The 263,759-nt window shown below is 42.0% G+C and overlaps 6 protein-coding genes across 15 annotated transcripts; 2 read left to right on the forward strand and 4 right to left on the reverse strand.

Annotated features, from left to right (window-relative positions):
• Positions 1–330: 330 nt before the first annotated feature.
• Positions 331–26,900, reverse strand: SOAT1 (sterol O-acyltransferase 1). Its single transcript, XM_021545870.3, has 16 exons — positions 26,792–26,900; positions 24,257–24,390; positions 16,905–16,963; positions 13,019–13,167; positions 12,863–12,922; positions 12,454–12,561; positions 10,535–10,817; positions 9,366–9,444; positions 8,658–8,739; positions 7,957–8,002; positions 6,747–6,876; positions 6,248–6,345; positions 5,681–5,779; positions 5,045–5,180; positions 4,013–4,158; positions 331–3,221 (listed from the first exon to the last, which is right to left on the reverse strand). The coding sequence occupies exons 2-16, from the start codon at positions 24,378–24,380 to the stop codon at positions 3,165–3,167; spliced, it is 1,656 nt and encodes a 551-aa protein (XP_021401545.1). The 5' UTR covers positions 24,381–24,390; positions 26,792–26,900; the 3' UTR covers positions 331–3,164.
• A 15,987-nt stretch (positions 26,901–42,887) lies between these two features.
• Positions 42,888–87,325, forward strand: ABL2 (ABL proto-oncogene 2, non-receptor tyrosine kinase). 4 transcript variants are annotated; one of them, XM_021546008.3, is made up of 11 exons: positions 42,888–43,077; positions 72,274–72,444; positions 73,125–73,420; positions 73,966–74,238; positions 74,971–75,055; positions 76,673–76,850; positions 77,410–77,594; positions 77,876–78,028; positions 78,847–78,936; positions 80,145–80,318; positions 80,837–87,325. In XM_021546008.3, exons 1-11 carry the CDS (start codon positions 42,903–42,905, stop codon positions 82,531–82,533), a joined length of 3,477 nt encoding a protein of 1,158 aa, XP_021401683.1. In that variant the 5' UTR covers positions 42,888–42,902; the 3' UTR covers positions 82,534–87,325. The 4 variants fall into 4 exon arrangements, with proteins under 4 accessions (XP_021401683.1, XP_021401684.1, XP_021401686.1 ...); XM_021546009.3 differs by lacking the exon at positions 42,888–43,077 and adding an exon at positions 61,698–63,007; XM_021546011.3 differs by lacking the exon at positions 42,888–43,077 and adding an exon at positions 68,889–68,994.
• Positions 87,326–87,452: 127 nt separating this feature from the next.
• TOR3A (torsin family 3 member A) lies at positions 87,453–94,439 on the reverse strand. The gene is made up of 6 exons (XM_021545999.3): positions 94,136–94,439; positions 93,744–93,857; positions 92,837–93,102; positions 92,102–92,277; positions 89,866–89,990; positions 87,453–89,432 (listed from the first exon to the last, which is right to left on the reverse strand). The coding sequence occupies exons 1-6, from the start codon at positions 94,437–94,439 to the stop codon at positions 89,182–89,184; spliced, it is 1,236 nt and encodes a 411-aa protein (XP_021401674.2). The 3' UTR covers positions 87,453–89,181.
• Positions 94,440–97,593: 3,154 nt separating this feature from the next.
• On the reverse strand, positions 97,594–124,012 carry FAM20B (FAM20B glycosaminoglycan xylosylkinase). 3 transcript variants are annotated; one of them, XM_021545836.2, is made up of 8 exons: positions 123,950–124,012; positions 117,053–117,482; positions 113,919–114,005; positions 111,511–111,620; positions 109,201–109,372; positions 105,324–105,515; positions 102,916–102,975; positions 97,594–100,850 (listed from the first exon to the last, which is right to left on the reverse strand). In XM_021545836.2, exons 2-8 carry the CDS (start codon positions 117,427–117,429, stop codon positions 100,619–100,621), a joined length of 1,230 nt encoding a protein of 409 aa, XP_021401511.1. In that variant the 5' UTR covers positions 117,430–117,482; positions 123,950–124,012; the 3' UTR covers positions 97,594–100,618. The 3 variants fall into 3 exon arrangements, with proteins under 3 accessions (XP_021401511.1, XP_021401510.1, XP_021401512.2); XM_021545835.2 differs by having other exon boundaries at positions 117,053–117,583; positions 123,950–123,996; XM_021545837.2 differs by having other exon boundaries at positions 100,749–100,810; positions 117,053–117,583; positions 123,950–123,996.
• Positions 124,013–149,552: 25,540 nt separating this feature from the next.
• On the reverse strand, positions 149,553–263,404 carry RALGPS2 (Ral GEF with PH domain and SH3 binding motif 2). Of its 5 annotated transcripts, none has more exons than XM_021545911.2 (20): positions 263,188–263,404; positions 240,343–240,474; positions 237,589–237,696; positions 229,126–229,176; positions 223,063–223,146; positions 217,189–217,278; positions 214,555–214,647; positions 210,266–210,392; positions 185,986–186,123; positions 185,010–185,100; positions 182,586–182,653; positions 181,796–181,931; positions 180,793–180,944; positions 171,687–171,741; positions 168,367–168,444; positions 166,721–166,826; positions 165,880–165,972; positions 158,650–158,755; positions 157,364–157,455; positions 149,553–155,558 (listed from the first exon to the last, which is right to left on the reverse strand). In XM_021545911.2, exons 2-20 carry the CDS (start codon positions 240,397–240,399, stop codon positions 155,529–155,531), a joined length of 1,755 nt encoding a protein of 584 aa, XP_021401586.1. In that variant the 5' UTR covers positions 240,400–240,474; positions 263,188–263,404; the 3' UTR covers positions 149,553–155,528. The 5 variants fall into 5 exon arrangements, with proteins under 5 accessions (XP_021401586.1, XP_021401587.1, XP_021401588.1 ...); XM_021545912.2 differs by lacking the exon at positions 263,188–263,404 and adding an exon at positions 262,884–262,973; XM_021545913.3 differs by lacking the exon at positions 263,188–263,404 and adding an exon at positions 246,227–246,308.
• On the forward strand, positions 188,320–207,617 carry ANGPTL1 (angiopoietin like 1). The gene is made up of 5 exons (XM_021545914.3): positions 188,320–188,780; positions 195,214–196,069; positions 201,702–201,895; positions 203,332–203,602; positions 204,578–207,617. Exons 2-5 carry the CDS (start codon positions 195,244–195,246, stop codon positions 204,763–204,765), a joined length of 1,479 nt encoding a protein of 492 aa, XP_021401589.1. The 5' UTR covers positions 188,320–188,780; positions 195,214–195,243; the 3' UTR covers positions 204,766–207,617.
• Positions 263,405–263,759: the final 355 nt, after the last annotated feature.

Here is a 263,759-nt window from a genome sequence, read left to right on the forward strand (position 1 = left end):
CTGGGGTCTGTGGCAAGCTGGTTCCGATGCTGCAGAGCACACGAACTCCTGGAATCTGCTGTCCCTCTGGCACATCTGCATTCAGAAACAGGAGCTCAACCAATTCAGCCTGCCTTCAGCAGGTAGGCCAGGTGCAATCCATGCAATATCATACTGAACAAATCCAGCAGGAATTCCCCCAGCTTCCCCCCACAGCACATACTGTGCTCAGACAGCTGTCACAGGAGAGCACAGAGCTTACAGCTCAGACCCAGGACCGCTTCACTCCCAACAGCTGGCAGCCACACACCCCAGCAGAAAGGACAGATGAGGCATGAGACTCCACGGAGCTTTGGTCTTCCCAGGAACAAACAGTTTTCTGCATGAAAACCCCAGGATACATTTTGATGGAGTAACACTGATTTTTGTGAGGTTATTGAGCAAGAAGCTGCAGCTGTACTGGCTGCCATTCCAAAGCTGAAGGCTTCCCACCTCACAACTGAGGGAGTTACCATGGAAGCAAGCTGCACAGTTCTTATGTTGGAAAGAACAACAGAAAACAGTATATGTTATATTACATTATAATAAGAACTCATAATGGGCAGGTTGGGAACCTTCACATCCTCACCACTGACCAGAACATTGCACTGCTCTGGTCAAGTACTCTGGCACTTGCAGTCTAAGAAACTCAAACATGGTATAATTGAATTTAATTAAATAAGCAACGTGCAAAAGACTTAGTATTTCCCCTCCAGCACTCTTGAGAAAAATGAAAATAAGCCCAAATTCAAAAGCAATTTAAAAAACCCACAAAACTGAAAGTAATTCAAATTGTTAATGCCCTAACAGCACAGTTACGAGATGCCTTGATCTACAAGGCTGAAAACCTCAGCTTGTCAAAAACTAAGACTAGTTCCAACAGCTGAGCATCCCTTTCTGGTTGCCTTTTGCTTGCCAGATGCTCAAGCCCTCAGGCTTCAAACAGTGATGATGCTGACACAGTAAATGCTGATATTCCTTCTGGGCACATAACAGTGCCAGGTGTGAGGGAAACACCAAAACAGGAAACAAAGTGCCATCCTTTGGTCTCTTTTTGACCTGCCACGGGTATCAAGATGGCAAACCAAGTCCCTAATCCATCCCACCCTCTTTGAGTGCAGTTCCCTAAGTGTTTTGAGCACCAAACAAAAAAGTATTGGACTGAATCTCATCCTATACTAAGGAGGTGACAAAGCAGTTTGGCCAAAGGGCGTTTTTTGTATTTTTGACTGTTTGTTCACTAAGGAAGCTCAGTTGTTCCAGAACTTCTGATCTCTCCTCCCACAAAAGGTATGGTGAAAGATTTCAGATTACTTAATCTGAATGATGATTAAGTAATCTATTTAATTCTCAGGATTTTACATACAAATACTGCCAAATTTGAGCATATAGTTCCTCTGAAATTACTTCAACAATTTCATCAATTTTTAGCAGGAGGTGTTTTCAGGAGAACCTCACACAGAAACACTATTTGGCAAATATGACGTGGTACAATATCCTTTCTCAAGAGCATGATTCCTACTTACTCAAGACTTGGGAGAAGTTGAAGTATTCCCCATCTTTCATGAAATTACTTCTGACTGAGGTTAGTGAAAGTAGAAAGCCCAAAGGAGAGTCTGAAGTGGCTTGCAAGACAAGTCCACCAATGGTCCCAATGCTGCTGGTATGAATTACACAGGGCTGTAGGTAGTAAGGAAATGCTGTTTCCCATTGGCAGTTTCTGACAACATTTGAGTAATTGTAAAGTATTTGTCACCAAAGTTCTGGTATCTCTATCAGGTGGCCCTTTTCACCACAGTTAAGGTATGTCCATCAGGTCACCCTGTCTGTAATAATGGGAGTTACAGTTCCAGTAGAACTGGAGTGGTCTGTACCCAGACACTCTGCAAGTTCCCTGTTCTGTTTAGCACCTGACAGAACAAGGGAGCTGAAGGAACTCTGACTGATTCATTGCTATGGAAACACCAAACTCACACAGGGCCCCTGCCTTTATTGGTGTGTGTGGGAGGATGTCCTACCTCTTCACCAAGAGGGCAGTACCCAGGAGACTGATCTCCACCTGAAGCCCCCTCTGATGTCAGGGCAGACACAGGCAGGTGACAAAGCAGCTCTTGGGCAACCCTCATTCCCAGCAGCATTAGAAACTTCTCCAATGCACATGGGCAAGGTGTGCTGGCACACTGAACTGCATGTGGCCACTTGAAAGATCATGCTCTGTACCTCTAAAGTTGATCCCATTTTCTTAGAGATTGGTCATATTACTTCAAGATTTTCTTAGTGAAGAAACCCTTATGAACCTGTGTACCTTAAAGCACCTGTCAACTTAAAGCAAAAGCTCTTTTACAAGTTAATCATGTTAACTGATTACCTAGAACAGCAGAAAGGAAGAGCAAGAAGAAAAAGTACTCCTCAAGTCACAAGGGCCTTCAGAGAACAAAAATGCTGTAAGGCAGCTGGGAACTAAATGAATACAGAGAAACAAATTTTTGGTGTAAAAAGTCATATAAAGACTGTACACACCATGCCCTGCTTCTGAACCTGACTCAGCATGGTGACAATCCCTCTTCCTCTGCCCATTTTATATCTGTTGGCATACACAGGATGCAGTTTGAAGCCAGCCAAGAAAACTTTGGCCATCTTCAGAGCAAGGAGGCAAATACCCTGTTGCTCTGCCACTTGTCCGTGTCACAGTGGCAGGCAGGATCATGAAGAATGGAAGTTTTGTAGACATCCCATTACCAAAAAGGACAAAAAAAATTTGCAAATGATGGCTAAGAAAGACGGATGGATACCAACAATGAGCTACCAGCAAATCTGACTAGCTTGCCTCTTGTCCAGAAAAGCAGCAACTTGGGGGGACCCCTGGATGAGTAGGATTCCAGTAGACTCCACCTTCAGCTCAGTGTTTTACTGGCATGGAAATGGCTCAAAGTGGGACAGCATATTATAGATGCTGCCTTTGAAGTCTGTTGCAATCCAGGTCAACTGGTTTGCTCCAGCAATGTTTAAAAAAATTACAGTTTCTCCCCAGTAATGAGGAGGCCCAACTTCCCTTAGAAAAAGTCTGTAGTAAGTCAGATCATTGGTCCAAATACTTGGAGGACACTTCTGTTTTTCTGTGATGACATGGCCAGAGCACCCCATTTTCACATCTTCACATGACACGCCCACGATCGTGGCTTTAAATAGTCCAGGAATGTGGGCTGCAAAACATGGAGAGGCAGTAAATTAGTCACAAGCCAACAGCACCAGCTGTGGTACGAGCTGCTGAAATCAAACTTCACTAACAGGAAAGATAAAAACACATTTCTGCACCCTACAACCCTGTTCACCACCCCCTTCACTAAGCAGTGTCTGGAAGTGTAAGTACAGCCACAAATTCTGTTACATCAGATAAACACTGGGCCTAGTAGCCTGTTGTATCAAGAAGCCAAGTAATTTATGATGGCAAACTCTCAATTGAGGAGAATCAAACCTAAAATAGAAGCTGCCAAGGATACCTTTGGTTAAAACTGAAATCAGCTGGGACAGCAGGAAGTTTTATCTCTAACAGAATCTGGTACCAAGAAAATGAGTTAAGAGAAACCACCACCAAACCCCCAAACTATCTACAGGTAACCACTTTTCACCACCGCTCACTCTAGCCTGGGAGAGGCACAAGAGGTACAGTTTTTGTGGGCCTCCTCCAAAAGTTTCTCCTGACATCACTGGCCAAGTGCTGAAGTTCCATTGCCACACCCTAAATGAGGTCTAGTATATCCTCAGAAATGGGGTAACACCACCCTCAGTTTCAAGTAGTAAAATTCTACTAGCACAGAAGGAGCATTACTGAACACACTTCTGCTAGGCAGCCTCTAGGCCAATCTATCCTAAGGAATGGATGCAGCACACTGCCAGAAAGGTTGGTGCCATTTAACTTCCACTCTTCCTGCACAGCAAGACAGGCCAGCCACTCCCACAGCTGGTTATCCCAGGGGAATAAGCAGGCACTCACATTTTCCGTGGGGCAGTACTGGCGGGCGTACCACTCCTGGCTGTAGAGGCAGATGATGACACCTTGGCCCAGGAAGAGGGAAGTCCACATGATCACATTCCAGAAGGGCCCTTTCCGACGGTCATTCAGGGTGAAGTTGAAGACCACTGAAAAGGGGAAAAATGAGAAGCATTATTCAGGAACAAACTTAAGATTCAAGTATCAAAGATGAACTGATTTTACTGGATCATCTCCTCCTTTCACTTAATCTCTGGAGCAACATGGCTACTGCATGAAAATCTGATTATGCTTGGCAATAGAGCAAAAACTCTGAGCTGATTCTTACATTTACCTCCAACAAGCTGTGTGCCTCTAGGGATCATTATTATTGGTGTTACACTGGTCACCAAGGCATAGCAGGGGTGGCCTAGAGTTTATTAGAACCCTCTAACTCAAAACACAAAAAGAAATGCAAGAGCTCTAACTTCTAAATGGACTCTTCTCTTGGATTATATTCTTTTCTGACCCAGAGATGGGGTAACTGAGAGGTGTTTTAAAAACTTTTATTCTATTTTCAGTCTCATGAGAAAGGTGAAACAATACAGATGTTATAATTCATGCCATCATAAATCCATTTCCCACACACTTCCTCACTGCAGTAGAAAACTAATAGTTTCATTATACTATATAAGAATAGGGGAAGACTGATAAGCTGCTGACACACAGCAATTCAACAACAGCTTGGCAAAGAGGAAGCAGTGCTGTTAAACTGTGCAGTGCCACAGAACAGCAGTGTACATATAAATCTTTCTTCCTTGCCACCAAGACCTTTGGAAGCCCCAAGCTTTGAATCCTCAGTGTATATATAGGTGTGTATCTCCTGAGCTGCAAAAATCCATTCACAAAGCTTGGACTCACAATTGCAACCCTTGGGCAACAATACTGTTAGTGCTGAGGGAACTGCTGGCATCATTATCAAAAACACAAAGCATGCTTCTCTAAAAAAGCCACAAACCCCACAGCCACTCCCACACTCTCTTCCTTGGAGCCTACCTCCAAAACATGTAAACAGGCAGAAGAGAACTGGATAGAAGAAGCCAAAGCAGATGCTGAGGACATACTCGTGCACAGCAGCTGACACGGTGAAGACAGACAGCATGGCTGCTGCTCTGAACTTTTTCCCAAAAAACTGCAAGAGGGAAGAACACCAAGTATTAGGAGCTATTCTGCTGTGGTTTTAGCTTGGTTGTTGCAACACACTGAATTTTCTTCCCTGAGCTAAGAAGGTTCTCCTCCAGCCAAGAGGCACATGTGAAATGCTATGTGCCTTACAGAACTCCTTAGGGTTTAGGTGTTTCTCTTCAGGTATATTTTAGGTTCTCTGCATTAGAACTTGTGCTGAGCCCACTCATTAAATACCTACCACAGCTTATGGAAACAGTACAACATGAGTTCTAACTGCTGAGGCAGTCTCTGCATTCCTGCATCCTGGCCCCACATTTTGCACACACTAAGGACTTGGAAATGAGCAATGGATCTCTCTAAAAGCACAGTGGCTCCCCACAACAGCTGACATGAAACATTTTTATGCTTCTAAACAGACAGGGATGCTGCATCTTGACAAATGTACTGTTTTTCCCAGTATTTGATTGTTTAATTAACAAAAGAATACATCTGCTTGTTACTCACCCAAAGGAAATCCCTGTAGGCATAATAATAGAGCCAGTCATGTACCACCACATTCCAGGTTCTGTAGTAGTTTGCATAGGATGTGGAATTCCACCAGTCCTGAAAGCACAATTGAAAGACTATAAATCTAATTAACTATAAAAACATTCTAGAGGACTTTCCTAGCATATCAAATTGAAAAATATTAAACAAAATAATACCAAGCTAACATAATTTGACCAAGCTTTCCATCACACTTCCAACATTCTACTTGGAGTATTAAGGTCTGGTTTTATCCCAAACTGCAGTGGCTGATGTGATAAAAGAACAAAAACGATAATGGAGCTATTGGGTAGATCTGGTGGCTGCTTTTGTTTGTGCACAGGGTGTTTCACCTTAAAGCAACTCAGATTGCCAAGCAGCAATCAAATCTGTTCTACAGCAGAGCAACAAATTTAAGCCTTAACAGCATAAACCAAGCAAATTCCCATGACTGCTTTGGTAGAACAATCTTCAGTTTCCTCCTCTTTTTTTTTCTTATGACAATGACTTTCAGAAGCTTTATAAACTACAGCTCCTGCTTCTCACCTTGTAGAACATCCTGTCTGCAAAGCGTAGCATCTCGGCAAACGCATTGAGCCAACAGTGAAGGAATGCAAAGAACACCAGGAAGAGAATCAGTACACCTGGAAACAAGGGACAGCCACATCAGTTTTGTAGTGTTTTCTCTCAGCTACAAGCAAGAGGACCCAACACAGTCAAAAACTGTTCTTACAGGCACTGACACAGATGAACTCTACTCTTTTGTACAGGTAGCACAAAAGAATTTCAGTTTCTCACCACACCAGGCCCTGCTCACCCCAGAGGGCAACAGCAAGGCTGCCCCAGAGCCTGAAGCTTAATTTGAAGACAGTTAAAGTCAAACCCAGCTTTTATTTTGTATTGCTGATTTTGAAGCTTCACCCCTTAATGCTGCAGTCTGCCCACAAGATTTCCTTTGTTGATCTCTGCCTGTCATAAATGCATCTCAAATGAAGCACTTCTCCCTTCCACAGAGATGAAAGACACTCATGGATCTGGGCCTTACCTGGCAGGATGGAGTTGAAGATACAGAGGACCAGCCCTCGAAGGTTGAAGGTTTCCTGACTACTGTTGCGAAACTGAGGAATGCAGAGTCTCACAAAGATGTAGTAGGCATAGAAAAGTGAGCCAAGCACCTGGAACAAAAATACCCCAAAACATGACTTTGTAACAGGAACGCACAATTAACACATCACCACTTGCCAGCTCTAGGAGAAAGCAGCAGCTGCCAACACAAGCCAAAATGATTTATTTTACATTGCTGCCAATAAACTTCCCCAAGGACCCAGGCAGAAAGAAAGCCACAGCAATCCCTGGAGCATGCTGACAGCCAGCAGCAAAATCAACTTCTCCTTTCTACTATAGCAGCTGTCAGATTTTCCCAGTCCTAGCAACTCACACGTTTTGACACAAAAAATCCATGTCACTGCCAAAGTGCAGAAAATACCCTTGATCTACATCCAAGATAAGGGCAGAAATAATTAAAAATACTTACTGTAGTTAAATCTAATATTAAAGCTTATTTTTATCTTATTCCAAAGGAGACATTTATAGGCCAAAGCACCTCAGGCTTTCTCTGGCTCAAGAACTGATACTGTGGATGTTGAGGTCAAAATGCCAGTCATTGTTGAAAATACCCTGATGCAAGGCAGGTGTGCCCTGTCATCCTCTTTGTCTAACAGCAAGTAGCCAAAGGCCTGTTCATGCTGCCCTTTTTAATTGTTTTGCTCTTTAAACCAAAAATGCATCGTGTGACAGCAAAGGTTTCAGTCACACAAATCCATTACTTGCAAACACAGCCACAAGAAGCTACTGAAGCTCATGGCCACAAATGTGAAAAACCAATGTGAACTCAAATAAGCACTGAGGATTTGGACTCCAGGCCTCATTATTTCAAAATTGCTCTGAATATCTGCAGAGAAGAAGCTGTGTCCGTGCATTACAATCAGGGTGAAGAAAGAGGGCATGGGTGTTGCTCTACACACACAGACAGGTTTTTTATCTGGAAGGTTGTTTAAGCAAAATTTTTTTTTTTTTTCTTTCTTTGGCACAATCATTAGTGCAGCAAGATCACAGTTTATTTGTTAGCTGCTGGAAAGTATTCTTTATTGGTAAGGCCATGCCATGTAGAGTGATTTAATGCCAAAGAGAGCTGTTGAGCAACACATCTTAGATGGTCTCCAGGAGTGTATTCTGCAGAAAAGTACATCACTCACCTGTGCAAACTTGGTAGCTACATATCCCCATCTTATTGTGGGATTCCTAGGAAAAAGAATAGGATATCATAGCTAAGTAGGACCTCAAAACAGCAAATCCCTCCCTTCAATTACCTGAAGGATTTTACAATTTTACCAATGTATCCACTGTTAAAAAAAGGCTTCTGAATTCCAGAATTCTTAATCTCCTGACGTTCAAGGGATGTCTGCCCAAATTGCTGGTTCCTCACTTTCAACTACAGCAGAACTCCAGTAATTCCAAAAACAGGAAGGTATCTGGAGGGCAGCACTGTACAGCTCTGTAGAGATGGGGATCTGCAGACAGCTGTGTGAAGGACTGCTGACTTCACACAGCCAAAGTGCAACCCAGCAATGTGCAGAAGAGTTTGGGAGTTCCCACTTAAAAAGGCTTCAGCCGCAAACTCAGTGACAGGGCTGCTTATTAGCACCACATAAAACACACAGGTTCCTATTGAAGAAACTGTCTTTCACTACATAATCTGTAGCAAGTTGTTAATTAGTTTAACTTCACGTGAGTTTCCCAAAGAAATAAAAGCAGAACTCCATGAGCAAGTCCTGCCCTTGCCAGCTTAACCACATCTTTATGAAAGGTCTAACTCATAAATTGATCACACCCAGGGGTGCTTAATGATGGCTTCAGTTTTCAGCCTGCTTTAGTGTTCTATTGTTGCCCACATTACCTGGGATAGTTGTCTCTGTAGATGAGGGTGGGAGCAAACAGGAAGTACAGGTACTGAGAAATTCTGGGAATATGTACCGTGCCTGGGAAGAGGGGGAAATAAAAACCAAAAGCAATCTTTTTACTGACAGCTCAGTTTCCCCCAGTACCCTTTCAAAAAACAGAACCCTTCTCACCTCAGAAACCTCAGTGTGGTAAAGGTATGGGATTTGCAGAGAATAAAACAAACTTGACCTTTCAGATGGTGTGCATGAAGGACAGTTAGCAAGTGAGGGTAACCATCTATGTGCTAACACCTTGGTATCACATTTTCTTTCCTATCAACACATGGGTTCAGGCCAGTCAGCTCTAGCATGCCTTGCTTAAAAGACCTTTTGTTTTATGACTGCTGTCACTTCAACTAGAGCATTGAGCTGAAGGTCTGCAGGCAACATCTAGACCTTTTACTCCTAAAAGAAATAGGGAATCCTGGAGAACAAAGACTGAGGATCCAGAGAGGACTTAAACCTGAACAACAGTCTAGCCTGTTGTCTAATACAACTGAATACAAATGAAGAGGTTCAGGCTGAAATGATGATGCAAAACCTTTGACCTCCCCATCCAAAGTCACCAATTCAAATCCCACCTCTCCAGCTCATGAGGGTAGCTCAAAGCAATGGAAGGAAAGCTGTAGCTGGCTATGTAAAATGAAGCAGGGCAAGTTACTCACCAGACTTGTCCTTCACTGAGGACAGGACTCTGGGGACGTTCTCCCGGATGAAGGAATGAGCCTTCATAACCAGACGAACCTGTAAGGCCAAGAGAAGAGCAGCTTAGTGCTCTCATTTTCACAACCTTCCAGTGACAACTGTGTCAAGCATTTTACAGCAACACCTTCAGCATCTTGGTTTCTTTCCCATTTAACCCTTTTACAAGGAAAGGGCTACTTCCTCTGCCCACACATCTGTTTAACTGACATGAATTCCAAGCTCTGCAAGGGGAAACATGCAGCAGCAACTATGGCTCAGGAGTCAAATCACATCTACACCTGCAGGACTACCACATACACAAGGACTCTGAATAACACCAGCAAGTCACTAATCAGCTAACACTAACTTAAAATTGAAGGGAAACCCCTCTCCATTTCAGCAGGCCATGATGTTTCCAAGTCTAGGTGTCTCCGTGAAGTTACGCATGTTGTACAGCAATTATCACTACTTGGGTGTAAGGTGGTGCCCCACATGAACAGTCCACAGCTGTCAAGCAGGTTTTTCTTTTAATTTTGTTTTAATACCAAAGAAGAACCAAAAGTTGAGCCAGTCAAAAGTTAGTTCTTAAAACTCATCCTTGTTTTAATCTGATGGACTGACCAGACCTCCACTCTTGCACTCTTCTCCTGCTCCCTGCCACAAAAATAATTCCACTTCCAAACAAGTCCTGATGACAGAGCCAAGACACTTGCTTCTTGAGAACAGAAATGCCAACAGGAACCACTTCTTGACCATGTACTTGCTTTTTTTGGGTTTTGTTTTTTTAAAAAGGAACTTTACAGCTTCCTTGTGGACTATGGCACAATATGTTCTTAAAACTGGTTTTAAGCACTTAGTATCCATAAGAAAACCAAAAACAAATGGGTAAAATCCAAAGTAAAATCTTAAATACTAGGTAAAAACCCACAAGTGGTTTCCAGGTCAAAATGAAGTTTATTCTCTACTCTTTCTTACTAGATTTGCTGCATGTAACTGTCATCAAGTCTCAGATGCAGCATCCACAGCCTTGGCTTATTTAATGAATAAAAATAACATTTGACTTCTTTAGGAAGAAAGACCCTTTCCACTTGGAAATCAAAATTCAATTCAATGTATCCTAGGATACAGAGGATGCAGGGTAGGGACTTACCTGTTCCAGTATTACAATGAAGCGGGAAGCTGGAGGCAGGGCATAGGCTACAGCAACATAGGTTGGTCCAAACCCAAGCCCAGCTATTTGGAAGAGTGTGAACAGCATCCCATAGAAGAAAGAGTGGATTGCACGATGGGAGGAACTGGAATAGCCTTGGGCCCACCGGACAAAAAGGTTGTATGGAATAAATACTGTAGCACTGAACATGCACAGCCAAGCACAGAAGACAACTGGGAACTTTCCAAAAACAAAGACCAGAAGATCAAATCCAAGGACCAGCCTAGAAGGAACAAGGAAAGAGAATTTTTGAGCATCCTTTCTTTGATTAGAAATACTTCAACTCCACTAAGTGGCTACAAAACACAAAGGTTCCAGATCATAATTGTTTGACAGTCGGGATAGAAGTGACCGTGGCAATTTCAGCTCAGGGCTGTCTGTGGCAGTTTCAAGAGGCCACCCTCAAGTATCACAGAAACTAAGAGGAGGACTCATGCCATCAGTGCTGTCAGGCACAGCTTACCTTCAAATCCCACAGGGCTTAAGCACATCTCCAAGATCAGCATGTGCTTTAAGAGTAGGCTCAAGCTCATCCCTCCTAAGAACAAGCATGTGACTGAACAATCCACTGCTGGACCAGGGTCCATGAGATCTTTTGAGAAGCACTCCCAGGACATCATCACTACTGCACTGAAACTCAGGTCTTCCCAGGAGTTTAAGCCGAAAGAGGCTTCTTCCCTGCCTCTACAGGTATGGGGTATTTTAACACCCAACACTCAGACCTAGTTTAATCCTTTTCTGTGGGCATTCCACATGGATTCAGTTTAGAAGTTACCCAAAAGGCTCAGGGTCTTTAGAAGGTCAGTCCAAAGAAGAGCAACTGGTGTGCACTGGGTGCTTTAGTCCATTAATCAAGCTTAAGACATAGGGACATAAACAAAAGGCTGATCAACTTCACTGCCTCTCACTTGGAGCTTACTCCTACAATAAGCAGCTCTTCTAAACTAAGACCAAAGAAGATAACAGTACAAAATACACCAACTAAAGTTATTCCTTCTCAGGAAGGAATGAGGTGGAGGCTCAATTGCAAACTGGATCCAATTATCTAGCTAAGACCAAAGATTATTTTTAAAGTAGTAAGGGTATCTAGCCCTAGTTGATTTTAAGGTAAATACCCATTGTCCCCCAATGTCCACACACTGGTAAGTTAGGATCAGCTAAACAATACTCAATAGCACACAAGCCTGTTCTCAGACTAAAGGGACAATGATTATAATCAAGATACAGCTCTGGTTTTGTACACTGAAGAGCAGATAATCAGCAAGATAAACACGTAATCCTACTTGTGTACATGAGATACAGCTTGCCAAAATACTATTTAAGCAACAAGTGAGGAAAGCAGTCTTTCACAATCTTATTCACAACTGGCTACCTGCTAAGCACTATCTTAACAGAGGCTCTGCCAACATCCTTGAGATTTTTCCCCAGGAAAAACAAAGTTCTATTTTTATTTAAGTACAAGTACAGTGTTCCAGAACTGTCATTTTTAAACAGAGGAAGGACTGCTGAAGTATTTAAAGTTTTTCTAAGCAGAGTCCTTCAAGCAACACAAGCAGCTGAAAGCTGCTGTCTCATTAAAGATACTCAACCAAAGTATTCCACATTCCCTTTTGCCAGCCTCATGATGAGCTAAGCATGTTAGGGTGAACTGTGTGGCTACAATTCTCACGTAAACACATCAGTTAGCAGTGTTTTCCTAATATCCAGCTTTCCAATTTGAAATGGTCACACCCTTTCAACACTTCCAACAACACCCCAAGAAGGATTCCCCCTTCTTTCTCCACCATTCTGCAGTTTCACATGCATCTCTGGAAGAGCTATTCCCAGCTCTTATCCCTGTCTTTCCAAGGCATTCTTACCTTCCTTCATCAATGAAGTCTACTAGAAGTGTACTGAGGATGAAGACGATGAGAAGAGCGATGAACATGTGGTAGATTGTCCTGATGTGACTCACTTCAAACAGCTCACTAAGGGAGAAGCCAGAGTTAAGGAACAACTGGGGTGTCAGACACAGACACTTCATCAGCTTATCCCCAGACAAAGGATAATTAGCCATGATCCCAGTGGTACTGAGAGGGCTGTAATTAAGGTTTATATTTGCAAGATGTAGTACAGATATTTTAGAAAGAGAGAAGCTTGAACAGATTAACCCCCATGGATTTGAACATAAGACTGTGGATGGTGGCAGTGAAAGTACATCAAAGCAAAGGCTCATTAGTTTGCTATCAAGGGTATTTTCAGTGAATTTGATGAAGTTAAGTTACTCACTCCAAAAGGGACCTCCTAGCAGTAAAGATTTTCCCATGTTCTGGAGGAGCCCTTGAAGTCCTGCAAACAAAAAAGATTTGACATTTGAGACAAAAAAGGAAATAAAGCTTCCAGGAAACATAACCTTGTTATGGCAACAGCTTAAAAGGAACTTACTTGGCTTTGTGCAGTTCCTTCTCTGCACAGGAAGCTGGGAAAAGGGAGGCTGGAGATGAAGAATCCAGGAGTGCTGATTTTGCCACCAAACTGTTCACAAACTCTGTGAAGTGACTGTCCACCTCTTTCATGAAAGCTGGCTTCAGTTGCTGACAGAGTAAAAACACAGCAGTAAACTGTTTAACTTGCTGGATACATTTTCCTAAAATATTTATATTTTATCCTGGAGCAGGACAGAGCAAGGCATCAAGGAAACATTTCTGTACAATGCACCAACAGCTGGAGCCTACTTAGATAAGACTGGGCCTTATCCTGACCTGTTCACACACCTTTGAATAGCATTTATCTTCTCCATCAGATTCAACACAGAATTGCTCTAGCCTTTTAAAAGACTGTCAGAGCTCTGAGAATTTAGTTCTTTAATGTTTAGTCCTCAAACACTAAACGTGATGGAGCACAGCTGAGAGCCAACCCCTGAGCTCCTGAACACTCTGCCAGACAGCCATCACCTTCAGCACAGGCAAAAGGCAAGTTTCAAGAAATTATTTAAAATCTAACTGCATCTTATGTTTTGTTTTCTTAATGCAGTGTTTACAAGCCATCTTTGTCAGACCATCCTTTGCCTGGGATTTTTCCAGTTTGCCTCCAGATTCAAGGTGCAAATCTTCCTACATAATAATTACATATCATCATTTCATCTGCTTTTCCTACTGATCAGCTGCTCAAGAAACAGATGTTTCCCAGATCAGAATTCCCAACTTCTATCTTATCTACTTTCTCATCTTGAAGGTTGAAAAGAAAAAAAAAATAAAAAACACCAGTTTTCAAGGAGGTTTCTGGGGAAGAGAGGGTTGTGTGGAGATCTCACAGCACCTGCCAGGTGCAAAGTGGATCTACAAGGAAGTCAGAGAGGGACTCTTCATGAGGAACTGGAGTGACAGGACAAGGAGCAATGACTTCAAACTGGCAGAGGGTAAGTTTAAATCAAATCTTAGAAAAAAATCTTCCCTGTGAGGGTGGGGAGGCCCCGGCACAGGGTGCCCAGAGAAGCTGTGACTGCCCCTGGATCCCTGGAAGTGTCCAAGGCCAGGCTGGATGGGACTTGGAGCAATCTGGGATAGTGGAAGGTGGCCCTGCCATGGCAGGGGGTGGAGCAGGATGATCTTTAAGGTCCTTTCCAACCCAAGTTATTCCACAATCCTATAAAATGCATTAACAGATGAGGTATTCTTACACAATGCTCCTATTTAATGTGACAACAGCCAAGTTAGTTTAACTCTCTGGCAGAAAATACAAGACAATCTGAAGTGAGACCACATAGAAGCAGAAGACCCTGAAGTCACAGTGGATCAGAAATCTATATTCCTTCTATTTTATAGTGGTCATATACAGAGAGATCTCTTGAAACAAAAGCTGCAGATGGAGAAGGAGCAGATTAATATTTAACTTTAAAAAACATTTTTTCTCCTATTTGGCAGCTTCCAGAATAGACTAAATAAGCTTTCCCAGTGCTTAACAAAATTCTTAGGATCTGGCTACTTTTAGATATTGCTTTCCTGGGAGGCAAAGGACTGGCTCTGCAAGAGACATGAACTTGTCCCTTTAAAAACAAGAGAAAAAATATAAACAACAAATATTGAGTACTTGTGAATATAACCTGTAACAGAAGACACTGGTGCTCTCTGGTACAGCCTAATTTTACAGCATACATGCATATATCCCTACAAAAAAAAATCAAATAGAAATTCCTACTTCTGTTGGAGTGCTCAAATTTCCATGCTAAACAAAGCACTATTCATTTCCATCAAAATACATATCTATTTTTTAATAGTGTCTCCCCATTTTTAGCCTAATCTCTCCTCAAGTGAGGCTTTAGCAGATGGTATTTCCTTAAAGTACCTCTTCCCTTTGGCTGGCACTCTGCTGAGATTGGCTCCTCCTAACACAGCCCTCCAGGGCTGATACCAACACGAGCATGTTTGGATTGGGAGAGGAGGGCATGAGTTCTTAATTGATAATCAAATATAAACCAGAGTACAGACCCTGCAGTAATTGTGACTAACTGTAATTACAAACCAAAAACCTTTGAAAGAATGCTATGCCAGCAGAAGCTGGCCAATAATAAAAAAATGATAGCAAGTCAGAGAAAGTCAGGAAAGTAAGCCTTACTTGTAAAGTTGCAACAGTTCCCCAGAACTTTACTCATTCTAACAAATTGAGTAATTTTTGTCACTGACACCTGATAACACTCAGCCCTGACCTAGTGACAGAACACACCCTTCTCAACTCCCTTTAGAATTAATAAAGGACTGGACTTTTAGACTGCAGATGCTTGAAGACCTCCTATGCATAGCACCCAGCTCCTACAAATCCCATTTACACCTTGACCAGGCTTTCCACTAGTCAAACATCTTCCTTAGAATTTAGATACCTATCACAGTAAAGGTAAACTGCAATCCAAGCCTCTGTTCACTGGTTCCCACAAAAAAATGGTCCAGCACTCTAGGAATTCTCAGGTATTTTGCAGTAGGGTGTATTGTATTTTTTCCCCTCAGCATTGAGGCATCCGAGAGCTGCATAATTCAAAGCTTAAAATCTGATCTCCCTGTGTTTTGGGAGAAACTTCAACAATTAAAATACTACTGGTTTTCTATGATTTTCTTTGTGGGTAAGAAACTTTTTCTATGAATTGTGTCTCAAAGTTGGTGACCAGGAAAAAAAAAAGGAACAAGAGACACTCCTGAAGAAAGAAATCCAAGGTCAAGTTGTCCTCTTGCAACCATCTAGTGCTCCCTGGAACTTCGAAAGCTACTTGTGCTTTACAGTGAAAGCTTTCTCCTGCAAACACCCACTGCCAACACAATGATTAATGACTGTTCTGTCTGCAGAGAAGTTACCAAGCTTGATCTCCTGTTCTCAGTAAGGATAAACAGGATAAGACAACAGCCAAAATAAAAATCTGAGCTGACTACCCTTCTAAAGGGCTGAATTTAAGGAGTTCAGCAGAAAACACAGCAGCACCTTTTGCAGAAGACAATTTAACGACACCTTAGTTATACCTGTTATAAATGACATACCACCTATAGAGGTAGGGAGAAAAAGGAAAAAAAAGTGAAACAGGAAAATATCTCAATGGTGCAAGGTATTTTTCTCTGTCTTCTAAGTATCCACTCCCTATTATTCATGTCAAGCTGGCAATTAGATTACTTCAAATTTTCCAGGGAATTTTCTGCAATAAAATTATGCAAGAGTGCGGGGCAATTTGCCCTGAAGAACACAGGTGCCACAAAACAATGGTTAACAAGGAGGGTGCAGTTCATTGTTAGCCAATTTCATTTAATTTGGACATAAATCACCTTAATATAATCTAAGACAAAGGCAGCCCACACAGATGCAGATGGTGCCAGAAACACCCAGTGCTATTTTCTATGAGGATATTGTTCACTGACAAAAAGAATGAGACTAAAGCTCAGGAAAGTCATCTCCACAGCCAGGGCAGCAAAAGCTGTGAGGTGCAAGCTCCATGCTGCCCTTTATTCAATGGATAGCAGGACACAGAGTATTTTAAAGGCTCAATATGCAAGCAGACTGGCTAATCATCACACTGCCAAAAGTTAGTGGTAAGGCAATTTCCATTTTATTTACAGGTTGCAAAGTTCATTCTTATCTTTGGACTTCAATCTATTGGGGTCATGTAAGACAGATCCTCATTATGTTAGACTACCCCTCTTTTGCTAAGTGGGAGAGAGAAAGAAGGCTGTGGAAAAGTCACTGCACTCAATCTAGGACTGAATAAGGCTATTTGTGTTCCAGGGCTAGTGACTCTCCAAAAGACTTCCAAGGTCAATTGTCCTGCTCCCCACCACAAGCAACTATTATGGTTTACCTCAGCTTCTGCTATGAGCTGCATTTTCCTCGTTATCACGTGGTCCACATCAACCCAGCCTAAGGAAGGAAAGCAAATATTGAATATTTTTTGTTGCATGTCTGAAAACAGAAACAGCACAGCATACAGTAGTTCAGACACCAATTTTTCAATAGCATTTCTGACTTCTAATAGGGTCCCACTAAATTCAAATCAAAGCTGCAGGAAGTGCATAAACTATGACCTAATATTTTAGGATCACAGCACTGTAAGATGGCCAACAGCTGAGAACATGCTAGATTTTATTTTTCATCAGCAACTCTGCAAATTTATCCAAGGTCCCTAAACATATTCAGCCTTGAAGCAGCAATCAGAATGACCCTTAGAAGGTCATTTCCAAGTGTGCTGATTTTTTATCAGGGTTTTATCTAAATCAGACATAAACTTAGTTTGTCTGGAGGCCTCTACATTGCTAACAAACAAGGCAGTCAGCCACAGGTATTAGCAAAATACCACTGTAAGCTCTAAGGCTGAATGGCAAGTTGGACAGTTATCCTGTGCTCAAACCTGGCTATTTCCACTCCTTTTATCCCCCAGGATAAGTGCTAGATATCAGTGTGACTGTATCCCTTAATATGTTTGACTGTTTAAATAAACAGTCAGGTTTAACATGCCATCAATATAATAATATAATCTGACTTCTGTAATTACTAACACCATTGGCCAATAGGTAAAGCCTCAAATGCCACCTTTCTTTCACATTCAAAACTACACATGTGAGATGCCTCTGTGACATCAAGAGGAACAACAGCCACAGGTCAGACATTTCAGACTAGCTGTGTTTTAGGACATGCACCAGCTGGTGTTTCACTTCTCCAATAACTACAACATAGAAGATAAAGTTACTTAAAACAGAGAGTCTTGCACATGAAGGAAAATCAAGATTGAAGCAGCATCCATCCCCCTAAAATACCAGTCAGAGTGAAAAGACAGCAGCAACTTTGCCTTGTTCATATCCTTTGGCATTTATAGCTACAGCACCACCTTACACACCGACACACAGCCAGCATTACAACTTGCATATTTGGTTTCTAAGACAAGATTGCCAATTTTAGAAAAAGAAGGTACTAAAGTGATTCCCTAATAAGATTCCAGAGAAGCATGAGATAACAGATTTGCTGTAGAGGTGCCAAAGTTGTGCTGCTGTGACACAAGAAAACAGATTGAGAGCACTATCACAGTGCATAACATGGCCTGCTGTATGTGCACAGCCTCCACACACAAAGCAGTTTCATTTTCAGAGCAGGAAGTGCTTCAGTGCTGCTCAGGAGCCTCAGTCAGCCTGTTTGAACAACTGGTTTTAAGTAGTTTTGGTAGGCCCGCTTCAGAGGTGACTCCAATTCAGTACTGGAAAAGAGTACAACAAGTAAAACAAGAAACTATCTTCAGTGAAGCTATGATCAGTTGTTACTATTAATTCCCCTTCCCACTGACCAACCAGCAATTTTTATTCTTGTCAGTGTGCAAGAATTTTGGTTTTTTCCTATCTGCTACACAAGCTATAGATTTAAGGACAGACCAGCAACAACTGCCTATAACTTAGCAGACTTCTGATGTAACAACAAACAAGGCAACCGCTTAACAGCATTTATTTTATCTTCATTCAAGATCTGTTTTTACAAAAATAGAACTCCTGGTTGCTAAGCATCTCACCTCCAAGACAAAAAAAACCCAACCAAACACCTCAGCATTTAAGCTCATTGTGCCGTTACATTTGCAGAACAGCAACAGTTTGGAAAACAATTTAAGAACATAAAACACCCTTGACCCACTCAGCTTATGCACTTTGCTGGTCTCAAATAGGTTCTCCCCCAACATATTAAAAAAAAATAAATTGTTTCACAAGCAGCAGAACTGTATCCCCTTCAGATGTTCTCAGGACCTCTACTTCCTCATTGTGCCACTCCAAATTGTATCCCTGGCCCACTCCTTCTGTTACTACTATGGGAAGAACTACCTGCAGCTGACTTGATGGAAAGCAGAACAGAGCTGCTGAGCTCAAAGAACAACTAACCTTACCCTTAAAAAAAAATCTAGGAATTTGTGTGCCTTACCCAGCTGCCAATCTTCAAGATGATATCAAGTTTGCTTGAAGCCACCCAACAACAGCCAAAGAGAACAGGACACATGGAACTTAAGGAATTGCATTATCTCCTTTTACAGATAAGCTAAAAATAAAATAGCCAGTTCTTTGACCATATATTTCCTGTCAGATCTTGCCTTCAAACCCTCAGTCATTAAAAACTCACAGTAAAAACTACCCAGGCATGGCTCACTTTGGAAATAAAACACCCTCTTAGATACAAGGACTTAAAACTGGGTATAGCTTTACATATACCAAATGTTCAGCTTTAATGTTTGTACAAGAAACGAGGACAGTCTCCAACCTGCTGATGCTGTAATTGCTAAATTGGAATTTAAAGTGTCCTCCTGTCACTTTAGTTGCCCTCATACTAGTGTGCATACACAGAAAATATTAGAAACACAGCACCTTTTAATATGTTTTAAAACCAAGATCTCCATGTCTTCAGTCTAAGCAACTCATGACAAAGTAAACTCACCTGTGAGCTTGTCTTTCTCAGCACAAAATCTTCTGTAGAAGAAAACTCACCCCAAACCCAACCCATTCTGCTGTATTGCATCACCCCATAAACCCAGCTGTGTCACAAGACAGATACCAGAGAAAAAGCACATAATCTTTAATCACTCAACTTCCCTTGCACAAGACACCACTTATGTTCTGTCAGGTCACTGGAGAAGAGATTCATCACACGATTTTGTGTCTAAAAGGAAATGTGCACTGGTGAGTTGTTCAAATCTTCACTTTCCTTTGACCCTGCAAATGAAGCCTGGATCCCTCTGTATCACTTTGGGATTGCAACAGCATTATAGAAAAATGGACTCAAGGCTGCACTATACAAGGAGGCACACCTTTGCCTTTAAAAGAAGTTGAGGTATGCCTTAAGAAGACAGAAAATATATTTAAAGTCATGAGAAAGTTGTCTTGAAGACTAGTATGAAATAGTGCCATATTTCAGAGGAGGCTTAAGCATAGCTTCATTTGGAAGAGCTTTGTTCACAGGAAGAAACTCTTTATTTAATGGCCTTGGGGTTCACTTCCCATCAGCAAGGACATTAACAAGATCTTTAGAGGCCCACTGGTCTTGAGCTTGATCCTTCTAGAAAGTGACTCCTCTGTACAGACCAAATTCCAAGCAGGTTCAAAAGCCAAGAAGAAAAAAATACTGAACAATTGTAAGCTTTGTTTCTCTTTGAAAACCAAGCCAATAAAAAAAATCACCTGAAGATTGAGAAAGCTTCTTAATTGTTGAGCAGTTGAGCAACTAAAATGTCACAAGATTGACAAAGTATGTCTTCTACAGGATCTTGTTGTCCCTTTTTCAACCCACTCTTGTACATTTTACAGATAAGTGACATTTGAAATGGGTAGAGCAGAGAATCACTCGCATGATGTTGGGGCTGCAGCTTGGGATCCAAAAAAAACCAGCTTTGTCATTTCTTGATAAGACAACTTCCCATTCAAGAGGTTAAAGCAACACAGGCAGAGGAATTTCATTACTGTCAGTCACCTGGATTTAAAGGCCCCCTCTCCAAAAACACTAAAGATGTTATCAGAAGCAAAGCAATATTAAAGCCAATCTAGTGCAGGGCTACTGTAAAGAGGGGAGGAGTTCCATATTGCTACAATACAATACACATTAATAATTTGATACTAATGAGCCCTTATTCTTACTTATGGTAATTTATTTGGTCACTCAGCAATTAGAGGCAAGTTATGACTAGACTCAGATGATCTGTCTAAAGAATTCACAGGCCATAGGTCACTGCACTGCTGGGCAAGCATTTAGCTTAAAAAGTCAGTTCTGCAGTGACATGGAACCCAAACAACCTCTTCACTAGCTGGAAGGAACACCAGTATTCTCTACATTATGCTACTACATCCACAGGCTCTTCAAAAGAAACTGCTGAGCCTTCACCCAAACCACAGGTTCCAAAACATGAAAGCCCCTAGAGTTACCAGAATCCACTTAGACAAAACAGCTTTTTATCTGTCTCTCAGAAACACATCCCAGATACTCAGTTCAAGCAGCTTAATCCACAAGAAGAAGCCTGTTGAAACACTGAACACTCATTACTGTGAGTCATACAGCAAAGGCTAAATCTTTCCAAATCGCTCCCCCTTGGAGAGCTCTCTCCTCCTCCATCCCCCTGTAGGCACACAGTTTGTGTATCACCATGAACTTCTGCACCAAGGATGATCGATAGTAACCTCTCACTGGAAGATAATATCCCTTTCTAAGATCAGCATTACCAGTCAGGCTTACTCACACCAAACAGATATGCTACATAGCTTGTTTGCAGATCAGCCTCCAGAGACACTTCCAGTCCTTGCGTGATAGCTGGGCAAACAAGAACAGACCCCAAACCCACCTTTTTACTGCTCTGAACACACTGTCTGTGCATTTTAGAGGCATTCACGTGCACACTTATGATCCATGTCCTCTCTAGCCTTTTAAGATCTGTCCATGCAGTTTCTGTTAAGCTCATTCCAGGTGACTGGTACAGTCTGATACCAATATCCCATTAGGCAGAGCAGTTTTATATTTCTCTATGTTATCTCCTGCTGAAAACATATAAAACTAATCTTATTAAGGAAGCCTGGCTTTGACAGGGGATTATTGCCACCTAGATCATCTACTGACTCTGAGCCATGACCAAATTAGTTGTTTAATTACAACTCTGGAGCTAATTCAAGGAAGAGAAATTATGTATAACACTGAAGTCCAGCTAATCTGTCAAAGTGAAATTGCAGGCTGAATAATTACAAGATAGAAACAAATCAAGGCACAGAAGTTGGCCATCTCCAAGTTATGAGTATTTCCACACTTCTATAAAATTGGGTGTACCTGAGTAAAAACTATTTGAATCTTAGAACCCAAGCAATGAAACAATCTTCAGAAGCACTGCAGAACCCAGAAAAAAAATAACTGTACAAAAGGATGAATCAGACCTACTGCAGCTTTAAAGCCAATACATGTATTAAAATTATTCCTCTAAGCAATTTCAGACAAGCCAATGGATTTCAGTTTTAATCAAGAAAGGATCAAGGGCCCAAAAACTTCTGGAAACAAGTCAGCTGGCCCTCAACACCTCAACTCTTTCTGTAGAAAGCAGATTGTGTTTTCTATAATCGGAGAGGATTAAGGGTGGATAACCACATTAAAGGTTTGGTTTTTCTATGGCAATAACTGCCACAAACATGCTACAATACCTACTTCTTGGCCTGGCTAGAATCTCTTGACTGCAATAAACATGCATTTTGTCTAAAATTCTTCACAACACCCAGCATTAAGTTGTTACAATACAAAAAAGCTGTTGCCAGACAGCAGATCATTAGCCTCACACTGCCATTGTGCACATCAGCACTAATGCCTTAGAAACAGCTATTCAGGAGAGAATGGCCAGGATAAAAGAAAGAGAAAAAACATCTATGCCTACTCCTAAGAAATTCTCCCACCTCAGTTATTAAAGTCCTACCTAGTTACACAGGCAGCTTGGACTACAAGAAGAGGCCACTGTCTGCAGCTCAGGAACACTTCAGCTTCATAAACCTTCAACCTTTGGGTCACAGAGCTGCTGATTTTACTCCCTTGTACAGAGGAATTCCTGACCAGAGGGATGCATCTTTCTCCCATGCCTCAAGGCATCAGATTCAAGCCTCCTACCTCCCCGTGTTATTCCTGTTGTCACCAACACTGAGCCAAGAAACACCTCTGCTCAACTGGCAGCAACCTTGGCAGGTAAGATGCACTCAAGTCTTGACTAACCAGGATTTCTCCCTTCTGTCTTTCACTGCAGTTTGTGTGGGATTTAAACCACACTGCACTGTCCCAAGCCAACCCACCAGGCACATGGACACTTTCAAGAGATCCACCCCAAGACATTTGTTTGCTACACACAGCATCTCACCTACAATGAGGTTTTGCCACATCTCAGAGGTGTTAAAATGAATGGCCTGTAAAGACAGACACACCCACCCATCAAGTCCTAATTATCACTGCTCTATTTATTACTTACCCTTCATTCATTACAATTAAGGAGTTTCCACACATGAAAAGGTTAAAGTGGTAGAACTCTACTCCCAAGCCCAGCATCACTGGATTCCAGTAGACACCAACTCCCTGCAATTTTCTAATACAGTCCCATTTGAACCAATTAAAATTATGTGCCATCAAAATCTTAAAATCCCACTTCTCCAAGCAGTTCGTGCAATGGTTTTCTCTCCAATGCATTTTATTTTCAATAAGAAATCTGACTTGTCCTAAACTTAAACATGCTCCAACTTCCATTTCAGTTGAAGTACTACTGAAATAGTGATGATATCCAGGAGTATATCAGTGAGAATTATCTCCTCGAGTCACTGGCACCAGGATTTTGGCTCTTGTACTCACACGGCATATTTTGATAACCTACTTCAGCTTTTTGCTTAATCTCACAAAGAGAAAGGAAACAAGCTGCAGTTTCATCTCTAACCTCATCACGGGCTGGAATGTGGTACAGCATAAGCCAGGAATTAGAGGGTCACAGAGTCCACAGGCAAAACCACTCATAGTGCCACACAACTGTCCCTGCAACCTAAGGGACAGCATGGCAGCATTGATCCTTCCACAAAGCCAACTTTAAGCCACATAACATCTAAGGTGACCACAAAACAAATGAGCAGACACAACTGTTTATTTTTCAGTTTTCTGGTAGCCAAGATTTAGTCTGAATAAAAGGGAGCTGTCCTAACATGAACAGAATCCCAGAGCATCATTCTCTGTGCATCCTACATCCACCTGTATGTCAGGTGGACACAAACCCTTCGCCTGCTGTGTTAAAGATTATTTTCTTTCTTCTTGAGAAGTCACATACTTAAAGGTTGTAAAGGAAGTAAGATGAAGTCCCAGAAAAAGCATTTACCAGGATTACTCCAAAGTGTTGCCAAAAGGCATTTGCACCATTTACAGCACTAATGAACCTCTTCCTCCTGTGACAGTTAAACACAGTTTTAGATCCCTGCAAGCACTGCAGTGCACAGCTGTTGAGGGAAAGCTCTGCAGGACAGCACTCCAAACAGCCCACACCTGCTGAAGGGGTGCAGCTGGGACACAGGGAGCTCCACCTTCAGCCCTCCCAGAGACAGAAAAACAGAACTGAAGGAGAAAAGAGGCACATCCATGAGTAGAAAGAGCACCTTAAAGGAAATCACATGCCAGAGATGCAACCAGTGCTGAGCCACTGAGCCTCACCATTGCTTGAGTTTTGAAAGGACCTCTCGGCCTCAGGTCTCCTCTGTGTTTCTTCATTCTCAGGGGTCTTGGAGGTTGCAGTGGAGCCAGACTGGCGTTTCCTTACACAGTCATCACCTGCCATGGTTACTTAGCTAGATAAGAAAAGGAGAGAAATAATTAGTAGCAAAAATCTCATTTATTGTTCAATAATATATTTACATAAAGTTAGACTTTCTTCCCTTCATTATGAATTCAGAGCCAGGATAGAGGAAATTCAGCACACACTTGAATTAGTCATTTACTGTTGATCACACTTCCTTTCCCTTACTACAAGCCGTACAGGAACAACGTAACCAAATATGTTCCCCTACCAGAGTTCTTCCTACAACCAAAACATCTCCCCACGACATGCTCTTTTCCCTATGAACTTTATAACTACTTAAAATTACTTAAGCTTTTGCAAAATCTTTAAAATAACAAACAGCCCTTGCAATTTTTTCTGACAGCCAGGTGGACATCAAGACTTGTCATCTGTGAGCTGTGGCAGGTTTACTTTGTGGAGTCTCCAGCAATATTTGATCTGAGCCAAGCCCTTTCCTTGTCAAGTTCTCAGCTGCTGCTGCAGGAGCAGCTTCCTCAATGGATCCTTGCATTCTGCTTGGCCAGACAGTGATTGCATTGCAAACCAAGGAAAAACAGGAAGAAAATCAGCTTTGAGCTACACCAGTTCCAGAGACAAAGGTCACTGCTGGGGACAGAGCTGCCAGCAGGGAACACCTGAAGCTCCACATGCAGGATGAAAACAAAATTCTCAGCTAATGAGAAGTGGACAAGGAGACTAATTTGGTCACAAAGTGCTATCCCAGAACACTCCATAAAATTCATCTCAAGAATCTCTTGGCCATGTAGCTAACAACTAGGGACAATTTGCAGATTTTTTCCAGAAAACCTCACAGGCATGTATGTAACCACATTTTCAAGCTTGATATATTTTTCATCTTGGCACAAACTCTGCAGCAGATGTGTTTAGCTGCTAGTGAACAGCATACGTGCACCAGCACAGATGAGCTGTTACAGAGAGGCCAGGAAAACCCAGGAACTGGTGAAAAAACAAATTAAGGATAGATTACCTCAGACTAAGGAGGCTGGCACATCTGCAGAAGGGTAATAAAACTATGACCAGAGCTTTTCAGAACTCAGCTTCCTGTGTTTGTCCCTCTAGTACGGGAGTCTCATATTCTCCTTTCAGGCTACACAGCATACAGGGGAGAAACACCAGCCACCATCAAAAAAACAAATCAATAATTGGGCGAGTTTTCCAGTTCAAACAGAAGACCAAAAGTTTAATTCTTGTCTCGGGATACTTTTCACCTTCTTCAAGAGTTAGGAAGGCATTCCTTCCTTACTGCTGCAGTATCTAACTGAAAACTTAACAGGAGTTAAAAATAACCAATCTTGGGATGGGGGGAGGGAAGAAAAGTAATGTGTGGCATGAAATAAAATTTAAAGCAATCAACTTAAAGCGTTAACAATTCAGATAGGCTAATTTATCTCAGCACAGCTTTTTCCACACCGAAATACAGTCTGCTAGGGGGAATCTATGAAAACAAACATTTTCCTAATCTAGCTCCCATATGAACAGAGGTACACCTAAACAATTATCAGCACATCAGAGTCTAAAGAGGGCATCAGCCCTTCCCTCCCATCTCTACTAGAGCCAAAACATTCAGGACACAATGCCAGGATAACTCCAAAATGTTCTCTAGCCCCCTCACAAGAGGAAATCGCTCCTCACAATTAGTAAACAATCACTCCTTTCACCCCCCTCTGAGGACATCCACAACTGTAGATTAGTTTCTAGAGCTACAAACCCATTAACATATTTCCTAGCAGAAACTCCCTGATTTCACTGGTATCTGATTTACGGTACTCGCAAAGGGCTCAGAGCCCTTGAGCTTCTCCCTCTTCCCTTTCGACAAAGTGGCAATTAATCAGAAGATGCCTTGGGAGGAAAGCAACACTTTACAGAAGTCCATCTTTGCATTTCAAAAGGCTCGGTGAGGAACAGCTAAGAATCACGGAATGGTTTAGGCTGGAACGGACCTTAAAGATCACCTAACTCCAAACCTCTGCCTCCAATACTAATCACACTAAATAACAACCTCATTAAGACTTTCAGCCCTCAAAAGTTTTCCTTCGAAGACTGCTGTCCCTCGGACATAGCCCCAAGTCACAGACCCGGACCCTCGGTACCTGCAGGGCGAACCAGACAGGGACCAAAACAAAGTTAAGGTCATTCCACAGCTCATCCGCAACGCGCACAACACCCGGCAGGAAAAGGTTTTTTTTTTTTTATCCGAAGCCTGAGGACATCGCTGGGAGCTGCCCAAAGCGCTGCCGAGGCTCCGAGCCAGCCCCTGCCCCGCTACCTCCGCGCACACCCCCGCGCCTCCGCCGAGCCCCAGCCCCGAGCGGCTGCGGGAGCGGGGCGGGACGGCGCGGACACGTTCCCGCGGCCGGTGCCGGGGCGGCCGCCAGCCCGCGGAGCGTCACCTCAGGGCGGCCGAGCCTTCCTCTTCTTCCTCCTCCTCCTCCTCCTCCGCGCGCCGCCGCTGCGCTCTGCCGGCTCCCGCCCGCTCCTCCCAACGCGCGCGCCGCCGCCTCTTCCCGCGGCTCGCGCACGTCACGGCGCAGCGGGCGGGGCGAGCGGCGGCTCCGCCCCTTGGCCGCGGAGGCGGCTCCGCCCCTTGGCCGCGGAGGCGGCACCGCGCCGCGGGGACTGGGGGGACTGGGGGGAATGGGGGACTGGGGGCGGCCCGTGAGGCGCACGAGGGGCGCCCCCTTCCCCTCAGTGTCCCGCCTCCCCCCACACCCCCTCAGGCATCGCCGCCTGCTCCCGGCGCTCCTGAGGAGGGGAGTCCGGGGAGGGAAGGGAGCCGCCAAAAACGTGACCCTGCGTTAAGGGTGGGGAACACCCCAGGCTGGTAAAAGCTCGGAAGTCAGAAGGGCCGCCAGCAATCAAAGTTTTATCAGTAAGCTACACACTTGGTATGCTGTTACCGGACCTACTGTAGGAACAGTGGGTTCTGGACAAAGCAGTAGGCAGTGGGTTTTGGATAAAGGAGTAGGGGAAAAGAGAAGAGAGAGAGAAAGATATTAGTTACAGAGGAAAAGAGAAGGAAGGGAGGGAAAAAATAAAGAAAAAGAGATCTCTGTTTCTGGCCTCAATCCAGCTGATTCTGGTTCCAGGGTGTCGATCCCACCCGGTCCAAGGTCCAGGTGGGCTCAGGCCCCCACGGGCAAGGCCTGTCCTCGCCCTGAGGGCCCCCTCCACTCCCCACACCCCCGGCGCAAGGAAATAATATTTAAAGGAGCCAGGAGGACACCGAAGTCAGGGCTGGGAGGGCCCTGTGATGTTATCTGTCCTCGTCCTTCAGTGGGAACACAGGGTTTGCTCAACGAGTGCTTTCCCCAGCACCCAGGCTCAGCTCAAATGTGTGTCCTACCCCCTGAGGTTCTTCCCAATGGTAGCCAGGGTAGGTATTTTTACAGGGAAGTAAAAATGGAGCGCCCCCTATTTGAGTCATCTCCCAAGAAGTGGTGTTTTGTGTTAGGGGGGTGTTCTCCCTCACAAATGTTGCCCTGGGCAGTGGGAGCTCAGCTCTCCTGTTTGGGGGAGCTGAGAACGGGCTTGGGTGAAGACCTCCCCTTTTAGTCCCAGCTGTGCTCCACAGGGACAAAAACTGGGACAAAGGCTGCTCCAGAGGGCTGAAAATGGGACAAAGGCTGGGGTTTGTACCTTGCTTTCTCTCTTTCCCCAGACAGACACAGGCTCGTGATGGAGGGTGAGTCACAGAGCACGTCACCAGCAAACAAACTCTAGTAACCTCCTGTGTGCTGCTTCACACTGCAAGTGGGAACATTTTCCCAAAGCCAGGAGAATTTATCCACTAATCTCTTACTGGCAAGTACAGGTCTCTCCTCCTCCTCACCGACATCAGGGTTGTGCTATGCACAATATGGCCCCAGGTGCACCTTGAAAGGTCACCCCAAAACAAGGTACAAAGTTACAATGGGGTAATAAAACATTTCTGTCACTTTTGACAAATGTGTCCGACCTGCTACTAGAACTTATTTTGACTAACACACACCTCAGACACACATTTAAATTGTAGCTGCTGAAACTTTCAGAAGTTGTTTTAAATATCTGTGGGGACTCTTGAGCAGACCCACTGGGTGAAAAAGTCCTAAACTGATTTATTTTGCAATATGTGTTCACACTATTACACCATCACTCATCTTTCATGCTGCTTAATAAGAAAACTTGTAAAAATGAAAAGAAAAAACGAAAAGCCTTATCATTGCTGAAATGCAATGGGTGAGAGCAGAAGGAATTTTCACATAAACTCATCCCTGTTCTTAGGTTGACTTCAACACAGTGCTGCTTAGAGATATTTTCAGGTCAGGCTGTATGTGATCTGTGCTGCCCTCATGCCAAAAATGCTGTGCCAGCTATTTACAGTGAAGTTGTGGGACCAGCATTGGCTGGGCAAGCAAGTGTAAACAAAATAAAAATCAAAACCCAACAAAATACTCAATGCACAATGTACAAAAATATCCTAAAGTTCAACAACTTCTTGTTGAAACTCTTTCATCCAATTAGTAAAAGCCTGACTCTGGGTGGTAGAAAAATGAGATTTCTTTAATAGAAAGAAAAGTGCAGCTAATCTTCAGAACAAATTTGCTTTGCTTATTTTGCCCTAAAGAGGCTGTACAGAGGTGTCACCAGATTTTATTGGCAGCTCTCAGCAAACCTCCCAAGCCAGAGCAGCACAGTGTGACAGGCACTGATCTCCCTCCCTGGTCTCTGGGTTTTTCCATGGCAGAGCTTTTTCACAGCCCTTCCTGCCTTTCTCTTTAGAGGCTGTTTACCTGCAGCTCACAGAAAAATAAAGTGGCTGCTCTCCTTACCTTCCTTCCCACTATTTACAAGCAACTGGGAGAAGGCACTGCCTCCTCTGCTTCCTGTCACTCACGCCCATCATCTGCTATTGTCTTTCCCACTCTAAATTGCTGCACTGTTTCATCAGCAGCATCATTTACCTCCGCTTGTCACCACAGTGCTTGTAATCCTGATTTTCTGGAGTGTTGTACGTTAACCCTCGGGTCTCATTGCTCAATGATTGCCCAACCACAGCTGTTCCTGAGCACTCCTGCCTGAATCACCGCATGGTCGTTCCCACTGTTGACGGGAACCTTGGTTCAGATACCCCAATTTCTTGCCTCAGCTCCACTGGCTTTCACCTTCCTAGGCCCAGGCAGCAACTTGACTTTAGCAGCACTGCTTGTTTCCCTTCTTTTTCTTTCATTCTTTCTTTCTTTCTTTGGACAACGCTCTCAGACACAAGGTGTGATTTTTGGGATCTCCTGTGCAGGGCCAGGAGTTTGACTTGATGTTTGAGGGTCTCTTGTAACTCAGGACATTCTCTTTCCTTCTCTTTTTTCTGTCCTGGGTCCTCCTGTCATTTTTGGCACTACTGTAAAATAGATGTGATTAATACTGCCTACTTTTAATTCTGAGTCACTCTGTTTTCTATTTTAAGAATTTTGCTATCAGTCAGCCTAGGGAGTGAGCAGCTGTGGCTCTTTCTGATGCTCACATTTATTGACCAGGATGATTAATTCCTTTAAAACTCCTATCTTAGCTTTAAAGTCAGTCACTTGAGATCCTCAATGGCTTTTACATATCTCAGCAGATCCTACAATTGACTGTTTAAAAGTGTGGTTTAGAATTTCCCAGTGTGCAGAGGCAATGAGAACATCCTGATAGATAAATGAAGGAGCTCCCTCAAGTGGTGAAAAACATTGTTACCTGTTCCACTTAAATGTTTTCCTTTTAAAAACTTTAAGGGAAGGACAGCAATGTCAGATTTAGAATGCAAAGCCAGTTATAAATGTACCATTGAATGAGCTTCCATTTTTACATAACCAGAAATAATGGTGTGCATGTAAGACTGAAGCCAGATCTCAGGCAAGTGCTACAGTTAAAAAGGAAATAGTTTAACAACCTGTGGAGGACTTCAGCCTGATCTGATAATGCATGACTGAATTTTGGCAGGAAAGCCAAAAACTAGCTCCAGCAGATATCACATTTTTGAGGATGCCTGAAGTGTTTATAAATCATAAAGTTTGTTTTTTAAAAACTCCAGCTCAAGCTTTCACAGTTTCTGCTATCATCATGTCAAGATTTTGTGCATAAATACCCTTGCTCCTTTTTACTCTGTGTGAGGCATAGAGTTTTCAAAATATTTGGTGCGAGGGATTCAGATCAGCAAACTTTGGAGAAAAGGCAGAAGCAGCAGCAGTTTCCACTCACTTTGCAAGCCACAAAGCCGCTGGTTTTGCTGGCAGATGAGTTAGAAAGAAATGCCCTCATCCCTCTCGGCAGAGGGCAGTGGTAACCTTACTCAGAATCACATTGCTTTTTGCTACTGAACTGAAATCATCCTTGGGAAAAAAAAAAAAAAAAAAAATCCTACTGCAAACCAGCGAGGTCCTGGCTTAATCTCCCAGCTCAAAATTCAAGTGATGAACTTAACATGCCATGACCAAGCAGGAAGAGGTGCAACAGCCAATTTAATTGCTGTGATTCCATTGCTGAAAGGGAATCCTGCATTTGTTTTTTTTTTTTTACAAGTAATTAATTTTGCCTTTCCTTACCATTTTAGGTAATAGAATGAATCTTGCCAGCTGGGATGGTGTAATAGCTGAGGTTATATTTGTTTAAGTTGAGGAGGTTATTTCTTCAGTATGTTTAAAAAGGAGGTGATCCTTCTAGTCTGGCTAAACGTCAAACTATGAGAGGTATTGAACCTGTATAAATACTGTCTCACCCCACTAAGCTGAACTGTGTTCTCTGAAACTGTTCTTTACCCTCTCTGACACACCAGCTTTCTTTCTCTTTCTCTTGGGCTCCGAAACAACTTCACCTGGGTCCCAACCACATTATATAATATCATTTTTCTCCTTGTGACACCAGCTCAAATGAACCTCAGATTTATTCTGCAGCATACTCTGCTGCTTATTAAAAATGCATGAAAATATTGAACAGCCTCAATGAGATGGTCTCTGAAGTTCTTTCAGCAGGAATACATGGACTTTAATGTCCAGTCAACCCTGGAAGGGTGACTTCAGAGAGATGCATTCCAGAGCAAACAGATCAAGTTACCAGTATTGACTCTCCTGCATATAATGACTTTCTAAATATTTTTGTGGAAACAGAGCACTGAACTTGGCCAGCATCTTCTTCCCACTCCTACAGCAGCAACTGTATGTGTTCCTTGTGGCTCCACAGATTGCCAGCTGTGTTACACAGTTGGGACCCTTCCTTCTGAAGGTCAGACATTTTATACCTAATTTAATGATGGCTTACTACTCTTGTGGTAATCTCTGCCTCTCAGTTTTTCATAAGCATGTGCATCCTTTCTCTTTTTCGTAAATAAATACAAACCAGTTTGCTGTTGTTCTCCCCACAGCTGCTGAGGTGGAGAAAACAGTGTATGCCAATATTTTGTATCAATTCCTTGTCACCCGTTTACTTGCTACAGTACAAATGTGCTGACTGCTGATGGACATAGAAGAGAATCAGTGCTTATGGAATGACAGATCCAGGATGATTCCCAAGACAGCTGTTTGCAAGTAATCATGCAGTTCTACCTGTTCTGTACTTTGCAAAGTGCAGGTTCTGGGGACAAATAACTTGTTGTTTGCAGTAATCAAGTGGGAAAGATGTGAGACAAAAACCACTGAGGTGCTATAGTGAGACTGGATCAGCCTTTTTGGGTATGAGATCCTTGGGGTCATCAAGGAGGGACCTTGCAGAGAAATGTCAAGTAGGGAATGTCACATGGGGAACACCATGGAGAAGTCCGAGAGCATTGAAATGGCACCTAGAATCATAATGCCAAAAGTGATTGATGAAAAAAGTATAAGGACAGGGGGAAAAATAATCCCCATCAACACCTGGATATGTTTCTTAGCAGAGAACAATTATCTCCATTAAGCCACAAAATATTGACTTTGCTGTAAACTAGGAAAGAGGTTTTTTACTCTCAGTGTCAGACATTTCCTCTTTTCCACCTTGTTTTGATATCTGCAAAAATAGATGACATGTACCAAAAGTTGTCCCAAGCAGGACACATTTCTAAATCTGCCCAGCCAGCTCTTTGGCTGTCTCCATGGCAATGAGGCAGCACATCCTGCTGCTCTCCCTTCTGTGAGTGCCTTTCCCAAGTTTGACACGGACTGACAACACTGTGCCTTTGTAGCTCCCCTGCCAAAAAGCTCCCTTTTCTCTGCTCAAGGCCAGTCCAATCTGTTCCTTCCTGCTTCTCCCTGATTTTAGAAACACCTGGCTAGATGGGGAGTCCATACATTGCTTTTCTGCTGCAATGATTCAAGCCAAGGAGGGACTGCTGCTGGGTGTACAAGTGGAGGGACTGAAAAGGGCAGTGCTTTCCTGCTTAGGAAGAAGTGTTGGGTGATGGTAAGGGAGAACACTGCAGGGGCCAGGAGCATAAACAAAGCAGAAGGAAGGAAAATCCAGAATAGTCTCCCAAAAGAATCTCACTGAAACTTGGCACCACAGGCCATAGCAACAAATAGAGCAGTAAAGAATGTACAGACTTGGTACAAGGCAGTGCTTATTGAAGGAGATGACAAGCATGAAGGAACATTTCCAAACCTCTGATTTCAGATAGATCTGTGTCACAGCTGAGTCTCTGGCAACTCTCAACAGTATTTCACTGAAAATGGATAAAATAAGAGTTACAAAGCTGAAAGAGGCATTTTTGCTATCAGCTGAGGACTGGCAGAAATGGGAGGTTCTAACGGAACTACACCAGGAGGTGAAGCAATCTGCAGGGTTTGCTGCAGTTGATCTGCCTTGGGCTGAGTTGATGTGGTTACAAAAACATCTTTGTGCTCAGCACTATTCCGTTGTTGGCCTAGTGCCTTGAGGCTTACAAGCTTTGGAAATATGGATGAGGAGATGAAAACTTGAGCTTGTTTAAAGGATTTAAATCTGAAGATGGCAGGCCCAGGAGAGGGATTCTGAGTTCAGGCATGTAGGTCATGCAAGAGAGGTCTTGTCTTCATCAGCAAGTTAATGTGAAATATAGTAAAAGTGTTCCTGTTAGTTCAACCCTTGCCCACACAAAAAAAAGTCCCTCATTGCAAAAAGTGGCTGGAGAAACATAAATTGACAAAGCAACCAGAGAACAAGGTAAACCTTGAGTGAATTCACTTCATCCTTTACCACTGCTGTTTCTCTGCAGTAGGGACCCACACTAAGGACCACCATCAAAACATCCAGCAGTACTCACTCCCCATGGTTTTTCCACTTGTGCTTTCCTTAGTGGCTGCTGACTCTGCTTTCTATTTGTGAGCTTATTCCCTCAGGTCCAAAAGGCTTCCAGTGTCCCCAGTACAAATCTCCCATCTTCAGCACAGGAATCTTGGGTTTATTATTCTGCAACTGTGTCTAGTAAGACCTCAGTTTCTTGTTGCCTGCTGATCAGACACCAAGTTATGGAAGAATCTCTGGCATGATGCTACTGTAGTCTATGATTTTCAGAGCAAGGATCCAGGCTGAAAGCTTTCTGGTGACATTCCAAGTAAGCTGTCATAAGACGAGAATCCAACACCCAAGACCTCAGTGCTTAGGGAAAATCAGAGGGTTTCATCTACTCAGAAGAAAAGATTAGAACTATAAATGCTAACTCAGTAACTCCCCAGGAATGAGCATGTGCCATGCTGAGACTGAATGCACCATTAGCAATTCCCTGGGGCCGGATGTCTATTTCAGACTGCACAGTATAACAGCTCCAGGGAACATACAACCAGAGGATGCTGATAGTTTCACAGTTTCTGCTTCCCTGTGAGGCAGAAAATAGAAGTGCTCTGAAGCTCTTTCCCAGGAACACAGAAGTAACATTTTCCAAAGCCATCGAAAGCAGAGGGAGATAGGTGTGTTCTCTGCAATCTGGGAGAAAAGGAAATAGAATAATCTACTGCTATGGCTGCTGAATGAGGCTCTTGGCTGCTTAGTAAGCTGTGTGGACTGATGCTATGGAACCTGTCCCTTGCAGAAAAGATTTTGGGGAGGTGTGTAATGTTGGCTCAGGTAGATGGACATCTCAGAAGCACATAGGGTCCACAGTGGATTCACACCACACCAGTACCTCCCCTCACAGCACAGACTAAAATGCTTCTAGTATATTCATGTCAGGACAACAATGGAGGCACAACCAACACCAAAGAAGGCTTCAAGCATCTGCAGCTCTTTATTGTTCTACAGTACAACCTTTTATACTCTTCATCTTACATGCATTACACCTGGGTGCCCTCTGTACCCTTTGGTGACTGGTCAGTACACCTGGGCACTCCAAGTCTCATTACTTTCAATGTTGGTCACCTGTCCAGCACAGCTGTAGCCCATTAGGGATGAGGCTCAGCCACAGCCCCACAAACTGTGTACCTACAACACATTCACACTTTATCACAAGTAACCCATGGGAAAAACTTCCAGGACAGATGACTCAAGGTAATTTGGTAATGTGACTGCATCCTCAGAAAGAGCAGACAAAAAGGGAAAGGCAGACAGCCAGGCGGTCTCTAGCACGCTGAGGTCAAATTCCCCTTTCTGTCACTCTCGGCTATGGGAAAGTTGAGGATCACAGAGAAGTACCAGCCTCTCTGGTTGTCTGCTGGCAGAGATGGGTGAGGCCCCAGGCAGACTGAAACACACTCCTGTGAGCACAGCCATGCAATCTCTGCCATCAGAAAGATGATGCCTGGGTTTTAGGGATGCTCCTAAATGTCTCAACTTCTCTGCATAGTTTGGATTGCACAGTAAATGCCTCGGCTTCATGAGATGTGCTGTTGGCTCTGGGGAGGCATTATTTCAGGTTGGCTGCTGCTGGGAGTATGCAGCATGACTTCAGGCCTCATTAGATGCACACTTGACAAGTTTTCTGCATTAACATAAAGGGACGAAAGGTTTTCTTAACAAAACAAGCCTTGTACAGTTGTCCTGTGTGTATGAGGAAGGGTGTGTCTGTCTCTCTGCCCCAGCTTTTTTCTCCCAGTAACTTTTGAACTTCTTGGCCAATTTTATGCAAATTGGATGGAGAAACGAATGTTCAAGAAATATTCCGTTCCAATGGCTTTTGTGAAAAATTCAGCCTAGGTAGAGGACAGAGTTTTAATTAATGACCCGAGTGGAGGAAATTTGGAATAAGAATTTAAGTTGGCAGCAATCACTAGTCCAGTCTCTTGCTGAAATCACAGCCAGCTTCAAAGTCAGATGAGGCTGCTGAAGACCTCATTTTGTAAACCTCCAAGGTGTCAGGAATCTACTCTGGACCTCAGCTTCACAAAACAAATATACTGAGAGCAACACCTTTGGCTCTGCCAGTCAGAGAACTCATTTCCCCCTCTTTTAAAGGAGGTATAGAAGTGGCAGCCCATGGTAAAGCCTGTGACAATCCCCACACTAGGCAGTCCATAAGGCTCTGCTTATGTTAAATATATTTAACCAGCAGCTACTTACTTTATTTTGGCATTCTCTGGTAGTTAATGATTTCAAGTACAAAGGTCAGACTCAGAGACACAAGGCTTTGTGTATCCCATTGTTTGATTTACCAGAAGCTACAAGGGAAGGAGTGCTGCTCTGTATGAGTGGGAACTACAAGCTACACATCCAGCCTGACAAGCTAATGAGAACAAGTCATTCATTAACAGGAGACTTGCTGCTAGGCAAACACACACAGCTGGTATGGGAGAAGAATTTGGATGTGAAATGAGACAGTGTAGTTGGTTTTTCTATAAGACATTTCCTATTTCAGCAAGTTTACAGTCTAAATAAAGACCACACAGAACACATTAAGAGCCTGATCAGAGGAAAATTTGGGCTTATGTCTTTTCTGAAAGGTTTGGTAATGAGCAGAGAGGCAGAATTTACCAGGAGAATGGAAATATTTGCATGTTTAAAAGAAGGAACAAGTTTTAGATTTAAGTGAGATTTGATTATAAACATAAATCCTGCTCTCTTGAGTACCAGTCTATTCTGTACACACACACACACACACACACATAAATGCATTCACAGAAACATCTTACAAAACTCTGGTGCTTTCTCCTGCTTCAGTGACTACTATTATGCTTTTTGGTTTTTTTTTGAGAGTTTCACACTAGTAAGCATTTTTTACAGGATTAACATTAAAGTTGGAAGCTGCAAAGTATAGCTATTTAATAACCGAGGAAGGAACACAGTGTCATTTGAAAGATAAAGTAAGCACTTACAATTCTTGCATAATCAAATAAAAAAGCCTGTCAAGGAAGAATCTTTCCAGACTTTGTGGAATGAAACAATAACAACATTTTAGATCAAACTCTGACTTTCAAAGTGATTTAACTGTTTAGGAGCATTGCATAGAGCATGACACCATCCATGGCCAGGGCACAAGTGGTCCAGAGCAAGGCTGGACCCTAGCATCCTAAACATGTAATACAGAGCAGCAATCCTGCAAGAAGCTGTATCCTCAGGCTTCTTTATGAGATCAAAGGTTATATTCAGAAGTGTGTACATCTGAAAACAATACTAGGAGTGCAGTCATTATTGGAATTCATTGTAACAAAGGCATCTTCTGAAGATGTGGTTTTCAGCATAACTTAGGAAAGGGAAGTGAAGGTGCTGTGGAAGATGGAGGGGAAGGAGATATTAGGGGAGAAAAAAGAAGCAAAGAACATGGAGAGGAAGCACTGCTGACTCCAGAGTCTAATGATCTTTTCCAGCCTAAATGCCTCTATGATTCTAATTCCATCTTATTTTAGCTTCACATCTTGTTTTTAATGTATCTTTATTTTGTTTTGGACTGTCACAGAGGTTATGCTAATCCAAACCCAGCACAGCAGTCATCAGAGGAATCTATGCTGGGACAAGGCTGCTCTCCAAGTCACTGCTGGAGGAACTGCAGTACAGCACTGTGCTCTGAAGCATTTGCTATCACTTAACGAAATGTCAGTTCTCTGGATACAAACCTCTCAGCAGAGGAAACAGAAAACACAGGAAGAAAAGCTTCCATCTGCAAATCGAGACAACACCCTCACCGTCCAATGAGCTACTAAGATTTTAAATTAGGAATCATAAAAATTAGGCTCCTAAACATAAATTAAGGCAACACTAGAACTCTGGTGGCAAAACATTCCTATTAACCCACCTGCAGCTGGATGCCTAAAAGCCTGAATCATCACCAACACAGTCGAGGGACCTCATATTCCCTCAGCAAATGTACTTTATCAGTGATCATTGTGCAAGCTTAGTACTAATTTGCAATTCCCAGCAGATGCAGAGACTTGTCATCATTTTTGTTTGGTAGAGGCAACATGTTCCACAGAAAAAGGCAAACAAACAACATTCTTAATGTTCTTATTAGCATACTCTTCTACAGCATTTGGTGCCTGGAACAGATGCTTGGGAAGGGTGGTGCAGCTGTAGTACTAAGAAAAATATATTGGACAGGAAAGAAATTCTTGAAGAAGTCCTACAATCTCCTTAATTCCATCTCTCCCCACCTCTAGCTCCACCCTGCTGGAGGCTGTGTGAGGTTATGTGTTATACCCTGATAGGTACAGCTCCTGCAAAACCTCAGCACGGGTAATGTGCTGCTGTTGACAGTTGACAGACACATGCACAAGCTACACAGTTCTGATCTGTGAGGGTGCTTAGTTACCCAGCATACCTAACCACAAAACACAGGGCCAAATAAAAGAAGAATGGGGATGCCTGAGATGCTGTAGTGAGCTGGCTGTCTGTACAGACTCATCTTTTCCACTACAACACCATGTGTGCAGTCCCTTTTCCCCCTATGCATGGAGCTCTTCCTTTTCTGGCTCTCCTGGCTGGTAGCAATGTTTAGACTTGTGGCAGTATCAGAAGAGTGGTTTGAATGAAAACAATGCTGAAGCAGCAGAAAAAACAGAACAATAGGCTCCTTCCACAGAGGAGGAGGATGATTTGGGTGATGGGATACACATTTGTGGGAGTGTGTATGTGTAGGTTTTTTTATCTAGGGTGGAAGAGAGTTATTGACAGAAGAAATTTCATCTGCCAAGGGCTGCATGTGAATGCTTCTGTACTGTTGGGCAAAATCTGTTACTTCCCCAGAAAGCTTCTATCTTCACAGACTCTCACTGAACAGGCATGAGAGTACCCCAAGCTATCCTGCATGCACTGTACATAAATGCTAGTTTAAATCATAGTAGTGATTCAAAATAACTTTTAAGACAACAGTGAAACTATTTTGCCAGGACAGATCTGGGCAGACATTTTAAGAGCTGTCAGTCAGAGATGAAAGGGTGAGTGTTTGAACAGGTTACACCAAGAAACAACATCCTCCTTCGATACGGTTCAGCACTTACAAGCTTTCAACATTTACGGCAGAGTAACTAACCTTGTGTCACAGAGCTTTTATCATATTCTTAATTCTTTCTTATTTGTTTTGAAGCGTTTCTCCAGAACCCCATGGTGGCTGAACCCCAGAAACCAGGTGGCTGCAGCTTGGAGTGGCAGATGGACACAGAGCAGCACTGCCCTGGGCCATGTGGTGGGCAGTACCCATGTGGTGCCTTGCAGACACCCAAGGGAAGCTGCAGCTGTCCTGAGCTCCACAACTTGTTCTGGAACTGAATGAAGGTACAAAAATTTGACATACTGTACACATGTATCCCTCAATCAGGCCTCTGCTCTTCTACACAGTTACCAAATACCTTAACTAATACATCTGCATCCTAAATACCAGTCAAATATTTCACACACATCTGTTTCTCTTTGGTGTACAGAGGGTTTATGATCTGGAAGAGCAAAGATTACTGCTAGAATTAATTTTTAAGCTATCACCAGCATCCTTCTAGCTAATTTTTTCCTAAATTACAAATAGAAACTGCCCAGTTAATTCAACAGTCAGGCTCAGGAGTCTCCAATTTGTCCACAGGCTCCTTCTGGCACAGAACTGATACTTCAGGCAGATGACAGTTAGGCTGTCATGCCCAGTATGACGTAAGACTGCTCAGCCAGCAATTTTTAGAGTATGATTTTTGTAGCATGCTGTGGATGAGGAGCAAATGCATTGTCAGTGCTTATAAGAAGCTTCAAGAAATGGATATACCATTAATATTTAAAGTCAGAAGTGTTTCCAGAAATACCACATTTCTTCTCAGCCACATGACTGTAACTTCAGTGCTGCCTTGGTCTTTTTTACCCCTTACTTGAACAGCTCATGAATGGCAGATTGACTGGAAACCCAAAATCGCCAGGACAGTAACTGATACCTCATTAATGCATGGTGCCAGACCTCTTCACAAGAAATTACCCTTGAAAAACAACCTGTTATTGATGCTTCATGAGGCTGATAATATCATAGCTAATACAAATAGATAGCATTGGTGCAGATTTTACCTCTTGGCTTTGCATGGTTAATAACCATGACACTCTGAGAAGTAAATACATATTAGCCTCCATTTTAACAACATGGAACGGTGTGGCTCAGTGTCATCAGTAACTCAGCAGCACAGAGTTGCTTTCAGTTTGGGGAGTTTCTTGCTTATATCCCCATTGCTCTTTAGCAGTGACCAGAAGAGCTGTTAGCAGCCAAGGCATCCCCTGTTTGTATGACACCATAAAAATGATGTTGCTGAGGGGATCAAGTGGGGCACAGTGTGATGATCTGGCTTGTTTAGCACACATCAAGCAATGGTTAGAGTTTGCTTTTTTTACAGGGTACAGCTTGCTCTTTAAAACCTATTATACAACAGCAAAAATCCCATGCTGCTGCCCTTTTCCACATGCAACAGGCCTTAGAAAGCCCCTGCCTAACCCCATCCACAGGAAAGATGGGTTTGTGTGTCAGACAAGTTTCCTGCAGCTAGAAATTAATGTAACCCATAGCAAGCTGTTCTATGTGCAGAAGGTGCTGGAAGAGAAAATGAGGGATATCATGAGATCTGAGGAATAAGAACAGTGCTTAAATTCAATTCTCCTTGGTGCACTTGCATATAACAGTCTCTTGACACTTGTGTCTTCTTTTAAAATACTAATAGCCTTCCTCTAGATAGTTCTTCATGATCAGCAAGTAAAAAGCATTAGGAAAGAAAAACAGTATTTCTGTTGATTTTTAAAGAGTGGCTCTATGCTACGTGGCAACTGCAAATGGCACGAGGGAGTTCTGTGTTTGTTGTCTCTACAGTCTCCAGAGAACATATATTTTGTTTACAAGGCAAACCATTTATAAATGCCAAATCCTGCAAATTCTAGCTGGAATGAGACCAGGAAATAGCTCTACTGAAGAGTTTACCACGGGCTGGTTCTGCCCGAGACTGCCCATTCTGCAGGAATACCCTTTGCTCATATGCACATAACAATGTCCGTACAAGGTCTGGGACTTGGCACCATGTACCCCATGCTGCACCCTGGATGTTCCCAGCACTATTTTAAGAACTGTTTTGTTATGTGTTATTAGGAGGTCTATTTGTAATTCCCCATCTCCCAAATGTTCTTAGTGCATTAATTTAGCGAGTTAAGGCATTTCTGGCTCCATGTGCTCTTCATTCCCATTTACTCCATCCATCCTGTGACAGAGTACACATCAGTCCAGTGGGATGAGCCACCCCTATTTTAGGCAGAATTATTATTGCAGCAGGGCTCAGTTTGAGTACATGCACCAGTATGAACTCCCTGGGAAGGTAGAACATGAGCTTAGAATTCCTGTCACTGAAAGCTGGCTTTCACAAAGCTCTGAGAGGAATGTCTCCTCACCTTCCCACCACAGGACAGAGGTTGGAAGCTGGTTGGCTCTGAGTGTTACCAAGCCAATTTGTCATTGTCACATCAGTTCTCAGTGGTAAAGGCATCTGAGGGGAGCAGCACTGTGGCTCATCCAGGATGAAGCAACATTATTAAGACATTGCTGAAATAGTTGCTAGCATGGAGAGAGAAATACTTCCAACTGCTCAGGTCCTCTAAACTGTGATGAGCACCATTATCTTTCAGGACAAAACCTCCTGCCTTCTGCTTTGATTGGAGTGCTTTATACTAGTATTACAGAAGGTGAAAGATGTTGGTTTACTAATTAGTTACAGAATTGAGTGTATGTTCAGCCACCCAGCAAGATGCTGCTGCCAACCACTCCTGGTGTTATTCACACAGCAGTGATTTCCTCCTCCTCTATGCACTTGGCCAGTACAACAGGTCCTGGCAGGAGCCCAAGGAATCAACCTGAAGCCTGGTAACCCACAGAGATCACAGAATCAATTAGGTGGGAAAAGAACCCTGAGCTCATCGAGTTCAACCTGTGACTTGACAGCACCATGTCAACCAGTGAGTGGTGAGTACCACATCCAGTCTTTCCATGAACACCTCCAGACAGTGACTCCACCACCTCCCTGAGCAGTCCATTCCAATGTCTAATCATCCTTTCTGTGAAGAAATTAATCCTAAAGTCCAACCTGAACTTCCTCTGGCACAGCTTTAAGACTGTGTCTTCTTGCCTTCTCCCTGGTTGCTGGGGAGAAGAGGCTGACCCTCACTAGGCTACAACAACCCCCTTGTGCACAGCTTAGGACAAGCCCAGCTCCCTTCTGCAGCTGGGCACACGGCCCTGGCTTTATCCTCATGCCTGCTCAGCTTTGTAGGCAAACCAGCCTGGCTGTAGCCTACAGGGTCAGCGTTGCTCAGGCCAGCCTTGAGGCCACAGCCATCGCTTGACAAAGCTCAAGTATTTGGACGACAGTCTCGGGTTTGGCTCTTGAGGCTGTCCTGTGCAGGGTGGAGAGATAGATTTGATGCGTCCCTTCCAGCTCAGGAGATTCTGTGATTCTCCTGGGCTGCTGCTCATGGTCAAGATGGGAGGCCTCTCCTGGGGTGCGATCTGGCAAGTCACCCACGTGGGCTCTTGTCCCTCAGCCCATGTCCATGTGCATTCCCTCGTGTGCCCGTCCCCACTGATTGCCTTGCCTGTGGCAGTGCCAAGAGGATGGTGCCAGGCTCTTCAGTGGTGCCCAGAGACAGAAGAAGAAGCAATGGCCATAAACGAAAGCACAAGAAATTCCACCTCAGCATGAGTAAGAACTCCTTTATGCTGAGGGTGGCAGAGCACTGGAACAGGCTGCCCAGGGAGGGCGTGGAGTCTCCCTCTCTGGAGATATTCAAAACCCGCGTTCCTGTCACCTGCTCCAGCTGACCCTGCCTTGGGCGGGAGATCCACAGAGGTCCCTTCCAACCCAAACAATCCTGGGATTCTGCGTGCTGCGGCAGGGCGGTCTAGGCTGGGGGGACAGCCCTCCCTCTATCCCAGCTTCCCTTCCTGCGTCCCTCCTTTCCTCCCTCGCTCCCTCCCCTCCCTGGGCGGACCGGAGGCGGCTGCGGGAGCCGCTCCGTCCCGCTCCGCCGGCGCTCTGTGGTTTAAGATGGCGGCGGGGGCTGCGGGGGCGAGCCCGTGAGCCGCAGCCCGGAGCTCCGCGGGAGCCGCCGGGACCGGCCGCGGGAGCAGCGGGACTCGCCTGCCGGGCCGGCAGCGGCGGCAGCGGCGGGATGTGAGCGCGGCCCGCCATGGGGCAGCAGGTGGGCCGCGTCGGGGAGCCGGGCGCGGGGCTCCAGCACCAGCCGCCGCCGCCGCAGCAGCCGCGGGGTCTGCGGGGGAGCAGCGCGGCCAGGCCGGCGGGCCGCCGGCGAGAGGCGGCCGGGCGCTCCGCAGAGGGAGGATTCAATGTCTTCACCCAGCACGGTGAGCGGCCGGGGCGAGGGGGAAAGGGACGCGATCGGCCTTCCTCCCCTCCCTCTTTTGTTGTGGTGGGTTTATTGGGGGAGGGGAGAGGCAGGCGGGGGGAGCGGGGCAGCCACGTCCCGGGGGATGCTTGCCCCGGCCGCCACGTCCCGGGGGATGCTCGCCTTCGGAGGAGCTTCTCGCCCCCGACCCGGAGTTACGGGGATCCGGACTGCCCGCCAGCCACAGCGGGAGCGAGGTGGCACCGCTGGGGAGCGGGACCCGCGGGGCTCGGTCGCTGTCACCGCGGCGATTCCGAGCTCTGGTTTTGTTTACAAAGGTAAAGGTAACATGTGCCTTGTCCGACTGTTTGCCGAGGCGTTTGTGACTTGCCGGTGTAGATCTGTGAGACTGTGTCGGTCCTGACATAGTAAACAATTTCGTTTTGACTGGGGTATTATAGCTGCCATCTGATTCTCAGTTGAAGTTTTTGCCTGTCCACTTCTGTTCTTATTGCTGTAAACTGAGACCGGAAATGTTTCATGTACACGTCTCTGTAACCTCTCTTAGAAGGACCCACACACCTTCAAATCTCCTTTGTAATCATGTTTTATATATATATATATACACACACACACACACACACACTTATTTGTGCATTATATTAAGATGCTGCCAAGTTTTGGGACGTAAGATCAACTGAAACCTGTCTGCCTTAACAGGCATGTTGAGAGTAGATGAGCGGATGCATCTCAAATCCTAAAGACCTGAATCAGCTCTGGAGAGCTTGGCTTTAAGTGGAGAAAGAGTTGTCATTGTTTATAAAGCAAGGCTGCCTCTGACAATACACGTTTTCTTTTGCTCAATAGAATGAGCTCAGGCAAAAAGAGTAAGGAAGTGCAACCAGCAGTCTAAAAGTAAATATCTTCTGTGACTGCTGACATATAAGTATCTATCAAAACAAGAGCACAGCATTAATCTGTTCTTAAAAATCTCAGTGTTATCACAGCTTTTGAGTTCAGGGAGCAGTATCAGCTTTAAAACCAAAACAGAACATGCTTGCTGAGCACCTGACCCACTGTTAAACTAAGAGTTGTTATTTTATTGCAACTTCATGTTTTTCTCTTTGTATTTTTTTATGTTAAAAGGCACTTTGGCTAAAGCATTCCTATCACAGACTGCACACTTGCAGTGTTGAGGACATCTCAGAAATTAGACACACTTCTTTTAGTGGGGTGTGTCTAAGTCTTTAGTAGCAGAGCAAGAATGCTGTAGAGACTGCTGTGTACATGCCTGCTAATGTCAAACTGTCTTCTCATGCTTTGGTACCAAGATGACTCTTTGGTTCCTGCTGTTACAAGGCAAGGACAGAAAGGATGTTTGTGAGAAGTGCATTACAGCATGTGGGGATGTGTAGTGACTTCCCAATAACACAGTTGACACTGACTCAAGCACTTGTTTTCGTTTTTGCTGCATGTTTTGGTAGTAATTTAGTTCAGCATTCTGAACAATTTCTTCTAGCGCCTCCTCGCACCCTACTAAATTTCAAAGATAGACAGTAGGGAGAATTATTTACATGTAGTAGGAGGGAAATGGAGAGGAAAAGCTTTCTGAAGCATGCATGCGCACCAAGAAGACAAATTATGTGCCCTGCCAGCTCTTCTGCTCTGTCTTCCAGAGATGAGAAACAAGAATGAGCCTGGAAGGCCAACACACTGAATAAAATGGTTCAGTGCCATGTAAAAAGAACATTGCTCTGGGATAAGAGCGATGGTATCTTTCAAAATAATTTCTTTACTATTTATATTGCTTAGGTTATCTGCTTCAGTGGTAAGGTAATGGATTTAGCTCTACTTAGGGTCTTTACTTAGGATTGTTTCTGTTATTTTCCTTGCAGACTGTAAAGGAAGGTGTGTTTTAAAAACAAGATACAGCTTTTTATTCTGTTAGATTATGTGGAAGGGGTGGGACTTCTTGGCAACCCACGTTTTGAGAGTTTCAGAGCAGGCTTCAAACTCCTCTTCCATCTTGGTGAGTGCCTCAGGTGTATGAAATTGTTCTCTGATTCCATTCACATTTTACTAGGAATGAGTTAACAAGTCAGTATTAATAATCTGTAGCAAATGCTAGTAAAGTTGGATACCTTTTTAAACACTTGTCTTGTGCAAAAACTAATATGCATATAGTATTCCTGAGTCTGGAGTTCACTTCCTTTGCCAGAGAAACTGTTTTCTGTGATCCTGACTCTCCTTGTCCAAGGGGATTTTTTATCATCAACTTGTATTCCTATTTTTCATTTAATGACCTTGCTCTCCTGTTTTACTTAGCCAGCAGCAAGCCAGGTTTTCTTTAAGTGAGTCATATGCTTCTGCTGCTGAGATGCTCTGGTTGCTTATGGTATTACTTGATCCAGGTGCCTCTTTTCTAGTAATTTCTTCCTGAACTCCACCTTCCATCCTGTTTCTGGGACATGTATTTCCACAGTGTATAGAAAGTGATGGCAAAAGCACAGGATTGTGGGTTAGCTCTCTTGGACCAGTGGCTAAACCAGCCAGTCACAGGATGGGGCTGGATTATCTCCCTTCCTTGGCTTTCCTTGATGCAGTCATGGATGTGAAGAAGACAACCTGTTTATAAATCCCTACCTCGTGTTGGCAGCTTTCCTACCACGTTGTGCCAGCAGCAAACCTTGCTGAGTACTCCTGCCAAAGTTCATTTTGAGGCGCTGCTTCTTCTGGATTGTTTATGAAAAGGGTGGAAATAAACAATGTTTTCAGTCTCAGACCCGTTTTGCTACAGGATTTTGAAGAGCAGTTTGAGTCAAATGGATGAAGTGTAAAACACTTTTTGCTAAGCTACCAGAAATCTGAGACATTTCACCCAGCTAACTTGAACTGTAGATGTCCTTGAAAAGCAAGAGATTGAGCAGAGCCAGTTTGTCCCATGATTATTTGCTGAGTTACAGCTTGTGTGGCAGAAAGCTCTACAGGAGAGGCACTACAGGCACTACCTACTTCAGGATGTACTTTTGGTACAAAGAATTTGAAGGTGTTTTCTGTTTTATGGAAAGAGCAAGGGATCTGTATTGTGGCACCCCACTATTCCATCATGAGAGCAGACACCTAGACTGCTGGGGCTTTCAGCTCACTGTAGTATTGAGTTCTGTGTGTGACATTGAGCAGAGAAGTCCTAAGCAAGCTGACACACTTGTGTGATTCCTTTTGTTACGGAGCAGAGATCTCCAGGATGCAAGAAGATAATAATGGAATTTGTGGTCTTCCGCAATTAGCCCTTCAAAACATCCCTTTGTGAGCATTCCTGGCATGTTATCAGTGGCTTCTAAAAGCAGGCTATGGATTGTAAGCATGTTGGTTGCTGTTGGTGTAGTAGAAAGGACAAGTGTGAAGACAAGGATTGTTCCCACGTGTGCTCCACTGGAATTCATGAGTACCACAGGGACAACTCGGGAGGGAAGAGCTGCAGTGAGCAGTAGGTACAACCAAATTCTTACAGATCAGTGTATCCAGAAAAGACAAGAAGCCCTTGGTGCCACTACAAGGTGAGCTTTCCCTTCCGGAGAAGGAACAGGAGGGAGAAGAGGGAAGTCAGTTATCTCCTTATCCTTTCAGAAGTTTGAGGAAAGAAGCACAAGCAACAACAAGCAAAAACTTCCAAGCTGCACAGACTCTACTCAGCTCGTTTGACCTCTGAACAGTGACACTTGTAATTTTCTTTCAGAAGAGCACTGATTACAGCCTACTGTACCAAGATACTCTTTGGAATGGTGTTAGCATGCTTTTCATCTCCAAAAAGACTTGCTGAGTGTTGTAGAGCACATACTGCAGGAAAATCAGATTATTTAAATCCTGGCTGGGAAGCCTTTGCAATACCTGTTTGCAATACTGCTACAGTTGCCTTGGTGATATATTTTGGGGTAGTGGAAGGCTCTGCCACACTTGAGCTTTTGATCCAGCAGGCGCAGGACATTTATTCCCTGTTTTGTTTTCTAGAGGAGGAGTTTAGCAACCTTTTATTATGTGCATCAAGGTCAGGCTAGATAAGCCTATACTTTTAAAAATAAAATTATCATTAAAGCTCCCCTAAGGCAGTCAGAGTGCTATGACACATGATAAAAACTTTCTAAAATAGGAAGAAGCATAAATAACACTGTCCCTTTGAAATTCTGAAACTGAAGGGCTGGATGCAGGAAAATGGAAAGAAGGAGAGAAAATAGGGTCAGTTTAACAACTGCACTTTGTGGGCTGCCTAAAATGTTCTTTATTTTTCATCCCAATGAAATGCAGCAAGCTCAGGCCAGAGCTACTTGCCCACAGACTTTCCTGTCAGTAAATGCCCTGTGCAGATGGAATATAATCACTGTATTCAGTGCCTGGCTTTTTGTACTGTAAATCAGAAATCTTGTGGGACCATAATATATAAATAACTCTTAACTAATTATTTGGGGCATAAAGGACAGTTCAGCTGAGTGTCTAGAGGAACATCCCTTGTAGAGCATGAATCTGTAGGCTTGTTCTCTATTGCGCCCTTCTCCATGATATCTAAATTATTCCTGCAGATCCATTGCATTAAATATTGATTTTTGTACCTTGTGTTAAGCTGTGGTTTTTGCATAGTGAGTTTTGCAAAAGAGAGGAGACTACTGACTCGATGGAAGGGACAGTATAATACTGACTACCGATCTAATTCTTTTTGCGTAGACAGGGAACACAGTCTGAAATGAAGTTACTTCAAAAGGTTTTACTCAGAGCCAACTTACAAATCAAATTTCAAAGCCCAGACATATCTCCAACTTCTCAGTTCTCTCCATGTAGCAGATGGTGTGGTACAAGTTGTTCTAGCAATATTTCACAAACTTGCTATTGCTTGCAAGTGCAATGTTTTGCAAAAGAAAATTTGTGGGATTTTTTTTTGGAATTAAGGACATGGCCAAGTGAACAAATTGGTGGGAAATGAACAGGGACACACAAGCAAATTGTAATAAGTGTCTTAAACCATCCTTATTTTATCTAGTGGGATCACCAGCTCACATAATTAGACTGAGGAGAGTTGGACTATCTCCTGGAGATGCTCTAGCAGGGTTGGCTTCAGGAATATTTTATGGCTGGTAGTTGTTACAGATTCTGGGACAGTAAGCCTGAAACCATGTTTTCTCTGGTGCTCAGGAGGAGTGACCTGCTCTGTGACCTGCTTCAGCATATATCATGTTTGTTTGTTCCTAAAGCAGGCCAGTCCTTGCTGAAGTTAAACTGTACTTTGTAGATCTTTGCTTTATAGCTAAAGCCAGACAATCGTTAGCATGATTTATTCTAGCTCATTTCTCTTAGTTGTCACAACTTAATGTTTCCAGGATACTTACTATCCATAAACTGCCTTCTAAGTACTGCTGACAGCTGACTAATTTACAGTCATAAGAAACTATCAAAATCCAACTAATACAAACCAAGAATCAGCACTTTGTACTTACTCCAGTAGGGATGCCTGGGGAAGTTGTTAAAAGTAATACAGCTGGGTTTTGTGTGGTGACTTGCAGAGCTTATTTTCACCTGGTTGTATTTCAGAAAGCCTGGGGTGGATGGATGATCACAGACCAAAGCCTCACGTGCATCCTGTTTCCAAGCTGATCTCCCAAATCCCCAAACCGTTAGCAGTGCTTCCAGCAGCCTGTAATTACAGGTGACACAAGGCTTGCAGTGTAAATGGCCCCAGGACTGGCTTTGCAGGTGAACATATGTAGAGTTTCCTTTTTAACAGCCTTCAGCACAGTATTTACTGGTAAAGAAATACTTCTCACAGTTGTTTGGGTCACTAGCAGCCTCTTTCCCTCCACAGCAGGAGAGAAAAGCTCGTGCTGAGGTGCAGCAGCATTGACTTGCTGGATCTGAGGTCACAGTTTTCTCACCATTACTGCCTCATCCTTCACATTTCTCTGGCTTTGTGGTTATGAAATACTTTATTTTAAAGGCTGATCTTGGCATTACCCATGGAGATTATTCTCTCTGGAATAAGTGACACTTACAAAACCATTGAGGCTTCCTGTTGGTAAGGCTGCAAACCACAACAACAAAGCTTAGTTATATTACCCATATCTGCTTAGGAAGTTGCCTGTGCTTTGTGGGCCCTGTATAGAGACATGTGCATCTCCTGCTATGATTGCTTGTCTGCAGCTGGGTGTAAATTAACTTTCTAATAGGTGGCTTTCAGTACCAGCTAATTCAGCAGAGGAATTAAAAAAAAAAAAAACCAGCCCTAAAATAACTTTGTTTTTTTTGAGGGGGAGGCAAAGACGTACAGAAATACTTCACTAAAAATTAAATTAGTTTTATTTCAATCTTCTGGTACTCTTTAGAGGTCTGTTAAAAATACTTCTTAAGTTCTTTTTCAAGAAATTCTTCTCCTCTTCTTCTATAGCCAAACATTAACCTTAGAATCTTAATCTTACTAAGGTACTTCAATTAAAAAGAACTACGTGTATTAATAAACATTGAGCTTCACTTACATTAATTTGAAAGTTTTCTGTGACAATAGTGATGCAAGAATTGGGACTACAATTATGTAAGAAAAGTAACTCTTGAATGAAGGAACACTCATTTTTGTATAGGACAGCATGCCTCTTCCTTTAATTTATAATGCTGCTAGGTTGGATCATAGTCTCTTTCCTGGTTTGTTTGGTGTTTTCTTAGTTTTATTATTTACTATTGAGGTGAAATGGAAGTAGCTTCTTCTTGTTATAACTGATATATGGCAAAGGCATAGGAACCATCTCCTGCTGCTTTTGGGCCAAATTAGGATTTGAATTATAGGACAAGAGGATGAGAACATTCTGAATTTCTGACCCTCCATGTCCATTTTTCCTTTGTTTCTCTAGTGATAATCCCAACAACAAAGCATCAAGTATGTCTTGGCTATTCCTATTTGTTGTCATCTAAGCTAAGATCAGCACCGTGGCTAATTTTGAAACAGGTTGCAGGCTTGCTTCTGGTTGAAAGGAATGGTGTGAATATTGGCTAAATTATATGAATATTAAACATTTTGGAGTGTGTAGCTTAGATCATGAAGTGCTCCTGTTTTTCAGATTGTGTTTTCAGATAGACTCTTTTTTTAAATTTTTTTTTTCAAAAAGTTAGCTGCAGAGATTGGTGTTCCTCAGTAAACACACCAAAACCTACAGGAATTGCAAAGTGAAGAGACTTTTCCCCATCACAAATGTTTGTACACTCCAACATGGCCTGGGGCAGGAGCTTGTTTAAATATTGTCATATCCAAGTAGATTGGTACTGCCTCCTATATTAACCCTAAATATCAGAGATCTAAAAGGTGTTTACACAGATCTGTTTTCTAGACAAAACCCGAAAATATTTGTACATTCTAATTTCATAGCCCCTGGATTGTGAAGATAACCCTTCAAACCCAATCTGGAGTGTAAATTAATATAATGAGGCCTTCCTTAGCCTGCCAGGTCAGCTCAGTTTCTCAAGATTATTTCCAAGCTTTTGCTGCTCAGGGTTGGTTTTGCTAACCAGCAGTGTCACAGAGTTAACAAGACTGTTCAGTTTTACTGCTGCTATTCAAAAACCCGTGGGAGGCTGCACGACTGATGAGAATATCAATTTTGGGTTGCTGCTTAGGAAAGCCAAGAGCAGAAGTAGAGCAAAGGTGCAGCTGTAATGTTGTTTCTGAAAATTGTTTAATAATAGAAGGAAACTGGAAAGATTGTTTAGATTAATCTTGAAGGGTTTTTCAAAAAAGAAATTTTAAAATGTTATTTCCCACCCAGCAATCTGTCAAAACTGGCCAATTAATGAAAGTGTAGTGGCTGTTTAGCAGTAAAAAAGGCTTTTTATGCCAGTATTTTAAAAATTGGTACAAATTGGGTCATCTAGGAAGAAGGAAATGCGCTCTAAGAAATGTGAATAACCTTGAAGATGTTTTGAATAGTGACCTAGCTTCTTCCTTCCATTAGGTCACTGGGTGCAGCAGAACTCAAGGTTATACAGACCTGAGCTGGTTTGCATAAACATGGACTTACTGCTAGTGTTTAATGCCATTTTTTCTTAAAAGACAAGTTTGAATTATAAGATTTTTTTTTTCTATGTTCACCATTCCCTTCAGTACAAGTGAAAAAGAAACAGCATCCATTGTCTAATAGCTGATTTGAGGTTCATTTTCTCTTGTAAATTTTTTTCATCTATAAACTGACAAAATTTTCAGTCTAATTAGTGGCATCTCTCAGGCTCAGTTCCTAGATACTCAAGTTAAAATAGCAAGTTTTAACAATTGAACTGTAAACTGCTGAGTGTCCTTTGTGTGCTCTTTGGAATATTGTTGTTTTTAATAAGCAGAGTGTTGGTAAAGTTGCTCTTACAGTGGCACCTTTATCAAGGCATAAAGGCTGGGGTGCAGGTGGGACCTTGAATAGGCATTCTGAAAGAGGTTTCTTTGATAATTTTGTGATGATATAATTCAGTTCTGGTTTGTTTTCAAACCTGCTTTTCACTGACTTGGATGGAATCGAGTGAGCCTGATGAGCTTTATCATTTATGGCAGTAAAATATAAATAAAAAAATAAAATAGTGAGAGCCAGCTCTCTGCAGGATCTCCTCTCCTGCCTCAGAAGATGAGTAGGGTTTGGGGAGGTTTTGGCATCTCTTTCTGAGTCAGGGAGATGTCTGAGCTTGGGGAGGGATGGGCAGAGCTTGTGTGATCAATACCACTGTGAAACCTGTGCTCTGGCCTAAATACTCACTGAAGCACAGCAAAATACTTTTTCACTAGTCATCAATTGTATGCTCATTGTTGGGGGTTATGTTTGTTGAGTTTACATAATTTTGATTTATGTTGGAATAAATGGAAAAAGCAGAGGTACTTTATGAGATTAGAAAGGCTTTATCAATAGAAGATCCTTAGAATAAATAGGAAAATGGTAGGGTTTTGCAGTGGTAGTGTTTCAAGTTATATTTAGTATTTTTTTTTAAATTCAGGATCTTTACCCTGTGGATATAAGACTTGCAACATAGAAGTGGGGAAGGATTTTTCATGTTGGAAGAAACTAGAATTTTATTTTTTTTTACTAATCTAATAAATTTAGTTCATTGATATAAACTACAGAAGAACAACAAGCCCATTTTTCTTATTTTTTTTCTTCCAGAGGTGCATTAGGTGCCTTGGGATTGATTTGCAAACTCAGTAGATGCTCAAATGCTGATTGGAGTGGCTTGGCCTGCCATAGCTATCCTAAGAGACAAGTCCAGCAGGTTGAACTTTTGTTATATCTGCTTTGTTAGAAAATGTTTTCACTTTTAGGTCATCATAAATAAATATTTGAGTTCTTTAGGGGTAAAATGTACATGAAGAAGACACTGTCTTCTAAATCACTCATTGTTTATGTGGTAATTCTTGCACTTAGTTAGAAATACAGACGTGCTTTAAAAAGTTGAAATAGACCACAGGGCTTATGTCTGTCAAAGCTGAAGCTGGCTGTAGTGTTGTGCAGAAATTAAAATTCTTATTTTGAATATGCCTGTGTAGCTTCTATCTGCTTTGTTGTCAAAGGGTTGAGCTAAATTTGGACGAGACACTTGGCACGTGTCTTTCTTTCCATCCACACACAGAAGCTTGCAGAAGCACAGGGACTTGTTCTGTGTGCCATGGCAGCATTTCTGCTAAATAAAACACCTTCTTTCTCATTTCCTGCTCGGTGGCAAAGCCTGGAACTGCTCCTGGGTGCAGCCTGACTCTGGAGTAATGCTCAGTGCCTGCTGTGCCCCAGGTGGGGGCACAGTGTAAACTTTTGAATTCTCAGCTAACAAGGTAAAAGGATTGATTGCAGCTGCTCTTGCCGAACGCTGTTTCCAGCCTGCCACGAGAGGGTGCTCCAATGCCTTCAGTTATCCATTGCTAAAAGGTTTTTTCCACTAAGAAAAGTGGGATGTGTTATTTAACGTTACTGTGTTAAATAATGTGCAGTGTTTTAAGTAAGTGTTGGGTTATGAAAGCAGGCAGGATCCACACAGCAAAAGGCAGATGTGGCTGTACTGAGATGTAACAATACATGTTTATTTTGCTTTTGCCATTAGGAGCTGGGCTGCTTCCCTTTTAGTTTTTTGTTTCTGTTGGGCTTTATCCTAAGTTGACTTCATCTGCCAGCAAGGGAAGTTTCCCAACTTGTTTATGTGCGAGTATGCAGACAGCTTTCGTGCATGGAAGGACATTAAATCTGATACTTTTGCTAGGTAATCTGAGCACTCAAATTAAGAATCACTTCTCATTGCTTCTGTGCACTTCTCATCTGTAAAATTACAATTACGCTTGGTTTATGGAGCTATTTAGACTTGATTTTGGCACAAACAAACCCAGGAAAGCTGTCTGCAGGCTAAATTAAATGTTCAGTCATACACTCTTGTCTCATCCTGTAGGCTTTGGAGAATTGTGTTTGTTGTGGCTCTAGCCTGTATTTCAAAACATTTGTGGCGTGGTAATAGGTCCAAGGGAAGGGTAATGTTTGTGTTAATTGTTGGACTTGAAAAGGAATCTCAAAGCACTGCACTTGGCTCAGTGTTATCTCTCAAACATCCATAAAGAGATTGGAGCTACAGAAATTAAAAGAGAGAGAGAACTGTAGAGTAATGTGTTTGCCTGCCTAGCAGGAGAGCAATGAAAAGGGAATTGCAGCAAGCATTTGTGCACTTGGGCTGGTGGCTGGGAAACAGGATCTCTGCAAGGAGATCCCAAACCTGATGTTAAGGGTGTGTAATTACCAAAAAATAAGATCACCTGACACCACAGTGGTGTTAGCCAATGACTGCTGAGTTATTACACTAAATTGGCATGCATTTGTGTTTTTCTAAAAGTCACTTATCATTCCCTGTAATACAAGCCAGTGAAAGGCCATGTTGAAAGAAACACATTAATCAGTCCTAAACCAGACTCCTACAAAGGAGATATGAAAACCTCTTTAAAATGCAACCAAGGCAGACTTCCTGTCTTGCATACTGTCATGCAAAGGCATGACTTCTGGTATGCTGTAGATGCCCTTTTATTCTCCCACAAACTCTCTAACTTGTTACAAAGTTGAGATCTTGGGTGCATTTCAGGTCTTGGCATCTGGTTTGTTGCTTCCTCCCATCTCTTCTTCCTCTCACAGAAAAATACTCTTCATCACTTGGTTACCCCCTGAACTGCAGGGAGGTGGGCTTGTAATTTTTGAAACCTAATGAAAGCTATTAGGCAAACAACATCTGTTTACAGTTAGTAGAGAAGTAGGCTTTAGTACATAGAATTAACTGTTCTTATACACCAGAGTGAAGGCTGCAACTCCAAGGATTGCTTTTGTGCTTTTAGAAATTAGATAGTGGCGCTGTGTTGGGAACAAGTGTCATTCCATGGACAATACTGTGTGAAATGGGGGTGTTTGAGGTTTTAGGGCAAACAGAATTGAATGTCCAGGAGTTGATGCTGGTTACTAAGTAGAAAGAACAATTCCCTTTCCTCAGAACATTTAGCATTCTTACTCAGCTGGTGTCTTACTTGGAGCCATATCTATTCTGAAAATGAGACAGGTGATGCACAGTGTCTTTGTCTGTTCTCCTAGTTTGTTCCCAAATTCTTTACCTTTGCTGACAAAGGATGTCAGCTCTAGAACCTGGAATACAGACATGCAGGAGCTGAAGAAAATAGTTTCTCCCATCTCTCTCTCCCCCTCTCTCTATATATAAAGATACTAGCATAAGTAAAAATCCCTGCAGTTAGGAAAACTATTTTCCATAGTATTTAGCTATTTTAATTATTTTTTCTGCGCTGCCAGAGTAGTTAGTTTATAAAAGGAAGATTGTTTTGTCACACAGATGAGTGAGGCTTGAGCACACAAAATGGTTTATGCAGCACATCTCTAGCAGGACTGTGGATGCAATACCCTTTCCACAGGCCCATGCTCTTTTTTCCAAGTTTGATTGTAGAGTCTTTCTATTATGCTTTGCCCTATGGCAGGTTATTTTTTACCTTTTTTGATACTTGAACTCAAAGCTATTTATTTTAATCCTACTTCATTAGTGTGAGTAAGAGTAGGTGTTTTTGTTTAGACAACATCAGTAGTTGGGACAGTAGCTGTTTTCAGAGTATTTTAGGACTTTGAAAATGTTACTTATTAAGTTAGTGTGAAGGTTTTGCAATGAAAGCTCTGGGTATTGCACTTTAGGAAGGATCACTGATCAACACCAACTTTAGTCCTGCTCTGCCATAGCTTCCAGATATTTAGGAAATTACTTTTGCTTTGCTGTAGACCTTCTTCATAGCACAAATTTATCCTACTACTCTCTAGGGCTGTCAAAAGAATAAAATACCAAAACTGCAAGACACTTGATATATCAAGTGCTACAAAAATATCCTGTGTAGTATCAAGCCATAATATTAGCATGCCCTGACTGAGAATGTTGTGTAGGCTGTGAATTTAATGTGTCTGAGAATAGGCATTTACTGCTGGGTAGAGTATGGTTAGCAGCAGTGAAATGAGTCACCAACAAAGCAGGTACAGCCCCAGCAGAAGTCTGGGATTGAATACATCCTCTTGCTCTTCCATCCTTTAATGGCTAATAAAGCATTTCAGCATAAAATGTGGATCTTACTGTTTAGTTACCTGAGCGGGGGAGATGGTTTACCTACTAGAGGGTTTAGAAATAAATCCTACTGGAATTCATATCCTCAGTGGAAAAACATCATTGCCTCTTGTATCTAGAAAACAGTGGTCCAGATTTAGAGAAACGTCAGAGTTTGGGATGAAATACTCATGCTGCTGTTTCCTGACTGCCTCTTGACTAGAAGAAAAGCAGTGGGTGGCAGGTGAGCCCTCTCAGCTTTGTATGGTAGCCCTCATGCAACTTTAAATCTGAAATAAAATGTGCCTGCACACCTCATTCCGAGGAGGAATGCCTGGCCCTTGGAGCGTGCTTCCAGAGACAGCTGCACAGTTAGCACATGTGTCTGCACAATGATCCCCACCCCAAAGCTCCAGACAAAACCAGGAGATGAATCTCAACAGCTGCAGAAGGTTCAGTTTATGAATCTTAATTAGGGCTAGGAGTTGGTGGAGGTGTTTCTTTTCATAATTGTCTAGTGGTGGTTGTAAGGGCTACATATCCCAGTTCTGGTTGTTGGGGTAGTGCTTTATAGGGCAGGAGTTCTGAGCCTGTGTGAGTGCCACATCCCTCTAAAAATAAATAATTCTTATAAGGACCATAGTGTTTTCCTGTGCCCTACCAGAATACTCTTAGTTCTCCCTCTTTTCCCCTGCCCAAGTTACACATGTTTTTGCACAGGTTGATTTTCCCAGTTGTGTTTTTTCTTTGAGAGGAGGGTACCACCCTTGCAGCTCTTATGACATTGGCAAAGCTCCCACAAAAACTGGTTTGAGTCCTCCACACCCAGACCTGGTTATTTTTCCTCACCAGTTTAAAGGAAAAACCTGTATTTTATGTATTTGTCTTAGATTACAGGAGCCACCCTCATGCACTAAAGCCAAGACTGTCAGTTTCCCTGTTATTCTATTTTACCTGTCATTATGTAGGATGCCCTACCCTTGCTTTAGAAACAGAATCATTAGACTCCATATATTTTGAGTAACTTAGTTTCAGTCCTGCTTCTGCAGCACCTATCTCTTGAATATGAAATCTGTTATAAATAATCTGCCTGCAATATTCACAATACATAATTTCTAAAAGGTTGACCAGGAATTTTTAAAATAAGAGGAGTAGTTTTGGGGTTTATTTTGTTGTTTTGGTTTTTGTTTGGTTTTTGTTTGCTTTTTGTTTATTTGTTTTCATTTTTTTCCCAGTCATAGGGAGGAGTTACAAGTTGATCTAGGAAATACCTGATCTTGAAGTAGAGTTTTACAGAATATAGCCTACTTGTATCCTGGTCATCTGAATGGCAATGTGATAAGGCTGAATGGATGGAAACTTGTCAAAAGACACCAATATTTGTGCCTAAAGAGTCTAATTCTGCCAATGAATCTGTTAGTATAGTTTTGTAGTAATTAGGAATGAAATTCTTACACTGGTCGTCTTTCACTGCATTTTATTAGACCCAGTTCAGATGTGGAAGTTTTCCTGAGCAGCCCCATTTGACGTTGCTGGGAAGATGACACAACATCCCAGATTAGTCAGTCCTTCTGAAGGCTGATTCCACTTGCTGTATTTGCTCACAACTATTTGATGTTTGCCATTACTCAGTCTCTGGCGTCAGAACACAAGGTGTGACCCTGTATGTTTAAGTCACTGGTCTTTTTAGAGGAGAAAAAAAATTCAAAATCTTGCTCTATGCAGGTCCCTGCTGGATGTTCTCCAGGCTCTCATTTTTTGTATATCAGTCATTGATTTGGGTGCTGTTCAGAGGCTTTCCCTTTTTGGGGCACTATTCATGATGAAAGCATGACCTTAAGGGGTGTTGGTCCCACAGCCTCTGCTGATGCATTGTGCTGGAACTTCAGCATCCTTGCTGGAGGAACTTAGTGTGCTGGGTGCTTCCAGTTTTCAGCTCTTGGGTCAATTTTTCAGGGACTGATACAGGCTTTTAAAAAATTTAACATGGTTACGCATATGTGGTTTATTTTAGACTTAGAGACTTAGCTCTCAAAGCAATAACAAGTCCATATTTCTTTGCGTAACTGTTTTTTGACAATTTTGGCACTTGCTCAGCTCTATAACCTGTCCAGGTTACTTCTAAGCAGCAGCAGCTCTGTTATATTGACTTTTAAATGCTTAAAGTAGCTTGAAAATAATGAGAAGACAGTTTCTGGCAGTGATGTAGATTAACAGGAAACATGTCATTAATTCTAAAGACCCTTCAAATAACTTTGAAATATTAATTAGCTTCTGATTCTGTGAAGTCCTTGTAAGCTGAAAACCCATTTTAAACCTGAAGCACAGCAGAGCTCAGTCAGGAGTTAACAGGATCTGCCTCTGGATGCTTCATGGCTTGCCAAGGAGCAGCTCCTGGGCTGAGGCATGTCTTGAAGTTTGCCTCAAGGGTACCTTTTCCTAAGAAATTTGCAAGTTAAGTAACGAATCACAGCAGGTTGGCATTCCAAAAGAGAAATTCCCTGAAAGGCAGGTTTAGTGGCACCTCCAGAAGCTGGCAGTGACTGACTGTGCTGTAGTAAATAAGGGGTGTTCATAAGGTTGGGATAGAGAAGCCCTTGGCAGGAAACAGGATCTGCATGGGATGGTAAATATTCTGCTTTCTAACTACTGTACTGAGGAGAGCTATGATCATTTAAATATCTTCAAAATTCAGGATTGCCACAGGTAACTGCTGTTAATAGTAGAAATTAAACTGAAAGATCTCCCAAGCTGCCAAAAGCTTTGGAGTGGCTTTAATTTCCAGTACCTGGACAAAAGACAGGATCCCGTTGCTGTAAAAGGCTGAGTCAGAGTGAGTAAAAGTTCACCATGAGTTTTGGTTGCTTGAGTAGCTGGTTTGGAGTAGGTTTGTACTTTGAGAGGCTCAAGAGAGAATGTTTTGAGAGGAGCATATGGAGGACTGCCTGTTGTCTTGGGATTTCCAACTTCAAGACAGCACCTGGTGTACTGGTAGAGCCCAGTAGAGAGCCCTGATCCCAAAGGAAGCACTTTGTGTGGCTGGTTCCTGCAGGGATACAATACAGCCCTGTGTAATCCAAGCAGTCAGCTGTCTGACAGCCAATACAGGCCAGCAACAACTGGGAATGTTTTTCTGTGGAGTGGGAGGAAGAAGGAATGAGGTGGAACTTTGTCGAATTAGAAAAAAGAAAATATCTTAATTGAACAAGAGAAAGGGACCTTTCTTGGCCTTTCAAACCAGAAGATGTGAGGATGCTGCAAGTTGGCACAGCCACACTTTGGTCTCAATTTCAGTTCAAAACGGACATTTTATAAAACAACACTCCCAAATGAAGCAGTCTTAGGTAGTTCTCTGGAGCCAGCTGTATGGCACAAATAGCAAAAGTCTTGCCATGAAACCAAATGTAGCAGTGTCCTTTTGTCAGAGCCTTTTATTGGCTCTGTGGAAAAGCATCTTACTTACTCTGGCCAGTAAAATCCACCCAAAATGATGATGTGGATGGATGCAGTTTAGGAACTAACCAGTGCTTTCCAGAGCAAGAGGAAATGAACTGCTGAGTGAACCACAAAGTTACACCTCCCACTGGGAATTTCCAGCCCTTTCCCTCTTCCTTCCTCCCTCTGAATATACATAGTAAATACACTAAATTAAGCACTGGGGGAGGTGGCACCCAAAGGCAGGAGCTGTAGCAGAGGCTGAGTGGCCCCAGTTAAAAGTAGCTGACAATACCATGACCAATGCTGGGTGCATCCCAGTCATACCACCAGTCCTGGCAGCAGGGGAGATGTCTCAGACAGCTATGCTGGTATTGAGTGGGAGGAAAGCTCCTTAAATAACCATCAGTGGCTCCTATTCCCTCGTGTGTCAACACAAAATTGTTGTTTTATTCTCTGAACAGGAAAAATTAGTCAAGTAACTGTGTGGCAAGCAAGTGACAGAAATGAAATAATGTTTTTTGCTTTTTCTAGTTGTTGGATCTGTTCTAGCACACAGCAGATACTTTCCTTGTCATTTTGCATTTCTATTCAAAAATCTCCAAACAGTGGTTGAAAAACCAGAGCAGAAGATGAATAGATTTGGCTAAAATCAGGGGAGTAGGTTCTCTGGAACCTCATCACTGATTGCTTTATCTAGGTTTTGAGTTTGGAGTATCTGAATTTTGAAGGGGTAAGGCAGCATTGGTCCCTTTCACATCATTGTTAATCTTTGCATGTGGTTAAATTACAGTTCATAATCCATTTGTGAAAAGCCTTACTCTTAATATACCTTACACTGTCTGCCTCTTCTTATTCCAGGTGAATAGCAAATGTTGTTGTGGTGCCAAATCAATAAAATATTATTTCATTTAATTAGTATTGTTGCACAGCCCATTACAATCCTAGATAATTCCAAACAACTGTTTTCGTCTTCCATATTTCCCCAGCATGTTGGCAGTGGTACAGAAAAACAAACCATTAGTGTTCAGGTTAGCATTGTAAATTGGCAACAGATTCTCAGCTCTTTTGGGGATTTGTCTTTTGACAAATTGTTAGATAAATCTGAAATTGTAGCTACCTCCCTTAGGATGTTTGTTTGTCTGTAGACCAAATTCTGTCCTTGCTAGTCTGATCTTGCTAGCCATATTGAAGGTTAATCTAAGTATTTTCCATGCAATTTCAGCTTTTTGAAATGGCAATCATGAACCTAGGCAAAAGATGTGGCATAATGTGTCTGGGGAATTAAGTCACTCATTTCCACACTGTTGTAATTTGTTTGCTTTTCTTTACTGCTCTGAAAACAAATTAGTAGAAAAAACATAACCTGCAGGATGGTTTTCCTGTGTTAGCATCCAGGGACAGTCAAGTTTTCCTCCTCCTGGATTATTTCTCCCTAGAGCAAATGATGCTTTCTTTAACCAGTCTTCTAGTTTAGCAGTCTTCTCGTTTCCTTTGCAAGGAAATTTTTATATTTTTTTAAGTGCTCCTCGTGTTAGGATAGCAATATCTGCTGACTTAACCAGACCAAACACTACTAACCACTGCTTGTAGTATATTACTTGTCAGAAGACCTTATTATTTTAGTGAATGAAATGAAGAAATGCTCAAACAGGAATAAAGTCTTTTACTCAGCTTTCTAACTTTCCTTAAATTCAATGTTTGTTGTTTATTTTTTAATTTAAAGCAGCTAAGATACATGATGTGAGGAAGAAAGCAAATGGCAAGTGCTAAACTTGCTTGCAGGAGGTTGAAGAAGCAGAACAGGATTCGGTGTGATCATGTAGACGGTGGGACACAGAGGAAAAGGGTTCTGCCTTTGCATGAGGTATTAAGTTCTGAGCTTCCCCTATAACAACAAAAATCAATTTCTGAGCTGTAATAATGACAAACATTTAGAATCATAGTCTCTCTGTAGCCTGGAGGAGAGGTGGCTGAGGTAGAATGAGATAAAGGCTTATAAAAATCACAAGTAGCAGAGAAAGGACTGGTACAAGTACTCATCATTTGGGATTTACCTTGTAGAGACTGAGAATCATCAAATGAAATTAGGAGATGTCCTGAGCAGTCGGAGCCTGTTCTTTGTTCTACAAGGTGCTGTGAGCTCTTGGTACTGTGGCAGCAAGATTTTGTTTATGTGTGAGGTTAGTTTGAAATACTTCACACAGCAACTGGACAAAATAAAGCCTGTCAGGAAGTTTGACTGCAACAACAAAAGCTCTGGCTCAGAAACACCTCAAGTACAACATGTTGGAGGCTTAGAAAGTATTCTGGAATAATATGATTGCCCTTTTGCCAGGCAGGATGCTGGGCTGTAAGTGACCCTGGAGAATGGTTGTTGTGTGCCTGAAGAATCCCAGTTGTCAGCTGGCTGACTTGCTTTTGACATTTTTAAGTGTTCTGCTAAAAATGAGGAACAGGACTTGTTTTCCTATCATGCTTCCTTTAAACATTCTATAGTTTTGATGTTAACAGTACAGTGCTGTACTCCCTAAAAGATAATCCACAACTTTGCTGTAGATGTAAAGCATCTTTAGTAGCAGACAGATAGAATGTATCTCAACTGCATGAAATTCCATCAAGTTTAATATATTGGCTAGTCTTACCTCTCTTGAAGTAATTAAAAAAATTGTTTCCTCTTTTATTTGGTCTTAAACTACCTGACCCACTGAATAATATCCATTACAAACAAATTATATAAACATTTTTAAACCAGCTCCACTTAACTTATGCACAATTTTGTCTATTCACTTGCTGTTATCTTTCTTTGTAATAAAAATTATTTCATTCTACATCAGCAAGTCAAACCTTTTGTAGTTTTAAGTACTTTCAGGAGTACTGAACCTGCTTGGTCTTACAGTGGCTTCTTTTCCTTCAAAGCTGTATTAATTCTGCCATAACCCAGGAAGGATTTTCCAAAGACATGATTTCAGTGAGTATATTCTTGACTTACTACTGAATTCTGATGTATGAAGCTGAAACACTGCAGTTAGATTTGGAAAAGCAAACGTGGTGACACAGCCTGAAACTACAAAGCTGTGGCAGCGCTGGGCTTGGAATTCTCCCTCTGGAGAGGCTGGGCTTGGAATTCTCCCTCTGGAGAGGCTGGGGCTCGTGTTACCCTGGTCCCTGAGCAGCTGCTGGGCTGGTGCTGGTGAATGGAGCCCCTTGTCTGCTCGGTGGAGCCAATGACAAGTGTCTGGCTTTCACCAACGGGAAGCGGTTCCGCAGCCGGAGCTAAGTTTAGTGCCATGGATTTGTTCCTCTGACTCGACATCCCCGCTGCCCCCCCAGAGGAAATTGGCCCAGAGGGCTGAGAAGGAGCAGGACAACTCAACCTCCCTCAGCCAGGGCTCAGCTGGATGTCAGGGGCTTTCCACCGTAGGAGTTTTCCCTGGTTCTGAAGTTCACAACACGGCATGCAATTTTTTGGCAAGTATTCACGCTAAAGCTCGGCTTTTCTTGGAGGAAAGGAAGCGCTTGTTTGTTTTCTAAGACAAATATATTTCAAAGAAGGCAAGATCACAAGGGTATTTTAGTCAAATGAAGTAAATATTCTAAAAAGGAACCCCCTTCTTTGTTCAAGAGAAGAAAATGGCTGTGGACGATGATTTGAAAGCATATTGGTTGCTGACAAATGAGGTTGAGAGTTTTGTGATTTATTTTTAGCTGGAGAATTTTTTTTAAAACAGAAGTACTGTGTAGCCTTGGCAGTTGCTGCATATTCGGTGTGGGTGGATGGAACTGAGAAATTGCATCTGTGCTAACAAGCATTTTGGGATTCCATTAAAAAGTTAAACTCATGTACTGGAAACTGAAGCTGTACCAGCTCACCTGGGGAGCTCTGCCCTCTGAATATCCTCCACAAGGTAAGCAGTGCTGCCTGTCCAAGGCACTTGCAAAAATACTTGGGCCTCAAGATGTGACATCAACTCAAATTTCAGCTTTTAGACTGACATTTTCTTTTTCTCCTGAGATTACAAGTCAGTGAGTTCATCTCTACCCTCTCCTTCCAAGTTTTCCCTCTAACTAAAAAGGCTAAAAATAAATTTCAAAAAGGCAGTTGAGAAACAGTTTAATGTGGTCATTGAGCCAAATGCTGAGTCTAAGGAGAGTACCTAATACTGTAAGGTTTCTAATAAGATGTAATTATGTCACTGGGAAAGCAGCTTGGACATTTATATCATGTTAGCTCAAAGGTCTGATCAGTTAGTGCTCTAGAGCTGCAAAATAAACCTCTCTGCAGCTAGACTTTGTGAGTGTGGGTATTTCTGGTTTCTTCAGAGATCGGCTGAGCCTTTTCTGAAGGCTCAGAAAGCCTTTTTGCAGAAGAGCTTTCACTTCAAGTGTTTGTGTTACACTGTGAGTAAATAAGTACCCATTTGATTTGCTTAGAAGTAGATAATATCTGGCTTTGATGTGGCCAGTACTAGCAACTCCCCAGGAATTCTGTTGCAATGAAGTGTAATTCCCATTAAGCAACTTCTTTCCCAAGGTACTGATTTTAATAAGTGCAAAATGACTTGCTGTAAGCTGTCGTGTATTTGGCCATCCCACCTTTCCTGGAGCAGGACTGGGTGACCTAATCCTCCTCACCCTTCACACTGGAGAGGTTTACTGGAACTTGCCAGGACAGAGGAAGAATGTCAAACACACTTTTGATCTACAGTTTCCCAGTTACCTTAGAAATCTGTGTCCCTTCATAGCACTCCTTCCCCTAAAGCTGACACTGTGGGAGTAATTGCTGTCTGCTGTGGGCAGCATTCAGAGGAAGAGAGACTGGAGCTTCAGTACTCAATGGAAGGAGGTATGTGATACAGAGCATTTACACTTGCTGGTCTCTGCTTGTTTCTAAACTCTTGCCGTTGCAAAGCTGACTGGCTCTATAGGAGCTGAGCAAATCCTTGGGAATTAAGGGAACAAACACTTGGATACAGTAGTCAGGATTTTGCAACAGTGTTACATTTGTAGATTTTTGTTCTAAGAACCTCTTTGTATTTCATTTTAATGACATTAAAATCTCTCTTCAGAAAAAGAAAAGGTTTTTTCCTTATCTGCTGTGCTGTTGGGTTTTGGTTCCTCACCCAGAGGCCCATTTAAAGAAGTCAGGTTTGAACTGTGTCTGGTCTGGTGCTTCTGACCATTCCCAGTACCTGTGCCAAGATACATCTGTTGTACCTTCTAACAGCTGTTAGGCCCAACTCTCTTGTGCTCACATGGGTACCTCACCCTGAAGGGCTTTTTGAATGCTTCTAAACTCCTGCATCATTTTGGTGGGTGCACTTACAAGAATTGCTTTCCTGACAGAATTCTGTGAAAATCTTAGAGGTGATGAGAGCCAGACTATTTGGTTAATAGTATTGGTACTGAACATGATCAATACTTTATCTGCTTCAAAATTCTCTCTTAAAACAGCAGAGCTACCAAATGCTTCTGTAGCTGGTTCAGTTACAGCCTATACTTTGATCTATGAAGAAATTTATGCGTCTTGGTTTCAAGGAATGAAGACTTTCAAATAAAGGCTTGGGAGTTTAAGCTTGATTTATTTCATACTGGATTCCGCAACAAAAAGCTACTTCACCAGAAATTAGTTGAGGAAGAAATAGGAAAGCACTGCATTATGTTGATAATGGGAGAAATGTGTCAGTGGCATCTAAGCAAAGAAATGGGCTGAGGGACACCTTTGACTGCATTAATAACAAAGGGAGGGGATAACTGGTACCAGGGAAACAGAAGACAGGCAGTTTGTCTAAAGTCTTAACGCAGCTAACCCCTTGTAATGTTCAGGTACACAGACAATGTCTTGAATTCTTTATACATTGGTGGAGCTAAATCAATTGAGATTGATATTTCTCCCTCCTTTTACCAATTAGATTCAGTAACACCAATTCCCAAAACCTTGTTTTCCCTTGGATTTTTGTATTAAGCTAGCCAGGAAGCCCCTCTTCTAGGCAAAGACCCACCACTTAACCCCTGTTTCATATCAGCACTTCATTATGTTGCAAAATTAATCTGTTTGCAAGAGATGAAGCATATAGAGACCTCTTTCTCCATGTATTTCTCACCTGAAACCAAAGATCACTTTTATCTATGTCAGATATATTTTGATAATTGAGGTATGACAGTGCTGCCAACTTGAAATGTTTCCTTTTATATGATGTGAGCTGTTCATGATGCAATTTTGTCACTGACTCTGAAATCTCCTCCCTTTCTGTCTCTCCCAGCCTGGTACCATAAATAGAAACCTACTCCTTGCCCATCCCAAGTTCTTGGCTTGGAGCTGTATTTCTTGGCTTTCCTCAGTGAGTTGTTTACAATACTTAAACCTTGCCCCACTCTGTGGGAGGCCCAAGGACTAACTATGGGTCTGTGCTTGGCTCTAGCAAACCACATTATTAAGAGTCTGGTTGCTTGCAGGAGAGGAACACCTAGGAATGGCATTTAGTTAGTGCCTACATTTTACCAAGGCCATATGTGAGCTGTCTGACCCCTTCAAACTGGTGTTTTGCAGAGCCACAAAGATGTCTGCAGAAAGACTAGGTGGTCCATTTAGGTAAAGGCTGCAGTCTGTTACAGGGTAAAGGAAGTTCATAGGTCTGCTTCAATACTACCACATTATTAGACAGCAGAAACTTGGCCTGTGCAGCACTGGTTGCTTTTCAGTATGTAAGCTTGTCTTCAGTATTTTTGGTTAGCAGGAAGCACAGAGACTTGGCTTCAGAAACAAAGCTGCTGTAGAACTTGATACTGTTCCAATCATGTCAGCAAAATAGGAAACCCACTTGCTGCTGTGTTATCTGTTTTGTTTCCTTGTATTCATTAAGGCAGAAATCCTCCCACTAAGCAGCCAGTTAAAGATCTGAAGGTCCAGTGGTGTAATGTGATGTATGTTTTGAAGGTGCAGTGAAAAATAGCAATTATACTAGCACTCATTAGATATCTGATGGTCTGCTTTTCGTGAGTTGATGGCCAGTGCCTGTTCTTTGATAGTCTTGAAAGCAAGCAAATAAAATGAGTCTATCTGTAAAACAGCATCATAGGTAATTTATTGGTGTTTAGTTCAAGGACTCAAGAGTGAAAATAAAATGAGATATGTGGCATATGCAGGGGTCTTGGTGGCTTTGTGTTTGAGTTGTCCCTACGTGAAAAAATACACACAAGTCTACACCCTGTGGGTTTTGTTGTATAATATATCAGATTAAGACTGTATGCAATAACCAGTATTTACCTTATAAAACTCCTTGTCTCTCTCCTTCCATTGACAAACCAGTCACTTTGGCCTATGGCAAACAACACCAAATCAATTTCAGGGCTGTATTTTCGTTAACACATTCTTTTCTTTGATTAAGAGACATTGCAATTCAGTGTATAGCAAGTTTTTTAGAAGCTCCCTGAACTATGCATTACAAAGTAGCATAGTCAGCAAGATTTCCTTTAATTCAACTTTTCCCTACTGCTGGAAGAACTAGGAAAATGCTTCTAAATGGATGACTTAAGTTGTACAGGAAGGGTAGCTACTCTCAGGAAACAGCTTTGAAGGGCACCACAGGGAATAGGGTAAAGAGCTGGGAAGAACTGCTGTGCCTGAAAGGTGGATTCTTCCACTGAGGAAGTTGAATATACCAGAATTAAGATTTTATGTCATGCACTTACTGTGAAGAGCACAGGAACAGGATGCAGATGTGGTGGATGCAGGTGTCAAAGTGATGGCCTGTTGTGTAAAATGTCTATCTAGGAAAATCAGTTTTAAGAGAGAGAATGCCCATCTAGAAGGCAGAAGAATGCTTGATTTTATTCTGGCTGGGTGCATTTGACAGGATCTTATGAACTGCTGTGTACTCTGTGTCCTTTCTACTGGAGAGCACCTTCAGGAGGGTGCCTGGAAAGAGTGTGGGCACAAAATTACTCTGCTGCAGGAGACTTAGAGCCAAAATGTTTCTCACCAATAATGTCAGTGCAATGATTCCCATTGGGAGCTCTTAACACACCAGCCAGCCATTAGGCTTTGGCTACAGACTTCTGACAGAAGCTAAAATTGATGGGGTAAGTAGGGATATGTGCAAAATACATTATTAATCCAACTTAACTTCCTGCTAATCCTTCTTTGTTCAAAATATCAATTACTCATCCCTTGTACTTTAACTAAGAAGTAAATGTGTTATTTTAGCTAAGGTTAGTAACTGTCACAGCAGAGACTAATCTAGCCACAAATCCATACATAGCTTACCCTTTCCTGGTCTCATTTTAGGTAAGGGTGGTCGTCACAAAGCTCATCCATGTTTTTCTGAAGCTGTGCTGGCTTTCTCCACAAATTCTGATTATTCTTTGTGTATTAACAGACATGCTAAGCTTAGTACAAATGCCAGTGTAATTCAGAGTACTTGGAGCAAATGCAAGCTGAGAGAACAGTAAACTGCAAGAAGCAAAACAAAGAGGAACATAGAGAAAGCCTAGGAGCTCTAAGTAAAGGTGTCTCCACCTCTGACCCCTGGGTAGCATGCTGCAGGATTCACTGAGCTTGGTTTTGGAAGAGGAAGAAAAGAGGTCACCCCCTTGTCAGAACTTTAGGAACAACAGTATTCAGGTGTCCTAAGTTAATTCTTTGCCTAGTGAGTTTTCCACAAATAATCAGGTGTTGGTTGCAGGGGAGATGACTCTTGTCAGAAGCAATGTGAGAAAGGCAACTCCTCATCATCACAGTGTCTCCACAGTTCTATATACTCTTTCTACATTCACAGCCTTACAAAACACAGACATTTAGAATAAGCCTGCTTGCTTACCTTTAGTCTGGTTTGAATAATCATCACACGGTGCAGCTGCCCCTCTCACAGAATGGTGAAGGTCACAGATGATGGAAGTGCTGTTTTCTTGCCTCACTGGACTGCAGCAAGTCCTCTTCCCCTACAAAAGCCTGAACCACAGACTTCCCTTTCCCTGCTCCCTCTTATACCCCTCTGCAGGCCCACTACCCTCTGGTGTGAGACTGCCATGGGAGTGCTGGTTTGTTAACCCTTCCATGGCCATCTGGCAGGAGGAACCTGTCCTGCCACAAGGCATCTCTACTAGAAAACCAGGGCTTTTAAAGAATTCATCAACAAATCTGGGGGTTTCGAGAAGTAAATTTGTTGGGGCCCTTGTGGAAACTGTCCCAAGTGTTATTAAGTCAGCAAATGTACAGCTCGGACTGGCTGCACTGTCCTGGCCTTGCTTTCTGTGTCCGAGTTCCTGACACATCCAAGAGCATTCATGTACTCAGTGTTTTTACCTCTCCAAGATGTGGATTTTCACCAATATCCTTTCCTGTTGATTCCCATAAGTAGTGCTCCAGCAGTGGTATGTGGAGTGGAAAAGTGAATCAATCTGGGCGGTCCCCTTAATGGGTGATCTGTTTTGTAATTTGTGCAAAGGAATTTCTCCAAGGAAACTGTTTGCTTTCTTCCCAAACACTTTGTTACCTAACTCATAGTGGAACAAAACTCTTGTCTCTCCAGCTCATCTCAAAGTTGTTTCAACTTGCAGTGCAGTCCCCACATCCTCTGTGTGTTCAGCAGTCCCTGGAAAGCTCCACCCTCCCATCCAGTTAATAACCAGTTAGCCCAGGGCCTGATTTTCCCAGTCTCTGCTCTGCCAGCCCGGCAGCGCTTCCTTTCCCCTTGGCCCCAGCCTTGTGAGCAGCGACTGCTGTGTGTGCAGCCCCTGTGCTCAGCCCAGGACTGCCAAGCTGCCTCTTTGCTCTCTGGGAAGCACAGCATGAGTGTGGGGACAGTCCTCTTCCAGTCCAGCAGCTATGGCAAGGAGGGCACACTGCTCTGCTGCCTCGGCGAGGGTGGCTCTGAGCCCAGCATGAGCTTCACAGGTAGGATGCTTGGGGGTGTAATCCTGTCCTGTCCCTTTCCTGTGTTTTTCCAAGTGCTTCAAGGAGGATGAGCTCCTTTCAAGTCTGTCTTTGTCTTGTAGTACAAGGCCAGCCACAGGCAGGTGTAAGACTGCTAGCTTTTATTGGGATTTTAGGATTGGTGAAATGCTTATTTTCTACGAGGAGTTACACAGTATTTCAGAAATAGAGACCACTTCAGTACTTAATGTAACTCTGAAATTTAAAATCTAGCATGTTCTACCTCCTTCTCTGAGACCAAATTAATTGGTAATTGGAGTGTTTGCAGCAAGGATGGGGGACAAAACACCCCTTACATGGTGGGTGGATAGGAAAGCTTTCATATCCGGAGAGAAGCAAAATTGTATTGTGGGAATAAAGAAAAGGAAGGAGATGGATGAAGCATAACCTTGTTGTGTGACTGTGTATTACTTGTTCTCTAAGTGATGATGTAAGTTTTCCATTGCATAGGAAATTAAAGTGATAATATAAGATTTATGGTTAGCCTTGAAAAGGAGCTGATATAAAATGGAATTTCCCAGCTCATTTCCTGACTTTTGGTGTGGACTGAGCTCACAAATTGTTCAGCTGGAGGGGCACCATTGGTGACATGCTTTGATTACCTCTGTGATGATCCTATTTCACTTCTGTGATGGGTGGTGTAGGTCCCACACCATATGGAATAGCGTGGGCTGTCATGGAACCTGCAAGAAATACTTCTGTATCCTGGTAAAATCCCCTTTAGATGTTGGGTAACCTTTACAGTTATTTAAGCATTCAAGTCACTTCAACATGAAAGTAAAGGAAGTTAGTGAGACGTGAACTCTTAAAAGCATTTGATTTTTAGGTAAGCACTGTAACTAAGTGATTGAAGCTTCTCATCAAACATTAACTTCTGCTGGCTTTTTTGTACATCAAGTGGGTGATGAGAACCTGTGCCAGCCTCCCAGGCATTCCCAAGAAAGTGGTAGGAGTCCCACATCTGCTTTGATTCCCCAGTGCCAGTCCAGCACAGCCCCACACATTTCCATGTGGGCAGAACTGTTGGTGCTGAACAGAACTCGGCATTTCTGCTGACTTCACCTTGCCTGCAGCAGCTCTGGAGCTGGGCTGGCCCTGGGCTGCTTCAGGCTATCCATGGCTGCATGGAGAAATACTCAGCTTTGTGCTGTCTGTGGAGCAGAGCGTGGCTGCTCAGTGTGTGAGCTTTTCTGGCTGGAGAAAGAAACTTAAAGGATGCTTTGACTTAGAGTAAATGTTACCTGTTTGTTTAAAGCCTTTCACTGGTTGACAGATACACAATTGAAAGTAAGAAGGTAATTAATTTTGGAGCTGAAAAGTTAGGTACTTTTTGGAAACTGCCTACTTTTGTGTTTGCTCTCTAGCAGAGATGTGTTAGGGTTCTCATACAGCACATTTGACTTTGTTTAAAGCATTGAAACACTCATAACACAAATCACTGTAGGAGCATAAAGAATGTATTATGTAATTAAATATATTTTTTTACTCCATAAAGAGAGCTGGATTTAGGAACTGTTGTTCTTTCATGGATCTTAGTATGAACACATCCAGCCCCAAGAAAATACAGTAGGATGTTGGTAGCTATTCTGTAATGTAGGTGGCTGAGCATTGGGATTTCTTATTTTCCGTGATAGCTTCCAGTCTGATATCTTGTAAAACTAATTGCAGTTGAGAGTTAGGAATAAGAAATATATGTAAATATTGCATCTGCAGGCAGTGCAATCAAGGAACTGACATTTTAGTGCCTTAGTCTATAGTCTCTTCTTTTTTATGCTAGGAGAACCTTGACATAAGGCTACTTTTAGGTTATTAAGTAATTGCAAGATGAACAGGTTATGCAAGCATTAGAATTCTGAATAATTACCAGAAATGCAGTCAAAAGCCACTTAGCTACGTTTAAAATGGAAACAGAACAAACCTCAACCACTTACTTTCTCATATACCTAGAATACAGTTTAAAAATTACATTATGGGCTGGAAACCTCCCTTGGTCCTCATTTTCCAGGCTTGAGCTCTGTCCTGTGACACAGATTTGGCATATTACTGTGCCTGTTACATGGCACAGGCTTTGTGTATTGTATCTCACTGGATTCCCAGTTTTCCTGTCCTGTGCTGCATTTGAGCTCTTTTTTCCTTTTTTAAGTGCCTTATAGACTAGCTCTTGCTCATGAGTGTAAATCTCAGGGGCTTGTGGAGAAGGGGGTGGGTGTAGCCACACACAAGTTCTTTGGCAGTGTCTGCTTAAAAACATCCCGAGCCTGACTTCTCAGCCCATCAGAAATGGGCCAAACCAATGACTAAAGCAAAGAAAGTCTCAGATTTTTTTAGAAGGAACTGTTTATGTTTAGTACATTTAATGAAATCTCTTTGCAGTATATATTTCTCTAAGTTCAACTAGAGAATTCAGAAATAGATATTGGGACAGGGGCTTAGATCTGTGCTGACAGAGAAAAAGTATATAACTTTAATAAGTATATAACCTTACACCTCTATGTATTTTTGTTCCCTTGAGCAGCCCCCATGTATGCAACCACACTGCCACTCTTTTTCTTGTCTTAATATTGAAATTTACTCTACTACATGTTCCTGGAAAACCTCTCCATGAGTTAGAAAGCCAGTGATGGTCTTGACATAGCACTAGCATGAAGTGTTCAGAGTTTTGTTGTCCATTGAAACAGCAAAACAGAAGTGCTGCTGCTAAATACCCAGCATCACCTGTACTGCCTTCTGTCCCTGCTCCTGTCAGTCTTCCACCTTTCCAGAGTCTTGAAATGTATTACAGACCTCTGCCATTCGTGTTAATACTGAACCTGTTACTATCCCAACTTATACATGTCATTTGTGTCATAATTCAGTCTTTATTTGTCATGTTGGTTTCAGGTCCAGGCTGTGTCCACCACGGAAACAATAAGGACAAAACATAACATTTTGTGATTGAAAGATTTCCTCCACTACTTAGTGTAATTTTAAAAAGTGCTTTTAATTGTGCACCTATTTTTAATCCATGAAGGCTTCAATAGTTTTGAATAGAGATGCAGATAAATAAAAGTATATATAATATAACAAATATTAAATATAAATTTAATATACATAGCTTGCTACTTGGCTTATAGCAGCTAAATCATCTTCTCCAGAAGTTGGACTCGATGATCCTTGTGGGTCCCTTCCACCTCAGGACATTCCCTGCTTTCATGATTAGAGGTGTACACAAAGTGATTGCCTGTCCTGTCCTTTCCTCAGAGGCCCTGCACCGCCCCTACGGCTGCGACGTCGAGCCCCAGGCACTGAACGAAGCCATCAGATGGAGCTCCAAGGAGAACCTGCTTGGAGCCACTGAGAGCGATCCCAATCTCTTTGTTGCACTTTACGATTTTGTAGCGAGTGGTGACAACACACTCAGCATCACCAAAGGTAAGACTGGGAGTGCAGAGCAGCTGTGGGCTTGAAACTTAGCAACAGGAATCAGGAAATGGAATCCCTGCCTGGATAGGAATGGGAATCGTGCACTTAGAGAAGGTGATTCCCTACAGCAATGGTGGGAAGCAGACAGCCTGTCCCTCGTGGTGCTGGAGGGACACCTGCTGGGCAGTTCTGCTGGGACAGGCACAGTCCAGCCCACTCCTGTGCCAGGCTCCCCACGTCACTGGCCCTACAGTGGGATACCTGCTGTGGGAAGGGCAGAGGGAAATGGGTACATCACAGATGATAACAGAACTCTGCAATTTCAACTGGGGCAGAATCAAGACTCAAGCTTGCACAGACACTTTTTGATTCTGGTCAGTACATGGTCAGTTAAATCATATGTCATTTAAAGCTTCAAGAAAAAATACCTCATTCCTCCAAGAAAATAAAGTCTTACTAGTCTAAGAAGCTGGAGTACAAGAAGCTTTTTGAGTTCATCTCAGTGAACAGTATCTCAGGTATTCTATCTGAGCCTTTGCTTCATGAATACTTTATATGTAGCAGTTAAATTATAAGATGATTTCTTGTGTTAAACTACAAACCCAGGCTCAACCGATGCCGAGTTTCTCCCTCAGGAAGACACAACAGCTTGCACTGTGCTTATTTTGTGTTTTTCATTCTGATCACAGGTGAGAAGTTGCGAGTCCTGGGTTACAACCAGAATGGTGAATGGAGTGAGGTACGTTCGAAGAATGGGCAGGGCTGGGTACCAAGCAACTACATCACTCCAGTGAACAGCCTGGAGAAGCACTCGTGGTACCACGGGCCGGTGTCCCGCAGTGCAGCAGAGTATCTGCTCAGCAGCCTCATCAATGGCAGCTTCCTGGTGCGGGAGAGCGAGAGCAGCCCAGGGCAGCTGTCCATCTCGCTCAGGTACGAAGGACGTGTTTACCACTACAGGATCAACACCACCTCGGATGGCAAGGTATGCACCTCTGGACAATGCTGTGGGGAGAGGAGGTGAAGATATCACCTTGCAGAATCCCAAGTTGCAGATCCAGTATTAATATATAAGAACAAGTGTGCCAAGGGTTTGATGGTGACTCTGCAAACAGCACTTTGGAAGAAGTGCAGACAATTCTTGTCTGAGCTGAAAGTAGCTGGGTAGCAAGGCAGCTGTGGCTGGAGGTGGGGGTAGCCTTCCACTGATCCCCTTAGAAGCAGCAGAGCTTTGGTAAGTCAGCATTTTTAACCAAGATTAAGTAGTGGCATGTTGTGTTGAGAGACCTAAGAATTCCAGTTTCTAGTCCTGTAAAGCATGAGGTAGGAGACAGCATAGTTCTTAAGTGATGGCTTATATGTTGTTGCCTTCTGCAGGTAAAATTCCCACAGACTAATAGTTATTTGCCCAACAGGCAAATATTTTAAAGTCCCGGTTTTCAGGTTTTTAAAAAATTAGAATGCTTTCCAACGTTACTGAAAACTTCCAGCTGCCTTCATTTAAGCAGATTGCTGTTTCTTGCTTAACAGGTCTATGTGACAGCAGAAAGCCGTTTCAGCACCCTGGCAGAGCTGGTGCACCATCACTCGACGGTGGCAGATGGCCTGGTGACAACTCTGCATTACCCAGCACCCAAGTGCAATAAGCCCACCGTGTATGGAGTGTCCCCCATCCATGACAAGTGGGAGATGGAGCGCACCGACATCACCATGAAGCACAAGCTCGGGGGAGGGCAGTACGGAGAGGTCTACGTGGGGGTCTGGAAGAAATACAATCTCACAGTGGCTGTGAAAACGTTAAAGGTGAGTTTTCAGATTCCAGGCACTGTTCATTTAGTCACTGTTTATGACATGAGTAAGGAGGTGTAATGTTCTCAACTGCACCTTGTCATACAAACATCAGAAAATGGAGTGTGCTGATCTGCATAAAATCCATTCTTGGGAGTAGCTTTGCAGATCAAATGCACCCTATCAAACTTACACCAGTGCATGTGGCTTAGAAACAAATAGGAATTTTGGCCCAGCAGGAGCTGTGTGTCCAGGTCAGACCAATAGAAATGGTTACAAACCCAACTTCCATTCCTCCAGAGGAGCTGTGGAGGCTTAAGGAATTAGAGATGTAGAAAATACCTTCTATAAGCTGTCCTCCACTCCTGAAAAAATTCAGCTTCTCCTTTTCTCTTCCTTTTCAAAACCTTGTTTGTTTCAACATTAACAACTGAAATTCTAAGTGGCCCCTGAATAAGTTGTTTTACAGTTATACAGTGGAGATAAGTCAGTGATCCTGAGAGTCTTCCTCTCACCAGCCACAACAGCTACCAAATGAGCAAGCCTGGCCCTGCCAGGGTACTGCAGATGGGTCTGCAGGACAGCCAGGCAGCTGTTCAGGGCTGTTACAGTTTGCTTTGGTAAAATCCAAAATGGCAGAATGGAGACAAAGATGCCATCATTTATATTCAACCAGGATGTGTGGCGTTACGCAGGCCTTGCTCATGAAGATAAATGTTCCCTTCTTTGGCCTCTCTGTCTATCTAGGAAGATACCATGGAGGTGGAAGAGTTCTTGAAAGAAGCTGCTGTGATGAAGGAGATCAAGCATCCAAATCTAGTGCAGTTGTTAGGTGAGTGAAATGCTTTGCTCTTTGTGTTTTTAGTCTTCATTTTGGCAAAAACTTGCCTGGTTTAAATGCAGTGGCAGCTTTTCTGTATTTATATAACTTTATGAATCAGGTCAGGTTATGGGGAGGTATTTTTGACAGCTTTATGTAATACTGGAGCTAAGAGACGCTAATTTTAAATAAAACATCAAATACAGTCACTTACATTAGTAGACAACTTTGCTGTTGAGGCATGACTATTACATAAAAGTTTTTAATATCATCCTCCTGCTGGTTTGTGTCCTTGGCCTTAAACATGCTCCAGGGTTCAGTGATCAGATTCAGATTCCTTCTCTGCTCTGTTAAATCAGATTTACAAAATCATTTTCTGTGGCTTATTTTTCTGAGAGAACAGGAAAAAATTGTAAGAAAATTCAAAGTGAAATGAAAAATTCTGTTGGAAGCACAACAAATACCATTCTCCATACTTCTCAAATCAGAGACATTTACAGAAAAGGCTGCGTTGAAAAGAACAAATTAGTCCATAATTAGGCAGAAGACACCAGATTGCTGCTGCTGTGAGGAACTCTGTGTATCACCAAATAAGTGCATGAGATCAAACAACTCAGGACTGGAAAAAACCCACAGGCTTTACATCGTGACTCTGCCCTGTTGTCTCACTGGCAGATGCATGATATGATGATCATTATTAAATAGTTTGCATAGCTGTTAAATCTACATGCACAAAGATTCTTAAGGAGACACCCTAAACCTTTACTAGTGTTTAATTGCCTCTGGATTTCTGGCACTTTCAGAAGCAGAGCTGTCAAGCCAAGCCTAGGATGAAAGGAGAAATGTGAAGAATGTGAAGGCTTTTACTAACAGCAACTGTTCTGTACCCATTTTTTAAAAAGGGCACAGATGAAGTGTGTGCCAGCCCTGTCTGGTTCCAGGAGCAGCCACTCAGAGTTTTGTCATCGGAGAGCTGCATTTTTGCTCTTTCTGATGCACAGTGCTTCACTCCTGAACGTGTAAAGAGCTGCAGGGGGGATCCCAGAGCTGTGACAAGAGTATCCTGTTGCCCTCCTCCTCCGCCTTGACATGCTTTGTACAGTGACTGTAGCAAGGAGTCATCCCAGGAATGTGTGGGAATGCTGCTCTAGGAGCAGGTCCCACCGTGCTGATTCCTTACCCAGCACATGGGAGTGCTTCACATTACTCTGTGGTGACATTTCAGTCTGGAAATCTTGCCAGCTGACAGGTACCTACTTCCAGTTGGCCACTCTTCAGCTTTATGAAGGCAGAGGGGGGAAGAAAAGCAAACTGTGTGTTCATAATTCTCCTTTTTCGTTCTGTAACCTTTCAAAGAACAGAACTACTGCTTCATGAATATTAGATAGGAATAGTAGTGCTTTTATAGACTTATTTTTCTCGATCCATAAAGTGCATGGAGAGAAAAACAGACAGAAGCCCCGAGTTTGGGCTGCACTGACCTGGGTCTTGTACATGGAAGTCTTCACTTTCCCAGAAGAACACTCAGTGGTGCAAAATGCAATGGTACGAAAATCAGTGGCTGTTAAATCAGGAACAGTGGTGAGAAAGGGAAGCTTTATTCACATGCTGCCTGCTCCTCCCTGGCAGGTGTGTGCACCCTGGAGCCCCCGTTTTACATTGTGACAGAGTACATGCCCTACGGGAACCTGCTGGACTACCTGCGCGAGTGCAACCGCGAGGAGGTCAGCGCTGTCGTGCTGCTCTACATGGCCACCCAGATCTCCTCTGCCATGGAGTACCTGGAGAAGAAGAACTTCATCCACAGGTGGGGGAAGTCATGTTGAGCTGGTACAGTTTCAGATTGCAGTGATAAACAGGCCACCAGAATGATGGGCTGGGAATTCCAGCTTCTGGGGAGGTTTCTTTCATGGTTGGAATTCACACTGGCTTTATCCATTGGCTGTCTTGCAATAGCTTCTCCCCAGGACATTGATAGCAATCGTGCCCAACTGCCTGGAAACACCTGTGTGCAGACAGTGCCCATCCAAAGTCCTGTTTAAATGCAGAAAAAGCCATGCAGTAAGTCTGTTATCAGTGTGTGATGAGCTGCTGATCCCATCCTATCCTCAGGAAACATAAACTTGGCACTGTAACAGCCACCATTACTGAAAACTTAATAGAATTTAAAAAGTTAATCCTAGTCCAGATTTACCTCATTGCTCCTAAGAATAAGTCAACTCGGTGTCTGACACTGTTCAGGGCAAAGCTCACCTTGCTACCTGCTGTATACAGAGAGCATTTCCTGATCCAGGGAAGCAGGGCCCTAAAACTGCATTCAAAAGCCCTGCTGCTGCTGCAGTGGTGTCCTTTGTTCCTTTGTGCAGGGACCTGGCAGCACGGAACTGCTTAGTTGGGGAAAACCACGTGGTGAAGGTGGCTGACTTCGGCTTAAGTCGACTCATGACTGGTGATACCTACACAGCCCATGCTGGGGCCAAGTTCCCAATCAAATGGACAGCTCCTGAGAGCCTGGCCTACAACACCTTTTCAATCAAATCAGATGTGTGGGGTAAGAAAACTCACCTTCAGTGTCCTTTTTTTGTTCATTTTGTTTTTTTCTGCCAGCCCAGACAACTTGCTTTCTGGCCTGAGCAGAAACCCTTGTGAAGATGGTCACATGCCAGGCCAGAACTTCATGAATCAATAACATTTTTAGCATGTGATGTCTCCACGTAGACTGGCCTGAAATACCTGCAAGGAAACAATGCTGCTTCAAGGCAAAGGCCACAGAGTAATGAACAACAAAGGGGCAGACTTATGACCAGGAATTTTGTTTCCTTCCTTTTGCAGCCTTTGGGGTGCTGTTATGGGAAATTGCTACCTATGGGATGTCACCATACCCAGGCATTGACCTCTCTCAGGTGTATGATCTGCTGGAAAAGGGCTATCGGATGGAGCAACCAGAGGGGTGCCCTCCCAAGGTGTATGAACTCATGAGGGCATGTGAGTATCTTCTTCCACTTTTGGGGACAAAGCGTGGGAAGGTGGGAGGAATCTGTAATTAACAGCAACACCTGATCCTCAGCATGCCAAAGTTCGGGTGGGCTTCAGTTATGAAACAAAGAAGGTAGGGAATGATGAAGGATATTACTGCTTAAAAAACCTTAAGGAAGCTGAGAAAAGCCCAAAAGCTGGGAATTCATATAATCACAGTGCAAAACAAGCAGAATGCCAGTCGCTTTCCAGACCCTGTGGTGATACCAGCAGACAGTGCTTCCAAATACATTCTTCTAGTGCAGATTTCTATCTACAGAAATTACACTTTTCATTATGATGCTCTTCTGTAACTACCCAAGCTCCATCTAGGATCAAGGCACTCCCCTCCTCTTTCCCTCAGAGAGTCCACACATCCTTCTTTTGGAAGGGTCTGCCTGAAATTCAGTACTAAGAGAATGGGAGCAGGATGGTACTTGAAGCTTTACACACTCAGTTATCTGTGACCGGATAGATGAGTTCAGTCCAAGCTGCCAGGGTAGCAAATACAGAATTGTCCTTTGCCCAAACAATTCAGAAAGGGGGATGAGAATAACTTGTAGAGTTGGCAGAGAGCTGGGATTTCTAGAATTGGTTCCTCCTTCTCATGATTTTTTTGTGAGGATACAGTAGGGTACTAACTGCTGCCATGAGTCAGTACCTGTGAATGACTCTAAAGCCTGTTTAACAGTAGGTCAGGGTCTGATCCTTTCTGTCCACTTGGACAGAAGAAAAATTCATCTCCCTGTTTTAGGCACTGAGTCTTACTCTGCTTTCTGACATTGCAGGCTGGAAGTGGAACCCACCAGACCGACCTTCCTTTGCTGAGACCCACCAGGCTTTTGAAACCATGTTCCACGACTCGAGCATCTCAGAGGGTGAGAGCTGCTGTTGTTTTTATTCCTGAAACAGCACTGGAGGTTATCCCTAGAGTGCTGTGTCTCATGGATGGGCCCTTAAGGCTCATCTGCTGGCAGTGGGATTGAAGTGGGAGCTTCATCTTTTATTCTTTTACCAATAATTGGCATAAATGCATTTTCTTACTTGTTTCACAAATAGTGATTAAATTTCAGACATGTTCCAGTGCAAGGAACAGTGTCATTTCATTTGAGCAATAAATGCCAAAGAGCTGATTTAAAGAATATTGTCTCCTCTATCAGAGGAAATCTCTTGTTTTCCAGGCTGAAGAGTGAGGAATAGTAAGCAATGGACAGAGAGAAAGATGCATGCCTATCACAGTCCCTTGCTGACTGCAGTAATTAGGTTATGAAATATTATTCTACCAGCCTCCACTTTTAACAAAGTGTGCTTTAATCTCTGGATTTTCTGCTTAGCTACTTCTAGGAGCAAATCTGTGCAGCTCAAGTCCGAAATATAATCTACCAGGAGGTAAATAGTGGTGAGGAATGTGATACTATTCAGCAGACAAGCAGAAATGTCAGAGCATTCCACTCAATTTTTAAATTAAATATGCAACTGATCCATCAACTTCTCTTCTTCAGAGAAAACACACCAGATGGAATTTTACCAATGAGGATCTATAACAGACACATCCAGTGCCACACAAATGCCAAGCTGGGTGTGGCCAGAAGGTTGTGGGGCTTTTTCTGTTGTTTTTTTTTTTTTCTTTTTGTTGACCTATTGTTGACATGTAATCTTCATTTCTTCATCTAGGGGGATGCAGTGCTTTGCCTCAAGCAAAGCAAACATAGACCCAGATTCCAGGGAGGACACAACTTTGGGGTGCATCAGTAGGAGGCACCTTGATTGAAAACAGGCAAATGCATCCAGTGCTGCCTTTAGCTTTTGAGCAGCCTTTAATAGACCCTTTGTACAGATCCTACCACTACTTTTTTTCCTTTTGGCTGAATTTATAAAGATGTAAATGAGTTTGAAATGGTTAGGAAAAACATCTGACCCTGAATACCTCTAGACTTGAACAAAGATTAAATCCATAAATTATGTATTTCTCAGTCATGGATCTCTTCCTGCCAGTCTGTGGTTGCAGGAAAGACTCAGTTTTGGCTTTTTTTTTCCTCTTCCTTTGCTAGTCTCTGTTTTGATTATTCCCTATTTTTCCTTGCAGAGGTAGCAGAGGAGCTTGGAAGAACAGCCTCGTCCTCATCCATTGTTCCTTACCTGCCCCGCTTACCCATGCTTCCCTCCAAAACAAGAACATTGAAGAAACAGGCAGAGAACAAGGAGAACATTGAGGGAACACAGGACACTGTGGAGCACTCAGCATCCAGCTCAGCACCAGGTGTGGGCACAGGGTGTGAATTCTCAGAGAAACAAAGAGCAATGTGACATGGGCATGCTTTGTGCTGCTGTGACAACTATTTACCGGCAAATATAAAGTACTGTAGCTTTTTCAATGTTCTTTTAGTAAATCTCATTGTAGTTTTTCTTTCAAATTCAGTTTTTTAAGTGACAGCTTCAAAACTAAAGTTAACAATGTAGCAAGAGATTTCCTACTATACTTAGGGTATTTGGAAAGGAGCAGAAACTTACAGGAAAAGAGCTATAAACTGAAAGAAAAGAGCAGCTCTTTTCTGATCTCTCTCCAAAGTGGCCTTCTCAGTATAGACAACAGACAAGTCATATACAGAAATGGAAAAAAGTAAAGAAAAAATAAAATACAAGTGCTTACTTCCTCCCTCACTATAACTCTGCAGCACCTGGGCAGGTTAATACACCAGGCCTGTAAAACCCAGTGCAGGACAGGGAGGTGAAAATGGAGTTAGATTGTCCAGACTGAGACCTGTTTCTCCTGCCCAGGTTTCATCAGAAGCACCCAGCCAACAGGCGGGTCCCCCGCGCTGCCCCGCAAGCAGAGGGACAAGTCCCCCAGCAGCCTCCTGGAGGATGCCAAAGAGACCACGTTCACCAGGGACAGGAAAGGGGGCTTCTTCAGCTCCTTCATGAAGAAGAGGAACGCTCCCACGCCTCCCAAGCGCAGCAGCTCCTTCCGGGAGATGGAGAACCAGCCCCATAAGAAATACGAGCTGACGGGTAACTTTTCCTCTGTTGCTTCCTTGCAGCACGTGGACGGGTTCTCCTTTGCTCCCGCGCAGCAGGACACGAGCCTGGCTCCCCCCAAGTGCTACGGAGGGGGCTTTGTGCAGAGGACCTTCTACAGCGAGGAGGGCACTGGGCCCAGCAGTGCTGGGGCTGTGAGCACTGGTGGAGGGTGGTCGGGCATCACTGGCTTCTTCACGCCACGCTTGATTAAAAAGACGCTGGGTTTACGAGCAGGAAAACCCACTGGCAATGAAGAAGCTTCAAAGCCTTTTCCAAGGTCAAACTCTACATCTTCCATGTCCTCAGGGCTTCCAGAGCAGGATAGGATGTCAATGACCCTTCCCAGAAATTCCCAGAGGTCAAAAATTCAGCTGGAACGGACTGTGTCCACCTCCTCCCAGCCCGATGAGAGCACAGAGAGGGCCAGTGACCTGATTCCCAAAAGGTTTGAAGAGGGCCCTGCTTTGACCAGAGAGAGACCAAAAGCGAAACTCTTGCCAAGAGGTGCCACAGCACTCCCTTTTCGAACTCCCTCCACGTCAGAAGAAAAGGAGGGTCCAGGGCTAGTGGCAGCTCCTAAGGGCAAGGAAAAAAACAGTGGCCCACGACAAGGGGCCCTGGAGGATGGCGAGAGGCCGGGGTGGTCATCTCCGGTAAAGGCTGCAGCAATACTTCCAACCACTCATAACCACAAAGTGCCAGTCCTAATCTCACCCACTCTAAAACACACTCCAGCAGACGTGCAGCTCATTGGCACAGACTCTCAGGGTAATAAATTTAAGCTCTTATCTGAGCATCAGGTCACTTCTTCCGGCGACAGGGACCGGCCCAGACGGGTAAAACCAAAGTGTGCTCCACCTCCACCGCCGGTGATGCGGCTCCTCCAGCAGCCCGCTGCCTGCTCGGATGCGGCGGAAGAGCTGAGCGGCGTGGCGGGAGCGCAGCACGGACTGGAATCCAACGAAGGGAGTAAGAAGGCGGCAGCAGCAGCAGCACCTGTCGGTGGAAAATCTGGGAGGCCTGCGATGCCTCCGCCCCAAGTGCCTCTGTCATCGTCTTCCACCTCCCCAGTGAAAATGGCCAACGGCACGGCCGGCGCCAAGGTAGCGCTGAGAAAGACCAAACAGGCGGCTGAGAAAATCCCCGCAGACAAGATCAGCAAGGAGGCGCTGCTGGAGTGCGCGGGTCTCCTCTCGAGCGCCATCGCCGAGCCCACGCCCAACAGCCAGCTGGTGGACACGGGGCACCAGCTGCTGGATTACTGCTCAGGCTACGTGGACTGCATCCCGCACACGCGCAACAAATTTGCCTTCCGGGAAGCCGTGAGCAAACTGGAACTCAGCCTGCAGGAGCTGCAGGTGTCCTCGACAGCTGCTGGCGTCCATGGGGCGAACCCCGTCCTTAATAACTTATTGTCATGTGTCCAAGAAATCAGTGATGTGGTGCAAAGGTAGCTACTGTCAATCTGGGTAAGAGAAACACACGCGGGGAGGGCGGGACTTTTTCTGTACTGATGCTTTCAAAAGGAAAGACTGATACTTGAGTATGTGAAGTACCTCAGATCACTGAGTTCTCCTCACGTTTACAGGTTCATCTCAAAAAATTGGGGATGGAGAGGGTAGATTAAAGCTGTAAGGGGCAGAACATCAAAGATCTGTCCCTACCTAGTCAGGCTGATCTGCTTGGTATGGCAAGGGAAAGAAAGTTCATTCTCCTCCCCTACAGAGGCAGGAGAACCAATGGCAGGTTCTCCCTCTGGGCAGGATGGTGGTGTCAGCCCGAGTTCTGGGGTGGCTGCAGCTGCCTGGCTGCACAGATCCCACCCTGGCTGAACTCACCTGTGCTTTGCTGTCCTGACAAGGTCAAGGAAAGGCACTGGGGCTCTGCTGGTACCAAGGGCAGAGCAGCCAGAGCAGGCCGGGAGGGGGGTCATGTACAGCTGGGGGAAAGGTCTAATGCACTGACAGTATTCAGAGCTGCTGGAGGTGGATGCACTGGTCTGGATGGCTTAACTTCCACAGCGCTGTTGCTGCTGTAATGAGAACTGCAAGATTAGTTAATATATGAAATTGTCCCTTTTCCCTCCTGTCCACCTCATCCACCACATTCTCATTGTCATTGTATTGGAAGTGTCAGGGATGCTGGGCAGACTTACCACTGGAATTCCCCCTTCCCACCACACAGCCTTCACTCAGCTGATACCTATTTCTAGTGGTCTAGCACAGGTGCTGCTTGATGGTCATTATTGAGTAGTTTGGGGCTCTTGCACAACTTGCCAGTTTTGTTGGTGGGGTGGGTGGGTTCTTCCTTTTTTTTTTAAGTTCTAGATGGTTTTTCACTTGTTACCAGGTTGACTCCCCAGTTCAGTTTGATCACCATGAGGACCCATGGTAGGTAAGGCAGAGCCTCTGCCCTCCTGACTGTTCTCCACATTCCTTTAGCAGTCACAGCACAGCAGGGCCAGCTGGAGAACCAAAAAGTACAGTAGCCCAGCCTGCTCACCACACGTCCTTACTGCTGCAGGATTCCTTGCACCTGTCCCTAACCCTTCACACTGCCAGATTCCTGGGATTTGTTCTGGTGTTTACCTGTCTCATAGGCTTCCAGCTTCTCTGCAGCCCAAGGTAATAAAGTATGGCAGCACACAGGAAACACCACAGGTATCTCCATGTATTTATTCCTGTATTTTAAAGGCTAGACCAGAATCCTGTGCTGTGGTGTAGGGAATGTGCCCATAACCTGGGCACTTCTGTGCCTGAGGTGTGGCAACAACAGCTGTGGCTCTGCCTTGAAGGGTTCCCACTGGATCTCTAATACCTTCTAAAAATCCCAGAATGAGATCAGCTGAGTGGTTGATGTTGTCATCCTTGGTTCTGCTGTTTGCAGACTGTTGTGGCCTCAAAAAGCTGGTCTGTGTCTATGCACAACTCCCCAAGGTGTAAACGTACTGGCAAGTAGGAAGAGCTCAGTTGCTGGTTTGTGAGAGGAAGGGAAACAGGCCTGAAACCTGGCTCCAAATACACCTTACCTGCATGCTGCTGCTCACTTCACACTGCTGCTGATAGAGGATCTCACTTGCTTTGCACCTTAAGTCTTTTTCTTTTGGCTGAAACGCTTTCTAAACTTGTTTTTCAAGTGTGGCCGTGCTGCTTTTAGTCTGAGCATTTCGAGTGGAGCTGTGGCACAGGTGTGACTGTAGAAGATGGTCACTTTGTTTCTGTCTAGAAGCACATGTTGTTGCTTGGAAGCAGGCTGGGTGTCTCAGCAAGTGTCCCTGTTTTTTCCAGAGAGCATAGTGAGTGAGACAGGCCTGGAAAAATCTTCAGAAATGGGCTGAGAATCCTCATTGCATCACTGGTCTGAGCTAAGCAAAGTTATTTCAGGGTGTGTGGAGGCACAGCAGAGGAGCAGTACGTGAGGTACAATGGACCAGTGAGCTTTTGTGGCCCAATAAGTGAAGTGGTGAGGGGGAGAAAGAACCAAGCAACCTCTTGTGCTGGCAAGTCCTGATCCCCTGCAGCCCTCAGGGCTGTCCCAAGGATGTTCCACAGCCAGAGTACCAACCTCTTATCTCCTAGACTTTACTGAGGGCTTTGGTGGTTTTACCTTATCTCCCTCTGTCATCTTCATGGAAGGTGTGCATCCAAACTGACTGCCTTTGGAAGGATGACCTGCAAAGGGAAGGTGGCTTGTGGCATTGCTTCACACGGCCTGTCAAACAATCAGAAGGGTTTAGAAGGTGGGGGGCTCTCTTCTCTTCAGGGCAGAAGGGCAGGTCTTGCTTACCCTGGCAGACCATCACATGGTTCCATGATTGTACTGCTGCTCAGCCTGGGACAAACAGGCTGGAACTGAAGGGATTCCAGGGTAAAGGAATCTTAACCAGAACATTTTAAAGTTTAGCCCAATTCTGATAAGTATTTTGAAACAAACCTTTTTTCTTTTTTTTTTTTTTTTTTTCCCTAAATGCCAGTCTTCCAGAAAAGCTACAGCAAAGGTGGTAGAATAGCAATATGGAATTTCTAACTACTAGAACTCCCCTCTTGCAGCCCTTTCTGAAGAAGGCACCTGTGTCCCACTGAATGCTGTGGGCCATCCCCACTTCCTTTCAGGTGCCCCATTTTCTCCTTGCCCTCGCAGCAGAGATGGGCAGTGGGACAGAGCAGCATCCAACTGCTTTTCCAGAGTCACAGAATGGCTGAGGTTGGAGGGCACTTTGGAGGTCACCTGGTCCAAACACTCTTCCCAAGCAGGGCCACCAAGAGTCACCTGTGAGGACCATGTCCAGGCAGCCTTTGGGCATCTCCAAGCACAGAGACTCTACAACCCCTGTGCCAAACACAGGAGCCCCTTTAGTGCTGACCCCTCCTGTGGTGCAAAATCAAAGGCCGGTGGAATTTGGGGATTTGCCTGTTGTCACTCTCCTGGAAAGTGTTTCCCCTGCCCTTACCTATCATCTAACATCAGGAAGGCAGATTGTGGCAGAGGTAATGCTGACTTAACCAGGGCTGTTCCCCCCTAAAATGGAGGCTGCAGCACTGCTGGGACTTCTGCTGCCCTAGAGTGTTTTATTGCCAAACTGCAATGTTCCCCTGCCCTCTGGCAGGATAGCAAAAGGAATCTGGGAAAGCTGGTTCTGCTGTAAATCACCATCCAGTTGTCTTGCCTTCCACTGCTGCTTCTAAAACTTTTACCATTCCCTCTCCCTTTAGCTAGGTCTGCCTTTCTCTTCTGCCTTACAGGTTTCCACTGTGGCCAATTCTCTGCTTTCAGCCTGGCACCAGATGTGCAAAGGAGCATATAGGTGCTGACACCCCATTATTTGTCCCAGTGAAGAGCACTTCATGCTCCATGGTTTGGGGCAGGGGACAAGGCAGAAGTCCTGTTACTTCTTCCCCTCAGCACTGTCAAGACAGCTGTGGGGGCACAGCTGGAGCTGGGCTCTCTCTCTTGCACTGCTGTGGGGCAGAATTTAAAGTGGTTGTCTTTGCCATGGGAATGGCACCCACGGGCCTGGTACTGCCAAGCACAAAGCACGGAGTGAGCTCAGGGGGGCACTTTCTCTTCCTACCATTGTGGGAATTAGCTGACTCACTGGTGCAATTCTCTCTTCTTCCTGCACTGTATACCCTCCTTAACCCCAAAGTGGTGCACTTGATTTAGTCATGTTCTTCATTAGTGTGGGCAGGGGTGAAGCTGAGCTGGGAGTCTGGGTCTTGGGACTGCGCCAGATTCAGCAGTGGGAAAGGGGAACTGAAGGGAGCAGCGTTGCTGATGCAGAACAAGCAGGGAGGGAGAGAGGAAGGCTGTGCTTGTCCTCCTCAGGATTTTCTCCTGGGTGCCACTGGCCTTGTGTCTGAGAGACACGGCCAAACACGAGGGCTGACATCTGTCAGGGTGTTTTTGCAGGAGTTGTGGGGCACAGGGAGCCCAAACCCCACAGTGGAGACAGAGCAGTCCCTCCCCACCAGGCAGAGGTGTGGGGTGGGTTACACTGCAGCCACAGAGCAGTCCCAGCCCTCGTGTCCTGCCACTTACCTGAGGCAGGCTTTTCCTCCAGGACATCCACAGCACTGACAGGCACCAGTGACTCCACAGGGTGGTGGTTACAAAGCCATCAGGCTGCTGCCTTCTCTGTGACACACTCAGCACAGCCCTGCTGCTCACCAGGAGCTGGAAGGAGACTTAAGGGTAACTGCAGCACGTGTGGGAACCTCCCAGGGCACTGTCCAGCACGGGTGGCTGCTGGGGTGGTGCTGCACATCCCTGGAGTATGGAAAAAAGCCCTCAGCCCACTCTCTGGTAGCAGGGCACAGGAGGTTCTGGGACACTGACTTGTTTCTCACAGCTCCAGGCTGAGCAATGTCTGTACCAAAGGAGGTCGTTCTTCCCCATGTGTCTGTCGTGCACGGGAGGTGGAGCCTGCTGGGCTCACATGGCACTGTTTGTGTTGGTAGTGAATTCATTGAGGGCAGGAATGGATTGAAATTAATCACGTTAATCACCAATCACTCTTAGCAGTGTTGTCAACTGTTTTTGTTTTTTAATTGTTATTGTAATATATTTTGGTTGTTTTTCTAATTTAATTCTCTCACTATCGTCTGACTGTGAACTGCGAACAGTGTTAAACTTGATGTAAATAAGGCCCTTGGAAGGGTCTCTTTGCCTGTCGTTCCACAAAGTTTTGCCAATTTGCATTTTGTTTTAAATAAAGGTTGCAATATTTTATTGGCAAAAACCACTTGAGTAGATGCTGGGTTTTTGGTTTTTTTTCCCTTAATGATTATTTGAAGCTGTTCAGTCCTAACCAGAAGCTCTTTAATTTGGGCAGAAAAAAATTGTTAAAAAGAGAAATAGTTTTAATTCCACCAGGTTGCAAAAAAAGCAGTATCTTTATTTATGCAGTATCTGTATAGAACCAAATTGTTGCCCTGGCGTGGTCAGAGAGCAGCTCTTGCCTTCCCCTCAATGTCTCCACCACCTCCCTCAGCAGCCACAGCCAGAGCTGCTCCCGTGCCCACCACCAACCTCCCGCCAGCCCGGCCTGTGGCAGCCTAACCCAGCTGAACACTTGTTGACATTTAGAAAAAATCCCGGGCTATCCTGGCTTGCACACATCCTTTTGGTTACTCATCAGCACAGAGCTTGCTGAACTTTCTGCCCAGTGACCACACACACCTCCAGCAGCCTCCCTGCCCCAGCTGGAGGCATTGCCCTGATGGTTCCCAGGTTTCTGACACCGGAGCTTAACCATAAACTCAGAAATGCCTGATCACCCACGCTGGCACAGCCCCAGGGTCCATTCCACACAGCAGGGGTAAGCCACCTGCACTGGCTGAGCAGTGGGAGAGCAGCTGGCTCGTCTCTGCCTTGGACTGTGAAGCTTCCTGAGATAACGGAGCCAGCGTGCCCGGAGGGAAGCAAAGTCTGCAGGGCCTGGACACGTCTGTCTGGTCAATCTTCCCCAGAGGTCACCCTGCTCAGCACTGGCACCGCAAAATCGGTCAGGGCTTAAAATAGAGCAAAGGTCCTCTCGTGGGGGTGGCTGGGAAACCCAGCCCTGTCCTTGGCAGGAGATGTTTCACTCCTCGCCAGCACAGCCCCGTTGGAAGGAAGTTTTGACCCAGAGGTCACAGAGTGATTCCCGTAACACTGATGAAATTTTTTGGAGCTGCTGCAACACACATCACCTGGAGAGTACCCAGACAGCAAACAGCCCCTTGTGATAATAATAATAATTAAAATAATAATAATATTAATAATGCTGATACCAGCCAAAAAGCGACAGCATCAAATGTACTGAAGAGAAAAACTAAAAAAGGAAAAAACCCAAGCTTTTACTGCATCCATGAAAACTCATGTTCAGCTGCAGCCTGATTCTTCAGCCACCATCCTCCTCACCTGCCCTTTGCCCTTGGGCAGAGGAGTTTTCTTCCCTTCTTGGTTTTGCAGTGAAGGAAACAGGCTCTTCACCAACCTGCTTAGTAAAATAATTGCAGCACAAGTTCCCCTCACCCCGGCAGCTGCTTCCATACAACGGAAGAGGTGGACACTCCAAGGTTAGAGCTATGGATTTGGCATCTCCAGAGGAGATTATTCAGTCCTTTTCTCCCTGCACAGACTATGATCCTGGCCCATGGGTCCCTGAGCAGCAGACACCTTAGAAAGGTGTGAGAGCAACAGAGGGGGAAAAAACTCCAGCGAAAGAGTTTGGGTGATCTTGTAAAATGACACAGAAAACTGGGGGTGGGGCCATGGCTTCAGCCACACTGTCCCAACAGGACCAGCCTGTCCAAGGCCTCCCTTCACCACACAGCAACAAACCAAGGACTTGGACATTCCCAGTCCCCACTCACTGTCAGGGAACCACATCACCCCTCCAGCTAAAAGAAGGGACTCAGAACACCGGACAGGCTCCAAAAGCAGCCTGTGGAGTAAAGGATGCAACAGCTCCTTCACTGCAACAGCTCTGGGAGTAACGGGGGTTTAAGTCCCTGGTTAGTCCCAGTGCCTGGCTGGGTCACTTGCCTCTGACCCTGTGCCAAGAGAGCAGCTCCTGGAGTGCAGAACCACCTTCAGCACACGTCTGGTCCCCCTGGTGTTCAAGGAAGGAAATAATTGATACGCTGGGGCACAGATTTGCAGCCCTGTGCAGAGAAAAGCTTCTCCTCTTTGGGGACAAACACCATCATCTGGGCCACCTGGTCAAGCGTCGCCTCGGTGTAGGGAAGCCCACGGGCCAGGAAGGCGTCCCGTGCACAGAGCTTCACGTGGTGATACTCCAGAGGCAGGAACGGCACCACGAAATCAATCAGGTTCTCTCTGAGGAGCTGGCTGTGGGCATAACTGTTCTCTGGAGCAGAGCACAAGACAAGGCAAACTCAGAAACTTCACCTGATAGCACGATCGCTCTGTGAGGCCAGGCTTGGCTCCTAGCGCCTCATCATGTGGAACCCACTTGTGCAGAGCTGCTCAGCGCTCTGAGCACAGAGCATCTCTAAGAGTCACACAAGAGATGCCTGGAGCCCCAGAGAAGCCTCAGTAGTGCCCTGTGAGGCTGAGCTGCCTCTTGCCCCCAGCCATTTTCAGGGCTGAAGGGGGCCTGAAGGCCTCTTGGCTCACAGGGACCAAGGATGGGGCTCTCACTGTCAACAACCCTGGGCTGGGGTGGAGCGAGGGCTTCCCCCAGGCACAGCCTTGTGTGGTACACAGTGCATGGGGCACTGCAGAGGGGCAGCCTTGCAGGCAGCCTGCCCACAGCCCCCCTGAGCAAGCCCAGCTCTTACCTGCAGCCTCCTGCAGCTCCAGCCGCAGCCGCTGCTCCAGGAGCTCCAAGGAGATCTCCTCCCGTGCCCGGCCGGCTCGCCAGAAGTCCAGGGCCACCTCATTGATGGTGTTGCCACCAAGATTGCTGTGGACACAGGGAAGTCACTCAGGATTCCCCCCAGAGCTGAACTACTGAGAGCTGCCAGCACCTTCCCTGCAGACAGGCCCCAGCAGTTCTGCTGGCAACAGAGGATTTGCTGCCTAGGATCAGCACATGGACAGCCAGCCGTCTTCCCAAATAGCCCTTTCCGTAGGCATTCATGGAGCTGTCTGCCATCCTGCCAGCTCAGACCCAGGGGCAGCAGAATCCTCCATCTCCTGGCTTGGGAAGCCATCAACCTCGCAGGTGACACCTGGCTCCACACCAAACACTGAACAAACCACCACAAAGTCCAGGTTAAACGGCAGGGCACGTGGCAGGAATCCCACTGGAAGTAAAGGTCCAGGGCACAGGTTCAAGTGGCAGCCCAGGAACTGGCACAGTATCCTCTGCTCATGGGACAAAGCAGCAGCACAGCTCCCACCTAAGGGCTCCTCTGGACATCCATGGGAGCAGCTCTGTGGTGGGGTTTGCAAGATTCTGGCAGCTGTTGAGGGTCCCAGCACAGCTCTACACCTTGGGAAGCAGGTCCAGGGAAAGTGTCCCCCCTCCCCAGGCACTGGTGAGGGGCTTGCCCCCAGCCCTGAATGCCCCAGGGAACTGGGAACCAGTGGATGCAGAGCTTGTGTGGGTGGAAGGCAGAGAGGCAGAGGGAGGCACAGATCTTGCACCCCATCCTCACATCAGAGGCTCTGGACCCCAAATGGAATACAGGGAAAATTAAAAAGTCACCACTGTTTCCCACCATGCCCCCACCCCTTGTCAGGGAGAAAACAGCTTGTACCGATCCTGCTCCCAACCCAAACAGCCCCTTTGGGCTGGACAGGCAGCCAGTCCAGTCCTACCCCATCTGTAGGAGAAAACAGCTTGTACCGATCCTGCTCCCAACCCAAACAGCCCCTTTGGGCTGGACAGGCAGCCAGTCCAGTCCTACCCCATCTGTAGGAGAAAACAGCTTGTACTGATCCTGCTCCCAACCCAAACAGCCCCTTTGGGCTGGACAGGCAGCCAGTCCAGTCCTACCCCATCTGTAGGACCCTGCCAGTGTCACGGGAGCCTTGGGGCAGAGTCATCCCTCCTAAAGCAGGTCAGTGTCACACGGCCACGAGGAATGATGAAACCCCTGGGATTACACCCTGCTCCCCTCTGCTTGCTGACACAGTGTCCACTGCTGACCTTCATGGCTTGCCAAGCAGGACACCAGGCCAGCCCCGTGCAGCTGGCAGCACGTCCACCCCGTGCTGAGCAACAGGGCAGGACCTGCCCCTTCCACCACGGCTCCTTCCATGCAGGAGGGACCAGAGTGTGGTGAGTTCCACAGGCACTGACTGGGCACACAGACAGGTGCTCCACAGGCAGGGAAACCTCTCTGAGGGAGCACCAAGCTTGGAGGTTGGAACACTTGCCTGGATGGTGGGAGCTGGAGGGGGAATGCTCTGCTCACCTCCAGCCACTAGGAACAGCTCAAGCCAGAACCAAGCTCAAGGTTGCAATTCCTAAACTGAAGTGAGACCAAGATGCTTTTGGGGCACTTTAGTCAGATGCCTGCCTCACATCCTGTTTTTGAGATGTCCCTTTTCTCCCTCCAGCTGCATCCCACACTGAGACAGTGCTGGGGTGCACATGTGCCCAGCTCCTGGGAAAGGAACCAACTAAACCAGGCTGTGCTGATGCCAGGATCAGCCTCACAGCACCTCATTCTGCAGCCACAGCCAGGCACTGGGAACTCTGCAGCTCCTAACAGTGCATGGGAACTTCCCACCAAGACCTTGAGCCCCAGCTCTGCTTCCTGGAGTGTGACATCTGCTCAGCTGGGCAGGGTGACACTTCGTTAACTGACTCTGCTTCCTTGCCCCCAAATCTAGACTCTGGTTCAGATGTCCCAGCTCAGCTGGACCTCAGCTCCTCCTGCAGATACCTCGTTCCCAGGGAGGATGCCCAGCATCCAGAGGTAAAACTGAACATGGAGGCAACCACCACGAGAGAACAAAGTATCTGCGCCCTCCCCTGCTGCCTCAGCCCCTTGTATGATGCACCTCTGGGGACAAACAGCTTCACTTGGCTCCTCCCCATCCCTTCAGGGGACCAGAAATCACCTGAGGAAGAGGAAGATAGACCTCTGCTGATCCGCCTGGCCCTCGCTGCCGTGTTGAGCCATGAAGGGCTTGATGGCATCCAGGAGGTTGGAGTGCAGCTTCTCGGCCTCGTCGAAGATGAGCAGGGCCTGCCTGCAGCGCTGCAGGGTCTCGCTGATCTGCCTCTGCAGCTGGGCCTGCACAGCAGGGGGGAGAGTCAGGAGCCCTGGGCTGCCCTGGGGTCACCCAGCCAGGCACCACAGCTGCTCCATCTCCTCCCACCCAGCAGGACAGGGCAGAGAACAGGCAGAGCAAAGGCAGGAAGACGAGTGAGGTGAGACAGATTAGTAAGTGAAAGAAAGAGGAAGGAAAGACATCAAGTGGTGCAAAGGCAGCCACCCACCCTGCCACTAGCAAACACTAACATCCAGCCAGTCTCTGAGCAATGGCTTCCTGTCCCTAGACCACCCTCCGTGCAGCTTTTATTCCTGAGCATGGCAATAAATAACATGGAATATCCCTTTGGCACTAGGACTCAGCTCTTTGGTGTGTCCCAAAATTTTGTACTGACCTCAGAGGCTGAGTGGGAGAGGGGTGGAAGCCTTGAGGCTGTGCAAGCACTGCTCATCAGTAACCAGCCAGTGCTGTGGGATCCACTTTCACTCACAGACCCAAGGCACAGCCCCACAAGGGCTGCTGGGAAGGACGTGACCTGCAGCCAGGCCCACTGGACCACCCCGTGTTGCTGGCTCTCACCTTGTAGGAGTCCACGTAGTTGTGGTGTGGGAAGTGGAGGAGGGACACGAACACCCTGACACAGTCACTCCTCAGCCCGTCCCGGTACAGGTGACTGGCCACCATCCGAGCCACAAAGTTCTTCCCTGTGCCAGACCAGCCATGGAAGGACAGGACCAGAGCCTTGCGGGGCCGTGGGCTCTGCAGGAACCCCTGCACCGCCCGCACAACCACGTCCTTGGCCAAGTGCTGCCCGTGGAGCTGCCCATGGAGGTCTGCCTCCAGCCCTGCACAGAGAGAGCACGAGCTCAGCCTCCACCTGCCAGCACAGCTACTGCAGGTGGGAGTAAGAGGAGAAAATGTGGCAGGGCTGCCTGGCCAAAAGAACTGTGAAGTGGCATTAAAGTCACAGGCTGCCTGTGCCCTGCCTACAACAGCCTCTGGCCCCAAAAAGACACCAATCTTCCACTGACTCCTTTTTTTCCTTTAGGAAAAGGCAGAGATGCTTAGCAGCTGCAGGGAGCACCAATGCCCAAAGGCCCTCCCAAGCTTCCAGCACAGGGTTTGCATACCAGGAGTCTCAGGGACAGCAAAACACAAAGACACCGACTCATGGCTTACACACAGGTCAGTGTGCCCTCCCGACATAGGGCAGGGTCCTGGGCCAGTTTGGATCCCATTATATGTGCCTGGAAGCTATGGGATGCAGGCAGGGCTCCTGGCAAGCTGGAGCAGATACATTGTGCAATAAGGAACAAATTCTCTTTGCTCTCAGAACTTCAAATGGGACACAGGACTGAGCTCAGCCTCTCACGCTCCCACAGCTCAGCACCCTACCCAGAAAAGCCCTTTACTAACGTCACTTTCTAGAACACACTTTAACAGGAAAAAAAACTCAAAACAAGCCACACCAGCAGCACAGCCCTACCTGTGATGTTGTTGATTATCCTGCAATCTCCTGTCTCACAGCACTTGCCGAAGCTGCAGTACCAGGCAGAGAGGATCTCCAGGTAATCCTGGCCCACCAGAGGTAAACCCCAGCCTGGAAACGAGAGCAGAAAGAGAAGAAAGGAAAGGCTTTTTAACGTTTTGGCAATCGTCTCCCAGGTGCACGGACTCAGCCATGTCCCTGCGGGCACCGGCAGCAGCTGGTTGAGACGGCTCCGAGCCAAGAGCACTGCCCTGCTGCCGGGGAATGCCGAGGAGGGAGACGCCCGGGGCAGCAAGCCTCGGGAAGGAAGGGCAGCGCCACGGGAACCGGGCCACAGCAGTGTCCGGACCTGCTGCTCCTTCCTGGGCACGGCAGAGAACAGAGCTTACCTGGGATGGGACCGGCCTCTCGCTCTTCTTGCGGCTTCTCCTCCTCCTCCTCGCAGCCCTCCTGCCACACCCTGCACGCCAGATACTGCCAATAGCGCTTGGAGAGAGCGCCCACAGCTCCCAGATGCTTCTTCACGGCTTCGTACCTCACCCCGCCCCACGGCCCCCGCTCCGGGACGGGTCCCCGCTGCTCTGCCCGGGGCGGTGGCGCGGTCCCGGGGCTGCCCGAGCCGCCCAGGAGCAGCAGCAGCACCAGCACGCAGCAGCCGAGCCCGCGGGGGCCCGGCAGCCCGGCCCGGCCCATGGCGGCGGAGCCGAGCGGGCCCCGGGAGCGGAGCCGAGCGGAGCCGAGCGGGCCCCGGGAGCGGAGCGGGCCCCGGGAGCGGAGCGGGAGCCGAGCGGGCCCCGGGAGCGGAGCGGGCCCCGGGAGCGGAGCCGGCCGCCCCGCCCGGGCTGAGCGCACGTCCCCGTCCCGAGCCGCTGCCGGACGCGGTTCCCTGTCGCCGTCCCGGCCGCGGGGACGCGACAAAAGCCGAGCCCGTGGCCGAGCAGAGGCTCCGGCCCCGCCCCGGGCCCGGCCAGCCCCGGCTGGGAGGGGAAGGAGCTGGGGAGCGGCCCGGGGAGGCTCCCGGACACTCCCGCAGAGCTGCGGCACCGCAACCAGCGCCTGGCAACGCCAATAATCTGGTTTTTGACTAGCCCGGCGGCTCGGCTGAGGTTTTGCAGCCACGGACGCAAGAGAAAATGGCAGCTGTTCTTCGGCGTCCTTTCAAAGGGAACGCAAATTTAAGAGGCGAAGAAATAAAAACAAGGGACCAGCGGGCAGCAGCACGGCTGTCCAGGCTGCGTTTACTGTCTGCTATCCTGATATCCTAACTGGGACCAAGGCCAAAATGCTTTGGAAATGGAAAGGATTTCAAAGTCATCCCACATGCTCAGAAAAATAAAAGTAAGGAGTATCATAAATAGAATTAATCCAGCCTGGTATTTGCCTGATCCAGGTGGATGCAGCCCAGGCGTGGAGCAAAGTGCATCACCATCTACAGGTGCCTGCAAATATTACACAGCAGCATTTCACATACTGCGACTAACGAAACGGCCCCTTCAGCGACAAAAACAGAGGCGAAACCTGAACACCACTTGCAACAACTTAAACAGAACTAAAATTCCTGCATTAAAGAAATAAATTAAAAATCAAACTTGCTGTATTCATGGCAAAATGAACTGCTGTCAACCTTTCTGAAAACTAGCTGAGGCACCTCAAGCATTTATACAGATTTATAAAAAAATTCATAGCTGGAACATTCAAACTTTACCCACCCAACATAATTGCTCTAGCTGAAAAGGGCTGATTAAAAGGGACAGATGCTGTAAAAAAATAGATGGTTACACATTTCAAAGGAAAAAAAAAAGAAATTTTTGAAGGATAAATTGACTGTCCAACACTGCAGCAGCTCATGGTATAATTCCTGGGATGTCAGCCCTGCCCAAATGCAGCACATAGTAAAAGCCAGAAGAAAAAACAGTTCTGTAGGCACAGGATGCCCAGAGAAGCTGTGTCTGCCCCAGCCCTGGGAGTGTCCAAGGCCAAGCTGGATGGGCCTTGGAGCAACCTGGTCTGGTGGAAGATGTCCTTGCCCATGGCAGGGGCTTGGAACAGGATGATCTGAAAGATCCCTTCCAACCCCCATCATTCTGGAATTCTCTGAAGGGGGATAGGAAGCAAATGGGGTTTTACCTTCCTCTGCTGAAAGCCAAACTGCAGTTTGCTGATCTTGAGGTAAAGCTGGCAGCAGAGGCAGCTGCAGGGACCTGCACAGCCCTAGAGTTGATGGGAGGATGCTCAGCTTGTCACTCACAGCTGATTATTCCCAGCAGTTGGTCCTGGTGAGCAGCAAGCACCTGATTAAGGCTCCACCACCTCAGATCAGCTCAGCTCAGGTGCCATCTGAAGAGAAAACAGCACCACAAGAAATGGTGGTGGCTTATTCCACACCCCAAAGCAGCTCGGGAGAAGCAAACATTCACAGGGAACCTCACAATCCAGATTTTAATTTACAGGCTCTCCAGAGAAATGCCATGCACCCATCTTTTAGTTTTTCCCCCATTTCCATACAGCAATTTCTTCTGCACATCCATCTCTGCACTCTGACAGAAGGCAAGGGGAAAAGAGCCTCTCTCCAGAGCTCAGTATTACACAGTTATGGATTAGATCATTAAATAAAAGAAAGATCTAGAATAAAGGGTATGAGAGGAGTCCTTTTCCCTCCTTCCTTTTCCCCTCACAAAGTCCTATCTATCCCCAGTCTCTTAAAAATACCAGTCCGACACTTGGGATATATGAACTAAGGACTTGTTTTCCTAATTTTCAGCTTAAAAAAAATTGTAGGGAAAGATTTGAGGACTTCAGAGAAAGTGCTTATTTTCAACCCTCTTTGGTTCTCCATTGGCTCAAAGTTGTTTGTATTCATTCTTTTGTAAAAGTACATTCATTACATAATCAGAAACACTGAAATCTCCCAGTTATACAAATTCTCACTCTGTTACTATGGCAAACCACTCCAAAAATACAGAGCAGCAGCACAAAAAAGTGCTTGGAACAACAGCTCTCAACTGCCAGTTTCTGCCAGTCAGAGCTTAGAAGCATCTGTAGTTGTTGAACTGTTCATACACAAGCAAGAATCCTGTCCTGCTTCCCGAGCAAACTGGCACCTCAAAAATAGAGATGGAGGAAGGGAAAAATTATTATCAGCACACAATGCTAGGAAACAAAAAACCCCAGAACATCCTCCTCCACAAAACCCTCAAAATAAACCCCAGAAAGCAGTTCTTACAGAATTCGACAACGCTGAAATCTGAAGTTTCAAGTGAGAGACTCGAGTTTAAAGAAAAACACATTTCACACCACCAGTTGATGCTATAGAGCAGGTCAAAGATCCCTGAATTCAGAAGTTCTTCACCTCCTGTCTCTGAAACACTCCCTGTTGGGGCATTAAGAAAAACTCTGCTCAGCCTGAGTAAAGCTCAGCTCTCAGGGGGAGCAGTGACCTGGCCATCCCAATAAAAGCTCAGCAAAGGCAGCCACGAGCACCTGCCAGCTCTACAGACACCCCTCACAACCCAGAATTCATCCCTGGCTCCATGGAAGCAGCTCCTGGGACACTGCCAAAGGCTCAGCCCACGTGCCCAGCAGATGCAGGGCCCTGGGATGCATGGGCAGAAGACCACCTCAGTCTAGGAGTGTTTTATTTCTGTATCCCTGTGGGACACTCTTCTTTCCTTACCAAAAAGGCTCTGGCAAACAAGCTGCATTTTTTGGATATACATGACTGGAGTTAATACCATTGACAACCATTAGCAGAGGAGTAACTGGGAGACAGCAGCAGCAAAGCACTTCACACATTCAGCCCACCACATCTTGGAACTCGAGAGAGACAGACAGGGGAGGGAGGGAGAGATTTAGGCAATCCATCAATGTTGCTTTATTAAAATCTTTACTCACACAATGTTGCTTTATGTGGGATCTGACCCCGGGGTATAGGAGTAGAAAGTCATGATTGCATTCTGTTTGCTTATTAGCAACTCCATTTGTGCAGCAGCTCCCAGGGGCCTCCTCTGGCACATCCTCGAGGGGGGTTTGTTTCCAGCATCCCGCTCCAGCTGCTGCAGTAAATAAATTACCTTCTTAATAAATTAGTACTTTTGAGTTGAAGTTTATTTGGCAAGACACACTCCAGTTCATCAGCTGCTGGAAGAAGAGCTGACTTGAGTGTCTCCTCCCCCTGATGGCTGACTTGGGAAGGAGGAGGTAAATAGCAGATGGCTGATGAGGCTCTTTAATTAGTTCTTGATTTCTGTGCTTCCAGTGCTCTGATATCATTGATAACCATGACACAACCAGTGTGTAACATCTGGGGCCAGTGGGTGACACATGCACAGTGAACAAGAATAAGGTGTCTGGAAAACCTCCTCCACAGAGCACCTGCCTTGCAAACAGTGTTAATTTTCAGATTCAAGCAGACCCTGTTGGCACGTGGATGCTGCTCCTCATTTCCTTTGCAACGGTTACAATTTAAAATCTCTCAGGGTTCTGCGTTCAAGCAAAATGACCATCACTGCCAAAAGGGCAGAAATTGCCACAAGGCCAAAACCAGATCTTCCTGTTTTTGGTTTAAGAGAGGAATTTATTTTTCTTTCCTGATGCAGAACACCAACCTCCAGTAGTGTTTCCAGCAAGCAGAAGCATCAATATCACAAATAAAAAAAACAATCCCAAAAAACAACCCTTTCTTGCTTCCTCCTATTGATAATGCTGGACTTCATGCCCTTTGTCCACAAGTAAACCAAAATAAACCGATACCCTGCTTTAAATCTTTGACATTTATACTGGGAAAACAACTCATGTCAGGTTCCATCTGACAGCAAAAGTTTTAGCTTAAAGCAATATGTAAGTCCTCAACACTAATTTAATTTCAAAGACTGAAAGATCTTTTTTTTGAGCCCATTATTAAATCAAATGTAAATATCAAGAGTGATCACATAGAAATCAAATATTAGATTTTGGTAGATCCCTCCCAAAATATTAAGAACTCATGTTTAAACTCAAAGAGAAGTATATACTTTTAGAAATGCTACAAGCCACCAATCATGTGCTTCACTATTTCCCCTTTGGGTAAATAATATGAAATTTCCTGGGAAACAGCTTAAACCAGCACTTGCTCCAGCCCCACAAGTACCACCCACAGCTTCTAAACCATGTTCTCTTATCAGGTGATAGAGGAATGAGCTTCACAGTGTCCTCAAAGCTGGCTGTGTGTCACCATTGTCACCATCCTGACTAAGAACTCCAGTAAATAACTCCAGATCCCATCATCTCATTGCTCTATGGCATCTATGACTGTGGCCAAGTCCAGAAGACAGCAAGAATTCAATCTCAGGTAAACAGTCAAATTCTACTTTCAAGATACTCTGCTCATGCAATGAGAAAAAGCTCCTTCCTTACATTAAGACCATGCTGGCTGAACACTGATGCAAAACTGTTCAATTTGGAAACAGTGATGATGCTGCTTCTCTTCTCAAGACACAAAGTGAGACCTGCCCCAAGGTTATCAGGTCTATGACACAAACTCATTGGCAGCACAGGCTGCAGTGCTGAAGGACAACAGGACTAGCATGAGTGCTGCAAGCCTGCCCTGAAAAGCCAACTTCTCTCTGTCTATGGCAAAACCATTAGCGAGGACTCCTGGATGACCATCCCAGGCAGAACATTGCAGTAGGGGTTGCAAGAAGCAACTGGGGAAGGCAGAAAACCTCCTGGAAGAGGTCACAGCTTGTGAGTTTAGCCACAGCCAAACCAGGTGAGCGTGGGACCCCAACACTGGTGTCCCCAGAAAGCAGTGCTGAGCGGGTCACAGGGAGAAGCAGAAAGCTCTCTCAGGTGAGATGAAGAAGACCACAGCTCAGGGCTGTGTGTGCACCTCAGGTTACTGCTGGTGACTGGGGAAGTCCAGCAAACACCTCTTCCCCCAGTCCCACATGCCCAGAGGCTCCACAGCACTCAGGGCTCACAGTAAAGGAGCCTGACCTCACTACGCAGAACTGCTTCCAAGGACAGATTCTGTCCTCCTCAGATACAAGAGAATGAACATTTGGTTATAATGGACACAGGACTGCAAGGATATTTTCTCTACTCAGACCTTGCCAGATTAATTTATAAAAAGGGACAAGACAAACAGAAACTTAATATAACCCCTTAATTATCAAGTGCTGTATAACTACCCTGTCCTCTCCTAAATCTCCAACCCCGTGGATAAACCTTTGATAGGACTTCAGCAAAAACACTGAAGCATTATCACATAGGAGGCAGCCCCCTTTCCCAGCCTTTTATCAAGGAAAAGCCAAGTGAGCAGCAGAGGTCCCCTCTCCCACCCCTCAGACAATCAGAAGAACATCCCACCCCTGGGGGGGTGGTACAACTCTTCAGTCCAATAGTTATTTTATTCGCCCCTGCTCGTTCTCTAAAGAAGCAGTAAAATGCCCAACCAGCTCAGAGCTGATTGTGTACAACCCTGAATCACACAAACTCGCCAGAGTATAAGGGGAAGAGAAGGGGAGAGGACTGTACTGTTCATCTCTGTTCATCCCCTCCAGATCCAGTCCACAAAGGAGTTCTGTATTCCACACACTGCACCAGCACCCAGAGCCGTTTTTATCCAGCGCGACGCCCACTGCCGGCAATGGACACGCCACAGTGGCCACGATGCCACCGTGGGGGCTGAGCCATCCCAGGCCTCCTTCCCACCTCTCACTGCTGCCAGCCCAAGGAAAAAGCCAGTGTCACCTCCCTTCCTCTGGCTCGGCAGCTTTCCTGTTCGTGTCAGTCCATCTTGGCCACAGCCCTTCTGAACTGATTGTGCTGTTTTTCTATCACTTTTTTGTTTGTTTTTTTTTAAAAAAGGAGTTTCATCTCGTGTTCCGCTACGATTACAAGTGAGACAGAGTCATCCTGTCTTCCACCAGCACAACATCTGGCCCAAACTGGTCTGTGCACTGCTTCACTGTAGCCAGGATGCTGAGGAGGCGCTGGTCCAGGGCGTCCAGGTGAGGGGTGGAGAGCACAGGTGAGATGGGGTCATGCGACATGGCAGTTTTTAAGGCAGACTTCAAGACTCCGTTCTTCAGGTAATTCAGCCTGTTCCAGGTAGAAACCCGGATGCTGCAAAAGAAACAAACACACATCACCACACCAGGGTCCTGCTGCACCCCACTGGGAATAGCGGCTCATCAAGAATGGAGACTCATGGCACAAGTGGTTTTGGGATGGCAGGGTCCAGGTGGAACTGCATCATAGACAGGATCTAATGAAACTTGAAAGTTAAAGGTGATGAAGAATCAATCTGGTGTGATACAACTCTGATGTTACACAGGAACACTTCCAGCTGAGATCACAGAAGGTCTTCAGTCCTGAGGCCTCCTAGACGCAGTTTGGGAAGGAAAGAAAAGGAAGGAAAATCAACAAATTCAAACAAAAGTCAGGTCACTTCAGGAAGAGCATCACTGACCAATAATGAATCACAAAGGACAAAAGGCAGTTGACCAAACTTCCAAGAAAGAGAACACAGCAGTGACCTTTTCTCTTCACTGGACACTGAGCTGGTTCATGTCAGCCCATCTCAACTCTCATGTTCTGTGAAGTCTCTTGGGAATTCTCCCCTAAATCCTTCAGGACCAAATCTTTAGTACTGCTGGTCTAAACTCTTGGGTTTGATGGCTTCTAATAAAACCAGCAAAATAAACAAGTGTTGTAACAACCCTACAGTTAAAACAACTATGCAAAATAATTCTTATATGGCATTTGCCTGGTACCAGAAAGAAGGAAAATCTGAAAAGCAGGAAATTGCAAAGTCTCTTACAGAGATAAGCTTCTCCTTTGGTTGCATTTGGGGGAATCAAGATGACAAATACTCCAGAAGAATCTCAATAAAGAATGAAATTAAACATACATTTAAAATTAATGTAGGAAAATGAAAGAATTTAAAAGTTCTTTAACTACTCTCCATCTGACTTTTAAAAAGATTTGCAGAACATAGGTCAGGTGTACTGCAGCATGTAGGGAGCTGTGCTTAGTGCAAGCAAGATGAGAGTTCAGGCTTTCTGCAAAGGTCCCAGAGAATTTGGAAGAAGAACCTTTGAAGGACAAGCTTCACAGACAAGCTCCATTTGGAAGGCTTGAAGGAGTTCATATTGAAGTATCAGAGTCAGGAAATTGATATCTCAGTGTTTTTCTTCATGGAAATTTTCAGAGAATCCCAGAATGGCTTGGACCAGAAGGGACCTTAAAGAACATCTCATTCCACCCCTCCTTGCCATGGGCAGGGACACCCTCCACTAGATCAGGTTGTTCCAGGCCCTGTCCCACCTGGCCTTGGACATTTCCAGGGATGGGGCAGCCACAGCATCTCTGAACAACTTGTGCCAGGGCCTCCTCACAGGGAAGAATTTCTTCTCAATATCCCACCTAACTCTGTCCTCTGTCAGTGTGAAGCTATTCCCCCTTATCCTGTCACTGCAGGCTCTTGTTCTAAGTCCCTCTCCAGCTCTCTTGGAGCCCCTGGAAGAGGCTCTGAGGTCTCCTCAGGGTCTTTTCTTCTCCAGGTTGAACATCCCAGCTCTCAGGCTGTTCCAGAGGAGAGGCACTCCAGCCCTTGGGGCATCTATTTCCTGAGAAGTAGCAATGGCCTGGTAAGAGACTGGACACAGAACAGAAATCAAAAAGTCACAGCCTCTGAAAATAAAACCACAGCTCAAAAGGCCAAAGCAGAAAAAAAACTCTGCAAAGAAACTATAGATTTTACTTGAGAGGAGCCCCCTGAGCAGGGCTGCAGTTTTCTTTAGAAACCATGTTTGAAATGATTGAATTGCCATCCTTCACTGCTGTCAGGGAGAACTCAAGCTGGGAGGTGAACGTTGATTTGTCAGGAGCTGGATGGGGACAGCTGCAGATGCAAAGTGCCTGTCACTCTGACTGTGCACAGAGCTGAACCAGTGACCTGGAGGTGACAACACTTTCTGCAGCTAAATCTCTGCCTTCATGAAAATGGACTCCTTGGCTTTTTGGGCAGTGACCATCCATCAAACAGACAATATCTCAAAAAAGTACAGCACTGTGGACCCAAGCAAACCTTTTCAGGTTGCGAGTTGGCTCCCAAGTTAATGACACTGCAAACCTAAGGCCAGCAATTACAAAAGGAAAGCGAACAGCACCTCTGTGTTTCACTTACATGCAGCACTGATAGAGAGGAGCTAAGATGCTTCTTTCATCCAGGGCAGGGTTTCCAAAGCTGAAAAGCAAAATGAAAACCAAGTGAACCAGCTGAACTCCTAAGGTTGTTCTCAACGTAAAGAGCTTTCTAAAGAATTCAGAGAAATCAATACTAAGCAATTTCATGCTCCAAGAGATCAAATCATTTAAATTAAAATACAAACAGGCCATAACCAGTCACAGATATAACTTTCATTGGCATCAGCTAAGCAGGTAAACAGATGCAGTATACCCAGTTCTCTACCAGACCAAGGCACCTTAGAGAGGCATTTCAGAGGAGTTTACAAGTGATGAGGAGGGGTAAGGAGTAACTGGTATTCTGGGCAGGCAGAATGGGAGCTTTGCCTGTCTGACACAGCTGGGCAGGGAAGGAACCAAACAGCAGCAACAGTTCACTAACAAAGTGATCAACTTAAACATTTCAAGCCAGAAGGCTTCCATAGTATTTCAAGCTTCATCTAAACACATGCTGGATTTATTTTTCATAGTTTCTTCTTCCTCATAATACTGTATTCAACTAAGAACTTTCCCCTCAATAAAGATAAGTTGCTGTAGGGGGCTGGCATTACACTGCCCAAATAATTCTGTTATTTGTAGCTTCAAAACTAATAAGTTCCAGGGAAGTGGTCATGGCACCAAGGAGCATCTGCTCTTACTCACATGGTTTAGTTTCAACAAGGAACTGAGATCAGTGATCCTTAGGGTCCGTTCCACCTTATGGGTCCGTTCTACCATAGTGCTGTGAAAAACTATCCCCTACCCATTATTTCAAAGGACTTGAAAAAGCAATTTAATATTTTATTATAAATAAATGACTTAAATTTTCAAGAAAACAATTTACTGTCAGCCTGCAAAGCCCCACCAAAAATATATTTTCATAACGCCACAGGAAAGTACCATAATGAAAGGACTTGACCTTCAAACCCCATATTCACTTCCAGTGACTAATCCATTGCCTTCCTTCCTCTTAGCACATTGTCAGTGAGGAACAGAAAGAGCATTTTTGCCAAATTCACCTAAAGCAGCAGTAATTAAAGCAGCTCCAAGGTGGAATGCATCCTGCTGTCGTACTGGAGTATTACTGAACAGGCTGATGACGGGGAGGATGGATGAAAAGATGGAAGGAATCCACTATACTGAAGATAAATGGGAAAATAAATGTAACTCCAAGCCTTCCAAGGATCTCCAAGGTCTCAAGTGCTGTGTACACTTGGTACAAGTGGTGTGCAAAGCCAGAGCAGAGCCTGCCACAGGAACTGCTGGTCCTTCACAGAAGGGAAACTCACTGCCACTGCTCATGGGAGTGCCCACCAGAAAAATACATAATCCAGAATTGCTGGACTAAATTATGAGAAAGGCAAGTAGATAACCTTTATGGGTTTAAGAAAAGTTAATCAAATTGTTGTGATTTAGACAAGGCTGGTCTTCAATATGATTTTTAACCTAAACTATAGTGGACAACATACAAAAAAACTTCAGCAAGGACAGAAGAACTCATATTCTGAACAAATTTTTAAAACATTTTTGTTTGGGTAAGAATTAATGTCCACATTTAGAACATCATCATTTTTGTGCTGGGTATCACTTCTATCTTCATTCTAAGCTTTTTAACCTTTCAAAGCCAGAGTAGGCATATTCAGAAGGCAAGGAATGCCAAATTACACAGAAATACATTTTAGAAAATCTGCTTCTATCAAAGCACTCACTTATACTGACTGGTGATAAATAAAAAAGCCAAGGTTTTCAATCTTCCATTAATTAAAAGCCTAAAAGGAAAGGGCATTTCTGGGGATAGGAGGAGAGACTTGAGCAAACCTTTGAAAGTTGCTTTGGCAAATACTGTGTTAATTGGGAAGTTTCTGTAGCTTGAGTAGGACTTTGCCAAGACAGAAGAATCTCTAGAACACAGAGTAGAATCATGGAGTCCTAGAATGGTTTGGTTGAAAGAGCTGGGTTAAAGCTCATCTTGTTCCCCACCCTGCCATAGGCAGGGACACTTCTCACTATCCCAGGTTGCTCCAAGCCCCTATCCGACCTGTCCTTAGACACTTCCAGGGATGGGGCAGCCACAGCTTCTCTGGGCAACCTGTGTCAGGGCCCCCCCACCCTCAGAGGGAAGAATTTCTTCCTACTATCTCATCTAAACCCACTTTCTTTCAGTTTGAATCCATTCCCCCTTGTCCTGTCAGCACCACAGCCTTTGAAGGGCCCTAAGATTTGGTGAGTAATTTCTGATAAAAAGGAAAGACTATTACAGAAGATATTAAAGAGTAAGTTAGAGAGAGAAAACAGAGAGAGACAGAGCAGATAAATGTTGTGCCCTTGCACTCACCACTGCCAGGCTGCCAGGACTGTGCCCAGGCTCACCTTTTGGCATTGTCCAGCAGGATGAGCATGCTGGCTCCCTCATCATCCTGGAAACTCTCGTAGTGGTGCCGGTCGGCGTTGCCGATCAGGTAGTCAAAGATGGCTGTGTCGATGATGTCCAGCAGGCGCGGGCCCGAGTCGTACGGGGATGTTTTCTTCACGGCGTCGCAGTAGCTCTCATCATACTCCCACCTGCAGCCAGAGAGGAACCAAGCAGCACATTCAGGGAACCACCCCTGCACAGCAGCAGCAGCTACACTCAGTCACCTTCCAGTGCACCACGAAAGGGGAGCAGCCCAGGCTAGACAAAGAAGGAAGAGCTGGACACCAGTGTTTCATGAGAAGAGTAAACCCTGCATTAACATCCCAGCCTGTGGAGCAAGCTGTAGGTTCAGTTCAAAGACACACAAAGATCATCCTCCTACAGAAAGCAAAGTCAGAGTTTGCTTCCTCGCCACTCCACAGTGGCTGGGCTATGTTACGGGAAGATTACTGCCATGCCTTGCTTCTTCAACTTCCCACGGAACACTTCAGTGTTCTCGTTCTGTGTCTCTTTCCATTGCCTTGAGCTGTTTCCATCTGGCTTTCCAGCCATCCTCTTCCTTTTTTCTTTTTAATGCAAATATCCTCATCTGGTTAGTGATGAGCCCCTCTGTCCCCAGAAGAAGGGCTTCACAGGGGTCACTCTCCTTCACTCACAGCTGTCTCTTTCCTTCCCACTTCCTTTCAGAGTATCTCACCTTCTCCACCACTGACATGATTTCAAGCTTCCCTCTTATCTCCTTCTTCTCCTACGTGTAATCTCATAACATGGATGTCAAGTCTCAATTCTCCAAAGCTAGGATTTTAAATTTTCTCATTTTCTTCTTTACAGCTTTTAAACCTATTCAACACCACCACCAAAACAGCCAAATCTCTGGTGTATATCCTTCCCATCTGTCAACCTAAATAACAAGGACATCTTCCATGTAAGGACTGAAACAATCCTTCACAAAATAGCAGTTAAATTGGAAATGCCTTAAACCATCTGTGATTAGGAAACAGAGATGGAAGCAACACAAGCTGGAGAGACTTGCTGACATGCTCAAGACTGCAGATAGTCATAAAAGTAGGAAGATCAGAGTTTAATTACTACAACTGCCACATATCCCACTTCATCTTCTAATGATCTGGAACTAGAGATCCCACTATCCCACCTTGCTTCCAGGTATCCAAATCAGGGAGCTTAAAAATTTATCTTCTCAATGTTCTTAATAATAGGTGACACATGTTCCTCAAATGCTGTGCCTAAATCCCCCTAGAAAGAGGGATCTTTGCACCAAGGTCCAACTCACACTCAACGTGTAGCACAAATCCACAGAGCAAGAGTCTCAGAACCTCTTCTTGTTCTTGATGTATTTCTTATGCTGCATCCCATTCTCCCTCAAGTGTTTATTTTTCTCTCATTTTTCTTCAGAACAGTACTTAATCTCCTTGCCACAATTTTTCAGATACACTATGCACTCTCTCATCTTCCATGCAGTCTTTCAAAAGAGACTTTTATCCAACACTCATTTCTGATAATTTATATTGTATTAGCACAGGCCTTGGAAGGTCAGGGATTTTGTCTATTACACCTCCATTAAAAATTACATACACTAATGTGGCTGTGTGAATTATGTTCAAAAGGTCATCTCAAAACAGCAGCTAGGGCAGGAAAAAATTCTTACAGAGTTATTTTTTCACAATTACAAGGCACAGAAAAGGAAGAGCACGACCCATGAGAATTCTGATCTCTCAAAGTGAAATGTGCAGCATGACATGGTGAAAAACATCAGAACCCTGTAACTTCATCGGAAGGAGGAAAGTGTGAGTTTAAATACACCAAATATCAAATCAGCACAGGAATCAAGGTAAACCCCTGTGTAAGCAGGCAGGGTGTGATGAAAAGGAGCCTCTCAATAGGAGCAACACCTCCAAGAAATTAATCTTGTTCATCACTGCGATGTACTGTGTACTGAACACAGCTGATTTTGACCTGCGGGGAAAGAAAAAACATCTGCTGCTCAAAACTCAATCTGTGCATTTTATACCCTAAAACAATTCAACAAAGCCTTTGGATGATATTCTGAGAAAATCACATCATCAGAAATCAACGGATACTTTAGATAAAGGACTGAAAATCTCTTCTAATCACTTCCAAGTTCAAGATAGATTTGGAAAAATTTACTAAGCTCAAACCCATTTGTTCTGGTCATGGCAGAAACATGCCCACCTCAGGAACTCAGATGTGTTACATCTATTGTAGAATGCTGCTTATAGAAGGACAAATGTAGGATTTAGCATTCTATACATGCTGAGCACGGTCACCAAATACCGATGGCATTCAAAGCAAAGGACTTTCCAGGGTGTGTTGATGTGGCACAGCCTGATTTTTTGGTAACAGGGGAAGGCCACAGGTGTGGCTTCTGTGAGAAGCTGCTGGAAGCTTCCACCATGTCTGACAGAGCCAGTCTCTGATGGCCAGCAGTGGAAGCATGACAAGTGACTCCGCAACACAGAATATAGATGGGATTTACCTCTGGGCACTGTGGGATCTTGCAACAATCTTTGAATTGGTGGAAGTAACATTGACAATGGTACCCACAAGCAGCAGTTTTTCTTTTAGTCAGAGAAGAGGAAGAAGTGAGGACATGTGAGGGAAAACAACATGGAAATACCAAGGTCAGCGGAAAATAAAGAAGGGGAGGAGGTGCTCCAGGCGTCGGAGCCAAGATTCCTCTGCAGGCTGTGGTGAGGACTGTGATAAAACCAACTGTCTCCTTTGAATGTCTCAAGTCCATCGGGGATGCAGAGCCCATGGGAAAAGTGCTCATGGCAGAGTGGGTGGATGCTAGAGAAAATTGTGGCCCAGTGAGAGACCTGAATAGAGAAAGAGGGCCCCTACTTCCAGAGAAAGAAAGAGCTTGCTTGCTCTCTCCTTGCTCCCAAACTGGAGCAGCCTATCCCTAAAAGACTGCACCCCATGGACAAGTGACCCACGCCACAACAGTTTTAGGACAAGTGTTTGCCCATAGGAGAGACTCATGGCATAGCAGAGAAAAGACTCCTCCCCTGAGTGAACAGGAAAAGATCTCCAATGATGAACTGACCAAAACTCCCACGCCCTGTCGTCCTGAGCTGCTGGTGGGAAGGAAGGAGGGGTTGGGGAGAAAAAAGGTGTTTTAAAGGCTTATTTTACTTCTCATTGTCCTTCTCTGACTCTGTTAATAATAATTTTACTATATACCTTTAAATTTGGACCTGTTTTGCCCTTAGAGTATTTTTTCCTAGTTGTTATCTCAACTCATGAGACCTTTGTTAATTTTCTTCCCTCTCCTCTGCCCAATTGTAAGAGAAGTGGGCAAGTGAGCAACTTTTGTGAGTGCCTGGTGTTTGGCCAGTGTCAAACCACAACACAGGGCCCAGCTTAAGTTAAACTAGTTCCACAACTCTGAAAACAAACCATAAGGATAATGAAATTAGGTATGGCACAGTGCTGCCACATTTCACGGGCCACAGCATTAACAGAAGGTCCAGTGGCACATGAGAAGAATCTTAGTTTGCCCGCAGACAAGATTCTCAGAGCTTAGATTGACTGCATTGTGGAGCTCTGTTCCAGGCAAAATACAGGAAAAGGACAGTGCTTAGTATTGTGGAAAATGAAGATTTTTTTTCTTCCTCATTTTAATTTAAATTTTATTCTGGACTTCTTGGCTTCTACTTTTGTAGAAGAAAGCTGTCGACACAACTGTAGGTTTTGAAAGCACTTAGAGCTCTTTAATTAACAACTGTATCTGTAAGGGTCATCTTAGTGCAAATTATCATCTGTAAAGAATAACACGGCATGTTCTCATACCTGGCCAGTTTGCCCTCCCGGTAAGTCCTGCCCCAGGGGTGCCGGTGTTTCTGGAGCGGCCAAACGTCCGGCAGCCACAGGGTCACTGAGCCCTCCATGATGTCCCCATCTGCACAGGCTGGCTCTGTCTCCCGACAATAGTAGCACTTCCCATAGAAGCAAGTGTTATTGCCTTAAAAAGAAAAATTAAGAGGTATCAAATTAAGAGGTATTAATCCAAGGAATCCAACTGAAATTCAGGAGCATGTTGTTGCAGCAGAGGTTTCCCCACAACAGGATTTTACTGCACTTGTCTTCGTGGTTCCTGTCTCTGAAAGGGAGAGGCTCAAAGGAGATTACACAAACATCCATTCATTCAGAGCAATTAAAGAGTAATGTGAAAAGGAGAGAGCAATTATATTTTCTAATAACTTTATCACTCTGAGAATTAATACAACATTACACTCTCAACAAGTTTTTGTGATCCTTTCCTAGTCCTGAGGACCCTGACTTTGCAATGTTAACACTGCTTGCTGTTCACATTTCATGCTTCATATGTCAGATTTCCCACTTACTTGAAAAAGCTGACCAAAAAGAGATAAGTGAAAAGACACACATCAGAACTTGAAGGGATTTGGTGCCCTGGAACTTGCCACAAGTCTCAGCTACTTGAGCTGACTCGGCAGAGGAGACAGAAACAAGTATCAGTCTCACATGATCTAGGAATGCAGATCTGTCAAAGCTTCAGCAGTGTCTTCTGACAGGAGAGGAGCAACAAAATGCTCCAGCCTTTAGTCCACTAACACTGATGCATCCTGTAGCATCAAGTAATCTGGAGCAGCCTGCATTAGTAGTTTTAGTTTAACACTTTCTATTTTCCTCTTCTTAACCCACCTTCGCTTGATCCCTGCCAAGTTAAATCCAGTTCCATGCTCACAGATGTTCTTCCAAAATATTCTTCAGCTATGTCTCACTTAATTGTGATTACTCCCTATCCTTTCTTCCTTTGGTTCTACGTCCAATATCCTCCCCAGAGCAGGCTCAGCTCTCCAAATTCCATATTCTTCCCTTTTCATCCTCACACAGCCCCACCTCTCAGCCAGCACTCCTTTGGAGCACAGACCCTCTGCTCCCAGTATCCTGTCAGACAACCCGAGGATGTCACAGATCATTACCAACACAGAGCTTGCAGACCAGATTTCTTATTTGTATGGAAAGCCTGCAAGTCTCTTTTCCCATCCTGGGTCTGCAGCAGGTCTAGCAAGAGACTAAATTCTTTAATATTCTAGCTGTAACTCCAGTAAACCTGCACTGAGTATGAATGAATCCTCTCTTCTTCAAAACCTCAGGATTTTGGTCAAATTTGGCCTGACAAAAGAGTCTAACCTCCTCCACAGATCCACCCATTTCTTTAGTTCCTGCTTTGCAGAACAGCAGTTCAAAGGAATCTAAGGAGGAGCAATGAAAATTTCTGGAGCCTTATTTCTCAAGGCAACACTGCTTCTAGCAAACAGCTTGGTTATCTCAACAGAAATTGGAAAATGTAAAGGCTGCCTGAGGCAGGAGCCCCATGTGAATGCCACGAGAGGCTGGAGAGGCTGAGCTGAAACTTTCATCTGGAAGTTGCACCTTGTAAGTGGCAATGTCAGGCAGCAGGTGAGCCTGCCAGCAGTGCTGCTAACAGGAACGTTACCAGCGGTAAGGAACAATCATCTCTGGAGCCTTCTGATTAGGAAATGAAACAAACAAACAAAAGAGTAATAATTGGATGGTTTATGAAAGCCTGAGGGAGTTAAAGCTGCAGCATAAGTAATTTCTTGGTGCTTAATGACCACCTGGTAGGAGTCCACATTAATAGCTTCTATTATGTGTCCTTCACAGCATTATTATTATAAACAACACAGGGAAGTTCTGCCATTGGTTGTAAATGCTCTGCAGGCTCTGATGCAGCACAAACAACATCTAATACCAACCAGTGTGTCAGCTTTAAAAATTATCCCAAATCACCACTCTCTTCACATTAAATACAACTTTATTCTCTTCTTTTCAGATCTAATCACAGACTTTTCTAACCATCTCTGACAGCAGAGAGAAAATTCTTACTCAAAAAATAAAAATCCCATCTGTAACAGCAGTATGTGGGAACACTACTTGAAGAAAACCGAGTCCTCCTCCCTCTCCAAACGGGGTTATCCAAGATCCCTCCTGGCACAGAAAGAGCTTCCTGCATCATGGTTAACTGCTCTATAGCCGTGTCAGGCTGCCACAGCTCTTTTTTCCCATTAAGCATTTTTCCTCTCCTGGGCAGCAAAGTCCATGGAATGCACTTACCCACAGTCATGAAGGTGCCCAGGAGCTGCTCCGTGGCCACTGGTTTGATCTCTGTGCGCAGATTCACAAACCTGCCAACCACCAGCGGGGCTCGGCGGAAACCCAGGATTCTGATTTGGGGTGAAAAAACACGACCTGAGAATTTGCAACACAGGCAGCAGTTCAAAATCAAAACAAAACAAAAAAAAATCCCCATAGTCTCTGTCAGAGATGACAGAGACCAAAGAGTAAAGCTGAAGCCCTGCAGCAACCTCCTCTCTTCTCCAAGGCAAAGTAAGGAAACTAATTTTTCTTATGTGCCTGGATGTTAAACTTACTTTATAGGCCATCAGTGACACTCCTTTATTAGAGTATTTGTAGCAGAGCAACAGAGGATGCACCACAATCCAACTCTCAGAACTCAGACCTCACACCAGAAATATCCATCATGTGTCTGAAACAGGCTGAAGCAGTAAAACCATATGGCCCGTGGGCTGGTCACCTGGAAAGATCATTTCTAATTTGTGGGAACCACTATCTATTAAAATGTTATGCTTAAGCCAAATTCAATTACACTTGAAAGCAACCAATCCAAGAGTTGTTTTGTTTGGCACAAGGACAGAGAAGGGAAGAGAGAATGGTAGTACAAAAGTGAATGCCTGAGAAGTGCCTGGAAAAACAGAAGTGGGAAGAACAACCATAAAACTTGCAGTTACAAGATCCAGGTTCCACTCCCATGCCTACCACAGCCTTTGCTCTGTGACCACAAATGACTCAGGTGTTTGTAATGGAATTTTAAAAGTGCTTAAAGAAGCACAAAGATCAAAGGAGTATTAGCCCCAAGTCTCTTAATGCACTTTTGACACCCTTTGGATAGTCTTTGCATCTCAGAAAAAGATCCTGAAAAGGCTCTTCTGGAAAAGGGACAACTGGACATTCCACAGATGTATTGGGAGAGTCACTCCAAAAAGTGAAAAGGATTTGTTTTAGATATTCAATGAGTAAATCACCTTCCATCAGTATAAAATAACTCTAAGAAAGGGCAACACAGAATGCCTGTCTGAACAAGTCATGTGCATCAGGACAAAACTCAGAGCCAATACCAAGCTATGCACAGCCTGAGCAAAAGCAGGTGTTCCAACAAAACAAACCCACAGCTTATATGTGGAAAACCTGCCCCTGTATTTTCAGACCCACAGGTGAGAGGACATGATCCTGGAAGGCACAGCCTCCCCATCAGTGGTAAACACACAAAATGATCCCAGATCCTTCTTGAAACAACAGCATCCTTGGAGAAGGTATTCCTGAAGAATAAAGAGCTGCAGAGCCACAGAGAAAGGCCAGAGAAAAAAGCACAAAATCATGACTAAATGAACAGCAAAGAAGATTTAAGTGAGATTTGGACACCTGAAAGAGGCTTTGATTGAATGTTCAATCACTACTTTTTCAGGGAACCTGAAACCTGTATGCTTTTTGAAAGCACAAATGAATTGACATCTGGAATTTTTGGTCTTAATATACCCTGATCTTGGCCCACCAGCACAAGCTGGCTGTAGCAGCAATGGATGTTACTCAATTAGTTATCATCCTAGATCTTCTAATTCTTCCTAGAATTACTGATTTCTACTGCCTGTGCAATGAGTTCCACAGATGTATCAGGACTAACAAACATCTGTCACCACCTAAAAGTTTAGTCACAGTGATAAGGTTCTTATCTATGTACTGAGAAACCTCAGTTTCAGTTCAACCATTCTATCCTTTGTTATATTTTTCCCTCCTTATTCCTTTTCTCAAGATTTTATGTGTCTTCACCACCAAATCTTCCTATGAGGAAACAGAGACTGTGCTCATTTATGTTATGTAAAATTGCAGCACTAACAGCATTTCAAAACTATTGACATTCGGTGTTTGGTGTTTTCTGTCCCATTCTTTGAACATCCTATAATTTTCATTTTTTCCTGTAATTGCACCTCCAGCACAGGTCTACAAAACCACCTGGATACCCCAAGCACAATTAGTATATGAATAGCTGGTTTTTCTCTAGGATGCACTGATTCATATTTAGTGTAGACTAAATTGTTAGTCTGGACATTATTCTTGACTTTTTAGTGAACTGGATATGAACTTAGCACAGACATTTCAGACTCTTTCATGGCATTTGGTTAAGGTCCTTCTCACCTACAATATTAACTAGAGTGGTTTCAGGGCTCATTCTCCTTTCCAAACTTTTCACAAGTATCTAAAATGTTACCCTCTTGAACAGATCTTAGAAACAAAGTTTAACAGAATAAGCTAATTCTTATTTTGGCTTCAATGTGGTAAATTGGCAGGTTAGAGGTAGTTCCCATCTGAGGTGCATTCTTCAAAGAACCCCTTTTTTCTGGTATTTTCCAAAGACAGTAAAAGCAGATAAAGCAGTAATTCCATACCTATCCAAGTGAAAGGCTGCCACTTCTGCGTTGTGTCTGTCGTAGCCAGCATAGGGTTCTCCTTCCACTATATAATCCCTGGCATATCTGGAATTGAAAGAAATCAAATGAAGTGAGTCTATGTAGAATCCCTGTCAATTTTGCTGTTCAGAGTAACAATTTAATAATAGTTTAAGAGTCTCTGGGTTACTCTGCAAGTGACTGACAATGGGAGAGTAGAAAAACATCAATGAGATTGAAGTGCTCAGACTGTTGAAGTGGTAAATAAGGAGGAAAGGTCAGTGATGTACAGTGGTCTCCAGAGCTCGGGAAGCAGTTCACATTCCAACTAATAAATTTCAATCCAGCCATATGCCAAGTCACATCTTAGAGAGAGCACAGACCCTGCTATGGAACAGGGGGCTATTTATACTGGAAAGCAGCAATTCCACAGATGATTTTGGGGTTAGAAAGAATTGTACATTAACAGTTCTCAAATACAATCTTATATTGTGGAAGAGATAGCAAACGCAATCTTAAGTAGATCGAAAATCAGCAAGCATGAACCTGAGGACAATACTGGGTATAAACAGAGCCTTTATCCTGGCAGAGAAAAGACATAATGAACAGCAAAAAATAGAAATTAGGCACTTATTGCAACAACAATGGTGTATTTTGGTGAAGTGCAAGGCTTTTTGCTACCTTTTTTATCTTATAGTAGTTGGTATTTAGTCAGGGCAAACACCAATTTCTCAGCTGCCTGACATCTGGATCAGTGTAGATACTGCTTTAGCACCACACTGCAGCTGAGTGTGAAATACCATAATCAATACTGAGCAAACGGGTGAAATGCAACATGTTTTCAAATAAAATAGGGCCAAATTAGGCTTCCTATTTTCTCATTTCCATCTGTGTATCCAATTGTTTAAACTGGATTACTTCCAGCAGAATTTGTGTTCAAGCAGTAGCAACAACAATGTAAGAGAAGGCACTGAGCTGCACCTGGTGTTTTAGCCTTGCTCAGGGAGGATGTGGGATGAGAAGACAGTCCACTTCCCCAGCCTGAGCAAATGCTTCAGCTTCTCTGCAAGGCAGCTCAACAGAGAATTCACCAGTGCAGGACTCCTGCCAAATGGGAGCTTTCACCAAACCAGCATCTTCTGTCACATATACCACCAGATGTGATGATGGCAAGTATTATATGTTAGTAAATTAGGGTGAATTTCAAGTAAATTTGAAGTGAGACAGTTAATCCTCAGAACATGTCCTCGAAGTTGGTACGTACTTACAGGTGGCTTTTGGAAACATGGTCACATTTTGAAAGCTGCAGAGCTAAAATTTATTAGTAAATCCTGACCAAACATTTTGTTTCCATGCACAGTAGGCATCTAGTCCTTTCCAGAGCAAAAGTAATGAGGGAAGTCCTCCTCCCCAGCTGGTAAGTTTGCTCAGAACTGTTTTTAGCAGTAACTTTGACAGAGCTTTCAGGTCCAAAGCTAGTTAAACAGACTCTCTTGCAGTGCCAGAACAGGACTCTGCCCACAAGCCTGGCTATTCAGCAGTCACAAACAGAACCTGGGTCTACCAGGATGGCCAAGACCACCCTCTCTAGTGCTCCTAAAACATTCCCAGCTGCATGTGTCCTTGCTGGAGCACAGGGGCTGTATTTGCCTGCACAGACAGGGCATTACAGAAGGCAATTGAACTCTTGGTGAAACACTTGACTGCAGTCCATGACAGAGAGAGCTCTCTGGGAATGCTGTGAATCCCCAGTGCCTCCACTGGAGATGCCTCTGGTACCACCAGGACTTGGTGTGCAAGGCTCATGCTGTCTGGACCTGCAGGGGAGCTCCAGCCAGAGCAGGAGTTGGCTGTACACAGATTTTTTTCTCATTCTCTGATCATAAAATCAGAGACTGCTTTGGGTTGGAAGAACATTTCATTCCAATTCTGCTGCCATGGGCAGGGACACCTTCCATTAGACCAGGCTGTTACAAGCCCTGTCCAACCTGGCCTCTGAACACTACAGGGATGGGGCAGCCATAGCTTCTTTGGACAACCTGTGCCAGGGCTTTATCACCCTCACAGGGAAGAATTTCTTCCCACTATCCTATCAATCCCTGCCCTCTGTCAGTGTGAAGCCATTTCTCTTGGTCCTGTCACTGCAAGCCCTTGTCCCAAGTAATTTCTCTTGAGCCCCTTTAGGCACAGGAAGGGGCTCTAAAGTCTCCCTGAAGCCTTCTCTTTTCCAGCCCCAACTCTCTCAACCTGTCTCCAAGCAGAGGTGCTCCAACCCTCAGAGCATCTTTGTAGCCTCTGCACTCACTCATTAACAGGATAGGAAACCTTAATGCCTGTTTAACCCCAAATCTTTTCTGTGATGACACTTCTCATTTGCAGTGAAATCTCCTAAAGCACACCTGGCCTTACTTTTTAACATCTTTCTTCTCCTTTTCCCCAAAGACAAACAGAAGTTCAAAAAGCTTTACAGCCAAGACTCTTCAGAAACATTCAATCGTGTCAGTTTTTTTCTGAGGATCACTGTAAACTGAGGCCATGCCAAGGAATCATCACTACCCTCCATTCTCCAGTACTCACTGCTGGCAGACAGGAGGCTCAGGGGCTCTCATTCTGACCTACCCAAACCATTTTTACAGCCTACACTCAACTACACCAGACACAGAGACGTACTTTAGAGGCCACTGCCAGGATTCCTTCCTTCCCTGCTCCTGAACTGCACCCTCTCCTGACAGTCTGACACAACAAGGAGGCAAAGCTTGTCTCCAAACTGCCAGAAGCTGCACTTCCACAGTGAGGAAGATACGGCTCAGAAACATCAGGTGTAACCAACCTCCCCTCAGGATTGAACACGGTGATTATTCTTTTAATCTAAATACAGGCTGTACTGAGCATCAAGGCTGTACAGCCTGAGAGACAGCTAATGTTACTAGAGCACCAGCAAGGCTCCATTCTGTCTCAAAAATAACAGGATGGTCTTTCCACTTACAGAAAAATTCGTAACTTAAACATTAATGAGACATCATGGAGAAAAAATGAATAACATTAATGAGACATCATGGAGAAAAAAAATGAATATTTTATGAAAATATATAAATGAAGTAGTTATTAACGCAGTCATTGAAAGCAGTATTTACCTCTTGGGCTTGAAGACAACCTTCTGTCCTCCTTCAAGTATCAGCAAAGCTTTCAGCTGCGTCCCTTTGTACCCCACATCAGCTTTGATGATCTTCTTGGTGGTCATGGCGTGCATGACAGCGCCCAGCTCGGGGGTGTCCTCGGGGTACACCTCGCGGGGCACCACCCACTGCGCCGCGATCTCCCAGGGCGACTGCAGCGTGTGCTCCAGGCGCGGGTCCAGCGCCACGCGCAGCCCCGCCAGCATCCGCTGGAACGCGCGCTGGTCCTCCCGGTTGGCAGCCGACGTGTCCAGGTTGTCGATGAGGAAAACCTTGGTGAAAATGAAGATGACGAGGAGGATGGCCAAGAGCACAACTCGCTGCTTCAGCTTCATGGTGCCTTTCAGCCCTTCTCCCCTGACCCTTTCTTCCAAGCGTTACAGGAAGTCTGTTGGAGATCAGGATGAGGAAGGGGATGTTAGTTGATGAATTTCATGCCTAACTTGCATTGTAAAAGATGTATCACCACTGAAGCATCTCCTGGTACCCCTAAAAATAAACAAAACATAAACTTACAATCCCGCATATCCCACCAAACTCCAAGTCAAGTTTGCGGTTGGAACATAAGCCTGCATTCGTGGAAACCCATATCCTAAAGCCTGAACACTTTGGTCAAAACACACTGGGTTTGCTGCCTTCCTGCAGCCTTTCTATGATCTGCACAGAAGGGGAAATTGCCAGATAGCATCTCTGCACAGCTGAAATCATAGCAGCTGCAACCACCACAGGCAAGACTTTTGCAGGGAACTGTAGTTTAATGTGACTGCTCTAATTTCACAAGCACTTCTCCACTAGTGCAAGATCCCATGATTGCTGGTGTCCTAAAGATCTATCCCTCAGAAAAGCTCCCAGGTCGATTTTAAGACAGCTTACAACAGTGAGAACAGCTGCACAACCTTCTTTCTTGAAGGTACAAGTCATAAGGACAGAATAGACTTAATTGTTTATTGCCTTTCATTTACTGCCACTATAATTTACTCAGCTTTTTTTCCATTCTTAAAAAAAAATGAGCTGGGGTGGGGGATGGCATCTTTACTTCCTCATAGTTAACTAAGTTCCTTCTGCGTTCAACTGTGAAACCCATAACCACAGAAAACATACAAGGTGTCTGCAATCTCAACCAAATTAACTAGAAAAAATATCCCAGACCACTAACCCTTGCCTGTTCTCAGCATCCTCACCTACAACAGTTAAAAACAAATCTGTTTCTACATTGGCCTGCAAAACACATCTGGCCCTTCAAGAAGCCTTAGGCAGGGCAGTGTTTGCATGTAAAGACCAGAGAACGCACCATCAACTGTATTCAGTTATAAAGACAGAATTACCTTCCTAGTATTAGCTGAATGCAGCCAAAAGCCAAACAGAAAGGGGACATGAGGCACACTTCTGAGGGGCACTGGGAGCCAGCACGAATTTCTCTTCACCAGCCACACTGATCATGCAAACCTCAAACAGCTGGGGGGGGGGGACTGACACAGAAAAGCCTTCTCGTGCGATTTAACAATAAGTGTACAAATCAGCCATAATTAATCATGGCACTGGAAAAAAAGAGCTGCCACAGACTCATTTACCAGCAGCAACCACAGGACAGCTAGGCCATGCCTGGCGAGGCACACACAGGTCACAGCCATCAGTGCAGAATCAGGCTGGCACGGTGTTAAGTGTGTTAGTATAAAAGCAAATGCAAACCCACAGAGGACTCCACAGCACCCAGAACAAATTTCCATGAGGTCTAGAGCAGACCCACCCAGCCACACAGCTCTCCCACATCCCTGTCAGCACTCACAGCAGGACAGAGACCCCAGCAAGAGCAGAGAGTAGAAGCCTCTGGGATGCTTCAAACTAGAACCACGGTCTTCTGTTAACTGTGTAATACTGATTTTACTCTGTTGGAAAATAACTGCTTGTACTCATACTGAAAGAGAATGAATCACATGTTTATATGGAAATTAAAGCATATTATTCTGCTTCATCTAGTTCTGTTTTGGCAGCCTGTTCTTCTCCAGACAGCACTGCCACCTTGCACATTACCCACTGCAAGTACAAGAATGTGAAGCACAGACAAGGAAGATGCACCTGACCCAAAAGCTCTCATTCCTGCAGATAGACTCACCCAGGAAGAGATCCTTAAATAATAATCACATTATTCTTAAACTTAAGCAGACAAGCAAAGCGGACTGGCTGCACCCGCACCCTCACATTTTAACTGCATAATTCACCTCTTTAAAACCACTAATTCTGAATAATTTTGAGCACTGCTTCCATTCATTTGTAAAATCCACTACAGTTTGCAATAAGCTAGGCAGAAGAACAGAGGTCATTTCAGAACACTTACTCCTCGCTATGGGATATGTACACACACATTTGAAGAAAGCCTCGCAGCCCAGCGCTGGCTGCCTAAAGCACTAAAGCTCAGGGCAGGATGTTCCACACCTCTGGAGCTCAAGATGAGCACTCACTTTTCTAGACTGATTTCCAGGAATGCTGAGTTTCTCTGATATTCTTCCTGGGACTCGTGGGGAGAATACAACTTCAGTCACTTAAAATAAAGGTAATTTACTTAGTTTATCTTTTGTCATGGCTTTGAAACTAATTTTGGCTGAAACCCTCCAACGAGGTAAAGAGAATTTACAAAAATAAATAAAATTCAATATTTAACTATTTATTTGCTGGTGAGTGGGCTCTCACGTTTTAGTGACATCTGAGGACATGAGTCATCTGCTGCTTTCCTCCAACAAACACCAAAGCAACCCCGAGGTTGCCATGCAATCAATTTCCCAGTGCTCCACGCACAGCCTGCACTTTGCTCCTTGGTGCCAACATGACACTCTCTGCTCTGCAAGCCACGGGAATTGAATCCTTTTATGAACAAATTTACCATGGACAGCAAGAACTTGAGTTTATTGTTTTAAATTGAAGATGGCAAGGGTGACAGCGTTGAGGCGATGTAAGAAAATATTTATGCCGTTTTGGAAGAAAGTCATTTGAAAAAGACAAGTCTTTGGCAAAGGCTTGGAATGGAGAGGAAGATTATGAGAACTCCAGAAGTGTCAAGCTGGAATGAGGAATGGCCCTGGAATGAGGTCAGAGATGAGAAAAGTGAAATAACAATACACCACCAAAATTTTAAAAAGAACAAAATAAGGTGAGTGTGAGCAGAACTCTGTGCAACGAATGGCAAAAGGGTCTTAGACAATGACAAAAGTAAACCCAGTCAAAAAGAGAAAACAGCCAGAAATAAACAGCCCTAGCAGCTTTTTAATGCTGTAGCTAACTGCAAGGTTTGCATAAGAAATGCTTCTTGTTTTTCGATACCTCTTTGGGAAATTTCCTGATCAATTTTTTCTCTTATTACAACCAGGTCTGTATTCTCAGCAAGTATGAGTTTTCCAACTCAATATACAAATAACAGCATCTCCTCAGTATCATGGTGGGGTCACTGTGCACACAAACACACGAATTAAAGCAAGTCTTCTGGCATTAAATACCAACATCAGACCACTTCACTCCCAGTTCAAAAAACAGCATGCAATTTGCCTGCGACAAAAATTACAGCTACTATAAGCAGCCAACAAAGTTACCAGAAAAATCCCACACGACATTTTTTATTGGAGTCACAAAATCAATGGCGTGCCTCATAGCCTAATATTACAATCTTATTTTTATATCATAAAGCTTTTTAGCTGCTATGTCAAAAATACTTGTGTGTACAATTTGCCAGGATTTCACTATGCTCCAAGTCACAAATCAGGTCTGGGGGCATGCAAAGGTTTAGTTTGGCAGCACAAATACGCAAAAAATCATACCTCAAGCAGACACTGATCTGAAATGGATATGGTGGAAGTAGAGTCTAATTCCCATTTAATGCATGGGGTTTTTCTTATATACATTATACCTTTTGGGATCACCTATCAAAAGGCCTTTAGAAGTTCTCCAGTAAATCCTGGAAAACGCCTTGAAGAAACATCGTATACAGTAGTGACATTTTCCTCTTCCCAAAACATCCTTCAGTCTCACCAGATCAATCTTCCTTCCTATCCTCCCCTCTCTGGCCAGTTCCTTGGTGGCTCATGCTTGCCTTCTCTGTGTGAGCCTTGTTATTCCAGTTTCCACAGGCAGGCTCCCACAGACCTCTCCTTGGATTTCTCAGACTCATTCTGTCACTTCCACTCTCTGTGTGCTGCCTGCCCTGTGTACAAGTTTAGTCATCTAGTGCTCAAGGCTTCCCACGTATTTACTTGTCTGCTGTTTCTCCATCTCCTTTCCTCTTAAAAGCCTCATTATCTACAGGCAAAATGTGGCACAATCTACACTCAAACTTTCCACAAACACAACTGCACCCCTGGTTGAGAGCTGCAATACTGATAAATATGAAAGACCACAAGCATTTTAACCACTGCAGTATCTCTGCCTGCAGCTGCAACAATCAGGAACTGCCTGAAATATTCTCACGCAGCTTTGGAAAAAGCAGAATAATTTTGTCCATCTGTCTGCCCACCTTGGCCTGTTATAACTTTAGAATCTGTCACCTGCATTTCTGCCAAATTTGTCAGAGGACTACTTGCATGAGCTTTATAAAAACCACAGGCCAGATAGAGGACAGAAGCCTTGAGAAGTCAAGGACAAGTGGGTAAATATCCTGAATCTTTCCCAGCTGCAGGCACAGCAAACAGGAACACCTGACTCAGCTAGCTGCACAAATAAGGACAGGGTGGATTGGGATACAAGCGGCTCCTGGGTGCAGCCCTGAGGAAGGAGAAGCCACCAGGCACTGAGGCCCATGGGAGCCAGGCAGGAGTTGCTGGGGTAGGATGTGGCAAACAACTCCTCAAGAAGCCCGGCTGCATTAATCCTCCTTGCAGAATGACTTTCCACCAAGCGCTGTTTCCTATGGAAACAAAGTTTATATAATCACACTTTTCATGTAGATCTACCAGCTAATTCCAAACACATCTGAGAGGACAGAAGATGTTTTGAAGACAGGGTTTATGTGTTTATTGGAAGCTGGCAGCCAGGGGTGCTGCAGTGTTGGCTCAACAGTTGTCTGCTTGCCTTGGCCATGTAGGCAACCCAAGAGCACACAGCTGGTAGGGGCAGGGAGCTGGGAATGCCACGTGGGCAGGGAGGGATTGGGAACACTGAAATGGGGAATGGTACAGGACAGGGGCTGGAGCCAAGGGCCCTGATACAGAGGGTGCTCGGACCTGGTCAGAAGACAGCCAGAACAACTCTCCCTTGTTCCCATCCCAGTTACTGACATTCCACCTGACCACTACGGGTCAACAAAGCCAGCTGGAAATGCTTTAGGGAGCCTTGTTCCACTTGGAAATGAAGCCAAGGCAGTGAGAAAATTCTGCAGTTTCCCTTCTCCACTTGACATGTTTATTCATCTCCTACATAAGATTGACATTAAAAATTCAATGAGGGTCCATGTACCCATCTGGATTTTAGCAGTGATGAGCCTGTCTCTGCTGTAGGATGGTGCCAATCAGCCTCCTCCACTCCTGAGGAGAGGCAGTGGGATTTTGGTGTCAGAACCAAGCTGACGACTTTGTACCACGAAGCAAAATAAACTTTGTACCTCAAATGGAGGCAAATCTTGTAGTGACTGTGTAGGTCAGACTTAAGGACATGATGGGTGCATGGAGTCATTTTCAAATTAAAAGAAAACACAAGAATGCCTGTTCTGTAATAAATACTAGGTGGGCTCACAATGAACCCACTGCAAACCTACATTTTAAAGTTTACTCTGCTCAACCCCTAAAGAACTATGGATGTCGTATGGCCTCAGAAGGTACAATGAAACAGCTGCAGTGCTTATGCACATCTGTATCCAGAAAGGATCCAAAGAGAGATATCCTTTAAAAAGGGTTAAAGCCATGCCTTTGACAACCACAGTCAGCGCTTCTATGGCCACACACTGTATTTTTCCACCAGTGGACAACGACCTTCGCCAAGCTGCGACTGGCACTCGGTGAGAACCCACAGAGCACACGGCTGTTCCCAAGGGTTAACAGATGGCCAGAGAGGCTTCACAGCTGTACGGGGCTCCGTCCCCAGCTCAAAGCCAGCATCCAGAAGAGGAACGAACGGCAGGAGTGTAGATAAAAATCCCCATCTGCCAGAGCCGCGTCCGTGCAGCCCCCGCCGACCAGGGGCGCAGCCGGGGGTGTGCGGGGCCGGAGCCGCGGCTCGGGCCGGACCCGCCAGGAAGGACGTGCAGGTGCTGGAGCGAGTCCAGAGAAGGAACAGAGCTGGGGAAGGGTCTGGAGCACAGGTCTGGTGCTGAGGGAGCTGGGCGAGCTCAGCCTGGAGAAAAGGAAGCTCGGGGGGATGGATCTCTTCGCTCTCCACAACTCCCTGACAGGAGGTTGTGGCCAGGTGAGGGTGGGCTCTTCCCTCAGGTAAAAAGCCATAGGACAAGAGTACAGAGCCTCAAGCTGCGCCAGTGGAGGTTCGGGTTGGACACGGGGAGGAATTTTTTCACGGTAAGGGTGATTAGACATCGGAACGGGCTGCCCAGGGAGCGGCGGAGTCACCGTCCCCGGAGGTGGGTGAGGAAAACCTGGACGTGGCACTCGGTGCCGTGGTCAGGTTGACAAGGCGCTGTTGGGTCAGCGCCTGGACTCGCCCATCTCGGAGGTCTTTTCCAGCCTCACTGCCTCCCTGATCCTGTGATTCTCCCGCCGCCGGTGCGGCCCCAGGGGCCCCTCCGCCTCCTCCCTGCCGCCGCCAGGCCCGGGAGTCCCTGCTGTACCCGCCCCGGGCCACAGCAGCGCCGCGTCCCGTCCCGTCCCGCTCCCGTCCCTCAGGCGCCGCCGGCCCGGCCCCGCCGCCCGCGCCCGCCGCACTCACCGCGCCCGCCGCCCGCCCGCCATGGCCCGGCCACCGCCGGCCCCCGCCAGTCCCACAACATGGTGCCGCCCAGAGCCCCGCTCCCGCCTCCCAGCCAATGGGCGCCCGCCCCGCCCGCCGCGCGCCGCCCGCCCGCCAATCAGCCGCCAGCGCTGCCCTGGCCGGGGAGACGCGGCCGGGCGCCTCCAATGGGAACGGCGGGGGGGGCGCCCGGCAATGGGGCGGCGGCAGCGGCGGTGGGGTTAAGCCGGCCCGCCCGCCGCCGGTGCCGCGGCGCGGCTGAGGGGAACATCCCTGGCTTTAGAGGGGAAGCAAGCGAATGCACATGTGTCACACACGGTTTTCAAATGCATATGGAAAATACTTAGCTGTGTTTGCGCGCAGCAGCGCTCCGCGGGAGCGGGATGCTGTGGCAACGGGTCCTGTAACAACGCGCGCCGCCGTCAGAGGCACTTGGCTCCTCGCACTTTGGAATTACAGAATTCTAATTTAGAATTACAGCCCTCTTAAAGAGTATTATTATACTATATAGCCCCATTACACTACACGTTATGACTACATGCAATCTCGAGCAATACACTTCCTTTTATAATCTAGCACCAATAAATTGGATGCTATTCAACCATAACATCAATAGAATTTTATCTCTCCCCGTTCAACTACAAATAACGTATTAATTTAAGATTTCCCCCCGTTCAACTACAAATAACATATTAATTTAAATTTCCCCTCTACGCTCACACACTCCCAGTATAAAATAACGCTCCAGTGTCAATTCAATCTGGCAGGCAGCGCTGGAAGTTTGGCAGGGAATGCGCAGCTGGTGCAATGCCAGCCTGTCTCAGCAGGAGCCTCCACCCAGCAGCACCGAAATGTGCTCGCAGGAGCCACGGCAGAGCACGGGGCTCACGGATATTCCAGTCCTGCACACACCCACCGCAGCTACAGCCCGTGCATCCCCTTCCTCCACAGCTCCTCACCGTTTTCTCCATTGCTTCTGCTCCACTTGCTGTTCCTCATCCTTTTTTGGTCCGTTTTCACAGAATCGTTTAGGCTGGAAAAGACCGAGAGATAATTGTGTCCAACATAGTTGACTGCAGTAGCTTGGGCTGCTTTAACACTGGAACAAATGCTGCACTTGCAGACTGGCCTGAAGTGGAAAATAAATGTATTTCTTTCCAGGAATTTTCCCATTCCTGCCTCCATTTTTAGGACTCGGAATGAAAACTTTTAATGGGACTTTTAAAAACCCTTTTGAAAAAAAAACCCCAAAAACAACCCATACCTAGTGCTTTATGACTTCCTGCTGAAAGGTTCCAAGTGCCTCAAGAAAACATCTTTGCAGACATCCACACATCCACACTCAGGCTACTTCTCTTGTGCAATGCTATTGATAGAAGGAAAGATACTTAAACATATAGATATATAGATATTAATAACACAGTTTCATTGTTATGGACTGCTCCTCTGCCAGCTCCTCACCCAATTAAAGTTTTAAACCTAACTACAATCTCAGCTTTCATTATTAATTAGCATGTTAATATTTAAGTGCTGAGCAATTGTCTACAGCTATAGATACATTATGGGCTAAGCATTGGACAAGTGCATCAGGTTACAGACCAGGCATGGGGCTGGGGGTGTTGGGTAGCCAGGGACCAGCAGGACACAGGGTGGTCATGAAAGGCCATCATCTTCCAAAGCTGACAGGCAGGAGAGCTTTGTTATCCCTTGCCAAGAGCAGAGCCCAGGAAGATCAAGAGAAAGAGCTGGAATAAGGAATAAGGACTGTCTCAGGCTGCAGAACAAGGTCTGGCTGGGGAAGAACAACAGTCAAAGAGCCATCTCAAAAGCTGTGGGAAGGAAGCCATAGAGGCTGTGAAATAATTCTATCTGCTCCAGGAAAACCTCTCCATGCTCAAAAGGAGAAAGCTTTAAATCAACATACACTCTCACCAGATACTGCACAGATCTTCCTATTCAAAGAGCTGTGTGATCCTGGCAGCGGGCTGAAATAAGATTTATACAATATAAAAGAGATTCCTGAGTCAAAGATGACACTTAGACCTAGCTAAGCATGTTAAGCATGGCTTTGCAGAAGATACCTGTATAAAATAAAGCCACGTGTTAATAAGCTGAAGGCACAGAAATAATTTGAGGCAGGGTGCCTCTGAGGTCAGGTATCAAGCACTGAGTCTTGGATGGAAACTCTTCAGCTGAAAAGGTGCCACCCCAACTCTCTTCCTCCCTGCCAGGCACTGGAGAGACAAACAGGGGTCATTGCCTTGACTTACCCAGGAGGAGGAGTCCTCAGATCCTGTAAAGTGGGAACAGTGAAAGAGCATAAGAGACACGAGACAGACACCAGGGAAGGACAGGGCAGGTGGGCTGAGGAGCACTTAATGTGCAGCAAGACTTCTCACACCAGTGTGAGAAATTCACTCAACTCAGAACCCAACTCAGTGCCCACCTTCCCCTGCTTTGCCTACAGTGTGACCTGTGGGGAAAAGGGAGGGCCACAAGGTCATTGCTCAGTGGAAAGGCACCACAAGAAAGCTTTCACTGGGACTACAGCATGGCAAAAGGGTCCCTCAGCACATTGTCAAAAAGGCCAGACCCTTAGTACTGGGATTAGATGGATGGAACCCAGGTTTGGATGATGTGTAAACCCTCAGGAGTCCCCCAAGCACAAACCCCCAAGCATGGCTGTACTGACTCAGTCCAGGTGACCTCCTAATCAGCTGCCAGCAGCTTTGCCTGCACCTGAGGAGCAGACAGGCCAGGTCAGGCTGGCTCTTCCCTCCTGACCTGTCCAGAGAGAAGGACAGCAAGAGACCTCCCTCTGCAGATCCAGCCCAAACTACTGCTGCTGGAGCTGCTGCAGCTCCATCACTTCATCAGTGAGCACATGAAGTCACTAGCCCCAAATGTCTGCTGCTGAGAATTTCTGCCTCATGACTCCTTAACCTGTTCCAGGGAAAAATCAACAGGGTTAGAGCCACCTGGGTGATTTTGCCTGGAGATTAGGAAATGCACACCCCAGTTCCTTCCAGATGATGCTGGATACAGGAGTTGCAATAAGAAACTACACGTGTCAGTATTTTAACAGAACACCACACCCTGTACATGAAGTAAAAGCAGTTACACGAGGCATTAAAATTCTTTTTAAAACTGTCAGGCTTATTTATACAGTTGTAAGTGCGTAATTAAATATTTGGGATATTTTTTTTCCTCCAAAACTGTGTTTAACTGGAAAGACAAAAACACACATTTAACATTTAAATTTCCTTAATTGCTTTTAAATGTCACCACAAATTAAACAGTGTTTATTCACTGTCTAATTGACAGCACCACGAAGACGTCACCTCTCCACCTGAGCACAAAGGCTTTAAGGGAACAGCAATGCACATTTGCATTGCACAAAGCTGATTTTATTCTCCCTTCCTCCTCATCTCCTATGTACCTTTGATGGCCCTGTGCCTGCTCCTGCCTATTCTCCTGCATGAGAGTTTATAATCCCAACTTCATTCGCTGGAGGAGCAGCCACCAGCTCACTACAGACCAAGTGTCCTTGTGGAGAGGGGGAAGAGTGCTGGTCCCTTGGGAAAAGGGAACCAAGAGCAGTTAAACAAAGCCCAGATGTTTGTTGGGGTCCTATAGAGGACAACAAACTCCCCTCTGCATCCTTTCACCAGAGACTGTGTCAGGAGAAGACAGAGAACTTGGGGATCATTAACATCTCATCAGAGCTGCACGTACTGGAAATCTGACAAGGGCACTGGAGTGGTCATTTCAAATTGACTGAAACTGGATAAAATAATAATTTTTTAAAATCTACTTTTAAAATCCAGAGTAATTTTAAGTTAAAGTACAAGACTAGTTTGGCAATTTCATGAAGCATCAGTGCCCAAAATCAACTTTTGTAAAGTAGAACCCCTGCCCATGGCAAAGAGTAGGAACTAGAGGATCCTTTAGATCCTGTTCCAACTGAAACCATTCTGTGATTCTATGAATAAAAGCAGTGGGCATTGTTCTGAGCCTTCTGTAAAATATTAGGGTTCAGCACATCCTGGGAAAAAGAAAGGGAGAAGAGAGACAGTCTTGCTTGGAAAGCAAACTCCACAGAGACAGATGGTGCCAAGGAAAAGGGGCAGTAACCACAGTGCCAAGATTTTACCTTTCTTTCACTCTAGAAATAATAGAAGTGTTTGAGGTACTGGATTAAAGCAATTCTCAAGCTTCTCACAACAAATGAAGCTCTGTTCAGCTGAGGGGTCGAAACAAGTCACTGTGTTGTGACAACATGCCACCCAGGCTGTTGTGCATCTTCTTTTGTACCTGGTATCTTCTCTGTACTCTTCTCCAAAATATCTCCAGATATTTAAATCACAACTCGCTGACTTCAGAGCAAGCCAAGTAAGCTGTGCAGTGACTCTTATGGTTCTTCCTGTCACTTTCTCAGGTTGTCACCAGAACATGGGGATTTAATTTTAATGTGTGACCTTTATCATATTCCTGGTATGAAAGTCCTTCCTTCTTCATGTGAGCCTCGTGAAAGAGAGGGGTCACAGCAAAGATCCTGAACACAGCCTTAAGAACTGACCTGGAGAACTTCTAAGTCATTTAACCTTGACCCCAACTTGGCTGCTACAGAATGAGAACTACTTTCATGAAAAAGGCTTCCAATTCCTCTCCTGGTGATTCAGTTCATCAATCAAATTTACGCAACCTTACTAAAGGCATAATTGATGCTGAGTGTCCTCCATGGCTACCAGCTGACACTTCCTTACACATAACCCCCTTGATGGTTTCCCTTCAGGGCTGTAGGTAACTGCTGCAGAATGCAGGGTGAATTCCCCTTTTGCTCAGAAAGTTGTGATGGTGTTCAATGGCAGCAAATTCCAGAGACAATTGATTGCCCCTCTGTGAACAGCAATCCTCAGGATCAAAGGTGGTTTGCCATTGTGACCTCCATGCAAAGCTGTGGATATCATATCTGGAGCACAATCAGGAGAACTTTCAGTGGGGTAAAGACAAGGAGGGAGCAAGCCCAGTCTTTTTGGAGCTAAGCTATTCACATGCCAAGTCTAATTCTATTTCCATTAACAGCTCCTGTCTTGGAAGCTGGATCTATCTGTAAGAATGTTTTCAGTATCTATAAATACTTTTAATCTCAAAGATTTTTCTGAATGGACACACTGGCTCTTTGCAGAAATCCCTTCCTTGTTCACTGGAATGGGATCTCTCCTGGAAATTATGCTTGGCCAGATCACTGCTCCCAGGGCTGCAGCTCTGCTCACTGATCTCAGCAGGATGAAAGCACAGGGCTCAGGGAGGGGTGACTTAGCTGAAGGTGAAGGAAAACCATACCATAGTCTGAAATTGCTGTGATTTTGAGATGGGAGATGGTATCTTTATAGTCACTGATATACTGGAGCTCAAACTTCCTCTAGGGTGGAGTGGGGGTCTAGAACTGAGGCTGGTCAACCGGCACCATTTCTTCAGTGGGAAAATGGTTCCTGAAGTGTTAGACTAATGATATCCAACCTTGCTAACCCACAAAGATCAACAACTCCAACTCTAGCAAACTGAGTTTATATGACAGCTCATTTCTACTGCACATTCTGGGTCTGCTCAGCCCAGTTTGTCTCAGTTTCCCTTTCTGCAGACAATGTAAACATCTGGGAATTAAACATCCTATCACCCTTGGAGGAAATCAATTAGACCAGGCAACTCTCAAGGTGAAGAGAGTTGCAAGGTGAAGACTTGCAGCACTCAGGTGCTCCAGCCAGCACGTGAGGAAAGGGACAGCTCCCAGGCTGCCATGCCTTCCCCTGCACTCACATCACCAGGAGCCTCCTCAAACATCCCCCTTCCCTTTCTGATCTTTAATCCTGCACGGTAAGGGAATCCTGTGCTCAGCCTGGAGTAAAGAAGGGAAACTGATTCCTTTTTAACTGGGATGCTCTCTGCCCAGAGTCAGTCCAGAACACAAGCACAGGAAGGCATCCAGGACATGTTCCAAAGAGCCAGACCATCCTCTGAGTGAGCTGCAGCATGAACAAACACAAAGCTGCTCCTCTGCATATTCACAGCACACATTTGCCATTAAACTTTGCAGCTCTTACACCTTTAAATAAGAGTCCAGACTGGAAAGGGAATGATTACCATCCTGACTTCACCTTGCCATGAAGCAGCTCCCTCCAATGCTTCCAGCTGTGTAGAACAAAGTCCTTTAGGAAACTCAACCCACTGCAGGTGCATTCTTCAGATCTTGCCTCATCATCCTCTTTTTGGTAAATGAGCTTTTGTGGTTTACACAAAGGATTAAAGAAGTATTTCTAATAGAAAAGATTAAAAAAAATTTTAACTTTTTAATCTGCCATTGAAGACAAAAAAACCTTCATTGGAAAAAAAAAAAGCTTCTCTAAAAGATGGCATGAATTGATCTAATCACTGGCCTATAGTATCAGAAACAAGGATCAGCAAGACCTGGAGAAGGTCCCTCCAAATATCTCCACAGGGTGTCAGTGTTATTTCAAATTTGGGTCATATTATGCTGGAATCAAACTAATTTCTCACCACGTTATTTTTATGAGTTTGTTCCTCAGAGAGCAGCAGCCACCATATAATTTTGCCCATATTTTTCATTCTATTTAAATTAAATTCATTTAATAAAAACAAAACATCTTAAAATGGGGAGATGGAAACACATACTCACTGTGGTCTGGGGACAATGGGAGATTTCAGAAGGATCTGCAATGGGATCACCATTATAAATCTGCTCCCAGTTTGCTGGTGGGATTCTCAATTGCTTCTGGGCAATGATCTTCCAGCAGTTGATCCAGAGCCATTCCACAGGTACCAGCCCAGGGCTCTGTGTTCTTTCCCTGACACCACCCCCACAAGCATCTCTGCATTTCAAGATCTGCCACGATCCATTCAGCATTTGAGAGCCATTTGAGAGCTGACTGAGGCAGAACAAAGCTGTTTAAGTTGACCCTTGCCAAAAATTATTTTCCAGACAAGCTGCTACCATGTCTGTGCTGGAACAAGGTCCCACTGTGCTCTGGCAGCTGTGGCAGATGTGTCTGTGACACACAATATCCCCACCGCCGTGGGTGCCCCGAGTGACTGCACCAGGCAGCTCCAGTGCCTCTGCAGGGCTCTGCTGGGATGCTCTGGCATCTTATTGATCCTTGTTTCTGATCCAACACTCCTCTTCCCAGCAGCTTTCTTCATCTTCCAGTGGTCCAGTGTAGAAAACGCTGCGCAACAGTCCAGCCTTCTAAAACACCCATATAACAGCTCCCCTTCTAACATGGAATTATGGGAGTTACTGGAAGCACTGTTGGATGTCCAACAGGGATGAATGCTGAGTCAGAAATTTTCTACAACTATTTACTACTCAGCATTTCAGTTCTTTATCATATTATTCTAAAATTTGCCATTTCTTATCAGGAACATCATCCCAAAGAATCTTCTCCTGAAAGCAACGCTCAGGAAGGTGCCAGTAACAGGCAGCACATTGTGTTAGCCCTGCACAGAACATGTTCTGCCTCAGATATCAGGCAGCAGTTTGACAAACAGGGGTGTTTTTCAACAGGACCATCCATTTAAGATGCCCCTGCCATACTCTTTGATACTCTTTGCCATTTATCCTCCCACCCCTCTGCCAGCCTTTCAGATGTGCCAATACCAGGCCTGTGAGGCTGGGCAATAAGTTGAGTTGCAGAACTGACCTAAATTAAAAATAATCTGGCCTCAAAATTAATATATATTTAACCCAGATTAATGATCCCATCCAATTCACCAGCTGCCCAGTAGCTGTGCCACCAGGACCAAGTGTGGGAGGAGCACCGGGTGGGAAGGAGGTGCTGGACATTTAAATCAGTGCAGCTCAATTTATACTCCTGGACTCTGACTTGCCTTAAAGTAACAAAAAGATGAAACCCCGGATCTCCAAAAATGCCTAAAAATTCAGATTTCCATAGGCCACAAAATGGTTTGGGTTGGAAGTGACATTAAAGATCCTCTAATTCCATCCCCTGACATGGGCAGAGATACCTTCCATTATCCCAGGTTGCTCCAAGCCCCATCCAGCCTGGCCTTGAACACTTTCAGGGATGGGGCAGCCACAGCTTCTCTGGGCAATCTGTGCCAGTGCCTCCCCACCCTTACAGGGAAGAATTTCTTCCCAGATTTCAGGATTTTCTTGTTCTAACATTTTTTGTGTTTATGTCCTACATAAACAACGAAGGGCAACAAACAGTAACATGCCCAGAGGAGGACAACAGAGCTGGAGAAGGAGCTGGAGCACTCCAGCACCTCCAGGAGGAGGAGGAAGCTGGGGCTGTTAGGTCTGGAGAAAAGGAGGCTCAGGGGACACCCTACTACTCTCTACAACCACCTGACAGACAGTTATAACCATGTGGGGGGTCAGGCTCTTCTCCCAGGTTAATAAGTGATGGGACAAGAGGAAATGGCCTCAAGCTGCCCTAGGGAGGTTTCCATTGGGTATTAGGAAAAATTTCTTCATCGAAAGGGTTCTCAAGCTATGGACCAGGCTGCCCAGGGGAGTGGTAGAACCACCATCTCTGAAACTGTTCAAAAACTGTGTGTGTGGCACATGAGGATAACAGTTCAGAGGTGAACACTGTGGTGGTGTTGGGGGAGCAGTTGGACTTGATGATCTTAGAGGTCTTTTCCAACCTTAGCAATTCCATGACTCTAAGACAGCTGGTTCTTTCTGCTTTCCCCCACCACAGAGAGCAGGACACCAGGCAGGGGACCAGCCTCACAGCAAGCCCAGCTCCTGCTCAAAGCTACCTGGTGGTCTGCAGAACATAAAAATATTTTGGAACAGCTGCACTGGATGATGGCAGAGAAGGAATATTGACTGGGACCGCTGCGGCTATTTCTTAAGTCTTTAAAAACGAAACATCATGGCAGCTATTTAGCATGGCTTTTGAAAATTCAAATATTGACAGAAGGAAGTTTTCCAAAGGATGCCAGCAGCTTTTGCAGGAACCCCAGTAGTCGAAACACTGTGGTGTCAGATGTGGGCAGCAGCACAACCAAGCCCACAAGCTCCACAGAGGCAGGAGAACTTCCAGCACTTTGCCCTCTGCAAGGCATGCACAGGAGCTGGGGGTGGCAGGGCTGCAGGGTGGAAGGGAGAGGCCAAAATGCCCTGAGGAACTACAATCACACATGCCAAACCCTGCATTTTACTGGGAGAGAGTGACTTCACTCTTTACCTTTCCTTCCCCACTTCCTCTGCCCCAAATGGACAGATGTGGCTTTGCAAGAAATTAATTACAGATGGAGGCTAAAAAAAAAAAGGGGAAACCCCCCCCCCCCCACCTCTTAACCACAAGGCTTTTTCCTCTGCAGACTTGAGGATGGATGGGGCGACCTGGGAAAACTGGCAGATGGAAAACCCATTACAGATGTGAGGTTTGGAGAATAAGGCTGAGGGACAATTTGAGAGTTGTAAATTTTAACTTTAGGGCTTTAAATGCATTGCTTAGCAACACAAAACAAATAGGAAACAAGAAGCCTCATGAGAGAGATGCTTAAATATTTTAAAATCCCTATTTGAGCTGAAGACTACATTACCAGAGACCTGAGGGGCTGCTATTTTCAACAGCTACAGTCAAGTCAAAAAGAAAATGAGGACTGTAATCTCATTTCCACACCAAAATGTAAATAATTTATTTTGGTCAAGGAAAATAGTTATTTGTTTGTTCCCATTCCCATTTTGCATGGTACAAACCTGAATAAGATCAGAATACACAATGAAATTTTAAGCATTTTGCTGCCCAGGAAAGGATATCATAACATGCTCAAATACAGGCAAGGAAGCTGCTTTGCTAGGCATGTATATATTGTATATGATCATTGTTACCATATGTCTGACCCTCACTACATGGTCCAATGCCATTTCATGCTGCTGCATAAATCATCTCCTAAAATTCCTGACATCTCAAAGGATGGTAGGGGCCTCCAACTCCAGGGAGAGAAGGAGAAGGATGAAAAAGAACAGATCACCTGGAAACAAATGTTGAACATTTTACACTATTTCTTCATCATGAAAAGGGTAAGAGGGAAGGAAAAACAACAACAACAAAGGCATTACCAGATTTGAAAGGTCAAATGCTAGTTTTAGCCTTTTTTGGTTTTTTCACCTGCTGAAACAGTAGAAATACCAAGTAAAGAAAAGTATGAAGCTTCTGAACAAGCCTGTGGCCAAAACCTCACCTTCTGCAGCAAAACATGAAGGAAAATTTCATTAAAGATTAAAAAATAAATTCCCAAGGAACCAAAACTCCTTTCAAAAATTCTCTTCTTCTCAGAGCCTGTAGAAGCAGTTCTTCAAATGCATACATACATAAAAAAACCCAACCAACCAACCAACCAACCAAAAAACCCCATCAGTTTTGTAGCTGTTCTTTGCCTTATTCTGGGGCATCAGCCCACAGTGTTACCTCTGGGGTGTGCTGAGCTGGATGCAGCATGCACTGATCTCTCCTGAACTGCTGAACGTGACATCATCCTGCTGCTTTCATGAAGGAGGGCCACATCAGTGGAATTCAGAAATAACCCAGACATTCCCACTTGGTTTTACTGCTTGAGCAAGAAGGGATATGGCAGGCCCACAGTTTTGGAAGTTTTTATCTTTTTTTTTTTCCTTATCTGAAAGAAGCCAAGCACAGAAGCCCAACCATAAATAACTTGAAATAACTAATGCTTGCAAGAGTTAAAATCAGTAGAAAAGCTCCTCAGTGGCTTAGAACTCCAGGCCAATAAAACCAGCTGTTCATATAATACTTAACCTTCAAAATCAATGAAAAAACTAGAAGTATAAGAGACACATCTTGCTTAATCTAATGGCCAGAAATATGGAGAGCAAAGAGCACTTAGAGAAAAGGCATTCTGACATAGAATTGTGGAATGGTTTGGGTTGGAGGGGACCTTAAAGATCTAATCTAAGCCACCCCAATCCTAGGGGACACCTTCCACTAGACCAGGTTCCTCCAAGCCTCATCCAGCCTGGCCTTGGACACTTCCAGGGATGGGGCATCCACAGCTTCTCTGGCCAACCTGTGCCAGGGCCTCAGCACCCTCACAGGGAAGAATTTCTTCCTAATATCCAGTTTAAATCTACTCTCTGTTAGTTTGAAACCATTCTCCCTTATCCTGTCACTCCACACCTTTGTAAATAGCCTCTCCCCATCTTTCCTGCAAATTCCCTTCAGGTACTGAAAGGCCACCATGAGGTCACCCCAAAGCCTTCCCTTCTCCAGGCTGAACAATCCCAACTCTCTCAGCCTTTCCTCACAGCAGAGCTGCCCCAACCCCCTGATCCTCCTGCTGCCTTCTCTGGATACTCCAACAGGTCCTTGTCCTTCCTGTGCTGGGACCCCAGGGCTGGAGGCAGCTCTGCAGGTGTGAAGTATTTCTGTACAGACCCTCAGCAGTTTATAAGCAGCACTACATCAGCTGAAATGACCAGAGGTAAAGACCACAGAGAAGACCCAAAGATCCAACTCCAACTGTGGTTTATCTCCCGGCAGCAAGAAATGTTCAAAATGCAACTAAATAGTGTTTTGTGGGCATGTCACAATGATGGTGTAAATCAGCAGTGTCTGCTGTCTGTACACCTGCCTGAAAGCCAGCACTAAGCCATGCCTGGATAAGAGGCTTTTGGGAAACAGCTTGATCTTGGGCCAAAAGAGGCATGTATGAAAATCTCCCCCAGAAGGATTTTAGATGGATAACGTTTACCTTGACCAGGAACAGAGACCACAGGCAGGCTGATGGTAGAAACAGTGTCTGTGGTGGGTGAGTGTTGCCTCTTCTCATGTTCTATTTTCCCATCTTCCTATCCAAACCCATGGCACAGGACTACCAAGACTTCCTTCCTCCACTGCCCTTGCAAGGCTCTTTTTTTTTTTTTTTTTTCACTTTGCAGATTGAAAAAGTGAAGGGGCATCTTTCCAGTCCCTGAATTATATACTAGGTTATTAAATCACCCTCATTTACCAGACCAAATTTGAGAAAATACCTATTGAAAAAATCACTTGGTGGACAGCACCAGCAGATGACCTTAAACAAGGCTCCAGCAACTCCCAGGAGGTTTTTCTACAATCAGTTAAAACTACTTGTCAAGATGTAAATACATGTCAGAAACTGATGGTCTCATCTAAGCACTGACTCCCTGCTGCTGCTGGTACCACCCCTTACCTGGGGTAACACTGACTGGAAGGTTTTCCAAAATTCTTTTGGATAGCTAAGGGTCTAGCTTTCCAGGATTAAAAAGGCAAGGAAGCCTAGCATCTTACACCATAAAAAAGCCCTTATAATTCCTTTTATTCTACTCTCTGCAGAATTCTCATGGGTATTTGATGCACAACATGGAAAGCAAAATGAAACACAGATTCATTATTTCTCTTTTGCCAGCTGCTTTTCCTTGCAATGAAACTTCCTGTCATGTTTCCATCACAGATGTGCTGTGAGACTGGCCTGCTGAAGCACTACTGCCCAGATTGGCTTTCATTTTTTTGGAAGAGAGTAGCACAGAGAAGGCATAATGAAAATTGAGCCTTGCTTTGTTGGATTCTTTCCTGGATAAAGGCAGGAGTTCCTAGCAAACTCCACTGTTTGTGGCCAGAAGATTCCCCTAGCCAAAGATGTGACACCAGGTCACTTGACACAGGGAGCTTAACAAAGGGAAAAAGCCTTCAGAGTTTACTTGTGCTCTTGGCTGAAAACTGGCTGCTAAAAACTGCACTGGAATTAAAGAGCATTGTGGTGTGGAAACTGAAATCTCATCAGATGTTCCACTGGAAAACAGAAGGAGCAGCTTCTCCAGGCACGAGGCAGCGCTGCTGCTCTTGGAGCGCCGGAGGCAGCGAGAGCCAAGGGGCTGGGCAGGCCCGCCCGGCTGAACAAGACTCACTTCTCTGGATGCTGCTGAAACTTGCCACTGTTGGTGAAACCCTGGCTTTGACATGAGCTTCAGGCAGAGGAGATAGATGTGGGGCAGGAGAGATGACAGGGAAAAAGAGCACGGAGAGAGATAGGAGGGGAAAGGGGCTGCCTTGTTCCCAAGCCCCATCCCTCGTGAAAAGGCCCCTTCAGCCAGACCTATCTGTCAGCCTCTGACTTGCCTTTCAACATTATGATGCTCTTTGATTTTATTCATTCCTGCTGGAGGTTTTGCTTAAACATAAACAGCAGAGCATTTCAGCTGGAATTAAAAAAATACAAATAAAAGAAATGAGAAATTCCCCAAGCCTCCAAGCACATTTTAAAACACATTAAAAAGGATACGACAGTACCAGCTTCATACATACCACAGCTGCAGTGACTCGCAGCAAAAGTAAGGAAGGTTGAATGTGCTAGTGTTTTGTTTTAAAATATGAGCTTCACATTCAGAGAGATCTCTACAACACCAAAACCTGAAGGAGAGAGTGAGAAATTCAGTTGATTCCCACCTTTTCCACCTTGATATTTCTGCTTTTCCATATGCAGGGCAGGCTGGACTGTGGGAGAGCAGAAGCTTTTGTGAGGTCCCCAGTACTCCGGGAAACACAGGCAGCTTTACACTAGGATTTACAACCAGTAGGTAAAGAACAACTCCAAAGGTGTTTTATTACTTGTGATGAGGGACTATCAAAGAAGCCACAGGCTACTTTGCCAACTGTTTGGTGTTATTCCTTTAGTTCTTATTGGCAATCCTCTAGGCTATTGCTCTATTTTTCTTCCCCCCTCCCACTCGCTTATCTTTCATCTTCCAGTCTCCAATATTAACTCAATTTCATGTTGGAAATTAATCTGCAGAAACGCTAAAGAAGTTCAGCTGCTAAAAAGGAAAAATAAAAAAGAAAAAAGGCAGCAGCTCAAGTACCCGACACACAGAGGTCAGGATGATACTCCAGCACTTTATCACAACACTGGTTGTGCAAACAGAAAATGAGTTCTTGCAAATGAGTCACCAGTAAAGGCAGAAAGCTTTTTCTGCACAGATTTTGACATTCCTGTTTTCTGGTTTGAAACATGGCCAAAGGATGAACATGGATGATTTTCCTTTGGTAAGCACAGGGCTTTAATGACACGCCCCACCTTGTGATTAACATTAATGTCTGGGTTTCTTGATTCTTCTGACATGAAGACCAAACAGTGTTGGAAACTGTGTATATTTACTATATCCTTCTGCTTTTAGCAGTTTTCAAATACCGCCCAGAATAGAAGTTCAGACTTGCACTGTGATTGACACTTGTACAATCACTGTGGGAGACAAAAGATTAAGAAATGTAAGCGAATATTGACTGACACTTGTTTGCCCTGTGTGAAAATAAAGAAACTCAGGCCAGGGCAGTTATATGCTACAGCATCAGTAGAGATGGACTGGCTGCCTGTTTAACTAAAACAAAAATGGGGAGAGAGAGGTGATCTATGCTACCAATCTATACTGGAGGATTTAAAAGCAAATAAAGCTCTATTAATCTTTTCAAGCATGTACATACAGATGTTTTACTTTTTGTAACACTATTTCAAGTTAAACCCAGATGGTGTAAATCAAGCTGTAATGCTCACTAAATATACTTTCAAAAAAAGCATTTATTCCATCCCTTCAGCATTCCAAGCAGTTCAGCAGGGCAGAGCACCCACCCTGAGCAAGGATTGCACATGGCCTACTTGACTTTGGAGGGGAACACAGTTCCAGCAGTGGCTGTCTGCAAATGGCTCCTGCAGCCAAGACTGAGACTTCCAGACCAGGAGTCACTGGTGGATGTAAAATGCACCCAATTTCTAAGCTGGCAACAGCTACAAATACTGGACCACTAAGGTACATCTTTCTAGAACCAAATACAATTTTTTCCCTCTCAACAGAGAGCTACAAAGCATTTTGGGAAGCAGAATAGAATCTTTAAAGTATTAACCATTTTTCTTCTTTTTTAGTTCTCTTTGTAAATTGTACCCTCACCAAGAATTCTTTATGTTTATGAAACTGCCTATTCATCTTTTCCATGGATTACACTGTTTACAGTGACCATTAAATTCTACACAGACCACTATGTAAATGACCAGTTAAGCCTGGGTAAACATCCACCTTGTTTTTCCAATCCCACCATTACTTTTGCATTTACTCTTGTTTATCTGCTGTCTTGCAATGCCTTTTCTTGGCCTTACAACCACATTAACTTGCTCCTGCAGTCCTTTCTATGAGCAAATTGTTTAAAAGAAATACCTATGTTTTTATGTAATAAAACGTGAAAAAGCAAAACCCCGAAGATGCAGTCCAGTGTAAATCATGATGGAACACTGATAATAAACGAACCTTATTCATGCCAGATAAAGCAACAAATCCTAATTTAACACACCAAATAATTTATCCTTAGCCAGAAAGACACTCAGACATTCAAACAGCCGTCTTTGTACATATGGAGAAGCTGCCAAGTCTCCATACTTGAATGATCTCATAGACTCTGGAAAAAAAAAAAAAAAAAAAAGAAAAACAAAACATTTTACCATACTAGCTGAATACACAGAGGCAGAAAAGGACCAAAATGAAAGCATTTTAGTGGTCTGGGTCCTAGTACAAATCTGCAGAGAAGTGTGGGGAAAAAATATGACCACAAAGTCACAGAGAAAAAACAGAGCTAAGCAAAACCTTCTCTAAGTTTTCTGGCCTGTAATGGTGCTGTCTATGAAGCAGTGAGGAATAACCACCCATAAATATCCACAGTTGTTGTTCTGACCCCAACTCACATCAAGCTTAACTCATACTTCTTTCTGAAACAAAGTAAAGAGGGACTGTTTACCAGAGCATGGGAAGCAGGACAAGGGGAAATGCTTCACACTGATAGAGGGCAGGTTTAGATGGGATATTGGGAAGAAATTCTTCCCTGTGAGGGTGGGGAGGCCCTGCACAAGTTGTCCAGAGAACCTGTAGCTGCTCCATCCCTGGAAATGTTGGATGGGGCTTGGAGCAACCTGGGATAGTGGAAGGTGTCTCTGCCCATAGCAGGGGGTTGAAAGGAGATGAGTTCTAAGGTCCCTTTCAACACAAACTGTTCTGGGATTATGTGAAAAGGGCGGAGCAAATGATGACCGCTGTTGGAGAAGCTAATGCGTAAAGGCAGTAGTTTTCCTCTGAATCATCAGGAAAAGGTGATCAGTTTTCACCTACAATGCCTTTTCCTTTTGGTGTGAGGATTGCTGAGTTAGAAGGGTAAGGAGAAGAGGGCACAACAAGGATACAAGCAAACAAGAGGACATTGATCCATGTGCTGCTGCCTAGGAGAAATATCTGTGTGCAGCCCAGTTGGCTTGGGCTGAGGACTGAGCACAGATAGTTATTGAGCTCAGCTTGGTTCCCAGCTGTGTACACTGGACCTGATCCTCCACTTGGGTAAATTTCCAGCTCAATTAGGCTGTGGAGATGACAATTTTACCAGCTGGAGACTGGCTGCATTCGGGGTTTCCAGAACTGCTGTGGTGTCTTTTATTGGGCAGCTGCACGTGTAAAACCAGCTCTGAGAGATCACACGAGGTACAGCTTGCCCTGCTCAGGTGAGACACAGGCAAGCACAAATCTCAGGTGTAAACAGCAACTGATCAGTCTGGATTTCAGCTTTGTCAGTTGTTAGGTCAACATGGGCTGAAATTCCAAATGTGCCACATACTCAAAATCCCACTTGACAAGAGAGACTTGAACAACCCATGATAGAACTGAAAATGTGAGTTTTCTTGAAGCTTTACATCCTGTTATCTACCTGTAACTGAATATCTCCCTATACTGCTGTTCATAAATGAGGAAAGTGGCCTCAGATAGGAGACCCAACACTGTCTCAGCATCTTTCACCCCACCTCAGCCTCTCCAGGCTGCTGCCACCAGCGAGGCCTCCTGGATTCCATGACATTCATCCCAAAGTGGATGGCACCATCAGGGCTGTGTTGGTGTGTCTTTATTTCAGCAGGGCACAAGCCCAGCTCTGTGTCTGTGTGGGATGGGGCAGCCCAGCCCAGCCCAGCCGGCCATCCCACCCCACCACACACCTGCAGGGACTCCACACTCAGCCCACAGCTCTGGAATCTCTCTCCCCAGCCCTCTCTGCATAAATCAAGCAGCAGGGAGGCTCAGAAACATGACGAATACGTTGGCTAGAATATCTCCTGCTGTAAAGACACAGGAGGAAGGGGGATACTAAACTAACCTTGCCTTGGATGGAAAAGCAGCTGGAATTTAATGTTCTTGGAAGCCAGCCCTGGCTGTTCAGACATGGATCTGCCAGGGAAGTCCCCAGTGGAGGCATCACTCATTCTCCAAAACTAAAACGTCAAGAGAAAGCCCTGGAAATCATTAAGCACTCTATTCAACATTTCTTGAACAATCTCAGGCAGGGAAGGGGAAAAAAAATCTCAACCAGACAAATTCTCAGTGTTAATATAAAACAGAGGGGGGATCACCAGCAATCTGAAGTGAAATTTTGCTTAATTGTGTCAATCTGAAATGATTACAACATTAAGCCACCTCAAAAAAAGAAAAAAAGACAAGGAAAAGAACAGGAAGAAAGCTCTGAAAAGTTAACGAAACAGAAGTGTGTTTGGCCTGGGCTTTCAGAGTCTTCACCATCACAGCCTACCCTGTGCAACTGCCCAGCAGCACCTCCCACATGTGGCAAACTGTGCTCGGCCACCAGGAACTCCCAGTGGGACAGAAATGGTGCTTAAACAGAAGTCAAAGAGAAAACCTTGCCTGGAGAAGAGCTAGCAGATCCCACAGAAGCTGTGCCTCACTGGCACCGGCCCCACTTGGAAGTACGTCACTGCTTTTTCCTTGGGTTCAAATTAAAAAGAAAGGAGGTAATTTTGCCGTCTGTCACAGAAGCACAGCTCTAGAAAAAGCGTGTGCGAGTTTTAATCCTACACAATTCAGACACACACCCCAAGTGGCTTCTATGAAAATACATTTCTGGAGTTTGTTCTTTCCAGCCCTTCCAGGGTGAGGGAAGATTTTCTCCCAGATGTTCTGCTTCTCCAAACACTTTGCTAGTGAGGTGCCTCCTAAATCACTGACACAGAGTCAGTGTGGAAATACACACACAGCCACCACCACCTTCCACTAGAAACGCGAATGATTAAGTCATGCCCACTGAAAGAACTAAAAACCCACTGGCCATTTTTGTAGGAAGAGAAGCAAACTTGGTAAGCAGCAGGTTGAACTGGATAGGGTTTTTTGTTTGATGTTGTCCTAAAAAAATAAAGTTCTGCATTTTATGAGTTGGGTAAACAGGTTGCTTATTGTTGGCTGACCCAGTAAGTGCCAGAAACAATTCTTTTCTCTGTGATCCAGAAAGTATTTGGCAATCTCTTTTGGATGAAAGCTGTATTAAGGAAAAAAAACCAAAAAATCATTCTGCACTCAAGTATCTGACTCTCAGGAGTCTGAGAGTGTTAACTAAGATCAACTAAGTGTTAAACTTGATTGTTTTTTTTCCATTTAGGATCACTAATATTTCTTACAATGTTGGAAAGCGCAGATATCAATGGTCCTACTGAGGACTGCTGCAGGCTGATGAAGCTGTTAACTCTTGTGGCAACAGAAAAATAGACTTTATTCTGTTCCCTGGGTGCTTGGACAGGTTCTGCCTAAAAAGCTACTATGGAGCACATGGAAGGGGCAGGTTTTGAAGCAGGCTGGAAGACAACGACCAGAAGGATCCCCAGAAGCAGCCCTGAGGGAAGCCTGGCACAGCCAGGAATTTCCTTGAGTGTTGGGGAAGGAAAGAAGCACAAGTCTGAGGTACTAGTGAAGATTTCCCAAACTTGCTTATGCACCTCTATTATTTGCCATATTTCAGCAGAAAAAATAGACATTGCTTTAAAACAACACAATAAAATGAGAAACAGCCTTTGTGCATTGGGATGCACAAGAGCATTGGGATGCACAAGAGACACCTCTTCCTAAACCACACTTCCAAGCAGAAACTAACCACATTTATTCCCATATCTAGCAGCATACATTGGATTTAAGTTGACAGAAATAAAGATGTTTTATCCTCCCACGAGTTGACTGCTGTAACAGTTTTCATCTAAAGCAGCAGCAGATTAACAGGACAAACATATTCACAGGGATTTCCTTTCAAAAATCACTCTAATACAAACATATTTTAGTGGCAGAAGGGAAAAAACTTCACTAGTCACACTAGCAAAAAACTATTCCATTTAAGAGTGGGGCAGCTCCAGTTTAATGGAAATTAAAGTCTGTTGGCACTGTCAACTAACTGTGAACCACTTGAAAGCTTTGTTTAATTTTTAATTTAAAAAATAATACAGGAACAGGACATGCTGTCAATACTTTTACAGATCCAATCCCACTTTCCATGTCTGCTAATGGAACCCTTACAGTTCTCAATTCACATGACTTCAATTTGAGTTACCACAAGAAATGTGTTACAACTTCAAATCTTCAGCCTGATCTTTTAGGGAAAATTAAAAGAACATTTTTCTGTAGCTTGTAACTAATTATACAGAGTTGATAGTTTGGCCTATTGTATTAATATAAACAAAATATCTGTTTTCCATTAATCTTTAATATAATTTTTAATAATCTGTTCTGATTAATCTTAATACCAACAAAGGAACCAGAGTCCAGATTTGGAGAAACTGTATGAGTTAAAGTTTGTTTTCAGCACCGCTGAAATCCCCATGATTTATATTAGGATAAACAAAGGCTCAGAGGTATTCCAAACCTCAGATTCTTTGGTGTTCAGATACCATAATGTAAACTCTCATCTTGCAAATTCAGGTTTTGATAGAAGGTGTGACCAAAGGAAACTCTGGGCTACTCTCAGTAAGTGACAGGTTTCAAAGTTGCACTGTTTTTCCCTGCAGTACAACCGGACTCAGTATTTTGTACTAATACATTATTTTAAAAAGAACCTTTAGAAGATTGATTTTGCCTTGATATTGAAGAGTCTGAGACTGTTCATAAGAGACCAGAGCCCAGACAAGCCTTCTCACATTGCCAAGCTGTGCCTCGTGGCACTGCAGACACCTAAGAGTGGCATTTCTCTCATGACCTGATTAAGCCCCACAAAACCCCCCCACACTTATGGGTCTGCTCCCCACTGTTCCTTTGAGGAGCTGTAACAAAAACTCATCCTCCTTGCTAGTGTGAAACCTATCTTTTATCTACAGCCAGATTTGCTCATGTGACAACATTCTCTTATTTTAGATGTTTCTTTTCCATTTCTTGCATTCCAGGATATGCGTAAAGAGCAGCTTCGAGTTTCACAATGTGGGAATAATACATTTTTGAAATACTAAAGTGAATTAGGAAATAGATTTAAAACAGTAACAGAACCCTAAAATATGAAGTGTTGTGTTTGCCTAAATTGCTTTTTAAAAGAACCATAAGAAATTAAAATTCATATAGTTACCAGCATTTGAAACAGCATTGACTTAATCCAATTTGTTATTTCCTTGCCAGCAGCATATTTTTACTTTAGTCTTACTGCCTATTACATTTTCATTGCATATCCTTGACACAGAAGGAACAAATGCTGGGTCGATATTATCAGAGCATTCAAAGTCATTATCTAACTAGAAGTGACAGGCAGAACAATATATTAAAAAGCTCTTGCTTAACTAAAGGACTGGATAACTCAAGGTGAACCAGTCTGATGCATCCCAAAAGCCTCCCTTGGAAGTTCTTGCCACATGCATGGCAGGAGGGAAAAAAACCCCCTGAATCTTCTTGTTTACATTCAGCACTGAAAAAGCAGCACTTCAAGGATCAAATGGCAACACAAAGGACTGAGTCAGAGAAAATAATAAATGTATAAGCCTTGCAGGATTTGTGACCTCCTTTTACTCTTGAAAAGGATGAGAATATGGGGGTGAATTGAGAGTTTTGCATACTTTCTCTTTTAAACTTGGATCTAATAAATAGTTTTTCCTTACTGTTTTATTTGAATAAACTATTTTACTCATATTTTCCCTGGCCACTTTTATGCAGACAGAATGGCAAGAGGAACACAGAGCTACCCCTTCTGAAACTGGCAGGAGACTGAGCAGGAGCAGTGGGCTCAGTCATCCAAATGCATCATTAACCTTGGAAGCATTACTGATGAGCTACTGGAAACTCTTCAGCTCCGTGAGCTTTGTCTAGAGAATTGTTTTTATTTTTGATACTTTAAGCTTCTTTGAGTGCAAGAGATGGTTCTGACTGCACAGAGCCTCACAAAATCCCTGAGGTTCCACATCCACAGACAGTCACCTACAGCCCTGGCACTACCAGGATTTAAATTATTTACCTTGCCCTGAATTTTTCTTGGGCTGACTGTCTGAGACACACAGCAAGGTCACTGATGGGCTCTATCTCCATACATCATCAGTGTCAAAAAGTGATTTAAATCAGGGTGGCTGATAGGTTTTGGCTAGAAACACCAGAGCAGACCTGCTCTGCCAAGTTCTTCCTTGATTATTTTATGCATTTATGACCCATTGGAAAGTGCACTATCATTCTCACTATTAGTGCTGCACAATGAACACAACATTTACTACTTCTCTGCTGTGCCTTAGTTTCTCCACTGCAGCACAAGCACAGGATGATGCCTCTCTGGAAGGCACTCAGACTGATGGATGAATCCCATGGGAAGAGCAAACATATGAACTGCTTGCTGATATTCTGAACTGGGCAGTAAGGCATCACCACATTCTTGAGGAACAGCTTCCCCTGGAGTCTTATAACCAACAAGGTATTGAGTTTTTCAGCTTTGATTTGGACAAATGGGACTGGAAGAAGAGCAGCACAACAGAGAGGATTTGAGCAAGATGCTGTTCAGTAAATATTCATTAGATACCAGAGTAGCAAGCATGGTGTATCTATGTACAATGGCTAGGAGAGAGATACCCAAAATGGCCATCTATCCCAAAATAGTCTCATTCCATTTAAGGTCTCTGAAGGAATCTCACAAATGTCCTTCAGAACCTGAAGGGAGACAGATGGAGAGAGACTATTCACAAGGTTGTGAAGTGACAGGACAAGGGAGAATGACTTCAGACTGGTAAGGGGGCAGGGTTAGATGGGATACTGGGAGGAAATTCTTCCCTGGGAGGGTGGGGAAGCCCTGGCACAGGGTGCCCAGAGAAGCTATGGCTGCTCCTGCATCCCTGGAAGTTTCCAAGGCCAGGCTGGACAGGGCTTGGAGCAACCTGGGCTACTGGAATGTGTCCTGCCCATGGCAGGGGGTGGAATGAGATGACCTTTAAGGTACCTTCCAATCCAAACCATTCTGGGATTCTATGAAATTAAATGCAAAGTTGTGTGCAAGAACCCTATGTGTCATTGACATTGCATGAACTATTTTAACTGCTAAAAGTAATAATATACAGATGTCTCTGACAAGCTGTGAACCAAGATTTAGCACAAAATCTGGGGTACATTTCACATTGGCTCTGTGCTGGTGTGTTCAAACCACATTCGTTCTGCTCTTTGTCATCTTACAGCTTCTTTCCAAAGAAACCAAAAGATTAGCAGAAACATTTTCACTATTAAGCCATTATGCTATTGAATGAAATTGAGAAGATGAAACTTTAAAGCTTTCAATACACAGAAGTCATTAGGAGTCAGAACTTACTTACCTGACTAAAAGTTCCCTCACTATAGGTTTACTCTTTCCTCTGAAGTCTCTGCTATGTATCAGAGTCAGGGAATTAGAACAAAAGCAGCACTGGTGTAACAGCATAGGATTTAATACTGTTGGGGTCCTGATTACTGAGGTGAAAATGACTCAGGTTTGGTAATTCCTATACACAGTATTTTGGGTATGCAATTCTAATCAGAAGTTCATAAAATGCCTGCCAACACCAAATATGCCCAAATCAAGAAATTACAATAGATCATAATTAGCCCATTTTGACTGTCTTTCTTTGAGTTTAGTCTCAGATTCATGTTTATATTCATTAAAGAGAATCCTGCTGTTCCAGCACCAAGAACTCGGGGTTTTCATTTGCTTTTCCCAGTTCTACCATGACAAATTACTGAGCTACTCACACCACCATCAGTTTGTCCCTGAACCACTGCTTTCAGACTGCTTCTGTATGAGGGAATGGCTCCTTCCTCTCATGAGCTGTTTCAGTATTCCAGTCACTCTGGAACATGACAGCAGATCTGCAGAGTCAGGCAGTGAGAAACACAAGCCACAGTTTACCCTTGGCTGTCTTGTGCCATCTCCAACAAGCAATGCTTTGGTTAAAGGTTTAGTTGCTGTATTATTTGACCTTAGAAAAATTCAACTCCTTATCCTTTTTCCACAATGAAAGTGACACATTTTCCTACCTGAAAAGAAAATCAAAGATAGATTAGCACTTTGCTGCTGGCTGTGTTCTTGCAAGAGGTTTCTCTTTAGCTTAATAAATGGCTTGGACTCACTTTGTCTTTTGATACACATAAACCCCACACTTTCTTAACCTGAAAAAAATATGCTTTTATTTGGCTCTTTGCAGATCTCCTTCGAGCAGGCCCTTTTGAACGTTTTAGAATTAAAACAATATCATCTTATACACTGGAATTATTCATCAGGTGTTTGACATGCTCTATCACACTATACACATCATAGAAAAACCACTTCTCTTACAGAGCAAGATAAAGACATTCAGTAAAGCCAGGTTTTGCACAGTCTCTTGTACCAGCTCAGGGAGACAAGCAGGAGGTTTTATTTAGGATCTGCATTTTGTCCTTAAGCACCAAATTGAACTAAAAATGAGAAACTGAATGAGGCAAAGGTAATTATTACCCATGTAAGGATGCATGTTTCAGTATTAGTGCTCAATTAAAGCAAAAACCTAATAAAACTAAGAAAAGTATTACTCACAAGTTAGAAGCATGGATTCAATCTTCTGTATTCAAATTATTTGTTGATATAAAAACCACAACCTGGCTCTGTTCTGTCAAAGCATGTAGGTTATGCCAAAACAGTATCATCTGTTTACATCTGGCTGTCTTCTGCTCACATTTTTGTTACCTAACATTCTCACAAAACCTAATATTAAAAAAAAAGGGAAAAAGGTCATCTTCTTTCAGCTGGGTTATTTCATACATCTGTGGTCTGGTTTCTCTGTTTTTCCCACAGATGTGAATTCCTCCCCCAGTACTGTGGCTTCTTCCCATGCAAAAGGATAAAAAGGCAAACTGAAGACGAAGTTACGAAACCAAGGCAATTTCAATTCTTTCAACTTTTACAGTTTCAAAAAGAACATTCAGTTGGTGGATTCAGCAAACACACCAGGGGAAAGAGAGCAGAAGTATATCTGGAATGGAAATCATTCCAGTTGGGAAGCAAGGAAGGGATCAGGTGCCTTTCCCCCACCTCTCTTCTCACTCTGTGGATTTGGAGGCCATCTCAGCAGCCTGAGAGACAAGAACATAAGGAAAGGTGCAACAGGAGTCCTTGACACGTTCCTTGACTTGGAAAAAAGATAAAATTTAAAAAATATGCCAAAGACTCTCACTCCAGCCAGTTTTATCAGGCTCTGCAGAGATGATACAGCCTTTCGATATCTTAAAGGCAAGGAAGAACCTGACTGACAAAGTCAAAGATGAAGACAGAGCCAGACTTGGAATCTTTGCTGTGGACAGAGATGCAGTTCAAACAGGGGTGAGAAAGTCTTTTCCAAAAAAGTTCCAAACCAAGAATCTGTTTGCTCTGTGCCTCCCACCTTGCAGAGTGTGGAGTCAGCTTTGGAGTTAATAAAGCAGTTTATCTGAAAATGTTTGCCATGAAACAAACTTTCAAAAGGGAAAGGGAAGAGGAGAGAGGAGAAGGGAGAGGGGAGAGGTCACCAGCTCATTAATTCTGAATTTCTTTTCACACTATTGAGCACAAAGTGTTTCTCAAACTCATTAATCTGGAAATAAGAAAAAGGAGGGGATTACAAAAATCTATTTTATTCCTTCTCTCTTTGTAAATACAATTGAAATGAATGATTCCATTAAGGTGAAAAGGCAAAGGAGCCCAAGGCTCACATTCTGTCAAGCATTTCACAGCCTGACCCCACAGCATTTCCCCCAGGGCTGTATGATCAGTAAGGCTTCACAGCATTACAAAGGCACAGAGAGCAGGGAAACAACACAAAGAGCTAAGGAAATACAAGGCTTTGCATGCTATTCATTCGTTCTTCATTTTCAATTTATCTTCCATGTAGTTGCTCCTTAAGAGACAATCTGCCTGATGACTGCTTTCAGTGAGTTTAAATTTACCACAGCTTTAAGTATAGAAACAACAGAAAAAAAAATCTGATAAACTACCAAGGAGAGAAAAACCACATCATTTAACAGAACAATCTCTGAGACCAGATATATATCTCTTAAATGAACTGTACTTCCCTGCTAGTCCTTAGATTTCTTTTGCACCAGTGGACAATGGTATCTTTACATGCTTCATTTCAAAGGTTCATTGAAAAATGCCACTGAAATTCCAGATGATCTCAGCACCATTCCAAAAGATAGTCAAATTCCACACAGCAAAACCCAGATGAAGTTTGGATGCAGTTTTTTGAATGAGAAATTAAAACTTCAGACACAGGCCATCATTTAAATCATTTATTTCAGTAGGAAAGATTTTTGAAACCTGTTCTTAAATTCAATTAAACTAGCTTATGCAAACACACAATTTTCACACACACACACACAGAACAAAGTATTAAAAAAGGTGAAGGAAGAGGCTCGAGGACAGCCAAACTGCACATCACTCAGAGAGATCATAGTGCAATCCCTCCATCCCTGGAATGCCTCACGCCAGCAGGGAACATTAAAAATGGCTTGTGTTTACTGCATGACACCTTGATCCCCCTTCTAGTGATGGTTGGTCCTTACAGGATTATTATAAAACACATCTATGTTTCCTGGTGCTTTTCCCACTCCAGTACAGTAGTTTTTGAATGGATACACTCCTGCACACAAGGAGCCAGAAGTGCCAATAAACCAGGCACCCCAGAACCCTTTGTTTCAACACTGAATTGATTTATACTGCTTGTCTGCTTTGCAGTTTCAGCTGTGAACAGCTTTGGAATGGTAAGAAATTACTTCAGCAAACACACATGAAGGCCAGAACCTACCCAAATAAAGAGAAATAATAATAATCAAACACACAAAGGAAACTCAAGAGCAAGACCAGGCTACCAGCCAGAACCGTGCCATATCTGCAGGAACTTGAATTTCATTACATTTTATACACCTTCTTTTCCTTAGCAACTTAGGAACTTGGAGAAAACTTGTCAGATCAGCTCTGCAACAGCCAGAGCTACACCAACTGATTTGTATTTTCCCCTTTCAGCTCTCTCAGTATTCTTAGAAAGAGTAAGACTAATTTTCAAATTAGTCTTCCAACATCTGAATTTATAAAAAGACTATAGTAAAACTGCTGTGTTTTTATAAGGATGTATTCCAGGAAAACAAATATTTACTTGCTTAAGAACAACACATTCATTCTTTCATTTCCCCTTCCAAAGCTTCTGAAGCCTTTGCTGCTAGAACAGTCTCTAGCAGTTGTTTCAGTGAAGGACAGTGCTCCCTACACAGTGTTGGCACTAGAAATACAACACACAAAATGGAGTTTTTGGGATATTAAGATTAACATTTAGCCAAGCCTCCTCTTTCCACAAACAGTTTTTCCCTGTGGTGTTTATTTATAACAAAAAGCTTGCAAGATAAATTGTCTCCTAGGAATGCTCCTCAGTGTTTGCATCAAAGTGGGACAGACAAAAGCAAGCTCCTTTCTAATAATGTGAGCTCCTGAGCTCATGTGGTTTAGACCATGACTCGGACTATGCTCTTCATTTACCCCCTTCACTAAATCTACCCAAGAGACATACCAAAATAAAAATAAGTTAATTTTTAAGAGGTTTGACCTAGTTCTGATAAAAGCTGAACAAAAGCCCAAGCTACCAAAAACCTTTACTTTTTTTCCTAAAAAGAGGCTATTCAAATACAGAAAGCAATTCAAGCCACAGCTATTTTACACTGACCAAAACAAGTGACTGCTGCAGAAATGCAGTGGCTGTCAGGAATGTCATCCCTTGGAACATGGAGGACACAATCAGCAAGTCTGACATGGGGGACTCACCACTGAAATAAAGGAATTGGTCTTCAAGTTAATAATAAGGCACTGACAGAAGTCCTGTTCAAATCCAAGCACTCACCCTCTTCATGCACCAGAAATCAGAATGATGGTTTTTAAAAGAAGGGATAACCCCTAGCAAAGAATTCCATGTCCACTCATACAGATCCTTTTGATGGCAACTTTCCCAATCCAAGCCACCTTACGAACAAGCTGCTTTTAAGAGAAAAATTAAAGAAAAAGGCTAATATTAATGAATAATAACAAAACTTTCACAGCTGTCTCCTTGTAGGAAGAACAGAGAATTCACTGATGTGATTTAGTACCAATCTTGGGGTCTTGATGCTCCAGCAGGCAGCACTAAGAGCTAGCCATGAATAAGGTTGGAACTACCAGTGTTGGTGAGCTAGAATACCAAACAATTGAAAAGGACAAATAATGAAGAAAAATGCCCCTGACAGAGCCAGAAAGAAAAGCATCCCATGTTTTTTACCTTCATTTGGACAAGATTTGTTACAGTTAACCAAAACCATAAGATCAACTTGCCTTTTGTCAAAAGAGACCTCTGCTTCTCATGTGCCCCAGCAGCACAAAAACCTGCAACTGCTTCTGCTGGGAGAGAGAGCATTTGTCACCATGTATTATGTCTGATACCAACAGAGAAGGACTAGTGTTGAAAATACAGAAATGCAAATACAAGAGGCTGATGTTGCAAGAAGCATTACATTTGATGAATTTATTTCTAGTGAAGAGTAGATAAGTAATAAAACCCTGCTGTGATTTTTTTATGCTTCTTTTTGTTTCCAGTGTTTTACAATGTGCACACTTCTCTAAACATGATATTAAAGGAGGGTGCTGAAGCTCATTTATTAAGTATTTATGCGACTTCATTTAGTATTTGTAGTTTTAATGTCTCTAATGTGCACCTAAATACTTAATGAATCATAATAGCTTGCATAATGCTCTTCTGGTATGAAATAGACATTTTAAAATGAAAAAGCTACGTTTATTCAAACTACCAGAATGTTTGAAAAACAAAAGTTATAAAAATTATTTGCTTTCTAAGGATACTGGAATAGAAGTCAGGTTTGAAAATCCCAGCCAAAAGAAAGTAGCAGAGATTAATTAGATAAAAGTTAACACTAAGCAGTGCGGTGTTATATATATTTTTAATGCAATGCACCAATTTCATAAACCAGACATTCCCTGTTGGTTAACCTTTCCCAAAACTTTCAGTTTAGCTACAAAGCTGGTTATCAGTCAGCAGATAATTAATATTCATATTTGAAGTCTTGCTAGAAGAGCTACTCTAAAAAAATTTTGCTCAAATGTAGTCAAAACAAAGAATTGCAAGGAGCATCTAATTTAACTTCAAAATCAAAACATTAAGGGATAAAGTGACAAATACTAGCTGAAGAGGTTCAGCAGTTCTTAACAACATGAACAATTAGAGCAAGACATTAAAAATGAAAATCAAAGAGAAACTGCCAACTGTCTGAAGCAGGCTGGATGACAGTCTTACCTGAGTACCATGAGCTCGCTGTTCTCCTTGTTTTCTCAGCAATAGTTTCACTTAGTTAACTTTTTAAACTCTTTTTTTTTTTTTCTTTTTTTTTTTTTTAAAGAGCACTAGTACATTCTTTACAGTGTGTCATTTAACTTGTCTGAGTCTTTCCACAGCTTAGCTGAGGCAGCTTTCCCTGAGGGAACAAACCCAGCACCTCTTTCTGAGCACCATTTATCTCAAGCTCTAGAAATGTCAGTGTTTGTGTAGGACTAGGTGGCCAAAAACAAAGGGAATTTACTGAATTACTCACTGTGACAAGTGCCAAAAATACTTCCTGTGTTGTCATTACTCACTCCACTTATTCTGGCTACTCATTCCAAGAAACTCCTCCCACAATGTTCAAAAACCCAGCAGATCTGAGGGCAGAAAACAAGGAAGAGTAGGAGGCCCAAGGACAATGAAAGCTGGTAACAGCAATTCATTAAAAGATGATTTGTGAATTGTTTTCCCCACCATCCTCTTACCATAAAAACCTAACTCAAAACAGCTGGAAAAATGCAAAAATCCAGTAATAAATGACACGTCCTGACCTGGCTCTGTCCTTAGCAAAGCTGAGGGCTCTCAGGCTGTGGCTCCCAGTTGCATGTTTCCTTTCACTAACAAAAGAACAGATACAGTTATGCTGCAATAAACCTAGAATAGCTTATTTTAAAAATCAAAATCCACAGGCTATTATCCACAATGCTTAAAAAAAGGACACAAATTGTTAAACCCAAACAAACACTTAAGTCATTGAGAAGAAACACACATCAGGTAAGTTTTAAAACGGAAAAAAACCAAACTCAAGTTGTGCAAAGTTCACTAAACTAACACTTGTGGCTGTCAGGATGTTGTCTTTACTATACACCCAAAGTAGGTAAACTTGGGAGATGTGTGAATTGCAGAGGGATTCTGCACAAGGAACCCCTTCCCAAAATTCATGACTTCAGACAGACTATTCATTCCCCATATAAAAACCAGCAATGAAAGAAGAGCAAGGGGAGCCAAATTCTCATAGTCCTTGTGGTGTAATTCCAACAGAAGCATCCTTCTACTGTTTTTCTTTCTACCAAGAGCCAATTCAGAACAATTCTTGGAAACATAAACCACCCTATTACCCTTTACATTGCCAAGTGGTTGGGGTTTTTGTGTTTTGTTTACTGTGAGACTGCCTGCCAGAAATCAAAATTAATCATTTCCATTACATGATTAATTTGACTCTGGGAAAAAAAAATCCCTCAAATATGAATTTACAGGCTTCTACTCAGATGCAATAAACAAACTATACATTTTCAAAATAACAACTGCTAGTAGAAACCTTTATTAGATAGTCAGAGAACTCTGAAACAGACTGGTAGGTAGCTTGTTTCTGTTTAAAAAGGAGAATTCATGGTGGAATCTGCAAGCATATTTACGGTCACTAAACCACAATGTCAATGGAACAGTTACTACTTTTTCACAGACTTCAAAGTTCCAATATTAGAGTCTTATTTTGGACAATGTTTCCTTGCTTTACAAAATTCATATTCTTGAAGATTAAAGAAAGACCAATCATCCAGGAAACTAGGTGACGTCAAGGAAACCCCAACAAAGCAATAATCAAAGTCTTAAGCATCAAACACACACAAAAAGCACAGCTCCCTTTTTACAACCACTATGTTTTTTCTCGGTGAGTAATTTCAGTGACCAAGAATGATTCCTGTCAAGGATGGAATTCTGATGGCCCCACACCTTTTCTCTCCTTAGGTTATCCTACCTTCTAATAAATTAGTTAATTGCCTGAAGATCAAAAGAGCTTCTGTATGTAAGGTCTGCTTTAGGCCATGTTATCAACACCACACAACGTCAACTACTTTGACTGAGACAGATACTAAAATCAATTATTGCCAAATGAGAACATGAAAGCTTGAAATTGTGCCTCTATCTTTTTAAAATGTCCATCTGAAGTGATATTATGAAACACCGCACACTAACAGTGGTCCCTAACTGATAATTAGCAGATATCCAAAGTCAAACATCTCAGTGAGCTGTACCCAGGTGTTGGTGTTTTGTCATTCAGCTTTTCTGTGTAGAAGAGTCACAGGCATAGAAACACATGGGATGAAAACACTCAGTTCTGACCCAACAGTGCTTTCAGTCTTGTCTCGTACACACACCCACCCTGACTGCCCAAAATATGTGTTTTTAACCAGGAATTAGGGCTAAACGTACCAAACTGATTTTTGGCTCAGCCTCTGTGCCACTGTTGGAGTCTGGCTCCCATACAGGACCAAGGTTTGCAAGCTCAGTGCTGCCCTGAACTTGCAGTTGTGTTACATTTCTTACAGGTCTGAGAGAAATAACACTGCTCCAGGCTGTGTGCCTGGGACTCCTGCCCCTGTCCAGGACTCCTGGGATGGCCTAAGCAACATCTCCAGAACATGTAGTACCTTTTACCTGGTTCATACATAGCTTTTGATACAACTCTTAAATACCAGTTTGCCTGTTTTCTTAAGAATGCCTAAAAAGGTGAGTTATTTTCAAAATTAGTATAAAGTTAAAAGAAACTCAAAACTAGCTACAATCTATTTCAAGCACAGCACCGCCAGAAGTTTCACACGCACTATTTGGTGTTTCATGTTGTTTTTCCTTTCACTCTTTAAGGCAGTGGTTTCCACAGGTCAGTTCTCAGAACATAATGAAGCATGGTCCATGGCAATTCATGTTGCAACTCCATTTTTAATTTGGGGGACTCCACTCCCCAACCATTAGTGGTTTTGTTCAGGGCTCCAGAGTTCAGAGATCGAGTTGACAGGTTCTGTTCTGGCACAGAATACAGCTGGCACATTTTTCATTAGGACCTTGTTCTCAGTTATGAGATGGTTCAAATTGTCCTTTTTTATTGTTTTGAATTTGCCTGTTATTCAAAGGTCATCAAGTTGGCAGGAACCTGAAAACAAAAATATAAATGACAGAAGAATTTACTTCAGGTAGTAGCTACTTGCATTCAACTATTTCACAGACTAGACACCTTGTTGAAGTGCACATCATTCTGTCTTCAAAAAAAGGGAGAAGGAATGCAGCTATTATGCAGCCGTAAAAATATACTTAGAGCTGCAGAAACCCCAGGTATAATCACAATATTAAACTGCTTTGAGGTTTGTAATTTTCTTATATGGCCATAGAACTTTCTACTTTTGGTGACATTTAAGATTTAAGTTGTCATAAAAACAAACTTAACATGATAAATCTCAGTTCTGCCAGATAAGGAGAACTCACTCACCTGAGCACCAGGCAGAAAATTGTTGGCAGATCAGTGATTGATTAGGCCCCTTAGACTTTTTAAGACTAATTAAAAAAAAAAAAAAATGAGGCATAAACACTTGTTTGGGCTTTTCCCATAGCAAACCTGAACGCCTCTTGCAGCTATCACTCCCTTTCATGAAGATTAAAGCTAATGTTTGCAATATATTAATTTATATACCCATTTTCTCTCCATCGGGAATCTGACACCAACATCTCTCATTTAGTCAGGTTATTAAAGAGCCACCACATTTCTGACAACTGTCAATAAATAGTCAGTTTGGTCAGATATGGATCAAGCATTTCTTGCTTTGCACTTACCATTTACCTGTAGAAGCAAGAATGCTCAACTGGGCTAAAGCTGCACCATTAAAATCACAAATGGTATCTATTAAAATAGCTCTTACTATTATTCAGCTATTACTATTCAACAGACTAGGTGTTTACAATCCATTGAGAACACATTTAAACATCCAATTTTTCTAAGGCAGTTACACTGTTAACAGTAATAAACAGTATTGCCAACCCTTACTGAACCAGAGCTGTCTTTAGAGGACAGTTTTTCACCACTTACTTGCAAACTCTTTGCCACTATTTGCTACCATTCCCCACTTTCTTCAGCCAGGAACACAATTCCTCTCCTTTGCACTGTCTCAAATACCTCCACAGGAGCTTCTGCAACCCTCCTTACTTCTTAAGATCTCTCTCAGAGGAAGAATTGAACAAGAAAGCACGGAAGGATCTGCTAAAGCCTTTTTGTTTCCCCTTGAAATTCAGTAGGATTTCTGCTCTGGGAACTCCATAGACAAATGTGCAAAAAGAAGGAAGAGTTCAGGGTGACAAAGTAACTTAAAAAGGATTTTGCTGATGAAAAAAGTCAATAAGAATTTATATGAGAACTGCATTTAACAGGGGTTGGAGCAGTCTTATCCTCCTTTTCAATTAAACAAAAATGCTACTTTTGCTTTCAAAGACTGGAAAATGTACCAAAGGTTAAACTACTTTCTATAACATTTTAGGAATACAAAAGAAATACACAGCAGAAAATATGCATGTCAGTGACCTGAAAAAATACACTTCAGGAGAGTTATCTGGAACTGACATTGAATGCTGCAGTTTACAGCTTTTTATATAATTGTGCAATAGTTTTTTCAAATGGGCAAGACAAAAATACTGCACTCAGACATATATTTTAGAGCACTCCTTGCATTTCCCAAATTGCTTTAAATTAGTCTCAAGGTAGCCCCAAATTTTTCTTCATTACTCCAGAAGCTCTGAGGACTTGTTTGCAAAGGGCCAAACAGAAAAGCCAAGGCAAATCAATCAGGAGGTGAAAGGGGTGGAGAGGCTGCCCGGGAACACACAAAGCCCTCAGTGACAGCTTGGTCAGCTCGAGGATCCATCACTTCTGAGCTCTTAAAAGCTCATTCCTTTTCACTGTCTTGTTCTCACCTGTTGTCTGTTGCTTTGGCAGGCAGCACTCAGGTGTTTAAACCACAGCATTGCATTCATTCTGTTTCCGGCTTGAAATTTATATGAATTTCCTAAGAAAGACAAAAAAACTGATAAAGAAACATAAACAGTGCTCCCTTTCAAGCACTTAAATCCTACCCATATTCAATTACCTCTAAATTGAAATATTATGAGGAGATTTACTCATAGATGGTCCATATAACTTTACACTTTGAATGGAATAGGTACAGTTGCTTGACCTATGGAAGAAAAATTCAGCTTGCCTCTCTTTCTTTCCAGCATTCTAGATTTCAACTAATGCCTGTGTCAACTAGGAAAGAACAAAACACCCCTCAAAACAGAAGTGGTTTTGTTCGCTGCCATTACTGCAATTTGTTTATAATATCATGTTTGTTTTTTTAACAAAGTGCAAGATATCACTGAAATGCACCCTGGAAAGCTACATTTGAAAATATTTGAAAATCACTCCTAAATGTATTGATACATTTCAGAACAGTATTTTCAGTGGCTGGAGTTACACAGTGCTTGTTTAGGTTCAGGAAGGTCAAGTGTTACAAAAATATTTCAGATTGCTGTTGCAGAGTTTAAGCTGACAAGCACTCACAATTTATACTTCATACCAGCAGTGCTAGGAGAGATGTTTAGAAATAAAATGTACTAAGAGTTGAGGCAGACAAAGCAATAAATAATTTTAAGCTCCTTTATCAGAACTTCTAATAATATTCTTTCCACACAATTTGAAGTGCTACAGAAAAGTAACATTTTCTTCAGTGTTTTAGCCAACAGCAGGCACTGTGCTGGAGTAATGGACATCCACAGGCTTCTTCATATAACAGTCAAGATATCTGAGGGGTTTTTCCTGGTAATAGCACCACATTTGAACAGATGGTTTGGGTTTTGTTTTTCACTTGGAGAGAAGGGAGTGCTCAAGCAGCTAGTCTCAGCTGAATCTTTTTTTTTTTTATTGTTACTTACATTTTCACACATGTGAAAATGCCTCTAAGTGTTCTAAATATATTTTAAAAGAACACAGATGAATACTTCCAATTAAAGTCACATCTGGGGTTGTTTGGAGTTTGGAAAGTTCTTACAACTCAAGGAAGACTCTAAGGGTTCTCCATGGGCTGTTGCTCCCAAAGCATTCTAAAGGCTAGGATGACACGTTGGGAGAGCAGCTGAAACTGGAAGGATGTCACCTTTCACCCTGGTTTAGTTGCTGTCAGATGACCTCAGCAAAGTAAATGTTTATTCTGTGCACTGCTTACCCTTCTCAGAATCAGTCAGTAAGAAGAGATCTGGATGCTCAGGGTCATCTGCCATCATCACCATCCAGCCCACCACTGAGACGCTCTTACTTGGTGTGGATTTGAACTGGAAATACAGACAGGGATAAAAATGGAATTAAAACAAGAGGCCAGATCTGCACAGAACAAGCACCCAGCAGTTCCTCTCAGTTAGACTAGGTAACTTCAAATGAAGCAGAGCAGTTTACAAAATTAAGAAAATTAACAAAGGCCAACAGAACTTAAGACAATCAATGATATTCAAAACAAATTAAAAGGAATATCACAATCTGCAAAAGCTTGTTAGACATCTAATCTGCACTGCATGATTACAGCAGCATTCCGCATCAGGTTAGTTCACATTTGAGTGTACAGAATAGTCCAAAAGTATATTAATAAATGTAAAACTATTTCCTCCACTGTTCACAAACAGAAGAATTGAACTTGCTTGTTCTGTAACTATTCACACTTAGATGGAGTAATTATTATAGCACTCCGCAATTACACATAACATGAGTCCTGTGGACAAGATAACACAACTGCAAAATTAAATATGATGACCTTATGAAATAAATGGATGAAGTGAGCATGTAAATTCAATAAACAAGTGCCCAGAAATGGGCAATGGGCAGCCATGCTCATTTATCAACAAGATGTTCAAAATTACGTTGTTTTCCTGTTCCAGGTGTTATTCACTTGTTTTTGCTACACCAGTCCCTTTCCTGACAACTCCCTGACCCCACTGTTTTTCATTCACCTAGTCACAGTATTATTTTGTTCTCATGCTTCTCTCAGTCCCAAGCTCTACTCACCCATTTAATCCAACTCATTTCCAAACCATAAGCTTCTCTTCTCCCTGACCTTCTTCTTACCTATTAGTGGACCCACTCAATTCACTTCTCCCCACTTCTCAGGCAGTCCCATCCACACCCCAGCTCCTAATTAATTCAGTTTCTCTCATGTGTTTGGCTGTCAGGTCTTCTCTTCCCATGTTCTTGGATTCAACACAGACTCTTCCATCCATCCCTGCACTCTCAATCTCTGCAGTGCTTTACCTCACTTCTCTGCCCAGAAAGTCTAATCCTGGTGTATGCTCATCCTCATCAGATGCATCTTCCTCCTATCCTGTGACTCTCCATTCCAACCTCTTTATTAGCACAGCAATTTTGACCTCTCTTTATTGCATTATCAGAAACACTAAAACATCCCTGAGATTGTTGTGGCTTGAAGTCATTAAAATTAATCTATCGTTCTAAAATACTTTTTATTCTTCATGCTAATGTGTTGTGTCACCCACTACATAATGCCACAAGGCAGATCCACAACAAAAGCATCAAGATACTTTTGTTTATTTTGGAACTATTGCTATAGTATTACAATCCTGGAACTCTGGTTCAAGGAAAGAGCTACTGGCAATAAGTTTGAAGGTATCACGAGTAAAGTAAGAGTTTATAAGAATGTTCTCTGCATGGGAATGCAGTTGCTTTATAAATAAAATTCCACTGCAAGTCTAATGCCAGTTATTCTAATCTATGCCACGGATTAACTGAAGACCTGGAAGGTCACAGAATCATCATGAAATCACAGAATGTTTGGGCTGGAAGGGACATTAAAGATCATCTCATTCAATCCCTCTGCCACAGGCAGAAAAACCTTCCTCTAGACCTCTAGGCTTGCAGGGTGCTGCAAGCCCCATCCAGTCTGGCCTTGAACACTTCCAGGGATGGGGCAGCCACAGCTACTCTGGGTAACCTGTGCCAGGGCCTTACCACCCTCACAGGGAGGAATTTCTCCCCAATATCCCATCTAACCCTGTGAAGTCATTGTCTAGGTAATTTTATCTGTCTGGGACTTACACAACTGGCTATGTTTTAAATTCTAGTTTAAAATCCATTAGAACTTGGAATGAACAAATGTTAGACCACTAGCTGAAAGAAAAAGCATTTAAACCAAGCTCAAAATAGTTTAAGAGTCCAGGCTCTTTGTATAAGCATGCTAAAGTTAAGTAACTCACAGAGGTGGACAGATGTGGTAAAGCCTCAGAAGAGGAGGAGGAGGTAAATTATAAAGTTCTATCAGATAACATTTCATTACAGTGAGGGCTGTAACTCTTTTTCAAACAGAAGTTAAAATTTCTTTGAGAAGGTAGTAAGTAATGTCAGTCTGAATTAAAATTAAGGCATTTTATCTGAAAGAAGTAATAAAGACAGGGAAAGGGAATGAAGTTAAGGATACAGCTCACGATTTCTTTAAAAAAAAGGAAGTGTATATAAAAGATTTGTTAGGGACTCACTGACAACACTGCAAAAGTATGATGACACAACTTAACACTTAAAAGGGACCTTTTAAGCAAAATGCTAACTTCCATGTTGTCCTAAAGCATTAATAGGTCTTTTTCACAGAGGTGGAAATTTGAGTCACAAAGCAGTTTTAATGGATTACAGATCAAAATGTACCTTTTGAATAACACATATTTCTAGGGTTTCATGGAATCAACACTTTGGGCTTTCCTATCTCAGTTGTATATCCCAACAGGTATCCAATATATGACACTGCCATGCAATCCAAACTGCTAGAGCTCCTTGCCTTTTCTTTACACTCAAAGCCATCAGTTAATCATGGTGCTTCTCCATAAAATGAAAAGCTCCACACAAGGAAAGTGTTTCCTGCCAGCATCAATCCGTCATTGCTTGAAACACATGTCAGCTTTGCATCCCTGTGCTCAGCTGGATTTGTATTCCATGTTTACACAGTCCCCAGGGCAGCTCATTCTCTGCTGATGCACAGAGCCTTGCTAACAGCAAGTCTGCTTTGTTAACATGAAGGGAATGAAAGCTTCATTGTAATTTAATGTTCCTGGTTCCTATTTGCTTTTTGTAATACAGGCCACTGGAATGACTCCTATTATACACATGGAAAATTGCACAGCTCTGGCACTAGGTTTCACATAATTGATGTTTGCTGTTGTTGTTGTTCTGAGCTCAAAGGCTTTTACAAGTAAATCTTTGAATCAAAAACTCTAAATTAATATGTGAACAGACTTTTCACTCCAACATTTTGGCACCTACAAATCTCCCCCTCCACATCTCCTGTTGAGCTTCTACATATTTATAATATTCAAAGAATCTTCTCAGTGGCTGAACATCTTTCCCAGAATGACAGCATTTTTCATCGGGGTATTTCAGAGAAAGTGCCTGAGCCACAAATACCAAGTTTTCTACCCTACAAATAAATCAATCTAATTTTGATTATAGCATGCAATGGAAGGCTTAGAATTAACCAGGTTTGTGCTCAAGCATGAAGCATAAAAAGTCTGTTGCTTTTCAAGTACCTACAAACACAGAAAAATCTCTCATGCACACTATGTTGTCAAAGAAATTGGCAAGGGTCTCAGTCCAATCACTATAAACAGTTATTTCACAGGTGTATTCACATTTTTCAAAGTGCTTATTTTAAATTTAAGTTCAAGTGGCTATTCTTTTGGTTGCTTTTTTCTGAATGTGCACAAGTGCTGCAGTTTTTCACAGAGGCTTCTCTGTGAGTTCCATTTCAACATAAGAGATGAAACCATTGTCCACACATTCCTCTCAGATTGTGCTGTACTACATTTCTGGGCTCTCAAGTTCACATGCTTATTTATAGGCAATTCTCCATTATTGTAGTAATAACTGAAGCCTGTTCACTATTTAAACTCAGTGCTGATTTTATGCTGTTACTCTTAGGAGATGCAGCACACAATACTGGATGCACTTCTTGGTGTTTGATCACAGCCAGGAGAAGAGCTGGCTTGTCTGTGTCTAAAAGGGAGGAGATTTCTTGCCCCTTTTGCTGAAATTACTCTGGGATTCTGATGAGGTAATTTTCCAAAGAGGCAGGCTATTATAAGCCTGGAAGAGCTTTGAGTGTCGAGGCATTCCAAGCTGCCTGGAGCAATTGCAGCAGCAGAATGGTCAAAAGCATGCCTGTAATCAAGACACGTTTACCATGAGAGCTCCAGCCAGGAAACTTTATATAGCAGACAGAGTTTTTTGTTGCCAGCGTTCCTTTCCATGTCACAGAGGGCTTGAGAAAGGAAGCAGAAAAGACAGATGTTTAAATGGCTCCAGAAGATGCTTGGAATATTTTGCTGAGGTAAATCTCCAATGTATCAATCTTTGAAAAAGAAACCTGCTTCAAAGTAGATGGCATCATCCTTTTTGCCTGGGAAGTCAAAAACCCCAAAGCCTAAATCTAGCCTTGGATCTCTTCATTTTGCAGAGTGAACCCCTTTGGGAATATCACTGGACAGTATTTGGAGCATTTACTCATGCTCTAGCTATCTAGGGATGATTGACCATCTGCAGTTCATTCTCTCCTGATTAACTTTTCCTGAAAATGCAACCAAACGTGAACAGAAGCACGACCCTTGACAAGTCATCTCCACAGACTCCAGAACCAAAGCTGAGGCTCTGTACAATAACTCTGTAGTGAAATGGATGGAAACCTAAGCCATCAATAGCCAGGCTCAAAGTACAACATAGGGAGAGCAGCTGAACAAGTTACTGACAACCTATTATTAGCCTGTTTCATAAACTGGAATCCATTACCAATCCCTCTATCTGTACAGCAGCTACCAGGTTTTCCACCCTAACTTCAACACAAAGGTCATACTCTGTGTTATAACAACCTCTGAAGCAGAGGTTTGCTGTGGCTACTCACTGCAAATGATTTTATTTTTTAAATAAAAGACAACTCAAACTGTAGTAAATGGCTATTACAATAGACAAACCTCAACTGCACCTGGGAAACCAAATCAGAGACTGAACTCAACAACAGGCTTGGCATCCACAAACAGAACAGAGCCTGTCTGCTGCCCTAAAAAGCTGAAAGTTCTTCTATCTTGGCTGTGTACAGCCAAATCCAAGGCTGTGCTGGACAGTTCAGCCCAACTGCATAGAGCCAACTATTAAAAAGAAATTAATGTTCTTCAGCAGCCACTGCTTTTAACTGTCACTTCTCTTCCTCCTTTTCCTGGGAATTGCCTTGCTCAAACTCCTCTCAGTATCTGAAAGCCATGAGGCTGTAGGCTCCTGATGGGAAATCCTGCAAGCCCCCTGGACACCAACACCTCCTCACCTCTCTGCAAACTTCCTCAGTGGTTTCCTGGAACTTCCTTGGACAAAGAAACATGAGCACACAAGCATGTGAGACAGATTTTGGCTTCTTAAGCCTCTGTTCATCAGCAGTTTAGATGTTGTAGGTGTCACAGCATATCAGCAACTTGGGGAATATCAAAAGTCAATTCAATAGGGTTAGAAAATAATCTTTGAAATAGCATTGTAAATGGATGTGACTGTATTTCCAGGCAAAGTAAAGGCTTTTACAGGAACAGAGACTCAGAAGGATCAGGTACCAGACTATTTACCTCTTTCCTTCATTTACTTTTGCTAAAGAAAGGGCAAGACAATTTAACTTATTGAAATTGTTACTCTGAAGGAAATGTGTAATCAATGTGAATTCAATGCACTTAATTTCCAATCAATATAATTCCTTGCTAAGCAATTTTTTTTCAAATTCTTGAACCTGCATGCTATTTAAATTACTTAAAAATGCTAACACAGAAGAGTGAAAAGCTTCTGAATGAATAGATACAAGTCTGGTAAAGTCCTCCATAATTTTTAAAGAATAGTGAACCAGGAAGACTTACAAATACACATTCTATTCCTAAAAAAAAACCAAAATGCAATTTTGGCACAAAGCCTCAAGGAATCACAGCAGTAACATGAACACAAAGTCTGACATTAACACAAAAATTTCTTTTCCATTTCTCAATGTTTCCAGAAAAAACAGGCAACTAGCTGTGAGTGACATAATGCCAGCACAAGTTCTTTCCTGGTTCTTTCTTTTTTTTTTTTTTAATACTTTGCATTTCTAGTCATAATAGCTTACAAGTCTGCTCTTTCCTTTTAATGAGGTGGAATCCTTCCCTAAACTTTTCACTGAAGCCAGAAACAAATGCATCCAAACACACACACACTTCTCCCAAGACACCCAGAAGACAGAAGGATTGGCTAATTACCCTTCAGCCTGGGCTAGACAAATTAAGTAGGATCAGTTTCAATCTTACCTAAGCAAAGCTAGTAGGGGTGGATGGCCAAGAAACCACATAAATAGTTCTGAAAGTAATTAGTATTAGAATACTGTTTCCTAACAAACCTCCCACAAAAAATGGGAAATAATCTCTTAGATTAAGAGAACTTTATACACAAACTTTCCACAGAGCAACTTCAAATACCCAGGAGCCTGCGAACCAGAAATGTTAAGCTTCAAATCTCCAACCTCTGCACATAAAAATGTTAGGATAAGAAAACAGCATTTTGTACCAAATTCCCCTTTACAAGGATTCCAAAAGCAGAACTCAGTCTGCAAAATTCCATAAATTCTATGCAAAGCAAGTGCTCTACAGTGACAGTTGTCATAAATTAACCTGAAACACCTACCAAGGCAACCAAGTAATGATTCTGAGTAGTGAATGAACTCAGATTCAAGTATCTAAAATTTTAGCCTGTTTTTTATGAGAATCATTACAATTAACTAGGGACATCAAGCAGGAACAATGCACATCTTAACATTCGTACAGAAAATCCTCTTGCTCCTTCCCCACATAAGTAAAGCATTTTTTGCTTCTCTCAGATCAAGTTGCAGCAAATAAAAGGAACCCCAGCATCATCTGACATCGCAGCTCTCTGCTGAGCAAATGAAGTGTTTGGTACTCCACTGCAGTTAATGGCTTACAGGACTATACAGAAAAATCAGATGGTCCAATTTTACCACACAGATGAAATTAGTACATGTTTAATTGCTGTATCTTATGATTGCTCAATTTTTCCTCATCAGTGCTGGTTTGGATTTCAAACCACGACAAACTGCTGCAAGACTCAAATCATCCAAAGATGGAGCTTTGAAAATGGACAGACCAATGACACAGTTCCTTTCCTAAAAGACCAGCAAAGTCAGAGACACATGGCAGATGCAAAGCAGATGTTCTTGGAGTAGCATACAAATGTAAATGATATTTCCCTGGAGTATATCCATATGAGGTGACTGACTGACTGGGAGACAGGATAGTGCTAACTAGAAATCAGGCAAGGCATGAACTACTCTTAGTGTTTACATCAGGAAATCACATTTTAGTTTTGGCAGGTGATACTGGAATATGCCTGGTTTACATACATGTTTTCTCTCTGTAGCCTTCAGGGATTTTGCAGCGTAGTAGAAGAGTTGGGTTCCACACAGTGCTACCCAGTATTTCGTCCAAGATGCTACCTGGAGAGAAAACAAGCAAATGAACAAACAAACCCCAAAGTGCAATGGATAAGTGAAATGCTTCATAACACTGAGGTGTGCAAGAGGAGGCACCATCCTGCAAGAACATGAACGTGCTGACTGTCCAGCCAAGCATCAGCCATATTTCCAAAGCTGCTGTTTGTTATTCATGCAGGCCTACAAATGCATGAAAACTCCAGAAAGCAGAAAGAACATGTGCCTTTCCTTTCTAATCTCAGAAAAAATGTTCTGCATCTTGCTCTATACTCCCTGCAATCCCTACAGAACACTTTGTGGAGTCAGAGTACATCTGTCCATTTCCTTTTCCATCTTAGGTATAAGGTATCTCCCATTGTTCTGAATATGTATTTTGATTTATCATTTATTATAATGTATTTGTAATGCAAATGCTAAGGGTTATCATCTATTGATAGATTGTTGGGATTTACCTACTGTTAAGGAAGACAAAATATGATTCTCTCAATTTTAAAGTCATCAGTAATTGTAGAAAATTTTATGTAGCATCCTCTTCTCTTCTACTCCCTAGATTATGTGTATAGCCTTACAAACTGAATAAATGCACCATACAGAAGAATCAAAACTCTGTCAATGACCCTAAATCATAATCAGAAAGGCAGAGGAGATCTCAGACACTTGAACTAGTTGCCCAATGGCCATTTTAATGTGTTCGTAACTGGGCAAAGGAAGAAGGTGAGAAAATTAATTTATTAAAAAAAAAAAATCTTACTGTAGGTTTTTTGCCTTCTTTCAACAAAGTCTTCCTCCTGAGAACACCTTGAATAGTAACTGCTCCTGGATACAAATGAACAGCCAAATCTTCAGATTCTAGGGAGCTGAAAGGAGCATGTGAAGAGTTGTGTGAAAAAATATTTTTCCTAAAGTAATTTTCCAACCACTACCAAAAACTAATGCAAATACCTTTATTGTAATTTGAAAATGTCAACTTTCTATTTATTTGACTTCATTGTGGAAAAAAACTTTGGCTGTTACAGGGAATTGCTGTTGTGGAATTAACACTCGCAAGCAAAAGTGATCAGAAAAATTAATTAGCCAAGCAGGTAACCCTTAATTAAAAAATTAAAACTCAAAACACGACTGAAAGACAAGAAAAATTAATTTTAAAAAGTAAACATTTGAAGTACATTGGTACAGTTGCTGTACATGTTAAACCTCTCCTTCAGCCCTCACAGGAAAGATTTGACTATTTTTTGGTTAGAAACACCAGAACCATTAGCACATCAAAAACAAAGCACAGCTCAAACATGCACAATCCTTAAAATATCTGAAAGCAAGGAGAGTGGGCGGGAGCAGGAATAAAGAGTAGGAACCCAAACCACAGCTTTAAGGTGTTTTAATGCAACTGGTGCTCTACTGATCATCTGCCCTGCGAAGGATCGGAGAGCAACAGACTGAAACAAAGGCCAGGTACAGCACTGAGGAAAGAAAACTGAGCTTGATTAAAATTCCAAAGCTGACTGGCTTCAAAAACATTTCCAATCAGAGAAAAGTTACACCAGGAATCATTTCAGTAACTGTCAATCAGAGTATGTAACTAAAGTGCTGAACCAAGCAGCTTTCTGGAAAAGCCAAGAGATTGAACAGCACCCAAAAATCATTGTGAAGGAAACCAGGATTTGTTGTTTGAGCCATTATATGTCCAAAGTAAAATGGAAATGTGACAAACACTTTCATTGCAGCACCTACTGAGGATGATGATATGGAGACAATTTTGGACACTGACAGATGTGAACATGGGTTTCATTCAGTGAGACAATGCTTGCTTCTTAACATGACAAAGGTTTCACAGTTAATGGCAATTTCTTTCCCAACTACAGTGAGACAGAATCTGTATCCATAAGGAATCAGAATAATCAGTTAGTTTACTCTGTCAGCTTGCAAATATTATGCATTTTAAATTGGGGGCAATTTGAATGTGTCACTTATTTTAGGCATCTCTCTAATTTCAGTGAAGAAGAGCAAAAAAATGCAGTACAGAACTGCCAGCAAAGAAAACATCTGGAATGCCATCCATTAGCACCAGGAGCAGTTTTGTTTCCACACGAGAACTACTAGCACTGCTCCACAGCAGCAGGCAGTTCAAAAGCTACTCTGGCAAAACATCTTTAAGCCTTGATAGAAAGATCCAATGGTTCAGAATTTGGATTTGCAGACTGGAATAAACAATCCATATGCTGATATAGAGTAAGTCATTGAAGGGAAAAGTATTAAGTCTGAAGAAAAAGGTCTCTACCTTTATTTTGACACATAAGTTAGAAAGGTAACATCAGAAAACACCCACTTAATTATTAAACCAAACCAAATCACCAACAGCAGAGGGAAGGTTTGACACCTCTGTGTGCAGTGGGATTGTACCTGCTGGCCTTCATGTGGCCTCGATGGCCATTTCGTGACACTCTTGTCCCCGGACCGAGAGAATGGTACAACCTGTTCCTGTTGGATTCCATTATAAATTGTATGCATTACATATACTGTCATTCACACAAACAGCACCACTGCTACAACAGCACAGAACTTTATTTGTGTGCATATCACAAAGCCACTTCTTCCATGTAAGAAAAAGCTAATAATTTTATTTAGAAAAAGGCATGCAGAAGTAAATAATATGGTTTTTCATTTCATCAGATGCTCTCTTTGTCAGAACTCACAATACTGAAGTGTTTTACTGGCACTGATAATTAACACATTTTTAGAGCAAAGTCTGCATTTAGCTTAGACTAAATAAATGTAAAGAAACCATACTGATAAAACTTATTTTGAAATCTGACTTTAGATATTACTACAAAAATGGTTTCAACTTCTATGAGTATGACAACAGAAGCTGTTGGCTGCCAGGAACGACAAGCTCTGTCAAAATACACGTGACACTGTTTAAAATCCTGTTGTGCTAAATAACATGAAAATCAACTCAGCAATATTTCAATTTTCCAGTTCATCTATGCTGTACACTTTATGTGTAAGCTCCACACTTTAAAATCATTTACCTGATCCACACTGTTATCCCTATTCAGGAACTGTGCCCCAGATCTTTTGTGCCTTTTGAACACTGCTTTGCTTCACTGAACCTTGTTTTTCTGAATCAGATCCCCTTAATCAACTGAATTCCATTTAAGTCAACACAAGCATTGTTCAGGCACTTTGTCCTCATGTCCTGTTTTTTTTATCCATTTTTCTGGCTTGTATTCTGTTGAATGACTGAAGATCAACAATTCTATGGGAGCAGCCAGTTAAGTACAAGCCTTATTATCAAAAAGATATTAATGAATCACCATCCACAACACAACCTGTTCCACAATTTGCCATCATTTTTTTTCTCAACATAACAGATATTTTTGAACTTATTAATTATTTTTCAGAGCATACTCAAGATTTTGGCAAATAAAACAATACAGAATAATAAAGTAAAATGAGCTGTTTATTTTTGTATACATATGGCATGCAAATTAAGTATATTTTCTTCTTACCTTTAAGCTTGGGTTTGGTTTTTTTAGGGGGTTTTTTTGCATAACAAGGAGGCTACCACTCTTGGAATCCTGCTATTTCAGGGAAATCTATTCAGAGACACTCAGGATAACAACCAGTGAGACTGAAGTGTCACCTAATATACTGCCCTTAACTAAATTTAAGTGTAAGGACTTGGAATTTTAGTCCTTCCAGTAATTTTGATTGGCCTGAAGGGGCACTGCAATGCTGAAAACTCTTTCTCAAGTTTCAAACTAAGATTCTGTTGCACTTAAAAACAATCAGTGGCTCTAGTTCTCACCCCTTCTGCATTCCCTAGCTACAAGCAGAAAAGCCAGGAAAAACAAGAATACATTTTACATTTCCTTTTGTTACTTGAGGAATTTGTGTGTGGGGAAATTGTTTTCTACCTCTTAAGGCATATGATGCAGATTTAAGCCTTCCTACCCAAAGATGTTCCTAAAACACAGAGAAATACTGAACTCCTACTTGCACGGCACAGAAAACAGTCAATAACAATGTATGTATCCCAGTTTTGCCAGAGTTGGTAATTCCAGCCAACTATTGCCTCTCCCTCACTTAAAAAACCTTTACAGAGAAAGGAAACCACTGTGCTTCACTGTACAGACCAAAATAAGAGACAGACCTTCTCTAGTTATCTTAAATTTTGACACTTGCATGTCAGTGTATTACCTATCAAATTTTAAAACATGCCTCATCTTATAAACCAAGAGACTCAAGGTTGCTGCAGATCTCTAGGAAACTCACACATGGTGATGGGAATGTCTGTAAGGAACCCTATCCCTCTCCCTGGAAGCAGGCAAGAGAACTCACCCTGAAACACATGAAACCTGCAACAAGGTTCCCAAAAGCTCTCAGGAGAAAGGCAAGTGCAGAAGGCAAGTGGAATTTGAAGGAGGCATCTTCTGTTTGACATGGAGCAAACATCTTAACTGGGGGAGCCTGTGGCTGGCTGCCAGCTCTCATTAGCAGAGGGATGAAAAGCCCCTGCTTTGTCTCAGGAGTCCACACAACAATTCTGAAAAGCGTTACCATAAGTTTAAACCTAAATTTTAAAGTTTCTTATTCTGCTCTTGGTAAAAACACTCAACTCACCATTTCTTCTAACTTAATGACTTTTTTTATCTTTGAGAAACACCTTGATACCAATACACAGTTCCATGAGGCAGCAGGAAAGGGAAAGAAAGAAAATCTTTTGACTGTTGTATGTGCTTTGTGATGCAGCCTGCAAGTTAAGAGATTGCCTTTCTGACCCCATTTGTGTTCTCTGCTCATGTGGAATGTTACCTGATTAAATTGTTAAGGGCCTTTCCTCATGTATGTATTCATGTTTAAGGCATGAGGCATCCAGGAGTTCACCGTAGGCACGGAGAGATTTTCAAGGAGTTCTTCCAAAATGAGCAAAGAACTTTAACTGCTTCAATGAGTTCAATCAGAATATGTTTGTGGTAACAGCTCCCAACTAAAAAGATGAAGTTTTTTGAAAAAGACTCCTATGAAAAATGTAAAAATAGTACCAAAAGTCATCCATGGCAACTCTGAAGCTGATGGATTACCTGAAACTGTGTTATAGAAGCAAGCAATGCACTGTATTGTGCATCTTACTCAGCTGTGGGAAGGTGAATATTGCACCTCTTCCTGTGTTCAACTGCAGCTGTGTGTCTTTTTCCACATTCTCAAACACAACATGAGAATGCTACCTGAACACTCACAGGTGCTGGAAAAGGAACAACTTGTTAATTCTGGACCAGAAAGTCAGACATTAGCAAGGGGCATTGTTGTATAACAGTGAAAGGAAAAGAGGATGAGAGAGACAAAAAAGGTGACAATGCCAATGACAAGAGAGTAAAGGGACTATGAACAGATGAAGTGTCTCAGGGAAAGTGAAAATGAAAATTAGACACAAACAGCACATGTGATATCCACATATACAAAACCTTTGGGGTCTAATGGTTCTCTGGCTGAGCTCCTTCAATGATGTGTGCACTGAGTAAACACCCAATAGATAAAAGCCCTATTAACCATTAGTGAGCAGAAGGTGTTTCTGTGCTGTTTTAACAGATCCAGTGAAATTACTACAGCTTTTTAGTGTTCTTACAGACAGAAGATCTCTAGTGAAAAAAAGCACCATTTTCAGGACTGAGTGAGAGACTAATTAACAATGTGAGTAGAGAAACACAGGCTTTTCTTACCTTTCAAAAGCTGGCCAGGAGGTCTCTTCACTGAGTTCAGAACCATCACTGCTACCTAGAGAAATATAACAGAAGATACATTATTTCTTCATCTACAAACCACCTCTGTCAATTGTATCTAACAAATCAGAATAGTTGAGATTCTGAATATCAGAATTTTTAAGATGAAATGTAAAAAAAATACTTCAGTAAAATACTACAAACAGAAAACACTTTGTGATTTGCTTCAGGAATTTCATATAAACTGAGATGGAGATTGAAGGGACAGGGTTTAGTTCCACATTAAGAAGTTGAAGAAAAGGAGCACTAATAAATGGGAATCTTATTTTCAAAATATAAAGAACATCCTAAAACCAGATTTGTCTGCATTTAAAAAAACAGGCCACTTATTTAAAAAATTTCTTATCAAGTCACACACAGTCATGACACAGAGGTGCAAATTCATTGCTAAATCTCCAATACATTATATGAGAAGCCTTAAACAATTATTAAAGCTATCTTCCACTTACTCTATCACATCACAACAGTATTATTTCCTTCTGTGCCTTGTGAACTAATCCAGAAACAATTCATTTTAAACACTGAATATAGAGGAAAATCCCAAAACCCAAAAATCTGATGCATCCACTCAAGGCAGTCCCATAAATAAGACAGTAACTTTACAATTCCAGTAAATCCCATCAGTCTGAAAATGAGTATTTAAATATAGGTACAAGATGGGGGTTAGCCGTAATGTAAAAAATAAGTCAATAATTATCAGTAGGGATGCTGTTAACAGAAATCAGTAGCTTCTGTACACAATTCCAAACTGTTGCCTTACTGCTATGCACCTTTCACACCAGCCTAGCTGCCCACATGAGCAATTGTCCTTGTTCTCACTTCAAACCAACATTTTTAGCTCCAGATAATCCCAAAGCCTAAATATCAGTGCAATTCAATGTCAGGCAGTGCTTGAAGCCACTTTTTGGCACACTAACTTGCCACCTTGTTTGCTCTGCTGCCTGAACACCCATATATTAAAGGGAAGCAAGAAAAGAATACAATTATTTTGAAACAAACTAGAAAACAAGCAAAAAATTTGGATCAATGCTCCTTACTCAAGAGTTCCCTCAGAGAAACAGCAGCTGAAAATGGGAACCAGTTCCCTGTAATTTTACACAGAAAATCAGCAGGGAAAAGCAGTGCCCTGAAAAATCATGTGTACAAAGTAGGTCTGGATATTCACTGAGTAAACACAGAGTAAAGATGGAGGCAATAAAGATTTACACACAGCAGGGGTAATTCCAGCCAAGAGCCATGAAAATCTCAGCATGGGCTGAAGTTCCCTCTGTGCAAAATTTAAGAGAAAATACAAGCCTTTATCTGCCAGCCAATTCAACTGAGATGCCTCTTCTGCAAACATTAGCTCAACATCCACATATTAACATGATCTCTGTGGGATACTAAATAATTTGGTCTCAGCTTATTCTGATTTTTTCCTAAAGGCAAGTCCTAACCTGGTTCACACCAACACTACAGTAAGAGCTGTTTGTGTAGAGATACAGAAGTGATGTTGCAGTGGAGGCATAAAGGGCTGCAAGCAGGGAGGTAAAATACTCAACAGGTAACTTGTGTTACTTCCTAGTAAGTAGAAGTGCCTTTAAATTTTTAGTGCTTCGATTTGCAGGTCATTGATCCTTAAGCATCCAGCTGCTGGGAGGGTTACAGCAGCAGGTAGCTATGTGCACAGCTGAGTAGCACAGTTTCTCCTCCTGTGACTTACATTTCCTCTGAGCTGTGGGGACAAGTGACCAAAGAGACCCAGTTACTGCGCCTGAGTAAGAGCTTGCACTTCAAGTGACCCTCTCAGACTGAATCTATCAGCAAACATTCAGGTGCCACAGGGCAGGTGAGCAAAGAAGTGGCCATAAAAATAATCAGGAGTTCTGCTCGGCACAATTTACACCTGACCTGCAACATGGCAAAGAGAATGTGTGGGCTGAGCTCCATGTTATGCCAGGCACTTCTACACAGAAAGACTACCAGGTAAATCATTTACTACCCCGGAAGAAACAGGAGTAACCAGTGGAGTAACCTATCCAGGTGGAGCCTGCTCTTGCAGTAGGAATCTTTGCAGAGTCTTTACCATTTCCTGGAAGAAACAACTGTCACTCAGTACTTTCAGCAAATTCTACAATCCACATCACAGTGAAAAGCTCAGTGATTTACTCCATCCTAATGAAACCACAGCTGCATTCTCTGTAAGGCAAGACATGAAGTCTCTTCACACGGTTTGGGGATGAGGAGACAGAATCAGATGTAACAATTCAGAGACAACTTTAAGCAGACATCTTGGGTTAGATCTCCCAGCTGTCTTTGAAGAAGGCTGTTTCTGTAGAATCTCTTACAGGAAGACCTTAAGGTGTTGAAATCCTTTTAGCAGCTGGAATGACAATTAGGATGGTAGAGTTCAACCCCAACATGAAAATAGTTTTCCTTGCATATAATTGAAGCTTTTTTTGTGGTTACTTGGAGCAATCTGTTCTGCAAAATGGTGCAACAAGTTCTGTCAAGTTATTCAGCCAGCACTGAAAGCATTAGGGATACTTAGAATCTTATTTATTTTCTTACTTATTTTCTTAGTAGTTCTTAGATTTAGCTTTTTATTAGCATATATATTAATATATATAGAGCTCTTCTTAATTTAGGCCCACTTGATAGATACACACAATTAAAACGCCCTAATAAGACAGTTATTAAGTTACTGTTTGTATTTAAAGTAGGCTGATAACATTAAAATTCTATCTGAAATGGAAATGACATTTTGATGGCAATTGTATCAGTTTGGCTAATAAAGTTATATTCAACTGCTGTGCTAAGTACACTACAGAAAGGTTTAAAAGCTAGTGTTGCTTTGTAAAAATGCAAAGCAATCTAGATCAAGAGCTAAAATGTCACCTATCACAAAGTGGCAATCCTTGGTACAGTATCAGTACAGTAAGAAAACCTACAGGAATTTGGGGGCTTTGTAAACCAAAAGTTTCACTTAAAAAGTTAAATCTATACAGAAATTACCAATTACACTTAAAAGGATCATCAATTTGTAGAAAAATTGGACAAAACATCATAGCAATTGATTTAACATTTACATTGATCCCTAAAGGGGTTGTAAAAATTGTAACAAAAATCTGGAAAAGGTTGAATTTTAGTGTTTGACTATTCCTCTAACATCCACATAAAAACATCTCCAATGGGATTTTTTAGATTCTAAAACCCTCTAGGAGATACTTTGCAAGACACAAGTTCTGATACTAAAAACCACCCCTTTCCTGAAAAGCAAAACAAAATAACTGACATCTTTCCTTCCAAAACAAAACAGAGGTAAAAGGGACTGTTTTTAACTTAATATAAGTTAGATGTCTAGCCAAGTTCTGTTTAAACATTAAGTGTACTATTTGAGTGTCACCTCAACTGGAAATATTTCATTCATTCAGTACTCTAAAAATATATCACCTTCTTAAATTCTTCTCAAGTATGTACTCAATATTTGAGTTTTTCCAACAACCTCAAGCAAGTTCTTCAGGTTAAACTTAATAACAAATTCTAGGTAGTATAAGCCCTTTCTGTTAGTTGATGTTCTAAACAAATTTTGGCTTTATATAAGAAGCCACTTAAAACATTATCTTCCTAGTTTTCTTCATTGCTAATAAACTTCTGATGCAGGACTGAAATAAATGAAAATCTTTAGGAAGGTTTTTTCCTATTTTAGGAATAACAGCATTTGGCAAGATGGATTTTTTTGCTAACTGCGCCGATGATTATCTGAGGAGGCTCAGGATTGTCTGCAGAACCCCGGCACTGCAGCTCTGTTCAGATGTGAATTTTCTGCTCACATCTGCAGATGTGCACAGGCAGATGGATGTCTGTGAGACGTCTGTGCTCCAGCCACACAAACAGCATGAGGTTCCCAGTTATGGGACAGGGAATGCCTGTGCTATCCCATATCCACACCCCTGGTCATGGCACCCACTCACTGCCCCAAGTCTGGGGATACTGAACACTTAACACAGGCTTTCTTTATCCAGAAGTTAGTCCCCAAAGTTAAACAGGTGTTAACATAAACAAACCAACTCCAAAGAGTTTAAAAAGTCTTCAGACTAAAAATTCTTTCCCCTTCCCAAATCTGTCATCGACACTCTCTTGGCTCCGGTTACACTGTGTTTCCAGAGCTGGTGATGGACCTGACCGAGCTCGAAATTCTCCCATGAAAACACAAAAAACTGGTCAAGAAGCCTGAACATCAATGGCTGCAGCACAGCCCAGCCAGACAACACCACAGAGATGGGCTCCATGCCCTGAAAGCTCTGCTCTGCGTTGGTGAGTTCACAACCACACTGTGAACTCCTCATACGTAGTTCATGACTATAACAAATCTAGCAAATCCTCATATATAGTTCATGACTATTTAAGTTCAGTTTAAGCAGCTCAACTCTGGTTTCCCCGTTAACCAAATACAGATGGCAGGGACTCTGGCAGAGGACTCGAGCAATATCATGCCAGAGAATGGATAGAAACACCATCACAGAGTTTCATTGTGAAAAATCAGCAAAAGCAAATAACCAAATGGATAAAGATGGGGCAGAAACAGGGGGTTTGCATAACTACATTGATGTAAAGACATCCAGAGAGTGAGCCTTGGACCAAACAGTACCAAGAAAGATTGGGGCAGAACTGGAGTGCTAGACTGTATCTTCTCCTCTCAAATCCAGGCACCTACACGTGCATTTTTAACCTCTAATATTATACAGTTTTTTTAATTTAGTTTATCACTAAAGTAGTAGTGGCTCACAATAGCAAAACCAGGTATCCACATTTAAGGCAAGAGTCAGACATCCATATAACTCATAAAAAGGAAATATATAAATAAACCTGACATACTTTTTCTGCCTGAAACCGTACCTGAAATCTGATCTCATGACTCAGTCTTACACACCTGAACAGCACAGTACAGGTTAAAGAATCAAACAAACACTGGCTGTGTAAAGGTCTTCCCTACTCTACAGGCTGCCAAGACCTCTGAAAGTGAATGTATACACTGTATACCTACACCTATACTTCATTTATTTAAAGAGAAATATAATCCCTTGTAGAATTCAATAACTTCGAGTGGTGACTTAATAGAGGAATTCATTAAAATGTTGATTTCTCATATGTATTTCATGCCAGTTTAGGTTTGGAAATGTACTGTTCTTACAAAGGCACTTTCTTATATTAATTCACACTGATTTAGAATACCTTTCTTTGACTGCAGCATTAATTCCTCCAACTGCATTAGAACAAAGGCTGAAGCTGTTCTCCAGTGATTGCAACAAACAAACAAACAAAGGCAAACGTTCAAGAGTTCTAGTTTTTCCAGAGCTTTCATCCATATCATTGTAGATCAGGAAAAATAAGTGGAAAAAAAAATAGCTTAAAAAGAATTTGAATCCAACACTGCCACAAACCATAATTGTTTCCTTTGAATTTTTAAGCACCTCAAGTTGCAATCTCAGTTTCAGCAGTGTTCCTGTGTTCATACCTTGACATCTGTTTTGAAGCGATAATATATGAGACAGCACTCTCAAGGAATAACTTTCAGCAAAATTACTTTGCAACCTCTAGGTTAGATGCTCTAAGATGAAAAAAGCCACATAGAAGTAATATATGAAAAGAGGGGCATATTTTACGCTGTCCCTTTACTTCTGAAGAATTAGCTGAACAATTTGCCATTGTAAACAAACCCAGCTTAAGAAATTCAGTAACGCAGCAGAACCACATTGGTGGAAATCCAAAGCTTCTGAGAACATCAATGAAACAAGCTGAACAATCCTGCAAAGATACTTAAGGACACTTAAGCAATAAATACTTTGAAAATGTAAGAAAATTGGGAATGAATAGAGAACCATATATTCTTTGGATAAATATCTTATGAATTAAAGGAAGTTTCATGCTATTTCTGAGTGGAACCAGGATCTAGTAAAATCATCTTAATTGACCCTACTTTTAGGTGAGGAGGTGACAGGAGGCAAATACAGGCAAGAGAACAGGTGGTATGAATGTGCAGGTGGTTCCTTGAACCCAGCCAAGAGCAATGCTCACACCTCAGCAGGGCAGAGTGTACACAGTGACCTCACCAAAACAGTGACCTCATCCAAACACAGCCCTCCAAGAACAAAACCACGTTGTAGCTTTAGGCCTGGCTGATAGCAGTGAGTGGGGGTTCTCAATGAACTTCCACTGCAAAGTAAAAGCATCTGTCCCAATTTACTGAAAGCAAATATTCTGGACTGTCTGCACAAAACAGACATTTTCAGCACTATTCATCTGTCTGTATTTGCTTGTGCTGTCTCTCAAAGTGTCTGCAATCAATAGAAATAAAGTGGGGTTTTAAGGACTCGAGCCATATAACCTCTTTTTAGCCACCTACCTAAGAATGAGATGAATCATATCCTTGAGGATTTCAATTCTCTATGGATTATAAAGAGTTCCAATTGTAACTAGCTCAAATGTAGCCATCTACTTTATAAATATCTAAAACTTTAAAGAGACTATTTCTTCTTGTTACACTCCTGAATTCAAGAGAACATTTCCCATCTGACACTGCGGGAACTGGACAAGTGCTTCTTCCTTCTTATTAGAATAGCCCTGGCACTGCTGGAAAAAGACTTCTCACTTTTTAAAATCTTCTGTCCAGATAACAAGCACCTATTTATAATATAAGAGGACAGCAACAGAAGCAGAGGTACAGCTCCCTGATTCTAGCATAACACATGACCCTCGTCTATGGAACCATCCCACAGTGCTAGGAACAAGAACTATTTTGACCCAAGCACAAGAAATCAATATAAAAGAGACTGTATCTTTAATATTTTTGAGCTTGTTTGTTTTCAGAATGAGTTGAATGTACACACTCAGCCTCCCATCGTTGAAATTAAGAAAATAATCTGATAAAGGTCTCTGACCTTGGCTGTCACATCACAGATCAGCCTGTTTTGAGCAAACCCCATACCTACCTCACTTTCTGCATTGCTGCTGCTTTAGGAATCATTCATTGCAATAAAAACCGACCAGTTAGTATATTCTTCATCTGTGAAAGGTTAATGACATGGATGTACATGCTCTGCACCATTCCTAGAATGGACTGTCAGCCTTTCCCAGCATGGCATAACCAAAATGTCCATCATCACTTCAATGTATGCTTTAGGTTATAGACTTGCTGATGGATTCCTGTGAACAGTGTTGTTACACTGGTGGTTTTTTAATATTTAACAGAGGCAGATCCTATCAGATCCTCCAATATGAAAGGACTGGAAAGGTCTAAACACCTCCGAGCCCTCAAAACACAGGAGTGATTTAAAGCAGCGTTACAGTTGTCTTTAAAGGCACATTCAAGGTGCTGACATAGCAGAAACTCTGTCCATGTTTTGAAGAAGGATCATTTACCCGAAAAGTTAAGTCCTATATAGGCTTATATGTAAAAAAGGTAGTCCTGTTTCTAGAGCAACAGGTTTAAATCCACATTTATGGGCAAAGTGAGGAATAACACTCCTTTCAGTACACACATTCAGGAGACATTTTCCTGACCGTCTTTTGAAGCTGTGTTGTAGAATACCATAAACCTCCTCTCTGCTGCACTGACTGTACTAATTCCAAGTCCTAAGCAAACAGACTACTTCAAACATGATGGAGGAACTCAGCAGCTTCAATCAACTTCCTTAAATCCTGCTGAGGCAGCAGCACAGAATGCCAGACAACTTACATTTCCAAGAATTCTGAAGTAATAGATACTGCAAACCTCCAGAACCTACCCTCTTCTTCCATACGTATTTCTAGCACCTCTATCAACCTTTTGTGTCATTGAAATTTTCATCGTCAAGAAGCAGCTAAAAAAACACCACTGCTGGACTGTCAAAACAGTGATAAAACTGAGTATGGGGAGCCTGGAGATGAAAGAGAATGGGAGAGGGGAATTTCTAACAACAAATGCTGATCTTGGATAAAATGCCCAAGGTTGCTGTTTTACAAGTCATTTATTCAAGTCTTCTAAAGTGGCAATTTTGTTCCAGCTTGTCAGGTCATGCTTGAGCTAGAGAACAGAATTGAAAAATTCTGAGAGGGACAAAATAGGAAAATCCTATATTCTCCAAAAATGATGAGTGGTTCTCAATGTACCTTATGAGAAACTGCCCATCAGCTCTGGCAAACCTTCCCTGTTAGGCTCTAATGGAAGTACAGAAATAATTTACCCAGGAAAAAAAGGATTGACTGCAGAGAATTTCTTAGGTATTTAGGTAGAAAACATCTGTAAAGCATTGCCCTGAGAAAAGGGCATAAATGCATAAAAATTGAACACCATTAAATTCTATCAAACAAATAATTCTGAGGAAAGGACTGCAGTGAGAGGTTACATTTGTCCAGCTGCAGACAGGTAGATTTGAGAGGCACTTGTGTCCTGTCCTCCCTCCACCTAAAAGATCTATGTGCAACAGGAAAAAAGAGCACCTAGTCTGACAGAGGAAACTCAGGAAGCACAACTTCTCAAAAAAACCACCATCCTAAATAGATGAAGATAAATAATTTATCAAAATTTACTATATTCTGACATTTTGAGGTATTTGAAATTTAGACTTCTATCTTCTGTTGAAGTCAGAAACACTTAGAAATTATGCTCTTAAAACTGTCAGCAATTTACACTGTTAAGTCAACATGGCATTTTACATAGAAATCTCACTATAAAACTTTTTAAACTTGAATCGATTTAGGGGGGAAAAAGATAATAGAAAATTTTTATGTCCCATACTTCCTTCCACCTCCATGGAGGAAGAGGAATATTAGAAGCTGTTATCACTAACAGAGATAAAGAAAAAAAAAACAACCAAACCCAAACAGCAAAAAAATTTTTTTTTCCCCATTTCTCAGTTTATGGTGTGTAAATGAAGTCACCCTCCTTCCCCTACATTTTTCACATTTGGACTACAACAGAAGCAGTAATTTTGAACAGCACTGCTGCAGGCTCAATCACCATCTAATTGTGCTAAAACCTTTATTAAAAGCCCAGGCACTGCATGGGTGTGTTGGCAGCTCCTACCTATTGAAATTCCACTGGACAGGGTGGAGCTCTCAGCCTGCCCTCGGGATGGGACGTGGGGCTCCATGACGCTGTCATCCAGCAGGTGCCGTGGTCCCGCATTGGGGAATGTCGCGCTTTTAAATTCCGCCGTGTTCGTTTTGTGTATGAAGCTAGAAACCAACGAGGACACAACATTACAACCTCGCCTTTGGTGTGTCTCAGGAGCTGCTTTAATATCCTGAAGGACTGTGTGCACTGTGCTCCTGAAGCCCAACTAAATCATGGCCAAATCATAAGCAATTGTGCACAAATAAATTATCGCTAGGAATTGTCAGGTTTAAAACTGCACAGGAGTCATGTAACAACAATGAAGTTAGGAGTACATTAACAATTGCTTTCAATATCTTATGCCATTTTTGTCTTCTGTAACTGTATTTTTCTCTTCTATAACACTTCTATAATTGAACTGCAGTATTGCATTCCAGCTCATTAAAGGTGAACTTACATAATAGAAGTTATTCATTACTGAGTAGTTACAATCTCGCATTTTGAAGACATGACAAGGGAAATTATGAGATATTGATCAAGATATTATTAGAAGTACATTTATATGGAAAAAGCCTGATGCCATTACTAAACAGAGCTAATCTACAAAGAAAGTCTATAAAGGAGGTCTCCTAGTAAAAATACCAATAAAGCAGTGATATAATTCTGAATTTGAAATAATTACAGTGGCATCGAGTTACTAAACAGTGATAGTTTTGTCATTCAGAAAGAGCCATTCTGGTTAACTCACTGACTAGTCTTATTATCACAACTTCAGCCTTCCTGTTTTGATTAATCTCTTTGGTTGGGATATCAGCATTATAGTTCTGAGCTTGCTCCCTGGCTACAAATTGCTCTGTGAGTGAAGTCCTGTGTACAAGTCATGCTACTTTTTACAAGCAAAGCTTTTGTATTGAAAGATGATACATCACTTCAAAAAAAAGCTCAGGATTTTTAGGTTAAGCAAAATGCTGACTTGTATCCCAGACTGTGGCATTTCCTATGTCCATGGGGTATCAGGTTCCGAGGTGAAGGGGGTGTTGGTGGTAGCAAGGCTCCTTCAGCTGCAACACTTTTCCGTCCACTTTGTGGAGATGCTCCGACTTCAGAGCCTGGGAAGAAAAAAGACATTACTCCCAAGTAATTTCAGAATTCCCTCAGGGTCACTTCTTAGAAAATAATGGAAAAATTGCACAAAATTTCCTAAACTCCCTTTATAAGGGATAGCTGCAGAAGAACTTACTGATCTATTGATAATTAAACCCCTTGCACTTCAGGGTTTTTGCACAGGATTAAAACCAAACACACTTAGTTCAAATAGATTATCCAGTGGAAGTATTTTGCAAGTCCTAAAGGTGGCTGCATTTACTCTACCAGCACTGGGCATGTTCCACTGATTCTACATTTTCAAACTCCTGCCTTCAACCACTTTTGGCATTGACCAAGAAGAATGTTCATTTTTGGAAGCATATTATGCCATGAAAAGTTTAGATGAAGGCTCTTCTGTCTAGACACAAGAAAGAATGAATATTTAATAGCTTTTCACCCCAAATGACATTAATAACTTAGTGCCACAATACATACAAGAACCTAAAAAAAATGACTCAATTCCTTCTTTACAGATCACCTTTAGACTTTTTATTACAAACATGCAGTGTTTAAACTTCACACTTCTTTATAGCCTCAGGCAAATATTTTCCACGTCTGCAATTCTAAAATAATGCACATGACAACCTCAAGTCTTCTCACATTTATTAAGCATTTACCTACTAAATCTTCTCTGGAAGCAGCAGAGTGGGGGGTGCTGGTCCCTGGTTCTATCTTTAATGAAAGTCTGCATTAAAGAAACATTAAAAATTACTTATCAGGAAATAAAAATATAAGTTTATGAAGAAGAATTTTTTAAATTTATGATTGCAAGCTGCCTGATTCTGTGAATGCAAGGAATACTATGAAGGTAATACAAACAGTGCAGAGTTATCTTTAGCACACACTATTTCCAAAATTGATTTTTCCTGCCTATTGCTTTGGTTCACACAGACCACCAATGCCCTGGGATGTCTGGTACACACATGAAACTGCTACTCCAGATAAAACCTGGGAAAAATAAAATTGAAAATAGTACACAACTTCTCCCCCCACCTTGGCTAAAATATTTATTCTTGGAACACTTAATATTTTAAATTTTTTTATGAAGTGCACTAGTGTGCCGAGCACCTAGCCTTTTGTCTTTACTGGTCCAAAACCCAAAATCCTCTTCTGTGTTTTGGAAAATACATTATCAACTTGATTTCAGCCATAATTCAAGCTTTTTCTGTAACTTTTTAATGCCATTTCCAGCAGGCCTACAAAGAAGACAGACTATAGGGGCAGATAATTTCAGGAAGATGAAGTGTATCTTGTCCACATAGTTTGCAGAACTAAAATCTTTGAAACTACTAACACTGAAAAAGCATCTATTTAATTTTGGGGAGAAAAAGTTTGAAGTTTGACAGCTCATCTCCCTCTCATTCCAGACAGCATAGCAATGATTCACTACAATTTTATAATTTAATTTTTTTTTTCAAATAAAATCTTTTAGGAAGAAAAACCATATATCCAAGTCACAGTCACTGTTCTCTAACTTCAACCTTTTTGCTGATAGGGCACCTTAGGGGATGAAAAGTAGAAGAGTGACTTTAAGTAAGAACAATTCTTCAAACACACTCCTCAACCATAAAAACATTCAGTTTGAAGATGTACAAAACCAGATGCTGTGAACTGCAGGCATGGTTCTGATTTATGTGCCACTGTCTCCAGTCATTGCCCTGCTACCAAAACATGGATTGTACAGGACAAAGAGACTGCAGCTCCTTCATCAATCAAATTCCAACTTCTAGTCAGTCCTACCCAGTGAAGGTGAAGGAAGGTGGAGAGTGGAATTCATGAATACAGTGTTCTAAATAGACACTGCAGGTAAGAGGCTTGGGTTTGGGTTAGCTTTTTTCCCCTTCCTTCAAATGTTTGACCACGGAGCTTTACTCTTCAGTGATAGACAAGTGACACTTTCCAAATCAGGCTGTAGAACACCCCAGGAAAAAGGTGAAGCTGGATGCTTCCACAGGGACACGCAGAGAATAACTTACAAACCTCAGAAGAGAAGCCAAGGGTCTGAGTCCTCGTTAACTGTTCTCTGATATAAACTGAAGGGTCCCCCCATTTGCTGCCTTTCAGTAAATCCAACTCAGGGCTATTAAATGGCAAACACAGCTGCTCCTAAAGTGTGCATCCCCCTCCTGCCATTCCAAGGGAGCTGCACAAGCAACCAATTCAAGCCCTCTGAGGCGACAAACTTCCCGGGCGGGCAGGATGGGATTGGGTGGGGAACCTCCTCGAGCACATCAGCCAATGAACAAAACCTTCCTTCATGTGCAACAGATTTGCCTTAGGGTGTTTCCTATCCTCAGTTCCTGTCTCTTGCCAGAGATTTCCCTCCCTCAGTTTTGCTGGATGCCAAATCACTTATTACAGTAATAATCTTTTAATTAAGGATAGAAATCTTGGGTGGAAGGCTGCGAGGAACAGGCAGAGATGAACAGGAACTTGCCCCTCAAAAATCAAGTGCTGTTTTACTCACACTTTATAACCTATCAAAGAGGAAAATAAAATAGAATAAATCAAAAAGGAAAGTATAAAATGAAGCATTATCTGCAAGTGAAAGCTGTAAGGTCACCCTCAGTAAAAACCTGGGATTGGATGCACAGATGGTTTTGTTCTGATGAAGAATGACTTAAGCCACGTCCAACCACAGGATTCCTCTTAATGACATAACAGTGTTAAAAGGTAAACCACGTGCAGAAAGTCCTTCTCAGCAGACCAAACCCAAGTGAAGCAAGGCTTTGGTGCAGTCTGGCATAGAAAAGGAAGCAGTTCTGACATTCAGCGTGTGGCAAAGTGCCTTGAGCACAATATCCTGCTGGAACCACAGCTGCTTGCAGCTGCTGTGTCTGAGGTGCATAATCACAGAATCACAGAATAGTGTGGGTCTGAAGGAACCCTAAATCTCATCTAGTTCCAAGCCCCTGCCATAAGCCGGGACACCCACATAATACAACTCCCCAATGCAAGTGCAATCTCACAAGTGACAGGCTTTGAGTTATACAAGTAATTTTGTAATAAGTTATGGTCAGTTTATAGCATTTTGTACTTACTTGTAATTGTCATCTTCTACAAACTTTTGTAGTTCTTCTATGTACTGAACGGAGTTTAGGTATTTTTGGACATGAGGCAACATAGGAATATCTGGAAAACAGACACCATTCATTGACACTGAGCCACCCATTGGTAAGCAAAGCTTTTTTCCCAGAAACTATTTGAACAGATTTAGATCTCTTGCCTTATTATGTGAAATGCAGGTACAAACTACAGGCCCTAACGATACTGAAATTTTAGAATTTCATAGCAATTCTCATGCATTGAGCTGACACTCCCCACACACAAACCCCAGAGCTGCTTATCAGAGCACATGTAAGGGAAAAGTAAGACAACATCCCTGGCCAAGCCAAAGGCCTGGAACATGGAGTCTGAGGACTCCTTCACAGCCCACATTCTCTTTACACGGAGCTCTCAGGGAAGCTGAATGTCCTGTGATAATTCACATTTCATCATCACAAACACAGCATTAGGACTTCAATAGAATGGGAAGAGAGGACTGTGAGGGAAACCATCTTTGAAGAAAAAAATACATCATCTGATCTATGGACAAAACTATAAATGTCCAAAAGACAAGCTGAGTGTATTTTATTATCTCCAGTAAAAGTACTATTCCAAAAGAAATCCTACTTTTAGTATTCAGTCATAAAATTATGAACACAGGGATAGAAGCTTATAAATACCAGTAAAACTACTCTTGAGTATGAGGTACTACCACACATTTATCATCAGAAAATATATATTGCAGTTTGCCTGATGTAAGAGAAAGGCAATTTTATTGTGTCTCCTCACCCTGATGCTCTGTCTTAACCAACAATTACTAGAATAAACCCAGACTTTTGGGCTGAGAGGATGAGAGAGGGTGTTAGTGACATTCACATAGGTCCAACCTTACTTAAATTGCATCACAGCAGACAAAAAATAAAGCTTATAAGTTCTTCTCTTTAACATTGTGATATTTAAACACTAGCTTACCATATTCACATGACTGCTGCAAATCTGAGATAATTCGAAGAATGTTGTTCATTAAATTTGTTCTTTGCTCACTTTCCAGAATGCTTGCTGTTGAGGGGTAGGCAGAGTCAATATATGTCAAGTCTGACAGATAAATACCTGAAATGAGATTAGAATGAGAAGATTCTTTGTTTAATGTCTTTCACTGAGCAGAAAAAAAAAGCCCTCATCAAGAATACTGTGGAGGATTTTTGCTTGCACTAACATTATAGCAGGTTGACAAAAGCATTGTCTCAGAATAGGCTTTTGGATTTACCTGGGAAATAATTTTAGAAATCCAAAAGTAATTACAAGGACATGCACGGCTACTCATAAACCTCATCTTCTCCACAGCACCAATTAACTACTCCCTTGACAAATACAAAGCATACTAAACACACAATACTAAAATACACCATCAAAATTAATTGTTTAGGAAGTCTACTACTTCATTCCTCCAAAGCAGCAATTAAAAAACAATAGAAGGATAAATTATACCCATAACACTTCAAGCTGAATAAAAACTCAAGCTTGACTTGCAGCAACATGGGAAAGATTAACTTGGGAAAATGGGCAACCAGACTGAAATGAATGAATCCTGCAGTTTGTAATAATCACAGCTCCAAAGATACAACAGCCTTCTAGAGTCACTGCATATTCCCTATCTGCCTTCTTCCCCTGCACTGCTTGCAAACTTACTGCTCCTTCAACCCCCTGTTCATGCAGAGAGGAAAATCCTTCTCCTTACACACACTAATGCTACAGATATAAAACATTTTATTTCTAACCACAACTCCATTTCTTGAACTTCACCTGTTTGTCTCAACTAAGCGAAGCATATCCTGACCAGCTCTGCTGTTCAAAGGAATTGGTCTGCATCCCTTGCATCTTTCACAGATATCCCAATTTAAAAAAAATGACACAAACTTAAATAATATTATTTAAGAAGCTTGTTTCAGTAACAGGGAAATTTTAAAATTATATTTTACTTCACCTCTCAGCCTTGTACAACCAAAATCATAACAAGGACTTTGGCTTTACAGGTGGAAGACTATTAATACAACCTCACAAGAACAGCAGTTGTGTTTGTATAGCACCTAACCAGTACAGTCCTCAAATGTGAGCTGGGAAACTCTGGGCATCCCTCCAAAAGCAACACACATGCACACACGTGTGTGCGCACACACAGAAACAAATTAAAATACTTGTGGCTGAAAGGTGACATATAAAAAAGTGAATAAAAAGGTATTATACATGACCTGATATACTACTAAATCTCTCAATTTTCTGTTCTTCTAGAAACAGTTTGCTAAAAAACAGAAAGGATAATCAGAAACATCAGGTAGTGGCATTTAATTGCTATGCTACCTAAAGTGCATAAGCTGTCCTGAATCTGAATTTACTAACCCTTGTTCTAACAACCCTTAAAAATCCCAAACCCTCTTAGTCTTCCACAGAAGGAAGTAAATCATACTTATTAACTATATTTAAGGAAATTCCCTGTAACAGGCACCTGCACTATTATGCAGGATTTTATAAATCACTGTATTTGTGGAATTACCTCTGAATGACTTGTACTGATCTTTTAGCTAAATCAAAAACAAGTCTTCTGCAAAGAGCAGTTTTCTAAACCTATTGGATGCATTTCTATGAAATCTAAAATAATTTTGAAAGCATACAAGGGTAGTTCTCTTTCCAATGTAATTGACACTGTCTTTGTGAAGAAACCAAAAAGATCAATGGCTGTAAATTGAATGCACTCAAGTGCTGGCTTGAGCATGGACAGAACCAATCCCAGATCCTGTATTTCTTGTAGAACGTAATCTCTGTGGCTTTTGCTACTTCTAACACCAGTCAGATGTTATCAAATATTCTGATACCTATCCAAAGCCATCACACACAGAGTTTTAACATTTTCCACATGTATTGGAGAATTCATGCCTTTAACAACTGGAACTGTTTCTTATTAAGTGAACGTCAAGAATTGAATGCGACATTCTGTTGAACATTCTTCTAGACTACAAATGCTTCATTTTTCCTGTTGTATCCAGCCAGGCTGCCCCTTTTATTCCCAGCAACACAAATCGAGTTTTATCAGCCTGAAAGAATCTTTCTTCTAAATGAAGCCCAGTACTGTAATAACTTGAAAGGCATCTTTAGGCAGCATAGTAAAAATGTTTGATTTGTAATTGCCTGCTGAACTCTTGCACAGTCCGTTGCCATATGGTACCTCCCTTCTACTGGCAAACAATCTTTCCTTGTTCCTAACTTCTCAGCCTCCCTACCCCCTCCTTTTCTGGAGGGTATGGATAGGAAATCCGAAGGAGGAGTTTCTTCTGCTCTCCGAGTGCTCGTGGTGACATCATAGGTGGGCTGAACGGCTGAGCCGAGCGTGTGTTTGTTTAAAAAAACACTGTCCAAAAGTGATGTATATGGAATCTGGGTCAGCTGTAGCTGGTTAGAGCCCTTCTGCATGTGAGAATTAAACACTGCAGTTTCAAAAAACATCTCTCTCTCTCTCCTGGAATAACGCATACTGGAGCATTACTTTTTTCCTTTTTTTTTTTTTCAAACTGATTAGTTAGCTTGGTTATCGTATGGAGAAACCCAATTCCTCAATACAGCTTGGATGTAACAGAGAAAGACAAAAGCAGTTTTCAGCTCCAGCTGCAGATTAACACTCCACACCATCGGGTAATATAGGAAGCAAAAGCAATTTGGCCTCTGGATTTTCCATCTGCCACAGAAGCAAACCAGCTGGAAGACTTTATTTCTTGGTAAGTTTTAAAGTTATTCTTACTTACAAATTTAATTTTGAGCTATTTCTGAATGCTACATGCATCTCCCTCAACATACAATTGTGAAGAAACAAATCCCTCTCAGCCTGAGAAACATTTGACAACTAACATTAAGACTCATTTTGTGGCATTTGGTAGACTTTGGAAAGAATTTTAAAAAGGCACTGCATAAGAGCACAGACTAACTTGTTCCAGTTGGAGGGATGAACAAATTTCGGTTGTTTAGCTGTATTGTTATCTACAGTTACAGAAAATTAGCACTACCAGATTCTTTGCTAAGCATGTAATTTGGGTACTGTGAACATACTCATGTGAAATTCTGATCCTACCAGAAGGCAAAAGCCAAAAATCCTATCGATTTCAGGGCAGCTGGATTTCACCCAACACCAGAGCATAGACCTAGCATTACTAGAACTAGAAAATGGATACCTCAATAAAACCACTGTGAAAAGTCCCAAGCAAGTCAATGCACATCTGTAAGTAGCAATCATTGTCTATCGTTTCAAGTATGTTTTATTTATGGTACTTCTGAGGAGTTGAAGTTGCCTGAGTCCCAGAGCCAACCAAGAAACCAGTCAGACATTGATTCAGAACATAATCAAGTTTGTAGCACAGTCAATTGTGCAGCTGAAAATCCAAAGAACTTGCTGCAACAGGTACTAATGCCTTCCTTATTTGTACCTCAATTGAACTGCAGTTTGTTTCTAAATAAAGATCCATTTCATAAACTTGAAATACAGTGTACAAAGCAACACTACGTTAAGTGGAAAATTGAGGGGTTTGTTACAGTTCATTAGAGGAAGGAAGGGAGAAGAATGCTGTTGCTAATCAATGATTCAAACAATGCTGTTTACAAACAGAAGAAAAAAGTACAGATGAAAACCAAAAAATACTTGCTTATGCATAGGAAAAGCATAGAAAAATTTCTGAATGCTGACTTGGAAATTAAAATACAGCAAATAATCCAGAACAATGTAAATGAACTTCAGTGATGTATTTGCATTTAAAAACTCAGAGCTGCCTGACACAGTAAGGGAGAATGAAGGGGCTGATGCTACAAGGAGAGAAAGTTTTACAGAAGACAAACTTAATTAAGATTTAGTAGCTACCAGAGGAAAAAAATCTGAAGCAGCCTTGATAAACAAGAAAGAGGTATCCTTTCTAAGTTTTTGAGCCTGTTTCCTCACAATCCTTTTGTGCTGATTTACATAAGGAGGAGAATCATCCAAACAACAACACAACCCCCTTTGAAGCACATAATATGCTTTGGACACCAGGCTCCATTCATTCATCAACAGCCAAGGGTTTGATTTACACTGCTTAGAACGATTCCTAAATCTTCTACAAATGAAAACAGCTGAGTCAATAATTTTAAAGCAATAAACTGGCTGTATACAAGGTTTTAACTCTCTTCTTTGCTGCCTTCCAACTTTAGAGTTCAAATTTCAAAATGCTTGTTTTAAAACAAATAATGAAATACTAATATTATGCTGCTGCCAAAAGAATTATCTGAAGTACTGTAAAAAAAAATACACTAGTTGAAGTTTTAAAAGAACTTACTAAAAAGAATGGAAATTTTGAACCTTTAAACTTTAGCAGTAACTACATGGCTCTGTTGGGTTTTAATTATTGTTTTACTGGGCTTTGTTTTTTGTAATGTGCCCTATTGGTTTGGTCCTTAAAATTTATACATCAATGAATGAAGTACAAATTCCTGTAGCACTTCAGTATTTGTTCTAAGCAGAACTCTGGAGCCCCAAAATCACACATTTCCAAACACAAAATGCACCACTGCATTGTACCTACCTGTTCAAACAGTGCAAACACACACAGTGGCTGACAACAAATGCAGAGGAACCCCCATGCTAAAAAAACTTCACCAAAAAATCTGCAAATGCCATGAAATTTTGCTGTGCCTTTGGAATATCTACTACGACAAAATTAACAAATCTCTTCTGTGGAGAATTTCTAAGAAGTTATCATTTTTAAAAGGGGCATGTTTTCCATGACAGCCTCAAAAACCCCTGGAGATTTTTAGATTGCCTGTCCTAAAAGGAATCAGATTCACGGCAATCTCTGAGAAGCAGAATTCTGTGACTCAATACATCACATATCTGATGAGCAAAACCCAAGAACATATTATTCCTGGATCCCAGTCAGTACAATTGAAAATAATCCTGTTATTTCAGCAGAGGCAGAGGGACTTGCCGGAAAAGCAATTGTTTATACAGGGAGAAGGAGCTTACTTAAATACAGACACATACTGAAATCCATGGGAACATTTCTCCTACAGGAAGAGGGTTTTCCCCACATTAGTATTACTTCTAATGTCATGGACTCAGTTTTAAGCTAAAAAAATCTACAAAAATCCTCATTTAGCCTGTGCAGACATAGGGGAACACAGCTGGGTTTATTGATTTCAGCTGCTAAGGCAAAGCTCAACAGAAAATGAAGTCTGTGTAACATCAATAACAGAGCTCCATGATAAGCTGGTATCGTGGTCAGGGCATCTTTAGTCTCAGGATTGTAATTTACTTTCTTAAAGAACCCAGTCTATTTCTCTTCCTGATACACGTAAGAGGGCACTGCTGGCATTTATCACTTGACCATATTATCTTAATAAATATTTTGAATAAAGATAAGTACTGATACTGCATTTTCCATACAAAGGGAATCCTATATTCCCATTTATCTGCAACAGCTTTGTTACATTCACCCATATCACCCTACACTGCCCAGGGAGAACGAGCCTTTGTCAGCTCTGGAAGAGTTTGTGTTGTGGGTTTCCAAATTTTACATCCTGCTGAACATGAGTCACAGCAGTACAATGAAGAACAAATAGTTTGTTGTGCAGAAAGCTAAAAAATGCCAAATATATACCAGCTTCCCCACATCCCCACTATTTACTTGTGATTACAGTATTTCTAGGGGAATAACACAGTCTGTGTTACAGCAGTTAAAAAGAGTAGTTACTGGATTGTTTTGCTCTTTTAAATTGGAATTTTGTACCTTTAAACACTTTTTAAAGTAATAAATCAAAAACTAATTTTGAAAGCAAGTTGGGGTTTTTTTTGCACAGGGATCACTCTGGAAAAAGAAAGAAATCAGAAGAAATGGCACTAAATATAAAATGGTATTGAAGCCCTGTCTACAGCTCTGAGTGTTTTTGACAAGCAGATGAAGAAGCTTGTGTTGCTGTGAATAACTGCACATTTTCTTCTGCAGAAGCCATAAAACATCAACAGCCCAGAACATACATAATGAAACCTCTACAGAGATCTGAGACACAAAACTGGGTGGCACAGAAACACAACAGAATCAGCTAAAATGACCGTTTAGTCTAATCTAAAACCAGTGACATTTGATAAAGAGTTAAACAACGTATTTCAAAGCAATGGTATCTGCAATCACAAGATACTTGCTGCATTTCCAAGATCTGCAGCAGCAGCCCCACTCAGCAGAGGTGACTCCAAACCTGCAGGGAGGGTTGGAGACTGGTTCTGTCTCAGCTGATCCCTAAGCCTCAGCTGCCTCCTAACAGTTCTGCCACTACCTAAACACCTAAACCTAGGAATCCAGGACAAAATGTGTCTGATCTAAAACCCCTGAACTATTTCCCAGCTCTAACTTTAATTTGTCATTTAGGTCTTACACATTAGGCTATCATTCTGGGATACTTTGGATAAACAGCTCCTATTTTTTTAAGCTGCTTGCCCAGAACATCAGGAAATTTCTGAAACAGTATTTTCATTTCCTTCTAAGCTGATTAAAACTCCAGGTAAATATCTTGCTCAGAACCTATTATTGTATAACAAGTTAGGCATTAAGCTGCTCAAACTTGACAAGCAATATTTTAAAACATTTAATTTTTTCAACATCAGCATTTCCATGGAAGCATATACGTTCCCTACCTGGTAGATTCCCAGAAGGAACTCATCCCTGCTTATCTGAATGCCTCAGTTCACTACAAGATATTTCTAAATTTCAAATTCTAGGGCATAATCTTATGCAGCTGCTGGATTTGGCTATGCTGTATTAGACCCTTTAATTCATTTAATGGTCTGACAGCACATGTATAGACACAGAGCTTGAAACTTTAATACATAAGGGCAAAAGTTCAAAATGAACACATTTAATATTAAAAGAAATGCAGAAAGCAGACTGCAGCAGAATACATGGCTAGAATGTGGACTGTGTTGCAAAGTGCTTTGTTTTGAAAAGTCATTTAAGTTCTATGAATTTCAGAGGGAAAATGTGCTGCTGTGGGGAAAATTCCCCAGCCATTCATTATTTCAGTAACCCTGTAGGGTCTTTAAAAGTTCCCAAGAACTAAAATGTTATTCACTTTCTTGGACTGTGAAGTACCTATTACACACTATGAAAACAGCAAAATACTGGACTTGTACTATGGCTTCATCCTCAACCATATGCCACAAAGTCTCTATCCCTCAGTCTGAAAATAGTAAATGCAAAAGTATCAAAAAATGAATTAGGAGATATAAAGAGGTTTTAAACTTCAGAGAATTAATTCAGCTCATCTTTGTCAAATTAGAAACCATACACAGACCAGTTTCCCATGCACTTCCCATGATGCATGTGAACATTCAGCCTAATGAACTACCAAATCTGATCACTGTCCAAGTGATTAGTATTTTAAATGTCTGAAATTACCAAAGAAAAACACACAACCAGCTCTGGAGAAAAGTGATACCTTTTCCTAACATTTTTTTCTTTAAACAGAAGTTACAGTTTCAGCAGAGAAATATTAACAAAACTATAAAGTTTTGTTTTTGATTAGACACAAAAATACTTATTACTATAAACTAAGCTAAGTATTTTAAAATAAACTCCTCAAACTTATGTGCTCCCTCCATTTATGCAGGGTAAGAAAGGATTTTTAGTACATGTTAAATGTGTTTTCTTCCCCTTCTGGAAGCAGGGTTTGCAATACAACCATCAGACAGACAAAAAGTTACCAAACATTTAAGCAGAATTCCTAGCTCTAACTCCGGATTGCATGTACATCATGGTTTAAAGCTTGTAACCACTGCTCTTAGTGAAGCCAAAAACCCAAGACTTGACAGGCTTCCTGAGACTGAGCAGACACCATTTGTTACAATAATATTAAAGCCAGTAAGGGAACTGGGCAAAGGGACCCGACCCAAAAGTCACCTTATTATTTGTAACGTGAATGTAAAAGAAGCAGCACAGCTCTGCTTCTCCTCTGGGATCACTGCATCAGGATTGCCAAATACACTTCAACTTGGACCTAGCAGGAACAGAAGGGTAATTAACTTTCCCTGCTCTTACTGTATTACTCTTTGTAATTATCCAAAGGCCACTGTAGAAAGGCTATCCAAAGGCTGGCAAAAGGAGTCTGGAAAGGAAAGTCAGATCAACAGCTGAGATAAGAAGAGTTATCTACTTCACAAAGCAAACAAACCATAAGAAATGAAGGGTTTTTTCCTTATTTAAGTGCTACCTTTATTTATCAACTCAAATTTAAAACCAAAAAACAGGTCTCAAAAACATTCCCAGATCTTTATCACTGCACTTTAACTCTTTAGAGTTAAAAAAAAATCCTAGTTTTCCTTAAAAGAGGAATGAAACACTTAAGTATGGTATTTATAATTACAACACACCAAATACTTCAGCATTATTTGAAAAAGATATTCTCAAATATACAAAAATAGTGTGACAACAATTCTAAATGTTCATCTCAAGGCAACTAAATACGGACACATATGCAGAGCAAAGAGTGTTCTAATCTTTCCTTACAAATTCAAAGTCACTTGAATAAGTAATTTTTGATGCTTGTAACAATATCTAATCTCCTGTCTAAACTCATGTCCAAAAATAGTCTTAAAGATGTGTTTTTCAAGTCTGTGAAAACTGTGTATATATAAACTTGAAAAATGAACATATATATAAATCAGTATGTATATACTATTTAACAAATTATATATATATATCTATATATAAAGCTAAACAAGGAGCAGAAAAGCTTATACAATTCAAATTCCAACATTTATATAAATAATTTCATCTCCCTACTTCCCTTTCAGAAAGGTATTCTGCAAGCTCTCCATGTTGCATAACCTCGTGCAAGTAATTGCAGTGAGCACAGATCTGAGCAACCTGATAATGGAGTGCAGCACAGAATCAAAGCACTACAATGTTTCTGAAAACTAACCCATTGCAACAACTCCTTTACTAAATCCTGTATCTAAATTATAGTGTTTCCTGCTCAAAACAGCCAGGCAATCTAATGGAATCTAAGCCCAAGGAAGAGATTCCAAAGGTTTGGCTACATACATGCAAGTAAGGCAAACCCACCAGTTTAAGTAGCTTAAAAGTCCAGGAGCTTTAGTTATGCCTCTGGTTTAATGACTATCTTTTATCTGTTCAACAGGCTCCTCAGAGTCATCACACTTGCTTTAAAATGAAGATATTGAAGTGGACTTTGGGTGTCCTGCTGTTCCTGCTGCTGTCTATCGGGCGCTGTACGGAACAATCCACGCCGAGAAAAATGCCCCAGCAGAGGCAGCCTCGTGCAGCAGACGGGGGAGAGGAAGGGAAGAAATGTGGTTACACCTTCCTGGTCCCAGAACAAAAAATCACAGGGCCAATCTGTGTGAACACAAATGACCCAGGCACTGGGAACAGGAAAGATGAAGTCACCAGGATGGACATCGAGAACCTGAAGGATGTGCTGTCCAAGCAGAAGCGGGAGATCGACATTCTGCAGTTGGTGGTGGATGTCGATGGAAACATCGTGAACGAAGTGAAATTACTGAGGAAAGAAAGTCGGAACATGAACTCTCGTGTGACCCAACTGTACATGCAACTCCTGCACGAGATAATTCGCAAGCGCGACAACTCGCTCGAGCTTTCCCAGCTGGAAAACAAAGTCCTTAACGTTACAACAGAAATGCTCAGGATGGCAACAAAATACAAGGAGCTTGAAGTAAAATACGCGGCGCTAACCGACCTGGTGAACAACCAGTCCGTGACTATCTCGCTGCTGGAGGAGCAGTGCCTGAGGATCTTCTCGCGCCAGGACCCCCACGGGTCCCCACCACTCGTGCAGGTGGTGCCCCAGCACATCCCCAACAGCCAGCCCTACACTCCCGTCCTGCTGGGAGGCAACGAGATCCAGCGAGACCCGGGCTACCCCCGGGACAGAGACGTACGGCCACCACCCGACCCCGCCACTTCTCCCACAAAGAGTCCCTTCAGAGTGCCACCCCTGGCTCTGATCAACGAGGGTGAGTTACCTGTCACTGTTTGTCTAACCTGAGATCTCTCCACTTCTGAGGGAAATTGTCCCAACTGCTGGATCTTTGCCTCTTTTTTGCCAGGGTCAGGATTAAAAGTGCGAGACAGCTCAGATGTTTATTAGTTCTTATCTGTAATATATTATTAAGTGTGAGTTCTACATCTCTTCACTCTAACAAACTAAAAATGAAGCCATAGCTCTCTGTCTACAAGGCTTTTTAAGGATAAACTGTCCAATTAAGAAATGACACCTGAATTATTTTTACTTTTGACCCAATAACCAATCACACATGACCCACAATGAGGACTTTTTTATCCAATTACTCAAAACCACCCTAACACTTGGAGAAGAAGGTGAACAAGAAGGACCAGCCTCTGCCCTAAAACCTCCATCTTGCTTTATATATATATATATAACTATACTGTAAAACATTAAACTCTTAAGTTTTCCACCATGTGATATTACACACTTCTATTTAAACTCCACACCCACAATCCCAGTTCTATCATTCAATTTTGGAAGCCTTCTGCACTGCCTCAGGTCAAGTGCAGTGCTCTCCTGGGGGTCAGTGCCTGTCAGCACAGAAAGTCTGAAATTCTCACTAACCAGGGCTCCAACACCCGACCATAGAAACAGAAGGAAGAATTTAAAGTACTGGTACAGCTTGCTCTTGCTCCTGATTTTCTCTCCCCCTTCTACCTCCTAGGGAAAGCTTTAGTTTGCCAAATGGCCTAAACCTCCCTAAGATGAATTTGTTGAAATGGCTGATACTCAGAAATTCAATCTGAACAAGACTCACCTTCAAATCACAAAGTGTTGGGGTTTTTCTCCGCAGCCGGATTTGAGTTATGAAAATATGAAAATTCAGTATTAGCATAAACTTTCTAACATTTACCCATTTCTTTGATGATGCCTGATTGCTACATGTTACAGTAGCTGGCAATAGTGAATAAGAGGAAGTAATTAATCATAAACAAATAAAATAACTTCAGGTTTTTATCCTTTATACTTAATATTTGTCAGAAGAAAATTCAACTAGAAGAATTTTCACCCTTCTATTCTGCTTTAAAATGAACATCTAAATCCACCAACACAGTTATGCAATGAGTCTCTAAGTATTTAGTTGAAATATTCAGGAGTGGTAAGCTTGAAAGGATAATTGAATCAAAGCTGGATCCAATTAGAGGAACTCAGCTTTGAAAATTTAAAATCAGTAACTACACTCCCAGTAACCTGTTGTCAGTAGGAGATGGCAAGTTAAACTAAAACCATAAATATTATGAAAATACATTCAGGAGACTGTATCCTATCTTCACGTGTTACACTCTTTAGGTCATTAGATAAATTAATGTATCATTAGGAATCAAAATTAGTGACAAGACTATTAACTACCTATAAGCTGCTCTGAACTCTATTACGTTTCTCACTGTATTGAAATTTTGACAGAATTGCTATTTCAAAGAAATTCAAGAATTCAGAAAAACAAGTTTTTCTCAGACATATCTTTGAGTACTTGCTCTTGGCTTTTGTTGGCACAGCAAAAGGGTTTGGTGGGGGGTTTTGGGTTTAAGTGGCTGTTTTGTTTTTGTTCCTTTCAAATTGCCTTTAGTCACAGCTGAAAGTTGAACTTGATTCTTAAGATGAAGCCAAACATTCATTTGTGACTGTTCTGCAGCATTGCACCCAACCAGCTGCTGATGTAAAGAACAACTATTTTTATTCAAGGTCCGCAGAAAATTCAGGCATGAGCCCAAGCAAAATGCCAGATGTCATGTGAATTTCAGTGGCACATCATGACAGAAAGGAAACAGTTCATATCAAAGCATTGCATTGATGTCTGGTCAGACAGCACAAGTATAATTCTAAAAAAAGCCATGACTTCCTGCTTCCCAGCAAACCCTCGCTTCCAGGTTCTGTTCTAAACACATCTTTTTCTCAGTCAATACACGCCTGCTGCAACAGCACTAAGTATTATCCTCTGAATTATCTACCCTGGTGTTCACTGACCCCTCTATCCCCAGAAGGTGAGAGTTTGAATCCATTTTTGGAAGAGAACACCAAGAAATTTTAGGAAGATTATTGTAACATTATTCACCTTCCTTTAATACTAGATTTTTGAGTTGGAATTTTAAGTGTTCCTTGCAGTGCTTGGGAAAGGGAGGGTTGAGAATTGCTACAGCTGGTAGAGCACCAGTTATCAAACCAAAATTTGACCATTCCAACACAATGTCCACTTACTATCCCTGATGTTCAAAATGAAGATAAACAGATTTCACAGTGCACAGAACCAAAATAATGTCACAGAAGAAACATCCTTATGGTTAAAAGATAAACATTTTTTTATAATGTATAAAGATGTCAAAAAAGACCAATGAAAACCAGATGGTCCCAATAATGAATAGACCTGTTAAAGACTGATGTCAGAGTAAATACCTGCACCTCCTCACAAATACTTGCATGCAGCAGATGGGTCAGAAAGGTCAATGTGAACCTGAATATTGAGTGGAGAATAAAATGCAAAATATATGGGGAACAACAGGATGAAGTTCTGTTTTCTGAGTATGGCGGTTATTTTGTATAAAAATTGCTCTAAAAATTGAGGAAGGCTAATGTGGTCACAGACAGGATTATGAGCCTGGATCTGGACATACCTGTGAATTACAGCTGTCACAATTACCTTAATATTTGGAATAATAACCACTGACCCCCAGAATTACTGCCGCTCTTTTTGCAAAAAGTAGTTTCAAGTAGTTTAGTAGTTAAATAGTCAAGTAGTTGTTCAAGTAGTTTCAAGTTAGTTAAGTATTTGAAAATTTGACACTGCCCCATATAATAATTTCTAATACCTCTTGGTTAACAATACAGCTTCTTTTTTTAAATATATGTCCAATTATATTTTGGACTTTTCTTCTACTAATGCCTTGAAAATCCTGTCTATGAAGCTTACACAAGCACAAGTTCTGTATCATCTGCTCAAGATAACATTTGGCATCTCAAAATGGGATTTGGCCATCAAGTTATCAAGTTTTCAAGTTAAAATATTTAATCTCTTTCCTTCTCCACTTCATTTAATTTAGCAAAGAATATGATCTGCACTAAATCATACATCTAAGCCACAGTTTTGGAAGTGAAATATTTAACAGATCATCTTCTCAGAGTATTTCTGACTTATCACTCAGTCACTTATGTCTCAGTGACTTATGTAGACAGACTGTTACAAAAGACTAGATGTGCATGAAATACTTACATAAACTATAAAGTATAGTTTAGGTGTTTATAAATTATATGTAAAATATAGTTTATAAAGTATATGTACTTACTTATATAAACTATAAAACCTGTAAGATTTTAAACAGAAAACCATGCATTTTTCATCAGACCTCCACCCACACCAGCACTGTAGAGAATCACTTTCACAAACCTCAGTATTCCCACTGAACAAGATCCGTTCTTATAATATGAACATGAAATAATTATAACTAACAAAGAATTTACTTCATTAAAAAGATTCAAGGCTATATGCCAAAAATTATGGGATATGTTGGATTTCCTTACATTCAGAGCAGAAGTCTCTTTCCTCTACCACAACATTAATTTGTGTTAATACATGCAGACACAGCTGAGCATCAAAGCACATGAGTTGCATCCTGTGAACCTAGTGCCAGCTGAACTCCAGAAGTAATCCAAGTACTACACAAACAGACTGGTACAGTTCTATCTGCCTTAAAAACTACTTCAAATGACCCCAAACATCTGCTTGGTCTCTCATGGTAAAAAATGAATGCTCAAGTCCTCCTCCAACAATAATCATGTGGTGTAACACGCAGATAACAACAGATCTAATTAAGCTATTCTTAGTGTTCAATTAACATTACAAAATATAAGGCTTATTTGTTTATACTTTTCCTAAAGCAATAATTGTTTTACAAATATACTTCTGGAATAACATCCCTGTTTGGTTATAGAGCACCCAAATTTATTTCAGACAGATCAAGGAAGGGGAATGAGACCCAGCTTAGTCCAGGAAATTATCTATCCCCTAGACAAACTCTGGGAATTTAAATTGTGAACAAGAGGCGGGGGGAAAAGCACTTGTATACCAAAGCTATAGTATTTATTTGCTAAGGTTCCATTGCTTGCACTGGAAGAATGACAAAGCCATCCCAATCCTGACAGTCCAGAAATATTTACAGCAACGGCTCAGTGCCTGTGACATTCCTGTCACAGCCACAAGTTTTGAGTACTCATTAGATACGCAAGCTTCATGCACTCTAATTACGCTTTACAGATTTCTTGCTAATTACATATTGTCCAACTTGCAACTACTACCTGAAAATCTAGGAAAAGTGTGATTTTCAGCTTGGTTTTGTCACATAAGCTTAATCTGCACTTAAATTCCTTTCCCTCATCCTCTACTTTTGATTAAAAAATAACCTCAACTAATTTCTTCTATGCTGTTTTGCACATGAGCTGTTTCTGTGACTGAAGGGTTCTCTCTGAATTTCCAAGAAGATTTGAGAAAATAAACTCTCTAGAAGGAGAGGAAAGCTGTAGTTTATTTTCAGATGTGCTGAGTTTTCAAATACATTTAGGGTATCCACCACTAACTAGTCATCAAAACACTTTGCTTTTCATTAGTAAATTACCGGTTTCTCTAAACCAACTGAAGCAATGACACATAAACACATTTTTTTTCAAAAAGGAAAAAAATTAAAACAGCACCAAAAATTGAAAGGCAAACTAGGCAAGGTTTTCAGAGACACATAAACAGCATCCTTCTCAGAAAATTACCAGATGGTCTTTTCTAAGTATTATTTGTAAAACCACCATTCACATGGACTAAAACAGAACTTTCAAGCAGCACTCACAACAGCAACAGGAATTTTGTGCAGCCACAGCCCTGAGAACAAATATGTGAGTCCTTTTAGTTGCTCAAAAATCCTTCTCCATTGCTTGCTTATTTCCTTCATCAGTATCCATCTACACACATCACATCAGGCTGACACATAAAACTTAAGAAGAGTCCTATCCACAGTTAACAGCCTAATTCTCAAACTGGCTAAGTACATAACAGCAGAAAATTATGCAGCATAAGAATTCTCTCTAAATTCTATGTCTGTAGACTCTGGCAGTGAGTATTTCTAACAGCAGCTCTCAAACTACTTATATATTCAGAAATAGGTATGGTTGGTTGGGTTATCCTGGGTTTGTTTTGGTTTTTATTTCCACCAGTTTGAAACTGGTGTGCCAGAAAATGAAGGAAATTGATGTCTGCATTTTGCACAAGAGAAGAAAATAATTAATGAAAAAAAAATCATAATGTCTCTCAGTATTAAGATCAGAAGTATAAATCTTTGCCAGCAGACAAAAAATCAGGTGTTGGTAACCAAAGTCCATTATTTATTTAGCAAAACAAAATTTTTGTTCTAAAATATATGGAGAGAGGATATTGACATGTTTGTTTATATATACAATTAATCTCAGTCAGGAACTTTTTGCACTGTTTTCCATGGTAGGTTTATACTTAATTGAATTCTTGACTTTCCATTACAAAATACTCTTGGACAATGGGCACTGCAACCAATCTTGAAGGCTTACAGTATTTTTTTTTTTTCCAAAAGGTCCATTCAAAGACTGCCAACAAGCCAGGGAAGCTGGACATGCCAACAGCGGGATTTACATGATCAAACCCCAAAACAGCAATGAGCCAATGCAACTCTGGTGTGAGAACAGCCTGGACCCTGGAGGATGGGCAGTAATCCAGAAGAGGACAGATGGATCTGTCAATTTTTTCAGGAACTGGGACAGCTACAAGGTAGATTCTAGAATGCAGAAAATCAGTGAGAAAAGAAAGATAATTGAAAAGAGTGATCATCCCTTAACACATTTCAGTGAGAAGGTCCCATTTCCTTCTGTGCAGAGTTAACTTCGTATGAACCAACCTGTCTCAGGGAGCCTGGATTTGTAATGCACAACACAACTATTCTAGACAGTGGCTGGGAAGTCATTTATTAGAAAGTTCTAACTGAACACATGATTTTTATTAACACTGAGAACTACAGTGAGTACTTGTAAAGTTTCATTTGTCTCCCTTATGAATAAGCAAACTCAGCCAGTGAAATTAATCATTTAAACACACGAACAGATTTGCTGGATTGGGGGCTCAACTTAAAAATAGTTCTAATAATTAATTGAAGGAAGTAATTTCCATCTATTAGAAACCTAAAGATGTCAGGCTGGTGAAAGGAAACACATTACAGTGTGTTAGTATGATATTATGCACTAGCAGGCAGAATGTCTAGGATGACAAGAGGATGCTGCTTTGAAAGAATTTCATGCTAAATGGGAAATTTGAAAATTATTTGGTTGGGGTAATAATCTTAGTAATAATAATTACATATAAGACACAATTAACATGAGGATTTTTGCTTCTTGCATTCTTGGAATTTTGTGATTAAAATATTAATCCCTAAATCATAATAGCTAAAACAATTATTCAATAATCAATCAAACAAAAAATTATGCAAAGTCTTTACTTCTCAGAGCAGTACATGGTTTGTTTTGGAGTTGTTAAATGTTATAAAATGTTTTAAGGCAGTTATCAAGTGCCTTATAAAGCAATCATAAACATTCTGAACCTAATGCAACACCAAACACTAACAACACTGGTTTACTTGGGGAAAGCAGACAGCAGATAGCAAATATCACTTCACAGCTACTCTGCTGGTAGTCTGTGATTTGAAAGCAAAGATGTCTTTATATTTAATTTATAATAAATCCTGTAAAGAACACAGAGGAATAGTGCAATTAAATTCACAGTAAAAAACACCAGTTGCAATGCAGAAGCAACAAGAAGTTATTTGCCTTGAACATTGAGACTGTTGATCCATAAATACTTTTTCCAAGCTGGAATTAAAACCTAAAATTCCTTTATTCATCCATTATTACAAATCCCCTTAGCTTTGTCAAGAAATATTGTTCCAGTTTCCCTAGTCTCCCACCCTTTACCTTAAAAAGAGGAGGACAGCAAGAATAGAGATGTTTTGCCACCATTAATGATGCTGGCAGCATCTCATGCAGGTTAGCAGTCCCAGTGCAGCAAAATAAAGCACTTAAATGCATGGGTTGAAGTAATTCAGAAGTTTAAAGGCTTTCAGTATCCAAATTCCACTGGTTTATCACACTCCTGCTGATGTTTCAACAAACACAGAAACCTAAGCTAACAGCACCTTCCCATCTTCTTTTGCACAGAAAGGATTTGGGAACATTGATGGAGAGTACTGGCTGGGACTGGAAAACATCTACATGCTCACCAATCAGGATAATTACAGACTCTTGATCGAGTTGGAGGACTGGAGCAACAAGAAGGTGTACGCAGAGTACAGCAGCTTCCGCCTGGAGCCCGAGAGCGAATTCTACCGCCTGCGCCTGGGCACGTACCAGGGCAACGCCGGGGACTCCATGATATGGCACAATGGAAAGCAGTTCACAACACTGGACAGGGACAGGGACATGTATTCAGGTAAGCAAAGCAGTGTGGCTGTGAAAAGTGAGTTAAGTGTGTCCCACCAGTGACACCACCTCAAAAAATACAGCATAGGATAAAAAAAAGGGTGTAAATTCTGATTAAATAACCTTATTGGAAGATCCTTTGAATCAATGATGATAAAAACCACATTGGCAGGGCCCCCTTTGAGCCCCTACATCTGTCAGAAATTAAAAATATATCGCCCTCACTGACAACACTCTGCAGGAATTTTCTGTTTAGCTCATCACTTGCATGTGTCTGCAATCAGAGTATCTGTTCAGGTGATCTCTGAGTAGTGCTGCTGCCACACAACCACCAGGGACTAAAGCCTCTGAAGAGCATGAAAGGAACTGCAAGTGTGCAGAGGTTAAGTTGTGTACCAACACTTAAGAAAGGGGCCCATCATTTCATTTTTGCACTCCTTAAAGCTCCCTTTTTCTCATTTCCAGTTTTTCCCTTGCAGTAACAGGAAGCTTGGAGAGTGCAATACTTCAGCTGCCTTTCCTCAGCTGTCAATAACCATAAAGCTGGACAAATCCTGCAAACTCTTAGACAAGCCTGTAACAGTAAAAACACAACTTACAATCAACTCTTTGTGGAACCGTGGCCCCGCGTGCTGCTCAGGGCTGTATCAACTCACATTGCTTCCACTGGAGTATTTCTAAACAGTACATAATCCAAGTTCCTTGGGTGTTAGCTCATGGACAAGCAGTGCTGGCAGGCTGAGAAGAGTTCTCTCTTTAATTTTCAGCTGTCACATTAAAGACCATGTCAATAACCCCCCCCTCCAGCAATAGCTGCTGTTACAACAGAATTCATAATTTAGCAAGAACAGCAAGATGTGACCACAACAGACTATGAAGTACTTCCAAGCTGCCTCTGTGAATAAGCCACAGTATGAAAACATTTAGTAAAACTCCATTTGTACTGCTTAAAGCTGAAGCTCACCCTTGTCCTTCTGTTCCACAGGAAACTGTGCTCACTTCCACAAGGGTGGCTGGTGGTACAACGCGTGTGCACACTCCAACCTCAACGGGGTCTGGTACCGAGGGGGCCACTACAGGAGCAAGTACCAGGATGGAATATTTTGGGCTGAGTACCGGGGAGGTTCCTACTCCTTGAAAGCAGTTCAGATGATGATCAGACCTATAGACTGAGGAGGAAAATCCCACAGTGCTCCCATATAAAAGTCTCAGTGTTTGAGCTCCAGAAAAATAAAATATTACTTTTTCATCATTATTTTGCACAATCTGCCCCTGCAAAAAGCAGGTCTACAGTTTTCCTGTCTTCTTTCCCCTGTCATGTTCCCCCCTCCTTTATTAGGACCCTTCTCTACTGTGACAGTGTTTTTTTTTAAACACACATTCACAAAAGCAGATGTTTGTGCTTGCAAAGCATATTTATCTTTTTTTTGAAGATCAACATGTTTGATGTTAACAGTCAAAACTGGTAAAAAATTCCAGGTCTTTGACAAGATATAAGCTTTTCCAGTTCAAAAAGCTTATGCTTTTTCAGGTTAGCTCAACCCTTAAATGTAAATATGTGAAATGACATTGTCTTGCTTTAATGTGAAAATTGATTAGTTATTTAACAATTTATTTAAAAATGTTGGTATTACTTTCAATGAAAAATATGACTTCACATTACTGTTTGATATTTACTCCAAGAACCTACATAAAAATTGGAGACAGTTTAGCTTTGCCAGCAAAGAAAGATTTTTGCAACAAATAATTATTTCAAAATGAAGAGGCAATTTTAAAACAAAATTTAAAAAAATTCTTAGGGAATTCTCTACACTGCTAAAATCTGCAAGTCCTACCTTCTGTAAAAATTTAGGCAAAATGTTCCTTGCATAAGAAAATTAATTGTATGAAAATTTGGATAAACCTGAGACAATCAAATAACTTGGTAATTTTTTTTACTTTCAACCCCCATATTCAAGCATTCTAATTAAACTTTGAACTTAAATGGCAAAACTGAAAGTCGAGGTATTAAAATTATGACTTGAAACTTCCCTGCTCCAATTAGGAGTGATGAGGGCTGACCAAGCATTCACACATAATCATTGAGATATGAGATATTCAATCCTGAACATCAGAAGTTTTCCTCCAACACAGCTTTCTGCTCCACAGTAAAACAAGGGTTAGAAATCAGCTCTGTGTTCTTCCTGACATCCCAAGATTGGGCTGCTCTTATGACACACACATTTCCCTTGCTTTACACCCATATAACTTTTGATACTGTTTAAACCAAATTTTAGCTTCTAGATATCAGATTTCCACTGGAATTAATATGTATTTGAAGAAATTAAATAGAAAATACTTTCCAAATATTTAACAAATGCTGTACCACACACTGATTCAAAAAAAGATATTTCCAAAATCAGACACAACCAAACATTCGCTTTAGGTACCAGAATCTTTCTTCTGTTATATAAAATTATTTTATAACTGCACTTGTAGCCACACAGGTTGCCTGATTTAATTTTGTATTACGTAAAACTGAATATACTGTTCTGCACTGTAATCAATGTGTTTGTTTAGCAACCCATATGTGCCTTCAGGATTGTAAGGAACTTTGTCCTTGTCTAAAATAAGAAACCATAATAGCTAAAAGAATAATCTAGTATTATTGTTATGTTAAATTAGTCAGTATCAATTACTATGCAAAGCCTCGTATGTAATTCAGAGGAGAAAAACCAGCATTTTGCTTTCAGAACACACGCTCTGGAGCAGAGATAAAGCTTCATTGATAATGTATGCCTGCAAGGCTTGTAGTTAAATCTTTGGTCAAAGATCAAAGCCAACCAGTTCCACCAATATTTAATTGGGGTTGGCAGCGGTGGGGAATCAGTCCCAGCATATTCCATTCCTGAATTCCAAGAAGTTTAACTGACACAAATGTTAAGATTACAATTCTGAAATTGTTCTTCATATAAGGAATATTTGTTTGTTACAAATATGATACAGACCTCATTGACTGAGTGTCCTGCAAAATATTTTTTAATTGCAAATGCTTAAAATTCAGACTGTTTATAGCCTGTCCTTTTTTCTCTATGGTAGCTGGATAGAAGAGCAGTTCAGGTAAACTTAAAAAAAGGAAAATGCCCTTCAAAACATTCCTTTAATGATCACTTCTGACAGCTTTTAGTTCACACAACAGGCAGATTTCATCTCCCTGTCAGAGTATTTTACCCCATGAAGCTCTTGCCTGCTACAAAAACAGTAACAGTGTTTATTCAGTGCAGTCAGCGAAAGGTGTACTTTGCAGAAACCCCAAAGTCAAATTAGCTTGCTCTCGGCCTTTTAATTAAATCTTATATATTAGACATCTAAAAAGTGAGCCTTCCCCAAGTTAAAGCTGCAGGATGACATTAACTAAGCATTATTACAAAATCCACCCAGAAACCTCAGACTGTACAATGCTGTCCTCAGAAAGGAAAGATTTAATTAAGTTGCCAATTTAAGATTATGAGGAATGAAAGCATAGCATGTCTTCTTCAGATTGGTTCACACTCTGTACAATAATTCACTTTCAAGTTAATTACTGCACTTTCAAGTGCTTGCAACTTTATCAGGTTGTAGCTTTTGGGCCAAGTTTTCTAAGCAGGGTGAATGACTTAAAAAATTCAATGTTTTCTTGCACACCTTTTCTTTTGAAAGATTTTCAAAAGAGTCTGTAACATCCCTTGGGCTTCTTGCCCTGGGCATTCAGAAGCAGTCTGTCTGGGAGGGACAAAGCCATCACCATTCCTCTACCATCAGGCCAAATTTAACCAGGCAGACCTCAAGAAAGCTCAACTCATACGAAACCTGAAGCACAGGTTTCACATCTATTTCCAAACCCTATTGCAAGCACTATCACTGAAGCAGCTGAATATCCCTCAGATGAATACTTAATAACCTGTTTTCAGCTTTTGTCTTTCTGGATATCACTCCTCAAAGACAGCTATAAGAAAAATATCTCACAAGGTAGTACTGCTTAGTTAAATAAAAATCTTACTTCTCAATATACGGCTCAGTTGTTTCATTGTACAATCTCAAATGGATCAGAACTCTGGAATGAGATTCCCTTGGAGAATAGGGTTTTATTCTAAGGTGAAATATAACATCACATGCAGAGCTCCCATTTGTTCTGCCTGCTTCAGCTGTCTGGGTGATGCAACACTGGTAACATATCCCACACTGTGTATCAAGGGCTTGGTGCTGAAAATAGTGGTGTTGCAGCTTTTCACACTCACAGTTAAGTAGGTGAGTCCACACTGATGATGTGCTGCTCTCACCTGCATTTCTAGAATTCTGGAATCACATCACAATTATTGCTGCAAGGAGCTGAGAAACATTTTTATTTCCTCCCCCTCTTTAAATGTGGAAGCACATCATTATCTTGTCCACAGAGGGTGAGCTGTGGAAGTAAGACAACAACCTGTACTTCTGTGGCTCTGCTCCTATTGTCAAAGCCAAGAAAGCATTTCAGCTTTTTCTTATCGTGCCAAGATGGCCATAAAAAAACCCCAAACTATACCCACATCTGATATTTGGCTGCATAAGGGAAACATTCATCCTTGAAACTGCAGCTGAAATTCCTTTATATGCTTACTTTCCCTGTGACCTTCCAAACATAGGTGTCCATGACCAGAGCTTCTCTAGAGGGGATTTGCAATGGCAAATTTAATTTTGTGGCAAGTCTGATGCCCTACACCCTTCCAAAGAGCATTTTGAGGGAGTGTGGCAGCTGCTGGCTCTCCCCACATGGTGAAGAAACCCCCACTCCTCCTTTTGCCATGAGAGGGAATGCTCCTCCTGAGGAATCCCTTCCCTGCACATCATCATTTCCATCTGCAGACCTCTAGGTAAGCTTTCCTACGTGTTTTAAACCAGGAGCAGCACTACTGCCTTACAGAATCTTATAGCAGAAGTATTCCTTTTAGGAATTGCAACCTGTAACTGATGAGCTTAAAACAGTAAATCAAACAATCAATTTAAGTCACTTTTGTTCCAAATGACTCTTATGTTAGTAAAAATGCTTTGGGAAGAAAATGGAAGAAATACAATATGTTAGTAAAAATGCTTTGGGAAGACAATGGAAGAAATAACAAATCCACTCAGGTCTTAGCAGAGATTAAAGCTTTTATCAAATGAGGAAACTTGGACTCAACTATCAATCCTCCAAAGTGGATCCAGATTTAGCATAACAATGTTCATGGCTTTTTTTTTTCTTTTTGCCACTTTTTTAAACTGCACACAATTAATTTTAGAGAGAGTGCACCAGCAGGAATTTGCTATTCCGTTGGAGAATTAAAAAAGGCTTGAGGACATTCCTTATGTCACTAATAAGAACTGCTATCACATGCAACCAGTTCACAACACATGCTTTAACTACAGCAGGTCACAGTAAAGATCATTTCTTTCTAAATAGAAAAGAATTATATATTTCACTTCAAACTACCTAGTCAAGCCCAAATGTTATTCTAATGCAAAATTAGACAGCTGCTACTTATTGGAGAAAACATCTGTAACTGAATAAAACTCAAAAACTGTTTCCCAGTATTTGGCTTGGCATTTTTATAACCAGCAAGGAAACAATTTGATGTTCAAAAATCATGGCATACAGGTAAAAAGCATCAGCATAAGAAGCACTTCAGAACTATATATCAAGTATCTATATTGTCCATGTATACAAGATGGGAAAGCTCCATGGTTCACCACATTACATAATGCTTGGTTTCCTTTTTGTGCCTTTCAATTCAGGCTTTGAATGACAAACACAACAGGGCATTAAAATCTGGTCCCCCATTGTGAAGTGCTTTTTCTATTTCTATAGCAAGCATGTAAAATTCAACCAATTAATCCTGGAAAAGTTAACAGCCTAGCAGAGTAAAGGAAGTATCAAAATTCAGGAACAGAGATTACAGTTCAATAGGCTTTAACAACCACAAGAGCTCATCTTAAATTCAGGTGTAAGAGCAACTTACTACCTGCAAAAACAAGAACTGGATTCACAGTTCCTTAACTTTATGAATTATCAACATCTCGTGAAACAAAAGCTACCTTAAAAAGAGCACACCTACCATTTTAATGTCTGTTTAGTTTAATACTAAATTAGCTTGACAACAAAACCAACACACGTTAAATGCCTTTATCTAGTTTTTAAATACACAGAAATATAATTTACTAATAATTGTTCCATAAGGCTGAGTCACTTAAAGCAGCCTTGTCACATTGGTGTATACAAAATGCAGCAATATATCCAGATTTTACCATGTTCCAAATTCTAAGATCTATATTTATTTCTTTCAGAGGCTTGTGATTTATTAATAAATTAATTTATAATAAATTAAAAGCTATCATTACTAGAACAGTCAAGTATTTAGTATTTAGGAGGGCTAGCAGGCACAATAGAAGTACTTCTCCAGAAGTCATTGTATCTGTACAACATGTGGCAAAATAGTTTCCTAGAAAACTGATAGTGGATGTAAAACCTGCAGTGTTTGTGACATTTAAGAGGTATTTTCTTTTTGAGGTTCTGTCCTGTCACATACAGAGTGTTCAGAATCATCTTGGGCTGTAGATTCTTTACTGAAGTACTCAGTTTCCTGACTGCTTAAAAGATGGTGTTTAGTTTGTGTAATTACTGGAGAAATAGGCTACAGCTTACCTAAGTAGGGAATACAGGGAGTCATCTTCAAGCTGCTGATATAGTCTCTAAGCCTTTTGTAATTATCTTCTTTACTCATAACATACTCCAGCTTGTCAAAGGTGGCTTTATCCTTCCGACTCAGTAACTAGGCAAAGAAAAAAGAAAGCAAAACCAGATGAGTTTAAGTTTGATCATGATGATTTTCTCTTTTACCCTTACAAACACAGATTTCCACTTCCCCATTGTTGTTGCTGTTATTGGGTGCTGGTTTTTTCTGTTTTTTTTTTTTGGTTTTTTTTTTTTAACTCAACTGCTTCAAAATTACATTATTTACTCCTTAAAGAGAAGCACTTAGAAAGTTCGCAAAGAAAAGCAACAATTCTGGGTGTTAAATTCAAAAATACTTCTAAAATTAAGCAGGTAAAAATGTTGGTATCCTGGAGGCTCTTTCTGAAACAATGTAAGTTATCAAAAAAAACAAATCTAGCTGACACACATCACAACTTCATGTGCAGTCCACATCAGCAGTATTCATGCCAGTAACATTTTCACTCTGATTATCCATAAGTGTGTTGGCTTGGAAAGGGATGAAGTCAATTCTCTTCACAGTGGCTAGTATGGGCTATATCTTGGATTTGAGTAAGGATTTTATCTATGGTTTTTTTTACAGAAGGCTTATGGAGTTTTATCCATCTGCCAGCTGGCAATTTTACTGGCTCTTAATATTACAGAAATGTCCACTTTGTACAGAAAACTTAAAAGTCATGGTTCTCCTTCATTATCCATTCCTCCTGCCTCCAATCCCTTCCTTTGACAAGAATTACACCAACCAGGCTCTCTTTGGTAAGAAATGGGGAAAGCAAGTCAAAATATTTTCCAAACATCTTGCGGAACTGCTGCTCCAAAACTGCCTCAAAGTCTCCACTTCAACTCAGAGTCAGAATTTAACAAAGGGTGTAAGATGTTCCCACTAAACATTATGGAAGGAGATTCAGCATTTCAAGTCCCAGTCACAATTTTTCCCTGCAATGCAATTACAAGGGTCAGATCACTGAATTTCTATGCATATTTCCTTCAGTTAAAGATCAACCTAAGTTTGAGCCTGAGAGAAGTGAAATCTCCCTTCTGTCAATTCACATGTTGAAATAATTTATTTTTACTTCCATTTCCTATATTGGTCTCTTCCATTATAATTTCATTGTTACAACTCCATTAGACAGCATATTTGTAGTTCTGCCTTTGTAGTTGTGAAGAACAGTATTTGGCATAATTTTTATTTGTCATTAATATTATTTATTATTTTATCCTTAATAAGAAGAATATTTGGAATTACTTTGAGGACAGACAAACTAAACACTGGCTTTCAGGAGAAAGCCACTAGTTGAAAGTGAATTGTCTCCTAAGACATACTCATCGCTGATATTCCAGCAATTAATTTGCATCGTTAATTTAGGTTTGGTTCCAACACTCAAATGAACAGCATCTCCATTCATCAGAACTGCAGACTCTTCAGAAGAAGGAAGCAGTAGACTGACATGACACCTTTCCAACCACTCAAACATGGCATTTATCTTTTGAAGTTCATCTTCTCAAAGCTGGTTCCAGTTTTATCAGCCTGGACTAGCTTGCTTCTAATAATACCCTAAAACATTCTGCCATCATTTAATGTCTGAAAGGTTTGTGTAGTTTTGCAGACTGAAAGGTGAGACAAGACTAACATATAATTTTCAAACTCAAATGAAATGAACTGTATTTTCCTAAAACCATGCTGATTTGCACACTCTTATTCAAGACTGAAGTATCTTTCCAGGCTCTTTGGATCATCTTGTAAGAAGCTGACCCTGCATGACTTCCCCTGGTGCTCCTAGGCTAATCCATGCCATGCCTCCACTTCTTGCATTCAAGGCAGAACAGTCCAGAGAAGCCAAGCACATTAGAAGTGTTTCTGTGAGGGCCCATTTCTTGGTCCTTCAGTTTTGGAGCTGCTTCTTTTTTAAATAATGTTTCTTCTTCTGTCTCTTGGACTAAAAGAACAGTAAAGAGCTGTACATATGCAGAGACAATAAAAGCTAAGGCTGACAGTTTATAGCAGCAGGGAAGGAGTTGGAGCCTTCTAAATTGCTCTTGGCTTTCTAGCTGCAGTGTGCCAGCTCTGAATACAACCTTTTTGAAATGCCAGCAAGAAGAGATGAGGTCTCACGATGCTGGCTCACTCTACTTCACATATTTAATGAGTATTTGCTTTATTGCCCAAACCCTCACTGGTCATCTAGAATTCCTTTACATTAAATGGAGAGAAGCTGAATATTCTATTCTGTGAACTTTCTTGGAAAGGCTCACAATTCTTCTCAAGTTTTGAATGGGGCAAATCACACATTAAAAGTAGTGCTTATTATTCTCCAGAGCTCAGAGTGTGTGCAGGCAATGAGTGAGACAAATTTCAGACAAATTCAGACATACCGTCAGAAGACATGAATTTCATCTTTTTTAGGAACATTAGATTACCAAGCAAGTATTTAATGGCTCCTTTAAACTCTAGATTCCAACCATTTAGGATGGCTTTTTTTTTTTTTTTAGGAATGAATATACTTGCAGCTACTTTCCTGATTCTGAAAATTGAGTTGATTGAGAGTTGCTACAAATCATCTCAGAAATAGAGAAAAAATTCTTCCTTGTTGAAGGTTTTGGAGGGTTCCTGTGCAACTTACTCAAATGCCTTTGTGACTCAAGGGTTGGTGTGCCTTTTCTTGCTTTTAATATACAAAAAGCCAAAGGCTTAGAATTATCTTCAGGAATTTATAAACTGAACTTCCAAGGGAAGGACAACTAAATCAGTTTGCAGTGCACATTGCTGGGAGCTATCCTGCAACTTGCATTTGCAAAGGCTCATGTAAGATGATGAAAAGCACAAACTCGCTTGGAATTGTATGAGGAATCAAACACCTGCAGCAATGTGGGAGAAGTTACCTGAAATTTCAGAGGTTGGAAGAGGGCTGAGCTTTAAAGACTGATACATATGTGAAGAGCACACAAATAAACCTTGTGAGTGTAAACTAGTGCATAACGAAGCATCAAAAGAAACTGAGGACTCCCAGATCTGAATGGCATTATCATGGTAGTAATTAATGTGGTTATTATTAATATATGGTAATAGTTACATTTCATTTGAGCTGTGCACAAAAAGAAATTTAAAAATCAACTCAGCCTCACAGTTACATAAAACTATTGAGGCATCAATTCCAAAACAAAGTCTAGAAACCAGAAGTTCTCCTTGAGATAATTTTGAAGTGTTAATTTCACTAAGATTTCCTCAGATACATTTTTGGTATTTGGAAACAATGTCTAACTTAAATGTGCATTAGCAAAATGTGACCAGAATTCTAGAGGAGTATCTTGGCAGAAGTGAATTAGATTCAATTTTGGGATTATTTATCAACTGAATGACATTTTCATGCAGCTATCAGACAAATAAACTTTTTGCAACACCCAAGGATGCACTGATGTGTATTCAGTGAAAGCTTTCAGCTTTTTTTAGTGATATGCACAGGAGCATCTCAATCACATCATTTTTTCTGTCACACTGAATGTCGCAGTCATCTGAAACAGTTAAAAAAACTACACAATATATGGCTCAATAAGGACGTTTTTCTAAGCTCTAAAGTATCAATGAGCAAAAGTAATTCCTAAAATTCTTCTTATTGAGGATACAATGATAAACAATATTAATCCCAGTCAAAAAACAGATGACAAAAATTATTCCAAAGAATACTGTCCTTTCACAATTGTACAAAGACAGAATTACAAATATACTGTCTTAATGGAGTTTTAACTATGAAATGATAATGAAAAGTGCTAGAGTTAGTTATCAGTCAGAGAAACAACAAATCTCTTTATGGAAACTGAAACAAGTTTCTGAACATCTGCTCTCTATAGCAAAAAAAAAAAAAAAAAATAAAAAATTCCAACAGTATAAACTCCTAAATGATTAAAGTATGACCCGCTTTGGCATTCAGAATTTTCCAGCAACTAAATACAAAATAGCTTTTGGCCAAATGAGAAGCCTCTGAATTTAGCAGAATCTGCAGGGATCTATTTTTCAGAGGAAAATATTTCTACAGCAGAACGGAAAAAAAAAAAATTAAGAGGAAAGCATAGATTTCAGAGGAACTAGAAGCATTATGTACACAGCAGAACGAAGTTAAAACTCTCTGTAGTAAGTGCTGCATCCTTGAAAACAAGCTTCAGGATGCTGTATTTACCTGAGAACAAGTGATCCCCAGCCCCTTGTCCTGCTGGTCCTCACTTACCGCCCACGTCTTGGTCAGCCTGAAGATGGGAGCACTCTGGAGGCCTGACACCACTGCCATGAGAGCATGGAGGTTATTCAGCTCATACAGCTTCTGAGGACAAAAACAGAGGAAAAAAACAACAATAAACAACATTCCAAGTGTTGTCAATAGCGAACACAGAATAAATAACTATGTAAAGATGGAGACATCTTGCATGTTCTAAAATGAAGTGTTACAGTGAACTGCTATGCACACAGACAACTTTTATGGCACATCCTAATTTTTCATTACTGCATCTCTATGGTTTTGGATTAGACTAACTAGCTGTTTCATAGCCCATAGAGAACCTTAAAAATATCTATGCAGACACACATCTTGGGGAGTATATGTGATGTGCCAGAAATTTTCTGACATTCAAACCCAACAAATTCCTTTCATAGCATTCAATAGTGCTTTAAAACAACATGCCAGAAAGAACAACCCAGTGGTGAGTTATGCAATCATGGCAGTACCTAGAGTTTGTGCAATGACCAAGGCTACAGCAAAGCACCCAAAAAATATCTTAGCAGGATGAAATCACAGAGGTAAATTTCAAAAGTCAGATCCCTGGAGTACTCCTCTCACTGAAAGGCCATTTCTGGGGTATGACAACTAACTAGTTGAAAGCAACAACCCAATCAAAATTGAACAGCAAAAACATTAGGGTAAAAGAATTCCCTTAAAAAGTCCCTACAGAACACTGTGTCTAAGTGCATTTTCTCACACATTTGGAATTTCCCTCCCTTTTCTTTTTTCCTTTCCCTCTGTCTCGAAAACTATCCACTGCCTTGGCCAAGTAACTACTGGTACTACTCTCATGAAAGCTTAAAAGGAGTCTGGAGGAAAATGTTCTTCCTGAAGCTCTTCTGCAACATCAATTGTTCTGATAGCTGTGAGCTCCCAGAGATCCAAACTACATTCATTTTTGGTGCAATGCACCCAAACTGAGGTCCCTAGCAGAGAGATTTTGCTAAGGAAAAATGATACTCAATCGCAGTATTGCAAATCTTGCTTAATCCATTTGGAATAGTCACCAAGGTAGGTCAAGATTCCAGCAAGAAAAAAAAAGGAACCCTTCCTATTCAAAAAATGGTGGAAATCCTTTTTCCTACTTGAAACTCAGCTTACTTCTTACCTAGGAAGCCTTTCATGAGGCAAAAGGACAAAAAAACTAGACCAATGGAATACTGACTAAATGCAGAACATGGAAGGAGAACCTCTATTTGGAACGATGAAAGCCAAAACCCAAGGATGGTTTTCTGGCTAACAGTTTTGGAACAGGGCAAATGATTCTCTCTCCACTTAACACACTGCCAGGAAACTTACAGCCTTTTATGGAACAAAGTCCTCACAAGTATTAGTCAGAAATGCCACTTGTAATGGCACCCCAGTAGCATTTCCAGTCTGGGTGCTCAGACTCCCAGCATCCCAGATTCCAGCATGTCCTGCTGACAGTGGAAGTTTGCCCACACCTCATGATGAAGTACTTCCCTCTCCTCATCCTCTTTTGAGAGGATTCTATAGTAACCAGTGTAAAGGATAATCAGTATTTTGTGGGGTGAGGTGGAAGGGGTTCGATGTTTCTCATAAACCACAGTCCTGTTATCCTTCCAAGCAGCCCTGCTGAAGTTTGTCCCTCCACTTCCACAAGAACCCTTTTTCCTCACACACACATCCCAAGCAAGGCAATAAAGTTCACTGTCCCAAAGGACAGTGGAGCTGATCAGAAATGAAAAGAAGGGCTTTCTCAGCTGCTGCCAGCAGTGAAACAGAAGTTATCACCAACCAGAACAGTCTGGGAACTTCAGGGGAATGCAGCTGTTAAATCTAATTACCTCATGCATTAAGCAGTGTAGATGAGATACCATATAAGCTATACAATAGGTTGCCAGCACAAGGAATTCACTGTGGAGTGGATTTACAGCTCCTCTAAAGAAAAGGTAATTAGTGTGACCTCTGGCACCAAGCTGCTTTGATAATAGCTCTGGATAACAGAAACTCCTTCCAACAGCCCCCACTACAGTAACTTCATGTCAGCAGCCATATGTAAGCAAAGCCAAGGTAAAAAGCACAGAAATAAATGAGCTGATATAAAAACATCCCATACAGAGCTGCTTGCTTTTTGTAACTGTGATTTTTACAGCTGACAGGTAAGCAAAGCTCAATTACCTAATTGTTACAGCACATAATTGCTTTGAGGCCAGCAGCATCCAGCAGACACTGTAGCCTGCAGTGCACTGGTGAGGTCAGGCAAGTTCAGGGTGCCGTGCCCAAAGCTGAGCCTGTCCCAGCACTGGCCAGTCCCATCTCAATATGAACCAGATCTGAGCCCACCTGGCCTCCCACATCTGTTCTGCACTATGGCCACAGAGAGCTGAACCTCTATGGAGGCACCAAACAAACCATTTCTCTTCTGACTAAAGCTGTTTAAACTGACTGTACACTTCATGACAACACAGAAGCCAAACGGTTACTGGTATCAACAGAAACAATCACAGGTAAGTCAGGTGTCAGACAGATATTTCCTCATGTGTATTTCTGAACTGACCAAACTGGGTCTAAAACCTTTGATCATGGTGAATCCCACATTCTCTTCACAATACAAATTCTTACCTTTGCAGTTTTGATGTAGTGGCTCAAAACCTCAGCTCGTATTTTTAAAGTCTGTGCATGCAGAATCTCTCTAACAACCCAGAAGCTTACCTAAAATGTAGAAAAAAAAAACCTTTTTAAAAATACTGAGTTTTAACACCATATGTTTAAAAGTTTTATTTATTTTTATGGAAGTATGACCTATGGAAACAGACTTGAGTTGAGGGTAAGCTTGAGGGTGAGATCACACACAAAGCAAATGGCAAAACACTCAAACTTCGAACAGTGCTCTCCCAGGAAAATAAAATAATGAAGAATTGTTATGAAAAGCCTACAAAATGAAGGAATATAAACACTAATATTGAATCATATCCATTGGTTTGCTTTCCCACATCATCAAAGCTGCCTTACTCAACTCTTAAATGAATTGAGCAGTTTCAACTATAGCTCACTGACATTTCCAACACCTTGAAAAAGAATTAATCCTGAATAAAATTGGAATGCAAGGTAGGAAGCTCTGCCATAACCTAGCTTCTAGTTAATACTCTTTATTTCTGGCTATGCCAATCCAGCTGATGTACAGTACAGTATCATACTCTTAGCTAAGCTCTCCAGAACTGATTTCACTGCTGTGTAAAATCCCTGCTAAATTCAGTATAAAGAATGGTTGCTGCATTTCATGCTTACATGAATGTCTCATAAAAGCTGTACTTTAAAAGTGTTTGGTAAAATGTCTAAAACTCCACTGTTTTCTCTTCTCTGCTCCCTCCCACCCTCTGCCTTCATAAAGAATGATAAAAATTAAACACTTTTGTAACTGTAATAAAGCAGTAGCAAAGAATTAGCAAAGGGTAACAAATACTGCAGCTTTTAGTCATGTATTTGCTATGAGTTAGGAAAAAAATTAATTATCATCAAGATACAGCATGACTGGTATTTACAAAACTACTGAAAACAGTGTATGAAGAAATTTACTGTAAGTTCACTCTTATACATGAAAACCTTTCAACATGTCATGTTGCTTTGATTTTTAAGTGACGCTAAACTATGTCTTGTAAACTAATTATCTATGTATTCAGGTTCCTGGCCAAAATCTCAATTAGAAAAATGAAATGTCCTGTTCCACTTTGTTCAGTACAATAGCTCCTAACACAGAAGAGCACAAGAAGATCCACACCTCCAAAATTATAATATTTGTAGTGAAGCTACATGGATCTGATGAAAACTGGGATGTTAAATCACAACAGCTCTTTGGAACTGAGAAATGGAAGAATGACAAGAAAACCCACAAAAAATCCCCATAAACATCTTGCATAAGAATCACTTTCCTTTGGTCTGTTTGTCTAAGATTGTATTAGCCAGGAAAGAATTAACCATGGAGTTCAGGTTTCTATTTCCTTTCATTTTTCTTCATTTTCTTTCCTCTTTTGCTTTTTTTTGCAAAGCAAAATATCTGCTGACAAACCACATTATTCTCACAAACAAAAAGTGGTTCCAATTGATTAAAAAATCTCAGTATGTTGCCATGCTCAAAAATGTCAGATGTTTTGAAACCACAGTTTAAAGTTAAAAGGAGAAAATATGGAAAATTGTCTTATTTTTGATGTTACATCACCAAATTGCAATAATATGAAAATCATAGTGACAGTAACTGTATTTAAACGGCAGAGATTGGCATTCCCATTGTTTAATTATAGAATAATTTTCCTTTAAGGACAGGGCTCCAAGTGCTGAGACAATCTCAGGAGTATTAAGAGTAAAAAGAATTGAAACTCCTGCACCTTCTTCATTGTTTAGAAAACAAAAATATGTAAATTGTTACCAGGTCTTCTCCAGTAGTTTCTTTAATTAAATATTCTGAAGGTGTCCTTACTGAGTCCTGCCAGGAGCAGGGATTTGCACACTGTGATCCTTATGGGCCCCTTCCAACTCGAGATATTCTATATAACACTATCAAATACAGAAGTACTGAATACATAAAATATTTGGCAGTACTTCAAAATTTTGTCGTAAAAAGCTTGACCTCAGTTTGGTGCTCTGCTGTAGTTACACAGCTTGAGAAAAAGAACTTTCTTCCCCAGATTGATCAACGAGTTTTCAAGGAGATGCTTTCCTACTGAAGATCAAGGGAATTTAAAAGTTTAACACAGATTTCTGAATCGTAAAGAATCAGGAAAGCACAACACACACAGCACTACACCTTAAGGCCCCAAATCTCTTTGATTTTAAGTTCAGACAGTGTTGATGCAACAGGAAAATGCCTGTGATGGGCCAGACTTTGACACACTTGCTCGGAACATGGAGCAACACTCCAGCATTTTCATCAGGACAAAAATCCCCTGATTTCCTGTCGACCCTGACTTCTATGGAAGTTCACTGGCATCCCAGGGATACAAACACTCTTGATTGCCCAAGGAAGTCTGCTTTCTGTCCCACTCCCAGCCAGACCTCAGCTCAACACTTCCAAGCTCTTGCAGGAAAAGAAAAAACCCCAAACAAACCAGAACAAATTTCCTTTGAAGCTTAGAGCCCTCCAGTCCCACCAGCGACAGAGTAGGTTGGAGATACAGAATCAAACACACTTAATCACTTCCACTCCAACCACTTCCAGTCCTCTCTGATGTGTTTTTACTGACATGAACACTGGGTTTTGGCTGTTCATGTCTATTAACCAGTATCTTTAGACAGCACCATAACCAAATGTACTGCATATTATTGCAAAAACAATAATTTAAAGAAATACTTTTGTTTCATTCTTTACATAAATAATAATAAATATTTGTTCCATATATTCCTCTCTTGCTGCATTTAAATTTCATTATACCAACACAAATCAGCAACATAACTCCCAGCCTTTGGGTATCAACACCTTTGGTACCAGTTCAAGGCAGCATTTAAAGCCTCCTTGACATATAATTGTATACTTATATTCTTCCCTATTAAGGTCAACTGAGAATAACAGGCATAACTTTGAACATACCTGTTCTTGAATTGCATATTAAGATTTTTAAATTATCCCATGTTTTTCTTAGCTGAAACACCAATTCTGCTATATTGGTGTTTTTAAGATCATAGTCACTGCTTCCACAACTATCTTTGCTGTCTTTGCTAATCAAAAGATAGGGAAATTCAAGAATACCCCTTTAATAGTTTCTGGCTTTTTCTTTCAGGTATATTGCATGCATACTAACCACTCCATTCCTGAATTTCCAATAATCCCAGTTAAACCCACTGCAATTCAGCAACATTACAATATTCCAGAAAAAAATTCTTCATACAATGTTTGCATTTGGGTTAAAAAAGGATGGAAAAAACCAAAAAAACTCCCATAAACACATTCAGTAAAACATAAAATTTTGCTTTTGTAAGTGGGATCCCTTCCTTTACATTTGTTCCAATGTACTGAATCTAGCTGACAAGTTTCTCAATATTTTAAGCTCTGTGGCAGCACAGTTCCACTCCCATTTAAACAAAACCTCAAGAAAGAAGTATTCAGTTGAGAGACTCTTATAACCAAGAGACCAATAGTGACTTTTACACAGTTACCTTCAAAAAAACTGTTTATTTGAGACATATGAAAAACGTTTATTTTCAAAAGGTAAGACAATAATCTAGAAAGTGAACTTGGCAATTGTGTGTTCTGACATGTTTACCAGTAACAGCGAGTATACAACTCACTTTCAAAAGAAAGCTGAAAAATGAGAATTAGAGTTAAAAAAAAAAAAAGGCTTCTTCCCTCCTCACTAAATATCAATTAATGCAGAACTAGCACATTAAGTATTTTTAAAAAATTGTATCAGATATGTAGATCTATATTGAGTGCCACTCAACAATGAATTCTCCAAGAACAGGAGAGTCCTGGCATGGAAGGATTCAACTGGTTTCTGTTCCCTGAACTCAATCTGTTTTCACAGGCACATCCAATTATCCCATAACTAATGCTGGAACTGCCTGACTTCATCCTCAGTGGAATGTAATCAACTGCACAGAATCATCACTGCTTCCAAAATGCTACCTGCACATCACTCTGCTGTGAAACAGCTGTTAGTAATTTAATATTCTCTTTACTTAGGAAGTGAGAGCTGTTCATGGTTTTTCTTTGGCAAGCTGGGGGCAAAAAGGGAAGAGACAGATGCATAATGCTTAATTTAACCCCAGTGAAATTTCTAAAGTTAACAAAATTTTGCTGATATTCCTGCCTGACAAGACTGCAAGCCTCTATGACTTTCCTGATTACTTATTTTAGGACAAAGCATTTGAACACCCCAGGCAAGTGGAGCAGAATCAATATCTGTCCTTTTCCCTCTCTACTCCTATACAGAGGGCTTCCTTGATACCAGAACAAAGGCTGATATAAACTTTATGGAAGTCCTTATTCCCATGATAAGGTTTCCCCTCCTTCATTCTGGCTACTGAGCATATTTTACCAATTGTTTAGTATGTCTGAAGCTGACTTCAGGCAGTTCCTGCAGTTCTTCAGCAGAGTACATAAGAACAACTGAGAAGTGAAGTCCTTGATGAGTTATACTAACATTGTTTTTACTACAAAAACATTCCACAATATTCAGCAAAACTAAACATTTCTTTGAAGAGACAACTTCCATGCATAAGCAAGGCAGCAAATGTTAGAATCAATGGTGTATCAGTGAGATTAGTGTCAAAACCAAGAGTGCTTTTATAGCAGCCTAGACATTCTAACAGAAGCAACTTCAAAACCTAGGTCAGGAAAATTTCAACTAAATGCAGAACAGCAATAACAACTAAAAAAAAAAAAAAAAAAAACCATCAAAAAAATCCCAAATCGTCAAATTCTTGACCAAAGTCCCCAGGATCTCAATAGATGATACACAAAGAGTTTGCAGTGTAACATTTTCTCTTCAGTCCAGTGCAGAAGCAAGTGTCCAAAACCCAAAGCCAGACAAGCATTTCAATTAATAGGCTAAGAAATATTCTAAGTGTTGTCAGTGAAAAGTAATAGGATTTGATCAGATCCTCAGCGAGAGCAATCATGAAAAGTGAGAAAATACACAAGAATTGATAGGGAAAAAAACCCTGAAAATGTGAGTGGTTTGGTCTGAGTTTGAGATGATTAACAAAGCTCTCTGTAAGTCTGAGACTGGGTACAGAGGTTAATTCTGTAAGAAAGCTTGTAAGTTTGAGACATAATTAAACATTTACAAGAGGAGAGATGAGACTAATAGAATTACTTCATCTGAAAGAGAAAGTATAGAATTACTTAAAAAGATCATCACAGTTTTGAGACATAATTGGATAACTCCGCAGCTGGACTCCTCCAGCTTTAATTGTGGAGAAAGTTTCTGTTGTTCTTTTAATAGTTGATTTTATACAGAGAAACTGTCGAGTAAAAAAACCATAAATCTCAAATATACTACCTAAAAATTGTGCCAAATAGAGAATTAAAGAACAAATTTTTTACAGAAAAATTGTTTGGAATATTTGAAAGTTTGCCTAGAATCACCTTAAAAAGGTATCTATGCTAACAAGAGACTTCTATTCCTAGAGACAAAAATATCTATGTGAAGCATAAGACAGTCAACTAACACAGAAGGAAATTACATCTAATTACTAGTCCAGAAATCCTGTATAGCAAGCCTTTAACCTGTGATTATGATTCTGTCTTTATATAAAAGCCAGCCAGCAGTTCTGGGGAAAATGTGCACTTTTCATTGATTGCTGCTATTTAAAACAGAATATTTCTTCAACACTGGTTTGGTCTTTCTGCATATCCTGTAGATAAAGTATCTGCTAAAAGGAGTTCCTTAAGTTGTCAAGTAATCAGCTGTGATCCAAAATAAAAGTGATTTGCCAGAACACTTAATCCCCCAGACTTTCTAAAATGTGTACATGTAATAATGCTGGAAAAAAATAACTCACATGATTGAATCTTCTGGTGAAAGCAACAGCATTTGGTGCAGAACTGTATTTCTCTTTTTTATTCCAGCCACAGCTTGCCAGCTCCTGGGAGAACAAAGATGAAAATTCACTTCTTTAATTTAGTCCATAACACATGTCCAGAGCCAAAGGCATATAGAGACACTTATCTTGTAAGTTTTAAAATAACAGAGCAACAACACATTGAAGTAATAGTTACACTTGTTCTGATTCCTTCTGAAAACTGAGATTCCACAAGTGTAATTTCTGAATTGTGTTATTATTATTACAATTAATCTTTTGCTGAATTAGATCTTTCCTAATTTTGTTACCACAGAAGATCCTGCTTCAAACATGAATCTGAGCTAGAGAGCCAAATGTCCTTTTGTTTTTAATCACTTTCTGAAGATATTTATAGAGATGATACACCTAGTTAACTCAATCTAAGACACGTTTTTAACTTGGCATGTTGCATTAAAGAAACACCAGAAAAGTGTCATCATTTGCAATAGCAATAAAAGAAGCACTATTTTCAGTTTTCCCTTCCAAAGGAGCCTCTTTTGGGAAACTGCATCATCTTGGTTTTTACTATCACTTAATTTCAACAAAGAAGTTTTCACTGAAATGATAAATAACTAAATGTACCAAAATGAGCTCTTCTGTATGTATACAACAGCACATGAATAGATGCAAATACAGCATTCAGCACACAACCTGCTCCACAGTGCTACCAAGAAAAAGAATCAAAATAGACACAGCTTAATTATTCAAATGGCATAATAGCAAAGTACAGCTCTTTCTTTTTACTTATTCACGTCTTCATTCCAGATCATCCACTCTGAAGTGCTATCAGTTTTATTACCATGCTGAAAACTCCTCACTGAAGCCAGATTCACACTACACATCCAGCTACCACATAACTTAGGTGACTCAACATGTAACCAACAATTGTGCCATTTAAGACACAGTTTAAGAGAATTTGGTATCTGGTTAGTCCAAGTTCTTTTTTTTTTTTTTTGACTTTTTATAAATCAGAAACTTCTTAGCATCTTTCCAACTGATGTTCCAAAACAACTAAAGAATGTCATGCCAATTAAGAGGGACCCTGATTTCGTCTACTTGACGTTTGAGTGCTGGTATTTGCTAGAGAAGACTCAGAGGTTCTTGGCCAGGCACTGGAAAATGAAAGAATGCAGAATTTCTGTCTTTGAATTTAGGGTTACTCCTTCAAATTTCAGTAGAAAGTTGTACCACCTAAATCTACCCTGGAAAATCTGGCATGTTCAGCACAGGAAAGCACATGCCTGTCCTTACACCTCCACTTCAATGAGTATGCATGAGACAACCACACAGCCCTGAATTACTTCTGTTCCAAAGAAGAGCAGGCTACTGGAGAGGAGAGCCATTCAAGAGACTCTTGATTAAATTCTCTGTCCCTTGGCATCTCTAGTTTCCACTGGAATCCTAGCTTTGCACTTGGAGTAACACAAGGGAATTAATTCACTGCATCTGATAACCCTTCCTTAGCAGTGGGAAAAAAATTAGTTATCACCTCAAGCTGAAGGAAAATATGGGAATTTCTTACAAATTCAGGCCATGTCCTTCAATTGTAGTTCTCATCACAGAATGAAAAACTCAGAATGATTCTAGGCAGAAGCTCCCCATTGCCCTGGCCCAGTACATCTGAAGGCCCATCAATGGCAACAGATTTGAGAATACTGCAAAACAAAAGATGCTGCTCCTGGCTTGGAAGACACAAATCCAAAGCTTTTTCCAGAGGTTTAGAGGCACACAGGCATTCAGGACCTGTGCCTTCAGCTCAGATTCTTCAACAGCTTAGGGTGACCTCCACACCACATTCAGGGACAGACACAGGAAATGCAGAGCTTTGAGAGTTCCAAAAGCATTTCCCCTCTCACTTCAGGAAGCGTAGGAAACGCTTCCTCATCTCACTTGCAAGACTCCTCTCCCTTGGGAAGCCAGCTTCCTTTTCTCTTGTCTTCAAACCAAAAGAAGGGTGGTTTCCCTTTGCCTGTCAGGTTTCCCAGATGACCACCTGACCTTTCTGTCTTGGGGGACCCCTGCTCAGAACCCTCCTGCCCCTTGCTAGAACTCACCTGCGTGACTTCAGTGCCCTTGGCACTGCCTGAAGATGCCACCAGCAGAAGAGCAGCCACCAAGGTGTTTGCCCTCCCTGGATTTGGTCTGGAGCAGTCCCATATAGTCCCAACAAGGACATATCTGACAGCACTCACAATGGCAATAAAACACTCACATACCACACTGGAACTGAGAAATCACTCTTATCCTTCTATAAGAATACTCACTTCTCTGCTAAATAGGCTGTGCTGCCTACTTCTTACTTACTCTATTTGTTGATCCTGCTCTAGCATTCTACTTTTTCCATCAGAAGTTTCAAACCTGAAGTATTCCCCAGGATTATTTCCTTAGTCTGCCAGTCAGCTCAGGAACAGGAGCTACATCACTACAACCACCATTTTTACTTAATGTGGTAAATTTAAACTGATCTGAAAAACTGAAAGACATAGGATCAAAAATACAAAAACTGAACTTTCTCTGCAACTCGTTCTGGTTTTGAATACATAGCATTTTATTTTCCTTAACGAAATACTGTGGGAACACTTAAATTATAACCTGTACTACACAGCAGAGAGCAAGATCATGTTTCGCACAAAAACCTTTATCTAGGTCAAAGGGAAAATTTCAAAAAGAGGAGAAAAGAAGCAAGGATTAATAGTGGAATTGTTCTACAACTTCAGAGTAAGCAGAGATTAAGAATACTCAGTAAGTGAATTTTTTTCACTGCCTAGTCTGGTGAAACAGAGGGGATGAAGAGGTTAAAGCCAAAAACCCAGTAGAGATTTTCAGTATGAACACATGGGCAAATAATTCTGGATGATGTACTAAAACATGTAAAGCAAGTAATCAGATTTTCCAAAAAAAGCAAGCTGATGTATTCTGCAAGGGGTCATGTGGCTGTTATTTAATGTTAGTACAACTACCAGCAGCACAGCCAAGCAAGTATAATTCGCTTTTCTTTTACAGTAAAGCAGAGCTTTACAGTCACTGCCCTCTAGAAAGCCACAACCACTACAAGAGAGAGAACAAAAACCAATATACCACTTGCCATTCCCAGGGAAGAGAAGGAAACCTTAGGACTTACTGGGGGAACTCTGTAATTTTTTTACTCTAAAAATTAAAACACAAATTGGCTGCTTTCATACAGATAGATATTTATGTCAGAGAGGTGTGTTCTTTATATCTTTATTTCTTATATTGCAGCCGATTAACTATTAATTAACATACAACCTGTAATTCCTTCTCTTTTCTCAGAAGTAACTTGCAGGTGTTTTTAATAAAGAAGGAAGGTGGTTTCCAGAATCCAGAAGTGATACAGCCTGCATACAGCTCAGGCAGAGGATCATGTCACTAAAGATTATCTAACTATGGTAATGGTTCAAGTCCCTGCTTCTGGCTCACACCAAATGAAAAGGGATCCACCACTTCCCTTAATCCCAGATTCTGTGGGCAACACTAAGCTTGTCCAGTCTGTTTTGCCACCAAGCATGAAATGGTGAGCTGTAGCGGGCAGCATGCAGGAACTTGAGCACACATGTGAAACCACAGTATTGCTAAGAAATTTGAATATAAACAGAAATAATTCTATTTACTTGCTACAGATAGAGGCAAAAGGCTGCCGAAGTATGTAAGTGTGCTGTGAGCATGCTCATTAATTTTGCTGCTAAAAGAGAAACTACTACATATTGCTTTGGAAAGTGCTATTCAGCTCTGTTTTTGTTAAGATAACCAGGATGAAATTCTGGTATTGCTTTTTATTAAAAAACAAAAGCCACCTGTAATAATTCAATAAATATTTTAACAAAATGAGGAAGGTGCAACAAAATAATTTAAAGGTACTTAAAGAATACTGCTCACACAGCCTAAAGATGAAAATTCACTTCCTGCAATTTAAAAAAATTAAGCATCTCTGAGTACATCTTACAGAAACCATACTTGAGAAAATAAATGAACACACATTAAAGGCTGAAAAATTTCATTCAGATACTACTCTGCAGTTTGGGAAGCAAAGAGAGATTCACAACCCATGTAACAAAAGATTTGCTGGTGAATTACAGATTTCAATAAACACCCTGTTTTTAAATCATGGCACACTGGGGAAAAACATTGCTCATCATCTCCCACCATGCATACAGATGAGAGCTGTGAAATTTGGTATCAGTATTTATATAAAAAACCCTAAGTCTATCAATGCCTTTCAGTCACTCATTGAAGATTCAGTTTAGGAGCTCTTTTATACAGGTGAAATCAGCTCAAGGGTGTTTTGTTTTTTAATTACAAACTCCACAATGCTTGACTGTACATGTCAAGGGATGGATAAGGATTTACAAGTTGAAGCAAGACATGGATATGGCACAGGCTGGTAGAAGCTTGAAGGAAGCTCAGAAATCTACCCCACTTCATTAACCTGCTGTCAAGATGCCTTGAGGTAAACTAAGCTTTCCACATCTAATATTCCCTTCTGCAAACCAGGAGAAAAGCAATTTAATTGTGTTTGGCCTTTTCTGATGTGAGAGCTGATCTTTACAACCCTTTTCCTCAGGAGATGAACACAGTTTAAAGACACATCAGCCACCAGCCTCTGTGTACAGCAAAGGAGCACTGAGGCACAGGTAATGCCTGCAAGCTGTCAGAGCCCTCAGCTGCTTGTGTGCAAACACTCCAAAGAGTCAAACAGCCACCCTTCCTCGTGGATATTTTCCAGTGAAGGCATCACACCAATTTTTCTTATTAATTTTTTCTTATTCTTATAGAGATTTCTTATAAATAATTACTTTCCAGATGTATTGGCCTACACTCATATTTTTTCTGAATAGCCTTGGAGTGCCTTTAATTGGCAGAATATATTTATCCTGATCTTCTAATATGATCTCCTTTTTTTTAAAGCTCTTCTCCAACGCTTTAAAGCATTTTGCCCTTTTATCTGACTCTTTTAAATGTTTTCCTCATATGTATGTCTGTGTACTATTTCTGCTAATGTTAAGTACTGCTGTGATGTAGGTTCAAAACAGATCAAATGGAAAGCTCTCTTTAAATCAACAAAACAAAGGATTAAACCAACAAAAAACCCCAAAACCCAGACCAACAAATTAAGAAATGAACAAAAAAATCACACACAGATCCACAAGTGCTGGGAAATATATTGCTGAAATACCATGAAAGCTGAATCATAACATCTTCAAGTACAGATCAAACAGCAGCCTTCAAAAAAAATTCCCAGGTAACACAAATTATGAAACCAATAATCACAGCCAAGAGATTGAGCTGCTTTCTCTACTTGAAGCAAAATATTCTTCAGCAGTCACAAGAGTGACATAACAAACCTGCTGCCAGTGAAATAATTTGTGATGGACTGAAGTGACTGATGGCCTGAGAAAGACTTCCACAGTACTGATAAAATGCACAATAAACTGAAAAATAAACCCTCAAAATACAAAACAATGCCCACAGGAAAATACTGATGGTACAGAAATGAGGAGAAACAAATTCATTATTTATTATAGTCACTGTGAAGATGCCGAAATGAGCTCAAGTCAGCTAAAATCTGAAAGGAATATGGCATTACATAAAAACAAAACAAGAAAACACAAATCATCCATGTATTATCCCAACAGATCACACAAATCTTGAATGCCACTACAACCATTTTCATTTTGCCAAAGGAGAAGAGAAGCAGTTATGGAAACATGTATCAGTAGCTAAAACCTAAAACATTATGATCAGATTTATCAAATCAGGATGTTTGTCATTCAGAAACATTTAATCCCAATGCTTCATCTCCAGTATCAATCCCCAAACAGGCTATTAGCTACAGATATTTTTCTGTTAAAAAAACATCTGCTTCAGAAATGTATGAATTGGGACAAAAATTAAGATTTATAGCCATACACTTGGCAATTCCAGAATTTATACTCTGGCATCAATTTTCTTATTTAGACTGAAAAACAAAGCTAACAAAAGACTTACCTCTGGCTGAATTGCTTTAAATACAGGCACATCCATTAGTGTTATTTGACCCTGGAATAAAAATTTCAAAAAAACATCAGTTCAGATCAAAATTAACCCTTACCCTTGCATTCCAACTTTGCATTGCAACCCTATCATTGCATTCCATTTAGGTGAGTGCTGCTTAAGAATTGCATTTCTTCTGTTTCCTTTTCTTACTTTGCTTTAATTTGATACCTAATTTCAGAGGTTTCAGCTTCTACCACAGGGTTATCCTGCAAAACCAAAGAAAAATGTGCTCCCAGCTTTACATGCACAAATAATAAACAAATTATTCTCAGGAGCATAGTCCTGCAGTTACATAGGCTTGAACTCAGAAACACAATATGAGAGCTTCCCCAAAAGCACAAGGAACTGACTGCAGTTGCTCAAGGGTAGCTTCTCTCCAAACTCTGAAATGTTAGTCCAGCTACACAATTCTACTGAAATATGCCTACAGCTTTTCAATCATTATTGAACCATATCTGAGTAGCAAAACAATGCAATTGTTCAGTTTCTCAGCAACAGTTAAAATTCAACACAATCATCTCCTTTCCAGCAAGACAGAGTTAATAAGTGCATATTCATTCTGGGATGTTTGCTTAGCTTTGAAAAGAGTAAAGTCAAAGACCAGGTTTTACATTTGAAATATATTCACAGAGCCTTATTTTTAAGTTTATTAATCCTGCACATTTTAGGACTGCTGACAGCCTATGTATCTAGAATAAAAAAGACCATTTCTTTCAAAGGTAGCCTAGAAATACCAGTGCCATCCGAGTTAGGTATCACAAATTTTCTTTTAATAATGAATCCAGGGACCTTGTTCTGTTCCCTCAGCTGTCAGCTGCATGGCTTTATTCCCATTTCCTTGAAAACAGCAGTGCCCCATATATACACTCCAAGGTACACACTGACAGCTTTGTGACTCTCACAAATTGCAACTGCCACTTGATGCCACCATGGATGGTGGAACAGCTCCTCAGAGAAAGCCAACCGTGCAGGAAAATTTTAACTAGGATGCTCTAGGTGAAAGTCAGCAACTACAGAGATATACTTGCTCTAATGAGGCAACATGTGTTTTTTGCAAAGACAACCCAATCTATACTTGGTAGCACATCTTGACCTCTAAATGCATTTTTAGATAGGAATTCTGACAATCAATGATAACCATACAAAAATTAAATATATCATTTGTCTGTAACCAACACCCTGACACAATCATCAGTTATTTCTCAGTGCAACACCAAAGAAGTAACAACACTTTTCTATGTTTCACTTTTTTACATTCTCTTTCCTGGTCTCTGCTCTAGTGGGCTGCTCCTTCCCCCAAATACCCCTGCATGGGGCTGGAATGTTGGTGTGCTGCAGGGCAGGAATTCTGCAGGGGGATCTGGACAGGCTGGATCCAAGGCCAGTGGCATGAGGGCCAACAAGGCCAAGAGCTGGGTCCTGCCCTTGGGTCACAACCACCCCAAGCACAGCTACAGCCTGTGAGGAGAGTGCCTGGAAAGTGAGAAACCCAGTCCTGGAACAGCAGCCACAGAACTCCATCTCCAGCCTCCCATTTGTATGCTTAAGTCTATCCAGCTTTCTCAGAAATGTGTTATTTTTGGTGACTATGTGGCTGAGTGGGTGCATCATTATGCTTCTCAGTAAAGCAAATTAATAGGAAAATTGGTTGGGTTTGGGAAGGTGAAATGAAAAGAATGGGCTGTTCAATAAAATTCAAGTAGAAGGCACATTAAAAGACTCTTACAAAAGACATGAGCATTTCAATAGTTTTTTACATTTCACTGCAAATCCTCCTCACTAAAACAAGATTGCAGTAACAGCATACAGTAAAAATAAGCCAGGAAAATGATTATCTGTTCACACTGAAGAAAGAAGATTTAAAAATAAATGTCTTTCTTGCTAGCCCTCCAGAATCCATCCTCTTCATCAGCCTGAACTGCCTTACCTAAATTTGACTTGCTTCAGTAGTGACTTCTAAACAAATTACTACTTAAGATGACATCAATACAAAATACTTATGAAACAAAAAGTATTATTAGAACTTCACACCAGAATTCATATATCAAAATAAATGCATACATTTTAAACAGGAATATTAAAAAGGACATTTTAACGCCGAAAAAACCACGCATGTGACAGGGTTCAGGATTAGTGGTCACTATTAAAAATATTTGAAATTGCTATTAAGTACTTTACAGTATTTTAAAAAGACTGACAATTACAAAACCTCTGGAACTTTTGACAGAGAAACCTCATTCTTCTAGTACCGTGTTGATATTAGGCTGATGGTATTCTTGCTTGGTTGACACATTTTTGCTTTTATTAAAACCTTAAGTAACACGGTATCACAGAACCACTTGTTCAAGAAACATCCCTTATTGCAGTTCCTTTTTTAGCTTGAAATTTCCATCACAAATTCCCAGGGCTTAGTAAATTGCTCATAATTCAAAGGAATCAAGCCACGGAGAGCTGAATATCTAAGCTGATTACTAAAAAGCCATTTGAGTTTGTAGATATGACAGTAACTCACATTAAGAGTCTAAAACCACATTTAACAAAACAGATTTTTTGAAACATTAACTTGCTCATATTTATAAGTCTACATTTATAAGTCTAAAAACTGAATTTTTATTCTTTTAAAACGTGCTTGCTCACTGCTAAGTAAATAAAGCAGAGTGAAAGGTTGGCAGTCTAATTAATAGCACTTGAAATTACAAAGCTTCAAAAATAATTTCTGAGTTTTATGTTATGTGTCATTGCTCAACTCTTAACAGCAACAAAAAGCTTCTACCTTTACCATCTCAAGGGGAATCTGAACCCCAATAAACAAAGCCCCTAATTTGGTTTCTGCAAGTGAGAGAGATACAATGCACTAACTTTTCTCACTCCAGCTCCTTAACCCAGCCAATACAAATTTTTGGAGAGCTTCCCTCTCCCAAATGTGGTTTAATGCTTTAATATTCAAACCAAAAATTATAAGTGTTCAAATCAACTTGTTACATGAAGCACGCCAAACATAACTTTTCTGGTTTTGGAGCTGCCAGCTGCACAGATTAAAAAAAAAATAAAAATAATTACATGTGCAATACAAAATTGTGAACTTGTCCTTATTTATCATTTAAATAAGCATTTTGATTATGCAGAGCTAGAAAGACTTAGTATTTTCTCGCTTTCCAGAATTGTTATCTCTACCAAGTTTATTTAGATAATAAAGTATTTCATCATTGCACAGGGTGAACTGAATGGAGGTTTTGTTTCTGTTTGCCCTAGATCCTAGATAACAGTTCCAGAATATGAGTGGAAAAGGTATGTTTTTAATATATCACAATTATTTTTCCCAAATCTCAACCACTTGAAGAGCCGCATAAGGCAAAACCATCTTTTAAAAGCAGTGCATAATCATTTTCCAGTTCACACACTGAAATGGCTGCTGGAAGACACTTTCCCCACCCCTTCACAGCCATAGGAGTTTTACATGTATAGAAAAGACCTTGCCTGGGGAGTCTCCAACAGCCAAGTGTAAAAATATTTTAGCTCCCATGGGTGTTGAGAAGTTGGACTTGTTAACAATTAAGTACTTCAAAATACTAAAATTATTACCACACAGCTTCATATAAAGAGGTTTTACCCCTCTCTCGGGGAGGTCTACCGGGTCAGAAATTTTATATTCAAACAACTCAGAACTACATTTCTGTGTGCTGCTTCTTTGAGGAATATGAAGAAGCTTAATGAAATAAAATTCAAAAATATTTCCTGATTCTTTCTCTTTTCTATGAGGACACATGGATTACACTCCTTCCACAAAAACCTGTAACTAAAGAAATTCTGGTTTCAGTTAAGACCACTGCATTAAGCTCCTCTCCACATTTTTATATCAAAGTTCTCATTGGACCTGGGCTATAGTCCCACTTTTTTAGTTCTTCTCAAGCATGAACTCTTTCTATCAGGCTACTTGCTGTATGTACTTAAAGTTTTCCTGCCATGTACCTACTCTAAGGACAGGGCACTTCCCCCACTGCTCCCTCCCAGACAAAAAACCCTCAGTGTAAAAAGAAATTCAGTTTCTGTTTGAGATGAAAAAAGTCAAATGTCTGCATTCTGGTCATTGAAGAATACTGCCATCACCTGATTTTCCTTGAAGCCATGTTGGTTGAAGCAGCACTTCATAAATTGCTCCTTAATCTGAATTTCTAGAAGGAATTATATTTAAGCCTTCCAACTTGGCTTAGTGTTGTCTCTCTAGGCTGCCAGGATATTTTCCTCACTGAAAAAATAGCTAAGCCTCTGTTAAGCACAGCATCAGTAGGAGAATAATTCTGCTATCAAATGAACACCAGGGGATTCCAGTTCCTGTGTTGAAGCCCTACTTGTTTTCTCAGAAAGTCCACTCCAAAACTTCTACCATTAATAGTTCCTCCACACGCTGTAATTAAGTTGCTTCTTCTTGCTCTCACTGGGAACATATTTACTATAACATCCTTCTGCAAGTAAAGCTAACAGGATGTAGATAATCTGATATTTCACTGTCAATAAGAACTCCTCCTTGTTTCATTTTAAAATTTTAAAATAAACTCTATTTGCACATTGTTCCCAAAATAAGCAGTATTTTCTTCCAACAACCATTTGACAAAACTTCATGGGAATTAAAAAGAAAGAAATACACATACATTTTAGCATGAGCTTATTCCATAGCACTTCCAGAGACTAGGGTAAAGAATAAAGAATCCTTCTTAGATAACTAGGTGGGAAAAAAAAGCAATGGATTTATACAGCTGCGCTTCCCTTAATTCTACCTCAAATATTTACACCACCGTGGCTAAGTCAAAGTATAAAATGGAAAAGTGAGTCAAAAAGTAATAAACAGCCTAATAATTAAACAGTAGCTGTCTAAGGAATAAGAATTTACTGTAAAGCAAAAAATAAATATTTCCTCAACCTGAGGTTGGCCAGCACCTTAATTTGGAGCTCATGTCCCCAAGCATTCTCTTTCTTTCCTTCAGCTTCACCAGCCTCCCCTTTCCACTGCCACTGCACCACTAACAGATGCCTCCCCCACAAATTGTGCCCTGTGTGCTCAAAACCACACTTCTCCCTGGGATGAAAATGGGGAGCATTCACTGCTACCACGCTGACCCTGGACACACAAGGGCCCCCCCAGCAGGGCCAGACACCACGGGGCAAGCCTGGCACCAGCTTGGCTGTGGCTTCCAGCCCAGCAATAAAGAACTGAGCAGTGACCAGCCTAAAAGCAGGTCTTTAAATCAGAGATGGTCTCCTTACTAGTTACATCTACAAAGCTGACCATTGAATCCTTAAATGTGTCCTACTTCATACTCATTGAATAGGATTCTTCTTCCCCAAAATCTATGCAACACTCAGGTATTCAGTACATCCCCTGGAAGCTTTCTGTAAGCTGAAAGGTGATAAAGCAAACTATAAATTTCCAACAGCAGCAGGGCCTGAAGATCTCACTCATTTCTGTAACTCAGCTCTTTCTAAAGCAGTCTTCAACCTTAGGAAGAATTAAAACCACCCAGCTGCTACACAAGGTTATAACTGTCTCTTACACCTCTACGACAAGAAGAATTTCCATTACTGTTCTAACTGGCCCCCTTGAAGGGCTGGGAGAGTTTTGCTTATGAGACAAAGGACCACTGCATGAAACAGCACTTCTCCTGTGTACTCAGGACAGTGTTAGATAACTGCCAAAGGGGAGAATATGGAAATAAAATCACCAAAAATATCTGCACTCAGGTTTCTCTTTGGCTTGGCAGCAGCTTCTTGAAAATACAGCATTATAAGCAATAGTTTTGTTGTCCAACTCGTCTCTTACCCACTAAATGACTAAACAGAGTTTTGAAATTATAATGTCTTTGAGACAGTGGGAACTGAAAATACATCTGTGTCTCTCAGTGGTACTGAAATCACTAGCATGGATCTTATTTCCAGCGTATCTCAAACTTAATTATCTTTCAGATTTTTGTTCTTCTTCCTCCAGCATAATTGTACTTCTCCCATGTGTGCACAGGGACCCGTTCTGATCAAAATGCAACAGATCACACAAGGTACAGGATGGTTCTTCACAATGTCAATGCTGACTTGATCAGTGAATTCCTACCTTTACACTACCTCTGTACAGGAACTCTTTTCCATTGGAGCCATTTCCTAACCATTATTTAGACAGCTGTCTAACTACCTCTTTTGCAGCAACTTAATTTTATTGCTGTTTTACTGGCTTTTTCACATTATCTTTCCTCTCAATCAATAAGCTACTTAGGTAGCCCACAAATTATTTCATCACTTGCCCACTTCAAAATAAATTACATTATTTTAAGCAGTATTCACTCAGCTGTCACAGAGACATGTCTGCAGCCTGCACTGCATCCATTTTATAAGAGCTATCACTAAATGAAAAGCTTTCTCATACTTTGAAAAAGCAACTGGCAGCATATCCATGTCCAACCCAAGAGGTACTACCCACCACCAGGAAACCTCACTCACTTTTGCATCCTCAAGAGTTCAGCCCTACTGCATCATTCTGGTGGCCTTCACCTCCACACGGAAACCCAGATGAAGATTTTACACCTCTGTTATAGCAGGATCAAACCCAGGAAGGGTAAGGAAGTGGCCAAGAAAATAAAAACAAGGGTCAAGGATACTTTTCCTCCAGGGTACCTAAGTTTTTTACAAACTTACTTATTTCTACAACCTTCAGGGAGAATGAACAGAAAAATAGAGCATTCAAAGCAAAAAGTTGCTACTGGAAAAGCAGATATGTGTGCCCGGGGAAACAAACATTAACAAAGAAGTGCAGCTGTGTAAAGAAACACTGAAAAAGAAACGAAATCAATTATTTCCCTGCCAAAGGACTGAATACTGATGATTTTGTTCAATTGCTCAGAATTTTACATGCAAGGCGTTTCATATTGATTTACAGTAAATCAAATCTGGTATGAAGAACTAGATAGTTTAAAAGGAAAAAGGTTAAAAGCAAAAAAGCAAAAATGTTTCTTTTGAGGGACCGAGAAAACAGCAAAATTATACTTCATAATAGAAACCAAAAATACAGGCACAGCTTCATAACTGTAATGTGAAATGCTTAATTAAAAGATTCCTGTTGGTGAGTAGAACTCTACCCACTTTGAGGCATAACATGAAAACAGGAAAAACACTGGATTTGAATACAGATTTTTTTCTAACCAAGATTTGTTAAGTGGGTAACATTTAGAACACACGGAGTCAAAGGTTGCTGCATTTGAGAGACGAAGGATTAGATGGCGGAGCAAAAAAATTATGAAATGTGATTCTATGACAAGGCACCTCTGTATATTCTGCTGTCTAAGGGAGTGACAGCAGCTCCACAGAGACTGACTGATCTATTCTGCTGCCCAACAGCATCTACCACTGGTAAATAGTAGAGCCATTCAACAAACTCATTCTGGACTGAATGCATAATTCCACTGGAATTCATGTCTCTAGCCCCAGATTCCCTAAGTACTTAGATTTACTTTATGTACAGGAATCATAAGATAAAACTGGAAGGATAGCCAGCCCCAAAAAATACCTTCCCATGGAAAGTAGGTGATGCATTGCCCAGCTGTTCCTGACAATGGTGCAAGGAAGAGGCCCAAACCACATGACTTGAGCTTCAGTCTGGAATAAATCCCATAATTAATTACGATCCTTAGCCAAGAAGATTTTAAAGTGTAAGTACCACTTCATAATCCAGCTGCTTTAAATTTTCACTGTTCTCATTAAAATCAATTGAGCCATTAATAATTAACTGAAATAGTTATTAACAATTACAAACCAGAACAAACTAAATGGGAATATTTTGTGACATGTATTACTCCATATCAATAATCTCCCCAGGACAACTCCTCATGAATCTCATCACTTGAACTGGAAGCACATTAAGAGCTTAGCAATCTTTCTAGTAACATACTTGAATCACTTAGAGGGACCATCTGTTGTCCTCACCTCTACGGGGAGTAAAAACAAAACAAAACAATCACCAACTATTTTGGTTAAACATCTCATTATTCTGTGCAGCCAAAAGAAGAAAACTAGGAAAGTTTCCTAGGGCAAGAACCAGCAGAGTGCAGAATTAAAATGGCTCCAGAAAAAAAAAACAAGTACGAATCAATTATAGCCCTGCAACTAAAACAGGCATGTCAGAATTAAGCTGCATCACATAAATAAAGAATCTCTGGTCTATGCTACATATAAGAGTATGAAAAATATCTGGAGAGCAGAGCCCAAAATGATCACTTAATTTCAAACACAATAGAGACAATGAAGAACTAAAGAACCTTTTTTGAAATCCCATGGATGACAGAAATTAGGCAAAAAAAGTGCAGAAATAGAGAAGCAGAGGAAAAGCTGCAAAGGAGATTCACACACAGAGTAATTAGAATTCCTGGACTTGCTTACCGCATATTCCTCTGGTGTAACCTTTAGAACATCAAATACCACTGCATCAAAACTCTTCTTCAGTTCAGCTGAACCCTTGTCACTCAAGGACTCAGAGCTGCTACTTTTCTGCAGAAACAAACAAAAAAAAAAAACACTGAGGATGTTTTGGACCTATCTTCTTTTTTTCCTTCATTTTTTTTACACTCCCAAAAGCAAAATTTCTGTCCAAACGTCATTGTTCACATAACTTTTCTATTGGGTAAATTATCAATTCAAATTCAGTCACAGAACAGACTTTTTCTTGATGTGGATTGCAAAAAAAATCAGACCCTCAAAGTGACATCTGGATTTCTATGGATTTCCTTCTAGCTGAAGGAGGGCAGGGTTAGATTAGATTTTAGGAAGAAGTTCCTTGCTGTGAGGATGGGAAGGGCCTGGCACAGGGAGCCCAGGGAATCTGTGGCTGCCCCATCCATGGAAGTGTCCAAGGCCAGGCTGGATGGGGCTTGGAGCAACCTGGGATAGTGGAAGGTGTCCCTGCTCATGGCAGGGGGTGGCACTGCATGGGCTTTACCATCCCTTCCAATGCCAGTAATTCCACAATTTCAAAGGAATTCCTCAAAACACAGTACTTACATTTCAATGCATAATTAAATTCCAATTTTATGGACAGGAAAGGTAATAACAGCAACTATGTCAATAAAAGCAATACAGTCACACTGAATTTCAAACAACAAAATACCACAAAGGTAAGGGAAAAGACAGGGTCTGCCCCAAGGCAGTTATAGTTACCAATTCTCTTCCTCTTTCTCTTAAAAACATGGAAGCTTACAAAAATTACACTGATCTACAAGTGTTCCCGTTGAAGACATTTAGCAGAAGGAATTTTAGTGTTGTTTTTAAATTACAGTATTCACATTTGCAAAAAATAGCAGATCCTAGGATATCATTCCATGAACATTTATCTACAAAATAAAGATTTTGCTTCCCTGCAAAATGCAAATGTGGCTCAAAAAATAAACACTTCATATTGGCTTCATATGTTTCATATACAGTTTTTACATTAAAGCAATACATCTGTGTTATGAGCAATCACTTCCTCTAGCACAGAGATGCAGACCTACATTCTATTTATTAATTCCTGAAGCTGTGTCAGGGGAAGTTAGGCTTGGGTATCAGGAAAAAGCTCTTCCCTTAGAGGGTGGGTGGGCACTGCCCAGGCTCCCCAGGGAATGGGCACAGCCCCGAGGCTGCCAGAGCTCCAGGAGGGTTTGGGCAATGCTTCCAAGGATGCACAGGGTGGGATTGTTGGGGTGGCCAACACAATCAAGGCCCTTTCTGACAGTCTGTGCCATTTCACTGCTAATGTTGCAACACCCTCTCAAGACTGTGGACATGGGTCCTTGAGAATTTAGCCAGTTGAAATAAACTCATGTCCATTTTCAAGCAATGTTGTTGTAAGGACACATTATAAAGAAAATGCTTATTTAATAATGATGTCCACTTTTATTTAGATTCTGACATTACAATCTCTCTGAAAAATTTGGCTTTGAAAACACCACCAAAAGCTCCAAACCAGACACATATTTTCAGTAATCAGTATGCTTACAGAAACATTTCAGTTACAAGTCCTCTTCCCTACTTCTTAGCCAAGATAGAAAAATAATACCGCTTGCTTAAAGTAAATTAGTGTAATTTTGCCAGAATACATTTCACTCAATTTTATCAGACATCACATAAACATTCAAGACTATTTTGCTGAGTACAGAAGTTACTTTCCTCCAAGAAAATGTTTCAGGTGCACGCCAAAAAACAGTCAATGATTCATGAAGCAATTATAAGGGGAGCACAAGAATCTATATAAAAACAAACAACGATCTTGAAGACTGATGCCAACTTTCTTGACAATAGTTGTGAAATGGTGGTGGAGATTATTTGGTTCCTTTTGGTAACACAAGACTCCAATTTTCCTTTCAACTTGTTTGTGGTACTCTCCATTTCCATATGCAAGTGCATACCACACACAGCTGCTATCAAAACTCATCTGTAAACATGTAAATAAACAAAACATCTTTGGTACAGTACAGAGATTCGTGGAAGAAACCAACTACAGTCAGGACTTTGTGGCTCTCATCCCTATTGACTTTGTAGTGTTCTAATTTCAGCCCAAGCCTCTTCCTTAACAAGCAGATGACAAATAGAAAATTACATTAATTTCAAACTAAGAGGCATCAGCAGATGAGGCCAATCTCCATTGCTTGGCTGATGCACACACTTGGCTCACAAGCTGCTCATTTCTAGAGGGCAGAAGCTTTGATGGGCAGGAGGGACCCCCACCTATGCCAGAATATAGTCCAAGAGACAAAGAGAACAATTTTATTCCACTGCTGCTGTGTCAGACTGCCCTTCTGTACACACATACAAGTACCTGTCAAAGAAAAGAACATTTCCCACCGGCCTTGCCAAGCCAGCTTAATGTGCTAAGAGTGTCTATTCTTGTTAAAACTTGAAAAGCTTCCTTGTCTAGATGTGATGGAAGAGAACATGGAAAAAATCAGCTTTGGCTATGGTATATGCAAGTTCATGCTCTATTTTGGTATGCCAAGTTCAGGACTTTACATTTTATTCACACTAAACTGGAGTGTATGAAACCAACCTACAGAACCAGAATCTGTTGGATGACAGCTGTTAGAAGAAAAACTCACATTTTAGTGCACTTAAAGTAAAAATTGAGTACACAGTTACCCAGTAACTGAGGTTTCCAATCCTTACCTCTGAAGCAGTAGCTGCAATGTTAACACCACTGGACTGTCCGTTCATTAGCTCCATACTGCCCACACCATTAATCTTCGGCCCTACATTTACAGCAGCAGGATCATCTCCAAGGCAATCCAATAACCATTCCTACAAAGAGCAAAAAGGTATCAGAATCCACTTTCTGCAGGGGTTTTAATCAAGATTCAGTGCCTAAAATCCTTAAAAAAAATAAAGGACTTCCAAAATGGCTACACCTCTCTGAGGTCCAGACTTTAGATTCTAACCTGTATTTTAAAATTACCTACTTAAAACCAGCATAAAAAAATGAAGCTTCCATTAAGATCCATCAGTTACTGGCAGTATTGACATACCATATTCTTTTCCCCTATTGTTTTCTCTCTTCTCCAGGAATCAATATGCAAACATATGCAGTAGCCCTAACAAATTGAAGTCTGCAACGTCAGTTCAAATACTATGCTTTTCCTTTTATTAGCTTTAAAATTATATTCCAGTATATATATTAAATCCATTAGGTAACTTCAAGGTATTATCCAATCTCTTCCTATCTTACAGGATTCTTCACCAGCTTCAAGCAAAAATTATAACATTAAAAGCAATTAAAACTACAAATTGAATTTATACTTTTCTCCACTAATGACCCAAGCTATTTCTTAGTAAAAAAAAAACTTCTAACAGAAAAACACACAAAGGAAAACTCCACACACTGACTTTTAATGCATCCTTGCAGAAATACTATGAGTTTCATTTCTGCAGAGAAAAGGCTGCAAAGAAATGGAAGCCTTTGGCATTCACTATAAAAGCAGTAAGACTACCCAACCACAGTATTACAGAGTAAAAATTAGTTTGTGCTTAAATTAATGAGCTGTTAGTGCCCTCTAGTGTGAAAACGATTATAAATCAGCTTCCATGGATCTATGTCTATAACGCATGTGACTGCTTACAAAGTTGCTGCTGTTTATTAAATTCACTTTTGGTTTGTAGTTTAATTTGGAGCTATTGCATAGTCTGAAAACAAATGGAGAGTGACAGGTAACTGGGTAATTCCACATGATAAAACAGTTTTACAGCAGCTCATACTTCATGCCTGTAAGGAATGAAATAAAATAATCTGAAAAGCTGTATCTCCAAGTGACCTAAACCAAGACTGCCAGACAAACAAGCCTGGAAGGCAAGAAACTGCAATATTTAAATAAGAAAATATTCTTTATAAAAGCAATATTTAAGAAATAAAATATCCTCAAAATTTAAAGTGCCACCATAAGAATGCAATACAGAAAGGAAAGCAATAACAGAGAGAAATGTGGCAAATGTCAATCAAACACTACAGCTTCCAGGTATTTCTAAGTATTACCAGTCCCACCTGAGCTGTGTTTCTGCACTTCAGGACAGCCACCCACATTCTACCCTTTGTTGTTTTGCAAAAACTGACAGAACTAAAACAGAGGATGCTACATTTCACTTTAATGTTGCACTCCCAGTCCGTGTGCTTTAATTAACACTGATTGCTCCACTGAAAATGCATTCAACTGCACTTAAGCTTTAAGTTACAGACCATATAAAGGAAAAAAATCTCATCTCTGGCTTCTGAGTGTCACTGCTGTCCTGTCCTTCCCCATCTCAATTACCCTTCAGATGGTCTTGTGGAATATTGCCAATTGCACAGCTCCCCAATGCCTCTCTCTTGCAGCTTTTTCATTTACTGAAGAGAAAAGCTCAGAAATAAAACTCTGATATATTACAAGTTTCATTTATGTAGTGACAATAAAGGACAGAGGTATCACATCTTCAACATCTGTTTCAGGCCCCCCACATGCTCAAAATAGTACATTTATCCCAAAGTAATCTCCTATGCTGAAAAACCCCTACCCTTTAAAAATGTAGGGATTTTTTTAACCACTGTATTTTTAAGGAAAGTTGACACTTTGGCTTTGTCTAATACAGTTATGGAGAGTATGACAAAATTGTGTAATCTCAAATTAAGGTTAAATATCTGACCCTTGGCTCACATCAGCTTCAATTGTTCCCCTTCCCATATTAAAGGGAGGCAAAAACGGAAAGAATTGGGGATGGCCTTCTCTGCAAGGAAAAATAAAAACCTGAGCGCTGGGGGCTTTTTTTGTGGCGGTATTTGGATGGTGCTAATTAAAAGAAATTACAGCTATCACAGAAACCTATGGAGTTGGCAGCTCAGCCTCACATCAACAAGAGCAAACAGATTTCTCTATCAGCAAATGCTGAAGCCCAGTTTCCTCAATGACTCCTCTCACATAACCCACAGCCACTCACAGGAACGTCCTCCCCGAATTTCCTGACAGACTTTCCACCTCACAGGATCTGCCTGGAAGGGACAGGAGTGCTGCACACTGATCCAGGTTTTCCTTTTCTACCTGGTTACTGTGGTAAGAGCTGAGAGAACTCTGACTCTTAGGTAGGTGTGGGCCACCATGCTGAGAATTTTTAATAAACAGAAAATCACTGAGGAAAAAACCCTCCATGCAAAGGAAACTGAGTTTACAAAATATAATATCTGCCATCAAGTTGTATCCTAACAAAGCTGTCAACACAATGATAATTTTGTGTCCATTGCTGCATTACAAGCATATACCTGAATACATTTATACTTTTTCACAATCTATGGACAAACTAAGGAGCTGAATTAGTACTGAACTGCTATAAATACATATTTATCAACTTTAAAGTACCAGAATTTGCAATCTTCACAATGTTCTCATGTCGAGCAGCTTTCAAAAGTACATCACCACTTCCCTAATAGGAACAGTCACAGCAACAGTTTTGGTTAATGTCCCCCTTGAGACAAATATTGAAAAAATCCTCACACTGGAATAACTAAATCATTTGCTTCCGATACTATCCTTCTGCTCAACACCAAAATAATCTGTGAACAGCAATATCAGAAAGTGATCAAGAGCAGAGAAGTTCACAGCAGCAGCTGGGTCTGTGGAATGACTGTCACCACACTGCAACAGTGAGTCACAGTGTTCACTGCCTACCTTGTATATCCAATTACCAAAACTGAATTACACTGAGTAATTTGAACTTCCAGTCAGTTTCTCCTTTCCAATTCAATAAATGTCTTTGTGCTCAGAAATTAATTACATGTGGAACTAAGAGTGTTTCCTATGATGCACAAAACACCTAAGCATTTATGCCAGCCTGAAGCCTTGACACACTGTGTGGTATCTTCCTACCATGCCATTCATACTGTACAGTAGAAAGCAAACTAAAATACTGATACAATGATTCATCACACCCAAACAATGAAAATATCTCGACTATTGTTGTAGTTTAGCCCCAGCCAGCAATTCAGCCCCATGCAGCCACTCACTCACTCCCCCACAGTGGATGGGGGAGAGAATCAGCAGAATAGAAGAGAAAAATCTCATGGGTTGAGAAGCAGACAGCTCAGTAAGGAAAGCAAAACCTGTGTGCTCAAGCAAAGCAAGGAATTCATTCACTGCTTCCCAGGAGCAGGCAGGTGTTCAGCCAGCCCTTGGAAAGCAGGGGTCCATCCTGTGTAACAGTGACTTGGAAAGGCAAAAGCCACTCCAAAGCCCTTCCACCTTCTTCCTTCAGATTTATAATATTATATTTATGGCCTAGAATAACCCTGTTGGGTTCAGCTGTCCTGGCTATACCCTCTCCCAACTTGTTGTGCACCCCAGCCTCTTTGCTGGTGGGATGAGGAGCAGGAAAGGCCTTGACTCTGTGTAAACCCTGCTCAGAGTAGCCAAAATATTGCTGTGGTATCAACATTGTTCTTGGCACAAATGCAAAACACAGTCCCACACTAGATACTGTGGAGAAAATTAACTTTATCCCAAGGCAAAACCAGCACAGCTAAGCAGGGTCTGTTGCCTTCAGTGAGTTTTTCTGCAAATTCACACAAGGCTGTGCTGCTGATCATTCCCATACATTCCCTGACCTGCAGATTCCCACAAAGGGAAAGCTTGGGGAGGATGAGCAAGGGCAGCAGCAGGGTGTGTCCAAGCACAGCTGCTGCAGAGCCAGCCTGATCTCAGCACAAAGGGGAGCAGATTTGCTTCAGATCAACAGCTCTGTCAGACCTACTGATGCACCCCAGCTGAGTGCATCACCTGGTGCTGGAAATGCTTCTCCCCGAGCTCTTTGTGCCAAGTGCCTGTCTCCCAGGGTTAGCTACAGCACGGGGCAGCTGAGATGCAGCTCTACAAAACCACAGAGCCAAGGGATTTCAGAGAACCTCAGCTGGCTTCAACCCACCTATTCCTTCCTGGTGTCGCCAGCATCGTGGCAGTGAGCACACTCCAGATCACACGTGGGCATCTCACAGGCATTGTGCTGAAACTGTATACTGCAATTGCTGGAGTTTGCCAAGTTGAATTTGCATTTATATTGTGATTTCTGTGTATTTTGTATCATACACGCTGCTAAAACAGAAATGCTCTGAAACATCAGCTGTATCAAATGGTTAATCTAGCATTAAGCATTACACCCTCCATGTGTGGGATATCTGAAAGAACCTGAGTAGAGAGTACTTGTCTCTCACAGATGTCTAACACAACACTTACACCTGACTCCCTTCCACAGATGTTCTTGGCTCAGTTTGGGTCAAACTCTGTCCCAAAAATACTGTACAAACAGCATTTTAAAAGACAACCCTAAAATCACATTTGAAACTTCCTGCCCAGAACAGTACAAAAGCTTTGAGGAAACAATGAAGTTCTAGGAATGGCTCAAGAGTCAAGATGACCAATATCCTCTTTGTTCTTATTCATAATATCAGTACAAAGTGTCATTTGTTTTCATCACAGATCTCCATTAAGAAAACAAAAGTGCCTTGTATGGATCATCATTAACTATAAATGCAGAACCACTACCAAAGACTTTGGGGACCAAAAAAATCTATTCCAGACACAATGAACCTGAGCTTCCTCATCCTGTGGAAGAGTGCAAGAAAACTGTAGTTTAAAAGGTAAAATATGAGACAACTGCTAAGAACCAACACAACCCACAACAAAAAAACCTTAAGAAAACAAACACACTAAAAAATAGCAAAGCACACACTCCACACCTAAAGACCCCAAACGAACATAAAAGCCTCACAATGAAGCAGACAGTCACCAGGGAACAGGCAAAGAACAAAGAAAAAACAAACTGCACCTTCCAAATTATATCCTTCAGTTTCACATTCCAGCCACCAAAGCAGAAACCCACCCAGGTTACTGCATTGTACAAATAAAGACAGTATGTAAATAGTCTTAAAGAAGAGAAATTACAATCACCTAAAGCCACACTTTAATTCAGTTTTCAGTAAGCATGATGATATTAAGATAGTAAAACTGATAAAAATAGTAACTTCCACAAAAGACAAAATAAAAACTCAAGCAACTTAATACTACTGCATCACCCTGAAGGAAATTTATCATTAAAAATAATAAAATCCCAGACTTACAATCTCACACACTATGAAATCTCCAGATGTGTAAATCTTGGCAAAGCACAGCCTAATTTACCACTAGTGAAGATTGCGATAAAAGAGAGAAGATACACATTGGGTAGAGACCTGACAAAAAAAGATAGGGGAGCATAATTTCAAAATACCAGATTACTAAGAGTTATTAAATAGGCAAAACCACTACAAATATTAGGAAAAAAGCATTTAGAAATACAGGAAACCAATGTAATACAGGGGAAATAAAAATATCTGATGAACAGAAGAATGAAAAAAAAAAAAGGCTAATCACTAAAGGACTCTTGTAAGCTGACTCCTGTAAAATTTCTGCTGGGAATTTCAGCTGGAAATGATGCCACTAAAGTTTTAAGCATGAAGCAGCCACATGAGACCCAGGTATTTGCATTAGTTATGAAACAATACTACCTGCAAAACATTGCAAAAGAGACACTGATGCTGTACTCTCTGCAGTTCTGGTCACCTTGTTTCCAAAAAATTTTTTCCATGAAATGCATGCACAGAAGGGCTTGTAGGTATTCTGAAGGCAGTGAAACTTCTTTTCTAAGTGGAACTGATGGGACTTCAGCTTGCTTATGGTATCTGAGATCTGCATGAGGACACACTTGCCATATATTTAACTATCAGTAAGATAAACCAGAAGTATATAAAGCAGATGAACCAGAAGAATAAAACGCAAATTTATGCTCAAAATCTGAGTAACAGCAATTGAGTTCTTGAACAGTTTTCAGACACCACCACTAATAGCAAATATCTCACAGCTGCTTAAGTTCATGCTGGACTCCTTCCTGATGGAAACAGTACCACAGGGTGCTGCAGGAGCAGCACAGCTGACCCAGTGACACAGACTCCTGCTGGAAACTCAAAGCACTTCTGTGCTCACACAGCTCACTTCTGTCACACATACATTCTTTCCCCAAGCATCTGTTGCACAACAGTCACTGCAGTATCAGCTGGTTAAGCTCCAAGACAGATGAAATTAGAATCCATGGAATAGCAAAGGGAACAAAAAATTCTTTCATTAGGTTTGACACTGAAGTTTAAAATAAAAAAAGAAGCTTCATTTAAATGTGTTCATTTAAATTTAAATTCTCTTTTTCTACCTTAAAAATGGCATTACCTGTCAATTAGGTAAAATTATTATTCTTTAAGAAGACACTACTCACAAAGCACTTCCACTATAATTTGTTCTGAATAAATCCTATTGCTGCTTTTATGCACCTCATTCCCCAACTTTGGGAATGAAAGGAGGCTGGGGGAGAAATAAAGGAAGAGAGATAACAACAAGGCTCTGTCTCATTCATATCTTGGTTTTCAGCTATCTAGGCCTCTTCTCTGTGGTTCTCCAGTACCCACGCTCTCCTTTTAATCTCAAGAACTGGTACAACTTGTAGCTCCCATGTCCTAGGATGAGATAAAGAAAGAAAAACCAAAACTGAAAGCCAGAATATCCTTCTCCAGGGCACAAGTTACTAATTTACCAAATCCTATTACAAAATTCAAACCACCACCTCAGTCTTTCACCAACTTGCAACAACAATCAAGAGGTTCAGCTAAAAATGGAAATTTTTCCAGGTTAGTTACACACAAATAGGAAGAAGATACTTACCACTCTGACTTCCACCACTCAAAAGCAGCTTTCCTCAGTGGATCAACTCAGGGCCAAGACTTAAATGGGAGATATTCTAGCAGAAGGCAACAAATTTGAGTATGAGAACTGGTACACAGCTGCAAGCAGTGGCAGATCCAGGCTCTCACAAAGGCACAAATCAAGCAGAAGGAAAGGGATCATTGCAGGCAACAAATGGAGTAAGCCAAAAATGTGAACACGTGTACAAGCTATTTAGGTTTAGCCTGAGGTTGTGAGAGGTTGGCTTTCTGCTACTAAAAGGCTTCTCCAGCAGTGTCTGAGTGTTAAAAGACAAAATGTAGGCACACTAAGACAATAACTGCACAAAACCTGAAGAACTTTCTGTTCACAAGCTGCTTACAAATCATCAGGTCCCTGGTGCTTCTTCCTTCAGAGATCACCAAGAAGCCTCTGTTTGTAGTTCTTGAGAAAAGTGCATAGAACAAAGCTTTAACCCTTTGGATCTGCTTATTACTTTGTAATTGCTACCAGAAGAATGAAACTCTGAATTGATGAGACACAGTTTGGCTCCCCTCCCATATGCCAAAAGAGTAAGCAGTAGGAACTCTTTTAGCACAGAAAGTACATCAAAAGTGTAAGGTTCTACCTTCATCATCTCCCTCCCACAACTAAAGCCAGCCCAAAGTTTAACCTCTTTGAGCAAAATTTGTTTTCATCCTGAAGAAGAAATCCAGGTTTGTTCAGTAAGGAACCAGAGGAGAATCTCTCTTTGCCCCAAAAACACAACAGGAGAAAATATAACCTAGAGACATTTGTGAAGGAAATAATTATTTTCAAGAATAAGTAGAAAGATTGCAAAGAAAATAAATAGGATTTAAACTAGAAGCAAATATTTTTAATTAATTAGGTAGTTCTATAAGATGATGATCTTTCCCCAACTGGATTTTCAAGACCTCCACCAGTTAGCCATACAGTTGTCAGTTTTGTTTGCAAACAAGAGGAGCAATAAATTATTAATGTCCCCTTGATTAACTGATGCTCAGTTTGCAAAGTGCTGCTCTGGCTAAGAAGTGCAGGTACGAAATCAGTGGAATTAATAAAGGAAGAACACATCTGTGGACACCATTCTGAACAGGGAAACCATACTTAAGAGCATGCAACAGTGGAGTACTGAATGTTGCTAACATGGACTTCAGGATCAAAAAACTATTTTCAGAAGTAGTTAGATCCAGTTTTGCTTTGTTTGAGGATAATACAAGCAACACATGAATAGGGAAGAATTATTAAGACTGTGCATCTGCAAAAATGTCACATCTTACAGTGAAAAGTCTCTAGAACTGCCTTCTATATTCCTAGCTTTTTATTATTATTTTCAATAAGGCAGCACAAAAAAATTCAGCAGAAGGCAGACATGAAGAAAGTCATTGTAATGATCTGCAAATGGATCTATGCAGGAGATGCATGCCTTCTCTCAGAACAAAAAGTGCTTCACAGACAAAAGATTTGGGAAAAATATTTAAATATAATTTTATGTACAATGGCACAATTGTAAGTTCTGCGATGGGAATGACAACTGACAGCCTGAGTTTTGTTACTGCAAACAGACTACAGGAACTCTGACGCCAGAAATCACCAGCCTCACATGCCAAAAGCACATATAAGAAAAAAAACTGACAAAAACTAACCCTGAGGATCCACACTGAATTTCCTGTGTAAACCTACATATCACACAGGGATGTAAAGAGAACTCAAATTTCCATGCCTATTCCTGGAGGCATTATGTGCTAGAGTCAAAACTGCAAACATCCAAACCAAAACTAAAATGACCAAACTATCCTAGGACAGATTTTTAACAAGAGGGAAGTAAGAAAATCCCAACTTGCTGAGTAACAGTCTCCAAATCCACAGAATTAAGGACTTGGTATATCCAACAGCCTTGGCTGCACCCTTGCTTTGTACAGTAAGGCAAGAAAGATTGACAGTTAAGGAAAAGAAGTCAAAACTCCTCCTCTGTTGAACACCTGGTTTTTCCACTCAGAAGAAAATACTGTTGAGAGAACATTTCACTGTATTTCCTTATTAAGCCACTAATAAACACTAAGGACCTTTCTCGAAGAGGACACACAATATCTTAGTCTGGTTTGAAATTCAGCTTTCAGAGAGATGAGTACAGCCTTTATCAGTAAAACCTGGGATAGCAACATTTCAGCGATGTTCCCTATAATTATTCTTTTCTGAACATCATGCATTGATATGCACCGTTGCTATAGAAATGGTGCTAACAGGAAAAAATCTACCAGCCTATGAATTGCCTGTTTGGTATGATGACTACTGGGGAAAACTACAACAGACATCTGGGGAAGAGAGCTGCATCTTCTGCCTGTGTCACCATCCCTGTATTCATTTATGGAAGTGTGTCAAGCCCAGGGTAGACAACTTCAACAAGCAAACAATACACAAACCAGTTTCTTATCAATCTGAGCATGCACCTCTTTTCCATATTTCTGTCTCCCTTTGGAAGGGCCTCAGTAAATCAATCAACTCGGGAGAGAACAGATCAAGACCCAAATACCCATCATTTAATGTTAAATACCTTTCTCTACCCAAGATCAGTCAGCAACCGGTGACCAAAGCATCTGCCTTAAAACATGAAAGAAACCAAGTTCCATAGAAACCCAGACACCAAGTTAATTCAAATACAGGACTCCAACAGTCAGATGGCTTGACCATTTATCAGTGACCCACTCAAAGTGCCTGAAACTGTTGACCAAGAATATGTTTGCTTCAACTGAAATAATTCAGACTGAATGTTTTCATGAAGGAGAACAGTGTATTTTTAAGATGGTATCAGACTTTTTTTCTTGTTATCAAAATAGAAACACATAGTAGACCACAGGGCATTGGTGTCTCTTCAGACACTCAAGGTAGACAGGAATTTATTTGAAGGTCTGAAGTTCTGGCAAACCCATTTATTGTTTGTTCACTAACAACAGCAGTCTAATCACCAGACAAATCTCAATGTGATTTCAGGTAAATGGGCAGTATAAATGAGAGCCCTGCTGGAGCCACTTCTAAGCCATCTATCTACATTATTGATGAAAGGATCTGCCCTAAAGAGGGAATGACATAATAAATATCTACAGAACTTGTGTAACTGATGTAGAATACAATGCTTTCCAAAAGACATCAAAAAGACACAGATGTAGCAGCACAAGCACTAATTTGAAGAGCACAGCTGGCAAAGAGTAAGAACCAGCTATACAAAATCATTTGTATACCTCTAAGGGCAGTAAAAGCAAGACTCAAATTCTTGTTACAAAACCAAGAGAAAGACACTGCAGGGGTGAGATTAATGACATGCCTTCGATACAGACTGTCAAGAAGGATTTTTAAGATTATTCCAGCACTATGAATGCAGCACAGTATGTTCACAAGTGATATCCTACCCAGCTATTTGGATATTTGAGCTGTTCAGTGGATGACTGGATAATTATCACTCAAACATATCCTTAAGCTTATGAAACACAGCTGTGTCCATTTCTGCCAAATCAATGAAAGCAGACATTAAAGACTGATTTAAGTACAAATATGTGCAAACTGGAAACTTGGGTCCAAGAGTAATGACAGAGGTATTCTGTACACAATATAGTTGTGATGAATTTGAAGGAAAATGGCGTTTTGAATGAAAACTACTGGTTTACAGCAGATAACACTTTCGAGGAAACCATGCCATTTAACATTTCATATAACTAAAAAGAGGATTATATTCAACTCTTTGCTAATCTTTTAACTGCTAAAAACTAAACCTAGAATGCTATAATGCAAGAAAGTCCATGGCATGACAGGGCAAGCTACCACAAGTAGGGATATGAAACCCATTGTCATGGGACCACGAAGCGATGGTTACTTTATCTTTAAAACGCTTACTGATTAGAACCTTTCAAAAGAATCCCCGACCTGCTACTTCAAAAATACTAATAGCCAAAATCTCTGATCTTAGCAAAATGTTTGGAAAATGCTTTGCTTTCCTTTCCAGGCTCACCAAAACCATCTCAGTGATAAAGCAGTACAAAGCTCAGGGAAACCACAATTAGAACTAAAGCAAAGATCCTCAGACATCTATCAGGTAAGGATTCCTGTACCCTGGCAGGAATTCTGTCCCAGATTTTGCACGGTTTTTTCCCTTCTTCTGCAGAGAGGACATATTTTAGTCCAGAATAACCAACGACACTGGCTTTTTCTAAAGCAACAGACATTGGCCATTCTGGGCAAACCAATGGAAGCTATTTCTTCACCTCATCTAAAGGAAAATGCAACACTTCTTTGAGCCCTGCCATGCCCTGTATTGCTGCCTTAAACCAAAAATCCAGTCACATAAACATGTAGCTTACCTAAGACAAGCATTTTTGCTCTCATGCAAGATTCACCTTGAATAGGAGGAAAAAAACATGAAAGAAATGCCCATGACTAACACAGAGAACTGAAAGGGTCTGAGCAATTGTTTCTAAGTATTCGGAATGAGTAGCCCAAGTTAGAGTTTGGACAAGGATTTGATACTGCTTTGTCATTAAACTGTCCTTGTTCTGGAGGTACAAGGAAATCTGTCAACTTTAGAAGGATGAGTGGATGCTGCACACGAAAGAGGGCGCAGCCTCGCCTGAGCAACAAAAAAGCCCCAGTGAAGAGAAAGCTGTGCTGGGAAACAAACTCAGCTGGGAGAGCTCAACAGGGAACCCAATTAAATATGTATGTGTGTATATACAAACTAAACTAATTAAGAGCTTTCAGAATTATCTCAAAGTCAAGATCATCCTTATCATCAAACTAAAAAACCAAAGCAAAACACAAATTAGTAATGCATTTCCCCATTCTATACTAGCAGGAAGCAAGTTGCCTCTTACCTGCTGAAAGAATGGCTGAAAAAGTCAGTACCTTGGCTGCCCTTTGAAAACACTTTAATCTTTCAGTTTCATGTTCAGCTTGCCAAGTAGGGGAGGTTCATGCTGGTCCTGCTGTTATTTAAACATAAAAGAGAACCAGCCACATCATAAATAGGGTATTAGTACCTTACTGTTGAAATACCCTGAAGTCACCAGCCACAACATGGGTAGTGTGTTTTGGCAGGTGATACTTTTGAAACAGCTTTATCACTTAAAAGCAAAGCTATTTTAATGACCTATACAAATTTATCTTTCACTACCTCCAAGGCAGCCAACAAAAACTACCTAAGCAAAAACAGGCATCACAACTACTAATTTAAATGCAATATTCATATAGGGATTTACAGGGTCTTTCTGACAGAGGAATCTAGTTTGATCACAAAAAACAGAGCAGGGTTTTCCAGGAGGATTGTGTGTGGCTAATAAACACCATTAATCTGACAGAGCTGGCAAACATCAGACAGCAGGGCTGCTCTACCAGACTGCTGCATAAACCAGTCCCCTCACTGACAAATGAAGCCAATTCAACATCAGCTCACCCTGGGACCCAAGCAAATGCTCAACCCAGCCCCAAAAGCCCCACACCCAAAAGAGAACACAATTCCCAAGAGGCATCTCCAACCTAGGCAAGACTCCTTTACCTTCTCCATGATATGTTCGCTGATTTTAAGTATTGTTACATTAAAAATCACCAGCCTCCTCATTATCAGAGAAGATGCTGATTATGAATTTCAAAAGACAGCAATTTTTTTCCACCAACTTTTTACTGCCAACTTTAGGAGAATCAGAAATACAGAAAAAGCAACAAAGAAACAGTGATCAGCAAGTCTAATGATAAGATCATAGAAACACACCCTACTGCCCCAGGGAAAAAAAGATATCCAATTCCATTAACAGGCTGGAACAGAATAGGGAAAGATGACACCAGAGAAAGAGACAAGCAACAAAAACTTCAGTTGCTGAAGTCCATCACTTCTCCTCATCTTCCCTAGCTCACTTCAAGTAAAATCAAGAAGATACCCACGACATTCAGTACCAGATGTAGAAATCTGACACCTGAAAGCAGCACAGAACTCTGGCAAATCCCAAGGCAGCAAGGGAAGCCTCTTTTCCTGGTCCCTGGAGAGATCTCACCTCTGTCCATGTCCTTTAACTCCACTGCTGCCTGATTCTGTTTTCCATTTAAGATTACTATTTCATAAAAAGAGACAAAGAAGTAGTAAGTAAAATAATTTCCTAACTCAGGAAAATAAGAGCTATCTTAAGAAAAAAAACAAGTACAGCTGAAATAAAGGTCTAAACTCTTCTACAATACATCTTTGTTTACAAATGAGGGATTTAACAGAAGTTTTGTGGGTACAGTAGCTTAGCAAGACATCTCTTATGTTTGCCTGATAAATAATGCAAGGAGCTATCCTCCCTTTTCAGCAGTATCACTTAACAGATGCTGACTGGATTTCTATGTCTGTCTAACAGTGCAACACAAATACAACACATCTCTGAATTGTATCAATGTACACATCTGCACAACAGATTTCACATCTTCCAAACCTACCCTTTATAAAAGACTTTGACCTCAACAATGCCCTTTCAATTAATGTCTTTACTGTCTTATAAGTGATACAATTCAGATCAAGAATTATTCTTCAACAAAACCACACCAGCCTCAAATCAATAGTGCATATTGTCAACTCCTTTTAGTCTAAACATGCTTAAAAGTTCATACCTGTTTTACACACTTGCTAAGTTTTCTAAAAGCCTTGACATGTCACCTTAAATACTTTAAAACTTTCCATTGTACATGCAAAAAAATAATACAGCAATGTGCAAAAATACATACACGGCTATTTCTTTCCCCTCTGCCTCCCAGTCATATGGCATTCATGATCAAAACCAGAATTAAATTAAAACAGTTCCAACTGCTGGTCTTGAACAGTTTTAGACCTCTCTTCTTAACAAACCCATGTCCCTGAATACCAGCTTATACACACCAATAGAAATACCTCTTTGAAGATAAATTAAATTGCCTTATCCGAAACATGAACTTGGTCCTAATTGAAGAAGCCTTCCCACCAAGACAGCATCAGAAGAGTCAAGACTGACTTTTCAGAAGTATTAAAGGCAAGTCACAGCATGAAATACAGTTCAAGTTCTGTCATCACATAGACCCTATCCACATTTTAAAAAAAGCTAGTGAGTTAATTAAGTACAAGGGCAAGTAATTACATGCAGGCACAGAGGAAGCTGCTCACAAGCAGGTCCTAGAGCACTCCATCTGCTTACCTGCCATTCCTCAAAGGTAAAGAAATACTGTACCTCAAAAGTAGCTTTTTTTGCTTCATATTGTTTTAATGTGCCTTCAGCTTTAGAAAACACTGTACCTCTGGCACCCATCTCCAGTGAAAACTTACCAAGCTTCCCTTTTTGTTTCATCTCATGACTACAATTTGGTTAACATAATTTTCCTCTCCAAATTTCTTTAAAATTATTCCAGGTGGACATTCAGCTGCTTTAACAGATACTGGCAGTAGAACTGAACAACCTCCACAAATAAAATAATCTTTTGCCAGCATACCTACAGCTACCCAAGAGTATAAAAGATAATCAAAGAATCACAGTTTCACACTGTGATTAGATTTGATACTGCTACCTTCCTTTTCTAATGCAACACAATATGAACTTGTTTAAAGCACCATTAAAAACTTAGCAAGGCATGCCACTACGAATACCGAAATCTATTCTCAAAGAGCTACCTGGCAAAATCTGTTCAAAATAAATCCAAAACAGGCCCAGCCTAGGAGGGAAAAAAATCCCCAAAGGAGGATTGTATGAAATTATGTATCATCAACAGAGCAAACAACCAGCAATGGCTGATAAGCAAAGCCTTTTTCAGACACAAAGTAGCAAAAACATTTCTACCACAGAGGGGCATTTGCAATTATGTAAAGAACACAGGAAACAGTTTCCTAAGAAATTACACACCTGACATCATCAGTGAATGACATATTAAAAGGTAATAATAATAAAGCCTTATAGCCAGGTAATGTTTAACCCCATCTAATCTTGAGGCAGACCTGCAAGGGCCAGGTTTTCCCCACCCTAACAAATGCCTCAAGTTTCAGGCTGCTCACTGTCCACCACACTCATGTCTCTCAGAAGCAGAGGGTCTGTGTGCAGCTAAGCAGAAATCTTGCTAATACTTCAGTAATTTTGCACTCTGAGCTCCAGAAAATACTTGCAAAGCACTTCAACTGCATGGAAAGACTGAAGTCAATGGATTCTACTCTTACACATTACTCTTTTCCAAAATGCCTGTTGGCATATTTCTGTAAAAGTCTGATCAATAATTGTATCAAAATTATTTAGAGGTACTTACCAGACAAGCCTGATGACTAATGCCTAAACAAACTGGTCAGTCTAAACGTACATGACTAATATTCTAAAAATACACGAGATAGCTGCCCCTTCTCAGGTAGGCTTACCAATAAAGCACATGGGAAAAATGGCTGTTGGCAGAGTGGTCTGGACCTGCCAGCAACAGCAGCACTGTTCAGGAGCTTTTTAATCACACAGGGAAAGTTAATTACATGACAGTGGGAGAGGAAGTACAACAATTATGAGTCATCCACGTAACCATGTGCTTTATCAATACACTTCACAATACTGAAGTCACTGATTAGTGACAGCACAAAACAGCGATGCAGTAATGGGAAAGTGAGCAGCTTGAATCTTTGGACCTTTTTATCTTTTACTGATCTGACACTTAGAATTTATGTGCATTTTGAAATCCACAAAGAACATGTAGGAAACTATGCAATGCTACCAGCATTCTAACACCCCACATCTGCTCACTGCAGATGCTTGTGGAATCACCAAAATACTTTACAGACTTCTGGACATGATCACCTGTATTATGAAGTTTCCACCAACACCATCATCACTGCCAGCTCACTTCAATAGCCTACTGTAAGAGATGCAACAATTGTAGAGTTTTAGCTCTATGCAGAAAGGATTTTCAGAAGAGCCACAAGGATTCTAAAGCGACTCAAGTTTTTCTGCATAAAATCTGAAAAAGTTTCAACTTTATTCCAAGCATCCAGACTTGCACAACCAGCTAGGGATTCAAGATAACCACTCCACAAGCTCAGCTAATAAACAATTGTCATTTGATCCACTTTTGATTTCAGCTGGTTTATGGGAACTTCATTTTATACTTGCCAGTCGTCTCCACCACTAATGCTTTTTCATGTCGACATTAACCCAAGATTTTGTATAGCAGACGTGAACAGTTTAGGGGAACTATCAAACTGAAAAACAAGGCAAGGGTAGGGGGGATAGCTTAATTTCTTAGCTGGGTAAGTTCCCTGATGCAGTTCTCTCTACTGCATTATCTCTATTTCTGCCAATAGAGGGAGAGAAGTGAGCAGCCAATAAATAAGCTGTCTCTCTGCACATGGGGTCACAACCTAATTCAATTACAAACAACTTAGATTAGTTACAGCTGTGGAGGACCCCAAAGTCATCAAGCAAGCAACAGAAATTCAGAGCTATTAGAAGATTTCACAAACAACCTGGCAATAAAACGAGTGAACTAAAACAACCATTCACAGAGTTTATAGATTTAAATTTTACACAGAACTCACAAGTCTATCTGTGCTTACACACCTCCTCAGACAAATTCATATATACAGCTAATAAAGAAAAACAGTAAATTGAGACCTTCAGCTTTTCACTGGAGGCTTCTGCCTGCTGACACATTAATCTGAAAATGATGTATCACAGCAGAAAATGTGTTTATACTAGTCCTGTTTATTCACTTACTAGTCTGAGTCCAGTCACTCTGTGACATTATACCACTAATTCTAAATCTAAATGAAAATATAATACTGGAGTCTAGACAATTACCCCAAACCCTGGGCACATTAATAATGTGATAAAAGCAATCCAATTTACAAACTGCATTAAGATCACTTTTTTCAGGATCTCTGCCAGTTTTATCTAGCCACTATTATCTAAGAAATACACCTTCAACTTCTGAAAAAGATCAATATCCTTCTTCCCCAGCACAATCAATCTGAGCCCATTTCAATGAGAGCAGATTACAGAGTCTCCAAGCTGCCCCTTAATGAATAATGAGGGAGGCACAAATCAAACAACTTTTAATGCCACACTACTACAGCAATGGTCAGAGCATGGACAGCCAGACCTAGGTCACTTCAGACTTAATTGATTGCTGCCAATAGCACAGCTCCATTAAAAAGGAAAAGAGGTGACATATACATATCCCAAAGCCTAAGTGCCACTGAGGCAGCTCCGAAGCCAGCAAAGCCTTCTGCACCACATTCTGCATCCAAATCACTTTAAAATGAAATTACAGCATGAGAGCCAGGGTAGCTCTGCAAACCCTCTTACCCATTTCTTCTCTGAGCACTCCAGCCCTCTGACAGCTGATCGACACACAGGACAAGCAGCATAAGTCAAGAGATTCATGAGCTCCAAGAAATTAATAAATTGGGCCAACTACTTTTTGGCAAAGGAGCTCATAGCAAGCTCCACAATCAAATTTCCTCACTGGCAATTCTGCTTATGCCTTGGGTTATGCTGGTTTCAATTCCTTAACTGTCCCAGGCTTGTTACAATTCCTTACTTGCAATAAGAAGTACATTACTATCTAAAACCCACAGGAGAAAGGGCAAAGACAACTTCCAGTCAAACTTCCCAGGTCTAATCAGCTGAGGGGGGTCTCAGTCTTCCAGTTAAAGACTTAAAAATAATCTGATTTTACTGCTTCAGTATGATTGCTAAGAACAAGTAATAAACGTGAGTCACCAGAGGGCACTAACGCGTCTACCAAATGGCAAATGCAGCCCTTCAATTAGGGAAGCTGATAATTGCATCCACATCATCATGTATATTTTATCTGATTGATCTTCAGCCAGCTTGTTCTAATCCATGTTCAAATCTCAACTACATACTGATGAGGCACTGAGCTACGTTAACTGTTGTGGTCGCACTTGAAGTACATGGGAGAGACTCACAGTCTCCTCAGTCACTCCAGGGAAAATAAGGCAGGCACACATTCACACACCAACCCAAGCTTCCCTTGCCTACAGAATGTATGTTTAAATACAAATGGAATTCTGAAACAGGCCACAAATCCTGCATCTCAAAGAAACAGAAAAAATAACTATTCTTAGGAGTTTGAATCAAGATCTATGCTATCATAGGGGACCACAAGTGACATCAGCCTGCAGAAGAGAAAAGGGAAAGGCTTCCCCTTGATCATTCCCTTGACCATAGATGTGTTGTACTCTCAAGTCTGGCATCAAATCAACTGCCATGCTACACCTTGATTTTTAACAAAGGAGGCTGCTCTTTACCACTGAGAAATAGGCAGGTTTTTAAAAGACAAATATGATGCTCAGGAGGGGCTGATAAGAGAGTTTCTTGATATTCTGACCAAGCAGCTTGAGAGCTTCTCAGTGCCAGCCAAAGGTGTGTCTGCAGCACAGCCAGGGAGTTTCTGGGGCAGGAAACCTTGACTTGTTGATGCAGTTGATACAAAGAGCCAAAACACACCTAAACATCACAGACCTATAGATATAAAGGGAAAGCCTCACGGCCCTGCAAGGTACACAGCTGCTTCTTTTCCCAATTTTACCTAAACTGTCATTCTTGTAAGTCAGGACTGTAGGACAACAAAGCCATGGGAAGAGAAAGGGAATCCTATCCTTATGGAAAAGTACACCTTGTCATCCAGCTGTTGTTTGTCTGTGCTGAAGTTACTGACATGTAAAAATTACAGTGACAATAAGGCTGGGTTAGGAAGCACTCTGTGAGCAAACTCAGGGGATCTCCATGAATTCAAGGAAGACACCACTTGTGCCATATGACAGTCTACAATTCATCTGGAAACCCCTGGGGAGTTCTGAAAACACCAGCTGAGAGTGTACTAGAGCAGCACACCTCAGAGCAGCGACTCCAAGAGTAAAGATCAACCTTACACGCAGGTCAGGAACACTGCATTTCAAAATACTTTGTGGTGACTCACTAGACTTCCCAGTGTTTTATACGCTGTACTGTAAGATTTATCAAGCAGGTCCCTTTTGAGACAAACTCTCCTACAAACTGAAACACAGAGTGTGAACAGCCTCCCTTGGCCACAAGCCGCTTCAATGCCCATCCTGAGTCACAGCCAACAGCTCCAGTGTTCAGCACACCATGATGCATGATACACCCTCCCTGTTTAGGACTTTGGGCCACCCTCTCCCTGCTCCCCATGTTCTCCTGCCAGCTCCTCCTGACTGCAGAGCCAGCACTGGGAGCCCTTCCACACTTTAGCCTTGCCTTGCTCCAGCTCCCATCTCGGATAGTCCCATCCTGCTGGGCAGAAGCCCAGGTGGGACCAGCTTGCCCACAGCTAGGACTCCAATGCCATTCTCCCTAGAGTCCTACAAGGCTTTTAAGGATCTCTGCAAAGCAAAAAGAGTTGGAGTCACACATCCACACATTCCAGGGGACTGAACACAAAGAGAATCTACTTAAAATGCCCAACTGCAACATTAAGACACACTCACTTCAGCAGTCTTTTAAGGTGATTAATTCATAAACAGACCAAACATGAAGCCCACAAAGCTTCTGTTCATGCAGTAACTATGACACATACACTTATATTAAAAGATGATTCCTACTGCAGCAGTTCCAGGTATTTAAATGGAAAGATTTTTAACAGAAATCTTTCATTATTTTGAAAATACATTTCTAAGTCTGTTTTCTAACAAGAGCTGTAAACCAATACTTAGAAGAGAAATATATCATGCTTTTGGTGGCTTATACTTTGAAAAAATGCAACCAATTACATTCCCCACCCCTAAAGGATATTTTCAACTCAGCTTTAGTTATTGAATGAAAGGAGGAGCTCAAATGACTCAGCTTCAAGCAAATATAAAGGAAAAGATTAACCCCTAATCTCAATGCAAAAAAAAATAGTGGAACAAACTGATTAAGATAGAGGTGCGGCTTGTCAATTTAAATCTTTTAATATTCAAACACATCAAGAAGAACATTACCACACTATGACAGCATTACTTTTCTGTACAAAAGTAATTTTGTCAATTTCAGTCAATTTTAAAAATTAAAGTTTCAAAAAAATCACAGTCATTCAAAAATCACAGTCAATTTCAAAAATCAAAGTTTACACGAGTGGTTGAAGTTAAAGTCAGCCCTGTATCTTCATTCTTGTTCTTTAGTGCTGAGCAGCATAAAGATCAATAAAACATCTGAACACTGGCATTTTTAATATACAATCACAAGGCAAGATAGAAGTGTAAAAAGGAAAAGACCTCTCCAAAATTCTGCAGGAAAACCCCCACATTTCTACAGGAAAAACCCCCGAAAAACCAAACAAAACCCACTGCTGAGTAAACAGGATAACCTCATGAAGTGAGTTTTCTTGGGGAGGGGGGGTGGGGACGTGTTGTCTCCACTGGACTGAAACATTTCATATTAAAATGCAGCAAAACAAATTACAAGGTAGAATATTTCACAAGGGAGCTCCCAGACACCAAGGGACAGCTGCACATCCTCCACATGAATTCACAAGTGCTTGTCCCCCATCTCAGCCAAGCCACACCAGCATCTCAGTGCAGAACACACCCCCAGCTGTGCTGGGAGGAATATTTAATTCCAGACTAGCCGAAGTGCTCTTTTACATGCAGCCCAAACTCCAAATACAGATGTCACCAGAGGGCACCCTCTCAATTCCAGTGACCCAGCTTTAGCCAACTTCTGAGCAGGACTGCAGACAACCCATGAGCAGGGATGTGCAGAGGCTGTAGAAAGCAGAAATAATTCTGCTTCTGCAAGGCATTTCCTTTAAAAAAAAAAACTGCCACCGAAATTAAAAAAAAAAAAAAAAGGAATTTACTTATGTAGCCCAGAAACGTAAAATGTTTTCCAGAGTAATCAGAGACATCACTAGAAAAAAAAAATCACTATTATCAACTTCTGTACAACATTATGCTGTGCTACTTGATGGTGCCAACTCAGTCCAGCTGTTTTGGCACCCATGTGGATCATATCAGCTCCCAAAAGCAGGGTCCAAGACAGTACAGCTCATACAGAGGTGTCTAAGGAAATCCTTTGGCTCTGCTACCAGATACTGCATCTTAAAACAAGACACCAAAAAAAATGCTGAGTAGTTCTCAAGCTTGGTCCATGTATTATTTCTAATGTCCTGTTGAGAGTTAATAATGTTTTAAAATGAACACCTGATTAAGTTAAAGTTCATTACATAAAATCATGCAAAACATGCAATAGGTATTTATACCAAAAATGGTCTCAAACCACCAGCTGGCATGAACAGAATATTATACCCATTTTGTTTAGAAATAAATACCACTATAGTACAACTAAAATGAAGTCAGCTGCAGAAGCAAGCAGTGATAAGAGAAAAATAGGAAACAATCATTGTGCACCCCATATTTTCCAATCCTGAGCAAACCTAAAAAGCTGTAGGCCTATCAAACATTTGATTGCCTGATTATCTACTGATCTTATTTGAATATTAAGACTCCACCTCTTCTAGCTACCTGTGATTGCAAAGTTCTTTAATTCAGCAAAGGCACAGAAGGAGGGATGCAGGAATAAGACCTGTGCAAAAGCACCTTTTTTCAGTAGAGGGATCTCTCCAAGAGTGTCAGTATAGGAAACCTGCAAATAGAGATACACATACACGGAATTTCACCAGGCCTGCAACTACTATTAAACCCACAGGGCAAACTACTCCTAAATATTAACTCTCATCACCACTCGTCATGGTTTGAAAGATATCTACAGAACTGCCTTTCCAGCATCTGCAGCCAAGAAAGAAATAATGCTAAATATGCCTCGTGTCTAATAAACAGCATCTATTTGTCCATCCTCTAAAGCAGCTTTCCGTCTCGTGGAAGGTAACATGCTCTGAAATTACCCTGCTTAATGTAAAAGTGGCGCGACGTTGGTGTTCATCCCCTGCTTACAGCCACTGTACATGCTGTCCCCATCGCTGTGCGCTGCCCTGCCCCTCGTGTCCCCATCGCTGTGCGCTGCCCTGCCCCTCGTGTCCCCATCCCTTCGTGCCGCCCTGCCCCTCGTGTCCCCATCCCTTCGTGCCGCCCTGCCCCTCGTGTCCCCATCCCTTCGTGCCGCCCTGCCCCTCGTGTCCCCATCCCTTCGTGCTGCCCTGCCCCTCGTGCCCCGGTCGCTGGGCCCATCCCTCAGGCAGGACCGAAGGATAGCGGTATCTCTCCGCCACAGCCCCCGCTCCGCCCCGGCCGCCTCCGGCCCCCGCGGTGCCCCACGCGCGGACGCGGCTCTGCCCGTCCCCACGCACCAACAGCCCCGTCCCCGAGGGCTCCACAGACAGCAGGGCTGGGCTGTCCACCTTATAACCCACTCCTCAGCCCCGCAAGCAGGCACCGGGGGGGCGAACACCTCTCCCCAAGCCCCGCAACCCTCCGTCCCGCAGCCAGGCTGGCGCCCGCCGGGTACACACCGGGGAGAGGGGGCTCCGCTCCTCGCCGCCCCCGTTCGAGGAGGAGGAGGAGGAGGAGGAGAGGGCGGCAGGTGGGCGGCGGAGCCCCGGGGGGCCGGGACCCTCCCCGGATCTGGGAGGGGACGGAGCGCCTCCAATCCCCGGCCGGCAACAGCCCTGCAAGGCCCGGCGTGCGAGCCGGGGTGAAGCCTCCTTTCTTCTCTCCTCCTCCTCTGAGGAGCCGGACAATGAGCCCCGCGGAGGCGGGCGCCGGCTCCCTCCTTCTTCTCCTCCTCCTTCTCCCCGCCGCGACAGCGCAGCTCACCTGCGAGAGGGGGGATGGATGACGGCGGGGCGGCCGCTCGGAGGTGCTGCCTAAGCGGTTGCGGCGTGTCCGCGGGTCCGTGCGCGCCCCCGGCTCCGCAGGCGCGGGGCGGCCGCGGCCACACTTCCCCTCACACACACACACCCACTCACTCACACACACACACACACACACTCACACACACACGGCGTGGGGGGGCGCCCGCCCCGCCCGCGCATGCGCGGAGACACCCCCGCCCCGCCTCCTCCCGGCGCCGCGCGGTTGCGCATGCGCCGCCGCCGCCGCCGCTGAGGGCGGGGAGCTCCGCGCTCGCTCCCTCACGGGGCACCGAGCCGTGAGCGGCAGCGCCGCGTCAAGTAGAACAGGGCACTCCGTGCCACGGCCCGAAACACCTGCAGGGACGGTCACTCCGCCGCCTCCCTGGGCAGTCTAATTACAGAATCCTAGTGTTGTTTGGGTTGGAAGGACTTCTGGACACTATCCAGACCAACGGAGCAGGTGACACAGGAACGCATCCAGACGGGTTTGGAATGTCTCCTTAGAGGGAAGACTGCACGCCCTCCCTGGGCAGC

The sequence above is a fragment of the Lonchura striata genome, chromosome 9 (genome assembly GCF_046129695.1).
Source record: "Lonchura striata isolate bLonStr1 chromosome 9, bLonStr1.mat, whole genome shotgun sequence".
Lineage (NCBI taxonomy): Eukaryota > Metazoa > Chordata > Aves > Passeriformes > Estrildidae > Lonchura > Lonchura striata.

What these genes read in the sequence shown, in the direction of transcription:
- FAM20B (XM_021545836.2), bottom strand. Translation starts at nt 117,429, where the DNA reads ATGAAGCTGAAGCAGCGAGTTGTGCTCTTGGCCATCCTCCTCGTCATC. An exon ending in GGGCACCTTCATGACTGTGG is followed by an intron (nt 109,373 to 111,510) that starts GTAAGTGCATTC and finishes TTTCTTTTTAAG; the next exon opens with GCAATAACACTTGCTTCTAT. An exon ending in CGGGAGGGCAAACTGGCCAG is followed by an intron (nt 105,516 to 109,200) that starts GTATGAGAACAT and finishes CTCTGGCTGCAG; the next exon opens with GTGGGAGTATGATGAGAGCT.
- SOAT1 (XM_021545870.3), bottom strand. Translation starts at nt 24,380, where the DNA reads ATGGCAGGTGATGACTGTGTAAGGAAACGCCAGTCTGGCTCCACTGCA. An exon ending in TAGCTACCAAGTTTGCACAG is followed by an intron (nt 6,877 to 7,956) that starts GTGAGTGATGTA and finishes TTTTTGTTCCAG; the next exon opens with GTGCTTGGCTCACTTTTCTA. An exon ending in AGTACTGCCCCACGGAAAAT is followed by an intron (nt 3,222 to 4,012) that starts GTGAGTGCCTGC and finishes CATGTTTTGCAG; the next exon opens with CCCACATTCCTGGACTATTT.
- ABL2 (XM_021546008.3), top strand. Translation starts at nt 42,903, where the DNA reads ATGGGGCAGCAGGTGGGCCGCGTCGGGGAGCCGGGCGCGGGGCTCCAG. An exon ending in AAATCTAGTGCAGTTGTTAG is followed by an intron (nt 75,056 to 76,672) that starts GTGAGTGAAATG and finishes CCTCCCTGGCAG; the next exon opens with GTGTGTGCACCCTGGAGCCC. An exon ending in AAGAAGAACTTCATCCACAG is followed by an intron (nt 76,851 to 77,409) that starts GTGGGGGAAGTC and finishes TCCTTTGTGCAG; the next exon opens with GGACCTGGCAGCACGGAACT.
- TOR3A (XM_021545999.3), bottom strand. Translation starts at nt 94,439, where the DNA reads ATGGGCCGGGCCGGGCTGCCGGGCCCCCGCGGGCTCGGCTGCTGCGTG. An exon ending in GATAATCAACAACATCACAG is followed by an intron (nt 93,103 to 93,743) that starts GTAGGGCTGTGC and finishes CTCTCTGTGCAG; the next exon opens with GGCTGGAGGCAGACCTCCAT. An exon ending in GGAGCTGCAGGAGGCTGCAG is followed by an intron (nt 89,433 to 89,865) that starts GTAAGAGCTGGG and finishes GCTCTGCTCCAG; the next exon opens with AGAACAGTTATGCCCACAGC.
- RALGPS2 (XM_021545911.2), bottom strand. Translation starts at nt 240,399, where the DNA reads ATGGAGCTAATGAACGGACAGTCCAGTGGTGTTAACATTGCAGCTACT. An exon ending in TCCTGGCCAGCTTTTGAAAG is followed by an intron (nt 168,445 to 171,686) that starts GTAAGAAAAGCC and finishes GGAATCCAACAG; the next exon opens with GAACAGGTTGTACCATTCTC. An exon ending in AAGAAGGCAAAAAACCTACA is followed by an intron (nt 165,973 to 166,720) that starts GTAAGATTTTTT and finishes TTTTCTCTCCAG; the next exon opens with GTAGCATCTTGGACGAAATA.
- ANGPTL1 (XM_021545914.3), top strand. Translation starts at nt 195,244, where the DNA reads ATGAAGATATTGAAGTGGACTTTGGGTGTCCTGCTGTTCCTGCTGCTG. An exon ending in GGAACTGGGACAGCTACAAG is followed by an intron (nt 201,896 to 203,331) that starts GTAGATTCTAGA and finishes TCTTTTGCACAG; the next exon opens with AAAGGATTTGGGAACATTGA. An exon ending in GGACAGGGACATGTATTCAG is followed by an intron (nt 203,603 to 204,577) that starts GTAAGCAAAGCA and finishes TCTGTTCCACAG; the next exon opens with GAAACTGTGCTCACTTCCAC.